The sequence below is a fragment of the Ursus arctos genome, unplaced genomic scaffold (genome assembly GCF_023065955.2).
Source record: "Ursus arctos isolate Adak ecotype North America unplaced genomic scaffold, UrsArc2.0 scaffold_3, whole genome shotgun sequence".
In the NCBI taxonomy this organism is placed as follows: Eukaryota; Metazoa; Chordata; class Mammalia; order Carnivora; family Ursidae; genus Ursus; species Ursus arctos.
This window is the reverse complement of record NW_026622985.1, coordinates 57,622,740-57,879,843: the sequence shown is the minus strand read 5'-3', so window position 1 is coordinate 57,879,843 and position 257,104 is coordinate 57,622,740. Positions and strand designations below refer to the sequence as shown.

The window sequence follows — 257,104 nt, the reverse complement described above, 5'->3', positions numbered from 1 at the left end:
TTATAAAAGCAGTATCACATTAAAGGAAATTTTTAAAATAATGCTTATAAATGACACAACACTAAGTTACTTTAATTTTTACATGTCATCTTCCCATGTTTTGCCTACTTTGTGCCATTTTTCCCGGTTTTTTTTATTGTGGCAAAATACACATAAAATGTACCATCTCAACTATGTTTAAGTGTACAGTTCAATGGTATTAAATATATCCATAATGTTGTGCCACCATCACCACCATCCAGCTCCAGAATTTTCTTAGAACCCTGAAACTCTAGACCCATTAAAGAACTCCCCGTTCCCCCCTCCCCCCAACCCTTGGCAACCACCCTTCTGTCTCTAGGATTTAAACAATTCCGAGTACCTCATATAAGCAGAATGTCAGTATTTGTTCATTTTGTAACTGGCTTATCTCATCTAGCATAATGTCCTCAGGTTCATTTTCCCACATTGTTACACAGGCTTTATAATGGTTATTTGTATTCTGTTGGTTTCCTTAATTATGTTCCAAATGTTACTAATCTTACAATTTCAGAGTTGTTTGTAAGTGTTAAGTAGGCCAGTACTAGGACATATGTTGACCCTTTAGAGTAGACGCCATTTTGTTTTGGTACCATTCTGCCCAACATTGGTATTGGAGTAGGAGACCCCTGAATTTCCTAATGGATGATGTTAAAGAAGAACCAGTCCTAACAAAAGGTAACCAGGAGGTTGTCTGGAGGAGCTAAATGGGACTGTAAGGCTAATCCCTAATTATCACAGAGTTCTACTAACCCTGCCGCCACACCAAGTACGGTCCATGAGGAGGCTCCTGAAGAATATGTGTATAAAGGACAGCCACTACGGAAGTGAGACTGACCTCACAGCTGCAGAAGGAGGTGGATGCCTATTAATCAGGAACTAAATAGAATTTAGCCAATTCGTTTCCAAGGTGGCGGAAGGAGACCCGAACACAAGAGTGAGCATGCACTCCAAACCAACCATCCCTCGCCTCCAAGATTCCCCCAGCTTCTGCCCCTGAGCATACCCTCCACTACCCTGCACCAAGACAAGGAAGAAGAAGACAATAAAACAAACATTGCAAGGACCTTTTGGGGTTTAGGCCAGACTCCCCGGACAACCTATCTTGACCAGAGGGCTATAACATGCTTTCTGAAATGGGTTTTTGGTAACTCTAGAGTGTACCGTTCCATAGTAAATGGTATTAAGGGTTAGCCATGGAAAAAAAAAAAAAAAGAAATCCAGTCTTCCAGATTGGTTGTGGTGGTGATTATTTCATACAACGTTTCTGTGGAAGTAGAAAATTCTTTAGGACTGTTTTTTTGGAGTAGGATTATCAAGTCAAAGATTCTTGCTATGAAATTTTCTTTCTTTTTCAACCTCATAATGTTGAAAGTCAGCGCATAAAGTCTAGGGGTATACCAAATGGTTTGGAAGCAGATGGAAGTTACAGAACAATGTAACGTGAAGCTGGCAATGTCTCCTTTGACCCCGTCCTGGACCCTGACCCTAGACAGTGTTGAGGCACTGCCCCTGCTCCCCCACCCTACAGATTATAGCTACAGACTGGCACTGGTGACCACTACAGCTTCTGGGAAGAAGGAATCATCCACAAATCAGCCATCTGTTTGAAACTGGTGCTGTGCAAGATAATAATTCATTAGTGCAGGTGTCAGTATCTTCAAAATCAGTTTTCCTTACTTTAAAAAACTTTTATATGTGTATGTATGTCCTTGCTTTGCCCAGACCTACTCTGACTGGACCCATTAACACTGGGTCAGATGAAAACTACCTCTTCCCAAAAACCCTACAAAGTAGGACCTACCTCATGAATGAGGGAAACTGAGAACCCAGGACTGTGGGTACAGGTCTTCGTACTGTATGGGGGGGCAGGGTGGAGCAAAACCCTTCAGGAAAGGGATTTTGGCAAATGTAGAAAGCCACACCTGGCAACACCTGAGATTTTGAGCTCAGTTCAATCCCCTCACTCGACCACTGAGGAGACCGGTGTTGGAGCAAAAGCAACTTGCCTGAGATCACACAGTGTATCACTGGGAGAGCACGATCTAGAACACGGGCCTGTCCCTGTTCTGATAGTTGTGACCTTCGGTTCCTTCTGCGATTGACCTTCCTTCTGCTAAGTCTGGTAAATCTGGTCCCAATCCACTAGGACAACTTAAACAAAATAAACTCTCACCCTAAGAACACAGATGGGGTCTCTTTAGTCCCTGGTGCTAAAAGTTACAGGACTCTGGAGACACATTTCAAGCCTCACAGTGGCCTGACCGTCACACGGCTGGGACGCCCAGGAGGAGCTTGGGTGATGGGAGTCGGACTCTACAGAGCCAACAGCTTCCTCATTGGCCACTGATCCTCCAGCCGCCAACCAGGGATCTGGACCAAAGGAAGCAAGTAGGCACATTCCAGAGAGCTGGAGAAGATGCTGTTTGGATGGTTTTCACGCAAGAGGGCAGCATGTGTCCAGCAAGCAATTAATCCATTATGTCAGTGGCTCCCAAGGATCCAGCTGTGCTGGGGGCCTGGTGACATTGTTCTTTAAGACTCCATACCAAGCACATAATGTTAAAAGCAATTTCATTTTAAGCCCATTCACCCTTGTGTCCAAAGACACTGGTAAGCAGAGAGTGGGTCCCAAGGCTCCATAAAGAACAGCACTGCAAGTCTCTGGGTGCTGAGGACAGAGGTTCAAATCTCAGCGCTACCAGTAGTTGTGTGACCCTGGACAAGTAACTTAGCTTTTCTGTGCTTGGGTTTCCCATTGAAATACTAGTACTCCCCTCAGAGGGGTGTTTGGTTAGAGGAGTAAATTAATACACGTAAAGCACTTAAGACAGTACCTGACAGGTAGTATGGGCTCCAGAAGCAGTAACTCTTATTCTCTAATCAGAACCTTTTCCTTCCAGCACGGCCTTAATGAGCACGAAGGATAAGGAAAGAGAAAAGAGGCGCCTGGGCTGGGCCATCTTTCCCGTCCTTCAGAGCCCCTCTGAAACAACATCGCCATTTTCAGACCAATAGCAAGCTCTAGACTTTCAAGCGGCCTAGAGCCGGAAGCCATTTCCAAGGCTCAATACCTATGGGCTAAGAACCATTCCCCATATTTGACACTTTCATTTTTACTTTGTTAAGGAACCGCTTATCCGTGTCCTATCCAGAAACAGGGATTAGGGAGGCCAAAAGCCTGTTTGCGTTGATTTGATTTCACAGATGTTAGCATGTATTATCCGGCCTCCCACACTACAATCATATGGCTGAAGGTCATTTCTTTGATGTCAGCACGTGGTTCTCTGTTTCTAGCATTTTTTTCTTTCACTCATTACGATTGCTACTGATTCCGCAGCCTGTTGAAGAAATGAATGATGGGAGTCCTGAGAGGCGCAGGAGGAGAGGGGAAAGGGAGGAAAAGAAGGGAATAAAGCAAACCGAATCGGGAGGGTGGGAGGTGGGCGGGTGAGCTCCTGACTCCTGACCTGCACCCAGCTTTGCCCCTCCTATCACCTTGTCCAGGAACTGGCCCTGTGTGTCTCAGGCCGGCAGCCCAGCGTCCCGGGCACTGGTGTTTATGGAGACAGCAGCCCAGCATCTACGGAGCAGCTATGGGAGATATCCCAGCTGCCCACTGCTGCTTTTATATTTCCCAGTGGATTTTTCTATTTCCTACATTCTTAGGCAATGTGTAAGGTCTTTTTCCTTCCGTCAAGATAAAGCACTAATTTCTAATTCATTTTCCCAGGAGGACCCATTGGTGATCAACAACATTCTTCCAGCTGAATCATCTAGTCCAGCATTTCTCAACTTTTTTTTTCATCACAGCCCCTTCGAAGAGACTTTTTAGACATTTTTTCCCTAATCCTTTCCCCACCATGAAAATTCTAACACCACAGTTATACTGTATTTCTCTTTATGGCCCCTGGGCACAAACCATTGAATACGCAAGTTCTTTTTGGTCTCCCGTGAACCAGTTTTTACTCTCTAAGGGGTGATAGCCTCCCAGTTGAGAATGCTTGATCCAGTCAAACCCTAGATAATTCTTGTTACCCTTGCCATCTCCAAGAACCCCACTATCACCCTAAAGACCATTTGCCTTTACACACATTATTCAGCTTCCAATCCAGTAAATTTTAGCAGTTACAACATTCTTACTCCTGCCTTCATTTTTTTATCTGTCCTGAAACAAGTTTAATCATTGTGCAAAAACATTGCTTATGTTGTTTAAAAAAACGCTAAGTGTAAAAGGGGAACAGGCTGTCCTAACAGGGACTGTTCCTACCTGAAGCATTCTGGCACCAGCAACTTCAGAGCTGAATTCCAGTGACTGCCACCAGGCCTCTGGGCAGAACCGGAGGCGGAGCAAATCCGCCTTTGCTGCTGTCCCACTTCCCTTTCTCACTCCCTAATTCCCCTACTCTCACCACCCATCCAAGAAATCCACAGAACCCAAGCCTCTGCTCCCCCCAGGGTGCCCACCTCCTACATCAGCGTCCTCCTGCTCGGTCACCACCCTCACAACCCCAGAATAATTCCAGAATACATTTGGCTCTTATGAAAGGGTTTGATCCCTGCAACGTCTTAAGCAGAGCTGAGAAAGCCCGTCCTCCCTCCCTCCCTCCCTTCCTTCTCCCCTCACAGACAAATACTGAATACTTACTTTATCCCAGGCATTTTGGGGGCTGGTAAGAATACAATAGTTAGCGTCACGTCTGGGATTTGATTTTATTCTATTTACAAGTTAATAAGTTAGACTGTTACTGTTTCATGGATGCTGGTATGACACGAGACGCCTGGGTCAGATACACAAGACTTTACCATCCATAGAACGGCAGAGAGCTGATGGCGAATAAAATTTTTACAAAAAGTTTCCATAAGGAAATTAGTCAACACTGAATGTTTCTGTAAGGTCAAAGTGAGATTAGTCCTGAAAATGCCCATGGACTTAGTGACATGGAAGTTAAAGGTCACCTTGATAGCAGCCATTCTGATAAGCTGACAGCAGGGAAGCCAGACCGGAGTGGGTTGAGAAGTAATTGGATTAAGGATGTCTTTCAAGAAATAAATGAAAGAGAAGAGATGGGACAGTGCTCAAAGGGGATAGGGAATCTACGGAGGGTTACTTCATCTGAAGTAAGACCAGTTAAATAAACATTAATTGGGAGGGAAAGACAGGGTGGGAGAGAGAGAGAACTCGAGACTCCCGAGGTGAGCTGGACCAGGGCCTGCCGCATAGCTGAGACACGGAGCGTCTCGCAAGCCGCGGGGCTCCAGGGTGAGGCGCAGAGCAGGCAGGTGTGTGAGGCTAGGAGGGTGCTGGCCCGCTGTCAACATCCAGGGTGAATACGAGACTCTGTGGGACAATCATCTCTTCAGGGGGAAGGGGAACCAAAAACAGAGTAGAGTAGAATTTATTCCTTTTAAATGTGGAAACGTTTTTTAGGACAATTTTTGCCCCTTTTGATTCCTTTAGTTTCTGAAAAGACGAAAACGAAAGGTACAGTAAGCCGCACTTACAGTCTTCCCCCAACTGTCCTTCCTCAGAAGGAAGACTCCAGGGCCTACCATCACGGAACGTCACTGAAGGAATGAGGTCAAGGATACCAAGAGATTACTGGAGTTGTGGCAAACTCCCATAGAAGGTCCACAATGTCAGACCCTCTTCTAATCATTTATATATACTTTTTTTCCTCACTTCTCACAGTAACCCTATGAAGTCAAGGAACCTGAGCTACAGAGAGATTAAGGTAACTCACCCAAAGATCACACAGTAAGCGAGATAGCAGATACTCCAACACAGGCGGTCTGGCTCCAGTTGGCATGTTCAACCACGTACGCCATGCTGCTGCTGTTACTGAGTGCCCAGTAAAGCGTAATCCAGAGATGAGCAGAGACGAGAGGCCCTGGGAGGAGAGAGGGGGAGACAGTTTGAGGCTGGGGGGAGAGGTGCATCCATTAAACCTCAGGTACAATGGGCCACCTCAGTTTGGACTGTAAGCCAAGACATCATCACTACCGTGGTTTAAACAAATGATTAGGACTCATTTATGTAAGTGCCAAGTCTACTCAACTAAATTTATAATGTATCAGTAAGGATTGCATTTTTATAAATGTATGTATGTATAAATGTATGTATAAATATATAAAGGTATGTATAAATGTATTTTTGTATAAATGTATAAAAATGTCTAAAATGTATAAAAAATCAATACAATTTTTATTATAACCAACAATGATATTAGAACTTGATCTGGGTTCTGAAAACAGCCTCAGAGCTGGACAAAATCATCAAACATATGACCGAGATGTTACAGATATGTGACTGATTTGCCTAACTTGTGCATTAGTTCCATAATGTGTATGGTAGATTCTTATGGCAAATGCTCCCCAATAAATGGGTCATGAAATGACACATTGGCAAACACGTTAAGCAGAAGCCTGGAAAGTGCTTGTAGATCAGACCTTGTCCTTTCTTGCTGCTGGGAACCCTTCCGCTGCCGTGTGAATAATGCCAGGCAAAGCGGCCGGAGACACTCGGGCCAGCCAGCAGCCAGCCAGCACTTACCTCCAGACATGTGCACCTAAGACAATGCCCCCAGCTGACCCACCTGCTGGCTGGAGCCGCGTGAACAAGTCTAGGCAAGAGCCTACGTTTCTGACTCGCAGAACGGGGAGTTAAGTAAGGCTGTGCTTTTAAGCTACTGAATTTGGGGGTGGTTTGTTACTCAGGGAAGGATAACTGAAACGATACATAAAAATTAAGGAAGGCTAGCTGCCGTACTAAACGACCCCTAGATACACAATGGCTTAAATACAACAGAAGCTGACCATTCACAGAAACAGTTCAAGAAGGCTTCACATTGGTGGTAGGGGGCTCTGTGGCATACAGTCACTCAGGGTCCCAGGCTGTCAGTTTTGCCACCTTCAACGTGGGCCTGCCAAGGTCACCTAGGCACCGTAAACCAGACAGCAGCAGCAGAGAGCACGGAGGGCAGCAGATGGGAAGTTTTATGGGCCCGCTCAAGAAGCAGGGCACATCTCTTCTATTCACATTTCAAAGGCAGAACCCGATCGCATGGCCAACCCCAACTGCGACGAAGGAGTCTAGCTGTGTGCCTGGAAGGCGAGGAAAAGAGCATGAGGGACTCAGTTTGATGCTACAGACTTACGTTAGCATTTTAGGCACAACGAGAGCACAGGGAGCCTAATCCATGCCAATCTTCATCCCTTCATCTGCAACACAGGGAAATAAGTGTTTCCGCGAGGTGGTTGCAAGGATTCCATGTAAAGTACTCGGTAAGGGTGTCGGGCGCATGACAGGCATTCAATAAATGGTAGCTATTAGCGTTAGTACTAAGTTGAAGGGTGTGAGAAATCAAAGAGTATGGAGAGGAGGAGTTACACGACACTATCCAGATAGCAGTAACATTACTCATGACATGTCCAAGTGCAATCACGAAAGTCTAACTCAAACCAGTGTTATCAAAAAAAAAAAAGGAGGGGATTTATTAGGATAGAAAGACAGGGTGTAGCTCTCCACATCAAAGGAAGACCTGCCAAACTGGAACCTTCTCCAAGACTTCAGAGGTTGGAACTCTTCTCCCTTTTCATGTTATATGCCACTTACATAGATGTTTGCTTCAGTCTCTCTAATGACACACCCTTTGCATGTTTCAACAGGCTCCAGGATTTTTCTAATTTTCAAATGTATGGTAATACTGTGGTTGTATTTTTAAAGAGGGTCTATTGGCCATGAGTTGGTAATTGCTGAAGTGAGGGGATGGGGACATGGGAGTTCACCACACTGTTCTCTCTACTTTTGTATACATTTGAAAATTTCCACTAAACAAACAAACAAAAGAAAACAAAAGCCCAAGACGGATCTCCTCTTGACTTAGAGACTCAAGAAGGAGGGACGCACCTGATTGTATCTTACATCACAGTTTTAAGCAGTGATTGTCTGCCTTGGTGACAACTGTATGTACGACAAGGGAAATGCTGCCATGACCAGCACTGTCATCTGTTTGGCTGTGGTTTTTCTGGATTTTGAGAGCAATGGCTGAAGTGATACACAGACATCAGACTTGACAGGGTTGGATGAATTCAACTACAACCTTTTCTTGACCTCACTGATTGCTAGAACACATGCCCCCTTTCCTCACACCATACCACCTTAAGAAACGTAGAGCTGTCTTGGCAGCATTTCCCTTAAGGGCCTCCGTATTTAATAGTCTCCGGAGAGAACAGGTCAGAGAAAAAGCACAAGAACTGCAAAAATTACAGATCTACTTTCTAGTGATGGGGACAATAAACTCAGGATAGTCACATATGTATGAAGGGTATCTAATCAGAATATCTAGTACATAAGAGACCCTCTGGCCAGTAGCAGAAAATAAAAAAAGAGGTTGAGAACAGCTACTACTCTTTCTTAGAGGATTCCCCCCCCCCCCCAAATAGCCAAGAGAGCAGGAATGAGTATTCTCTTCATTTCAGGTCAGTCCTAAAAGATGATTGCCATCATTTCACTATAGGATGTATTTTCCAAAGAAAAAAAAATCAATTTCTCTGTATTACATTCTTCGTAATCATGTCCTATGAATTGGTTGATCTCGTCTATTATACTGACCACATGAAAAATAAGGGCTGACATCAAGGAAATTCAAATCAAAACCACACTGAGATACCACCTTACGCCAGTTAGAATGGCAAAAATAGACAAGGCAAGAAACAACAATTGTTGGAGAGGATGTGGAGAAAGGGGATCCCTCCTACATTGTTGGTGGGAATGCAAGTTGGTACAGCCACTCTGGAAAACAGTGTGGAGGTCCCTTAAAAAGTTAAAAATTGAGCTACCCTATGATCCAGCCATTGCACTACTGGGTATTTACCCCAAAGATACAGACGTAGTGAAGAGAAGGGCCATATGCACCCCAATGTTCATAGCAGCAATGTCCACAATAGCTAAATTGTGGAAGGAGCCGAGATGCCCTTCAACAGATGACTGGATTAAGAAGTTGTGGTCCATATATACAATGGAATATTACTCAGCTATCAGAAAGAATGAGTTCTCAACATTTGTTACAACATGGACGGCACTGGAAGAGATAATGCTAAGTGAAATAAGTCAAGCAGAGAAAGACAACTATCATATGATTTCTCTCATCTATGGAACATAAGAACTAGGATGATCGGTAGGGGAAGAAAGGGATAAAGAAAGGGGGGGTAATCAGAAGGGGGAATGAAACATGAGAGACTATGGACTATGAGAAACAAACTGAGGACTTCAGAGGGGAGGGGGGTGGGGGAATGGGATAGACCGGTGATGGGTAGTAAGGAGGGCACGTATTGCATGGTGCACTGGGTGTTATACACAACTAATGAATCATTGAGCCTTACATCGGAAACCGGGGATGTACTGTATGGTGACTAACATAATATAATAAAAAATCATTAAAAAAAAAAAAAAAGAAAAATAAGGGCTGAGGGGAAAGATGCTGATAACCTTAGAAAAAATTCTAAAGATATAGGAAGCATTTGTTGACTATAATCTAGTACTCTGTCCAGAAAGAAAGAGCACATTCGAATGTAACTTTTACAATTAAAATCTATGCTAATGAGTCTTGATATTCAAGTCATTTTGTATCCAAATCAGATTTTTTATTTTCACAAATGTGCCAGACTGTTCTTACCAAAGACAGATACCACGACATACTCCATCCCCCATGTTTTTGTTTTCTTTTGTTGTTTTTACCATGTAACATTGACATTCCTTCCATTGGGTGGTGGAGTCTATGTCTTCTCCCTGTGAACCTGGAAAGAACCTGTGTCTCCCTCGACCAACAGGGTACAATGGAAGTGACTCTATGTGCCTTTGAGACAAACTTGGCACTTCTGCCTTGCTGTCTTGGGACAACTGTTCTCGGAATCGAGCCACTGAACTATGAGGAAGTCATGCAGCTACACGGACGTGTCATGTGTAGGTGTGCCCCAAACGTCCCCCACTGAGGCCCCAACCAGCACCTCTAGCATCGGCCACCAAATGTGGGAGATTGAGCCTCCAGCTGATTCTGGCCCCAACCCACGGAATCCTTGCCAGCTCTAGCTGGTAATGCACAGAGCAGAGATGAGTGGTTCCTGCAACCCCAACCCAAACTGCAATGGGAATGAAATAAATGATTGTTGTTATCTTAAGCCACTAAGTTAGAGGTGACTTATGATGCAGCAAAAATAACTGAAAGAATAAATATGACACTATTAAATTAGTAAGGCTTTTGTCTTTTGTATATGGCAGAATAAATTGTTGAATGAGTACGAATAAGTGGAGTATTTTGAAGCAGTCAGGAAGGATGAATTAGATTTATAGGTAGCCACATAAATAGACCTCAAAAAATACAGTGAAAAAATGAATAATCCAAATGATATAAAGACAACAAACACTTACAGACATTTTAAAAACATACTCAAAGCAATCATATATATTTTTCAGAGAGTCATAAAATCTAATATATAGAAGGTAAATCAGAAGGACATATATTACATATACTAGGGTGTAGGTCTATGGCAGTGGGAATGAGGACAAAGGAAGAAAATAATTTAAAAGAAACCACCATGAAAAACCCAACACAAAGAGTGTTATGTAATTATAAAACTTAATTCACATTTCTTCTGAGCGCACAGCTAAAATCTACTTTCCAGCCTCTCGTGCATTTACGTGTAGGCACACGACTGCATTTTAACCAACAGAACGTAGGCAGAAGTCATATACGCAATCTCCAGGCCAGGCCCTTAGAAAGGGCAAAATGGCCTTGACAACTAATAGAAAGGCTGTAACATTCCCACTGGAATATAAACAACGATCACAGTAATGTCAACGATGACAAGGCAACTCTGTGACCACAGCAGACCGAGACAGAGCACAGCCACTCTGTCAGCACGTCTGAAACAAGAGACTGACAAAAATACTGCAACGACAAATGTAATTATACACCCCCACGCTTCTAACATGTGGTTTTTGGCAATGATGGCTCCAGCTCAGCTTTAAGTGTACTGCCTTCTCAGATAAAATTACCAAGGTACACAGTCAAACAGCCCGACAGGACCCAAATCACTACTGGTCTCCACTTCCGTGAACCCTTCCGGAATCACCCAGGACAAGTTCAAACCTACAAGCTTGTCCGATTCTCTTACAAGGATGCCCCTGGGTTCCTCAGCTAGCTCGAGAAACCTTTTTTTTTTTTTTTTAATTTTATTTATTCGACAGAGAGAGAGACAGCCAGCGAGAGAGGGAACACAAGCAGGGGGAGTGGGAGAGGAAGAAGCAGGCTCATAGCAGAGGAGCCTGATGTGGGGCTCGATCCCAGAACGCCGGGATCACGCCCTGAGCCGAAGGCATACGCTCAACGACTGAGCCACCCAGGCGCCCCGAGAAACCTCACTTTTTTGACCTCACTTTTGTGGGCCGCGTGGTCTCTGGCTGGTGAGCTGTGACAAAAGTGGAGGCTCTGGAGATCTGGTTTCGACCCTTCCCCGCCCAAACTGTGATCCCTTGACCTGAAAATGGTCTATACACCTCACATTCCTTGAATCTCCATATTCTCAGGGCCACCTTTTCTGAAACAACAGCCTCTAAGTATGAGCTCCAAATAATCTATTGAGCCCTCCGCTGTTAGGTCTATGTTTCATTCCTGGGACTTTTGAATTCTGATCAGTTTGTACTGCTCTTTGGTGAAATTTCGCTTCTAAGCATTTAACTCAGCATTCCTATTACCTGTCTGATTGTCCACAGTCTTAACTGTCACTCGTCTATAAGAGAGAAGCCTATAGGAAGGGACACAGACCAGATAAACTCAATGAGGCTGGTCCTGATGGCTGAGTTCAGGACATATCTCATCAGCCCCGCATCTTTGGCACAGACTTCGCCTGGGGTCATTATTAGTTTGCTAGGGGTACCACAACAAATTCAACAAACTATGTGGCTTAAAACAATAGATCCTGACTCTCTGACAATTCTGAAGATGAGAAGTCTAAAATTAAGGTGGCAGCAGGGCCATGCCCACTTTTAGGCTGCAGGGAAAAATCTTTGCTAGCTTCCGGCGGCCGCTGGAACCCTTGGCCCTCCTCGGCTTATACGGCAGTGCCCCAGTCTCTGCTGCTGTCATTACATGGCCTACTTCCTCCTTGTGTGTCTCTGCATCCCCAAACCTCCCTCTCCTAATAAAGACGCCAGTCATTGGACTTAGGGTCCACCGTGATCCAGCAGGACCGCATCTTAACTTGACCTGACTTCCAAATAATGTCGCATTCACGGGTACCTGGGGTTTGGACTTCAACGTAACATTTTGGAAAAACAATTCAACCCGCAACAATCACCTTTCAAGATATTTTAAGAATTACTCTTTTTAGCTGTATCTTCCTAGAGCTCTTTTTGTTTTGTTTTGTTTTCGCATGAGTCCTCAGTTGGCAACAGCTGGTCCTTGGCCAGATGCTGGAGACAAGTAGCTAGCTGCCCAAGCACGTTATCAGTGCAGTAATGCTCACGAGGTCTTTGTAGTCGAAGTCTGCATTCAACTTCAGACCAAGCGTGATATCCTGTTATATTGATAAATCATGCATAAAATTTTCCAAGTTGCACAATTGTATCAAGGACAATCAGGTATTGCAGTGGTCACTTTGGGGAAATCTGACATGAGCAAATTGTTTACTTGACAGGCACCTTAGCACAAGAAGGAAGCAAAATCCCAACTATCCAATGGCAGGCTTCTACATTCTATCTGAAGTGGTGTCGTGTTGGTAATGGTAGACTGTGGTAAGTTACATATGCAAAAATAGAGTAACCATTAACAAAAGTATACAAAGAAACAGACTTATCAACACTACAGATAAATTTAAATGGAATACTAAAAAATGTTCAGGTGAGTCACAGAAGACAGCAGAGATCAAAGAGGAACAGAAGGAAGAAACAAAAATAAAATAGCAGACTTAAATCCTAACATACCAATAATTACATTAAATATAAACAGTTACACACATGAATTAAAAGAGATGGACACAATGGATAAAAAAGCATTTTAGCGCCTACAAGGAAGAGGAGACAAGACAAATTACCAACATCAGGAATGAAAACGGAGGTATCAGCTGACATCACAGACTCAGCAGACAGTAAAAGGATAACAAGGGAATATTACAAAGAACTCTATACACATAAATTCAACAACTTAGATGAAACTGATCAATTCCTCAAAAGCTACAAACTATCAAAACTTATCCAAATGAAAGATAACGTGAATAGTCTTACAACTACTAAAGAAATTGAATCAACAATTTAAACCTTTTGATAAAGATATCTCTAGGTCAAATGGTTTCAGTCCTGAATTGTACCAAATATTAAAAGAATAAATAACAGCAATCTTACCCAATTTCTTCCAGGAAACAGAATAGAAGGAAACACTTATAACCGCGTTTTGCAGGGTCCCAAAAAAGGAGATTCACATACAAAAATCAATTGTATTTCTGTATACCAGCAGCAAACATATCAAAACTGAAATTAAGAACCACAAAACCACTTATAATTGCACCCCCTAAAAGAGAAATACTTCAATCTAAATCTTTTTTCTTTTAATTTAAATTCAATTAGCCAACATATAGTACATCATTAGTTTTTGGTGTAACGTTAAAAGATTCATTAATTGCATATAACACCCAGTGCTCATCACATCACATGCCCTCCTTAATGCCCATCACCCACCTCCCTTTCCACAACCCTCAGTTTGTTTCCTGGAGTCAAGACTCCCTCATGGTTTGGCTCCCTCTCTGGTATCTAAGATCTATAATGAACTTATCAAATTCAACACCCAAAAAACCAAATAATCCAGTCAAGAAATGGGCAGAAGACATGAACAGGCACTTCTCCAAAGACGACACACAAATGGCTGACAGACACATGAAAAAATGCTCCACCTCACTTCTCATCAGGGAAATACAAATCAAACCCACAATGAGATACCACCTTACCCCAGTTAGAATGGCTAAAATTAACAAGACAGGGAACTTGAGTCTAAATCTAACAAAATAAGTATAGAATCTGTATGGAGAAAACTGCAAAACTCTAATAACATTTTTTAAAGACTTAAATAAATAGAGAAACTTACTATTTTTATGTTTTGAAATTCAACAAACTAAAGACACCAATTGTCCCCAAACTGAATTATAGGCTTATTGCAACTTTATGGAATCTCAGGGGTTTTTTTGTAGTTCTAGAGAAACTGTTTCTCAATACAAAAAACAAACAGAAAATAAAAAGGGAAAGAAAAGTTGGTAGAATCACAGTACCCAATTTTCAAAGTTACTATATAGCTACAATAATGAAGACAGTGTAGTAATGTGGGTTACACAGATCAATAGAAGAGAATGCCAGAAATAACCTACCCAATATAGCCAACTGATGTAGACAAAAAGGCAAAAGCAAGTTGACGGAGAAAGGATTTTTTCCCCCCAACAAATGGTGTTAGAAGAACTGTACATTCCTAGGCATCAATAGGAACCTTGACTTAGACCTCACACCTAATACAAAACTTAACCCAAGATGGATCATAAATCTACATGTAAAAGTGAAACCATGAATCTTTTAGAAGACAACATAGGAGAAAATCATGAATTAAGTGGAATTCTTAGACATGACATCAAAATCATGATCCATAAAAGAAGAAATGCCAATAAACAGGACTTTATCAAAACCAAATCCTTTTGCTCTGAGTAAGACCCTGTTAAGAGAAAGACAGACTTGGAGAAATACTTGCAATTCACAATTCTGACATGCGATCTATATTCAGAATATATAAACAACCCTCTAAAAAAATGCAACAGTAAGAAAATAAAAAATTCAATAAGAAAATGTGCAAAAGACTTAGACATTTCACCAAAGAAGATATTCAAATGGTAAATGGTATTTAATGGTATATAAGATATTCGACATAATTACCCACTAGAAAAACGCAAATTAAAGCCACTACACGTCTACTAGAACGGCATTAACAAACTTCCACGATTCCAGCTGCTGCTGATTATACAGAGCAACGAGATGGCCCTTACAGAGACGGTAGGAATATCAAATGGCACAGCTACTCTGGAAAAGAGTTTGGCAGTTCCTTATTAAGTTAAACACAGACTTACCACAAGACTCGGCAATCATACTCCTGGGTATTTATCCTAGAGAAATGAAAACACACACCCACATAAAAATCTGTACATGAATGTTTATAGCATATTTGTAATAACTGAAAACTGGAAACAATCCAAATGTCCCCTAAAAAGTGAACGGATAAACTATAGTACAGCCATACAATGGAATACTACTCAGCAATGAAAAGCAACATGATACATGCAACAAACTACTGATACATGAAGAGATCTCAAGGACATTATACTCAGTAAAAAAAAAAAAAAAGCCAATTTCAAAAGGTTATATACTGTATAATTCCACTTATATAACATTCTTGAAATGGCAAAATTATACAGATGAAGAACAGATCAATGGTTGCCAGTGGTTACAGGTATGGAGAAGGTATGATTATAAAAAGGTTAGCATCAGAGTTTTCTTTGTGGTGATAGGACAATTCTGTATCTTCATTGCTGTGGTCGTTGTAAGAATCTATATATGTGAGTGGGGGGTGCCTGGCTGGCTCTGTTGGTGGAGCATGTGACTCTTGATGTCAGGGCTGTAGAGATTACTTAAAAATAAAAATCTTAAAAAAAATCTATATATGTGATAAAATTTCATAAAACTATATAAAAATTCAAGTAAGGTCCGTCGTTAGAAGTATTGTACCAATGTCAATTTCTTGGTTTTGATAATGAGCTCTGCTTATGCAAGATATCACCACTGAGGCACCTGGGGAAAGCTGGGTGACGGTACACAGGAATTCTTGGTACTATTTTTTGTAATTCCTTATGAGTATAAAATTATTTTAGAGATGCCTGGGTAGCTCAGTTAAGCATCTGTCTTTGGCTCAGGTCATGATCCCAGGGTCCTGGGATGGAGCCCAGCACTGGGCTCCCTGCTCAGCAGGGAATCTGCTTCTCCCTCTCCTTATGACCCTCCCCCCACTCGTGGTTCATGCTACCTCAAATAAATAACATCTTTTCAAAAATTATTTTAAAATACAGCTAAGAAACTGATGGAGAGGCTTCTAAACATAATCCAGATTCTAAAATTTCCCGAAAAATGTATACCTAGCTCAATGAGATACGAAAAATTTTTAAATCTGCCTCCCTTATAGATCCATCTAAATCCTGTCCACACTTTCCTGTTTATCTTTCCTCTCTCTTCCCTCCTTTTCCATCTTCAGAACTATCTATATTCAAAGTCCCTTAAAATTGCAACCGTCATATGAAGAGGTCCCTCACGTTTCCCACTGTGTCAACTTCTGATCCTAGTTACAGTCAGATCTTTGTGTCACTGTTAAGGACTTCCCAAATCTTGTCTTGGCCCATTACTCCAAACCTTCTTGACCACTAATCAAACAGAACTTCTTTTGGTGGGTCCAGGAGATACAGAAACTTGATATTGCAAACAAAAAGGTCTCTGGAAAACTGTCCCATTCTAGCCCCAAAGAGGAAGAACGAGAAGTCTCTGTGTGATTATAAGGGAGATCCAAGGGAAACTAGAGTGTCCGAATCCAAGTGGTTCCCTTAGCCTAACAAGGTGAATTCTTTCTGTTTTTTAAGATTTTATTTTTAAGTAATCTCTACACCCAACATGGGGTTCAAATTCACAACCCTGAGGTCAAGAGTCATGCACTCTACCAACTGAGCCAGCCAGGGGCCCCCCAGGTGAATTATTTCTGATGGAAGGACAGAAAACCTTCAAAGTGACACAGGTGGCACTGTTAATGCTACAACTGTTTCTATAATTGTAAAAGTCTATTTTTCAGAACTATAAAATTATCAGGTGGTAGGTAAACTTTGCCCCCGTCTGATCTGCCTATAGCTGGCCCCTTTTCATTTCCTCTCCCCCCCCCTTTCTTTCCCCTTTTCCTGGAAAGACTTTAGGAATAAAAAATTTAAAAATGGATCAAAAAATATTCTGTTTTTATTCACATATTCACGCAGTCCAGATAAAATTCAGTTTTTTTTTTAAAGTCTCAAGCTTTACACATAATGGCTCTTTAAATTTCTCTTGCTAAAATATAGGAGGAAAAGCTAACTGTTTGAATAATGATCTTGGTTACTAGGTTATCAGATCCAAAAAGTAGGAAAGTTAAAACTTTTGACATGATATGAATTTTTGGTTTATGAATACAGAGATTCATTGTATATCAGAAAATCTTTGAAAGATGCAAAATGTACAGCAATGGAGTAAAAAAAATAGGTTTATGTTTCCTAGTTCTGTGTTTGGAGGAAACAAAATGTGTTATTCTGGTTAAGGTAGTGATTAAATGTTTGAGACTATACTATTGTACAGTTATAAAAAATATATCTCATACATATGAGATAACAGTTGTGGTTTATCTATTTGTTAAGGAAACTTAATTTTATTAAGATGGTAAATTCAATATACTACATATGTTTATTTAATATGCTCATCAAGGTAACTGTATTTTAAAGCTCTAAATTTAGTACATGTTTACACGTATCTAAACAAATATTTGGGAGGGCTTGAGAAGGGTGCATTAATGAAAGGCTTACACACCCTTCAGAGCAAATGATCACTTGATATAACAAGAGTCAAATTAAAATTAGGGTTTTCTTTCTCTAAAATGACCCAACTCATTCTGTACCCAGATGTAGTAGAGTTTCTTTTTATTTTATTTATTTTTTTAAAGATGTATTTATTTTTGAGAGAGAGAGAGAGAGAGAGAGACAGCACAAGTGGGAGGAGCAGAAGGAGAGGGAGAAAGAATCTCAAAGCAGACCCCGTGCTGAGCCAGTTGCAGGGCTGGATCCCAGGACCCTGAGATCATGACTTGAGCCCAGAAACTGGAGCCTTAACCAACTCCACCACCCAGGTACCCCTAGTTTCGTTTTTTTTTTTTTTTTTTTTTTTTTTAAGATTTACTTACTTGAGAGAGAGAGAGAGACAGAGACAGATAGTGACAGAAATTTCGAGAACACACAATCAGGGGGAGGGGCAGAGGCAGGGGAGAAGCAGACTCCCAACGTGGGGCTTGATCCCAGGACCCTGAGATCATGACCTGAACTGAAAGCTAAGTTTCTTATTTTTGAAAAAAAGAATGAACTTTCTTATAATCATCATCACTATTGCTGCTACGTTTACATTTTCAACTTGTAAAAATGTCCTGCATTTAAACTGGTGCAGCCACTCTGGCAAACAGTATGGAGGTTCCTCACAGAGTTAAAAATAGGGGTGTCTGGGTGGCTCGGTTGGATGAGTGTCTGACTCTTGGTTTCAGCTCAGGTCATGGTCTCAGGGTCCTGAGAGTGAGCCCTGCATTGGGCTCTGCACTCAGCACGGAATCTGCTTGAGATTCTCTCTTTCCCTCTGCCCCTCCCCCAGCTTGCATGCTTTCTCTCCAAAACAATAAAGTAAATATTATTAAAAAAAAGTTAAGAATAGAACTACCCTATAATCCAGCAATTGCACTACTAGGTATTTATACAAAGGATACAAAAATACAGATTTGAAGGGGTGCATGCACCCCGATGTTTATAACAGCATTATCAACAATGGCCAAATTATGGAAACAGCCCAAGTGTCCATCACGTGATGGATAAAGATGTGGACTACATACGATGGAATATTACTCAGCCTTCAAAAAGAATGAAATCTTGCCGTTTGCAATGATGTGGATGACCTAGAGTTTTATGCTAAGTGAAATGGCAGGGAAAGACACATTCCATATGATTTCATTTATTTGTGGAATTTAAGAAACAAAACAAATGAACATGGGGGGCAAAGAGACAAACCAAGAAATAGATTCTTAATTACAGAGAACAAATTAATGGCTGCCAGAGGGGTGGTGGGTGGGGGATGGTCTAGATGGGTGATGGGTACTGGGGAGGGCACTTGTTGTGCTGAGCACTGGGTGTTGTATGTAAGTGATGAATCACTACATTCCACACCTGAATCCAATATTATCCTGTATGTTAACTAGCTGGAATTTATTTTTCAACGACTTACTTTAGAGAGAGTGAGCGTGTGAGGTGAGCAAGGTGAGCGGCGGGGAGGGGCAGAGAGAGGGGGAAAGAATCCTCAAGATGACTCCTTGAAGAGCACAGAGCCCGATGTGGGGCTAGATCCCAGAACCCTGAGATCATGACCTGAGCCAAAATCAAGAGCTGGCCACTTAACTGACTGGGACACGCAGGAGCCCCTAACTAGCTGGAATTTAAATAAAAAACATGGAAGAAAAAAAAAAATTTCCTGCATTTAGATGCTTCTTACTTATGTTTATATTTTGTCTCCAGGTCAACTCCTCTTTATTTTGCCTCCTCCAAACGGAGAATAGTAAAACTACCAATGTGTCTTTTAGAACTAAATGTTCTGGGGCACCAGGGTGGCTCAGTTGGTTGAGCGGCCAACTCTTGATTTGGCTCAGGTCATGATCTCGGTGTCATGGGATCGAGCCCCATGTCCAGCTCCACACTCAGCACGGTGTCTGCTTGTCCTTCTCCCTCTGCTCCTCCCTCAGCTCTCTAAAATAAAATCTTTAAAAAAAAAAAAGTTCTTTGCATATCCTGGAATTGCTACAAGATAACCCGTAGTTTGCTTTTTCATCTTATAAAAGGATTAATAATAGAATGAACTGAATTGCTTGTACTTCAAATTTTAACTCACTTGAAACTATTTTGAGAGCTCCTTTTAGTTTTACAAACACAGGCTAAAAGAACAAAAACTGAAAAATCGTTAAGAGAAATTTTAAAAAGTGATACAGGGGTACCTGGGTGGCTCAGTTGGTTAAGTGTCTGTCTTCAGCTCAGGTCATGATCTCAGGGTCCTGGGATCAAGCCCCGCATAGGGCTCCCAGCCCAGAGAGGAGCCTGCTTCTTCCTCTCCCTCTGCTTGCTGCTCCCGCTGCTTGTGCTGTCAAATAAATAAAATCTTTAAAAATAAAAAAATTTAAAAAAGTGATATAGTATCAGAGAAAAAGTACCTTTGAATCTTGATGAAATAGGCCTTTCCAGAAGATCCTGAGCTCTTGAATCTTAAAAATCCTCAAGGAGAAGACAATCTTCAGATGAAGTCGGCTAACTCAAGACCCTCAGATCCAGGTGATGAGGACACAAAGCAGACAACTTCCACCCAGCACGGCAGAAGAAGAATTTTCTGATAGCTTTTCTTTCTTTTCTTCTCCTTCTCCTTTTGTTTGCTTTGCTGCAAATCATACTACTGTGCTTTGGTGCCCTCTAGCAATGGCCTAATGGTTTCACAGAATGCTTTTATATACCTCACTGTTGTACTTTCATTACCCCATCTTCCTTGTGACGTAAGAAAAGGCGAAACTCCTGTGTTCTTCTCTGTCCGTAGCTACTGCTCTAAATCGAATGGACTGCCAGATTATCATTCCCCAACCTGAACTCACGGACAGAAAAAAATGAACAGCTGTTACTTTTGATATACCTCAGGTCCCTTCTGATATTTTTTCTCTTATTTATTAACCCCAACCTCCAGCCTTTTTAAAACAGGAACCTAATCTCAAGTCAACAAAATACTTCTGTTAAAATTACTATCCTACCGACATTATAAGCTCATTAGAAGTGGGAACACATCCCGGCGCTATCCTGTGGCAATGGTCAGTGTGTTCTCGGAGACTTTCCAGCTTGATCTGGAAGAACTCTATTTTCACTCAGGGAATCTGCCTGCCTTAGAGGACAAGCAGTTGTCCTAATGTGCTAAATTTCATTTATCTAACATGATAAATTTTATTTACACCCTCAGGATGGTCTACCCTCAATCTTTAAGCCAATCTTGTTTTCACTGTTCTTTTCAACCAACATATCACAATTTTTGGATACAGCTAAAGCAGGGCATAGCAGAAAATTTATAGCCTTTTATACAAAGTCTTTCAGAAAATAAAAGAGGAAGGACCACTTCCCAACTCTTTCAATGAGCCCTCCACTACCCTGATACCAAAACCAAAAATACTGCAAGAAAACTATAGACCAATAGCCCTCACGAATATAGATGCAAACAAATCCGTAGTTAAACAGCAAATTGAATCCAAAAATATATAAAAGTTTAAACATTCAAAAATCAATGAAATTTATTATATCAGATTTAAAAAACAAAACCCATATAAGCATTTCAATAGATAAAAAGCATTTGACAAAATTCAATATACATTCATGATAAATCCTCTTGGGAAATAGGAACAGAAGGCAACTTACTTATTATTAAAAAGGGTATCTACAAAAACCCTACAGCTAACATAAACTTAATAGTGAAAGACTGAATACTTTTCCTTTAAGTTCAAGAACAAGCAAGGTTCTCGGCTTTTAGGGCTTCCATTCAAACTGTACTGGAGAGCCTGGCCAATGTAATAAGAGAAAAGCAAAGAAGGGAGATGAAAGGGAGAGAAGAGCAAATAATAAAAAAAACAGGAAGTAAATAGAAGACATACAGGTTAGAAAGGAAGAAATAAATATTTTCTATTTTTGGACAGTATGATTGTATATACAGAAAACTGCAAAGTATCTACAAAAAAGCTACTAGAGTGAGTTTAAGATCACAGGATACAAAGACAATGTACAAAAATAAATTTTTTTTTTACATAATAGCAGTAAACAACTGGAAATTAAAACTTCAAGAACAGTATCATTCTTAGTAACACTAAAAAACATGAAATACTTAGGTATAAGTCAAATTATATGCAAGATCTATACGCTGAAAACTATAAATTACTGAAGACATCTTAAACTGAACTAAACAGAGAGATACTGTGTTCAGTTGCTAGAAGAGTCAATGTGATTAAAGACTACAATGAGTGATCTATAGCTCCAATGCAATCCCGATGAAAACGGCAGTAAGAGTTTCTGTGTAATTGACAGGCTGATTCCAAAATTTATACGAAATAGGTAAGGAACTAGAAAAACTAAAATATTATTTTGGGGGGGAAAAAAGAGTTTGGAGGCCTTGCACTACCCAACATCAGGACTTCCTACAAAGCAGTAACCAGCGTAGTGTTGGGGAAGGACAGAAACAGATACAGACAACCAGAAATAAACCCACCTAGGTATGGATAATGGATTTTTGACGAAGTATAAAGATAACTGGAGAAGGAATAGCCTTTATAACCAAGCAGCGTTAGAGTAATTGGACATACATAGGCCAAAAAAAAAAAAAAAAAAAAGAGAGAGAGACCTCAACCCATACTTGGCACCATATTAAAAAGTAATTGGAGATGGATCATGGATTAAATGTAACACCTCAATCTTCTCGAACATTGGTCAGCAAATGAAGGCTCATGAGCGAAATCTGACCTGTTACCTGCTATTGTAAGTTAAGTTTTATTGGAATATCCATTCATGTATGTATTGTTTACAGCTGCTTTCATGCTATAACATAGACTCACTCTGCGGCCTCCAAAGCCTAAAATAATTACTACCTAGCTCTTCACAGGCAAAGTTTGCTCACATCTGTTCTAGAAGAGATAGAAGAAAATCTGTTACTTTGAGTTAGCCAAGGATTTCTTAGATTCAACACCAAAAGCATGATCTGTAAAAGGGAAAAAAAAAAAACAGACTGCTATCAAAATATAAAACTTCTGCTCCCCCAATGTTCATAGCAGCACTGTCCACAACAGCTAAACTGTGGAAGGAGGCAAGATGCCCTTCAACAGATGACTGGATGAAGAAGATGTGGACCATATATACAATGGAATATTACTCAGCCATCAGAAAGAACGATTGCACAACATTTGCTGCAACACGGACAGGACTGGAGGAGATTATGCTCAGCGAAATAAGTCAAGCAGAGAAAGACAATTATCATATGGTTTCACTCATTTGTGGAATGTAAGGAATAGCAGGGAGATCCGTAGAAGGAAGGGAAGAATGAAGAGGGGGTAAACAGAAGGTGGAATGAACCATGAGAGACTATGGACTCTGGGAAACAAACTGAGGGCTTCAGAGGGGAGGGGGCGTGGGGATTGGGATAGGCCGGTGATGGGTAGTAAGGAGGGCACATATTGCATGGTGCACTGGGTGTTATATGCAAACAATGAATCATGGAACACGACATCAAAAATTAATGATGTACTATGTGGTGACCAACATAACATAAAAAAAAAAAAACACTTCTGCTCTTTGAAAGATATTTAAAAAATAAAAAGACAAGCCACAGATCGGGAGAAAATATTTGCAAATCAAATTTTTGATAAATGATTTGTATTCAGAATATAAAATATAAAAAGAATTCTCCAGACTAAAAAACTAGAAAAACAAAACCCAGTTTAAAAAAAAAAAATGCATATGAGTTTAACACTTTGCTTTTAAAGAAGATACACAGACAACAAATAAAGTGAAAAAAATAATTCAGCATCATTTGTTATTAGGGAAATGGAAATAAAAAACAATGGGATAAACCATACACCCGGTGTAACAAAAATAAACAACAAAAAACAAAGCAAAACCATAACCACCACCACCAACCCCCCTACCAATACTGAGCTCCAGTGAGGCTGTGAACCCCTGGAATTCCCATACATTGTGGTGCGAATGCAAAATGCAACTGCCACTTCGAACAGTTTGGCAGTTTCTTATAAACATATAATTGTCGTACAACCCAGCAATCCCACTCCTAGAAGGCACCCAAGACGAATGAAATCTGTTCACACACAAAAACCATTAGGTGAATGTTAACAGCAGCTTTATTTGTCATCAGTAAAAATTAGAAACAACCCAAACCTCCTCCAACTAGTAAATAGATGAACAACACATGGTACATTCACAATGGATCACTGCTCAGCAATTAAATGGAACCAAACTATTGATACATACAACCACATGGGTGAATCTCAAGTGATTAAGCTAAGTGGAAGCCGCGGGCTCAAAATCTACATATCACATGTGACTTCATTTACAGGCCATTGTTTAAAACACAAAACTTGAGGGAAGAAAACAGACCAGTAGTTGCCAGAGGCTTGAGCTGGGGGAGGAAGGGGAGCACAGGGAACTTTCTGGGGATAATGAACTGATTTCTATCTTGTGTTGATGGGTACGTGAGCACACACATTTATCAAAATTCATATAACGGCACACTAAAAAGGGTGATTTTTACTTTATGTAAATTATACCTCAATAAACTTTAAAAAATGACAATTAATAGTAACCAGCCCATGTAATCTCTGATTTCTGTTCAATCTCATTCACATTCGGGTTGTTTGCATAACTTGCAAGAATCTTTACCGCTTGCTGCATATTAACCTTGAAAAAGCATTAAAGGCTTGGGATGAGCCTTCAGCCAAAGATGGCTGTGCTTCTGTCAAAGTCAGATTCTGAGAATCTTGGCCCATCCAACTATGCGTACTTAAGGAGCTAATCTTCAGGAAAGCAAATCTGCACAAAATTCCCAGGGAAATCGCCTTTTCTTTCTTTTCCTCACCTGCTCCGAGACACAACACAGCCCTCTTTTACAGACAACTCTTGCAGCTTTGTTATTCCAATGTTCCACTTCCCTCCTTGGTTTAGACCTTCATCCAAAAACTGACCTGGGAGTTCCTGTTTTTTCATGTTTTTTAATCTACATTTTATTATTCTTAATGGTCAGCCATCACCAGAAATTAAAGTCCAAAAATGCTTTTATTTAAGTAACTGATGTGTATGATAAAAACTCAACTCTTACAGAAGAGTTCAAGAAAAAAGGAAGCCCTTCCACTGCCCCATCCACCTGACTCCAGTCCCACCCAAACCCACTCCTCAGAAGTCCTAACACTCAATGGTCTGATTGTAGTTCTTCTGAAGGTCATAACCTCCATCCCTCCAATGAATACCCTTGTATCTCTGCTTCTTGGTTCATAAACTCCACTGTAAACAGATAATATTCCTTACACTAGATTTGCCTCCTGTCACACTTCCAGTGTGTATTATTTAGCTTACTGAGAGCCAACTATATGCCAGGCAGTGTTTCAGACACCATGGATGCAACAGAATAAAACCAACAGACTAACCTCACGTCACAGCGCTTATATTCTGGAGGGAGGAAGAGTGACCATAAATAAAATCTGTCAGATAGTTGTTAGAATAAATAAATAGAATAAAGCAGGGTAAGGAAAACGGGGAGGATGGGATGAGGGCAGCTCAGGGAGCTTTGCCTTTGTAACTCCCTACGCACTCCTGCTGGTATAGTTTCAAATTTCTGGAGCCAGGAATCCTGATACTCATATTCGTAATTTCAAGTTCAGTTACCTACCACTGGTTTGCTCTGGGGCAAATCGCTTCGCCTCTTCAAGTTTCCTCACCTGTGAAGATGGGGATGAAAATCCCTTTCTGACAGGGTTGTTGTAAGGATTAAATGAGATGGTTGTGCTAAGCACAATGGCTGGCGCTCAGAGGACGCTCCAAATTCAAGCTATCACTTTTATGAGCGTAATATCATAACACAAAACCTTGAACAAGACCGAAAGGCTGATGTGACTAGCTTAACTCATAGTTTTATCCATCGTTAGGTGTGGTCAACCTATGCCCCCAGCATTAGAGGACTGCACAGTTTCCTCCTTTTGTATTAAATCATATTCCTCTATTGCTTTTTATTTTTCTAATTTCAGAGATACTGGTGGATAATTTTCTTTCACGCAAACATCTCAACAGAAGTTAACACATCAAAAAATTATCGATGATATACTTTAAAACACAGTCACTGACTTAAATATTTATTGAGTGGCTACTATGCACCAGAATCAGTTCTAGGTTCTGGGGATATAGCAATGAACAAAACAGAAAAGATCCCTGCTTGCACGGAAGTCATGTTCCGGTGGGAGACATAATAAGCAAACATGATGAGGTCAGACAGTGCTAAGTGCTATGAAGAAAATTAAACAGGGAAGAGGATACAGAACAATGAGTGCAGTCTTCATTAGACAGAGTCATCAGAGAGTGCACTTAATAATGAGAGGGTAGTCAGAGACAGCCTCTCTGAGGAAGTGACATTTATGCAGAGTCAGAATATTGAGAAAGAGCGTAAATATTACATATAAAAACTGTATCTCACCATTAATTCTTATTCTGGCACTGGCAGGCGCAATGGGACTTTAAAAGCTTAAGTAGGTGACTTCCCAAAAATAAAGCAAAATCTAAGACACTTATTGTGCCAAACAAAGAGTTCTGTAATTTTTACAAGTTGTGTTATAATAGATGGATTATATATTTCAATGTACTAAAAAGTAAATTATATATAAAAGTACCAGGAGAAAATACAAATACCTATGTAAACTTAAGATGGGTAAAATCCTTTTTCTGCATGACCACAAAAGAAAAAAACAAAGGCAAAAACTGATGTGATTATTTTTATAAAAAGGTAAAAATGTTGAACAGAAAGAAGCAAAACAAAAACCATAGGAAAAGAACACTATCATAAATAAGACTCAAAGTGAAATGACAAATTGAAAAACACAACTGTAACGTATATTAGAAATTAATAGTCTTAACATTTAAAAATATCTTAAACCATTAAGGCGAAAAAAGCCAAAACAGGCAATGATCATAAAATAATTTGCAAGGAAATACAAATGGTCAGGACACTAATGAAAAGATGTTCAGCTACAGTCGAAATTAAAGAAATGTAATGAAAACTGATTTTGTGCTTATGAGAACAGCAAAAATGGAAAAATAGTGAGAAAATTCAGTTTTGCCCAGAGAAACTTGAACTCCTATGTCCTGTTAAGAGTGTAACACAGAGTTTAAAATTTCAACAACAGCACTGTAAATGAAATTATAAATATTTCAATAGTACTTCGATGTTATCAAAATTATGAGATTTGCATTTAATGATGAAAATATGATATACTGCTGAATGCACAGGCTGAAAGATAATATTTGGTGTGACACTAGGCATGTAAAATTATGTTTACACAGATTGATAAGCAAAAGTATAGTCACCGAATACTAAGGGTGATTCCCTATCTATCTACAATGGGATTTGAGGTAATATTACTTGTCCTTTGACTGTGTAAGTACTTACATATTTACTTTTGGAACTGTCCCAAAGGATTTTTAGAAAGCAATACACTAACTTGACAGTCGGCTAACAATTCAAATACTTAACATCAACCATCAACATGGTTTGAGTTTTCACCTGCTACACTAGGGAAAGGGCAGTAGGGTATTTGTGAAAATACTATAAAGCCAAGATTATGGTCAACTCGAGTAAGGGAAAAATGCCCAGTAGAGAACTTTCCCATCATTTGTATACGTCATCATTTACTTTATGCAAAAATGTGAAGCTACCTTAATATTTTACAAACTGGCATTCCCTAATTTTTAGTTCAAGTGACATGAAAAACTCCCATTTCTAAGCCAAAAATACTTCCGCATTCCAAAACATATTACAAGTATATAGCTATCAAGATTATAGTTTGGTACTGGCATAAGTATAGACATAGATCAATGGAAGAAAACAAAGAGTTGTGAAATAAATCCATACATTAATAGTCAACTGATTTTCAACAAGGGAGGCAAGATACTTCAATGGGGGAAAGAATAGTCTTTTCAACAAATGGTGCTGGGACAACTGGACATTCACATGTAAAAGAATGAACTTGGACCCCTACATCTCATATTTTATATCGAAGTTAATTCTAAATGGATCAAAGACCTAATGTAAGGGCTAACATTATAAAACTCTTAGAAGAAAACATAGGTGTATATCTTCGTAACTTTGGACGAGGTGATGGTTTCTTAGATGACACCTAAAGCACAAGCAGTCAAAGAAAAAAATGTAGATAAACTGGGCTTCATCGAAATGAAAACTTTTGTGCTGCAAAGGTCCCTATCAAAAAAAGTTAAAAGACAATGCATAGAATGGGAGAACATATTTGCAAATCATACATCTGACAAAAGTCTAGAGTCCAGAACGTATTTTAAAAAATTCTAAAGGGGCGCCCGGGTGGCTCAGTCAGTTGAGCATCTGACTTTTGGTTTCTGCTCAGGTCATGATCTTGGGGTCATGAGACCAAGCCCCAAGTCAGGCTCTGTGCTCAGTGGGGAATCTGTCTCCCTCTCCCTTTCCCTCTGCCCCTCTCCCCGCTCCCATGCACGCAAGCACACACCTCTCTCTCTCTAGAATAAATCTTTAAAAAAAAATTCTTAAAACTCAGTAATAAAAAAATAATTTTAAAGTGGGGAAAGAATTTGAACCAACATTTCTCCAAAGATAGACAAATGGCCAATAAGCACGTGAAAAGATGCCGAACACAATTAGTCACGGAAACACAAATCAAAGCCACAATGAGATGCTCCTTCATAGCCACTAGGATAGCTATGTTAAAAAAAGATGGACAATACCAAGTGTCAGGTGACGATGTGGGGAAATTAAAACCTTTACACACTGGTGTAAAATGGCGCAGCCACTTTGGAAAAAGTTCATCAATTTCCGTGATGTTAAACACAGAGTTGCCATACATTTGGCCCAGCAACTCTACTACATACCCAAGGTAATTGAAGACATATGTTCACAGAAAGACTTGTGCACAAATAAATGCTCATCGCAGCATTACTCAAGATAGTCAAAAAGTGTTAACGACCCAAATGTCTATCAACAAAATGAGATGTATCCATACAATAGAATAGTAATCAGCCATTTATAAAAATGAGTACTGATACGTGGTACAGAATGGATGAACCTTGAGAATATGACACTAAGAAACCAGACACAAAAGGACACGTATTGTATGATCCTTTTAATGAAATGTCCAGAATAGGCAGATCCAAAGAGAGATAAAGTAGATTAGTGATTACCAAGAGCAAAGGGAGAAGGGGAGAATGGAGCATGACTACTGATGGGTATGGGGTTTCTTTTTGGAGTGATATAAATGTTCTAAAATTAGACAGTGATGATTGCACAGCCTTGTGAACATTCTAGAAACACTGAATTGTACACTTCAAAATAGCAGATTTTATGGCATGTGAATCAAAAAAATTGTTTTAAAAGAATGATGGCAAACTTCTTGCCTGAAGCTATGTAAGAAGACACTGGGGCAGTATCCTTAAAGTGTTTAAAGAAAATAAAACAAAAAACAAACCAAAAAAGCATGATCTAGAAAATCTAGGCCTGGAAAAATTTCTTTCAAAACTGAAAGCAATGACTTCAAAACTTACTACAAATCTACAGTGATAAAGACAGTGTACTACTGGCCTAAGTACAGACATATAGGTCAATGAAACAAAAATGAGCCCAGAAATAATCCTACACATCTAAAGCTATCTGATTTTCAATGAAGACACCAAGTTAACTCAATCGGGAAAAGAGAGTCATTTCAACAAATGATCTGGAACAAACTGGAGAGTCATATGGGTAAACATGAACCCCAATACTTACCTTCATATAACACACAAAAACTAACTCGAGTTGTATCACAGATCTAAATGTAAGAGTGACAGAGAAAATCTTTGTGACTTTGTATTTGGCAAGGATTTCTTAACACTAAAAGCATGAACGGGAAAAGAAAAAAACTAATAAACCAGACTTCATCAAAATTGAAAACTTTTGTTCCTTTGAAGACACTTTAAGAAAATGAAAAGGCAACAAGTATTTGCAAATCATATATCTGATAAACTATTTGTATGGAGAACATATAAAGAACTCTTACAACTCAGTAACAGGATGATGCACAACCCAATTTAAAATGAGGAGCCCCATGAGACTTCAGGAATAACTGGGTAAGGAGGATGGCATATTTTCACCCCAAAAAGTGATGAAAAAATCTGACAAAAAACAGTTCAAACAATCATTTTAGAACTTCGGAAAATAAGCAAAAGCATGCAGCAAACTGAGAAATGTTTCCTCAAGAAAACCTACTGAACCTTGGAGTAAAAACCATGGGCATCTGGCATTGTAGCCCAGAGCAGTTTTCCTATCCTTCGGCCCCACACATAACGCCCCCCACAACCTCCCAAGTTAGGTGGCACTGTAGTTCGCCAGAGTGGGGCAGGCTGTGAGGAGCTGCGGCCCCCTTGATGGAGGGGGCAAAACAGATTTAGAGCAAAATGCAGGAAAAACTCATGTCCAGGGGTATTGCTGGAAACCTCAATCTTAGTGGCAACCAGGGAAGGCCATCATTGTAGCTGGCCTGAGGCTGAGACACTGGTTGTGGTAAGCAAGAGACAGTCATCACAACAGCGGAAACTGAACACAGTGACCTGGGGAGGAGATAACAGCGAGCGAGCCTCCAACATACCCCAGGATGGGATGGCACAAACAGATGCATGCACATAACCTAGTGACTCTACTTCTAGGTACTTACCCAAGACAAGTAGGAAAAAACCTATGTCCACACAAAGACCTGAAGGCGAATGTTCATTAGCAGCATTATTCATAAAAGCCAAAAAAGTGGAAACAATCCAAATTTCCATCAACTGGTGAATGAACAAATGTGGTATATCCATATAACTGAAAACTATTCAGCAAAAATAAAAATTACGAATGCATGCTAAACATGGGTGAGCTCAGAACACTTTAAATGACTGGATTTTATGGTGTGTAAATTATACCTCCACAAAACTGTTAAAACTATAATGGGATAAAGATTTCAACAGACCTTCCACCAAAAGAAAGACAGGAATGACGAATGTTATGATGTTAGTATTATTAATGGTTAGGTAACTTCAAATTAAATCACGAGATACCATTACATACCCACTAGAATGGCCAAAATTCAAAATACTGACAATAGCGAGTATTGGCAATAATGTGGGAAAACCCTCACACAGCACTGGGCCACTGGTTGGGGGGGGCGGGGAGGCGGGGGAATGGAAAATGGTACAGCCAGTTCGGAAAACAGTTTGGCAGTATCTTAGAAAGTGAGAGAGATATTTACCATAGGACTCGATTATTCCACTCCTAGGTATTTATTCAAGAGAAATGAAATCACATGTTCACATAAAGATTTATAGATCAATGTTCACAGCCACTTTATTCATAATAACTCAAACTGGAGAGAGCCCAAGTGTCCACCAATAGGGGAGCGCGGGTAACAAACTGTAGTACAGTCATACAATGGAATACTACTCAGCAATAAAAAAGAACGGATTCAAGCAGTAACACTGACGCCTCTCACAGATACACCGAGCATAACAAGCCTTACACAAACAAAGGACATACTGAATGTTTTCAGCTAATCTACGGTGACACAAGCAGATCAATCTGCCTAGGGGTGGAGGGTGGATGGGTGGGAACAGGCTGTAAAGGGGCTTGTGGTACCTTTCGAGGGGTGACGGAAATGTTCTCCATCTCGGTTGTGGTGACAGTTGCACAGGTGTCTGTATGTATCCAAACTCATTAGACTGTACACTTACAGTGAACGTTTTTGTTGTATGTAAATTATAACTTACTGGAGTTACTTTTAAAAAACTGTGAAGAAATAAATCAGATTAGAAATATACCCCCAAACTTACTGAGGAAACAGGCCTCTAAAAACTGAAAATGAGCTAACCAATCTGCCTGGCTATGTCTCCTGCAATCCTAGTGTTCGCAGAACTTTCATCTGTTTTCACCTGTTCTGGCAGCACTGACACATACCAGGGTCTGGCACCAGCATGAAACTGTTAACAGATGCACAGTCACATCGAGCATTTGCCAATGACTTTAATAATCTTATGCCTTGAAAGATCTGCCACAAATGCTTATTCAAGAACTGGGTTTCACACACCATGTTATTTATACGTTGGCTATGCCATGCCTCATCCCCAGCTTTTGCTAAGAATACTGAACCGTAAGCTCCGTTAAGGGCAGCAACTCTCTTTTTTCCACATCAGCGTACGTGCGGTGTCTCACACGGTGTCTCTTGCTTCTCTCCCATGTTCAGTAAGCATGTGCTAAATGAATGAACCCACACTTCAGCTCACCCCGCGTTCCAGTTCAAGTAACTCCCACACGTTCTTCTTCAGGCTGAGAAGACGTCAAGATTACCAACGTAACTCTAAGAATGAAAATCACACAAGAGCGGCTCACATACAAACAGTTACCTACAGTGGCTTTCTAGTGACTGCTGGGAGTGTAACAGAATGCTACGTCTGAATTATTAGCTGCCGCGTTTTTCGTGCCTTTCGTTCCTGCTTGCTTATGGCAACTCTCTCAGTGACTCACTGGCAGCTGCTGCTTCAGGAGGGAGATACAAGAAGCAAAACCAAGACATCTCTGCTCAACTCTGATGTCAAAGTTTTTTTTAAAGCCAAAGGAAGAAACATGAGCCCGAAAGCGAAAAGGCTTTTGATTTGTCAGAGCCGAGTTCTGGAGGCAGAAAGGGCTTTTAGCAGTCTACAAGCTCTGGGGTGCAAAGTGGAAAAAAAAAAAAAAATTCAAGGACCTCAGCCTGGCTGAAATAGACAGTTTGTTCTATGAACCACACAGTTGGGAAGAATGGGTAATGATACAGGAATAGTTTTCTCATTCAAAAAGAGCCGTAAGTTTGAGAAAAGAGAACTGGAGGGAATGTAGCTAGATCTTAGTTGTAAAGGTCTATGATATGCTTGGCGCTCCTCCCCAAGGGCTGACACTCCACGTGGGGGGTGTGCGAGAAAGCCGCAGGTAAAGTTGTATGCTGGCTGTACAACAGGAGCACACCCCAACAGTTAACTCAGAATCTCTGGTGTGGAGTTAAGGCTTTAATATTTTTTTAAAAACTGTCTTCCCTTCCTACCTCCCAAGTTGATCTCATCTTCAGCCAAGTTTTAAGGATTACTGACTTGCAGGGACCCCAAAGTTGAGGAATGCAATACACCTGTCTTCCCACGCTGTAGCCATCTTTGTGGACGAACTCCCTGGCAATTCCACCGACTCCTTCCAACAGGGCGCTGGAGCACAGAACTCCCACACAGACACCACTGGGGACTCTCCACGCTGGATTTGGAAGAGTCTCGGTTTTGTGAATGAGAGTCTGGTGGACAAGTTTAGCGGCTGAAGCATGGATGTGGTACAAAGTTAACTACTGCCAGAAGGCCTGAAACTCATGCAACTGTCCCCACAGGGCTCTACACAGGGGACAACTCAGACTAGAGCTATTCATCAGCACTGCTCACAGTTCCTGTTGATGACCACAAACCCACCAATCCCTAACTGTAACACGGACTCAGTTACTCAGAGCCTGTGCATCTTTACCAGAACACTGCAGTCGTAACAAAAGCCAGTGACATCTGTGAAAGCAAATAAAGAGGATTCCTTAAATCATCAACTTTTTCAAGGTATTTCCAGTCTTACTGAAAAAATTAGGAAACTCTGACTCAGTTTAGTAACAAAAGAGGACCAGCTCTGCTCATGCATAGTACCTAATTAACTTTAAGGGACCAAGGTCTTCACCAAGTTGGAATTACTAGACCTCCAAAAATTCAGCTGAGGATTAGAGTGGAAAACGAACTTCCCAGATTGATCTAGACCTATCAGTCACTGGTCGCATATGGCTCTTGAACGCTTAAAACGTGGCTATTTCCAAATACAGATGTGCTATAAATATACATCACATTTCAAAAACTGAAAAAAAGATCTAAAAATATCTCGCTGACAATTTTTATACCAATTACAAGCTAAAATGATGATAGTTTGGATATTTAAACACCCTAGGAAGGCCTTTAGCCTTTGCAATGTTTGAACTCCAACAATGGATGAACTATAAGCTGTTTGACTCCCTTGATGGATATCCTCTATCTGGATAACGAATAGCCTTAACATTTACAGATTTAATAACACTTTAATTTATAAATGAGCTACTTTAAAAGGTTCATGACATAGTTATCTGCTATTTTTCTGAAATATAAATCTGCACTGCTAACAGTATACAGTTTGTTTTCAGCTACCGAGCTACTAAATTACCAAGCCAATCAGAAAGAATTTAAGTCTTAAACTGACTTTGCTGGGAAGTTATTTTTTGGTCAGGTACTTTTTAACTCTTATAAAATAATGAACACTGAATTCATAAGTTCATGGAAAAGAACCAGAGGCATAAGGCACTATATGGCAGAATTTAACAATGCTCTTATAATTACAGCATCATTAAGGTATTGCAGAAAAAGTATTTTCACTTTATTTTACGTGAGAAGTCGAATCTTAAATCATGCAATTATATTTATGATGATAAGGGTTTTTTTGGGTTTTTTTTTGTTTTTTACATTTTAGGGCAATTCCCTCTAAGGTGTTAAGTTTCTGTTATTCTAACAGGCCTTGCATTGCCGGAATTCCTGGTCTAGGAAGTTCCAAGTTACCTACTGGTGCATCTCTGAACCAATTCAGAGAAACCTGTGAAAGTTTGGTGTCCCCACAGATATGCTATATTAGATTAGGGAGTCTGGGAGGAGAACGGACTCCTTGAGCTAATATAATACAAGGATATCCCAGGGTTTCTGCTGCTTCTCCGGAACTAAATCTAAGCTATCAGTCCTCTCTTCCTGTCCCTCACTCAACAAAGATAATCACGAAGCACCCACTGGCAACCCACGGCCTTCCAGGAACGAACAGACCTCTTCTGGTCCTCCTCCTGCTTAGCCTAACTAACTGACCTGCCGCAAAGCATCATCCATCCTTCCTGTACACCGGCTTCTACAAATACTCTACTTCCAATAAAAGCTTCTTTCTGTTGTGAGTGCCTGAGAAGACTCGCATAATGGGAAGGGTCTGGGACAAAAGGACCAGAGAGAAAACCTCATGAATGCTTCAGAATGCATCTCAGCATCTCATCACACAAACCTGGAAAAACATGGCCCTATTCCAACAGACACCTGAAGTTAAGGGGGGACGTGAGGGTGGTGTTTTGGGAGAAGTCCAACTCAACCAACCTAGATATCATTATACTTATCACGCACTTACGGACTCTTCTAACAGTGTTGGCGACATTTGTGTCTAGACAACTCCTGAACCCTAACAGCCACACACACACATACACATATACATATATTCTTTTGCCTTCTCACACCTTGCCAACTATACCTGTCTGGCTTCTCCCTCAAGGCTCTGCCTCCTATTTCAGATCCAATTTCTTTATGTTAGAGTTGGTGTTATCTCTGGCCCTCCAGGAATACTTCTGACATACTCAGCTTCCCCAAGTAGAGATAGGCTGTCTTTAAGACTCAACCCTTCACGATGTGGAGAAGGTACAGATGGAGTTGCCCTGGTCTGGTCTTTCATCCCCAACACGTAAACGATTACCGAGATGAGTTAATTTTCCTCTCTAAATTTGTAAGTTCTTCAACTTTCCTTTCCTATTGTCATTCCTTTAGTTTTGCCTCTCCTTAGCTTGCCTGAACTGCTACACATTTTCCAACAAAGTCTCTCTGCCTCTAGTTTCATTCCTCTCTAATCTGAAGAGTAAATCTGTCTTTTTCCTGCTTAAGATCCTCCAATTGTAGTTTGGCACCTATATCCCTTTGTGCTTTGCCACCTGCTTACCTCTCTAGACGTAGCAACTCCCCAGAATGTCCTGCTGGTAGGTGCTATGCTCTCTGCCTTAGGAATACCCTTCCCAAACCTCTCACTGCTCATGTCCGTTTATCCACAGCCCCTGGAGTTACGTATGATCTATTTGTCCTTAAAGATTTCGTTTCATCATTCTCTTGCCTAAGCCAGTGACCTTCCTCACTACCCCCGCTATACCTTGTGGACAAGTCTATAACAGCAATTATAATTCTTTATTATATGCCTGCTTACTTATTTGCTTCCCCCACTAAAGGTTAAGGTCTTAGAGGTTAGCTATCTTAGATTTCTGTATTTTTGGTCCCTAACAGTCCATAGAATCAAGTAAGCTTAATACATAATTGCTGGGACAGTAAATCTCTAGATTTTACCAAGAAGGAAGAACAGAATCCACAATGTCTTCTTTATATACATAAGTTTCTTAAACACATCAGCTAAAGTCTAAGACATTACTCTTCTACCTTGTGAATGGAGAGAATAACAAAAATGATTTATTCATAGACGGACACAAGTATTGTTATTGTCTATAATAACCCCTAACATTATTAAGTGTTTACTGTGTGTCTGGTGCACACATGTACCTTCCCCCCAAGCCTCACAACAACCTTGAGGTAGGCAGTAGTTTCACCTCTTTTTATAGGAAAGACAAGGCACAGAGAAGTTAAGCATCTCGCCCAATGTCAGAGAGAGAGCAAAACCAGGCAGTCTGGCTCCAGAACCCATGTCCTTAACCACTCTGCTCCAAAGCTCAATTCCTCCTGCATCATGAAAACGGGCCTTCAAAAGATTAATTACACCTCTTTTTAAAACATAAGGTAATAGTACCAAACACAATCTAAATTTTAAAAGTTATGATTACACATTGACAGACCATTCCTCCTCAAAACTTAATAGCTCTACTACAATCATATTTCAATTAAAAAATTTACAAATACGTTTCACATTAGAAATTTCAAAGTACATTTTTACTTATCTTTATGGTAATGAAGACCTCCTTGTTCATTACCGCCACAGTCGTCTCTCAAGCTATTTTAGACGTTTAACTCAATGGGTGTACAAAAATAGATGAACTGTGACATCAATTAATTCATGGTAACCTTTCAGCAATCAGATAATCCTCAATTTTATTGTAATATACTGCCAACTTCTAGACATTACACATGACAGTGGATAAACTTTCTCTTATTTTCTATTTCTATTTCTAAATAACAGGATAATTTGGCAAGATCATTTGGAAGTTTTATTTATTAAAATATTAGTAATGAACTGTTCCATTTTAGTTCAGAACATACTAATACAAGTTGTTCCTAATACACTTTCTGTATTTCTTGTGATGGATGCTATCGATATCTTATTTAACAGGAAAGTACTTTCTAATAGAGAAAAATAAGAGGTATTACAGAAGAGTCATTATTGAAATCATGAACAAAGCAATGAAGTAAATAACTATTATTACTGTGATTTTCTAAAGACTGATAGTCATTGCAAAGAAAGAAATTGTAATGGATTTCTGTAATAAAGATCAATACCATCATCAAATTCCAAAATCTCTTTTAATCTCCCTGTAGGGTCTGTATCATATGCACACAGGTGCCCCAAACACTACTGACTAAAATGTAACCTTTTCAAAATGCTAGCACCAGGTTCACTGGTAAGAGGGCACAGGCAGAACTGTAAGTTTATAAACATGAACCATCGGTACCTATCAATCTCAGCATATCAGATCAAAAAGGCAGGCATGAAAATTTACAATAGGAGAAATCAGTCACTTATTCTAAGACTTGGGGTCCCGACAGGTGCCTCACACAGTCTAGGGCAGAGCTAAGAAGCACAATGTTGGTTGACAGACATTACAGTATCACTTTAAAATTTTTCCTTTATTTCTGGGACGTGAGTTTATGCCATACTGCTCTCTGCTTCTCTATAAACAAGCAACCAACAATTTATCTTATTATTAGCCACTGGTCTAAAATTAACGATGGCTTAAGTATCTGAAAATATGTCATCTCCCCTAAGTATAGTAATGTTTCAGCTAAAACTTAATATTAACATATCTGGTTTTCTTCAATGCTTTTAGTTCTTTCCAGAGAATCAGCTGAACTTCAAAGATCAGGTATTTCCCATTCAACTCAAGAATTCTGTGATTTAAAAAGAACACGCAGCTTTCTAGCTTAAACACGGCATTCACAGAATACGGCCCTCGAGGTACTGCCTGGGTAGTTATTACCGAATTCAGCTGTTCCCCAATAAGAATCACTACTAGGAGTATACCAAGTAGCAACTTCCCCTAAAGAAAACCAAGGAGTAATTTAGTTTCAGAATGAAAAGATCTGGATAGAGAAGAAAAGTAGACAATAAAACAGATAATTTAACTATTGTTATTCACAATATAGCAAAGAAAAAAACCAGAAGTTACACACTTTGAAAAAGGGGTGTGGGGTGATAGGCCAAAGACAAAATACTGGCATGCTGGAATTTTTTCTTTTTTTTAACTTAGAAAATATCTGTATAAGAACAAGGAACACTTCACATTTAACACATTGTCAATATGTATTGAGTTCACCTCACGACAGATCCAACTGCAAGAAAACGGCCCCAATGAACTAGAAGATTTCCCGCAACTAACAAACTGTACTCACAATTAATAAGCAACATTTACCTCTAATGCAGTTTTACAAAGTTCCCAATAATCTGATTTATATGGAAACTTCCTCTGTGGAAAAAATAAGATGGTTTGGATATTATTATCAATGCACAATATGGATATCAATCAGATAGGAAATTCAATTATTCTTGAATTTTTAGAAAGAGTTTCATGCTTTGTTCAAACGTAGTAGCTTATTGTTAAGAAATTTCCTTTCTTCAACTCTCCAAGTTAGTAAATAAAATCAGGTAATATTTACATTTAATTTACTGTCTTTTTCATTTAAAGAAATAGGTTTTAGTCTTGTTATATAATAAGTTAATTTAAACTACTGCTCTTAAACTTCACTATACCCAAATGTAGAAAGTAAAATAAGCTTTGAAAAGGAACCTGCCATTTTCACAAATACATTTTTAACCTGAAATCTTTTCAAAATACATATTGCAAATATGCTGGCGGTGCTGCACGCTCAGGCATTTTGGGCTACATTCTAATACAGTGTTTAGTGGGTGAGAACTGAAACAGTATAGCGTTTAAAAGAAACATAAGACTTGCACTGAGAAACCAAAACCCATATAGCATGCAACAGTTAACAACACGGCCTTTTAAATGTTCAGCTATCACAAAAAAAGTCAGTTACAGAAGCCATTATTTATATTTCAATCACAAACACTGCTCTTAAAATACAATCTGTATCGGATTTATACCCAGATCTGAAAAACACAGATTAAGATGAGGCTTGGTCTAATTTCTCTGGCAAAAAAAGTCAAAAGTAAGAATAATCTTACTATCTCTTACATATTCTGGCAAGAACAACAAAATCCAAAAAGCCAGATCAAAGTAAACTGAGGAGTCAAAATTGGCAATAAACCCATTATGAAGAGTGGCACTAAAGTGAAATTTCAGAACATATTGCTTTTCTAAATATTAAGTGCAATCTTACTGGAAAACATGTATTTACAAAGATTCTAGAACGCTATCACCAACTTGGTGTCTAGGTTTTCGATCTTTATTTTGTCTCCGTAATATTCAGTTGTCAGTAGTTTCAAGCTACATACTTAAAGACATCTAACGTGATTTTTATAGCCTACTTACACTATTCAGTGTCCAGGTACAGATTTACAAATATTGTAAGTGACATTATGTAGAATATTATAATATTTTCCAGAGTAGCAACTTTGACTTTGAATAAAAACCAGAGTATGCGGGCTATAAAAACATTTTCTTTTCGATTTCTAAGTTCTTCTTTTTAGGGAATCACTGATGGAGACTGAACTTAAAGTAAAAAATGCTAACCTTTGTCAATTTTAACAAAAAAGGGATTGCTATAAACAGATTTTAAGTAAATACTGTTCTAGACAAATATAATAATCAAGGAGCACTCGACACAAACACTGAACTTTCGTCTAAACCACAGGAGCTTTACTGGAGCAGCGGCAGCACAGAACTCTGCGACAATCAGAGGCTGAGAGGACGGTCCAGAACAAAGATGGAAAAGAACGTAAGCTCAAAAAATTAAAAAGTCAATGAATAACCTGTATCAGAAAATAGCTTCCAGGAGGATATTAATAGGTAATTACCACAGCCAGAGTTCAGCTCTGCCTTCAAGAATGGAAGACAACAAAAACAATTCTTACCGTAACAATATACCAGTAGTAGAAAAAAATGAATTATTCACACAGTATTCTAAGAGGCTTTTCCTGGGGTGAGTGGGTATGTGTGTATGTGTGTGAAAGCTTACAAAATTAAAAATGTGAAACAAAATGGATTCGTATTAAGATTTCATGATAACAGAAAAAAATTTAAGGAAAGACTGTTTTCCTTGAGGGAAGAGTATTTCCCACAACCGGTTTAAAAAGCACCTATGAACCCATGCTGTCCGCCGTCACAACCGAAGTTTTGGATACTTTTGTCAACTGCAGCATAACAAAAGGCATTTCACAGCATAACTTTAGGGAAAATGTTATCTGGTCTAGAATCACACAGAAAGCAACGAAAAACTCTTTTAATTGCTTCTAAAACACCAATTTTTCTGGGTAGCAGCAGTTGCTCCTGCACGTGCCCTTTCAAAAAATATGAAACAGAAGCAGAAATAGGGAAAAAATTTGAGAATAAAAGTAGCAGCATTAAATAGAAAAGCAAATACTTAAATAAAAGTTTAAAATAAGGAAACAGTACTGTGCAACTTTCAATTATACCAAGGTAAAGTGCACTGCTTAAATGTTCACTGATAACATTTTCCCTATATGTTGAAAATATGAAATCTACTTATTGGTATCTTTTTATATTAAAAAAAAAAAAGACATTCACTATTGTAGCCCTGATAGCTCTCTTCCAGTATTTTTTAACCATTCAGATGTATTTTGTGGGAATATTTATTCACATAATTTTGCTTAATACATTTCTTTCTATACAAGACTGAATTTAAAAGTCTCTATAACATTTTCAATTACAGTAATAACACATTAATAAATTATAAATTAACAAAATCTTCATATTTGCTTTAAAAAATCATTTATCAAACACTAACCTCCAGATTATCTGGAAAATTAAAGATGCAAATTGCTATAAATCTGGCATCCCGATTAAATTCTGATTTTTAAAAGTATATAAAATGTCCCTCAAATTATTCCAAGTTCCACTCAAGAAAATTTTATTTTACCCTTTTCATAAGTTACTAAGTTTACGATCTGCTAAACACTCTACCCAAATGTGGGAAAACTGTCTGGAGATGCAAAGCACAAAAATAATTACATGAAAAGAACAAATAAAAATACCCGTTAAAACAAAGTTATTATAGCTGGCAGCACTTAAAATTGGTAATTTGTATTTTTTAAAAAGTTGCATAGCTGCAAGATGATTCATTACTGATTAACTACCGAGCAGTTTTACTTAAGAGGAAATAATACACTTAATAAATCGCAATTCAACAGACAATCTTAGATTTAGTTCATTAAAATGTAATTATGTAACTTGATTTTTACTCTTTGGACTGCATTCTGGTACTGTTACACCTTTAATTTCAACTATTAACATATTTTAGCTCTCTTATGTAGAAGTCTATTTTCCACTCCTGGGGGGGAAAATAGAAGAACTTGAGATCATGATCTACATTCAGACAATGTTTTACTGCTTGATTACATTTCTTGGTTTCACATTTAAGACTTTAATTTATAAGAAGTACATTATGTGGTCTTCAGTTTAAGAACAGATGAATGCAGAAACATCGTGCTGGGGAAAATAAAGCGACCCCCAACCAAAAAACAAGTCAAAACACAACCAGTTGCGCGGCTCTACAGAACTTGATAAAATCAACTTCTAAATCAGTTAACTTTGGCGTCTGAATACAAAATGTTTATCAGTGTTACCTATGTAGATGACTATTAAGGGATGTGCAGCATTTTCAAAATCCCTGTGTGTCCTTTATATGCATGTTTGGTACACGGAGTTCTGTGGCAACCGTCCTCTCTTCAGCAGGGTTACCCCCCTGTGTGATTGTCCATCTCTGCATTACCAAGTCTCACAGAACTCAGATTTCTGGCTGAGTATGTTTTGTTTTGCTTTTTCCAGAGACAGATCCTCATATCCTCTCAGTTTTTCAAGCATCTTGGAAAGACAAGAAAACCTGTGTGGAAGCAGATGCATTAGGTTTCAGCAGTGGTCCGTAATACTAACACAAGATACAACACCCATTTCCCCAGGAACGCTGCTTTAGTTGCTATACATTTTCATACACTTACTATTCTAAAAACTCCTAAAATTAGTGTTCTGTAAAGGAACAGATAAAGGACAGAAGGACCAATTAAAGCTTTAAACAGTCACAGAAAATAGCCACCACATAACAGTCATTCTCCCTCCACAAGAAAGATCACGCCAGAGTACAGAAAACACACAACACGCAACACCTACACACCTATTAATCCGTCCCCAAATAACTAACAACCTCCAATAAAAACGGTAAATAATTTCCTAACTAATCCAAACCTTAGATTGTCATGTATATCTATTTTGGGCTGTCCACTAAATTCTTAAGCTGAAGAACATCAGAAATGCTGTACATGCTGCTTTATGGTGTCTTCTTTTTTTTTTTTTTTAACACGTTTTAACAAAAGGGGTGCCTGGGTGGCTCAGTTGGTTAGGGGTCTGCCTTGGGCTCAGGTCATGATCTCCAGGTCCTGGGATCAAGCCCTGCATCAGCCCTGCATCGAGCTCCTTGCTCAGCGGGGAGCCTGCTTCTCCCTCTGTCTGCGGCTCCCCCTGCTTGTGCTCTCTCTCTCTCTCCGACAAATATTTTTTTAAAAAAATAAATGTTTTAACAACAACAAATCCTCTTCACCCACATGCTTAATGAGACAGCAAAAGGGATGGGAGGAATGTATCGTCTGACAAATAAGAACAGTCAGAACTGAAGCAAAAATTTGAGTTAAGATATTCCATGTCTGTACATTTGTAAAAACGACTTTTCAAGACTCACAGAGACAAGATTCCACTGATTCATAGAATTTGTAAGGGCAGCTGCCACCAAACTAAGGTTCTATGTACAAAAAAAAATCAAAAAAAGATAACACTGATACATAAAGTAAGGAAACTGAAATGCTGTTTAAAACCAACATGCATATTGACTGTGAGAGGAGACGCATGTTCCTTATACCCCATAAGCTCATTGTAACACTAAAGGAAAAATTTAGCTGATCGGATCATGAAACACACACATTTTTATGACCATAAAATCCCACCTCACATAAACAAGTTTATTGCCTCTGAAAGACACATATTACCTATAGGTGAAAACTTCAGACATATTACCTTGGTATGTAAAATACTAAGATAAAAATTTCATTTTATTAGCATGAATTTTTAGTACTTCTCTTTAAATGCTTCTATAATTTTAGCCATACTTTTAGTTTATTGGCCCAGACATAAGGTTACACTGAAGATATTCCAAAGCATCCCCCTCTTCAAACCTGTTCGCTGTGAGATAAAAACATAGCTGCACATATACTCAAAACATCACCCCATCGCCACTCTTCTTTTACACAGAAATCTTATCCCAATTCATACTTCCAGCGTGTCAAGGTCTGATCTCAATCACCTCATGGGAAAAGTTCAAAAGCTGACAGTCTTGTCGTACCCTCCAGCTTCCCAAGGCGTTCCCATTTCCCACGCAGAACCCTACTATAATTGCGACAGAGGTCTCACTTCGTGCTGCCATCTTACTTGGTCGCTATAACGGCTATTCGGTGACCTCAAATCTCCTCTGTCAATACTCTAATCTGCTGCTATTAAATTATCCTCATCAAGGGCAATGATCTGTTCCAGTTTCCTGTCTTTAGTCTTAGCCATTGAAAAAAGACTGTTGGCAGTTACTGACTTAGGTCTCTGAACAGAGAGGCTCCAACTCCTGAAACAATTCCAGGATCGGCTAAGATGTTCTGCCTGAATGTAAAAACCCAATGCTGTATGTCATTTCTGCAAGTCTTCTCATAAAAAGCTTTTCATATATATGAAGGTATCAATTAAATTAACTATTTTTTTCAAAGCTAAATGAGGTCATTTAACTCACTTCATGGAATATGGAAAAAAGCAATAGTCAAGTGAGTTTATCATTCAATTCACTGAACATTTTCAGATAATGCAGGATAATGAATAAGCTAAGTCAGCAGAGCAAAATAAATTCTGTATTTGGTTTAAAATTCATTTTTTTTCTTTTTTCCTCCTACTGTACAGACAGGCACCATATAACATGGTGCAAGACTAAACTGAATGAATGAGTACACGATGCAACTTTTTGAAGAAAATGCTCCTACCTAATTATACCAAAACAGCAAAGAACACAACCTTTGCAGCCAATATGCCTGGGTTCAAATCCCAGTTCTGCCAAGGAACTAGCGTGACAAGTTCCGTAACCTCTCTGTAACTCTGCTTCCTCATCTGTATAATGGGAAAAAGAACAGCAAGAGTCCTGAGCTCAAAGGGTGGCTACAACAATTAGCTGAGTTATTAATAGATGTAAAATACTTAGAACAATGCCTGGCACATAATAATGTGACATAAATGTTAACTAATTATTATGATTAGAATTATAATATTATATTGCATTACCTAAGAACATACCTGTCAAGTTTGGAATAAGAGTACAGAATTTGATTCTGCTTCCTAACGCGTGCCTTGGACTATTACGCATACTGCTTCTTGACATCGTGAAATTAATTACTTTGGCCCTCAGATTTCTTAGTGGTAAAACAGGGTAACAGGTACCAATATGTACATATGTGTAGCACATGTATGAAGTTTATACCAACCATATCCTTCATGGGTTTCAATACTAAACTAAAATTAAATGTGTCTTAAAGTACCAAGAATGCAGAAGTTAGTCAATATTATGACTTTCTTCAGGAATTGATAAAGTTGTTTTCTATGTATCTTTTCATGTGAGTTTTTTACATGGTAACTTAACTCAATGTCTGGGACAAACACACATACACATGCTTCAATGAATGAATGAAAATGGTGGCTGAGAAAAGTATAACTCAGGTAACAAGTTCAAAAGCAATTAAAACAGAAAAATGGAGAATTACCTATAAAACAGGAAGCAGATGCTTAATCTGAAGGATGCTCAGGGCAAGATCTATTTACTTCAAACCATTCATCTATGCAGCTAGAAAAGAACAAAACCAGAAAAGCTGAAACCCTTTTGAATTACTGATATCATGACAGCCATAATTCTTACTTCTTGACCTTAATATGTATTTACAGAAAAAACAAACATTTTAAATGAGCATATCTGGCATAAGTAAAATTATGATAAGTATCTGTTTATCACATTTGGTTTTGTTTTGTTTTTTGTAATCTCTACACCCAACATGGGGCTTAAATTAAACTCATGACCCTAAGATCGAGTGGCATGCTCTTTGAACTGAGCCAGCCAGGCATCCCACATTTTGGTTATTCAAAGCAGTTAAGGGAATAACCTTTGTAAAATTATGCTATAAAATACTTTAAAGTTTAAACAGAACAACCATTACCAAAAGAGAACCTGAAGAACTATCAGTTTACCAGTATTCAAAATTGAGAGACAAATCTGGACAGGTATTTTTCTCTTCAAAATAATTCATTCATGCAATTATCAATCTGTTCGTGTACCTACCAGTATAATCAAAAACAGCTTTTAAATTCTAATTCTTGGCAGTACTGCATCTTTTAAAAGACTGTATTTCAATACTCAGATATAAATATAGCCTTTTAATTCTATCCCACTCTACAATACATATACACACACAAATAAATACACTATCACCCAACTGCATTTATAAAGTATTTCGTGATTTTATTAGAAGTTAAATATTAGGGTGCATAGAATTATCCTCATTGTGGATCTGTTCTGTTCAATGCAGTAGCCACAAGCCACATCTGGCTATTTAAATTATGATTAAATAAAAGAAAAATGCAGTTCCTCAGTCACACTACCACACTGCAAGTGCTCAAAAGCCACACGTGTGGCTTTTGGCCATTCTACTAGACAGCACATTTTCATCACTGCAGAAACTTCTAGTTCACTGTGCTAAATGGCAAGGCCTTGGTAAGGTTAAGTAACTTGTCCAACAGCTAGGAAGTTACCCAAGCAGAATTCTAACTGCTCAACATTCTCATTGTTGACACATGTCAAATTTGCATATGCCACGATGTTAGAAGGCTTGGCTAATATGCTTACAGACAAAATTATTGTGTGTCATTCTCATATCCTGATAGGATAGTTTGGTGGGTAAAAATAATGGATGAAATTAAAAGGAAAAAAGTTTGAAATACTGTGAGAGTTACCAAAATGTGACACAGAGACACGAAGTATGCAAACGCTATTGGGAAAATAGTGCCAACAGGCTCGCTCTATGCAGGGGTGTGAGATACCTTAAATTTGTTTAAAAAGGAAAAGAAAAAAAGGGCTGCGTCTGTGAAACGCAATAAGATGAGGCACAATGAAACCAGGTATACCTACACCGTATGCTCCCACGGCCTGCTTCCACATATACTTTCACCTGTTTCCATTTGATGGCACAAACACTAATGTGCTGAGAGATATTCTCTATGAACGAGCAAGAAGATCATCTCGTTACACTGTCATGTTCTTCCACTTACCAGCTGCAATGAGCTAACTGCATTACGGAAAGCTGCTGAAGGAGAAGCTGGTTTCAGATACCAGACCGACAATCTGTTGTTACGTGTACTGAAAAAAACAGTCTGAGGTCTAGTTTTCTTTTACTTTTTCACATTATCGTGATGCCAAAAAGTTTTACATTTTAATACAGTTAAATTTATCAGCTTTTCTTTCAAGCTCTTATGGGGGGAGGTATCTTAGCCCTAAACATATTTCTTACCAAGAGGTCAAGAACATTTCTCTCCATTCTTTCTGACACTTTTAAAGATTTTGATATCCACAGGCACATGTTTAGTCAATTGGGAACCGATTCTTATTTCAACTATAAAATAAGGATTTGACTATTTTTCTACATCAATAACCAACTGACCTCAGTACCATTCCCTGACGTGTTCATTCTTTCTCTACTGCTGTAATATCACCTCTGCCAAATCAGTATTTTATTCATTTACTCAACAAATATTTACATAGTATCCACTATGTGCAAGCACTTTCTAAAATTTAACTCATTTTAAACCTCCTAACAACTCTATGCAGTTGGTACTATCGCCTCGTTTCATAGACTGAGGGAGGGAAAAACTAAGCACAACTTGACCAAGATCACACAATGAATTAGTGGAGGGGCTGGGATTTGAATCTTGGGAGGAAGGCTTAACTCCCAAGAACCCATGCTTTTAACCCCTAAGCTCTGCTGTCTCTCATATACGCAGAAGGGTTTATGGACTCTATTCCTATGCCCTTTCCACACTTAATAGTCTTATAATGTGTTTGTACAGGGCAAGTCCCCGCAGCATACTTCGTGAGTATGACTGTTCTTGCCAAATGGACTCTTCGGTCCATGCATATTTTAGAATCCGCTTATAAAATTACATTAAAAACTAGCCGAGATTTGAATGGGACAGTATTAACTATATAATTTGGGGTTAAGTAACATCTTTATGACATGGAGTCTTCCTATCCCCAAGATGGTATACCTCAAATTTTAGATCTTCTATATCTTTCAGCGAAGTTTTAAAATCTTGAGTATCTTTTGTAGGATGTATTTTTTTTTAAAGATTTTATTTATTTATTTGACAGAGAGAGAGACAGCCAGCGAGACAGGGAACACAAGCAGGGGGAGTGGGAGAGGAAGAAGCAGGCTCCCAGCAGAAGAGGGAGCCCAATGAGGGGCTCAATGCGGGGCTCGATCCCAGGACCCTGGGACCACGCCCTGAGCTGAAGGCAGACACTTAAGGACTGAGCCACCCAGGGATCCCTGTAGGATGTATTTTTTTTTTTTTAAAGATTTTATTTATTTATTTGACAGAGATAGAGACAGCCAGCGAGAGAGGGAACACAAGCAGGGGGAGTGGGAGAGGAAGAAGCAGGCTCATAGCAGAGGAGCCTGATGTGGGGCTCGATCCCATAATGCCGGGATCACGCCCTGAGCTGAAGGCAGACGCTTAACCGCTGTGCCACCCAGGCGCCCCTGTAGGATGTAGTCTTTTTTTTTTTTTTTAAAGATTTTATTTATTTATTTTGACAGAGAGAGACAGCCAGCGAGAGAGGGAACACAAGCAGGGGGAGTGGGAGAGGAAGAAGTAGGCTCCCAGCGGAGGAGCCCGATGTGGGACTGGATCCTGGAACACCAGGACCACGCCCTGAGCCGAAGGCAGCCGCCCAACGACTGCGCCACCCAGGCACCCCTGTAGGATGTATTCTTAACACAGCTTACAGCTGTTGTAGGTTTTGTGGCTGCTACTGTTATTATTCTATTTTTTAAAAAGTTATGTTTTCTTTTTCTTACTGGGATATGAATGCAACAAACTTTCATGTTTAGCTCCTATCTGGCAACCCTAAGTTCTTAATCCTTTTTTTTTTTTTTTAAAGAAAGAGCAACAGAGAGAGCACCCACATATGTGTGCAGAGGGGGAGGGATAGAGAGAGAGAATCTTAAGCAGGCTCCATCTCAGGGAGGCCTGTTCTCATGACCCGGAGATCATGACCTGAGCCAAAATCAAGAGTTGGATGCTTAACTGACTGAGCCACCCAAGCGCCCCAGTTCTTACTAATTTTTTTCTAAAGATTTTATTTATTTATTTGAGAGAGACAGAGAAAGCGAGCAATCGAGTGAGCATGAGTAAGGGGAGGGGCAGAGGGAGAGCCCTATGAGTGGGGAGCCCAACACGGGGCCCTGAGATCATGACCTCAGCTGAAGTCAGACACCTAAGCAACTGAGCCACCCAGGCACCCCTCTTATTAATTTTAATAATTTACCTAACATCTATTCTTTGCCTTTGTTTTGAAATCATTAATTAGTAAGTATAAAGTTTTACTGAATGTTTTCTTACATTTATTGAGATGATATGGTCATTCCCCTTTGTTAATGTGGTATACTACACATGTAAATTTTCTAATCTTACAGTGCCTTTACATTCCTAGCATAAATCCAATTTCGTCAGGAGGCATTATTCAGATAAATACTGATGAATTGGTTTGCTAATATGTTTTTGGATTTTTTGCATTATGTTCATAAATAAGAGTGCCTTCTAATTTACTTTCCTATACTTGCCTTGTCTGGTTCTATTTTTTTTTTTTTTTTAAGATTTTATTTGACAGAGAGAGAGGGAGAGAACACAAGCAGGGAGAGCAGCAGGCAGAGGGAGAAGCAGACTCCCTGCTGAACAGGGAGCCGGATGTGGAACTCGATCCCAGGACCCTGGGATCATGACCTGGGCCGAAGGCAGACGCTTAACCAACTGAGCCGCCAGGTGTCCCACCTTGTCTGATTTTAGTATCAAGTTTATACTACTTTCATAAATTAAGTGGCAGAACCTAGTCTTTTCCTACCATTTGGGGTGTTCACACTTGTTAACATGGTGGTCTTTGGATGTCTGGTAGAACCTGCTGTCAAACCCTCCTAGTGGCCTGTTTTTAGGGTTTTGGGTCTTGTTTTAATTTTTAGTATTTGTTGTTTTTCAAGGTTTGTCTTAGTAACTACTTAGAATAGTTATTAGTCAACTCAAGTTTTCTATTTCTTTTTGAATCATTTTGGTAATTACTACTATCATAATATATAATTAATAATATTTATATATTCTATAAAATAATGTATAATGAATTAGAAACATAATATTCTTGAGGAAATTGCCTATTTTGTTTATATTTTTAAATCAAAGAGTGTAAAATTTTTCACAAAATTTTCCAATTATTTTTAATTTCTACTGTGTCTGAAGTTATGTGTCATTCCTATACTGTTCATTTTTTACTTCTAGAGACAATCCTGACAGAGGCCTATCTATTTTATTCATCTTTAAAGAAACAATTTTTGGCTTTGTTGGTCTGTACTCTATTGTGTAATTTTTTTATTTCATTATTTTCTTCTCTCACCTTTATTATTTTTTGCTTTATTTTATGTTTATTCATTTTTCTAATTTATTAAGGAAGAACTTGTTTAAGTTTTAAGAAGACTTTCTTTCCACTCTAACATAAGCCTTCCAAGGATCACCCTAGAAAATGTCAAAAGGGTTTTTCATTATTATTCAGTCTGAGTATTTCTAAGCTCCATTCCGATTTCTTCTTTTTGGGGGGTGGGGAGAGAATCCTAAGAAGGCTCCACTCCCAGTGCGGAGCCCAACAGGGAGCTTTATCTCTGGACCCTGAGATCATGACCTGAACTGAAATCAAGAGTCAGAAACTAAGCCAACGGAGCCACCCAGATACCCCTCCATTATATTTCTTCTTTAATCTACAAATTACTTAAAAGTATGTGTGAAGATTATTCATCTTTTATTACTGACATATAACTGGCCAGAGAACAGCTAGCTTTCTGTATGGCACCAATGTTTTGTAGTTTGCGGAAACTTGCCTTATGGCCAGTACACCATCAACTTCTGTATACTTCACGTGTGCTTGAAAAGAAAATGTACTAATTGCCAGGTGCAGATACACATACATCCATTAGACAAACCTGTTAACTGTATTGCTTTATTGTTCTAGGTCTTGACTCACGTTGTGTTTATCTGCTTGACTTAATGAGAACTATGTTGAAATTTTCCATTATCATGACATTTCTGTCCATTTTTTCTGACAGTTCTATAAATACTTTACCTTGAGACTATGTTCTTAGGTTCACCAAAAACTGAATTTTATATACCTTTATCATATCGTACTAGTAATGTTTTTGTTAAAATTTATTTTGTCCGATATTAATTTAGCTTTTTCAGTTTGCTCGTTAATATTGACCTGGACATAATTTTCTATTCCTTCAACTTTCACATTTTTCTATGTTCTTATGTTTAAGTGTGCTGCTTGGCGACATCATATCCCAATCTTTCAGTCTGCTTTCAACTGATGAGGTTTATTTAGATTTATTAAAATTACTGATACTGATTTTTGCCTCCTTATTTTGTATTATTTATAGTGTTCTCTATGCTTTTCCCCACCCCCGCCTTTAAATAAAATTCTACCTTCTTCCTTTTATGGGTCTGAAATTTTATAGTTTTCTATTTTTTTCTGTTTACCATAAATAATTTTTTTACCTAAAAATTTTCCTGCGTTGCTCTGAAGCCAAGAATACTTACGGGACTCTAGATGGGTGTTGGAGCCAAACGGAGGGGGCTAAAATCTCAGCCCTTCCATTTACTAGCCACGTGACCATGGGAGAGATCTCCTGTGGTCCCTTGGCTTATTCTCTCAATTATAAAATGAGGTTGTTACAAGGTTTACATGAGATAACCTAGCTAAGCTGGTATGGACAATACCTGGGTAACAGAAGATGTTTAACACATGGTAGATTTTTGGATACAAACAGATTTGGGCTTAAATCTTAGTTCTAGCAGGTAAAAAGGCTGTTATTTTTTTAAGAAACGGGGGGGGGGGGAGCTTCAATTAGGAAGAAAACTTTTCAGCCCTAAGGACAATGTTTCAAATTTTGAGAACCATCTCTTGCTCTACTATCTACTTGGTTACATAAAAAGAAACTTACCCTTTATGATATATGCATAGACAAGGCAGTCGTGCTATAGTATCTCCCTGCTGCAATTCTTCAAGGCATATTGCACATTCCCCAGCGTCTTTACTCAGTACATCCTCTGAGGAAAGAGAAAATGAATTCAGGACGGTAAAACTGAAAGAAGAATTATGGGAACACAATTTATAGAGAGTGGTGACTGGCATATTTTGTAAGAAATACATACAACTCAGCACCTGTATTTGATATACTACTCATGAGTCAGTGAATAATATTTACCTTTACTTATAGACAGCATCTTATTTCCATTTACATTTCTTGAGGCATTACAGTAAGAACAGTGCAGAATCCTCTGACTTGCAAAGGATTTTGCCATAAAACTTCATCAGCAAGTCAGTTATCTGCAATTTGGAATTCATTTTCCTTCTCTTACTAATCAATATTAACTTGATGCCCAAGATAGTTCAAAGAAAAAACTTAGAGTGTAATGTAGCTGAAAAGACATGAAAATACTATTATGGTTTTAAAAAATTCTAAAATAACAAAATCAAAGAAATCACCCTGAATACGGGGCTTCTTAAAAAGGTCTGCTTAACTCAAGAAAATCCGAAGTTGGATTAAAGTTTTGTGTAGATTCTGAAAGGGACTTTGGGAACTTGAGGATTTCAGACGTGCAACAATTCTTCTTAATCCTTTTCCAGAACAATGCCCGGCCGACACCAGGCAGCAATTCAACTGGCTTCCAGAGGGCCCTGCAGAGTGTTTAAAATACTGCTACTTTAAAACCCTTTACAAAGAGAAAATTCCTTTAGATGGAAAGAAAAGGTTCCTTCAAATTGATGTTTCTATACTGAAAATTTAAATATTTTATTAATGTTAAAGCTTAATTTTTAAAAGGATCTTGCCTAAAACAGAGTATGTTAGCCAGATAAAATGACGAAGAACTAAAACATGCCACTGTTAGGGAGTATGGAGAAACTGCCAAATGTATGAGAATGTATACTCAGTAAGTGTACAGAATGGAAAACTAAAGCAGGAACACATAATACGAATTTATGCCACCAATAACTAAATTACTGTCTGTAGAAATAAAAATCAAATAGGCTGAAGAGAAAAGACTATACCAATCTCTATCTAAATGCTGAAAGACAGTGCAAGGTAGGGAAGTTCCTAAAATTATTTGCCTGGTCCCACACCTCTTATAAAAACTAACGAATTTAATTGTGCACATATCTGTAATCGTTCCTTGTAGAAAAATTCATTCTCTAAGAAGTAGTTCGCCCTTCAATTATTCATTTTGAGACAGCACATTAAGAGGAAACACAGACTCTACTGGGTCTATACCAGCAGACAGATGATCTACCCCCAAGGCTGGAGGGGGTAACAGGGCAACCTCTGCGGAAAAAGGCCTTGGCAAGAAAAGTTCATGTATTCAGAATCTAGGGAATATGGTTGAGATGATTTTAGCTAACTACCAGGTAGTTCACGAGCTGATATATCACAGAGACTTGACTAGGATAAGTAAAGCTGGGTAAATGGAAAATGCTCTCATTAGCACCCCCCTCCCAGTGCCTTATCCCCATTTTCCTCTTCTTCATCTTGGAGGTCCCACCCACTACCTTCACTACACCCGCTCCAACCCTAACCCCAAGTCTCTCCTTCCTTCTCTTGCTCTCCATTTTTTCCTTTTTGTTCTGGATAGCTTCCCACAGGTGGGAAACCAGTTTAATGTAAAACAAACAAACAAACAAAAACCTCATCAGTCACTTGGTATACTGGAACCCACAAAAGGAGGCCACTCCAGCGGCCCCACCCATGTCACAAATCTAAACCTAAATCATCCTGCACTTACGGAAAACACCTCACTATCAAGGCAACCTAACACCAGTCACAATCCTCCAACTTGGCTTTAGCTAGCTTATGTTACCCTAGAAAACAGGACCTTCTAGCCAATCCTGCCCTGTTTCAGGCTGCCTCTTCTAACATATAAAAGCCACTCTTGAGAAAATACCTTCAGAAGTGCCCTTCAGGCACTGGACTCCCTCAATCTGTGGATTATTTCCCCTTGAATAAAGTACATCAAACCCGTTACTGAAGTGTTTTAGTTTTGCCATTTGACAGTAGGATGATGGCAGTGAGAGGACGTGAAGGAGACACTGAAAGATCTTAGTAAAGGTCTGTAACTTCAAATAATATGGTATATTCTCACAGCATTGATTTCTTTCACCGCAAAGACATATCACATCGTAACAATGAGTCTGAGTTCTATGACAAACTTCAAAAAACTCAACAGTCACTTTTTACCAAGCCCAACACATCAATGATTATAACATGTACCATTAGTTTACACATAAGTAAAACAAAAAGATCCCACATTAAAATGACACAAATCAACTTGAAGATGCATCCCATTTTCCAGAGCTGTTAAAGTACGAAAAGGAAGTGTATCTTAGAATTGGTGAAATATGATATGACATTTTCTACCTTTTGAAATACATTAATAATGCATCTAGATGTAAGTCAAAATGAACCATATAATCTCCATTATCTTAAGAAAATGAGATGGGCCAGCTTTTAAAAAATAAAGAAAAGCATTGCCATATTTTTGCCATATACTACTATGTAACAGACTGTTAGCACCAAATGAAAAGAACTAGAAATCATTAGGTATAAGCTTCTGAATACATTGTTCACAGAAAAATAAGTGGCTTAATACTTTTATGGTAACCTATGACTAGGTCTCAATTCTTTATTACAATAGGTTTTAAAAATCTTTGAGCTGGGAAAATTTTAGTATCTTGAAGGCCTTGGTTTTATCCTGTTCTTAAGTAAATGTATTTATGGTACAACAAAGACAAATATAATCTGCATATAATTAGCATAATGATCTTTATTTTAAGAATATAATGTTATGCTTTGCAGGTACTAAGTTAAAAAAATCATTTTAGTTTAATCTAAAATGCCGTATTAAAGTCGGCCATTTAATCATAAGCTCCCGAAGCCCTAGTAGTGAAAAATAATCAGAACTATATATTCTATAACTATATATAGAATTATATATATTATTATATATAATATATATATAATCTACAACTATATATATATGTTAAGAAAGGTACACCTATATACAAGAACATCCCAAGCAAATGTCACTGCAGAAGTAGCCTCTATTCACTGTAAATAGTTTCTAGTGAAAGGATCTCTGCTTGGAAAACTAAAAGGTAATGTTAACATATTATAGCCACTATTCAACTGCATTTTGATAAGAAACACTGAGTCAAAAGGCAGTTCATTCAGCGCAAAACCCCAGTTACTATCTGAAATAGCAAATGCCTGATTTCAAATGTGAAAATTCACTATGCAACACACTTCATTTTTGCCTACGTGGGGGTTTGCTAGGATATTTCCCACTCCCATCCCATTATGACACTGTCCTTCCATTCAAAGGAAAGTTTCGAGCCTGGTAATCGGAAACATTCAGAGTTAAACATGGTTGGGAAAAACCACTAAATCCAGGATACCGAAGCATCTTCAAGACAGCTGGGGAAAAAATGTGAAAAATCTTTAGCCAAGCAATTGAAAACAGTCACAAAGATACTACTATAAGCAATACGGAGTCAACATTTTAGGACTGCAATACATCAACGGCAGACTACTAATAGCCAAAATTGTTATTAGAGAAGCAGAGGAAGGAACACTAAGAGATTTATTTAGCTTCCGTAGTTAGCTAGTCTGGCTGGATTCCTGCTCTCCACAAGCACTTACAAACGGAGAGGCACTAAAGATGGTGAATAGGAAACTCAACCTTTATTGCTTTTTCAAGTGTTGCTGATGTCCTACCTAACAGTCGGAACACTAAAAGTTAAATCAGTGTACTGTTTATCAGCCTCATTTTTTGTCTTATTCATATGGCGTATGCATTAATTTAGATGTACTGATACAAGAAAAGAAGAATTAAACCTGGAAGGGAGCAATGATTTCTAACCAGAGGTGGGCACCAGAATCACCTGGGTAGGCATTCTGTCTCAATACAGAAGACAATAAATTACATGTATGTGGGCTCCATCCCTAGAGATTCTGGGATATACGCCTGCCTCAGAAACACAACTGCTATCAAACAGCGTGTTGAAGTAGAGCGTAGGATTTAAAACTGAAAACTTAATAGGAATTTCCACCCTTTCAGTTAGCTATTCAACCTCCGAAATGTTGGTCAACTTTGAGTTTTCTTTTACTCTGCTTTAATATTAGTATAATAAAGATACTCAAAATATTACAGAGACGAAATTTTAAAGAATGATGTGAAAAAACCTTTGTAAGTTATCAAGACATTATACAAAATACTTGTTTTTATTACCACTGTTATCAGAAAGTACTTTTCAGACTTCTTCAAAAACAAAGTTGGTCATTTTTCTATCTCTTTTTCTCCTTATCCTGGTATTCTAGTTGTTTCAACTTCACACGATGTCATACATAATCCCATGGCCACCAGAAACTTCTACAGGATACTCTTGACCTAACCATTCCTAGAGACCTATTATAGTTTCCAGGGTGGGAACAAGTCCATGAAACAACATCGCCTAATTTTTAAACGTTTTGGCTTTATTCTATATTTAAAAGTACTATAAATGTCCCTTCTGTTATAAATTTTTACATACAGTTAGTGTTATTTATTAATCCTCTGAGGTCACTAATGCTACCTCTTTGTTACAGAAAGGAAACTGAGGCTCAAAGAAGTAACTTACCAGAAATTACTAACTTAAGTTCTGGGGTGAGGATTCAAATTTAGGCTAAGTCGTTGGCCTGTTTACTACATGAATTTTGCTACAAGAAACAATTTCACTTTAAAATAGCATAAATAGTGAAGCAAATGTACTGTTTCAGGCAACTTTAAGTATGAAATAAATACTCAAGATGGAGATGGCTACTTATTAGAGCAAGTATGCTCGAGACTGATCAAATGCTTTATCTTCTGGAGTTATCAAGCTGCTGCCAAAACTAGTATCAGAAATGAGCTTACACTTTACTGCTTACTTCCTTCTATCGGACAGGGAAATAGCCCTGTCCAATTAGAACTTTCTAAGATGACAGAAACAGTCTTTTTATCTGTGCTGCCCGAATTGGTAGCTACTAGCCACATATGGCCTGAAAATAGCACTTGAAATGTGGTCAGTGCAACTGAGAAACTGAATTTTAAATCTTCTTTCATTTTAGTAAAATACAAAAACCTGAAAATATATGATAAGGAACATACATTTATAAACTAATTAAAAACTTCTGTAGATTGCTATTTCAACGTATAGCCTCAAGCTCTTAATTTGCATTGCCCAAAAGAATTACTTAAAATTCAAGCAGCCAAATATGCAAAATTAAAATATTTAGCAAGTACAAGCACATATTCATATAGTTATTGCAGATCAAGACATGAAAAAAAGCAGACAGCCAAAAAAAAAAAAAAAATCCTTTTGAAAAGAAAGAGAGTAAGACCAAATTTGTTAGAGGCAGCCAAGAAAACTCCATGCGAAAATTTCATAATCATCACAACTTTATTTTCAGATCAAGCATCCAAACAGATATATGATCTTTTCAGCAAAATACAATGCCAAGCACTACTATGGATCAGGCATGTTACCTGAAGACTTATTTTTTGTTCTTGAACCCTCAATGATAGCAGTAGAAAACAAAAGCAGCTGAAATGTGAAATAATCCCTAGAAAAATCAAGAATTAAAAAAATTCATAACATTAGTAAGAAGCAGTTACTCAAAGAATGAAAAATAGGGGCTCACAGGGCTTATTAATAAATACTTTCAGAAATAAATATATCTCTAACGGACTTAAAAGACAAAGTTAACACCAGATTATAGATCCATGAGCTGTTACTGTACTTAAATATCATAAGGGGAACTAGAAATTATACTTAACAGAGAGAAATTGCCATTTTCACTATAAGACAAATATATCAATAAAAACATGGGAATGACCTTTATTCAAGTGTCTAAAACTCAAAGTTCATGGTCAACCTCTGCTTTTATCCTTTTTAGACACTCTGGTTCAACTAGGAATTACTCTGCCTCGATGCTACTGACAAGTACTGCACCAATGCTTTCTTTAAATATAACTGAGAAGTGACTAAACGCATAGCCACTTTTCATCTGCATTGTTAGAAACAATTTAATACTAAGACTAATTCTTTAAAAGTGGATAGATCTCGTGACTCTTCTGGTGACTTTTAAGGGAAAATGTGTATTCTTGGGAATATTTTTGGAAATACAGATATCTGGCACCTTCTCCAAGAAAATGAAAATGTTAAGTGGAATAAAATGGAACCCAAACTAGAAACTCTAAAAGGCAAAATATACAAAAGGAACACAAACTCAATAGATTTAGCTTTCTTGGGCCTTTTGTTCCTAACTTACTTTAAAAGGCTAGCTAGGGTTGAGTATTATATAAAATCAGGTATATAACAAGCTGCCAAACGTCATACAAGTCACCTAAGAAATTATTGCATTACTAAATTATTCCCCAATCTTCAAATCAAGGTAACTTTCCTATGCCCCCTTGTCACGAATCAACAATAAACCAAAATTCACAACCAATACACTGATTTGTTAAACTCTAAACAAGTTTTCTCAAACTGTCCACATTAAAAAGTATAGGAATATTCTGAAACTGAACATACACAAAAATAGAAAATACAGACTTTGACCTAAACTTAAATTTGGTCCGCCTTTGTTCTGAATCACTGCAGAGAGAAAACACCAGTCCTAAAAATACAAAAAAGCTGATTTTCAAGCTTAATTTATTATTATGTACTTTTAAAATTCAGTTGATGTGTTAAATTATAATGTAGGCTATTACTGGCAATACAGAGGGTCAAGCAACCTGGGAATACGATATAGCAAAAAAAAAATAATAATAATAATAAGTGTTACTTATACACAGTTCTAGGTTCAAATTCCAACTCTTCAACTTACTTCGGAATACAATGAGAATAACAATACCTCCGTCACGGGGGAGCGGTAAGAGTGAGGTCAGACCTGTGAAATGTCTAGCACTGCAGCTGGCAAGGAGCAGGCATGTTCTGAAGATTAGCTATGTCATCACTGGCAAGAAAGGACTCTTCCTCTCAGTTTGTTCTCTCTGATCGAAAGAAATGATGAAACTGCTCCACCTGTCTCTTAAGATTGTTGCGAAGATCTAATGAGATAGTACAAATAGGAGAAGGCAGCTTCACGGAGAAAAAAAGAGAACAGGCTTGGACTTTGGACAATGTGCAAACCTCTTGGAGCCTCGCTTTTCTTCAACTAAACTGCAGGTCATAATACCTGTATCTCATGTGGTCTTTAATATTGACAATTAAAAACAAAAGAGCTAATAAATGTGAAAACACTTAAAAGGTTTGAACTAAATATCAGCTGAATAGAAACGAAATTTTACTACAGCATTATTGAAGTAAACTAAAAAATGTCAACTCAAATGGTATTACAGCATGCAAAAATACATATTAAGCCAGAATTATCAGATCTATGGAACCAGGACTCTATCGTTTTGTCAGAACGAATTTGAGAAGGAGTACGGCAATGTGTACGTCTCCTGCCCTTGTTGACTGAAGCACGAGCACGACGTCTTTCCGCTTTCTCCTGAGGCTGTAAGATAATTAGGAGGCTAATAAACATCACACAAGGGGCACAAACTCAAATGCCTGGAGGAGGAGAGCCAGAAAACATCCGAGGAGCGGCTCATCTTTTTAACCATTTTGTAAGAAGAAGAACAGCACAGTCGTGACAATGAATGCCAACTGAATCCAGCCTCAGTTTCAAGGGTGAAGAGGTCACTGCCACCAACTGATGCGCACCGTCCTATCTAAAGGGGCACTTGCTACTATAGCAGAAAGCCAGGGAGGAATGAGGGCCCGGTGTGGCCACAGAGTATATATTTAAAGCAGCTGCAAATTTAGATTTTTAGGTAAAATTTCTCATTTTTCAAAATACTGATTTTTAAAAACCCATTTTGATCCTATGTAAGCCAAATAAGAGAATGTAGTCAGATGTAGTCGATACTCTGCAATCTCTGTAATAAAGACAGTAAATTCCAGGAGGGCAGGCAACCTTGTATGCTCTGCTTCCTCCAGCACGTAGCATAGTGTTTTGCACACAGTAAGTACCTGATAAATATTTTTTGAACAGCTAATGAAGCAAAAGATCTCAGGAGACCGGAGAAAACACCAAGTGACAAAGAAACAGCCAACGAACAGAGAAAATGCCCCAAAGCCGGGGTGGTTGCTTCAGTGACATGGGCACTTCGCAGTGTGATGACTCAGATGAGCTCAGACCTATTTTTTATTAAGTGTACTGACTTCTTAATCCACGAGGTTATCAGCCAATCAGCCAGAAAGCACTGGACATCTACTGAGTTGGCCAACAAATACACAGGTTGATTAGTATGTAAAGTATTAAAAGTATGAATGCACAGGAAAGCAATTTAAAATGTCCAGTCCTGAAATGATAAAGCAAAGTGTGAACCAGTAGCTCTGACAGTAACAGACATGAAGCAATGACAACGGAGACTTCTTTCTCAATCCCCTTTCACCCTGCTACTAAATTGCTAGAATAATGGTGACTAATTGCTGGATCCTGGGGAATCTAAATCTAGAGTCATCTGAACCTCACGTAATGAAAGCATATGAAAATCGAGGAAGAGCAAGTATGAAAAGCATTTTTAACAAATCTAAGGACAGGGAAAAGACACTGATTTGTAAGGTTTATTTCTTTTCAATGGGCCTGCTCAAAGTCTACCAATCCTGCTTTGACATTGAGAAACCAAAAAAAGCCACCAAACTGGGCTGAGGACAGAACTCTCCCTGCACCCAAGAAGAGGGAAACTTCTTTTCTAACACCTTCAAACAAACGGGTTAGTGTGTGCCAAGTTAATGATCACCAGGCTCTTCTATCAGAGAAAGAAATAACACTATGATCTACATGTGTTTCAAGAGGTCCTACAACTGTTGACATTACGTAACAGAGAAAGGTCATGAGCTATCTAAGTACACACAGCAATGTGAACGAAGGGGAACAAAGCTGAAAAACTGAAATGGATGCCTACTGTAGTGTCAGAAAGAATGGATGGAAGGAATGAAGCCAGGAAGGGATGGAGGGATGAGGAAGGGGCAACAACTTTATAAAGAAGTTCCTAGAACCACAACCCGTAATTTTTTAATTTAATATTTCAGAAAAAGGGAAAAAGAAAGGTCACTGCAGAAAAATAAATTAGTAATCTAGAAAAATATCATGTAACTCCAGAAAACAAAACAAAACAAAAAACAAACAAAAAAAACACCCCAAAAATCATGAATGAAAACCTAAGACACAGAGGACAAATCCAGCTCTAACACTGAAATTATAGAAATTACAGAAAGAGAAAAAGGAACACAGAAAGAAATACTAACCAAAGAAATACTAAAAGAAAATAATCCTTGAACTGAATGAAGACTTGAGTTTTAAATGAAAGGGCTCATGAAGCTTTAAGCAGGATTAGAGATGGGAGTAGGGTGGAAAACACTAAAACAGACGCATCCTGGGAAAAAAATAGAATTTCCAACCTTCAAAGCACAAAATCAACCTGTACACTCCCAAATGTAAAGAACACGTAACTAGTAATGAAAAATAATGAGACCTAGCCAGACTTCTCATCTGTAATACTGGTAGAAGAGAGTAGAACAATTTTACAGACTTTAAAAAAAAAACCCACCACCAAGAATCTGAAATAACAATATCCTGCATTCAGCAAATATAGAATATCCTGTATTCCATATGAAGGCAGACCAAAAATACTTGGGCATGCAACAGCTCATTAAGTATATAATCCATGAAAGGCTGTCTAAGGAAATTATTCATGGAAATGCTTCTAACAAAAAAAAAAAAAATTAGAAGAACAAAAATCTCAATAAACAGAAAAATTAAGAGTATAAAAACCGCAGTAAGCAATTAAACATGTGTAAGTGAAATGTAGATAATACTGTCACTGAAACTGTTACATAACCATAGGTTTTTTTTAAATGAAAACAGTATTTCACCACTGCAAACTTAATGATGTAGAATGTAAACTCTGTTTTGTAACATCCAGGAGTTGCAGATAGTACAGGAGGAGGTGGGAGAAAGAGCACAAAGAAAATCCTTAATTTTGATAGAATATGACAGAAAAATATTAAAGTAGGTAACCAATACAGGAATAGCAAGATGCATAGTAAACGTTGTGGATTAACTTACAGGGAAGGGAAAACAACTTGATCAATTCAAAGAAGCTGGACAAGAACAAAGTAAAATAAATACTACAAAATAAGTGACAGAACACCACCAAATTTGTCAACTTTAATATAAAACATGTGCACTGAATAGTGTAACAGAACATTATATATCTACTATTCAGTCTCAACAAATCAACTTATTTGCCATGAATTCAAACAAATAAACCAACAAACAACTTAGGGAAACACAGGGAAACAACTATCCTAGAGCACATGCAGATACAACAGCTCAGGAGTGAAGATGAAAAAGAGAAGGAGAAACAATTTACAAGATGAAGGTGGATCTGGAAGCGTAAGAAAAGAGCAGACAGTCCTGGAATCACAGGGACAAAAGGAGTCAGAAACAAGAAAAATAAACTGGACACGAAGAAGGTGTTAACAACAAAGAAAAAAAATGGTATCTACTGAAAACAAAAGAGATCCAATGGCATATACAGAGCCAAAGATAAAATTCAAGGGGCACCTGGTTGGCTCAGGTGGAAGAGCATTCGACTCTTGATCTCGGGGTCACGAGTTTAAGCCCCATGTTGGGTACAGAGATTACTTAAACAAAATAAAATTCAAGAAAATATTATAGAAATGAAAATATAACTAGAGCTGCATTATTTGAAGGGGACACCGAGTCCTAGGAAAAAACTAGCCATGAAAACCCAAATCTATTTTAAAAATATCCTACTGGTGTCAGACTTCTTCATAGTAGCATTTTAACACTACAAGACTGGAAGAATGTAAAAAATACCCTCCAGGAAAGAAAGTGTAACCCACAGATTTCACACCTAAACAAGAAGTCCACAAAACTATTTCTCAGGAGCCCTTCTCAAAGGATTTACACGAGGATGAACTTCAGCTAATCATGAGATGCCTAGAAAAACCAAAGCAAAAGGACCAGCAGAGAGAACTGAATCTTAACTGTAAGATCAAAATAAATGTGGGAATTACGATTATATAATATATAAATTGAATACCTAAATAGAAGCAAAAGAGCTAATTATTATCTTTAATAACTGGGTGTCAAAAAGTATCATTTAAAGCTGACGAAGCAAATAACACAGGTATAAATATATTTAATACTGTTAAAAATAAACAAAAGATAATGTAATAGCCAAAATCAGGATATAGAAGAAGGAAAGGAATTGGGGCGCCTGGGTGGCTCAGTTGTTTGACTACAGCTCAGCTCCTGGGACAGTGCCCCACATGGGGCTCCCCGCTCAGTGGGGAGTCTGTTTCTCTCTCTCCTTGTGCCCCTCCCCCTACTCATTCTAATAAATAAATAAAATCTTAAAAAAAAAAAAGGGAAGGAAGAAATCTTACCATTTCATTCATCATTTCATATTTCATCATTGCTCACAGAAATTAATAGTGTGTAAAAATATGAGAATCAAGATTATACAGTTATAGTTACACTTACGAAATTAATCTCTAAAAAAAGATACAGTTCTTCCTAACTAAAAGAAGAAATAGGAAGCAAAGAAAAACTGGCTACTTGGTGAAATGTTTTTAAAAAGCTATAAAAACAGGAAGTATAATATAAAACGACAGAATTAAAACTAGCTGATTACTAAATGTAAAAGGGCTAATCCAACACAGCCAAAAAAAAAAAAAAAAAAGATTACATTGGATCCCAAATAAAATTAACCCTGCATTGTACACAAGGAGCATATCTGAAACAAAACGATGAAAGATGAAAATAAAAGGAAAACACCAGGCAAAAACAAACAAACAGAGAGAAAGAATTACACACTCTTAATATCAGACAAGTTCATAGTGTAAAAAGCATTAAAGGAGACACAGAACCCTTCAGATACTAAAAGATGCAATCTGCACCTAAAGTTATAATATGAATAACAAAATCATAGCATCAACATTTTATAAAGCAAAAAAGTATAGGCAATACAAATAAAAATAGAAACGCCAGCAGTAGGAAAGTTTAATTCCCCTCAGTCCACGACAAATCAAGTGAAAAACAAGATGGATACAGAAGAACATGAACATGGGACATTTGCCAAAAATGACCACATATTAAAGCACAAAGAAAAACTTAGTCAATTCAAATACAAAAATAGTACAGATAGCTCTTCTGATCATAATATAGTAAAACCAGAAAACAAAGAGCAAAACTGGAGGGAAAAGGCACCTAACACCTAGGAATTTAAAGACTCTCACGTAACTTTTCATTTAAAGAGATCCCCAAAATATAAAATATCTAAACAACAAAAAGAAATAGTGATAAAAATACTATATATTAGAATCTATGGAACAGAGCTAATATATAAAAGCTCATACCATATTTATGCTGAAAAAGGAAGGAAGGAAAGGAAGAAAGGACGAAAGAAAACAAATACTCCCAACACAACAGACAAGGAAAGGCACGTCTAAGGAATCAGAAGGGGAAAAAAAAAAAGCCTAAGAAATGAATTTTAAAACAGGAAAAATGAAAGACCCAAAGGTATCTAAGGCCAATAATAAAAAGGGTGAAAGAGAGCAAACACTGATACATAAGAAAAAAATGGCAAAACAATCACATTTAGGCAGAAAATAAAAATCCGTAAGAGACTAATTTGCTAACAATATGCATCACTGAAATATATAACTTTCTACTTTACTTTTAAGAAGCAAAACAGACGGAAGGCAGAAATCCAAACAGATCAATTTCTATAGAAATCAGAGACAGCTGTCTTAGAGCGATCCTCAAAAAGCATGAGGCCCAGACACTTCCACAGGGAGGTGCACCGAACCTTTGAAGTTCAGATGATTTGAATGCTATTTATACAGCTGCAGAGCAGAGAAAAAGGAAATCTAAATGATTTCTTCTGAAGCAAGCATAACATTAATTCGAAGACTCAAAAAAGATTACCCTCAAACCAGTCCAACCTCAGTTCTGCAAAAATCCTAAATAAAATACTAGCAAATACACTCCAGCACTACATTAAAGGTAAAACTCCCAAGTATTAGCAGAAATAACAAATTCACATACATCACGGACCAAGCAAGGCTTCCAGGACTGTATCCCATATTCATACACATACAAAATACCAGGAACAATTTAACATCCATCAACAAGGGACCGGTTAATCAACTGTGGCTCACTCACCTATAAAATATAAGGTAATTGTAAAGAACAATGAAACTAATTTGGAATAATTTCCAGGATATATTATGAAAAAAACTTAAGGTTCAGAACCATCTATAGCATGATATCACCGTGTAAAAAGTGTGGGGGCAGATGATGTGTATGTGTTTACATATGCATTAAATATCTCTGGAAGGATCACAAGAACTGGTAATATTGCCTGCTTCTGGAAAGGGTGACCGAGGGACTGAGATGAGAGGGAGACTTCACTGGATATCCTTTGTGTCTCTGCTTTGGAACCACTGCAAACATGTTACCTATTCAAACACAAAATTAAAAATCAATTACAAGAACGGGATGAGCAAAAAGACAGCAGGTGAACGCAAACAAAAAGAAATTGCTGGGAGACAAGTCTCCATGGGTCTCTCATGTTTCAGCATGTCTTAGACTCTCTTTTCAATGATTTTTGTAGAGCAAACAGCCTCAAAGACAGAGACAGTGTCCTCTCCAGAGCCAAGGGCAGACCTTACTTCCCACCATAAAAGATTCAGGTTCCCCAACTAAGCTCAGGGTTCCTCTTCTGCAACGCAACTCATTGAGCGTGCAGTGTAGATACTGCCTGGCTCTCCTCACATCACTCTGTGGGAACTGAGGCCGGAGGAAGGGGCGCAAGAAATTGCTGATATTCTGGCTATTGCTAGGAGTAATAACAATAAAAGTTCTTTGAGTCTTGTTTCTACCAGAATCCATGAAACAGTGGCAGGCTAACTTGTCAGCTTGCAGGAAGGGTAAAATCTTCAGGCCCTTCAGTTTTTGATAAGCATTAGTCAAAATAACATTAGATAAAACAGACTATTAGGTAAAGCAGAGGAGAGAAGCATATAATATATAAAATTCCAATCCAAAAGGAAAATAAATCATAAATATTTCGGCAAATAACATAGCTATGGAATATATAAAGCCAGGAAAAAACGTGCTGCAAGGCAAATATCACCAAAAGAAATTTAAGAGACTTTAGAAAGAAAAAATTGGTAAAATTATAGCCATAGAGGGGATACTGTAACAAACCCCTTCCTAAATCTGTCGGACTATGTAGACTGCACATAAGCAAGGATACAGACTATTTCAATAACGTAATCAAACTCAATTTATTAGAAATATATATATATATGTATTTTAAAAAAACAAGTAAATCTAATATCTACATCAAAATGACTTCTCATTACACCTATCCCTCCCCCCAAAAATGTATCTTTGAAATGCAGAAGACTTTTTTTCCTAGCTAACCCCTGAATCAAGCAGAATAAACATTGAAATGAGACATTATCTAGTAAATAACAAGAACATTTTATATTAAAACCCCAGATAAAATTAAAGCTCTTATAAGAAAAATATTTCTACTTCTAAACTACTTTTACTATAAAAATGGAAAGACTGAAAAAGGGGTGCCTGAGTGGCTCAGTCAGGGAAGCGTCTGCCTTCAGCTCAGGTCATGATCTCAGGGTCCTGGGATCAAGCCCTGCATCAGGCACTCCGCTCAGTGGGGAGTCGGCGGCTTCTCCCTCTCCCTCTGCTCTCTCTCTCTCAAATAAATAAATAAAAATCTTTAAAAAAAAAAAAAAAGACTGCAAAAAATAAAGTAGCTTTAGTCTGTACTTAGTAATAAGTTAGTAGCTTTATTTACAACTCTAAAGTAGCTTCTTTGAAAATATCAATGAAATATATGCCCCTTTTAGCTAGCATTAAGGCACGAAAAGTACAAAACCAAAAATGTACATTTGAATGGAAAAGGCAATATAGCCAAAAACATTAAAAAGATTAAAACAACTGTAAGAAAATGTTACATGCAATGCTACGACAATTAATTAGGAAATCTAGAGGATAAGGATTTATTTTCTAGCAGAATGCACATTCTCAAAAGTGACTCAGGAAGTAGAAAAATCTGAATACACTAATGATCACAGAAGTCAGAAAGACTGCCAAAGATCTACCTTTAAAAAGGTAGATGGTTTTATAGTTGAACTCTATCTGATCGGAAAAGAACAGTACTTCCTGGGTTAAATTATCCCAGAGCAAAGATGGTAAGCTTTCCAATTCATTTTGCCAGCATAAGCTTTGTCTCACATAAGTTTGGTATCAATGTTTCAAAACAGCAGTTAACACATGGTCAGAGTTCAATCCAGCCACATTAGAAATCAACAGAACTCCATTAAAACATTAGAAAATCAACATAATTTATCAACAAATAAAAAGGGGAAAAGCATTTAATAAAATTATACTGTTTTTTGCTTTAGGTAAAAAAGAAAAATGACATATAAGAAAGATAATAAATATAATAAAGATATTTACCATAACTCAAAGCCAGCATCTATTAGGCACTGAAACACTAGAGACACTGAACAAAACAAGCACGCCCATTGGCTCCATTATTATCTACATCATTTTTAAGCTTCAAACTAATGCAGTAAGACAAAGAAACAAAACATGTATATAAACATTTGAAAACATCATCTTCATTTGCAGATGACAGAGGTCTAGAAAATCCAAGGATTCACCTATAACCAATAACTTCTCTTTATATCACCAAAACCAGTTTGAAATTCAAATGGTTAAAAACAAATGCCATTCATAACAGTAACAAAACTATAAAATACTAGATATAAACTTAAGTTAAACAGTAAATATACAGGTTCTCAGTGAATTAAAACAAATGTAGAGACAAACCATGTCTCCTTGACAGGTGAACTGAAAATATTAAAGGAACAGCATTGAGCAAGGACATTATGTACACCTGAAACTTATGTTATATACCAATTTTACCTCAATTTAAAAAAAGACAGCATACGTCTTTCTTACTGATTTAATAAAGGGTGACACACATAGTCCAGTTGAGTCTTTTGTTAATAAACTATATACGCAACTCATCTGTACTCTGTATGTAATATACATAAAATGTCTAAAGTTAGAAAATAAGACTTCATGATAGAAGCCCTCACTGTGAGAATTCCACAATATAAAACCTAACACAATATAAAAATTAACTCACAATTTCCCTCTAAGAATGATAAAGTCTTTTTTTGCTGGGCTTACAATAACGGCTCTCATTTCCCTAAATCATTCGCATGCACACTGTGCTGTTTATAATAGACTAATATCTTAAAAAAAACCAACGAACAAAAAAACCCCCACTAAGATCATGTATTTCGAACTACACATGTGCTACACACAGTATGTTTTACTGTATCCTGGGAGTACTTAAATCAGAGAGCATATATGGCACTTAAGATTCTGGAAGAAAATTCTTTTATAATCACCACTAGTGTGAAAGTGGAAATTGAAAAAAATTTTATTTTATTTTTTAATTAAAGAAATGTATGGTTTGCCTCTTAGGATTTAAGTCTCCAGGTTAAACTTTTGCTAGTCTGTATTCATTTACTGACTGACTGATGCACTCAGATATATTTATGTTATACTTTTGGTTCTAACTCAGTATTATGCTCTACCAATTTTGTTGCTCAAAGTGTTCATTGGGAGCTCTTTGAGATTGGCTCCTGTATCCCTCTGACACAACCTTACCTTTTTGGATTTTGAACACTTCCTTGCTTTCAGACAATACAAAACCTCCAGGCTCCTCTTTATTTTCTCTGCTCCAGCCCTAGAATCAGCGGTTTTGCCAATGGAGCCTGGTTCTTTTTACTGGAGATTTACTTCTAAATATTGAGAAACCAAGATCTAGGTGCTGGGTGTCAAAGATTTTTTAGTTATAAAAAGGTTGCTCACACCAAAAAGCATTATAAGGAAAGGCCTAAGACTGAGGGAAATGCTGAAAAGTACAGTTTAAAGGAATTAAGATAAAGGACACCCAGACAACAATAATCTAGGAGGTGCTGAGAGGTCAAGAAGCCTGGAGATCCCAAGCCCAAATCAGTCTAGCAGAAAATGGAAGAAATCAAACAAATCATAAATCTTATAAATATTTAGCTGGCAAAGGAAGAGGACTATCTAGAATATATCCTTTATGGCTTTTATTGTTATATTACCTTTATACACTTAAAATGTTAAAGAGTTAAACATAATCCCCCCAAAATGCAGAGCCACTGTGCTAATATTGCCTTCCCTGAAACCAAACCACTCAGTGGCTGGGGAGATACTACTCAAGGCCATCTCTGAGGCAAATCCAGGGAAGTATTTTGAATTATCAGGGCTACTGTGACTTAAAGAGGGGGAGAAAAACCATTAAAAAAAAAAAAAAAGTTATTCAAGTAATAAATCGTCCCTGAAAAAATATTCACAAGCATTTCTTTAATAGTCCTCCCTAAAATCTTTCTTGAACTCAACAAAATATTCAGTGACTCTCTGCAAAATCCTTACTCCTCCCTTGTGGGGGGAAAAAAAATCATATTTCATAATTTTCACATTTTGCAAAGATTCAACATCCCTAGCATTTTGCTGAGGAACCAGGTACTACTGAGTCACTCTACTGCTAATCCTCAAGTCACCTGGGACTCCTTGTTGGAGAAGCTTATTGTAACTGCAGGCTGACTCACTAGCGGGACCCAAGCAATCTGGAGGCTCCTCGCCCCCTCCTCTCTGTCCCAGAAGCTGCCTCAGGAATACAGCCTTGAGAGAGTTGTGTGGTATTGAGAACATCTGGACAATATATGCGACTAAACCTAGTCATGGCCCCTATATAATCTTTTAAGATTTGGCAGACAGAGATCTAACTCGTATTGCTGCTGCCCAAGACAAGCCTCGTATGTAAGCTCCCTTGCCTACAAAAACCACCAAGGTGCCTGGCTGGCTCAGTGGGAGGAATGCACAACTCCTGATCGCAGGGTTGTGAGTTCGAGGCCCACTTTGGGTAGAGAGATTACTTAAATATTTTTAAAAAATAAAAAACTGTCACCTACCAATTTGGACTGGTTTGTCTCTTCCTTGGTCTCTGGTCTCTCCCTGCCCTTTGCATAACAGAGCAGTTTCATTCTATAGCTGGGAAACTCGGGGGAGCTTTGGAACCAACACTCCTCCCTCCCCTTTCTAGCACTCACTAAACCCAACTCATCCTCTCTTTGTCATGCCTCCGACAGGGCTCTCTTTCTCCTCCCAGTGCTTCATCTAACCACTTCCACATCAAGTGCCACGCCATTCTCTAAACTGGTCTTTAAAGAAATTACCTTCTTTATAAACATTTTTGCATATGAAAGATCCAAGTTTGAAATAATTTATTTTAAAAGCTTCCTTATATAGCCCTAATCTATCTTTTCACCTTCCATTCTCTCATTGTTTTCCCTTGCCCCAAACTATACCTGCCTACTTGTTATTCCTCAACAGGCCCTCAGTTTCTCTCCCCATCTTATTTTTTTTTTTAAGATTTTATTTATTTGACAGAGATAGAGACAGCCAGCGAGAGAGGGAACACAAGCAGGGGGAGTGGGAGAGGAAGAGGCAGGCTCCCAGCGGAGGAGCCTGATGCGTCTCTCCCAACCTTATTAATCCTTTCAAGGTCTACATTAAATATCTAAATAGATCATCTTTTACTATGCACTTTTCTATACATATATTTTGTGAAAGGGCAAAACTGTTGACAGACGTGGGCTGAGCCCTAGCTTTGCTTTTATAGAGGGAAAACATAAAAAATGAGGGAACTTTGGAAAGGCACTTTATTCCTATTCATTAGAATTCCTTGAAAATAAGACTTTGTCAATACCACACATCTTAACCAAAACAAGAACAGTGGCCAGGGAACAAAACCTTTTCCCCTTGGAGGACAAGTATTATCGGTTCACTTGGTCTTTTTAGGGTCTCTGTTGCGTTTCTCCAGATTTCTTAAAATCAGGAAAGCTTACTTGAATGTCAGAATGATATTTTTAAAAATCAACATTATGAAAGTGATACAAGGATAAGAACACAAAAGACCCAAGATTGATAACTGATATGAAAGATCTATGAAATGAGACAAATCAAGAATTGGTAAATAAAGAAATATCCTCATCCTGAAATTTTATTAGTGAAATCAGAAATGGAATCTGAAACTTATTTCATGCTTTAGAAATCTATCAGAACTTCCTTCTCACTGAACTACGTACTTTAGTTCAATTTCTGTTCTATGTATCTCCTTTGAATAGGATGCTATAAAGAATGTATCTCCAGAGATACCATCATCCACACACCGTCACTGTACTGTCTCGGGTACTTCTCTTTCTATAGGGAGGATGAAAGGATCTAGGCTTCCACAAGATTAAGCAATCAGTCAAAAACAGACTTCAGATTTTAGCCATGTAGGCCACCAAGTTGCTCATAAAAAGCAGGAAATATTTTTTTAATTAAACTGTAGCTGTAAATTGTCACATAGGAGAGCAGACAGTCAAATTACCCTCCCACCCACTCCCCACTGCTTCTCCATATCTTATAACTATATTACTGCTGCCCAAGACCTTCAGACACCTAATTTGGAATTAAATAACTACGGGCTTTTAAAATAAAATATCAAAGGAACTGCAGATTTGTTAGCATGTTAAATATGGCACCTACCATAGGTTTCTCTCTCCAAGTCAAAGGTAATATCTCTTAGTATGAACAGGTCTTGTTTACTTAGCACTCACTATCTACAAAGAACTATGCAGGACTTCTCACTTGATTCTTACAATTAATCTGTTAGAGGCACTACTTGTAGTCCTAAGTTTCTGGGAGAGCAAACCAAAACCAAGATGACATAGCTATAAAGTGGTAAAATAAGGATCTGAACTCAGCAAGCTAAATTCAAAGTTAGTACTTTGTTCAAAGTATTGCTGTTCTTTATAACATTTTAAATGCAAATTGGTGCTGCTTTGAGCAGCTTTGTATTAGAAGCAGGGCAGCAGAACTGAATTTAGTGTCTTACAGGCATACAATTTTCATAATGGCATACAATGGAGAAGCCTGTAACAATGTTTAAGTTTCTTGTATGACCATGCCTGATCCATTGCCTTATGTCTTATAAAGTAAAGACATACTAAATTTTAAATTACTATACAAAACAAAAAGCATTTTAGAAATGCTAACACAAGCAGAACAAGGTAAAATATTTTTCAGGTTACTTGAACAGTTTTCTCTTTTTATTCAGTACTTGGTTTATGGTATCTCTAGGTATGATTTTATTTTTATTTACACCGCTTGGCATCATAATGCTCTTGTAAATCGGAGAATTCCTGTCTTCCAACAATTCTAGAAGGTTCTCTGCCATTTTCCTTTAAACACTGCCTCTTGCCAATTCCATCTCCCATCATACATATGTTGTACTTTTTGTCCCACAGTCTTTTAGTGAGCCTATGTCTTTGGACTGTAAACTTCATAAATATTTCTCAGGGTTTTTTTTCTCCCTCACTAGGTGGAACAGGATGGCTAGCGTGAGCTGGAGTTGAGTATTTCCCTTCTCCCAGGTCAGTCGGGCTCTGGTGAACTAGTTTCTCTGAGGCAGGCCCTGTTAGGAAGAGAGTCCCTCTGCTACATCTCAAAATGGTCCCTTTTCCCCTCCCCTTACCAGGAGGGCATTCTTCTCCCGTATTACCAATGGGAACCTGGCGAAGCTCCTGGAGGACAATCTCACAAAACTGTGGGGGTCCCACTGTGACTAGGTCTCCCTGGAGTTTTAAACCCTCGGACTTGTCTGCACTGAGTCCCCAGCAATTTATCAACAGTTCAGGTTTACCTACCCCGGCACTGGTTTCCTGCAGTGGTTCCCACTCTTGAGTCTGTGCCAAACCTGAGACTCTTGTCTCTGCTGGGGGGGGGGGCAGTTTGCCCTGTGTCCTCCCATCTCTTGTGAATTCAAGAAAAGTCATTGGTTTTTCAGTCTGGTCAGCTTTTTACTTGTTGTTAGAACAGAGCAGCTACTTCCAAATTTCTTACATGCGGAGCTAGAAACCGGAAGTCAACTCCATCCCTGTTTCTGAGATTATTTTACATATGGCAGATGCTCTCGTCCCAGGCTCCATCCATGTACCTCCTTCATATTCTCCAGCGCTGTTACACTCTGCTTAATTTCCTCAGACCCATCTTACACCTCACTAATTCTCCTTACAGCTCTAATGTGCTACTTACTGCCTCAATTTCTGTCTTATGCACCATGTGTCTTTTTTTTTTTTTTTAACCTATTTCCTATTCATCCTTTTATCACTGTTAATGATTTGAAAAACAAATCTACAGTTCTAGGGGCGCCTGGGGGGCACAGCGGTTAAGCGTCTGCCTTCGGCTCAGGGCGTGATCCCGGCGTTATGGGATCGAGCCCCACATCAGGCTCCTCCGCTATGAGCCTGCTTCTTCCTCTCCCACTCCCCCTGCTTGTGTTCCCTCTCTCGCTGGCTGTCTCTATCTCTGTCAAATAAATAAATAAAATCTTTAAAAAAAAAAAAAATCTATAGTTCTAAAGTTCTTGCGGGTGGTAATTCTAATCACATCTGCTCTCACTCCTTGTATATCTTTAATTTTTCATCCCAGGTTCACCTTTAATAGATGGTGACTGTATTTTTCTATAGGAATCCCATGTGGGTTTTAGAACAGTTGTGTTTTTGCTTTGCCAGCCTCTTCTAGGATATCATCTATTTTGAAATTTCTATAATACAGTATCAGGGATCTGACACTTTCTACGGCCTTCAATTTCACTGCATTGCATGACAATTTATGGGGACAAAAAGTTACTTCAATGCTGTCCTATAATGTAATCTTTATGAAGTCATTTAAAACTATTAGGAATCCACATTTAAAACTCAACCAAGTAACTATCAAGGCAAATAAATGAACAGAGATGTCAAATCACATAACAGAAACTCCACAAAAGGCAAAGTTTACACAAACTCAGACAATAACTACCTCTTTATTTGAAATCCTGCTTCATGGTTGGCAATTTTTTTTTTTACCTCAATTATAAGAGATATGCCATTTTCAGAAAGCATCCTCAATTCAGAAAGATTAAACATGTGGAGGGGGTCTTAAAACCAAGAAAAAGCAGTACGTAAGGTAAAGAGCAAGTTTATAACAGAAAATAAGAACCACAACCATCCAGGAAGTGACCATATCTACAGAAGGAAAAAGTACATCTTACACAGAAGCCAGGCCACTAGAAGGCTGCTTGTGCACACGGGAATCCGAGCACGACTGCCCAGTGCAACCTACCTTTGACGTCTGAGTGAGTCTGTACGTTACATTCTCCGGCGGAACGCACAGAAGGCGGAAGGCTTTTTCCTCACTTTCATTACAAAATGAGTACCCTTCCACGTGACTCAATCTTTCTCCAAATTTGTTTACTTTGACAGAGTTAAGAGTAACATCTTACTCTGTCCTCAGAGTCAGGTTTATTCCTGATGATTCTGAAAAGCTCTGCTTTGATTCACTGTAAGTTTATATAATGAACTCTCAGAAAAGTAACTCTTAAGTTACAAGTCAGATACACAAGCACACACACAGTACCAATTACCAATAAAGCAAAGATTTCTTAAATACGAACCTTACTAAACCTCAATTACACTCCTGCAAGCTAAAAGAAAAACTGAGCTTTACAGGACACAAAACATGCTATCATCTAGTGCGCTTTAAAGACCAATAAAATCAAGACTAAGAATTTGCTAATAATATTTATTTCATCTTTTGGTTTTCTTTCTGAAAATGAGGAACAAAGAAATGAAGAAAGACTCTACGCCCATAAAATTTATATTAAGTTCACAGACTACACAATGAATTATTAGGTCCATAAACTCGACAGTGAAGCACACAGAAGAGGGGTAAGTACACGAAATAGGCAGCGATGACCCACAGAAGCAGAAAAATGTTCACCTTTAGCCCAGAGGCTGATCTAGACCCTGCATAGTTCCGATAAGGATCAAATGCGGCCTGGTTGCTACATTCTTCAAGGGTCACATGACTGCCTGTATATGTCTGTCACCCACAGTTAATATCAAGCTGAATGATAAGCACCAGAGAAATCTTGTGAAAGGAGTTTTACAAGGAGAAATTTGAAGGAAACATTTATGATCTAATACTCCCCACACATCCCCTCCCCCTTGAACAGTAAGCATATACCCACCAGCTTCACACAGCAAAAGTGCAGCTCTTTGGGCCTACAGGTCCTGTCTCTGTGCTACTTAAACTTGCCAGGTTGCACTGTAAAATGTCTGCAGAGTTCTTTCTTAACCGGCATGGCACACTCAGTGAGACCATGCAACAGGTCGGCCCTGGCTCCGGGGCAATCTAGATAAACACGCACCATGGCACTATGAATTTTTTCCATCCTGCCAAAACACCACCGGCAGTAGATAACCACTCGCATCATTCCGAACGATTCCCTGCCAGACTGCCTTGGGCCTCCTGCCTCAACCTCTGCCGAGCCAACTGCCTCAACCCTGAGAGCTTCCACCTAGCCAATTTTCCTCTCCAGTTACCAAGACTTGAGTATTTGCATATAGTATTACAGGTTAAAGAAAAAAAAACAAACAAAAAACATTATGACCTAGTCTGGAAACCAAACCGTTTGGAGTAACATCTCTGTGAGTATAAATCTGAAACTCCAGGGGCGCCTGGGTGGCACAGCGGTTAAGCGTCTGCCTTCGGCTCAGGGCGGGATCCTGGCGTTGTGGGATCGAGCCCCACATCGGGCTCCTCCGCTATGAGCCTGCTTCTCCCTCTCCCACTCCCCCTGCTTGTGTTCCCTCTCTCGCTGGCTGTCTCTGTCGAATAAATAAATAAATAATCTAAAAAATAAATAAATAAATAAATCTGAAACTCCGAATCACCAGTTTATATTTAAATTTCGGAAATTCATCCTAGAGTTTAGCTATAAATATATCCAGCCTGAAAAACAAGCCCAACTAATCTCCTCACTGTGAATATTTATAGAGTTAAATTAATATACATTTAACAAATTTCAAAATTTCAGTTCTAGCTAGTTTAGGAAAGACTGTAAAAGGTTTAATAAGCACCATGCTGAATAAAATTCTCATTTGAATATCAACACAATTTAGAGGCCCCATCTCTCTGATGCATTATCTCTCTACTGAATCAATTTTTAGGAATTCAAAAATGAAGTTACAGAAGTCCAGGTGACTGAAACGATTCCGTTTCAGAGATTCTGTGACTCGACTTGCTCTAAACTTTATAGTAATCCTAGATGCCTACCTTACGCATTAAAGAGGCCAATTTTCAGACTCACCACCTGTGACAGATGAGATTGGGGAGACTGAAGGGTAACATATACGCTACGACAAAGTAAGCCTCTTTGGTATAAGGATTATTTTAAGAGATTGAAAAACAAGAGACACAGGAGAAGCTCTGAAAACAGAGTAAACGTTATCCTTTTGTAAGGGCAATTTACATTTACAAAGGAAATCTCCATTTGTAAGAGTGTTTCCCTTTCAGCACTGGGAAGAAAAGGCTGACCCTAAATCATAAGAGAATATTACAAGAGGATCTTATCAGTGGAGAAGACACCCAGACTTAAATATGCATAACAAACCCCTTGTTTACCATGATTTTCCCAGTAACCTCCCATAACTAGCTTCTTCCAACCCCACCCTCATTTTCTTTGTGTTTAGCTGAAGAAGGTATTTAAACCCACATTCTAAACGATTTGCTCCCTTCTCCCAGGGTATCTCCCATGTAGACAAGACTTAAGAATGTTAAACTTCTGTTTTTCTCTTATTAACCTTTTATTAGAGGTCTCGGCCAAGAACTCAGAAGGGTAGAATGATTATTTCTTCCTTCCCTACAGGGTTCCGCCCTCAAAACAGACTGGTGTAAGAATTCCCACAGACTGTAACAGGGAGGCATACCGTCCATCAGCCACACTCTCTAACCTAAATCAGCCAATCGAAACAACTCCTTCTTTTACCATAGCTGGCCACTGTCCCATTTTTAAAACTTCAAGAGCCATATATAATTTTTATGAAGAAGCTGTTTTGGCTGCTTGTTTCGAATGTTTATAGACAGTTAATACATATTCAACAAATTAAAAAGTTTCAGATCTACCTACCATGAAGTAGGTTACCATTCTTAAAAATATTTGCATCTTTATTTGCTTTTTGCATTAAGTTTACTAACTTCTGAATTGGAAGACTATTAAATATTTAAAAGCTAAATTCTTGGCTTACAGCGTTCAATAACAAAAATTCAACTGAGTAAAATTTAAAGATCTAATTGGCTTTACGAATCAATCCATGAATTAGGCAGCATCCTGTCTAGCAAGTAGAGGGGTGCTCCAAAGGTCTACAAGAAAGGAAGGGTTTTTAAAGGTGGGGGGGAGAAAATTATTAGCAAAGACTCCACTGTTTTAGGCAAGGTCACCTTTCTAAGGGGAACTGAGGGATCTATCAGATTTCCTAGTGCTGACCAGGAAATTCTCATGTTGACTGGTTAAAGGTTACATCTGGCGGTGGGGGGCTGAAACTGCAGTTAGGTTAGGTATTAAGTCTTGGTTTACTGACTTGGTGCCTTGATCAAAGTGACACCATTTTGGGCCTGTGGGTTCCTTTCGAACAAGACTATCCCCAAGCAGAAGGGTTACGTATTGGTTCTTGAAGATATCTTCAAGACACCAAATACGTGAGCTAGTAAAACAAAACAAAACAAAACAAAACAAAACAAAACAAAAAAACCTCTAAGTTGAGCCCAGTTAAATCAGGGAATTAAAAACTGCCAAATATCAACATTCACCAAGACGGAAGCATACATATATCACACAAAAAGTAAACGTACAGAATACTAAGGTTATGCGCAAATACAGAGTCAAGGAATTAACGTTTGTGCTTTCAAAATTCAAGGCTAGACTCTTAACATTTAAGGGTTTCTTTTTTTAAAGACACTTGCAATAAACAATAATTATGGAGGGTAATGATACGCTAATGGAGTACAAATGAGAAACAAGCCCCATCACTTTTACCTCAAATTTTGAACCTGAGAGTGTGTCTTTATTTTTTAAGTACCTGAATTTCAATGATATTATGCAAAAAGGTTTGGATATAATCAACAGGTACATTTACTATTCAAAGGAATTGCTACAATCTCCTTTTACTTATTCATTGGAAAATAAATGGGAAAAAGAGTTCTATTGTCACTACTACCATAGTGTGGCCGAAGCACTGCTCTGTTAGAGATTCCTAACTCAGTTTGCAAAAAAGCTAGTCAGGGTAACGTGTTTATGTCGATATTAAAGTCTACCCCCCACTCCAGCACTTCGGCAATCTGGGGAGACACCTCAAATTCTTCACTGTTACTCCACTGATGAACCTTTGGCTGATGCTCAGCTGCAGGCTCCACCTGTTTTATTCACTGCTCTATCCCACGTTCCTAACACTACACCTCACACTCCACAAGCTCTCAAAAGACATTTATTGAGGGGTGACTGGGTTAAATGGGTTAAGTGACCAACTCTTGATTTTATGAAGGTCATGATCTCCCAGCGTGGGGCTCCACGCTCAGCTCAGCACGGAGTCTGCCTGTCCCTCTCCCCGCCCGCCCTCCGCCCCTCCCCCAAATCATGCACTCTCAGATAAATAAATAAAATCTTTAAAGAAAAAAAAGACTTGTTGAATGAAGTCAACCTTTCAACTGGCTTCACTGTTTACTGGTGCTCTTCCTACTCATTCTATTTCAAACCAAATATTACATTTCGAAAATCCCTGAAATTTCTTGTAGGCTTTTGAAATTTGTCTATTTCTGAAAATTTTGAAAAAAGCCGGGAACCAACTGTGTGATTTTTTTTTTTTTCCCCCAAGTCTACCTCAGAATGTCCCAAGGCTACACTGAAAAATCTTCCCTAGGATTTTAAATGTTTGGAGACTGTGGTCAGGAAAGAATGATAAAGCCAAAGCACCAGACCTAACTAAAACATCAGTTAGCTCCAGGGCTCCTTGCCTTTTAAATTCTACCTGAAACATAAAATGCATAAAATCTAAGGTAATTCTAATTTAAAATTTTAAAGCACTGGACTTACCATTATAGGTTATTCTTGGCTTTGTTAAACACATCACAAGATGTAAATCCATTTCATCTGAAGGTACAAATTTCGAGCATACAGGGCACTTAAATCCTAAAAAGTAAAAGAAACCCATTTTACTCAATTATTCTGAATATCTAATTCTATTTTTTAAAAAAGCATCAAAGACAAAAAGCATTTTAAATTTCAATTCTTATACTTACAGTAAAACACTACTTAATTGCAAGTTAGGCTGGGAAGAGTTTGTAACTATAATAACTAACTTCAAGCAATTTACAAAGACCATCCCATTTCAAATGAAACAAATACAAATGAGAAGACAGGCTCACTACAAAACTCCCATATCTTTTTCTAACATATGGGGTCCAATCATTCTTGTTTCTAATTTTTTACATTACCCTGATTCTGATTTTGAGGAAATTACCTTTCCGAGCTTATTCTGAGTCACAAGGTTTTACAGTACCTTAGACAGTACCTTAGAAACTATTCTACTCCACTGACCTTTTAAAAATTATCCTGATGCAGAAAAGTCAAAATTGGCAAAATCAAGTCTAGAATCTAAGACTCTAGGTATAGTGATCTTTCTCTCACACTACACTACCAAAGTCACAATGCAAACCCAAAATAGCATCAAATAGGACAGATTTCCCAGTCAACTCTGCCACTTAAATATTAGCTAGTTTCCTACAACAGTCAATCCGCACCAAGTATTTGCCTAAAGTAGTCTATTTAACTGGTACACTGAAGGTCAGAATATGCTATGTATTCAGCTCTACCCTACTCCCTCTCATTTCCCAGGGGAACTGTCCCATCTATGGTTCCTTACTGTTGCCCTGCTGCCCTACTGCTCCCTCTCTGACATCCCTAAGCAGACTGAGCAGTACTGGACACCTGATTCAAGATAGCCAATTTACAGTTTGGCTAGGAACAACAAACCAGAAGTGGCACAAAACGATGGTCTGAGCCCATCTGTTTTTCCTGGAAATATGACAAGAAACAGCAAGAGAGTATACTTGTCAGCCGTAAAGAGCTGAGGCAGAAAGGGCACATGTAGGTAAGAGAGAGAGCAGCGGCGCATATCAGCTGAACAGAAACTCTGGCCAGCAGAGGAAAATGGTTTGCATGGAGATCTCAGAGCAGATGTACAGAGAGGAACGGAAGTGCCGTGAGAGACAAAAGCTAGTAAGACGTAGTGAAGGAAACCAGTCCCTAATGCTGCCTCAGAGTCTGAGAGCTCTATACTTCTAGCACGTGTGTTCTTCGAGGCGCTCTGCTCCATTCATCGTGACTTGAAACTCACTGTGACCAAATGTGTCAGACTAGAATCATACTTCATGCAGAACTTTACACAAATTAGGAAAAGGTTCTGGCATGGGTACTTAATCCAGGCATTCAAATTCCTAAATGAAATACATGATTTTGAACACAGTTTTTAACATTGTAGTAAATGCATTTTAAAAGAAAGGAATAAAGGTATGTTTACTTCTCCTTCTTGAAAACCGTCAAACTGCTCACAAAGTAGAGCCAAAGGAGAGAAAACTCTGTGTGCAAAGAACCACCTGCATTTCTAGCTAAGTACGATAAATTAATGTTTCTTTCTCCACCCATCTAAAATCCACTGAAATAAGAATAAAACAAAAATAAGATAAAGAAGAACCTGAAAGGAGACAGCAGATGAGAAAACAGATGAAGAGACTACCAGGACTGAGAAAACAGACATCCCAAGTTCCTGTGCAAGTCAGTCAATTCTCACTTCCTAATTCACAAAGGACTCCAAAATCGATAACTCCAAATGATTTCCCAAGACAACGGTGAGGCATGAGGTTAAAATCTAGATTGATTCAAAGAATGGGAAAAAAAAAAATCCCTATATCCTCAATCCATGACATATAGCAACTACAAGAAACTACAGTTCCCCAACTACAGCAGGAGAATAGAGGCTAACTATAGAATAAAAGACCCAAAATAGGGGCACCTGGGTGGCACAGCGGTTAAGCGTCTGCCTTCGGCTCAGGGCGTGATCCCGGCGTTATGGGATCGAGCCCCACATCAGGCTCCTCCGCTATGAGCCTGCTTCTTCCTCTCCCACTCCCCCTGCTTGTGTTCCCTCTCTCGCTGGCTGTCTCTATCTCTGTCGAACAAATAAATAAAATCTTTAAAAAAAAAAAAAAAGACCCAAAAGAGAGTGACTTGAGGACCCCAGGCACAGCAATGGGAAGTGAAGAAAACACAGGAATAAAAGATCTAGGCAAGGAAAGGGCTCCCCTCCCCCTCCCCCCAATTTCCCTTACTCTATCTTTACCAAGAAATTGTAGATCCTTCTCTTAAATCAGAAGGTCCCTAAGAATGAAACATCAAGACCCTTGCTCGTGGATATGCCCCAGTCTTAAACATAAAGCTTCCAATCGGCTTTTCAGGGCTTCACTCATAAACATAATGCAATAAAAGAAAAAAAGTTTGCAAGGTTAAAACACAACACAGCAGCAGCAAATTCAAAAGACAAAAATATTTACAACATGTACCACGAAAGGATAATATCCTTAATACATAAAGAATGCTTAAAAATTGTGGAAAATCAAATACCAGTTAGAAAAATGGAAAAAAGTTTTAAACCACTATTCCACCAAAAGGATATTCAACTGACCTTTAAACAAATGAAAAACTGCACAGTATCAGAATAGAAGCACCTTCCTCTTAAGTTTTTTTTTTTTTATTCCCATTTTAGTGGGTTTTAGGAGGAAAGAGAAACACGTGTCTAATTCACTTTAACTAGAAATCCAGGTTAGTTCTTTGTACATACTGTTTTCTCTCCTTCGGCTTTATCTCTACATTAAAATATCACTATTTACCCCAGATTGGCAAAAACTCAAAAGCTTGACAACATACTGCTGGTGAGGCTATGAGGAAACAGGTACTTTCATACATCGCTAGTAGGGATGTAAAATTTTACAAGCTTTACGGAGGGCAATTTGGCAGTATCTAACTCAATTACATATATATTTATCTTCTGGTCCAGGAACCCCATTTCTAGCTTCTCACCCTGAAGGTATGTCCCCAAAACACAAAAAACACACGCACGGATAGAAGATTCTGAAGACACGGGAGGAGAATTGGCCTCCTCCCCACCTAAATAATTGCACTGGTGGAGTCTGTCTGAGGGAACTACTTTGGAACTCTGGAGTTTATTGAAGGCTTACAACTTCCAAGGGGGAAGACCTGGACAGTACACTGTGGTTAATTTCCACTCTTAGCACAGTAACAGCCACCCTTCCCACCACACCCCACCACACCCCCTGCTACACAGCAGGCAGCAGTGCACTTGTTCTTGGAGCAGCTTATAACACACACCTGCAGGAACCAGGGTGGGCACAGAGCACTCTGTCCTCCCAAATACTGGGACCTTGCACTCTGATTGCTGCTTCTGATCCAAGAGGTACAGACACAGAGAAGGGCAGTCATTGCTGGCGGACCTTCCCTACTGTTAAGCTCCTCCCACTATAGCTGAAGACACTTTAAGGGGATTTAAAGGGCCTACACCCTTTCCCTCCCTTTATTTCTCACTTTTCCCCCTTTTGGGAGCCCAACATTAAAGAATAGGAGATTAAAAAACAACTATACATACAGGGGAAATTAGAAAAACTGTGTACGCCCAAGGCAAGTCTCAGAGAAGACCTAAGTTTTTACCTCAGGCTGATGATCCCTGTCAGAGACAGCCTACAATACCCCCCAGAAAACAATAGTAAAAAATAGACACTGGGGAAGGGAGAAAATCTGATTTCCAGAGTTACCACATTATTAGATTCAAATAACCAGTTTTCAGCAAAAAACAAAACAAAAAACCCTAAGCATACAAAAAACCAGAAAACTACACCTTTTAAAGGGAGAAAACAAAAACAAAAACCAGAAATTGTCCCTGAAAAAGCTCTGATGGCAGATATACCAGCCAAAGATTTTTAAATGCCTATCTTTAAGATGCTCAAAAAACTAAAGGAAGATGTAGAGAAGGTCAAGAATATATGATCAAAATACGAACAAAATGGAAATGTCAATAAATAGAAAACCTAAATAGAAACCATAAAGAAATTCTGGACCTGAAAAGTATAATAACTGAAATGAAAAATCACTAGAGCAATTCAAAGGCAGATTTGAACAGGAACAAATAATCCATGAACTTGAAGTCAGGACAATGGAAATTATCACGTCTGAGGAACAGAAAGAAGAAAAGATTGAAGAAAAGTGACCAGAGCTTAAGGGACCCATGGGACACCAACAAGCACAGCAACCTATGCATTGCGGGAGTCCCAGAAGGAAAGACGAAGGGGGAGAGAATGTCTAAAGAAATAATGGCTGAAAACTTCCCAAATTTGATGAAAGTCATGAATATAAACATCTAAGAAGCTCAAGAATCTCCATGTAAAATAAACTCAAGGGCACCCACACCAGGATACTTATAATCAAACTTTCAAAAGACAAAGAAGGAATTTTGCACACAGCAAAACAAAGGTGATCATCACATTAAGGGATCCTAACATTATAAGCAGATTTCTCACGAGAAACTTTGGAGTCCAGAAGGCAGTGGGCTGATGTATTTAAAGTTCTCAAAGGAAAACAAAACCTGTCAATTAAGAATCCTATATTCAGCAAAACTCCTTCAAAAGTAAAATTCCCAGATAAACAAAAGCTGAGGAAGTTCATCACTACTAGACCCATCCTAGAAGAAATGGAGGAAATAAAAAAACACTAGACAATAACTCAAAGCCATAGGAGAAATAAAGATCTCAATAAAAGTCTTCAGGTCAAGGGGAACTGTTTTCGAGGAACCGTACTTCAGATTGATGCCTTAATGGGATGAGACTGCGTGAGTGCTGGAAAGAAAGTGCATACATCTTACATATGGAAGGGATGTGAATTGTGATTGCTAGTAGGCAGACTATGATACGTATACAGTCTCCAAATACAGCTGCTTTCCATTTCATGCACCCTGTTCCGCACATTAAGAGAAGATGACTAATTCTACTCCCCTTAAATCTGGGCCAGCCTAAATGCTTTGGCTGATCAAGGATGCAAAAGTGATGTTCTGGGATTTCTGAGATAAATCTTAAGAAGCCTTGCAGCTCCCACTTGATCCCTTGGAATGCTCGCTTTTGGGATACTCTCTTTCAGAACCCAGCTGACATGCTCTAGAAAGTTCTGGCCACATAGAGAGGTCACAGATAGGCATTTCAGCTGGAATGTCAGCTACAGCCTGAGGTGAGCCCTGAGCTGACAACCAGCCATCAACTGCCAGGTACGCTGGGTGAGCTACCTTCGATGTTGAGTTACTCTGAACTTTCAGATGACCCCAGCCCCAACTTCCATCTGTAACTGCTTGAGAGACTCACCAAGTGAGAGCTCCAACAACTAATTCCATTCTACTTGTAGAACCTCAAGAGATAATAAATTTATGTCTTAATTAAAACACACACATACACAGTAAGTTATGATGGCACTCTTTGTTGGAATTGCACAATAAACATATAAGACATAGAGAAGAAACCATTAGGCATCTACACAATGGAATACTATGCAGTTATAAAAAGGAAATGAGGAACTGATGAAGGAACTATGAACTGATGAAGAGACATCAAGGCTATCTTAAGTGAAAAAAGCATGCAATGTTATGCAAACTACTGTGCAACAAATAAGAGTAACTAATACATGTACATGTATGTATCTGCAAATAGAAAAACAAGGAATGATACAAACTTCAAACTAAGGTTTATATACATGTTGCCTGTAGGTAGTTAAAATGTGGTAAAAAAAAAAAAGGGGGGGGAAGGTATTCAAGTGTACCTTTTAATAGTTTTTTACTTTGAATAATGTTACTGAATACATATCCAAAAATAAACGAAAATTGGGGGAAATCCCTACTAAAATTAAATATAAATAGAAACAAACGAATATAACTATATATCAGATACAAAGAAAATACACATGCCTGTGCAGGTACACACATAAGTACACACACACACATGCACACACACACACACCCACACACACACACACACAGTTCAGACCACTAAAAGGACCTAGAAGCAAGGACACCTCTGTAGCAAAAGGCAGACTCAGACCCCAGATTTTGGGTTTCTTAGTATCATTCCTCCATGAAGAGAAACAAGAGCTCCTTGGAGGAAAATCTGAGTTCTAGGTCTGGTGCAGGGAAAATACAAGATGAACCTAGAATGTCTTGTCATGCCAGACTAAGGAAGTGCTCAAAAACTGACAGGAACACATAAAAAGGCAAAGAAGCCAGCTTGGAAGGGCTTCTCCTGATCAGATCAGGACAACCTGAGAATCAAAATGGATAATGACATAATAGATCATAGTATCTTACATGTAAAAAGAATGCAAAAGTATATATAAATAATTACATTGTGAAAATATCAACCAAAGATCACTTAATTAACACAGATAAAAAGGTACTCTTAAAATGGAGAAGCTACCTGACCTCCCCTTATATGTTCAAACTTAGTATAACCGACAAAAGGACAAGCTTCCTGACGTGACTCCCTGAGGTCACAATACTTATGTATACTTTCACGAAATATAACTAGAACCTCATTATGAGGAAATTTATAAAAAGCCTCCAACATACAAGACGTACACCAAAACAAATTCACAGAAAAGCAGAAGTATGACAAAACTACCAACACAGGAGACAAAACCTTAGCATTGCTGAACCCCCAAAATCTAAGGTTTCAATTTATTTTTGTTTCTGTGTATTTATTTGATTTTGTTTCTACCTAGTTTTGGGGTCCACCTTATATGTTGGGAGGTTTTTCCTAAATTTCCTCAACGTCCCAATAATTCAAGATGATATTGCATCCACAAGAAAGTATAAGAACAGAGAAGCAAACAAAGGCTCCTGAAATAAACTTCTGATGAAATCAAGAATAATTCTTAACTAAGAATTCAAACAGACAGCTGGAATATTAACTTGAGGTAATAATGATGCCAAATGATAATAACAATGAGCATTTACAATGTAGCATGAAATTATCTAAGCACTTTGGGTGAATTAATTCATTTATTCCCACATCCTTGAATGAGGTACTAATACAAACCCGATTTTACACACGAAAAACAGAAAGAGTAAGTAACTTCCCACGGCTAGAAACCGGGAAGGCCAGAAATCAAACTGGGCTTCTGGCTTCAGAGCTTAAGTTCTTAACCATCACTCTACACATCTTTTTTAATCTCTCAGGAAGTAAAACCAAAAGTCAAACAGGAGAATAAATAATAAAATCAGAAGATTGATTCAGGTGGTCTAATATACAACTAGCTAGAAACAGACTTGAGAAAAAAGGAAGAAACTACCAAACACATAATTTCCCAAACTGAAGTGCATGACTACGCAGACTAAAAGAATGTACCCATATAACAAATGGAAATAAACAGCCATCCAAGGTACGGTACTGTGAAATAACAGAGCATTAGGGATAAGAATAAAGTCTAAAAGCTTTCAAAAAAAAAAAGATGATTAGTATCTATAATGGTTTGCCAAACTTTTAATTTTTTTTTTTTTGCCTTTCATGATATTAGTATTTTTGGAGAGTCTAGTTAACTGTTTTTCAGAATCAGAATGGCATTAGTCTTCTCAATAGCAACACCTGAAAGGAGACAGATGAAGCAATGATGTTAAAATTCTGAAAATTATTTCACTTAGGCTACATACCCAAACTATTATATAGTCACACACATTTTATCAAAGCATAGGCAAAGTATCAAAAACTGTCCTTCCTATGCAGCCTCCAGAAATTTCTAGAACACACGGTCCACTGAAAGAAAGGAGCAAATAGAAAAAACAACAACAACAACAACAAAGAGAAAGACACCAAGTTAAGGAAATAAGCTCTCTCTTAGGAGAGAGGTGAAGGGAAATCCTTGGATAATGTGTAACTAGTCTAGAAGATAATTGGTCCAGATTGGAAGAGTGGCGTAGAGGATCCAAGGAGGAGAGGAACAGGGTGGTAAGTGGTAGGTAGTGAACAGATAAGGTTTCTTGATGTGTTTTATCGGGTGGAAAACAGTATTGTGTTCAGACAGTTTTATAATTCTTTTTCAAGTTTGGGAAGAATGGATAGGAACTAAGAAAATCAAAAAAAAAAAGAAAGAAAATCGAGTAAGCAAACAATTGAAGGCAATTTTTAACTATGAGATAAATACACAACAGTAAATGTAATCAATCCATGGTCATAAATAATGAGTATCAAGAAGATCATCATTTATAAAGATGTTCAAAAGGTAGAAGGATAAAAATGAAGATATGTGATATATATAAATCCTCATCTTTCATAATAAGCAGTTAATAGTTAACATCTAAAAAATTAAAAAGAATATAGCATATTACTTATAAATATAGAAGTAAATGTAATAAGTGACAGCTACAAGTATTGAAAATGTCTCAAGAAAATAAAGACTGGGAGTTGGGGAAAGTTGAGGCAAGAGAATTATGACTTATTATAAGACTAGAAGTACTTCTTTCAAAATATATACATATTACCTTGATTTAATTTTACTTAAATTTTAATTTAAGTAAAAAAAAAAACTATTTTAAAGGAAGAAGTGTCTTCAGAGCACAGAACACATCAGCCTAGTGAAAAAGTATTCTGTGAGAACATATCCCAACTGAAGCTGCTGCCTCCTCTCGTTCACTTTCTCTGTCCTTTCCCCACACTGTTCTTCCCTTGACAACAGTTCCAACTAGAAGTGACTCCATTCTTTGATGAGTAATAATAAAAAAGGATTCAATATGGGAGCTATGCACTGTATGAATCCACCATATAAGGAAGACAAAAACACTAAAAAGGCAGATGACTGAGACAATTTACAGAACTCCGGAAACAGATGTTATAGTTCAGCAAATAAATATGACAATAAACCTGTAACGGAAATAAAACCACAGAAGAACTGGAGAGAAACAGAAATGGCTAGTGACAACATCACTGACATAGAAAGCAGAGAGTTACGGAAAACAAAACAGAAATGACAGTGATCAGAAAAAAAGACAAATTCATGGAAAACAAAGGCTAATTGCTTTTCCCAAACAAAAGAATGGAATAAAAAACCCAGAAATTATCAAAGATGGGGGGGGATATCCTAGTGACTAAACAGAAAATATAAAAATATAAGATGTCTACAATAATTGAGGGGCAAGGGTGGCAGAAATATTACTGGTCTCAGAATTATCCACAGAATACACAGATATTACTTTGGACACTTTTTTTTTTTCAAAGATTTTATTTATTTATTCGACAGGATAGAGACAGACAGCGAGAGAGGGAACACAAGCAGGGGGAGTGGGAGAGGAAGAAGCAGGCTCACAGCGGAGGAGCCTGATGTGGGGCTCGATCCCAGAACGCTGGGATCACGCCCTGAGCCGAAGGCAGACGCTTAACGCTTAAGGACTGCGCCACCCAGGCGCCCCTGGACACATTTTTCTGCATGCCTGGGGGGGCAGGGTGTCTTCAGAACACTAAGGGAGAAAGAGTTAGGACTCAAGAAATGTATATCCTCAAATATTCAGACTGAAGACCCAACCAAGAGATTAATAAAGAATTCAGAAATGGACAAGCTATGGTGTTCTATACACACACACACACACACACACACACACACACACACACACACACACACGTAGTATGCACACTACACACAATATTATTTAATTTAGTTGAGGAAGTGAAAACAACTGTAGGAATTATTGCTATGGTATGGTATATAAATATTAGAAATGTCAACAATGTGAAAATGATAGAACCACCCAAAACTGGGATGAGAATGTCATGATCATGTTTGTGTATAAAAAGGACAAGGGGAGGCACCTAGGTGGCTCAGTCCATTGAGCACCTGCCCTTGGCTCAGGTCATGATCTCAGGGCCCTGGGATCAAGCCCAGCATCAGGCTCCCTGCTCAGCAGGGAGTCTGCCTCTCCCTCTGCCCCTACCCACCACTCATGCTCGCATGTGTACACACTCTAATAAATAAATAAAATCTTAAAAAAAAAAAAAAAAGGACAAGGGAGACTGAGGGAAGAGAAAGGATAGTAGAGATGAGCCAGATAACCCTGGTCTTTTAAAGCAAAGTACAGAGGTACTGAAACATGAATGTTATTATTCCCTATCTCTCACCCTACACAACTCTTAGATTGTTATCAAAGCCCTATTCAAGTATCATCCTTCTCCAGGAATCTTTCTCTAAATGCTCCATCTCAAAGCCAGTTTAATCATTCTGTATTTCTTCTATGCCTTGATGACACTTCCAATGCTACAATGTAGCACATGGCACCATAATTACTTGTGTCTATCTTCCTTATTAGCTTAAATAGTCCAGTGAAAATACAGACTTTGAAGTCCAAAAGACATGGGTGCAAACCCAGTTCTACCACATACAAACTATGTAACCCCGGGGATGGCACTTAAGGCCCTGCCGCAGATGCTATCAACCCACTATTATCCCCACTGATTACCAAAGTTCTCTACTCAAAGCTGGTACTCCAAGTTTTTCCAAAATTAAAACTATTCCTCTACACTTTCCCTTAAACAAAGCTCTATTTCATCTGATCTCAATTAGGTAATTTAATAGACTAATATAATTTAGAAGGAAATGACCAATAAGCTTAAAACTTAGGTATACATGTACTGAATAGGACAGTGGACCGAAACAGTAACAGAGAAATGTGTTCAGGAGACATTTACGGCAGGTGTCCTCCATCTGCTACACCGAACTTCCCAGGTAATACAGAACAGTGGCTGCCACTTCCTATCTTCAATAATGGAATTAAAGATATTACAGCAAAAAGAGTCCACAGACTCTCTTGGTTGAAATTGAAACTGATCACTTATGGAGAACGGCAAACTAAGTGCAAAAAAAATCAAAAGTGACAGAACTCTGCTCCTCCAATTCCTAAGCTATCAAGGTTTTTACCACTACTCTGGTCTCTTGATCATCTTTTACATTACTGCACATGCGCACGCGCACACACACACACACACACACACACACACACACACAAATCTGGTTTGCCAATTTAATCTTTCCTCCAACAGAATATACCCATTCATACCTTTATGCCCTCGCTCTTAAGTCAATATGCCTTGCTTTTTTCTTATTTTATTAACAATCTGCCCTTATCCGTTTAAGCCCAGATCAAGTCGCACCATTGCAATGAAACCTTTTAAGAGAACTCAAAACCATAATGTCCTTCTCCGTTCTACCACATTCCGTTTATTGGTAACAGTCATTGGATATATTTCATCTACAACATTTCTTCCACGTAGATTTTATCTCCCAAACTGGATTAACATCTGTGGGGCAGAAACTGTATATTGTTCTAAGTATTCTAGTCAACCGCCCTACCGCAGAATCCAGCTGACTCAATAAACACCTAAATGCGTGCATGAATGAACTGTGTAGTTGGTCTTAGGTCTACAGAGGCAAGAGTTGCGCAATTAAAAGCAGATTAGGGAAGTCTAACTGCAGTTAATAGAGTCCTAACCATCACTTGCAGGAATGAACAGCATTTTTTTAAAAAATTCAGTTTAAAGGTAAAATTGTTCTCAACATGCCAATAAAAACAGGTTAAAAACATGCCAATAAAAAGAAAGGTAAATAAATCAACTTCCATAAGCAAAGTTTTACAGCACATATATGATATATGCCACACAACAAAAGGTCTGGAGTGCAAACTGAGGAGAAAGTTATTTCATTTGCCCGTAGGACCTGCTCAGAGTTTGGCAAGTACAGGATTATCCGTTACGAAAAATTTCCTCAGAAAACCTGAGCCAGGTAACTTAAATAACCACCAGCAAGATGAGTTGCAGGCTGCCTATTTCCTAACTATCATGTTTGTCTAATAAGTACAATTTCTGCTACATGAAAAAAGATGTTCAAGAGGCCAAAAGGAAACACTTAAGTAAAGCCTACATTGTTCAATAATCACAGCCACTTAATAAAGGGCAAAAACACCTCTAACAAAATAAAAACAACAGGAGAGCAAATGTTCCCACAACACAATACAGAGTAAGTTTTAGCCTTGCTCAACAAGCGTATTTACCAGATTAAATATTTAAATATCAAACTCTATAAATCAAAAACAATCCTTGATGAACCTACAGAACGAACATCAGTATACATCAATTTGCATAATAAACATTCCTGAAGAGCTTAGTTTATATCAAGATCATACTTTAAGTCTATCAGGGAAAGCAATTATTTTCTATCATCCATTTGTGGCAATTCTATCACTTTATTCTTTCTTCATATACTTTTTTTTTTCTTAAAGATTTTATTCCATTGAGAGAGAACACAAGCGGGGGATGGTGGGAACAGAGGGAGAGGGAGAAGCAGACTCCCCACTGAGCAGGAAGCCAGACACAAGGCTCAATTCAATCCCAGGACCCTGGGATCACGACCTGAGCAGAAGGCAGACAGACGATTAGCAGACTGAGCCACCCAGGTGCCCTAGAAGTGTAATTTTTTTATGTTAAATACCAGCACACTGAAATGATTCATAAAATGTACTACAAGAGTTCTTTAAATACACCCTAAAGGTTTCTTTGTAGTTTAAAACGGGGGGGGGGGGGTAATTTCTTTTCCCTCTTTTGGTAAGATATTCTCATGGGATTGGACATTTTTATACGTTTTACGCTAGGTTCACGAAACAACACCCTCAGTGTTGTTTAAAAAGGGCTACTACTCCATGTTCACGGGAATTATTCCCACACCATTTAGGACCCTAAGGGAACATCTACTCTCATCTTTTACAGATAAGAAAACCCAGCGCAGTGAAACTGTTTGCTGAACACCATAAAACAAATCAGCAGTATGGCCAGAACTAGTTCTCTTTTCATTATACTCTGCAGGCCACTCGTCTACCAGACCTCGCTCATAAGCATTTATAACCAATTAAACCAACAATTTATAATCGCTTGCACATAAAAATGTTATAACCATGAAACCATTATAGGGGATCTACTCTGACCTTGTTTGTTTTCAAAGAGCAGTGATATTCCTTGTGAACAGTGGCCAAATTCTACAAAATAAATGGCTAGGATTAAGAACATACACTAGGAACCACAAGCAAATCAAAATCCATACTGGGACCAATCCTGGACATCTTAACAAATGTACTTCACATATCTGGGAAAACTATTCAGAAACCCAGGGAGATAAGGCTTTGGAGACTCAATAATTTTCCTCCACCGAAGTGGAACAATTTTTGCAGCCATTGCTAAGTCTTAAACTGCAAGCACAGCATGCATAAATGTTCATGTCTTTGACACAGTCATCATCTTAAAAAAACAAAAAACAAAAAAACCACTGCAAAGATGCCCACCTTTTGGCTTTTGTTTCCTACTCATTATTTTACTCTTTTCCATTATTTTATTATTCCTTATTGTTTTATAGCATATCAACCAACTTTCCATCAACTTTTTATTCATCTCCCCAACTCCACTCCCCAAAATTCCCCATTAGCTTTATTTCTCATTCTATATTTTGGCTTTTTATTGTATAGATTATTTTAAATACATATATCCCACATATCTGATCAGTAAACTATAAAAGATCTTAATGGTGGGCCACAACTGACAGAACACTTCTCTGTCACTATAATTTATGTGAACCCTATATTATACACAGAAAATAACTGATACTGTAACTCACAGCTTTATTAGAAAACAAAAGATCTTCAGCAACATGGGTATTTTCCTGTGAAAACAAATATTTTGTTTAAATCTGTTTGAATTAAGAAGTTAACCCATCTTACATAAGAATGCTAAACAGGATATGATATGATTGCTCATATTAAACAGCTAGAAAAGGGGAACAGAAGAGGCAAACGGCTATTCAGAATGGTAGAAAAGTAAACTTAAACTCTGGTAATACAGGGTAAGTCAACTCCCACAGAAAACTGAATAAATTCCATGTGGCAATATAAACAAGGTATCTTTATAATTTATAATATGAGAGAGTATGCCAAAAATAGTGTAAGGACCTAGGGATCAGTGGTTTAACTAGTACAAATTGAGTCTTACAAAACTCCATATATTGAATAGCTTCTGTCATCAATGAACCTCAAAATGGCCACACATCCCCACTGGGATTGGAAGGTAGTAAAGCTGCGTGCGAATGACCAAAACACAGACGAAGGGAGGTAAGTAGCTTTCATCACTATCAGGAAAGGAGCAGGAGGCCTCACTGTCATGGGTAATTTAGTCTCTACATTCTTGGGGGCAATTTTAGAGACTTGACTACATATGTGTCTCAGTCTACTTGTATAACCAAATACCAGAGACTAGGTAGCTTATAAACAACAGAAATCTATTTCTCAGAGTTCTGGAGATGAGGCTGCCACAACCACCGGGTGAGGTCTTCCTGGTCACGGAATTCTCACTGTAACGTCACAGGGCGAAAGGGGCTGGGGAGCTCTCTGGAGCCTCTTGTGTAAGGGCACCAATCCCACCCTTGAGGGTCCTGCCCTCATGACCTAACTGCCTCCCAAAGGCCACATTGCCTAATACCATCCCCCAGGGCATCACGTTTTCAACATATGAATTTGGGAGGAACACAAACATTCAGACCACAGCAGGAGGCAAGGCACTTTTGGAACAGAGCCGGAACTTCAACAGTAGTCAGAGTCTATTTGCTTATTTTCATATATAGGACAACAGCCTCTGCTCTTGAACTCTCGCAGTTGGAGGGGGGGATGGGAGGCGGAGGATGGAGTAATGGTACTTGCTCTAGGAATTCACACACTAGATGTAGATACGCACCTCTGAGACACAGCTTTTTTTTTTTTTTTTTAAAGATTTTATTTATTTATTTGACAGAGACAGCCAGCGAGAGGGGGAACACAAGCAGGGGGAGTGGGAGAGGAAGAAGCAGGCTCACAGCGGAGGAGCCTGACGTGGGGCTCGATCCCAGAACGCCGGGATCACGCCCTGAGCCGAAGGCAGACGCTCAACCGCTGTGCCACCCAGGCGCCCCTGAGACACAGCTTTTTATCCAAGACACAGTCAGCTGTACAATGCCCACTAGCCTTTGGGGTCATATGTAACATATGAGCTGTATGTTTTGCCATGGCCCTAAATAAACGCGTAAGTCAAATGAAAAGAGAAATATCTAAACTACAGATTTCAGAATAATTATTACGATGAACTCGAACCACTACAGGTAATAACTGTTTACACATGTTGGCTTACAGCAAAAGATTATGACAAATCTACATAGGCCACAGCTAAAATTCTCAATAACCTTAATGTCCTAAAATAGTCTGCTTCTAAATATACATGTTTCCAAGTCCCCTGACTTGCAAAATATGACCAAAGTTTGGCAATGTGCTCTAGAAACAGTATCAACGTGGGTACAGCCCACATGGCTTTCAATTGTTTATCATCAGTTTCCTTCCAGGTTCTGTAACATCTACATATTGCTATCATATTTATTCTTGTTGTCTCACCATGTGCTAGCTATTCCAGAAACTATTTACCAAAGTTCAGTTGAATTTTACCGGAGATCTTAAGTCTCTTTAAAATGTAAATGAAAACAAAATTACTGCTCTTATTGCGCAGTAACCAGACTTCATTAGATTTAAAATGTATTCGAGAACTAGAGACTAGTTACAGTCTTAATGACTTTATCACATGACTTTAGAACTTTCAAATTAAAGTATGAAATACCCAAAATATTCCACTGAACTTGAAAACATAGGGAATGACTTTAAAACAGATCTTCAAAAAAATTAAACATATCTTCATGGTTCACACATCAGGATATCCATTTACTTCACATGAAGCACCATGCCAAAGCAGAGCAGATACTGAATACTTTATTAAGGAATGAACAACTATATCCTCCTTCTAATATATCCTTCCTCTTGGCCCAATTTGGGGATCAAGTGTAGAGTTTTCTTCTCTTTCCACAATTCTTACTGCTCAAACTAACAACGGCAGTTCTGAACAGGTAGCTAAATGGTATTTTTGAAGCAAGGCTCACTATGTTCCTCCTCCTCTCCCCCTCTCCTTCTCCCATATGTACCTGTAACACACACGCACATACGCACGAACACACACAAACACACACAAACACCATGGAGATTTTATTATGCTGTCAGCTATCAGAATTAAAGACAAAAAAATATGTAAAACTTAATTCTCTAGAAAGTAGAAAATGGGGGCGTCTGGGTGGCTCAGTCGTTAAGCATCTGCCTTAGGCTAAGATCATGATCCCAGGGTCCTGGGATGGAGCCCTGCATTGGGCTCCCTGCTCCACTGAGAGCCTTGCTTCTTCCTCTCCCACTCCCCCTGCTTGTGTTCCCTCACTGGCTGTCTCTCTCTCTCTGTCAAACAAATAAATAAAATCTTTAAAAATAAATAAATAAAAAGTAGAAAATGGGGTGGAGACCACAAAGTTGAGAAAACAAATTCCAAGATTTGTTATTTTTTTAAAGATTCATTTATTTTTAGAGAGAGAGCATGAGCTAGAGAGCAGGGGGGAGGGGCAGAAGGAGAGAGAATCCCAGGCAGACTCTCCACTGAACGCAGAGCCCACGAGGGGCTCGATCCCAAGACCATGAGATCACAACCTGAGCCGAAACTGAGAGTCACTCAACCAACTGAGCCACTCAGGCACCCCCCAAGATTCGTTATTCTTTAACATAAATCTAGACTAGTTATTTGGTGGACAATAGCTGGTGCCTTTCTGCTACTGTTTCAGGTAAAACATTTAAATGGTTTCATATTTCATTCATAGCCTCAGGAAAATGAGAGAGAAGCCAACGTAATGAGGCACATACTCTCCTGGTAATAATCACAGTATACATTGTCCTTCATTGACCAAAAAAAAAAAAAAAAAAAAAAAAAAGGAAAGAAAAAGAAAAAATTAAAAAAAGAAAAGAAAAAGCTTTTAAAGAGCAGAAAATGGTATGTACATTATATTTTTAAAAGGACTTACTTTAATAAAACACTAAAATTTTTAGGGGCACCTGACTCTTGGTTTCAGATCAGGCCATGATCTCTGGGTTCTGGGATGGATCCCAGTGTTGGGCTTCGCACTCAGTGGGGCGTCGGCTTGAGGATTCTCTCTCTCCATCTCCCTCTGCCTCTTCCCCAACTTGCATGGGTGCAACCCTCTCTCTAAAATAAATACATCTTTTTAAAAAATGCTGAAATTTTTAGTGTGTACTTTTTTCTAAAGAGGTAATCTTTTCTAACTCATCCTGATTAACTATCTTAAAATCTTACTGATACCATTCATTTGCATGGAATTAGAGACTTAAAGAAAGAATTCCCTAAGAATAGCTACTTAGAAAAAAGAAGCAAAAGAAAAGTTAAGACCCAATGGGTAAGGCTTAAAGAGCAAGAGAAAGTACAAGAGCCTTGATGCACTGGCTAAAACAGAGCTGTTAGAGTACAGGTGGTAAAACAGGAAGACAGAGCAAAGAATAAAAAGATATATCCTGTTTTCTAAGGTTCCAACTTCCTGCTCAGTGTGCTCTATGCTCTCCAAAAATAAGAAAAAGTATTTTAAATGGAAATGCAAAGCAATATTGAAAGAAAAAGCACTGGGTCACAGATAATATATGAGGGCAAGTGTGCAAAACATCCATATTTTTTAAGTTTTAAGAATTAGATTTATAGGGGCGCCTGGGTGGCACAGCGGTTAAGCGTCTGCCTTTGGCTCAGGGCGTGATCCCGGCGTTCTGGGATCGAGCCCCACATCAGGCTCCTCTGCTGTGAGCCTGCTTCTTCCTCTCTCACTCCCCTGCTTGTGTTCCCTCTCTCGCTGGCTATCTCTATCTCTGTCAAATAAATAAATAAAATCTTTAAAAAAAAAAAAAGAATTAGATTTATAGCATACTCATGTCATCCTAGTTGTGTCTTACACTTAAGTGAGTAAACCTACTTTTCCCCACATACTAACATAATTTGAAATGTGAGACTAAAATATTAATAAACTGAATTTAAATAGTCTGATATAACTTTTTAAAATATGAACTATTCTATCGTTTTCCATTATAAGTAATGTCTTTCACGTTGTAGAGATTTCTTATTAACAATTAATGTTAATATAGCAATTCTCAAGTGTGTGCATTTAACATAAATCCATTTATCACAAATACTACATTCTTTACCAAATAACTGCTTTTAGGTATTTAATCAAATGAAAAATGCACCTAACAAAATCTGACTGGATTTTTAGAAATGCTCTTTGGACAACTGGAGCTTTAAAATATTAAATATATTTGGCTAAAAATATGTTGTTATTGTCAATAATCTAATTTTTTATGGCCACCATGACAAATGAGGAGGTAATCATGAAGTCGAAACACCCATTTACAGTTTAGTATCACAATTAAAATCAAATGTTAACTGAAGCAGTAGGGCACATGACTGTAATCAGTATTGCTTTTACAAAGATAAAACTCTGCCCACTTTGCACTCAAATAAGCAGGCTCAATGTTGCCAGTATCTTCTAACGCCATGCATATACGTAATTTAATCCTATGACTGATCCTATCAAATTTGATTTAGAATTAAGGGGCTGGTTCTATAAGGGTTTTCAAGTTCAACAGATATGAAATCACTAGTATATGATATTCCAAGAAGAGCAAAGAAATGCCGATTCCCAAGTACACGTCAAGATCTCTACACTATAACCCAACTCCACTTTAACACCTTTGTATCTAGTCTAACAAAAGTTACTTTCTTTCCCATAGGGGCTGACCTCTGGAAACCACTTCCCATTGCTACCGTGTTAATTACCTTCTTAAAGTTACAGTTCTTCAGGGAATTCTCTCTGCATTAAATATTTCCCTAGCTATACAGAGTTTGCTGGTAGTTCCTTGTTTTTATACGCATACCTGTCTCTTGGGGCCCCCAAACTCACAAAAGGAAAGATCAAATGACAACATTACAGACTCAAGACTTTATATAACTCCTTCGGAATGAAAGGAATTAACATCAGCACAGCCTATTTGCTACTTATCTTAAAAGTTTCTTGCAAAGAAACTGCATTTGGAGTAATTCTGGCAAATGACTGGGCCCCTGAGCTAAATGCACCCTGACCACCTGCTTTTGTATATTCCTTGAGTCGAGAATGATTTTTTACATGGCTGGGGAAAAAATAAGTAGAAAAATAATACTTGGTGATACATGAAAATTCTATGTCATTCAAATTTCAGTTCCACTAATAAAATTTTATGGGAACACAGCTACATGCGTGCATTTATATGTTTTATATTATTTTCTATGGCTGGCTTTACACCACAAAAATGGCGACAGAAATCGAATGGCCTGCAAATCCTAAAATATTTACTCTCCAGCCCTTTACTGAAAGTTTGCTAATCTCCTTAGTCACTAAAAATTGTTCAAAATGTCTAAATACTTGTTTCAAAAGGGGGCAGATATGAAAACCCCTTTGAAAAATTTTGGTCATGATAAAAACTCTGTAAGCTGCCAGTGAACTTGATTAAAAAGTTTTGTTTGCAAGAGCTGAGGAACGATTACGATGCTCCAGCCCAGTGTAATCACTGCTTCCCTGGAGCCGCACCTGTTTATTCTCAATCCACCACCAACCTGGTGGGTTTTACCTCCCAAGGACCTGTCAACCCCCCTACTTCTCCACACATCCATCACCACCTTCTACCTAACTTCTTTTTTCCTGGACTGCAGTAACTTCTATACACATCTGCTCTGGTCCTTCCATTCCCCAAACTATTTTTATAAAAGGTCATCTTCAAGACACACATTCGATCTTGTTACTCTCCTGCTTAAAACACACACCCAGACAGAAAGACACACACATCTTTTTATTCAGTAGACAAAGCCCTGCATTATGTCTTTGCTCCCAACTCCAGCTTCATTTCTCTTCCAACCATGGACTTTTAAAAAAATAATGTATATTACATACCACGTAGCTCTAGTTCCCTATCAACATGATTTAGTATTTAATTGAATCACAAATGCAAAAATCAACCAAAGTACTGTGCATCTTTTGTACTGCATAATATTCAGTGTTAGAGTATTTAATTTTGCCTTCCTAACTACCCTGCAAGTTACCTCTACTATCACTCTTACCCAACAATGCAACATAGCGGTCCCATTCAGAAACTACTCACTGCTTGATTCATTATAAAACCATGAATGTACTCTTAAATCTGCTAGAAGTTGAGACTAGGATGTGCTGATTCAAGGCACTGAACTCAGCACAACTCACAGCAAGCCAGTGGCAGATATGAAAGACTTTATGTCTGGGAAGGTTGCTTCTAAGAATAAAGAGTCAGAATAAAGTCTCTTTTAACAGTCTGTTCAAATCATCAACTAGGAGGACATAACACATGCTGAATTTTATTAGAGAAGTAATAAACTTCTGAACACTCAAAACATTTTCTTATCCCTAAGAGCAAAACCTGGGATAATCCATCACTTTAAGAAACCTGAATTTTTGACTCTGCTCGTGAAATAGAAAACATTCAGTATGATTACTTAATTAAATACCTTAGAAGAGTGTAGAGAATGTTCAAAGACCATTAAGTACATTCAAATTCTCTCACGACATTCCAAATGATGATAGTTTAAAAACTGTGCCTTGTCATTATTTCAGAGTTTTTACATGTTTTTAATGATGTTGCTCTTTTTAAAATAAAAAAGGCCCTCATTAAGAAAGACATCATGTAAAGAAATGGCATATATGTCAAATATGCACAACTAAATATACAAGATAAAATGATATGGTATCTGGGATCTGGCTTAAAATACTTCAGAGAAAAGGGATAGATGAAGCAAATATGGCAAAATATAATTAACTGGTAAATGTGGATGATGACTTTATGAAGTTTATGAGTTCACTGTACTATTTCTAAGCTCAGTGTATTTGAAAACTTTTCTAATATTTTTTTAGAAGTCTCATGTAAATCTAAAGTCAATTTTTGCAATAAATCTGAAAAGGCAAAATTCAACTGTGGTTAAAAGTGAACTCAGAAAATACTAAAATTCTACTTAAAAAAAAATAAAACTTTGACAATACTAATTGTCACAGAGGACGCAGAGTAACAACGGACTCTCCAACAGCACCAGCCTAAGTAAAAATTGATACAACTCTATTGGAAAACAGCTGATATAAAGCTGAAGGTATACATAACCTATGATTCAGCAATTCCACTTCAAGGTATATATCCCAGAGCAGTGATTCTCAAACTTGAACGTGCATAGATTCATCCAGAGAGCTTGTTTCCCGGACCCCTGAAACTGTGATTCAGTACGTGAGGGTGGAGCCCGTGAACCTGCATTTCTAACAGGCTCACAGTTGACAACACCAGTGCTGCTGGTCTGGTCCAAGGACCACACAATTGAGTTAATACTGTCCTAAAGAAATCTGGGCACATGTTCACCGGAATACGCATTTAACAAAATCTTCACAGGAGCAGTGTTCAGAATAGTAAAATGGAAACAAATACCCAACAATGGAATGGCTAAATAAACGATGACGTATTCACAGAATGGAATGACGGCTGTGGATGACCACAGCTACTGAAGGGCAGCAGAATACGCCACTCCGAAGACGCCTCTTTCGTATACTGATTATTTTGAACTGGAAGCACTTGAAAAACAACAAATGCAAGGGGAGGCTTAGTCTGAACTCCCTTATCTACCTAAAGACATTATCCCCATTGCCATAAATCCCCTCCCTGGGAGTTTCATCAACCAGGGATGGTTGACTCTTATCACAGGACAGGACACTAGAAGTTGACACCACATCCAGACCAACTGTGTCACGTACAGTCATACCTCTCTCACCTATTCTAATGGCCCATTCAGCTTTCCTAAAAAATCATTTACTCTCCCCTGAAAGGACTACATCTCCTCTCTCATTTCCCTATTAAGATGATATTTAGGCTTGAATTCTAAGTCATCTAAGCCATGAGAGAGCTACTCTTTTTGCCCTGGCTATCTCCCATGTATTAGTGATGCATACACGTTAATAAAAAAAAAGAAAAAGAAAAAAAAAAGACAAGGACAAACAAGTTTAAGTAGGCTCCACACCCAGTGTGGCACCCAAAAGGGCTCAAACTCACAACCCTGAGATCAAGACCTGAGCAGAGATCTGGAGTCAGACGCTCAACTGACTGAGCCACCCAGGCGCCCCTGTTTTTGTCTTGTTAATCTGCCTTTATTTACAGGAGTCTCAGCTAAGAACTCTGAAGGGTAGAGGAAAAATTATTTTTCCACCCCTATCCTACACACACTATAAATAAATCTTACAATACTGGGAGAAAAGAAGACCCAAAACAAGAGTATGATCCAACTTATATCAAGGTGACAAATTAAAAGATACTCTTTAGAATTACATATATAGATGATAAAGCAAGGAAATATTATAAAAATGATGGTTATTCTAAAAGAAAGAAAAGGTTTTATAATCAGGAAGACACACGGGATGGTTTCTGAGGTCCTGGCAATCAATGTTCTATCTACTTCCAGACACAGGTAACAGTTGCATTGTAAAACTGTCTGTTTTACCCATTTTTCTTATGTATAAACAAGAAAAAAATTTTAAGAGATCTTTGATGAAAGTTATGAAAGTGACTTTCTAAGTTTACTGTCTGAATCTTAGTGCTCTAAACTTAGCCTCACACCCTTTTAATCAATTAAATTATATTTCATAAGCTGAGTTTAAAAAAATTAAACATTAGGCTTGGTGGTAAAAGCAAATTTCATTAAATTGAAATATAAAGTTTTGAGGCAACAGCATGACGAATAGATACTGCTATGATAAACCCTAAAAATCATATTTCTACTTTTAAAAATACTTGAAAGGCTCAAACATCTTGAAATTTGAAACCAGAAGTAAAGCAACACAGAGTCTGATAGAAAATTAAGCAGTTTAGAGTGAGTGGATGACAACAGTATCATTTAATAGGCTTGGACTCAATCTATAATTCTGCCCAGAGATAATAGTAATTATGCTTTTAATGTATACAGAACAGACATATATATAAATATCTATCTGGCAAATTTTGGAAAGATTCCGAATACTGCAGGAAAAATAAAAGTGCAGATGTGAGAAAGATTTTTTTTCTTTCTCACCCCCAAACCCACCCACCAAAAAAAAAAAAAAAAAGAAGAAAGAAAGAAAGAAAAAGAAAAACCCCAGCAGTAAGAAGGGGAAAAAAAAAGAATGCAAGCTCCAAGAAAAACATCACTATGAAACACACAAACAATGGATGTCATTTGACACAGCATGCAAGGACGGGAGTACCTCAAAACTAAAGTTTTGTCAGTCTACACACAAACAAGGCAACAATGAAAACCTGGGAAACCACAGAGACCATCTGGAGTCTACAAAGTTTTCACCAAGACAGGTGAGGGTAAAAAATTCCTCACTAGGTCAAAAACTTTGTAAATCTTATTTAAATACTTACCATTAAACTACCGGTTCCAGAAGGAATAGAGGTAGCAGAGTAGAAAAAAGAGGGAAAACCCAATCAATACTAAGAATAAAAAGTGGCAACACAATATCAACTCTAGGTAGCTAGAATAAAATGGCAAATAAATACAAAATACAAGGTTAGCCAGCTAACTTTCAAGTGGTACTGAGAGGTGGGTTATCAACGCCCCCTTCTGCCTCTTATTCCTGTTTTACTTATTACTTGGACACAGGGCTACACAACAGCTAGCTATTCTGAAAAGCAGCCTTGGGAAGGCAAAGAAGGTAAAGTCCGTAACTTTTATTATGGCCAACAAGTCAATATGCAACTTAAATTGCTAAGGGAACCCAGAATCCTATTCTGACTTAAATTCTATTCCATAGCAATGGTCTATCCAGTATTTTAGGAAAATCATCTACATTTACCCAAAATATATTTCTAGAACTAAAGTCGTTGCATAGCATTTCAGTGAACAAAATACACGGTGTTACTATTTGCTGGTATGGCTATCAAACCATTATCCGGAGCAAATGAAAGGTGACACTTAATCGCCTTACTCATATTCATCTAATATGCCATAAAAGATTGAATTTTACTCTTCATGACTTTGTTTCCATCACTTTTACTACTGTAAGTATTTCATGTAATCTTTCATATCCACCTTTTAGGGCAACTCATAGGCAGATTCTATCCTTTTGTTAAGGATGTTGGCTCACACTTGCAGGGCACTTTACCATGAAAATGTACCATTTACCAATCCGCTAAATGCTACATGATCTCCTCTAATCTTCGAAACCACTATATGAGGTAGGTGTGTTATTATCACCACTTCAATACTGAGGAAATAGAGGCTGAGAGACTTTATATGATTTGGCCAGTCACGAAAGTCTAACTATATAGAGATCCAAGAATTTAAGCCACTATACTATATAGGCGGTAATAAATAAGCAACTTAGAATAATACGTTCACAACGTTTCAGTCTTATTTTCTTATTGCTGTAAGTGCTGAAAATACGTATGACGGATAAATATAAAGTGAATCACAAGTCTCATGGAAAATTTCCCAATTCATTAATTTTCTAAAGTATCAGAACATAAAGACACCAAATATACAAGTAGGAAATAACGAAAACAACACTGTAATCTTACCCAAAAGGTCAAAGTCCAGTCATAAGTAGAAATACTAGAGAAGTAAAGTTTCTTAGTGTTAACTGATCGACCTCATCTATAACTGCGTAAGAACGAAATCACGCACGCACACAACACACACAAACATGCCCATGTTAAAAGGAACAAAAAAAGTATATTCCTTCTTGCTACAAGAAACTCAAGAAATGAAACGAATGGCTTTCAAGACAGATAAATTCTGTATGGTTGTTATAAAGAAAGATTTTTCAAGGACACCTTTAAATAACGTTTTAAAAAGACTCGGAGAACAAATTTGCATAAATACAGTCTACATTACTTTGTAAAAGCTAAATAAAAGGCGTATCTTCCTTTAAGCTTAAGATTTTTTTTTTAAACACTTGAGTAAAACTAATATAAATAGGTCCCCCTTTCCCTAAGAACAATTAACGCTTCATACAGGAGAGTGGAAGGTCCAAAACTTCAGAAAGTAAGTACATCAAAGATAAAAGGCACTCGGAATCTCGAACAGCAAAATGTTATTTAAACCCAGTGGTATTCTGGTATTTCTCCAGAAGAGAAAAAATCCTGACTTTTAGTATTTACTGTTTTCCATGGGATTTCCATGGTATAAACTATGACTGATTTCAAGTTGCCAAAGCAACTTGAGAGTAACAGCATACTGTTTATGTTATTTCCACCATCCGGATACAATAGATGTCAATAAATTCAAGAACACAAGTAAGAGTAAAACATAATAAAGTAACCAGGAAGTGATGAGTTTTCAGAATTTACTACCTATGTTTTAAATGTAGTTTAACTGTAAGTTTATATAATATCATTTTAACAATGGTTGCCAAAATCCTGGATTTAACCACCAATTCCAGGAAGAGCTCCTTCCAGCACACCACTGACATACAGTTCCCTTTTCAATTCCCCCGGTCCTTTTTTTTTTTTTAAAAGATTTATTTATTTGAAAGAGAGAAAGAGAGCATGAAAGGGAGGGGCAGAGGAAGAGGGAGAGAGAATCTTGAGCAGACTCCATGCGGAACATGGAGCCCAATGTGGGGCTCGATCTCAGGACCCTGAGATCACAATCTAGGCCGAAACCAAGAGTCAGGTGGGCACTTAACTGACTGCGCCACCTAGGCATCCCCCAGTCCTTCGTTTATTTCTCATTTTCCTATTACACTTTTTTGGTGGATTAACAAGGAAGAAAGTTGTAATATTTTAATCAATCAAGCTCTCTCAATCATTTCTTCTAGGCCTATGTGAATGTCCCCTAAATCCACCTATTCCTGCAGTTAAGCAAGCCCCACCTCTCTTCCCCTAAACACTAGAGGCTGGTAACATTCCTTCCTATTTTTCTCCAGCCTTCACCACAGAAAAAGGAAAGCAATGGCCAGTTGCATTTGCTGCCAACATACTTCCCCAAATCTGCTCCTTTGACGTGACAAGTTTTTGCCTGCATATAAGCTGTTTTTAAGTTTCCTAAAAGACCAGCACAATTTACATATCTACCAATCTCATTTGCAGCCCATGTCACCTGCAATGGTATATTACTTTCCTTTCTGCCAATCTGACTGGCCTAAAGTGCTATCATATTACTACCTCAGTTTGCATTTCTCTAGAAAGCAGTCTGTCAAAATCTGTTAAGTAAAGATTGAGAATGCTGTTCCAGGAATATAGAATAGTACTTAGACCAACCCTCCTAATAGCAACAACTCCAAATCCAGAATTAAAAAAAAAAAAATCTTAAAAACATTAATGAGCTGGCAAGGAAAGCTACAAATTCTTAGGCCAGAGAATGAGAGAAAGCTGGAAACCCAAAGCAGTAAAGCGAACAAGAGTGGTAGGTTTTTGCCTTTAACTAGGATGTCCTCAATGGGCTATGACTTCACTACCAGAAGTAACTCTCCTCACCACCACCCTCAGAAAACTTCAAGGAAAATCCACTGAACCTTGACACTGGGTGGAGAAGGGGTGGAAAAATCACCACTGAACATCTGAAACACAAATAGAGCTCTTGCTGGTTTTGCTGTCTGAATTTGTAATTCCAAGGTGGTCTAAAACCCCTCAACTGGCATTCCCACACTCCAACCTGTGTCGGAATCACCGAGCGGGCCTATTGAAACACAGAATGCTGCTGCTCCACCCCTCCCAAGGTCATAGTAAGTGGGTGGGCCCAATAATCTGTATAACCAGTTACCAGGCATCCCAGGGGACACCAGCGCAGATGCCGATGCCAACACCGTTGGCCTGGGACCACACGTAGCCAGGACCACTGATGTGGAGTGATCCTCACACCATCAGGCTCCCGGAAAAAAGCAAACATTTCATGACAAGGGTGGCAATGTGGAAGGCAGGATTCACAGACAATGCTGGGACAAACTGGTGTCCATATGAGCTTGCAAAAATTGGACTCTTACCTTATATACAAAAATCAATTCCTGGAGGACTGAAGTCCTAATACGAAAGTCAAAGCTATTATATTTTTTTAAAACCTGGGAGAAGGGAAGAGTTTAGAAAACAGGAAAAGAATGAGAAATGTAACATTAAACAAATGACTTCTGTTTACCAAAAGTCTTTGTTAGAAATGACATGTCTGGAATTCGCTTTAAAATATTTCAGGGGAAAAAAGGGGGGGGGGAGAGAGACAAATGATGAAGTATGGCAACAACCTTGATAAATGTTAAATCTGAGAAATGATGGTTTATTATACTAATTTTCTCAACTTTTATGTTTAGTTTTTCTTTTATTCTCACAAAGCATTAAGTTGGGAGAAGAAATTTAGAACTTATTTGACTGACAAAAAAGTAGAATACAGAATATATGAAGAACTTCTACATATCACTAAGACGACAAACGATAACAGAAAAATAAGCAGAAGACACAGGCACTTGATTAGAAGAAACGTTTATGAACAGTAAGTCACCAACGTGGAAAAGAAAATTACGATCTCACTGAAAAATTCACTGCTAGTGGGTACTGAAATTGGTTTAATCACTTCAGGAAACAATACAGTATTCTCCACTAAAGCAAAGAGTCCTCTCCTACCTGAAAGCAGTGGTCTTAAAACGGAGGGTGCCCCAAGATTTTCCAAAGCATCAATTTTCACACAGTCCACTTCAGAATGTGCCTTTTCTTACACTTACTTGAAAATGGTATAGGTTCTCCTTATCTCCCATTTCACATGCCCTTCATCTACTTTAAAGGATTTTTATGCTAACTATGACGTTTTTTATGTGTTATTTTTGATCAATTGTTGGAAACTGCAATAAATATTTAACATCTAGAGCTTGATGGCAACATAAAATTTTTAATGAAATTAAAATATATTTAAAATGGATGAAACCACAAATACTACATTATATACACACGCATACATGAAGAAGAGTACGACAAAGCGATCAACGAAGACTTTTAAACACAAAAGTGTGCTCCTCTGGGATAAAATTCTATGGGAGAAATTGAATAGAAATAGGATTTCAAGGGGCGCCTGGGTAGCGCAGTCGTTAAGCGTCTGCCTTCGGCTCAGGGCGTGATCCCGGCGTTCTGGGATCGAGCCCCACATCAGGCTCTTCTGCTATGAGCCTGCTTCTTCCTCTCCCACTCCCCCTGCTTGTGTTCCCTCTCTCGCTGGCTGTCTCTATCTCTGTTGAATAAATAAATAAAATCTTAAAAAAAAGAAAGAAAGAAAGAAATAGGATTTCAAGATGGAAAAGGAACAAGCAAAATTTCCAACATTTATAGACTAGCCTGTTCATGGATGTTTTAAAAGACAGCAGCAAATCTCAAAACACTAGAGTATTTTATATTTATTTCTACTTGATACATTTAAAAGAGCAATATACCCCATGTTCATAGCAGCATTATCTATAACAGCCAAACTATGGAAACAGCCCAAGTGTCTATCGACTGATGAACAGATAAAGATGTGGCATATATCTATTATATACATACACATTATATACATAATCCCTTCACCTGTTGCACTCATTCCTACCGTCCTATACCTCCCTCTGGTAACTATCAGTTTGTTCTCTATGGTTAAGAGTCTATTTTTTGGTTTGTCTCTTTTTTCCCTTGTTCTTTTGGTTTTTTTTTATATATATGTATATGTGTAGAACACCTATATATAATGTATATGTATATAACGTATACATGTATACAGACACACACACACACACACACACACATACACCATGGAATATTACTCAGCCATCAAAAAGAAATTTTGCCATTTGCAATGACGTGGATGAAGCTAGAGGGTATTACGCTAAGAAAAATAAGTCAGTCAGAGAAAGACAAATGCCATAAGATTTCACTCATCTAGAATTTAAGAAACAAAACAAACAAGCGAAGGGGGGGGGGAAAGGAAGAGGCAAACCAAGAAACAGATTTTTCACTATACAGAACAAGCTGATGGTTACCGGGTAGGGGGTGTGTGTGTGATTTTAAACAGGTGATGGGGATTAAGGAGTACACATGTGATGAGCACAGAGCATTGTACAATATAGTAATTTAATACTTTCCTATACTGCACACCTAAACTAATGTAACACTGTATGTTAACTAGCTGGAATTAAAATAAAAATTTTTTAAAAACTACAATGAGATATCACCTCACACCTGTAAAAATGGCTAAAATCAAACACACGAGTAAGTGTTGGCAAGGATGTGGAGAAAAAGGAACCCTTGTGCACTGCTGGTGAGAAAGCTAAGTGGTACAGCCACTGTGGAAAACAGTATGAGGTTCCTCAAGAAATTAAAAATAGCATTACCATATGATCCAGTAATTCTACTACTGGGTATCTGCCGAAAGAATATAAAAACACTAATTTGAAGAGATACTTGCACCCCTAGGTTTACTGCACCATTATTTACAAGAGCCCAATTATGGAAACAGCCCAGGTATCCACCCATAGACGAATGGATAAAGTCGTCATGGTATGTGTATATACAATGAAATATTATTCAGTCATAAGAAAAGAATGAGATCTTGCTATTTGCAACAACAAGGATGGATCTAGAGGGTATAATGCTAAGTGAAATAAGTCAGTCAGAGAAAGACAAATACTGTATGATTTCACTCGTATGTAGAATTTTAAGAAACAAAAGGGGGACACCTGGGTGGCGCAGTCAGTGAAGCAGCCGACTCTCGGTTTTGGCTCAGGTCACGATCTCACGGCAGTCATGGATGGAGCCCCGCGTCAGGTTCCGCACTCAGTGCAGAGTCCACTTCAGATTCTTTCTCCCTCCCTTCCACCCCTCCCTGCTTGCACTTGCTCTCTCTCAAAAGAAATAATCTTTAAAAAGAAAAAAAGAACAAGGGAAAAAAAGAGACAAACCAAAAAACTGACTCTTAACTACAGAGAACAAACTGATGGTTCTCAGAGGGAGGTGTGGGGTGGTGGGAATGAATGCAACTGGTGAAGGGATTAAGACTACACTTACTGTGACGAGCACTGAATCTAGAACTGCTGAATCACTCTACTGTACACCTGAAACTAATATAACACTGTATGTTAATTATGTTGGAATTAAAATTAAATAACAAAAAGTAAAAAGGGTTATATTTTAAAACATCAGTATTTTTTAATATTCCTGAGATTACATACTTGCAACTACTTAAACATGATTTAAAAAATTAAATGTCGACTTAAAAATGTGCTTAACAAAATTATTTTGGGGATAAAAAAGCAAAAAAGATTGACGCCCACTGCCCCAGAGTCCTTGCGTACACGTACACCAGGAGTCATGAATAAAAATGTTCATGGCAGCATTGTTTACAAGAGTACGAAAGTGGAAACACCACCAATTCTATCAACAATAAAAACGGATAAATTGTGGTATTCAATGGAATGTGATATAAAAATAAAGAGGAATACGCTATAGCTACAGACGATAACAAAAGTGAAATACACAAATACCATCACATATTTGGAATGATTCCATTAATGTAATGTTGAAAACCAAGCCTGCTGCCTGAGCATATTAACTGTTCCGGGAGGCATAACTGAGTGGTAAAGCTATACACGCAGGGAAAAGATTACAAAGGACAATACAACAGAAGGGCACGGAGGGAGATTTTAAGAAACTATGGATGTTCTATGTCAGCATCAGTGGTGGTACAGGGAGATTCACATTATTAGTCTTTCAGATGTGTGTTTTATCTACTTTCTGTATGTAAAATATATTTCAAAACAAAAACAATTTTTAAGAATTGCCTTCTGATGCAGCAATCCTCACCTGGTAATTTATCCTAGCAATAATGCTATCAGTATACAAAGAATAGACAAGCAAGGATTTTTACTTCTGTTTGTAGTAGCGAAAACTGACCACCCATAAAAACAGCTGAATTTGTCCAATATCCTTACCATGGCCTATCAAGCCGTTATTAAAAAGAATTTGTATACTACTTAAGGAATTTTCACAGTATTTCAAGTGAGAAAAGATGCAGACAAGCACTCATAAAATAATTCCGTTTTTGTAAGACAATGACCACAAAATCCCTATACGTGTGCATATATTATATCCATGCATAGCACAAAGGTTCAGAAGATAAACATTGGGTTAGTTTATCTGGCAGGTGGGGGGATAAAAAGAAGGGAAATAAAGTCCACCCAATATTAGTTGTGCACATATACACATGTATAAAGACACGCACTGACTAGTGTACCAACAGTGCCATGATTTATTTCTCTATCACAGGGAGTGGATTTTCAGGTAGTTCTTTTGTTACACTTTTATGTGTTATTTCAAGATTCACTAATAGCACACATTATTTTATAGTCAGGAAACACCAAGGTAGATACTGTCATTGTATTTCTGGGCTCTGAAATAAACAATATTCCAATTGGTAACATCTACACAGAAAGAGCCCTGGGTAGTCAGTTTACAAAGTAGAGAATAAGTCACATACTGCACCAAGAAAAACTCCTCCCAAGCACTAGCAGTGCTTCTCACGTAGCAATGTGCACACAGATCACCTGGACATTTTTAAAATGCAGAATCTGTTTCCATAAATCTGGGGTGGGGCCTGAAATCGTTTCCAAGAAGCTCCTAAGTGAACTTAATACCATTGGTCCAGAGACTGAACTTCGATTAGCAAGGTGGTAAGCACTTGGAATGCACCAGGCCCTGTACTAGGCACTTTCGCAAACATTATATCATTTAATCTTTATTACAACCCTTCTGAAGCAGGTTTAATCATTTCCATCTACAGATGACTAAGTAAAAGCTCACAGGGCAGAAAAATCCTGACGACAGAGGGAAATGATGCCCCTTGGTTAATTTAGTTAATGAAACCCCCCCACCTTTGAGGCTCTTTCTGCGCTAAACACAATTACTTCCTGCTTTTAAGATACCTTCTTCAGCGGGAAAACACCAATATCATACTCTTATCAGTTCTCAGTTTACATCTCAAGGCAAAATGGAATTGCAAATCACGTAACAAAAGGAAGCACAAGGTATGGTTCCTGGACGAGGAGCATCAACACCACCTGGGAACTTGTTTAAAAAGTGCCAATTTTCATGCCTCACCCCAAACTTAATTGCATCAAAAACTCTGGGGGTGGGAGTGATTCTCATGCCCACTAAAGTGTGAGAGCCACAGAACATCAATAAAGGATTACTGGGGGAAAAAAAACAAAACAGGTGACAAACTTGCCTGTCTCCAGAACTGTTCCTTCCAGGAGAATCTTGTGGGAGCAGTGTTCAATAGGATTAAACTGTCAATGATCCTGTCCAAAGTAGGTGCTGCTCCTCCGGACCAGAGGACTAATGGCATATACCCAGAGCCAGACAGACCTGAGTGTGAATCTCAGCTCTGGAATGATGAGTAATGGTAGCACAGGAATTGGAATTGTAGCCGTGATGATGACACCACTACCAATTCTTTTCTGTTCACAGAAGTTACCTATGTATTACTGTAAATACATGGCAATACATGAGAAAATAGCCTTATTCCTACTTGCCAGAGATAACCAACTTTTAGTAAATGGATGTATATATACCTCCTGGTCTTTTTTCTTCATTGCACATATATACACTCATCTGGTAACAGAATTACCAAAACAAACCCCCTATCATTTTTATAATCATTTGTTTCCGAGCTATCTCTCCACTAGACCATGTGCTTTTTGGGAACTAAATTGTTTTTCACCTTTGCATTTCCAGTACCAGAAAGCCTACCTAGCCTCCTGCGGCAGGCATGAAATATTTAATGACCGAGTAAGTAAAACAACAAAGAAGAATCAGAGAGACTATATATGATGGTAAGAGAACAAGTTTCCACCACGCTCAATTTTAAAGTCAGTGAAAACACTAAAGAGTATCTAGGCTTTGTTGTGCTGCCTTTGCTTGTAAAGTCCGCTATCACATTTTCACATATAGTATAAGGTAGTCTCTGCTATGTATAATACCACTTTTTAAAATGTCTTAAGACGTTAAGTATGTGCATACAAACCAAAGCAAGAATAATGTCAATGGGATGGTAGACAATTTGGTATCCAACAGATCTCAACTTTTTGTGGAGTAAGCTTGTCAAATTTCTCAAATTCCTCTACGCTCCTGACTCTCAGAGGAAAATTACTTTCAGAACACCGAGGAAATGATGCTGAGAGTACAAGTTCACCACCACCTCTGAAAAAAATGAAACCACGTCCTTCTCTGAACAAGCAACCACAGGTACCTTTCCACAGGTACCATTAGGACTCCCTATAGTGCACTAGCCTACAAAAGGACACATTCTAGGTTGCTGACCTCATCATTTGTTCTCATGCAGGAAATTTAAGTACCTTTTTGGAATCTGTAATAATGGAATTTGCCTATACTAGTATATTCAAATAGAAAACATGGACATGGTTTTTTATTTAAAAGCCTTATTATTCTATGGTTTATCTTGGAAACTGAAGTCCAAGAAAATGAAAGATGAAGGTCATAAAGCTAGTTTTATTGACTTCTAAGTAGAACTTGTTCTCACCATTACCAGTGAGTCTTCCAAAAATATTTAATATACCAAAAGTGAATGCAGCTAACCGTGCCCCAGATTGCTTTTAAGAATTTTTATTAGCTTTTTAAAAGCACTCTTCCCCAAGGTGGTGCATACACATACATACGTTTATGTGTATGCACGCACGTGTACACACACACACACACACACACACACACACACACGGAATATTACTCAGCCACAAAAAAAGAATGAGAGCTCGCCATCTGCAGCATGGATGGACTTGGGTATAATGCTAAGTGAAATAAGTGAGACAGAAAAAGACAAATACCTTATGATTTCATTTATATGTGGAATCTAAAAAACAAAACAACCAAACAAAAAAAAAAAAACAAACAAAAAACCAGACTTTTAAATGCGGAGAATCGGTGGCTGCCAAAGGGAAGGTGGACAGGGGTTAGGTGAAACAGATAAAGCGGATTAAGAGGTACCAACTTCCAGTTATAAAATAAAGTCGCGGTGAGGCCCCTCGTTGGCTCAGTCAGTAGAGCATGTGACTCATGATCTCGGGGTCATGAATTTGAGTCCCACATCAGGGGTAGTTTACTTAAAAATAAAAAAAAAAAATAAAGTCATGGGGATGAAAAGTACGATACAGGATATGTAGTCAATATACTGTAACGGTGTTGTACGGTAACAGACAGTGACTATATTTATCGTGGTGAACACTGAATAATGTACAAAACTGCTGAATCACTATGCGGTACACCTGAAACTACAACACTGGATGTTAATTATACTTAAATAAATGAGCCAAACTCATAGAAGCAGAAAGAATGGTGGCTGCCAGGACTGGGTGGTGGAGGAAATGAGAGGATGTCGGTCAAAGGTGCAAACTTGCAGTAATAAGATGAATATGTTTTAGGAAACTTAATGTACAGCTTGGTGGCTACAGTTAATAGTCCTGTATTATAGATGTGAAATTTGCTAAGACAGTACATCCAAAATGTTCTCTCCACCAAAAAACAAAACAAAAAAGGTAATTATATGATGTGATGAAAGTGCTAACTTTATTTTGATAATCAATTTGCAATATATGTGTATCAAATTAGCACATTGTACACCTTAAATGTATACAATGTTATATTTTTAAAATATATAAATAAAAACACTCCTTCTCATAATTACTGGAGGACTCCGCAGCTGCAGTTCTGCCATCCTTACAGAAGGCTAGAACAGAGGAGCAGATCCTTCTCTTCACCTGTCTCAACTTCGGTGCATCCTGATTTCAGAGACTTGGTATAGTCTGTCTCGCTGTCGTAACGCCGTGAGAACTCCCTTTTCTGATTCTTCTTGCATAAAGGCTAGAATTTCTTTCAGGCTCAGCTGTTACTTTGGAGTACAGCTAAGCTGCACACAGAACTTAATATGACTGCTGACTCATTTATACTTCTTAGACTTGTATGAAAACAAAAACACGTCATAGGCAAAAAAAATAATGCCTGGCCATTGTCTACTTAATTTTTAAAAAGATTTAGACTAAACCAAAAACATAATAAAGTTCCTACTCTTGAATTTTTGTTCAACAACTTACCTATATTCCATGGACAAGTAAAATTTCCCCCATACTTGGAAATATTGATCCTAAAAATAAAGTTCTCTGAACTTTCTCCTTCTCCTGACAACTGACAATCTGCAAATAAATCAACCGCTCTATCCCACTTTCTGAGATATTCACACAATCACACCTTCTACCACGTATCCATCATTAAACACTTTGTATATTCTTAGTTTCAGAATTATAGTGTTGTGCAGTAATGGGGAGGGAGTGGCATGAAGGGACAGAGCAGAGAAATGGGAGAGGCAAGAAAAAATTTCATTAATCTTTCCAATGTCTCCCATATCTAACTTACTTTACAACTACCCCAAACATGAAAGAGTACATGTTGTATGACTCCATTTATACGAAGTTCAAGAACAGGCAAAACTAATTAATGATAATAGAAAAAGGTAATACTAATCAGCCTCTTGGAAGTAGGGTGGGAACGACTTAAAGGAGCATAAGAGAACTTTCTGGGGTGAAGAAAATGTTCTCTATTTTGATCGTATATTACACAGCGTACTGTCAAATGCATTTGTCAACTCTTCAAACTGTACACTTAGGATCTGTGCATTACAATGTATGCAAATTAATCCTAAGTTTTTAAAAAAGGAAAAAAGTAGTTACTTCCTTTCCACAAAACGGTCAGTTCTCAATGATGATAATAAAATTAGAGAAGGCTCAGGAAAAAAAAATTTAAATGGTTTTTAAAAAAAAGATTAGAAAAGAATGTGACAATTACCCTGCTTGATGAAAACAGGGTCCGCGTGTTACATTCACTACTTATCAGCACCTAGCACATGGCAGAAGCTTAATACTTTTACATGTTAAATCTCAAGTATAAAAGATCTATACAAAAACATCAGAGAACTGTACCAAAAAAAAAAATTTAAATGGACATGATAAAAATCTGTAGACCCATGGTTCTTAATTTAAGGTGACAGACCTCTTTGAGAATCTGATGAAAACCATGAATTATTCCTCTAAAAAAATTAACATTAACCACAAAATTTTGTATGTAATTTCAAAAGCTTTATGGACTACCTGAAGTTTATTTTATGAACTCAATGACCAAAAGACTACAAGTGAAGAATGTCTATCTATAACAGACTTTAGTATTTAATACGAATAAAAATGACAACTCTTTGAATTATTTAAGAGACTATATCAAATTATCACTGCATTTTTTTCCTTTGTTTACCTTTTTTTGCAATTCATTTTTATTGCTTCATACAAGATTTGGGAAATACTCATTTAACCGTCTTTAAGAAAAAGAATTTTTTTTTTTTTTAAGTTAACTCTACCCCCAATATGGGGCTTGAACTCATGGATCTAATATCAAGAGTCGCATGCTCTACCAACTAAGCCAGCCAGGCACCCCGAAAAAAAACTTCTTCTAGGTTTCTTTTAGATACAATAGCCAAAATATAACGTTCACTTTAAATATTTTTTTCCAGTCCGATATCATTTTTTCCTCTCATAATGATAACTCATCATGAAAGCAAAAATACTTCATTTTCCTTAAACAGTGCAGATATTGAAGAGTTATCATGGGCAGAATAATGGCCCTCCAAACATGTCTATATCCTATTCTCTGGAACCACGTTAGGTTACATGGCAAAGCGGAATTAAGGTTGCTAGTCACTGATCTGAAGATAGAGATATTATCCTAGATTACCTGGGTAGGCCCAATTCAATCACAAGGGTCCTTAAAAGGTAGAAGTGAGGCAGAAGGGTTAAAACCAGAGAGAGGTCAGTGGGAGAAAACCTGGCCCAATGTTGCTCCCCCTTTGAAGACAGAGGAAGGGGTGCAGGTGGTCTCTGGATGCTGGAAAAAGACAAGGAGACAGGTACTCCCTTAGAACCTCCAGAAGCAGCCTATAAACACCATGATTTCAGCCCAGTGAGGCCCATTTGTGTACCACTGACCTCTATAACTATACTACATTTGCCCTGTTTTAAGTCACTAGGTTGGTGGTACTTTGTTACATCATCCATAAGAAACTAATGCACATGGTGAAACGGAAAAAAAAAAAAAGTGAGTCAGAGTCGTAATGATTTATACAGCTTAAAAGACAAATTTCTTAATATCTCAGAGGCTTAGTTTTCTCATTGATAAAACGAATATTATGTTCTCTATGTATTACGAAGTGTTACCTGAAAATAAAGTATGTAAATATGCTTTTATAAACTGTAAAATGTCTACAGATGTGAACTAGTAATATTATCACACAAGATAACATTCATGTTGGGATATTAAGATATATTTAATACATACACATATAGAACTAAGAGTTCTATAAACTAGATTTCATTGATATTTATTGAAACATTGTATTTCTGAAAGTTATAGGCCAAAAAATTAATATTTAAATTTCAAAGAAATCACTTCAATGGTTAAATTTTTTTTTAAATAAGCTGTACGCCCAGGGTGGGGCTTGAACTCACAACCCCAAGATCACCCACTGAACCAGCCAGGAGACCCTTCAATGGTAAAATTTTAAATATAAGAACTAAATCTTATACTATGTACTTCTAAATTCCATGAAGAACACATCATAAAGCAATTTATAAAGATACTGAACATATAAGTTATTATAATAGAGAATTTAATATTTATAGAATTATGACACTTGGAGTTATGGTCAATTTTATTTTTTTTTTTTTTTTTTTTTTTTTTTTTTTTAAGATTTTATTTATTTATGTGACAGAGAGACAGCCAGCGAGAGAGGGAACACAAGCAGGGGGAGTGGGAGAGGAGGAAGCAGGCTCCCAGCGGAGGAGCCCGATGTGGGACTCGATCCCGGTACGCCGGGATCACGCCCTGAGCCAAAGGCAGACGCTTTAACGACTGCGCTACCCAGGCGCCCTATGGTCAATTTTAAATCACCTTTAATAAAACAGAAGAGGAATGATCTGGATAAATACCATTCACAGAATTTTTTTTTAATTAGTTATTACCTTTGGACTTCTCCCACCATACTGCCACAATAAATATTCTCCTCTTCTTCCCATTCTTCATGGCTCTGAAAGAGTTCAAATGTTCCCAAAAAATGGGACAGACACAAACGGGGGCTTATATAATTTAAATCTTTCTGACACTAGATCCAATATATCTGAGACAGCTAAAAATCACCTTAAAAAATCTTGCCATTAATAAAGGCCCTTTCTTTTTTTTCCCCCCACAAGATTTTATTTATTCATTTGAGAGAGAGAGAGAGAGAGAGAGAGAGAGAGAGAGAGAATGCACAAGCAAGGTGAGCAGCAGAGAGAGGGAGAAGCAAGCTTCTTCCAGAAAAGGACGCTGGGATCATGACCTGAGCTGAAGGCAGATGCTTAACTGACTGAGCCACCCAGGTGCCCCGAAGGTCCTTTCTTCTTCATTCATAGGAAGCAATAGACTTTTACATAGCATTTTAATAATTTAAATTCATAACCCTGTACCATTAGAATTGACGCAATAAATCTAATTCATAAAAATATAATCATAAGTCAATAACCTGGGAGGAAATATTTAAAACATATAAACAACCAAAGACTAATCTGTAGAATATATAATTAACTACAAATCAATATAAAATAGATAACAAAAAAAGGGCAAAGTCAACAAGTAGGCAATTCAAAAAAGAAATATACACAGCTAATAGTAAAAACATGAAAAAATGCTTATTTTCACTAGCAATCAAGAAATGGAAATCAAAATTTTTCATCAAGTGAAACGGAGGAAAAAATAATATCTAATAGCAGCAAAGTTACAGAAAATTTAGTACTATCATATAATGGTGCAAAATAGATTAGTAGTGCCTCTGAGGGAGTATCTATTAAAATCAGTTACCTACTAAAAATTAAAGTGTGTATAGCATTTAATCAGAAAATTTAACTTCTAGGTATCTGTTGTATAATAAAGAATTTGTCTGGTCTTTGTTCCTGGGTTCCTGGCACAGAGCTTCTAAAACCCTTAGAATTTCCTGAGTGATAAGAATGTCTTCACTATTCACGAGCCCCCTGGGATCACATGTGACTTTATGCTACTAAGACAATTCAGAATAGAGGCTAGTCACCAGAAAGACCAACCCTACGAGTAAAGGCTTGAGGGGTGATGAGCCAGGCCAACCTCTAGGGAGGAAAGGGAGTCACAGACTGAGTCCAATCACATGGCCAATTTTTAACCAAGCATAGCTAAATAATAAAACCCAAATAAAAAGTCTGGACACCTAGGCTTTGAGAAGCTTTCTAGTTCGTGAACACACTGTTGTGCCAGAAGGGTGATACAGCCTGATTCCATATGGAGAAGGCAGGAAAGCACTGTGTTTGGGATTCTTTCAGACCACACACTCTGTCTCTTCATTTGGCTGGTCCTGCTTTATATCCTTTAAAATAAAACCATCATCTCGAGTATACCATTTTCTTGAGTCCTGTGAGTTATTTTCTAGTGAATTATCAAACCTGAGAAGTCATGCGATCTCCCCTCCCACCCCTATTCCTCCAAATTTGTAGTCATTTGATCCGAAGTACAGGCGGCCTGAGAACCCCAAAATGTAGCTGAAGCTGAAATGAGAGCAGTCTTCTCAGGACAGTGCCCTTAAACCTCTGGAGTCTGACGCTAATTCCAGATGCTTGGTGTCCTAATAGTACCTATCTGAGAAAAAGCCGTACATACGCATTTATTGATAAAGATGTTTTTTACAACACTGGAAAAGTGTAAACATCCTAAATGCCTAGCAACAGAAGAATGGTTAAATAATGTACAGTGCATGCCTCTTATGGCTGGACAGTACGTACGCAGCAGTTAAAGAGAAGAGTTACACTTGTATGTCCTCCCACATAGAAAACTCCTAAACCCGTTAAAGAGAAAAAAGCAGGTTTTAGAAGAATATAGGACAATGTTCTTGTCAACAATAAGTCTCTATTGCAAAATCTCATACAAGTGAAACTGTTTTTCTCTGTAAGTAAATCAATTTATCAAAAAGTTGTGAAGTACACATACAAAAAAATGGTAATAGTGACATCTGGGAGCGGATGGGATCACTAGCGAAGGAGTGAAAGTGACTTTCATTTTATCTGAATTGTTGAAATTTCACAGAAATGGATTCATACTTCTTAGGCAATTAGGAAAAAAAAAAAAAAAAGAGGACTTCCAGTTAAAGACAATTGTCTGAATACATTTATCAGCCTCCCCTCAGTTCAAACATCTTACTAAAATCATTAAAAATGTATTTTTTAAAGAAAGCCTATAAAAGGATAAAGGGGGAAAGGGGATTATCATTAGACTACAGAAAGAAAATAAGTGGTAACTTTCATCACAGAATTAGGAAAGCAGAAAAGCAAGCTGACGTGCGCGCGGCACAAGAAGTGGCAGGCGTGAGAAGAGACTAAAAAGAGAGAGATTCACTGCAAGTCTCTTTCCAGTTATCCTCCCTGATTTCAGCAACCAGGCAGCTGTTCCTCCCCACGGCTGGCGTTAGACTGGAGGTCTGTTATTTGGAGAAAGAAAGTTCCTGGACTTGGGGATAACGGGAATAAAAGACAGAGGGACCTACTGATAACAAATATGGAAATTAAACGAAAGTACCACACTGACTGTTAACACTCCTGACTTTCTTCGCGCGCTGCTCCTAGAACAGAGGTATAAAATAGTACATCCTCCAGGCAAAAAAAAGAGAAAGAGAGAGAGAGAGAGAAGCCACTCTGGAAAATATGACCAATCCAAAGAAAAAGACAGTCATTTCTTAGGGATTTCTTAATTCCTAAGAAAAGGGGCCCAGACAGATAACCCTGCACGTGCACACAGCTTCCAACGAGAATGAGTGAGTGAACAGCCAAGGGTCACCGAACATTTGAGGAGAGAACCTAATGAAAGACTGAAGCCAAACAAAGAGAAAAAGCAACTGGGAAGAAATTGAGTAACTGGAAGGGGAAAATAAAGCATAGGCATACACAAAAACACATGTCATTAATATTCTTAGAAAAACACTGTACCCACAAAACAAGAACAAAATGTATTAAAAAAATCACGATTAAAAAAAACCTCTTGGAAATTAAAAAGATGACAGAAATAAACAAAAGAGTTAGAAGATAAAAGTTGGGGGGGAAACTGCCATAAAAAGAAAAACAAAGATAGAAAAAAGAGAAAAAAGAGAAAGCAAAGGATCACTCTAAGTGTCCAACACTGAAATAATGAGAAAAGAAAATGGCAGAAGAAATAATCACAGAAATAATTCCAAAAAACTATCCAAAATGAAAGGTAAGAGTTAGCAGGTTGGAAAGGCCTATCAAATATGCAGTGCAGAGTGGATAAACACAGATCCATCCCAAGATCTATAATATTTGTTATGTTAATGTTATTTGCATTGTATTTCTATCATTTGCAACCGAAAAAGTCTTAAGATTCTATGACCATAATGCAATACTTCTAGGTCACAACGGAAATAACAAGAAGGTAATAACAACAACAGTAAATCTACCAAAGATGTTAAAGCCACTTCAATGTAAATCCTAGGTTAAAAAAAAAAAAAAATCTAACTGTAGTGAACAAAATTATTCCTCAAGAGAGTTCATTTACTTAATGACAATGAAAATACTAAGTATCAAAAGCTATGGGAAAGGACTACACACATTGCCTTAATGCTTTTACCATTAAAGAAGAACAAATGAAAAATAAAATGAGCTAAGAAGCTAAGAGAGGGGCCCCCCTCTCTGGCTCAGTCAATACAGCAAGCAACTCTTGATCTCAAGGCTGTGAGTGATTCAAGACCCCCATTAGGTGTAGAGCTTACTTTAAAAAAAAAAAAAAAAAAAGAAAAAGCAGCAGCAGCTAGAAGGGCATAATTAACTTTACAAAATGAGAAAGAAGAGAAAGAGCAGTACTAATGAAATAAAAAATCAATAAAAGTGGTAAAATTTATCATGCAAACCAAAAGCCGGTTCTTTGAAATGAATTAAATGTATAACTCATTATGTACAGTATATGGTTTCTTTGTTCCATTTTTCTCAGCTCACATGTATACAAATAGAATTTATAAATTATCACAGAATAATCACAATTTCAACAAAAATTAGGATATACAAGATGGTCAGAATTTACTAAATTCAAGTGATTGAATATACTTATTCTTTTTTGATACACTGAATTTACTGCAAAAAAAAAAAAGCACTGAATAGAATAATGACTTATAGATATTACTCAAAATGCATCTACCAACCTGCCCTTTTAAGTATTAAAAACCTCACTAGAGTTTTCATGGGGAGGAAAAAAAAATTAGATACTCCTAAAATTATACTTTGCTTGAAGAAGCTGCCCTTTCCAAAGGGCAATTCAGCAATAAAGATCAAATGCCTTGAACAAATGCATATCTTTGGTTCTAACAATCCCACGCCTCTGATAAATTTTTAAGAACTGGAGAAACGTAAACATTCGCATGCCCGATTTTGACAGCACCAGTGCATAACAGCACCCAACTGCAAATAAACCATATAAACCCCGCCTCCCCTTTCACTCTCACTCCTCCAAGAGCTCACCCAGTTGGCTCCACCTTCCAAGAACAGGACATACAGAGTCTGGCCACTCCTCACCACCTTCAGTGCCACCACCCTGGTCCAAGCCACTGTTATCTTCTGCCTTGATTTTTAACTCCTTGCTTGACTCTTGCCCTCTAGTGTCCACTCTCACACTGTGGCTAGAGTAATCCTTTAAATGCCCAAGTCTGGTTATGTCAATCGTCTGCTCAAAAAACTCTCAAATGTTGGGTGGCTCAGTCGGTTAAGCGTTTGCCTTGGCTCAGGTCAGACCTGCATCACACTCCTTGCTCAGCGGGGGGCCTGCTTCTCCCCCAGCCTGCCCTCCTCCTGCTTGTGCTTGCTGGCCCTCTCTGGCAAAGAAATAAAATCTTTAAAAACAACAAACAAAAAACACCTCTCAAATGCCTCTCCATCCCTCTCTGAAACAAAAGTCAAAAAAACAGGTCAGTGGTTACAAAGCATTTTATGATTCTGTCCATCCCACTCCTCTCTGCTCTCATCTACAGCCCCCTGCACTCCATCTACACAGGTTTCACAGCTATTCGCTACCACAACGCGTCAGGTACATGCATTCCTCAGGGCCTTAGAGATCCCTCATGGCTTGCTCCCTTCCCTCTGCCTGAATGTCAACCTTGTCAGTGAGGTTATCTCCAAAAAACTATTTAACATAGGGACAAGTCTCCACCCCACAATCTCTACCCACCTTTCCACTCCACTTTTCCCCATCACATTTGACACCCTCTGACACACTATTTTTACTCGTTTACCATCTCCCTCAAGTAGAATAGAAGGTCCACGAAAGGAGGGATATGTGTTTATTTCTTCACTTCTGTATCCTCAGGACGGTGCATGGCAAAGCGGGTCCTCATTAAATATTTACTGAGTGAATTCTGGAACACTGAGCAGTCATTAAAAACCATGTTATAAAAAAAATTCAATGTCATGGAAGAAACTAATGAAGTGGAAAGAGCACGTCATCAAAGAACATCTAACCCATGGATCAAAGAACTCACAAGAGAAATTAGACAGTATTTTTAACTGCATGTTAACAAAACCACTTCAAAAATTTGTGGGATTCAGCTAAAGCAATTCTCAGAGGTAAATCTGTAGCTTTAAAATTTTACCTTAGAACATCACAAAAGTTTAAAATGAAAAGAATATATAGAATGAATATTCCAAATTCTATATCTAAAACACATATATGAAAAAGTGAACATCTGATTCTGGTTACTTCTGACAGTAAGATTACAAGTGATTTGCTATTTCTTTTGTGTGTTTTTCAATATTTTCTGCATTTTAGTTTCCTCTAATGAACATGTACTATTTTTATGATAAAAAAAAAATTTCCATCAACTTTTCCTTGGGTTCAATTCTAATCACTGTTCTCCTACTCTGCTTGTCTCTTAAAATTCTTGCTCCCCAGGAGTCGATGCTTGCTCCTCCTCAATTTATATTTATCCCTTAGTAATTTTAGCCATTTTCTGGCTTCACTTAAAACCTGCTAATTGACTATTTCTCAAGTTTTTGTAATGTCCTAAATTGCTGATGTATATTTCCAACTGCTTAAAGGATGCTTCTAGATGGAAACCCTATTGCCACTCAAAATTTAACAGGCCTGAAAGAACTCATTTCCTAAAATTTTTTCTTTCCTTTATTTTTAATATCGGTTAATGACATCACTATGCACCCAGTTCTCAATCCTATCAGTTTTACCTTAGAAATCTCACTCGAATCCAACTTTTCCTCTCCTCCACCAAAGCCATAATTTCAATTTAGGCACCTTCCACCAATTATAGTCTAAAAGTGTCCTAGCTTATCTTCCTGCTACTTCTTCCCTCCTAACAAGCAATTTAATGAGTAGCAGTGCTCTACCAGTGTCACAGGCCGGGCACTGCACGACTCAGGAAGGTTGCCATCCATATCAGCCATGACCATAGTGGTGCCTACTTTAAAACCTGGTTAAGTAAAACAAAGGTACAGCACTATAAAATCCTTCAACAAATCGTCCAAACCGACTTTTCTAGTTTCATGTTCTCATCAGTCCTCCTTACACCCTACAATCCAGACATATTTAACTTTTCAATATGTACTACCAAAAGCCAAGGCTTTTGTGGATTCTTCCTTAGTCTGCAGTGTCGACCCCCCCATACGACTGCTAAATCCTCACAGTTCAAATATTACCTGCCTCTGTGAAGTATTCCTTACCTGAGACAAGGACACCTTACAAAGCATTTTGTTAATAGTCCTATTATAGCACTTGTTACAATATAAAATAATCTCCAATTCAACTGAGACCTGAGCAAGCACAGGAGAAGCCTTGTGCGTGCCCCTGAAAACTACAACGCCAGCCCCTTAAAAAAGTAAATTCATGTTTACTAAAGCAACATTTACCACATACATTATTACAACTTTTCCTAAGTAAATAACAAATGAGTGTAAAAATAAAGTTAGAACAGTTGCATGTTTAACTGGTCAACCTAAGTCTATAATCAATGTGGCAGACTTTAGAATGAACACACATGATCCTTGCCTTCTGAAATTTACACCTGTCATTCCCTCCCCTTGACTCTAGCAGGAATTGTGACTTGCTTCCAAACAGTGGAAGCAGCAAAGCAATGGGCTGTCTGTGATTACGTTCACATATTTATGTAAGAGTGTACGTAGCACCAGTTCACCTCGCTAGACTGTCTCCTTTGCTGGCTTTGAAGCAGCAAGATGTCATGTGCTTAGCAACTATGAGGAAATGAATTCTGCCAACAACCTGAGGCGGCTTGAAAACAGACCCCTCCCCAGTTGAGTCTCTAAGTAACAACCCAGTCTTGGCATACCTTTATTGAAATCTCGGGGAGGACCCAAGCTAAAGTGAACGGAGATAATAGATAGTGTTGTTTTGGACACAAAAATGTACAGTAATTGGTTAATAAGGAGAATAGAAAGCTTTTATAATCAGAACCCAAGGTATTTCTGAACCCTTCACTGTTTACACAAAAGACATGTTTTCCCCAATTTCTAAACACTTAAACAAGGGCACAACAAACTTAATTCATTAGTTAATACCAGTCAATACCAGTCAAGTACATGCATAATTAAAACGTTTAGAAAGTACTTTGCTACATAAAACTGTTCCTATACTTTTTTTAACCCATTTGCTAATATACTCAATCATACATATACCCAGTATATGCAGTAAGTACAACGTTAAGGCAATTCTCCTTATAAACACAGAATAATCAATATTTTAAAAGCTCGTACCTAATTAACAGTACCAGTGACCAAAAAACAAGTAAGAACCCACTTAGCGGTTAACAGGCAAAGCAATCAAATTGGAGGGGGCTGGGGACTTGCTGGAGGCACTATCCTTAGTACAACGACTGACTCTGCAACTAGCAAAGCGTCAGAAGTACTCAGGTCAGGCACCTTTCAGATCAGATGATGTCCATGCAACACAAACCACTCCTTCCCCCAGCCCACCTCCTACCCTGCAGGCCAGAGAACTTTCAGGGGGAAAAAAAATAATAAAGCTAGAGATGGAAGAGGGGAAAAAAAGAGAATTTTCTAAAATATTCCCAAAGCAGAAACTTTTAGGACAGAGCCCACACTTTAGCATAACAAAGCACACAACACCAGGTATCTCCTATAGTGTTTAAAGATATGTGGGATTACAAGTGAGAAACATTAACCACCGGAGTTATTCTTTCGGGCAGTGACAAGGGTGGTAGTTAGAAGTGTAATTTTTCTTAGGAAGAAGCAAGTATTTCTCTTCTGCCACACTGCATAAAGGTTTTCAAATGAATAAAAGAATATTCAGAAACAGGAAGTAGATTAAGCACAATATCCCAAATTCAAATATTTTGGCACTACTGGTAAAAAGTGATGACTGAGAATGATTCAGTGACAATTAATGGAGATAATTCACTACCTTAAAAACCCTCATCTTTCTTGAAGATTAAGAGAAATAAATCTATCTAGAAATACAGATTTCATTTAACATATTCCATTTTAAGGGCTAACCCACACTCCTTCAACATAAGGAAGCATGTTTCCTAAGTAACAGAAGGCACCTGAATTAGAGTCAGACTACTGAAACACTCGAGGACGCAACAGACCCAAGCACACTCAAGCCAATTAGGAGAAGGCCATAAGCAATTGAGTACCACCAGTTAACTGTCTAGATTAATTCATTTCACATTTTTCACTTCTAGACTCAGGGAGAGGTTATGAGAGAAGCCCACATGATAGCTCTAGAAATCATCTCCATTCACTGGTATATTCACTGTATTTTTATAGTCCAATTTACCTTCCCTATCCTTGCTGGATCATTATAGACTATTCCACCACGAATAATAACTGACTTTTATGAACATGAGCAACTTGATAGTGGAAAAACTGGAGACATAAAATAAAGCCAAAAAAAATCCTAAAATACCACCACGGCTTTCAAATACTAGCCTATATATCACTAAAGGCCTGTTTTAAAACAAAGGTGATAGACAAGAGAAGGCTTTTGTTCACTTTAATAGTATTAGACTCAGCAGTCCAAAAGGAGTAACAAAAATCAGAAAAACCGTTCAGTTCCAGGAAATTCTAGGAAATTTCTATAAACTAAAATATCTGGATTAAGCATCTCTCTTCTGGTTCTCTCCAGAGAGAATCGAGTAAGAATGTATACAGCTAAAATAATCAAAACATAAAACCAACACAGAAAACCTCATTCAATTTGGTAATTCATGATGATGAAACTACTAACAATTCAATTTGCTAGACTCCTATTTTAAAAAAGGAAAGAAATGGTATACTGTTTAGGTTTTCCGCAAAATTACGTGACAGCCCAAAAGAGAATGACAATTTTGCATCTTATCAGTACCATATTTTCTTATTACAAAATAGCACAAATATCAATTAAAATACGTTTTACATAATTACAGCAAAACTTCCCACTAATTTGGAATTCCTTTTCTCAATTTTCAGAGGGAATTACTTTATACATGCCCAAACATTTATACAATTTGTAACCGAATAAACACATTAATACTATAATACATACTAAGAAATTAAGTCAATGTGAAGTATAATCAAGTGTAATTTTTTACAGTAAGATTTATCATCTGGCTTCCTAATCTCAGGATGAGGAGAAATATGCGTCTATTAAGTTTCCCTGATAAACCTACCCATTGAAATAGAAGTAAAAATCTCACTAAAGCAAATGCCAGTAGAAAGATGTGTTTGTCCTTAAATGTATTCCATCTCCCTGTGTCAACTAGGATTGAAGGTACTGGTGTAGTGATTTATTCCTATCATAAAATGGGAACAAGTAATTTCTCTGATCCCCTTCCACGCTCTCTCAACTGGAGTTCCTCATCTGAACTACCAAACACAGATTATTTGGCTGTTTTCTCAAATTTCAGAAGAATAATACAAAACTAGAATCATTGTAAGAGCATAGGAGAAAAATGTTAATTAGCTGCCTACAATAGATGCCTTCGGACATTAGGGCTCTATTCTCTGCAGAGACCTGGTTAAGAAAGGCTGCCCCAAGTTCCACAGTATCGCTGTGCTATTAGGCCCCAATAATCCTAACCCTGAAAGTACAAAAAGAACTATGCGCACAAAACTAGGAACTTAAATAAGAAAAAAGATAAATTTGCTTTACTTCTACTTTTCCGAACCATGTCTTTGCCATTTGCTAATTTACTATGAATTAAAAACCTAAGTGTCAACTATTTGCCCCCTGCTCTAAATGGGAGGTATTTATTTTCAGAAAATAAACCCAAACAGATATACTAACTCTTTGTTAAAGGAAATTATCAGCCCTTGAAGTATAGTAATCAGCATATTTGAAATAAGATATTAATTTGATAAGCTTTTTCTTATTCTTTTAGCAAGCTTTTAAATACATCTTTTGAAGATAACTGCTAAAGGCAAATTTTCACTTTAAAAAGATATTTTTAAAAACCAGCTTATCCTTTATTGTTACCCTAATCTATTCTCAAGAAACTCTTTTGTTATTCCTCAGTGTAGTGACTACAGCTGTGTTAATTAAGATCAAACTAACCTTCAACTGTGTTAATTACGATCAAATCGCAGTAAGAACAGCACTAGTTCTTTTTCTCAAAAATGAAAGTTTTTTTTTAACGGCCCAATTTTAGGAAATACCAAAATTTCTATTTTTGTAGCAAAGTTATAACAAGTAATTAAAGTAAGGTAGTTAGAGTTCTCTATTGAAAGTGCAAAGCAGCATTAAAAACATGAAAAATACTAAATAGGACTCCCGTTTTCAATATGCTAACGTGAATACTGATGGTACAGAACATTAGAACAGATAAACTACTGAACATTCCACTTCACCAACTCAAATTTCTCACATAAACTTATGAAAAAAAGGGCCACAAAAATGGAGGGCATGATTGCCTCACTGTTCCAGCTGCGCTCACTTGTGAATTTATCTGCTATCACGATACATAATGCAATGATGCGGGGACGTTTACCTTCTATAGTCAGCCTCCCTAACCAGATTAAACTTCCAATGTCTTCTCCTGAACTGGGAAGGGAGGGGTGTCTCGATTCGTTTAGGATATTAACCGTTTAGAGGTAAAGTAAATCACTACCGAACGTAACTGAAGAGGCCAAATTCACTTTCCTCATATCAAGAGCACCCTTCCTGTTTCTACATAAAGGCAAATCATTTTGCTATTAAAAATTTCCATTTATCACGAGCGACTTTTCCTGAATTCGCAGTCAACACTGCTTTTCAAAAGCACCTATGCTTTTACTGCATCTTTTAGGCAGAGTTCCGATAATTAGCTTCTCTTTAAGAAAGGCTTTCAATTTTTAAAATTCCCTGTTCAGATGAAGCGGGGCTCACATGAGCCATTATCTAAAGTAGCAGTTCGCTGGGGTCAAAAAATACATTTTCCATCACACCAATTAAACTGTAATGCAGTAGGTGGGGCTATTCACATAGACTTAAGGATTACGGTTTTATATTAACAGTCCAAAGGGGAGAACTCCCTCTTTTTTCAAATACTCCTCTGTTCCTCTGAGACCCTCTGACTCTTGGCCTGTAAAGAACGCTCACCGCTTGCGTCCCCAGTCGGAGCTACATTAGGCAACCGGTCTTCTCCTGACTTCCTGATACTAAACGCTACAAGCACGAGGGCTGTTGCATCGGTTTGTTTCAAAAACAATCTTTGCTCCATTCACCCCAAGGGGAAAACAAGGGCTTCCTCTACTGGGCACCCACTGGGAGCCGGGGGGTACACCCGGTGTCTAAAAACCCAAGCCCAGGGAGTAGCGGGAGCGGCGCCGCCGGGGTTAAGCGGCGATTCCCCCCCCCCCCCCAGAGGGGTGAGCGGGCCGGGCCGCGCGGCACAGCCGCGGCGCTCAGGCTGAAGGAGAAAAGGAGAAGGGTAAAGCCCAGCGCGGCCGCGGCCCACGTGCCGCCCGCGAGAGGCAGGGAACCTGGGAGCCGGGGAGGGGAGGGAGCCGTACCTCCAAACATGTGCGGCGAGAGGTGAGCTGGTAAGGAGCCGATCACCAGGCGCGGCCCGCCGGGGCCCCCGCCCGCCGGCCGGTCTCTGCCGCCGCCGCCCTCCTCCGGGCTGCTGTGCACCGAGTCCTGCGAGCCGTACGGGCCGCTGCTGCTGTTGGGGATGCTGAACGAGGACTGAGCCGCGCGGGCCGCCGACGCCACGCTCCCTACGGCCCCGCCGAGGGAGCGACTGCGCGGGGCCGCCGAGGCCGCCGCGGCGCCGCCCGAGGCGCTGGGCTGGTGCGCACCGGGCACCTGAGCCGGAAACCTCCCTGCGGCCGCGGCCCGCGCCCCGCTGCCGCCGCCGCCTCCGCCGCCGCCCACGGTCCCATTGGTCCCTCCGCTGCTGCTGGAAGGTAGATCCGAGCCCGAGTAGGCGCGGGTGCGGCCGTTAGCAGCGGCCGGGCCGCTCTGCTTGGCGCCCATGGCCGCCCTGCCCCGGGCCTGGCCCGCGCGCGGCGCCCGGAGCGCCGGGAGGGCGGGAGCAAGCGCAGGAGCGAGCGGGCAGGGCCGAGGCGCCGCGGCCGGCGCAAGGAGAAGCCCGCACGTCCAGGGCCGCCGCCCGGCGCCCCGAAGGGCGGTCGGCGCCCGGAGCGCTCTTGTGTTCGGGGGCGGCGGGCGAGACCGGCGGCCTGCGGGAGGTCGCGGGAAACGAGGAGAAGCGGAGAGGAAGGAGGTCGGGCTGCGGCGGACGCCGCTCGCTAGCTCCGGCGGGAGGGGCGGCTCAGGTGGCTGTGCAGCTGCCGCTGGTTTCGGTTCTGGTGCGCCGCGACGGGTCGCTGCCGCTCTCTGCCGCCGTCGCCGCTCTCTGTGCCCCGGGCCTCGGTACCGCCTCCTCCCGGGCGGCCGCAGCTACCGCCGCCATCCTCCGGCTCACACGGCGGCTCGCGGGTGAGTGGGAGGCGCCCGCCCAGACTCCGCCGGGGCCACCTTCCCTCCTCCCCCAGCCACCCAGCTGTTATTAACGGAGAAAGAGGAAAAACGGGTGGCGCGTGAGGGGAGGATGGAGGAGGGGAGGGAGGGGCGGCGCGCGCTTCCCGGCAACCGTCGCCGCACTAACCCCTGCGAAGGAGGGGCGGGGGGGGAGGTTCTGGGCCCCGAAGGTGGGGGTGCCCAGTAGGGGAGGAGGTTCCCCGGCCCTCGCACCGGAAGGCCGAGGAGCAGCGGGGCTCCAAAGTGCACCAGGACTCGGGTGTTTGGGTCGCAGGCGGTGGCCCCACCCCCGCCCCCTCGCACCGCCCGGCGGATTGGCTTCCGCCGGCCCGGCCCCGCCTCCCCTGGCCGCGGCCTTCCCGCCCCGGCCCCGCCTCGCCAAGGTACAGCGGTGTGGTAGGTGCTGCCACCCGTGGACTCGGTGATGGACAGGTCGTTGGTCCCGCCCCCTCCCGCAGGGCGCGCCCCCTCTCTCACCGCGGGGCCTAAGCCGATTGGAGGGACGGAGCCCCTCGGGGCGCCAACCAGAAGGCGGCCCCTCCTCTCGCACGTGGCCCTGGGACCCTGAATTAGACCGCGTCTCCAAACTTCAAGTTCTCCCAGCTGGTGCTGGGAATGACTGTGTCCTGGATCCGGGAGCCTCCAGTTTGGGCGGGTGTTAACCTCCTCGTTGGTGTTACTCAGAGTGTGTCTTTTAGATAAAACAGACGCTCAACAATGTTGATGATAAAAGACGAAGAACCGCAAAAACATAATAACCAAGAAGGCAGAAATCAACTCCATCTTAATTAGATTTACCCCGTAAAACTGACCGTGGAAGAAGCGCAGTTGGAAGAACTAAAGATAATCAATCCAGCGTGACTTTCGGTTGTAAGGCAGAAACCGTGGTGCAGAAAAAGCTGCAACCTGATTTAGGAGATCTGGGGTCTAGGTCTGGGATCAGAACTAAATTACGTGTCGTGAGCAAACTTGACCTTTTTGGACTTTAGTTTCCTGACCTGGGATGTTTGTATTAAATCCCTAGGGCTCTGACAGCTTTGAAATCCTGTAATTTCTCTGGGGGCACCTGGCTGGCTCAGTCAGTAGAGCCTGAGACTCGATATCTGGGTTCGTAGAGGTTAATGAAATAAAAAAAGCTTTAAAAATAATAAAATCCTATAATTTCTCTAAAATGGAATTTAGCAAAATTCTCCTCAGTTCATTTCTAACTGTGATGTAGTATCTTGGTGGCAGAACATGGTCTGGATATCCATTTTGAAAATGCATGAAGTGTCCATTATGTGAAAATAATAGCAACTGGTATTTTTGTACAAACTGCAAAAATAAATACCTTATTGTTTTAACACATTTGTAATATCATTAATGATTTTCATCATTCAAGTATGAGAATTAAGTTTTCAAACAGAAGTGAAGAATATATGTATAGCTATAGATGCATTGTGTGACTATATAAAACATCTGAGAATGTATATGTATCAGTGTGTGCGTGTGTGTGTGTGTGTGTGTAAATGGAAAAACAAAGCTACTCAATGCAAATTTAAAATTCTTCCATCCTGTGTACGAGTTTTACTGACCCATTGGTTACTTGGTAAGCAGGGAAAAATTTGAAAGGCTAAAGTGGTAACCAGAATGACAAGTTCTAATCCAAGAAGGTATTTAGTGATTTGATCTGATTTAACTTTTACTGAATGAGACCTTCAGTGTAAAACTCTGGTTCAGCAGGAATATAGAAAAGTAACACATTATGATTTAAAAAAAGGAGTAAATGAATTTTGCAAGTCTCTGAGGAGCTAATAACTGATAAAGGATTTCACATTCATCATTATATATGCATTTTAAAAGTTGAGATAACTATAATATGGAGCAAATGCCATTCAGTAGTTAAAACTATTAAAAGATTTAATGATAAAACTGTATGACTCTTAGTCGTATTCAGATTTAATTATATTTTGCTTCATCACATCCAAACTTAGTTTTATTTTTAAATCATTTTTACTCAGATGGTAATTACACCTTGAAGCACTCAACGTTTATTCCTAACTAGGAAAACAAATCCCCTGGTAGCACCAGGCTTCTAACATTCACATCATCCACAACAGCTGGAATTTTACATATGTCTGAACAATTGTTTGATTTATGTCCCTTCCTCACAAGACCAAATTCCCTGAGAGCATGGAAGGCGTGTGGTTTTGGTTTTTGTTTTTTGCTCACCAGCAGCAGTGCTTGGGACACAGTAGCCTCTAGGTAAGTATTTGTTGAATAAATGAGTGGCCAGAAAGTCATTTATAGGCTGAATGTTGGACATAATAGAAATTGAAGCTGATCATGGGGCTCATTAAATACGTGTTTCGTGTTACTCACTAAGGCAGAGCATTACTCAGGACAGGCTAAGCTATCCAGCGGAATCAAACCGCTAAACTTGAGGGCCATCATGCCAGGAAAGCACACTGTGAGCTCACCGGGTCTGCCCTCTCATCTCTCTTCAGATGGTTCCCCACCTGAGTGGCAGTCTTGGGTTTCTCTTCAAGCAGTGGCTCCAGGACCCCAGCTCTTATGCAGTGGCTAGGCAGACCCCCAGACTCCCCCCAGAACCCTTCTCTAAATCCTGTGGATTTGGCTGGCCAAAGGAAAAGGGCAGATGCTGAAAGAAGTGTCAGCCAAGCCTGAAGGGGTTTGCATCCCTCCTACCCACTCTCCATGCTGCCAGAAGTCGGTCACAGGTTCTAACCCAAATGCAAAGGGGTCAGGAAATGCAGTCTTAACGTGTGTGCCCAGGGAAAAAAGGAAATAATTTTGGCAAACACATAGCAAGCACATCTTTGCCACACACAAGAACAGTTGCCTGACTGTCGAATATCTAAGCTAAATATTAAATCGTAGGAAAACATTATACAATAGAAGCTAAGTTCAATGAAAATTTCTAGTGACAGTTACTGTTATTAAGCCATCAAAATGTAAAGAAAAACTAATTTTTTGTGTGCATGCCGATCAGCTAAATTCTATCTACTTTAAATTGTGTTTCTAGAAATACCATCTAACAGAACTCTTAATTTAGCCATGTAGATCAGCGATCCTCAAAGGACAGTCTCCAGATTAACAGTATCTGCATTGCCTGGGGACTTGTCAGAAAGGCAGATTATCAGACTCCCACCCCAGACCTACTGAATCAAAAAGTGCTTGAATAAGCTCTCTAAAGGGTTCTGCTGCACACTAGTGTTTGAGAAACACTGATCTAGATAATCACGGGTTAGGTTAAAGAAAGAATACCCTGTTAAGATGTGATCAGCATTTTGGTGAAATGTCCTCTCCATATGGACATCCCCCGTGACCCCACTCCAACCACATCATCACAGGCTGACTTCAGCGTTCCCACTAAGTGCTATGTTAATGCTTTCTTCACAGCCCCGATCATGCTGTTGCTTGTCCCTAAATAGCACCCTCCACGAGAGGCCTCGCATCTATTCTATACCCGCCGCACCTAACACAGTGCCTGGCACCTCTGATGGACAATAAATGATCTGTGAATGAATGAATGAGTGAATGAATAGGCTTACTTACATGATTGTTTCCTGAAGGTCACACGTGACCTTATCTTATACTTACCCTCCTTGACATCTCTATGGCATATGCCCCCCTCCTTTTCCTCTCTTGGTAGGCCTTTTTGATTCTTTCCTCATGAGGATTCTGAAGTTAGAAAACCTTGGCTTGCTGTGTTCTTTCCTTGGCCCTCTTCCTTCCCTCCTTACTCTCTCTCCAAATAGGAATCCACATTAAGCTGTCAATGTGTTTTATCGTCAACCAAACAGTTCTGGCTTCATATAAAATTTGTCTCTTCTTATTATACCCTACCAGTTCTTCAAAAATTAAAAGTGCTGCTTCATTTAAACCAGCACACATGGGCGTACATACATATCTAGAACTGAGACAAGTTTTATGAGCTCACACCCGTGCAACGTGGGATGCACTCCATTTTCTTTTGTGTTCTATTTCACTTTTGTAAAATGCTGCTCACTGCCTACTGGATTGATCTTACAACCCACTAATGGGCTGTAGTCTGCAGTTTGACTAACGATGGTCTGAATCAGTGCTTTGCAAGCTTTAGTGCACCAAAGAATCATGTGGAGATCTTGTTAAAGCAGACTGCCAGGCCCCACCCTCCATGATTCTCATTCCCTAGATCAGTGTTGGGCCTTGACAATTTGCATTCTAATAAGCAGCCCAGCTGAGTCTGCTGCCACAAGACCTCAGACTATATCTGGAGAAGCACTGGTCTGAACAATGCTTTCCTCTACCTAATCAGAACTGTTCTTTTTCACGGCCTCGTAACTCTTAAGTAACAGAGCCCCAGCTCTTTAAAATTTCTAATATTTGAAGCTTTTACATATGCTCTATTTTTCTTCTTCCTCACATGATTAAGTGGTGATAGTCGGAGCCATGACTTTTGGGGTTCAAAATTAGTTTGATTGGCTAAAGCACTGCATGTTGACAACATTGGTGGCCAGAAACCCACCCTGGAGCAGACAAGCTAGTTGTGGGCTTGTCAGTAAAAACACCTGACTGATGGGGCACATGGCTGCCTTAGTTGGTAGAGCATGTGGTATAGAGATTACTCAGAAAAATAAAAATCTTAAAAAAAAAAAAAAAAAGACAAAAAAAAACCCCACCTTGACTGATGGGTTTGCTGTTACCCACTCTGGATTTCAGTTGAGTTGTGTCTCTTCCCTTTGACACTTACTCTTTTGTGTGCTTCTCTTCCCTCTCTTGCCCACTCTTTTTATTTTATTTTATTTTATTTTATTTTATTTTATTTTATTTTATTTATTAATTAAATAAAACTTTTTAAAGATTTTAATTTCCATATAGTTAACATACAGTGTTGTATTAGTTTCCAGCGTACAACATAGTAACTCCACAATTCCATATTACTCGGTGCTCCTCAGGACAGGTGCACTCCTTAATCCCCACCACCTATTTCACCCATCCCTCACCCGCCTATCCTCTGGTGACCATCGGCTTGTTCTCTATAGTTGAAAGTCTGTTTCTTGGCTTGTCTCTCTCTCTCTGCCTTTTTGTTTCTTCCTTTGCTCATTTGTTTTTTTTTTTTTCTTAAATTCCCACATGTGAGTGACATCATATGGAATTTGTCTTTCTCTGACTTATTTCACTTAGCATTATACTCTCCAGCTTCATCCAGGTTGCTGCAAATGTCGTGCCCACTCTTTTATTTTTAAATTTTTTTAGTAAGTAAATTCTACGCCCAATGTGGGGCTTGAACTCACAACCCTAAAATCAAGAGTCGCATGCTGCACCAACTGAACAAGCCAGGTGCCCCTGTCTTGCCCACTCTTTTAAAACTGGCAGGAGACCTGCCATCCCATTTGTCCTCTCAGTAGGGCCCACAGCCTCCCAATGGGTCTCGCACGAGACCACTTTTTGCTAAAGTCTCTGCTATCCCATATTCCCTCTCATTATAGTACGTAAAGATGGGCACAGTTTTGCACCCCCCCAACCTTTTTTTAGAGTTATACATTACCCAGTCTCTTTACCAAACTATAGGACTATTTGTATAATTACCTATCTTTAAATAGGCCATTTTCCTATTATTATATTTCATTTCTTTAAAGAAATAAATGGGCCATCTAAAATTTACCTTTAAAAAAAAAGATTTTATTTATTTATTTGAGAGAGAGAGAGCACAAGCAGGAGAAGGGGCAGAGGGAGAGAGAGAAGCAGACTCCCCACTGAGTGGGGAGCCCAAGGCAGGACTCGATCCCAGGACCCTGAAATCGTGACCTGAGCCAAAGCCGGACACTTAACCAACCGAGCCACCCAGATGCCCCTAAAATTCATCTTAATATATCCTACAGAAAACACTGTGGAGATTAGAAACTCGTATCTTACATTCTAAAACTAAGGTTAGTATAGAGAAATATTTAGGGATCACATTGTTGGGTAATCTTTCAGAGAATGTCCATAATTTATATAATGCCTTTAACACACTTTTATTTTTCTATCGTAAGTAACCCAAATTCTCTCTTCCCTTTATTCTCATTGATCTTTTAATCAATCATGCCTATCTTCCAAAGGATGGAGCCAATCGCTACCAGATTATAAGCACACATCATGAAGTGGGTGAGCTCAGGCCAGGGTTAGGCCCTGGCTCTGTCTGGCACTGGCTGTGGGATTTAGGGCAAACTACTTAACCTGGCTAAACCTGTGTCCTCTGTAAAATGAGGAGGATTGTAAGACCAATCTCACAGAGGAATTGTGAGTCTCAAATGACTCAGTCTCTACTTGAAAATACTTTGGAATGTGTTAATAGATACATGAATGTTTATCGCAGTGTCATTATCTCTAGCAGGTTGTGCTAAATTGCATACGATCTCTAGCAGGTCAAGATATCGTAATGTATACTAATACTGGAATTGATTTTACTACTTTGTGTAATTTTAATGCATATTGACACTTAAGGCTTTATGGGTAATAACTGTTCAGTAGTAATTTACCAATAAGTACGTACATCACTAATCTTGACACTATGACATGTCATGATGACAAACCTACATCTTTCTACCATGGGACAGATGGTTGTACATGCATGTATATCTCTATGAAATTTGAAAAGAAGTTGTCATTGAGACACCAGGCATTAGCTATTTGAAATCTCTAATATTTAAAGCATCTTCGTCTTTAAAAAAAAAAAATCTTTTGATTCTAGAGGGCAGTTAAATTACACTTTCACTAAGGTTCTGAATAGGACTAAATGTGTTGTAAAAGCATTTCATGTTAATCAATCAGTGACCAGCTCCCTAAGCTATGTTAAACATAGATTCTGAATCATTTTCCTATCTAAATACAGCTTGAGACACAATGTCAGCACCTATTTTTATTATCTAAAAATAATTTAATTCTTCCTTATCAAAATGGCATAGAGTAGTAATCAGAGCTTAAATATTTATATTATGCTCTAACTCGCCATCCACTTTGGCTTGCAAATGATATTTTAAAAAAATCGTTAAAAGCCCTTATTTTAAAATCCTTAATACAAAACAACCAAACCCATGCTGCGTTATGAAGAAACTGCTTGGATTCCATACATAGTGTTTTAAAAGGAATCCCTGATCTTTATTAGGGACCTACTATTGAAAAGATATAACACTGAGTGGAAAGGTGTGACATGGGGTCAGTACCAAGGGAATTCTCCCGGCCTACTGAAGTGAAGACTAGCTTGGAGAAAAAATAGCTCTCTGCTACATAATGCATGTGGTCCCCACCTCCAGTGCATGTGCACTCTCATCCCTGCTTCCTACCACTGCTTTAAATCACTATGGTTCTACATGAATGATTAAAAAGCCTTATAAGACATTTTCCCTTACCACCTCCTCCCACCAAAGGTAGCCAAAAGCCCCAGTAAAGGCAAGCTCCTTATTTGGGGCCCAGATTGCGTAAGGCTCCCAAGTACGGAAACTCTGTTTCTGTTTTATTTTTAATTCTCTACAGTGCCTGCTTGTAGAGCTCCCAGACAATCTGCACACAGAAGACATTCGGTAACTGCTGGGGATCACGGGGGACAGCAGTGGTAATACATGTCCCGAATTACTACTGACTTAACAGGCCGTCGTTACCCCAGTGAGTTTGCGTGTGTCGCATCTGCCGTCTTCTACACTCTTTGGCCAGAGCAGTCCACGCCCTAGTGGCCAGGTCCCTTGGCGTTGCTACCGATTGATATATGCTCCCAGGTTAGGCCAGGTTGGAAGTGGTAAGCTCGTAATTGCAGGTCTAACTTTCCTGGGCATCAAGCGAAAAACCAGAGCAACCAACAAGAGCAACTGTTCAGCCTGCCCCACCCTCCACTTACCAGAAGCTCCATGGGCTCTCTGGCTGTCCTCTAGCCATACAGGTCTAAATGGGGTAGGTGTTAGAACACAGCCCTGAACTCGGTCATCCCTGGTGCCTGGAGACATCCCGATACCTTGGGACCCATACTGGAGTGGTCTTCATTCCTTAAACCAGAAGTGACCAGACATCAGTAATGTGCTGGTTCTTGTGTTTAGCACTAGGGATGCAAAGTTAAACCAAACAGGGTCCCTGCCTCCAAAAACCTTATAGCTTATCGTCAGGGGCCACAGATATAAATAACGAGATGACTCGAGTGCAGTGTGGTAAATGCATGCTGGAGCTGAGTGCAGGGGTGGGGGCCGAGTGAAGGACAAGGATGCGTTCCCAGAAGCAGTACTGAGCTGAGTCTTGAGAGAGTTGGCTGACGCAGCCACAGGCATTCCAGGCTGAGGGGCACGAAGCAAGGGAGAGCTCTGAGCACTGGGAGCACTGAGAGCAGTTCATTATCGCTGGGACGAAGCGTAGGAGGCCGTGAGGTGAGCTAATAACCTGGAAAAGTAGATTGAGGCAGAGTCTAGCGGGTTTGCTGTGCTGGGCTAAGAGGTTGGAATTGTTCCAGGAGGCAAAAGGGAACCAGCTCACAAACAGGGAAGTAGCATGATTGCATTTGCAGTTTAGAAAGATAGGAAGTATCTTGGAGGATTTATTGAACAGGAGGGAGGAAGACAGAGTACAGAAGACTGGTTAAGGGGCTGATGTAGGGTAGATTCAAAAGCTATTGAGAAACTAGCCTCCACAGGTCTGGCAGACCAGTTGGATGCTGTGCATGACTGAGCAGGACCAGTCAGGGATGACAGGGAAGCTTTCTGGTAGCACTAGGTAGGAAATAGGGGGGAAAGAAAAGTTAGAGAAGTAGGGAGACCAAGTCAGCCTTGCAAGGCAGAACGAAGCCAGCCTTGAGGTTGTGGCAAGGCATGGGGTTAAGTTCCGTTGGCTTTAGACCCCCAATCCTATGTGGAATTTGCATGGCGGTATAAATGGGTGTTTTTAGTCAGGTTTCTCAGAATCCTGGATTTCATCTTGCACAATGCTTGTCTGTGCTGGAGCCCTGTCTCCTGCCCTCTGTGTGTGTTCTCCCTGTGCTAACTGGGTGCCATTCCCAGGAGAGACATTCTGAAAATGGGGAGTCACGAGGGGCAGCAGAATTAGAACTGTGCAGTCTGACTGGAGGATGACCAAGTATTAATGCCGGGTGTGGCAAATTTATTTTTCTTCATTGTTTACATTCCACGAGCAAAGGAAATTTAGGGTTTGTTATTTTCCAACACAGTCTACGGTACAAACAGCGGTTTCCTACGACACTAAATTAGACTATTAAAAAGTTCATCACCTCAACCATTGCATCGAATATTATTTTTAAAATGATGACTGTGTTAGGCAGAAAAATTCCCACCTAAAGATGTCCACGCCCTCATCCCTGGAGATTGTATGCTACCTTACATGGCAAGAAGGACTTTGCAGGTGTAACTAAATGAAGGAGCCTGAGATAGGGAGACTATCCTGGATTGTCTGAGTGGGCCTGACATGATTACTTGTAAGTGAAAGTGGAAGGAGGAGAGGCAGAAGAAGTGGAGTACTGTAGGAGGAAGACCCAATTGGCCATTGTTGACTTTGAAGACAGGAAGGGGCTGCAAGCCAAGGAATGCTAGTGGTTTCTAGAAACAGGAAAAGGTAAGGAAATGGATCCTCTCCAAGGACTTCCAAGAGGAGCAAACACCTGCCGCCATCTTGATTTAAACCCAATCAGACCCATTTGGGATTTCCAACCTCTATCTAGAACTGTAAGGTAATAGATTTGTGTTGTTTTAAGCAACAAAGCTTGTGGTAATATGGGACAGCAGCATAAGGAAACTGATACAATGACTGTTCTTTAAGGTTTCAGAAGCCCCCTGACGACAAGCTGCCTCAAAACCAGAAAAAAGTCAAATAAATGTGACCCTGAAATCCTTAAGTGCTTATGTGGCTAATCATACATGTTTTTTTCTCGGCTTCCTGCACCCTCTTAGCCGTGGGAGCATAGGCTGTTGTGGTCTCCTGGGGCAGGGCTCTACGGGTATCTGTGGTAACATGCTGCTTTTTCTCTATTTTATTGTTTTTTAAGATTTTATTTTTATTTATGGGGGAAGGGAGGAACAGAAGAAGGACAAGCAGACCCCGGGCTGAACCTGGAGCCTGACACGGGGCTCGATTTCACGACCCTGAGATCACAATCCTGAGATCATGACCTGAGCCAAAACCAAGAGTCTGCCGTTTAACTGACTGAGCCACCCAGGTCCCCCCAGCATGCTGCTTTTAAATGACAGCCCCACTTTCCATGACCTGCCTCAAAACAGCCCTGCACACCGCGGCCTAAATGCAAGCATTGAGATTAGAAGGTCATGGTATTGAACAGAGCAGGGTTATTGTGTTTTAAAATATGCAAGGCAATGATATCTTTGGTGAAATTACGGTTCCGCAGATAGGCCTGTGTTTGCCAGGACGCGAGGAAGGCCCCCCTGGGAAGGCTGGTGCATCTCCTGCAGAGGAAAGAATGTGGCAGCTGGGAAAGTCCACACTGACATCTAGTGATACAAAACTGCACTGCCAAAGGCTTGAGACCTGAAGCAGTTTGCACCAATGGGCTCCTCATTTCTGAGGTGTTGTCACCCCCCCCCCAGAGGGCTCAAGACCGAGTGCAGACCAGGGGAGTCCAGCTGCCCCTGGAGGGGCCAAGGCAGGTCAGGCTCCTTTACACTTACGTGCGAGCGTGCAAAGTTTAGCCACCTGACAGTTTGAGCTCTTAATTTTTTGAAATGATTATTTCCACACGTTGTAAAGCTAAAGATTCTACCTCGAAAAGCCTTTTCGTGCTTCTGGTGGTTAGACACTTTAATGCCAAATGAGTTTCGAAGAGCGTTTACATTTTCTAGGTTCACTGAACAATTCCTTGGGCTGTGATGTCCTGAGCAAGAAATAACCTGCATCGGGGACGGAACAAGTAGAGCAGATATGCTCTTTGCCCTGAGAACTTTGTCTGCCTTTGCTTCTCATCAACTATGAAGCCGAAAGCACGGCAGAAATGACAAAGAATGCCTCCTCCATTTTCCCATTTTTCTTTGATGCACGTGGCGCGCAAGTCAACAGAGATAAGATTTCTATTTCTTTCCTTAATGGGGGCAAAATTAGAAGCAAGGCTGGATTTTGAAGGCTGGTGCAGTAACAGGTGAAAATTGATGAGGGAATTGCACAACAATGTGAATGCACTTAATGAACTCTTAAAAATGCTCAAAATGATAAAAATTAATGTTATGTACATTTTACCAGAATTAAAAAAAAAATAATGAGAGGCTGGCCTGGTTCCGTAACAGTGGGAATGGAAGAAGATTCAGCAGGTCTAATCAAACGATTAGATGCAGATACATTTTCAAATCATTCTCATGGGCAAAATGTGCACGTTAAGTGCAGACAGACAAATATTAACCTCTAGCACACTTGTGTCTGAAACCCTCTTACAACCTTATTGACACAAACAGACCTAAACATTATGAAACAATCAGATTTTACGACAATGTGTGTTTTTTCATGCATGTAGAGTATTTTCTTTTATGACATGTTAATATCAAGCTTCAAGCAAACCATGCAGTTGGGAAAATAAAATATGTTGCTCTAAAAACACACAGATTTAGCAGAGAAAGGGCAGAAAGAAAAGTCCAGAGGCATCTTCTGATTCAGTTTTGACTGTCAAAAATATGAGATGTAAAAGCATTACCAGAATTCAGTTGCTTCTGTGAGGCGAGGAAAAAAGGAAAAGATAAACAGGAAGGAACTTCAGATATGACTTGTGCAAACAACAGATTCATAGATTTGGAAAAGACGATTTGTTACTTTTTAGAATTTGCAATACATTCACAAATGGTGATTCACTGAAATTCTAGGGAAGAATTAGAAAAGATCTTGAATTCCTTCAATAAAACATAACATTTCAATGAAATGTTCAGATGTATGTCTATCTGGTTTCTCCAGTGTATCTTTTTAACAGATGGCATACTACTAATAAATGTTATTTCTTCATCTCCATCCTCCACCAGTGATTGGGATAAGAAGTGAAAAATACTGCCAAGACCAGTATTAATGAGGAGAATGACAGCTATGATTAGGATTTCATTTTAATACAGTAGGATTTTTTCTACTGAATTAAAATTATTTGATAATAACTCATGAATTTCAGTAGGAAAAGAGTTCCCTCTGTAGATCACAAAGAACTTAAAATGTACCACTCCTAAAAAAAAATGTTTAAAGCCCCACGCTACAGAAAATTACTTAGTTTAATACACACAGACTTCAGAGAAACAAGAGTTTTGGAAAGCCAGGCCATCTCCTCTAAGATTTTGTAAACTCATTACCAGGCAGAGAAAGAGCAAGTGTCTGTTACCTTCAATGACCAATATTAGAAGGAATGTGACTTACAGTGAAATTTGAAATGGTGATGGCATGATAAATTGAATAATAGAAACTTTTGTTTTTTCACATTTAGTGTAATCAGGTTAATGGCTTTTATATAATTTTCCAAACTACTTAATGGATCTATTTTTAAAGATTTTATTTATTTATTTGAGAAAGAGAGAGCAAGAGCGGGGGGGGGGGCAGAAGGAGAGGGAGAGGGACAAGCAGATTCCCCGCTGAGCGGAGCTCAATCCCAGGACCCCAAGATCATGACCTGAGCTGAAGTCAGACACTCAACCGAGCCACCCAGGCACCTCCTTAATGGATATTTTATGATTTAAAATAATTATCTTTCTAGTCAGACAAAATATAAAGAATCCAGATTTTCTGGCTTCTTGTATCAATTTGTATCTATTAGAGCAGGAAGAAGTTTGTATCTGTTGGAGCAGTAGTTCTAGGCATTGATCTACAGGCCAACGCCTGTCTGTGATGAAATAGGCATAGTGATGTAAGAAAAATTAAGACAATGCAGTTTTTTTTAAATCTATATAAAGCTAAATGTCTTCAAACAGTATAGTGATTCCTAAAATAATTAAACATACAATTACTATATGACCCAGCAATCCCCACCTCTGAGTATATACCCAAAAGAATTGAAAGCAGGGACTCCGAGAGATACTGTATACCGTTCATAGCAGCATTAATCGCAATAGTCAAAGGTAGACGCAACCTGTGTCCATCCGTGGATGATACCTTAACATCGTATATCCGTACACTGAAGTATCATTCAGGCTTCAAAAGGACAGAAATTCTGATACGTGCTACAACAGGAATGAAACTTGAGGACATTAAGTGAAATAAGCCAGTTGCAAAAAGACAAATACAGTATGATTCCACTTGTATGAGATTAACTAAAGTAGCCAAATTCATAGAGACAGAAAGTGGAATGAGGGCTGCCAGGGGCTGTGGGGGAGGGGAGATGGTGAGTTGTTAATGGATACAGAGTTTCCCTTTTGCAAGATGAAGAGTTGTGGAGATTGACTGCACAACAATTGGATACAGTTAACACTACAGAACTATATACTTCGGAACGGCTAAGTGCTGTTTTATGTTTATGAATATGCACCATAATTTAAGGTTTCTTTTTTCTTTTTTTAAAGATTTTATTTATTTATGTGACAGAGAGACAGCCAGCGAGAGAGGGAACACAGCAGGGGAGTGGGAGAGGAAGAAGCAGGCTCATAGCGGAGGAGCCTGATGTGGGACTCGATCCCAGAACGCGGGGATCACGCCCTGAGCCAAAGGCAGACGCTTAACAACTGCACTACCCAGGCGCCCCCATAATTTAAGGTTTCTTAAAGCTAAATGTATTCAATTTCTAAGACTTTCCTTTAAAGATTATGTCCTTTCTATCCTTATAATAGCTGTAGATGGCAGTAGTTTGGGGGGATTTGTTTTTTGTTTTTTTTTTTTTTTAACTTCCTTATTTGATACAATAAGCATTTGCACCCCGATATTGATTCCTAAACTCAGTTTGAATTTTTATTAGCCTGTGAAACCTAAAAGATGGGGAACCATTGCTCAAGAGATCCATGGTTCTTACCTTTGTTTTTTTCCTGCCTGCCCCAATGCACTGGAGTGAATGGTATACCTCCGTCAACCAGAGTGTCCGTGGGGCTTATTGTCAGGGTGAATTTTGGCCCCAAAGGGACACTGTGCGTATCAGGATGGCTGGGAGTCGTTTATACTAGACAAAGGCCCCAGGTGGTTCTAAAAGGGCTCTCTTCCCCCTTCCAGGTCACATTGACTCCTCCCCAAACCTAGCTAAGCTGAGAATTCTTGCTCAGTAATATTCACACATCCATGATATTTTAGTGGGGTTGGGCTCTTCATTTGCAAATGCATCTTTTTGCCTTTTCTACAGGCTGCTTTAGCCTCCCAGAAAATATGTAGGACTTCCAGGGCTTCTGTAATCCCCAACAACCAATACTATATAGAAGGCTTTCTTTATTTCTAACACTAGTCCTTCACACTGAAATCTGAATACATTTTTCTTTACTCTTCCAGGCTAAGTTGTCTAGATATTCGGGCTCATTGTTTCCACAAGGAAAAATTGAAGCAATTAAGTCAGGTCTTTCAAACTGCAGATTATAACCCATTAGTGGGGCAGGAGACCAATTCAGTTAGGCATGACCAGTGTTGTTGTTTTCTTTTTTTTCTCTAATGAAAAAGAAGTGTATTGAAAGACTAGAAAATACCAAAGTGCATCACACATAGTAAAGGTAAATACTGTTTCATGAAACTTTATTTATATATTTTGGGCTGAGACATAAAATGTTTCTCATCAATTGAGCCATAGTCGAAAAGGTTAGAAAACCACTGGATTCATTAAATGATCTCTATATTATAGCTTAAAATTCTGTAAATCTCATTTTCATAGTACACACAGAATTCTTTCTTCACCCCCACCCCAGCTCAATCACCTCCCTCAACAAATTCCAGAGTTCTTTGTCCTTGAAGCGAATGCAGTGTCCCCCGAGCAATGGGCCTTGACTCCTTCATGCAGACTTGGACGTTGGGCCCTCCTCTGGACCTCTCCTGGCCCTGGGATAATGGTTTTCATAGTGCTTCTTCTACGCTATTGTAGCTGTTTGCCCATCTCCCCAGCAAGCTGTGCCTGTGTTTAGTGAGGTCTGTTGCACATAAGAAAAATGAGTGAAAGAAGGAACCAACAGCTGTATTTGCTTAAAAGAGTGACTCTCAGACCCAGCATCGCATCAGAATCCCCTGGGAAGTTTCTTAAAAGCCCTATACTCACACCACACCCAGACAATTAAACAGAATCACTGTCACTGGAGCCTGGGCATCAGGACTCTTGAAAGCTCCCTAGGGAGTCCAGCATGCAGACAGGGCTGAGACCCACTGGTGTAGACCAGGGCCTGGGGATCTTGTCCCAATGCAGATTCTGATTCCCTATGTTTGGAGTGGGGTTCAAGATTCTTTTTTTCTTTTTTTTTAATTAAAGATTTATTTATTTACTTAGAGAGACGAGCAGGGGGTGGGGGGAGGGGCAGAGGAAAAGGGAGAATCCTGAAGGAGAACCGTGCTGAGCACAGAGCCCAGAAGCAGGGCTCGATCCCAGGATGCCAAGATTACGAGCTGAGTGGAACTCAAGAGTCTGTCCAGGTGCCCCCAAGATTCTTTCTAACGTACTTCCAGGTGATATTGGTGCAGCTGGTCTACAGACTACATTTTGAGGAGCAAGAGAAGAGTACCTGATGGACCCTGGCAATATAGAATAAGCCGAGACAGCAAAAGCAAACAGACCTGAAAGACAGCAAAGGTAGTGGCCAGGCATGTGGTTTCTGGAGCAAATTGCCTGGCACCATTTCTTAGTAGCTATGTGACCTTGGGCTATTTACCTAAAGGTTTTCCCATCTGATAATGGAGTACACTAACTCATAAGGTGGTTATAAGGTCCAAGCAGCGTGCTTCATAAACACCCAGGCACATACATACGTACATTATTAGTATTATGATTACGTATCCCAGCTCCACTTACTAGCTTTGTGCCCTTGGCAGATAACTTAACCTCGCTGAGCTTCAGCGTCCTCAAATGTAAAATGGGAAATCATCATAGCCATCTTACAAGAGTGGCTTTACATAAAGAAACGGCATGGAAAATTCATAGTACAGTAATTGACCTGTGTCCATGATCAATAAGTGATTATTCTCCAAATTAGTTTCATTCGAGTTGGGATGACTCATTCTGACCTCCCATAGGCACATTCTCTATTTAACCATATGCCAGATCTCAGAATCTTCTCTTGCCCCCACCCTCCACAGGCCCTAGGCTGAGGGCCAGATGACGGGAGATGGAAGGCTCATCCCCTCGTTATTTCGACACGTTATACTTCTACAGCAGGACTTATTTCTATCACCCTACTGAGTTCACATGGGTAGGTTTGGGCAGCAACAATTATTCTCCGTATTATTTCATAGATGAAGAAATGGACTTGGCTCTGACATGTTGGATTTTCTCAAGAAAGTCCCATATGGAGGATAAAAGCTCTGTATTCTAATCAGAGCCAGGGAAAATGCTCCTGGCTTCATGCTTCTTGAATCCTCTCTTTCAAAACACTTGGAAGACCTGAAATGGGCCAGGTGTTGGACCAAATCCAAAGTAGAACCCATAGCAGAGGTTTGAACAAATTGCTGCAGGATCACAGGCAGGGGTCTGGGGCATAGGGAGAGGCAGCGTCTGACAGGTGCCGATGGGGGCAGACGGCATATGATGGGCATGAAGGACGTGCTGTTTTGGCTGGGCGGTGAAGGTGAAGGAGGAGTTGATAAGTGGGAAATGGAAAAAGGTGTTCAGGAAGAGAGAACAACATGGACAGTGGGGACAAGGTGGGAAACTACTTGGCACGTTCAGTATGTTTGGGAAAGGGCAGGTGGGCAGAGTGGAAGAAGATAGAGCTAGAAGGTTCGCCTGGGCCAGACTGTAAGCCAGATAAAAGAGCTGAGATTTTAACCTGTTAGTTGTCATAGGATGACCACATGTTTCATCATCCAACTAGGTCACTTCTGAGAGCAAAAGGGCATGCTAACCAGATGGAATCACAGAAAACCCAACAGAAAACTGCCCTGTTTCAAGCTAACAGGGACATCCAGTCACCCCAGCTTTGGAAAACCTGGAAGGCCTGACGCTGTTCAGATTTGCCTGTATTGGAGGGGATTCCGGCAGCAACACAGATTGGAAAGGAGACGGGGTGTCTACAGTCAGGCAGATAGCGAGGAAGGCTATGCGGATGGAGAGGAGAGATGTCTAGGAAAAGCTTTTCTCAGAAATACAAGGGATTGAATATACGGGGACAGAGAGAGGAAGAGAGAGAATATTTAATGACTTAGCATTTCCAGGCGAGGTGATATGAGGACTAAGGAGGAAAAGAAGAGGAGCAGGTTTTGGGGGCACATTGAGCTGGAGAGACTTGCTAAATATTGACAAATGTCAGTGTCCCGTGGGCAGTTAGAGCTCCAGGTGTGGAGATTGGAGGCAGAAACTGGGTCATTATAGAGAACGATACTAGGAGGAAGTTGCTGAAAATCTCCTAGGGAAAGGAGGTAGAGAGGGTGAAAATATGAAATATGAGACCTGGGGTACACTTGCAAGGGGCTGGTGGGAGAAGAGATCTGGGGAAGGAAGATGGAGTCAGAGCAGTAGAAGGAAAAATAGGAGAGAGAGTGACCCAGAAGGTGACAGAAGGAGCAGATTTGGTCAATGAGGACCAATCCGCTCACTCAAGACCCTCAAACAGGTGGAGTGCGATGAAGACTGACATCATTCTGGACAGGAGAGCGTCTATCATTGCCGAACTTTCTGGAATGGTGCATGTGGAAGCCGGGCTGCCAGGGCCTGAGCCCTAGAACTCGCTTTCCCGGGGGCGGGGGGGGGCAAACCATGACTGGGAGGAGAAGGGGCTACAGCAGCTCGCCGGTGAGGCAGTTTCCCTGCTTTACTTTCTTCATGCTGTTTACTTCTGAGTCTGGTATAAACACGTGGTTAGCAAAGAAGAGACAAAGAAGCTGAATTTACCTCAGGTCCCCTGGGTCTCACTCTCACTGTCATGGGGGCAGAACATGAGGAGCTTTTCCTTGTCCAAAGTCATAGCAGCTTGAAGCAATTGTGTTGAGTGTTTTCCAGCCCCAAATCTTGATGTCTTGGCTTGTATTCGAATGTAAATCGGTCATGGACCAGTTAGGGCATCGCAGTGTCTGATACTTCTGCACATCAGTGTTGTAGGCCCCTATAGCTTATTTGTTAAAAACAGTGAAAAAATTAATTAAAAGAAGTTTACTTAATGAATATTCATGATTCTGTGTATAAGACCAAAGATGGACGAATCTTGGGCCCTGAGAGCAATTGGGTTATTTTCCTTACTATTGCGTTGTAAGAGTTCTTTACGTCTCCTGGAGAGCAGGCCTTCCAAGACACATGATCCCCAAATATTTTCTCCCATTCCATGGGTTGTCTTTGCACTGTAATAGTGTCCTTTCAAGCATATTTTAATTTTTTTTTATTATTATTTTTTAAAGATTTTATTTATTTATTTGACAGAGAGAGACAGCCAGCGAGAGAGGGAACACAAGCAGGGGCTGTGGGAGAGGAAGAAGCAGGCTCCCAGCGGAGGAGCCTGATGTGGGGCTCGATCCCATAACGCCAGGATCACGCCCTGAGCTGAAGGCAGACGCTTAACGACTGCGCCACCCAGGCGCCCCACAAGCATATTTTAATTTTGATAAGATCCGGTTGATCTATTTGTTGGCATACCACTGTTCATACCATTCCCGTCAGACTGGTGGTAATGTCCTGATTTTAGTGACTTTCTTCTTCTTTCCCTTTGTCAGTCCAACTAAAGGTTTGTAAATTTTGTGATGTTTTCATCAATTGAAAAATGGGCAAAGGATTTGGATATACATTTCTCCAACAAATATTTACAAATGCCAAGAAGCACACGAAGAGAGCCCCAACATCCCTGATCATCAAGGAAATGCAATTCAAAACCACAATGAGAGGTTACTTCGCACCCACTAGGATGGGTAGAATAAAAGAGACAGAAATAACATGTGTCGGTAAGGATGTAGAGAAATTGAAACCACTTGTGTTTGCTCACAGAAACGTAAAATGGCATGGCCTCTTTGAAAAACACCTTACTAGTTCCTCTAAAAGTAAAACGCAGGCCTTGCAGACACGCCACCCCAGAGCAGCCTGTGCCATCCACCCGTGGTCAACCCGCCTGCGGGTCGCGAGCCTTTGAGCTATTTGCAGACAAATTTCCAAAGACAGCAGAGAACTTTCATGGCCTGAGCACTGGGGAGAAAGGATTTGGTCATAAAGGTTCCTGCTTTCACAGGATTATTCCAGGATGTCTGTGCCAGGGTGGGGATGTCGCACGCCATATGGCACTGATGGCACGTCCATCTGGGGGAGAAACTTGATGATGAGAATTTCATCCTGAAGCACACAGGTCTGGCGTCTTGTCCATGGCGAATGCTGGAGCGCACACGAATGCTTCCCAGTTTTTCATCCGCACTGCCAACGCTGAGTGGTTGGATGGCAACTGTGGGGTCTTTGGCCAGGTGAGAGAGGCCATGAATATTGGGGCAGCATGGATTGGTTTGGGTCCAGGAATGGCAAGGCCAGCAAGAAGGTCACGATTGCTGACCGTGGGCAAATCCAATAAACTTGTCCTGTGTTTTATCTCAACTACCAGAGCATTCTTTCTGTAGCTTAGGGGAGCACCCCCTCACCCCCACCTGCTCCAAATATCCTATCATCTTTGTGCTCTCACTGTAGTTCTATGGGTTCCATATTTTCCTTCCTCCCCTCCAAGTCTAGCTGGATTGCAGAGTTAAGCTCATGATTATGAAATAAAAACTAAACAAATAAAAAATCAGAGAGTAATTGTGAGACTCAGAAATTCTATTTCTAGATACATACCTAAGAGAATTGAAAACAAGTGTCACACAAAAGGGCACAGCTCATAGAAGCATTATTTATAATAGCCAAAAGGTGAAAATAACCCAGATGTCCATCAACTGATGAACAAAATGTGTCATATATACATATACACACACACACATCTCTCTCCACACGAGGGAATATTATTCAACCATAAAAAGGACTAAAGTAGTGTTACATGCTACAAAATGGATGAAACCTGAAGACATTATGCTCAGTGATAGAAGCCAGATGCAAAAAGTCACATATTCTATGATTCCCATTTATACAAGGTGTCCAGGGTAGGCGAATCCGCAGGGGCTGAGTGTTTTCCAGAAGCAGGCCAGGAGGAGGGAAAAAGGGGGTGACTGCCAATGAGTACAGGCTTCCTTTTAGGGTACTGAACATGTTCTGGAATTAGACAGTGGTGATGGTTGTACAATTTGTGAATGTACTAAAAGCCCTTTTTTAAACGATACTTAAAAGGGCAAATTTTATGGTTGTGAACTGTATCTCAATTAAAAAAAAAAAGACTTCATTAATACCATTAGGCTCTTGAGCCCATCATTTTCTCCCAATTTGTCTTATCGACTCCTGACCTCACTGCCTTCCCCATACGGATTGGCTGTCCATGCCATTACCTCTAGTATTCCCTCTGTCTGGACTGATGCGCTTTTCTCTACTTTGTTTGCAAGACTAACTCCTATTCATCCTGCAAAACCACAGGCACTGCTTTCCTGCAGAAAGCCTTCCTGAACCCTCCAGAGTTCATTACTTCCTCCCCTGTACCTTCTTTGTCCCTCGTGCACACTTCTAGTATTTATCACACAGCTCCAACTTCTTTGTTTAGGAAATGAGCTCTTTGAGAGCCAGAATTGTATCTTAAAGATTGTTGTCTCTCGTAGCCTAGAACAAATACTTGCAGTTAAGTAAAGCTTTGTTGAACCGTAGTTCAAGTGCAAATTCAATTTCATGCTGCATATTGCAGTAGGTAACAGCTTTTTGTGTTGTTTCAAAAAGCAAGGAGGAGACTGGTGCTTCATCAGACAGTCTTTGGATTTATTGCTACAAAACCATTCCAACTAATTTTCCCCCAAGGATTTCAAAAGGAGTAAAATACCTCTGCACTGAATCTCAATGCTGGCACACAAAGAGCCATCTTACTAAGGGACTCTTCTTTCTGGCAGGGCTGTCTCTCTGCTGGGCCAGCAGGCCTGGGCCTCGCAGGGGAAGCTTCGTCATAAAGGCAGGGACCACAGAAAAATAAATTGCTGCTTTCACATTGTGCTCGTGTGGTCTAGATGACTGTGCAGAGCTGCTGCTAATACTTCGGCTCTTGCCGACCGGCCCATGAGAAATGCATTGAAGTTGATCCCCACCAGCCCTCAGACCAATCTGTGTAGGTCGCGGCAGAGAGGAACTCTTGCCCAGATAAAGGAGTGAGGAGCACGTGCTTCCTGAGCTGTATCCAAGATACAGTAATTTTGTTTGTCTGAGAAGTCCTCACCGTTTCTGGATAAAAATGGCAAATCTGAAAGCCCCGTCTCACTAGTGAGTCGCCAGGCCCCTCCTGAGGTTGTGAACGTCACTGATCCTCTTTGTCAGCTTGACCGTCAACCCCTTTTCCCCCAGCCATTCTGACCACGGAAATACCTGGATGCTTGGGGCTTCTCAGCCCACGCAAAGCGTACACAGCTAACAGAGGCCTGCAAACATGGCCGGTCTGCAGGCGATGAGGGAGTCGGTGGGTACTGGGGTTGAAGAATAAAACAGGTTTCGGTTTTGAATGAAGGGAAACCACATTGTGCCAGGACACAACAAAGACTCTGTGGGAGGCTAGTAAAAGATCCTCTGGTGAACAGATCTGCATGAGGTGGGAGTAGAGGGGGTGTGTGTGTGTTGTGTGTGTGCGCTTACACATGTAAGTGGCTGAAAGGGGGTAGGGGTGTGCGAAGTGGGGTGAGCAAGATAGGGAAAAGAGAAGTGGGGATAGGGGATGAGGGAAAATGCTCCCGTCATCTCAGGGAGCCAAGCTGACCTCCCACCATGTGGAGGGGCTGGCCATGCCTGCTGCTGACCGTATGTCTTCTCTTCCCCACACGTGACTATGTGAAGACAGCTCCCGGGGATCTCTAAAATGGAGACTGTTGGGCCTGAGCTGGCTTCATCACTACCTTTGAACCAGCTGGCAGTCATGGGAAAGCAGAAATAACAGAATGGGTGCACTCCAATGGATTGGAGTTGAAATGGAGTCCTCAGCTCAATGTCATCATTCTCTGTGACGAGCAACAGGGCACTGGGGAAGCTGGCAGGCCTAACTGGCCAACCGGATGCAGTGGTTCTCTACGGAGCAGCCGTAATAGCCTGCCCTTTCTGAGGGACTGCTTGCTTAAGGGTGGTGAAGAACGAGAGATGCAGACCAGATGAGAGGCCTCTTACAATTTCATTGAACTCCCAATTTTAGGCTCATTATTGCACGTGAAAATGTCTAAAAAACCATCTCTGGCAAATCACGACCCCAAGCTAGGATTATTAAAAATGAGGTTTAGGAAGGAACCAGGTAGAGTTAGGGCCATTATGAGGACCAGGTCCAAGCAACTGGACATAATTTGGTAGAAGCCCCATTTATAAGACAAATCTCCCTACCATGAAAAACCTGATTTCTTTTTTGAATAAAGACTTTCCTTCTCTTTAGTCTTTCAGTGTTTTTAAAGATAAGCCTAAAAGGGTAAGTCAATTCACTCAAAAATCTACCACTGAGAGGCAACTACTATTAACATTTCAACGTATTTCTAGTCTTCTTCCCATTAATTTTTCTTTCTGGAATTGAAATCATAATGTGTCTGGATTAGTTGGGCATCTGTCTTTGTTGCTGATGCAAGGATGGAAGATTTGCCAAAGTTACCTTAAGTAGTTAAGTATTGGAAGTTTATTGTAAGAGTATATGCCTGATATCATGGGACCCCAGGACTGAATGTTAGACAGGTTGCACGGTGTCTAAAATGTAGCTCTGAGACTTTGGGTCATTCAGGGCCCAGAACAGCTTTAGCAAACCAGGTAATTTGTTACCCCTCACTCACTTAACCCTATCTACTTGTGGCAGATGGTGTTTTCCAAAGATGGCTACAACAGTATCTCCCATTCCACGTGCTCCTCCAGAACCTTGCTATTCCTGCAGCAAGATGTGGAGCCTATGAGGCCCTGCCTTTGAAACTGGAGTGACCTTGGGGTGCCTGGGTGGCTCAGTTGGTTAAGCGTCTGCCTTCGGCTCAGGGCGTGATCCCGGCGTTCTGGGATTGAGTCCCACATCAGGCTCCTCTGCTGGGAGCCTGCTTCTTCCTTTCCCACTCCCCCTGCTGTGTTCCCTCTCGCGCTGGCTGTCTTTCTCTGTCAAATAAATAAATAAAATCTTTAAAAAAAAAAAAAGAAGCCAACTCATGATATTGGCTCAGGTCTTGATCTCAGGGTCATGAGTTGTAAGTTTGAGCCCCACATTGGGCTCTGCACTGGGCATGGAGCCTTCTTTAAAGAGGAGAGGAGAGGAGAGGAGAGGAGAGGAGAGGAGAGGAGAGGAGAGGAGAGGAGAGGAGAGGAGAGGAGAGGAGAGGAGAAGGGGAGGAAGAGGGGAGGGGCAGGGAGGAGGAGGGGAGGGAAGGAGGAGGGGAGGGGAGGGGAGGAGAAGGAATGACCTTGGTGACTGCCTTGTTCAACAGAATCTGGTAAAAGCAATATTCAAACTTTTTTTTTTTTTTTTTAAGTAGCCTCCATGCTGGAAATGGAGCCCAATGAGGGCTGGAATTCACGACCCTGAGATGAAGACCTGATCTGAGATCAAGAGTTGGACACCTAACCGGCTGAGCCACCCAGGCGCCCCCAAAACTCTCACTTCTAAGTCCAGGTCATAAAAATGCCATGTGCTTAAAAAAAAAAAAAAGTAAAGAAAGTCACGTTCTTCAACCCTGTCCTTTTGAAACCCAGTCACCATGCTGTGAGGAAGTCCATGAAGAGGACCACATGGAGAAGAATGGAAGCCCACAGCTCACAAGTAGCCAGCACAAATGTGCCAGCCATGTGAGAGCCATATTGAAACTAGACCCTCTAACCCCAGCCGAACTTCCCTCACGGACTCTTTTCATGAATAGAAACTAACTGTCCCCACTCGGCCCCCACAGAACCGTAGATCTGTGAGCAAGGGAGATTTCTATTGCCGGTTCGGGGATGGTGCGTCATATAGCAGCAGATAACGGATGCATGACTTCATCACCCCCGTGAGGGAGACTCGACGCCTTTTTAACCTCTCCCTGGCATCCAACCGCTTTTCTCTCTCTGGGCCTCAGCTTTCGGTTCTGCCAAGGAAAGCTATGCATGATTCAGTTAATCACTATCTTCCCTGCTGGCCCTTCCGTAGATAAATTGGCTTACCCTGGCCAGCTTTCTGCCCCTGGCCAGCTGTGGTCAGCAGGAAAGGTCACTGGGTAAGAGACCCGTAGAAGAGAACCATAGGAACGGCGGGCATTCGAAGGCCTATCCTAGGTGGTTTAGGTCCTGCTTAATATACATGTTTAAATACTGATTTTTTTTTCTCATTTAACTTTATTACAAGTCTTTGCAATGTTAACACTTCATGAACACAGTTTTTAAAAACTACTTTATAGATTCCTTCATAGATATGTCACAATCTACTGAATCATTACCTTGGTGAATATTTAAACTTGTTAGCAATTTTCTTTTTTCCTTTTTACTGTTCTAAGTAATGATGCAGGGAACATCTTTTCATATAAAGCTTTGTCTCCCTAAGAAAAATATTTCTTTAAGAATGGAAGTGTGACGTCAAAAGGATGAGCACCTTTCAAGCCCCTTAAAATGTATTGCCAAATGATGTCTAAAAAGCTCATATCCATTTATCTGCCTGCTGATGGGGTATAATATAAACTATGTATACCACATCCTGGCCAGCAGTGAGAATTAACATTGTTAAAAAAAAAAGTGCTATTTTAATGGTTTGAAAATGGCATTCAGTCTTTAATCCACGTTTCTTTCATTAATGAAGTTGAACATTTTTTTCAAATGTGTATGTACCTCTTATATTTCCTTTCTAGTGAGTTGTCAGTATATATACATGGAGGTTCCTTCTCTGGGGCCTAGGAATGTTAGTATAAGAGGAAGTTCATTTAAACATATTTGCCCCCAGATTTTGTCTCTTCTCGTCCCTCTAACTGTGGTGTTTTTAACCATGATCTTGTTTTATAGTTTTCTGTAGCCCATCTTTAGAGATTCTAAGAAGAAACATTTTGTTCCAACCAGTTGGAATTTAGAGATCTCAGTTTAAAACTTTAACCATCAGCGAAGTGAAATCTCAGGATTCAGATGTGCCTGTCTCTCCTTGGATTGCATAATCAAATCCAACATTGTGTCGGTTTTGGTTATTTCAAGTTACACGTACATAAGAGTCCAAGATTTTACTTTATTATTATTATTTTTTCCCTTCCTTTTGTATTAGTCAGAGTTCTCTAGAGAAACAGATCCAATAAGAGGGGTCTTTCTTTTTTCCTTCCTTCCTTCCTCCCTCCCTCCCTCTCTCTTATCTATCTATTGAGAGATTTAGCATAAGGAATTGGCTTACATGATTACAGAGACTGAAAAGTCCCAAGATCTGAATTTGGCAAGCTGGAGACTCAGGGGAGCTGATGGTAGTTCCAGTCCAACTCTGAAGGCCTGAGAATCAGAAGAGCTAATGGTGCAGTTCCAGCCTGAAAGCCAGTAGGCTTCAAGACCCAGGAAGAGCTGGTGTTTCAGCTTGAGTCCAAAAACAGCAAAAGACCAATGTCCCAGCTCAAAGTCAGTTAGGCAGGAGGAGTTTCTTCTTACTTGGGGGGAGGATCAGCCTTTTTGTTCTAGTCAGTCCTTCAACTGATTGGGTGGGGCCCACCCACATTAGGGAGGGCCATCTGCTTTACTCAGCCTACCGATTTCAATGTTAATCTCATCCAGAAACACTCTCAAAGGCACATGGAGAATAACATTTGACCAAATACTTATGCACTCCAAGCCCTAGTCAAGTTGACACATAAAGTTGGCTATCACACCTTTAAAAAAGTATATAAAAACTCACACCCATTACGATAGCTATTATCAAAAAAGGAAGGAGGAGGAGAAGGAGGAGGCAGAGGAGAAAGAAAATAGTAAGCATTGATGAGGATTTGAAGAGATTAGAACTGTGGCCTATCGCTGGTGGGATTGCAAAGTGACACAGCTGTGGGCTCAACAATATTGTGATTCCTCAAAAAGTTAAACACAGAATCACCATAGGATCCGGCAATCCCACTTCTGGGTATATACCCAAAAGAACTGAATGCACGGACTCAAACAGATACTTGCATACCCATATTCATAGCAGCACTATTCTCAATAGCTAGGAAGTGAAAGCAAGCCAAGTGTCCACCAACAGATGAATGAATTTTATTTTATTTTTTATGTAATCTCTACACCCAACGTGGGACTCAAACTCACCACCTGGAGATAAAGAGTTGCATGCTCTTCTGACTGAGCCAGCCAGGCGCCCCAACAGATGGATGAGTTTTTAAAAAGTCCTAAGAAGGAATGAAATTCTGATACGTGCTATGCCATGGATGAACATCAGAAATATGCTAAGTGAAATAAGCCAGACACAAAAGGGTAAATACTTAATCTCTCTGCGACCCAGTTTCCTCGATGATAAATTAGGGACGATAATAGCACTAGTACCTTCCTCTTGGGATGGTTGTTGTAGGTGAATGCGTGTTAGGGACCTGGGCTGTGCGTTTGCTACTATTGTTGTTGCCGTAATTATTCACTTAAGTAAGTAATTGAGGAAAGGGCTCCTGCTTTCTAGTGCTGATAATAAATGACATTAATAATGGTTAGCACGTAATGAACACTTACCGTGTTCCAGACACGGTGCTGGGTTACCCGGCGTACATTCCCACTGGCTCTTCTCATTGAACGCCACGAAGTAGGAACTATTATTACCCCCATTTCACAGCCGACAAAACTGAGGCTTAGAGAGACTACAAAACTAGCCCAAGGTCACGCTCCTAATAAGTGCTGGGTTAGGATTTGAGGTCAGACGTGGCTCCTAACATTCTACATTACACTGATAGCTCCACAAGCAGAACTGTCATTTAATGTCACTTAACAGAACACAGGTTAAATAGCCCAAACTACCTTCCTCCATCCTACTGCTATTTCCTCCCTGTATTCCGTCCCCCCAGCCACAATTCCTCAATGGCATTTTTCTACAATTAGCACTAGCAATCGAACAACTCACTGCTTTTTTTTCAAACTGAAATAAACCATTTTTTCTCATAATGATCTTTACGATCTTTGCTCTCAACCCATATGATAGTTAATTTTATGTGTCGACTTGACTGAGCTAAGGGATGCCCAGATAGCTGGTAAAGATGATCCTTCTCCATGTGTCTGTGAGAGTGGTTCTGGAAGAGAAGAGCATTTGAATCAGTAGACTGAGTAAAGAAGATTGACTTCGCCATGCCGGGGGGCAACCTCCAATCCAGTGAGGAGCCGAATTGGACAAAAAAGTCGAGGAAGGGAGGATTTGCTGTCTTTGCTCGAGCTGGGACATTTATCTTCCCCTGCCCTGGCACATCAGTGCTCCTGGTTCTCGAGCTTCCAGAGTTGGACAGAATTACACCACCATCTTTCCTGGTTTTCCAGCCTGCGGACAGCAGACCGTGGGCCTTCTCAGCCTTCACATTCTCATGAGCTAATTCTTAGAATAGGTTCCCTCATATATAGCCTATCGATTCTGTTTCTCTGGAGAATCCGGACTCAGCCAGCCCAGTAGTACCACAAACACACCAAAAAACCCCCAAAAAACCCAAAGCACAAAACTTTGAGATCAAACTGTAAAGCCAACTCTTTGGTGTTAGAAACTTTGGTTACATTATCAAAGACGGGTGTTTTCCAATGAAGACGCACCTTCTAGAAATCTTGTACCATGATTATTTAAGGATATTTGATTTTTATTTTTAAAAAAATGGCCAAAAGCCAGGCTGTGGAGTGTGATGAGGAAGTGAGATCAGTGCCTTATCAGTAGCATTTCCTAGCCATTCCGCTGGACACAACTGGGAGCGTCAACACCATCAAGTGGTGATGTTTCCAGAGAGCTCAGTTGTGGTGGGAAGTGCTGGTAGACTCAGAGTCGTAATTCATTCATAATTCATATTAATCTACCATGTCTTCTGTGTGAAGCCCAGTGACAGATGTCATAAATCCTACCACAATCATGAGCCACTCTAGGGGATCTGAGGGTGACCGTTGGTTCCAGGGCGTGGGAGAACCCGACGCGGTGGACATCTGTTGCAAGGAGAAGAAGTGACTACACAGGGAAAGCCACCTTATAGGAATTTCCCTGTCCGTAGCTTCTAGAGAGAGATGCTGAGTGGCATTTACTGCTCATTAGCCCGGATACCTCTGAGAGAGTCTGCCCGAACTACTGTAAATCTCTGATTCGAGCAGCATGCTGATGACTATGTATATTCATGAGGACCAAGAAAAATCTCGTATGTGTTTCTGAAGGGAGACATCAGCAAAAACCAGGGAGTTCAAAACGTAGCTCCGTGTCACTAGAGCCCGGCTGACAAGCAGGCCACACGCACGCAGCCCTTCTTGAGCCCTTGGCAGACATCGGTCATCAGTCACTGGAGAGAATCACTGCTGAGACCATGATCTCTGGATCGGGTTCAGCCTAGTGGCTCTAGGAGCCACTCTGGCCGCTTCAGCCCTGACTCTCCTAAAGAGATTGCCGCCCCAGTTAGCAGGGGACAAGGAGATAAGTATTTTTAACTGCATTCCCTGTCCTCCTCCTCCTCCTCCTGCCACCTTGCCTCAGGTTCTAGCTCTCCTTTCTCAAGCCACCCTTTACGCCCTTCACTCTTGGTGACTCTTTACGGTCACAACCTGCCCAAGAGGCACTGGCACAGTTACGGAGACATTCGGTATATTTAACAACTGGTTTGGCTCAGGTGCTGATCAACCAAAATGGCTCCCTGCCCATAACCAACCATGAGGACAGCCCTACACATGGTACACGTCACCTTGGAGAAGCATGGCAGCCAGCCAGAGCGCTGGCATTTTCAGGCAGCTTTTGAAAGTTATGCTGACTTGTATACTCAATAAAAACAGAACAGTCTGGAAATTTCAAAGGACTTTTGAATTAGTGTAGCTGCTAAGCCCAGATTTATGGCCTTCAGGCTGATGGGGCCCGACACATTCCTTGTCCTTACGAAGGGTATGCATGAGGGCGTCCTCTTCTTGGATCTTTAGCATTCCTTGGTGATCAACCCTCCCCCACCTCAGCCCTCTGTAATTCTCCAGAGCCAAGGATTTTTCTCTTTGGCCCATTTTTTACATTGAAACATGCCCAGAAAATGAGGTGTTTTGTGGAGGCTCGTGTAGTCCCCTCTCAGCATTTAGGGAAAAGAAGTGCTGTCCTTTATCTCTGTCAGTTGAGAAGAAAAATAATAAAGAAGAAAACCTCCATCTAATAGGTGAATAATTATAACCCCCTTGGATGAGATGTATCTTAGAACGGTTTCTCAATGTGTGTTACTTGAATCTTTTGCCTGTGCTCAGTTCCCTGGTTTGTTTTGTTAAAACCTTGATTCCAGAACCCCTCTCCAGACCTACTGAATAAGAACCTTCAGGCAGGAGGGCCCGGACTCTACATTTTTAACTAAGGTTTGCAGACCGGGGACAGAGATTTTTGGTCATTCTGCCCCAAGACTTGGCCTTTTCTTGAACTGATTTCTTCACAATGAAATCTTTAAAATTCAGAACATTCACCTTTCTTTGTCATCTGCATAGTAGCATTTAACCACGGATAAAACAAGGTATCAGATATTGAGATAAACACTGGCCCACGCATCACTGACTACAAGGCCGATTGCTGGTTATTGCACCGAAGGGCAAATGAATCGCTTGTTTTTAATGTCCCGAAATCCAGCCGACATTGGTAATTCTTACAGAGGGAGAATCAAGGATAGACGGTGCCAAACAAAAGATAATCCAGAATCCACCTGGTGCTGGAGTACGCTCAAGGCCGCCCTGTGACCTGGACACTTGGTCTTACTTGGTGCCTGGCCTTGGGACCCCTTTAGATTCTGTCACACACTCTACAGACAGGAAATAGCCTTCAATTGACATCCCAAGTATATCCACCCCAAACAGACTCTTAACTACAGAGAACAAACTGACAGCGGAGCGGAGGTGGGTGGGGGGATAGGTGAGGGGATTAAGGGTACACTTATTGTTTTTTTAAAAAGATTTTGTTTATTTGAGAGAGAGCGAGCACAAGTGGAGGTGGGGGGGAAGGGCAGAGGGAGAGGGAGAAGCAGACTCCCCGCTGAGCAAGGAACCAGTCTTGGCTCCATCCCAGGACCCTGGGATCATGACCTGAGCCAAAGGCAGACGCTTAACTGATGAGCCACCCAGGCGCCCCAAGAGCACACTTACCTTGATGAGCACTGTACCCCGATGAATATAGAATTGTTGGATCACTATACTGTACACCCGAAACTAATGTAACGCTGTACATTCATTATACTGCACTTAAGAACAAGCATATTCTAGATTAAAACATGTATCTTGTGGTTATATTTTGGGAATGAAGCTAGTGAGGTGAAAAGACAATGGACTTTGCTCAGACAAACGAAGTTCAAATCCAGATTTTGCTGGTTCACAACTTGGGACCCTGATCAAGTGACTTGTCTTCTCCAAGCTTCATATATCACCTATTTTAAATGGGTACGATACTTCCTCATAGAGTTCCTAAGAAGACTTAATGCAATAATGGAAATGGAGGCACCAAACGCAGCTCCCGACACATAGTTCGTGTTCAGTAAACATTGCTGTCCTTCTGCTGAAGAAGCTGGGTAAATTTCCAAAGCTTAGCATGATATCTGTTAGCCAAAGTAAGTTAATCATTGATGGACAAAACCAGGTCACAGGAGATCCAAGACACAATAACAGGGTTGTCCTTCCGCTCAGTTTTTCTAAGCAGACTTTGGAATCTATGGATGTACATTTTATGGATGTTAAAAACACCAATTGAATGCAAAAGACAAGAAGGAAATGACCTCAGAACAACAGCTGGCAATAACATGGACACTCACACTCATGCATAGACACATACGACATGCTCATCCTTATTTTTCCCATTGGCTATAGATCAGACCCAATGGGACCTGGCCCTTTGGGGAGACACCATTCTAGAAGTAACACCAAATCTGTCTTCTCACGACACAGAACTCCATGAGTTAGCACCTCACTCTAGAAATCCTTTGTGGCACCCAGTAACAGAAGTGCCACCAATCCCTGGCCAGCCTGTATCACTGTGCTGCCCTGAGGTCAGACCCCATGGAATCGGCACGACCACAGCCACTCATTCCAACAGCCTTTGCCAAATTCCTTGGGACATTTCCATTGCACATGTGAAAAAGCTAAGACATAAAGGAGTTCAATGATTTTTCTAATTCACATTGATTCGGTGGTGAAAACAGGATGCAAAACCATATTCCAAAGGTAGAATAAATGTCCAAAGATCTGAAAGCAACCCCTCGGTCCTATCCATTCTGTGGGCAGGACAAATCGAACAAGTGGGACGATCGTAAATCTACGACCGTCAATCTAGGCAGCAAAAACGGCACTAATGCCTTTTTGTATTCCCAAAAATATGTGCACTCTATAAGCCAATTGTTGAAAGAAAAGTTCACATGTGATTTTTTATAGATATAAACATGAATATTTAGTTAGAGACTACAACAAATTTTTAAGAGCTGACAAAATCACAAACATGACAAAATTTTAAAAAATACTCTCTGTGTATTAATACTTGACATACTTCCATACTCTTTTTTTTTTTTTTTTACAAGGGAGGGATTCGGGCATTACTGATTTCAGAGGAGTTGCATTTAAATCAAAGTGTTCCCGTGCGCATTGAGGAGTGACGTGGGGGAAGGGAGGGAATCTGTCTATAGCGGAAGAAAACCAAGGCCCAGAGAGGCAAACTGACTTGGGGGTGGCGGTGCAAAACTTCTGGTCCTCATTCCGCTAACGGTTTGCCATGAGATAGGAGCAAGTCTCGATCTGATGTTCCTACCACAGGGTTTCATATTCTGAGGGCTAGAGTAACTAATCTGTTTGCCAAAAACGAAAGTGAAATGCTTTGAATTTATGTAACGAAAGGTTTCACACTGAGTCAAAGTCTTCCTGTTGACAAATAGTTGCAAGTCACACTGGTACATTCGAGAGTAATGATATTTACTGTTGCTGGTGTCTGTCCAGCAAGAGCCAGGTGAGCGCCCCAGACAGAGGTGAGAAGCAAGTCCTACCTGTTCAACAATGTCTCTCTCCCATCAGCATGTGCCAGGGCCCAGAAATTTCCACCATTTGTCTCATCGAAGTGGGTAGATGGACAGGAAAGGATTACAAACTGGTTGTCCTCGGTGGGGACAATCTAAGAAGGAAAAGAGGAGAGCAAGGCCTCAGTTGGGGAGAGGGACTCTGAAGCGAGCCCGAAGGATGGGAAGGAGTTAACCCCGGGGGCTGAGTGCAGGAGGAGATCTTCTGGGCCGTGGCAGCAGCACTGGCCATAGGCCAAGGCCCGGGGCAGTTGAGAGCTTGGTGAGTTCCAGGAATTGTCCTTGAGGCTAAAGCCAAGCATGTCAGAGGCCAAGTTGTACGAACTGCATTGGAGACAGTAGCAGGGTCTGGGATCTTTAGAATTAAAGACTGTTGCCTTGCATGTCACAAATGAAGCCACTCGATAAGTTGGGGTGAATGAATGTGTCAGGTTGGCTAGCTCAGTGGAGGGGTGACAAAGGACAGTCAGATCTGATGAAAGTCAAAGAAGTTCTGCTCGGAGAGGGACCCTCAGGAAGGAGCTCCATCCCACTGTGTAGGCCAAGGCATTGGGTAGAGATGGGTACAACAGGGGGCAGGAAGACGGATGGGGTGTCAGACCCCAGCCAACGGCACAGTTGAGTCACTCCCTGGCCTGTGGGCCTTGCGAAGGCTGCCTAACCAACCACACAGCTCCATCAGACCTGGCTGGGAAGCTGAATGACAGCCGTGGCGTCTTAGGGCTCAAAGGACCAGCGTGATGGTGTAATTCAGGTCATTCATGTTACAGGTTACAAGGCTACAGGCCAATTCGGTGGAAGTGAAAGCCCAGAGCAGGTGGTGAAATCCAAGGGCAGCTTCCTGACTCACAAGCTGCAAAACCGCGCCAGCCTTAACGTTGTCCCTGGGCATCGTGTAGTCAGGACCAGCTCTCAGCGGAACTGGGTCATACACGGTCAGAGGGCAGGGGCCCGAGACATTCTTGTTGGAATAAATTACTTCTCTGCATCAGAGCTTCCTGTAGTTTCTTTTCTAGTTGACATAGATCGAAGACCAGACCAGACAACTTCAGTGCCACACTCTCGTGAACTGGGGATTCATCAACAGTCTTCCGAAGAACTGCTGTTTTGCCAGTTAAAGACAATATTGAGGGTAGAGAATATCTACAGGAACGAAGTACACAAAATGCATCATTTGCCATCAGAGAAGTTGAGTAAAATCTGAAATAGTTTCTTTTTGAACGGATCAACTCAATGTATCAGGACCTACAGGGTGTACATTTAAGGAGTGGAAGGATGGTTGGAGGCAGACGTAGGGGCAAATAATAGATGATTCCACTTCCAGGAAAGATTATGTTGAAGCAAACCTAACGTTAGAATTTTTAGCCTCAGGACGCCTGGGTGGCTCAGTTGGTGAAGCGTCTGCCTTCGGCTCAGATCGTAATCCCAGGGTCCTGGGATCAAGTCCCACATCGGGCTCCATGCTCAGTGGGGAGCCTGCTTCTCCCTCTGTCTGCAGCTCCCCCTGCTTGTGCTCATGTGTGCTCTCTCTCTGACAAATAAATAAATAAAATATTTAAAATTTTTTTTTTAATGTCAGGGGCGCCTGGGTGGCTCAGTCAGTTGAACATCTGACTCTTGGTTTGGCCCAGGCCATGATCTCAGAGTCGTGAGATTGAGCCCTGTGTCCAGCTCCGGGAGTCTGCTCGAGATTCTCTCTCTCCCTCTCCCTCTGCCCCTCTCCCCGCAGAATAAATAAATCAATCTTTTTTAAAAAGAATTTTTAATGTCAAAACAAATGCTCAATAACAACAGGATGGCAAGAATTAGTAAAATTAAAATTTTTGGCTCTGAATGTATCTTTTAGAATTCTAAAGAACACCAGAAGGAGAAGGCATAAAAAGCGTTTCCCGGAGAATATATGAATATATAGTGCGCGTGTGTGTTTGTGTGTGTGTGTGTACACGCATGCTGCCAATACATGAGCACGGTGCCGTTTCCATGGCAACGGGGGGGGGAGAAGTATGCCTTGCCATGAAGCAATCTTCTTTGATTCAGACACACTTAGAAAGATCCATGTACGGAAAACTGTGGAGGAGATATTTTAAAACCAAAAGAAACATTATTCTAATATTCTTTGAGATGACCCCCAGGAGGTCAGGCTAGCAGCCCTGCCTCCCCCAGCCATTCTCATGAGCTGGACCTGTCTGCCACCTCCAAGCAGAATTTGGGCTACATTTTTAAACGCATGGCACTCCATTCCCCCAAATCCAGCTAAGCTATAATGTCAAGCATTGCTACCATCTACTGTATCCCTTTTGGGTTCCTCAAACCTGGCTGTGGGATAAGACAAAGATCTTATAAACTCATAGGTTCTGTCTTATGAAAGGTTTATCACTAATCCCTGTGTGTGTGTGTGTGTGTGTGTGTGTGTAGCAATAGGGAGAGGGATACAAAGAATCATCATGGATTTTTTTTTAAATATCTTTTCAAAAAAGATTTTATTTATTCATTTGAGAGAGAGAGAGAGAGAGAAAGCACAAGCAGAGGGAGGGGCAGAGAGAGAGAGAGGGAGAAGCAGGCAGCAGGGAGCCCTACGTGGGGCTTGATCCTGGGACTCTGGGATCATGACCTGAGCCGAAGGCAGAAGCTCAACTGACTGAGCCACCCAGGCGCCCCAGTCATGGAGTTTTTAAAAATATGAGAAATTTGGCTGTATATCTAAAGTTCTTATAGCCATCGTCCTTGGTCTGGAATGTCTGACTTCCTTTCGCAATGGTTAAAAAGTAAGGAAGCCTTAGTTTCCAGCCCTCCATTTTCATTCTTGGACGTAGAGTTCGCAAACTTTTCTTTTTCTTCTGATCTCGCCTTTGAGTGCAGACAAAGTTCCACATAAGAAAAAAACGCCCGTTTTGCCTTAAGTGAGCAAGCTGGTGTCTGAGGCTCTGCCCAGGCGAGGGCGAGCTCTTAGCTTTCCCGTGCAGAGGACTGCTAGCAGTGGCTCCTTACTGAGCTTTTTTTTTTTTTTTTCTGATTAATTCTCACAAAGAATAATCGTGTTGTTTACTTATTTCATTTTCTTGTCTGTTGGTGGCTAGAACTTCCAAAAATAGTGATCCTGATGCATAGGAATGCTCTGAATATTTAAACACATTTGGAAGATAGGCTTACGCATTTATCCATGGTAGTTTCCTGATGGGAAGCCTGAGTCATGCTTTCTTAACCCACAGTCTGACATTGGTTGTGCAGTTCGCCACCGCCCCCCTGGCCCCCAAAGTAGGAGCATCTGGATCTTCCAGGCTAGTTCCTGATGCTTGGAATTGAATCCAGCAGCAGAGCCCACTTTTTGGAGTGAGCTCTGCTAAGAATAATGTTCCCTTAATAGGAGACCATTAAAGCATACAGCTGAGCAGAAAGCAAGATCGCCATTCAACTGTGACTATTAAAGATGGCGTGCATCTCAATAAAGAGCAACATCCGGCCGAATTAAGAGACTGATCTCTGGGTACACAAAGGTGAATGAGACAGCAGCGTGCTGACACCGAGGAGTCAACCAGAAAATTCCGTCGGTGCTCATCCCCCACCCACACTCACTTGTGACACGAGATCAAGTGATGATCCAATCTGTGTTAACAGCAAAACACTTCCTCTGCCGTATTCACGGGGGATAAAAACCCCAAGCCGGGGAGGACTGCCGTCCTCACTACACACGACTCACCTTCCTCTCCTGAGATAGGGATGTTCGGTCCCTCTGGCCGCTTTTGTTTTCCAAATTAGTAAGTTCAATAATACGTACATTCTTTTGCTTCCTATTCTCCTCTTATTTGCATTTCCCAGTGGATTAAAATAGTTAAGAGTGGAGCTTGGGAAACAAAGGAGTAATGGTTCCTAAAATACCATCACTCTTTCTATGGCCTGCACTCATGGCACCATCACGAGGAGAAAGTCATAAATGACGTGGCTTTGCTAGCGAGGCTTGCAAATTTGCATGAATACATTGACTTTCATGATATAAAGAATAAAAACAAAGACTGTATTCTGTTCTCTAGTTTTACCATTTGGTACTTTCTGTTGGGTCATTATGAGTGTAGTTCATTCTCAGCTGGCGCTGTTGCTCAGTGTTTTAAGTTACCACTCAGGATCCCTACGTTCTAGTCCTCTTTTACGAAAACAACTCTTTTCACCAGGTTTCAGCTGGTCTTACGACTTGGTAGCCCTGCAGTGGGACTCTACGTTCAAACCACAGGCAGAACCGGACCTCTGCTCACCATCGCGGGCTGAATCAACATTCCCTCTTATCTGGATCACTGCAGCAGCCTCCTGGCCGGCCTCCCTGCCTCCACTCTTGCCCCTGTTACAGTCCATTCTCAAACAGCAACCAGGGTGGTCCAGAAGTCAGAACAGGCCGTTCTTCTGCTCAGAGCTCGGCAGAGCTTTCCATCTCATTCAGAGCGAAAGTCAGGCTGTACAATAGCTTAGGAGGCCCGCCATAACCTGGTTCCCCATTATCCTGGGACACATCTCCTTTTGCTTTCCACTGTGCTCGCTGTGGTGGCCACACGGCCTGCTTGCTATTCGCTGAACACACCACACATTTCCTGTTTCCTCTGCCTGAAATGCTCTTCCCTATGAGAGGCCATGATTACTTCCCTCATTTCTGTCTGTGTTTGTACTTGAATGTCACCTTCTCAAGGAGACCTCCCCCACCACCTTATTTACACGTATATCCTGTCTCTTTACCCCCCACTCCGGCACTCCTCCTCCCCTTTCCTGTGCCCTGAAGTTTCTTTTTTCCATAGACCTTATACGTTCTATTATACCACACTGTCTCCTCAAACATCTCTTGCTTACTGTCTGCCTGCCCCACGAGGATGTAAGCCCCCGGAAGGCAGAGAGCTTTGTTCACTCATGTCCTCCAAGCACAAAAAAGTGCCCGGCACACAGTGGGAACGCAGGAAGTCTGTGTTGAATAGTGTCTAGAGCTATTTTTGACACACAGTAGGCCCTTAATGCTTGTGGAAGCTCTTTCCCTGGGGGAGGAACAGGACCAAGTGGCAAAATGGGGAGGAGGGGACCCAGGCAGCGTCACACAGGGCCTCCCTCGGCTGGCCTGGCCGGGAGTCTCGTTCTGCCACTTTCTAGTCGTAGGAGCTGCATACCCACTTCTCGTCTGCAAATCAGAGATGGTTAATAGTCCTTCCCTGATGAGATGCTCGTGGAAATTGTGAAAATTCAGAAGATAACTCCCACAACGCTCAATACACCTGTGTTAGGAGTATTACGAAGTCTTATTCTATTACTCCTCTTCCCCGGGACATAACTTCCAAATCCCTTCTTTGACCCCTTCGGATTACTGGGCAGCAAAAACATACAACTCCTTAAGTGAAAAACACTTCGCAAGCCCTACACCGGTCTGCAGAGGTCAGGGATTAGGAGGAGGTCTCTGACTCCCGCAGATCAACGAGCTCCCAGCTGGATAGGCAAGCAGCAGCCAGTGAACACCACCAACTCTCTGAAGTTTGTCGGCAATTCGAGAACGGTCTTAAGTCTAGAAAAAAAATTATCCCGGCTCTCATCTGCAGCCAGGATCCTTTCCGTGGCAGAGCCCCTTCCTTGGGGCACCACAGAGCCGAGGACGGCCACGGCCGCCTTTCAGAGCCCTCCTCCTTCTCATCCCTCTTCCTCCCCAGGCTGCCAGAACTTTTGCTTGCAGGGAAAGCACATCCGTATTGCTAGAAGTGAAATTTGCAGTCTGCCCTCTCGGGTGGTTCCTGCCCATGGGCTGTTACTATTCTCAAAGCATTAAACTGTCTGCAAGTAGGTTATTCACAGAGCTTCTCTCTTCCCAGAGCTGCCGATATGTGGCAACTCCAAACCTCGTCGCCCTAATGCACACTTTCTCTCATCTGTCCCCCCGAGACCCTTTGTCTGCTGACGGCAGCTGGCTCTACTGGGTTCTTCCCTCACCTGGCACAATCCTCTCCAAGCCCTAGAAGAAACAGCCCACACCGACACACCAGGGATGAAAGAAGATTTCTGCTCAGAGCCAGCAACCTTTCCCTGAGGTGGCATCATACCGAGACGGAAAAATACATGTGCTGTGTCTTTCTCTAAATGGCTTTGTCTGAGGACAAGTCAGTCTTTCAGACAGGCTCTGGACACACGGAGCATCAGGTAGGATTGCCGTGGAGTATTCCTCGCAGAGAAAGTGCGTCCTAATTGCACAAAGGAGAGAAAGGAGCCAGCTGCTGCTTTCATGATTATTTAAATACCTATCCACAGTCAAAAACGTCTCTTTGTTTCATTACCATTGAAATTTGACTGCCATTACATTTTCTGCTGGCCTCCCCTCCGCACAAACTAGGGGAAGAAAGAAATTCGTAAGGCACCCATTTGGTTTCTAAATGTATTGTTTGCATATAGACATCAGCAGCCTGGAAGGAAATATCCCAGCCAGGAATCTCAAACTGACAACGCTGTCTGTTTTTCTCCCTGAAAATATCATTTTTACCACAGCCATAAAGACAAGCCAGATTGTAAGGGACCCATGTTTCCGTAAAAAGACAGGAGGCTTGGGGGTTCAGGGGTGGGCATTGGACGTTAATGAAAACTGCTTCTGGGAGGGGTCAGTTTATGAAAGATTAAAAGAAATCATGAACTTGAAAAAATTTTTGTTCTAACCCTCTCTGCCGACAGCTGATGCTTGTGCAGGGGGCTGAGTATTACAAACGATGATTTGTGCTGTACTTTATAGTTTTCAAACATTTCTGCCCCCGGTATATCGTGACCCTGTGAGGGCGGTGAGGGCCATTGTCTTACCCTCATTCTACAGACGAGAAAACTGGGTCTCCTAATGAAGGAGACTCATAAGTGGTCACAGAACAGCCCCCCCCCCGGCACTCCCCCCTCCATGCCTATTTCTACCTTGCCTTGCTGGCAGACTTATCCCTTGAAGCCTGAATAAAACATCTCCCCTTCTCTGCAGCTTTCCTGCTCCCTTCTGCCTGCCCTCCAAAACCGGGAATCGATGTAACCAGTATCCGTGAGCAACCGTCACACGTGTCCCAGGTGGAGACGCAGGTCTGTCCACACACCCTTGGGTCCCGCAGCAAGGAGCTTGCGGTCCGTCTAGTGATGGGTAATGCCTAACTCCTGGGCTCCCGGAGGGGTGCGAGACAGATCATCCCTCTCTTTTGACCAAATTCCACCCTTACTGAGAAATAAATCGAAGGGTAACGGCAGACGATGCCCAACATGTATCATTTTTTTCTTACAGATACGAGTGAAGTAGGAGAATGTGGCTCCGTGGGAGGGCTCAGGGGGTCCGTGAACTGAAACCCCAAATTGGCCGACCCTCCACCCACTCGCAGGCAGAGGTGGCCTGGGAGGGTCTCCCCTGAGGGCCTCGGGATGGGCAGGAGCCTGCCCCTGGCGCTCAGGGTCTTGCAAGAAGAGGTTCCCAAGGGCACCGGGAGCTAACACAGCCTCCAGCCCCCAGTTGTCCTCCCAGATTCACCACCGCAGATCAGATGGGGGGCAGTAAAGAGCATAACTCAGGGCAAAATCTCCCCTCAAGGGAGGCAGAGAAGGGAAAGGTGACCCCCTCTAACACGAATCTAACTCGTGCTCACCCCGTGGGCTCGAACTCAGAACCAGAGGGGAGAGAGGCTCCCGCTCTCCCACCAGCGCTGGCTGTGGCCCCTCAGTGTGGGACTGCAACCCCTGGGTTGGACCTTCTGCGTGCTGTCGGTGTGTCTGTCTCCTCCATACCGTGAGAGATTCCAGGTCGGAGACCACTTCTCAGCCCGCACCCAGCGCAAGGCCTGGCACTGGACAAGGCCCCATTGATGCTTACTGAATGCACAGAAACAGGGTGACTCATCCCAGGTCAGTGGAGCACGGGGCCAGAGCCACGGCCCTGACTGCTGGCCTGGTTCCCTTTTTGCCCTGTGCTTTCTCAGCGGTAGACTGAGAAAGCCCGTGTCTCCTCCCCGGCCCAAACGGTAGGTGTGGATTCCCAGCTCTCTCCGGAGCCTCCCTGGTGTAATCTAAAATGGACCCCCACACGTGGAGGGCAGGGAGGGACAAGAGAAAGAGGAGGGCCACTCTGGGTTGTAGGTGGCAGTTTTAATAAGCAAAGGGAACTTACATAAGAGGCTTGTCTTGGGCGGCAGCGAGGTGAACAGCCCTCCACCCCGGCCCACGCCGGATCTTACAGGTTTACATAGAGGCTTTAACTACGTGCAGTCACGTAGGCCGGGCAGGTGTTCTCAAAACCACATTATGATCTCGACTCTGTGTTCCTGGAGCCGCCTCTGTGAGCGGGAAAGGTGAGCAGAACTCACGTTCCCAGAACAGGCGAGGAGGCGAGGAGCCTCTAATTGCCCGGGTCCAGCTCATGGGTCGATTGGCAATCAGGTGCTTTTGATGACATTCTCCATCAGTGGGGGAGGGATTAATAACGCTAATAATAGCTAATGCTTAACTGGGCCCGGCTGTGCGGCAGGCCCCCGGGCATTTGCATACACATACCTTGAGCTGGGTACCAGTGCACCCTCATTCTATGGGTGAGAAAACTCATGCTCAGAGAGGTTGAGATACCAGCCCAAGGCCACACAGCTAGTAGTAACTCTCATTCAATGACGTGCTCCCAACCCTCACAGAATATGTTCAGGAATGTAAAGAAAACAAAGCAACCCAAAGACTGAGCATGTGCTTACAGAAATATCCAGGGATGTCCTCCATCATTAGTCTTTGTGACCGACTCTGCACGCTGGTAGCACAGAGATCCTCCAAGCTGGTCTGCAAAGCAGTACCAGCTACGGTAGACAAGAGCAGAATTGAGAGTAAACCTTGAAACCTCCGTGACACGGCTGCTGGGCCACGTGATCATCACGTGCCTCCCCAAGCAGGCTTCTTTCCCCGAGCAGGCTGAGGCCGTTTGGATATGAACTTGCACCATGAGTCACAAGTGGCCTGAACTGTGTACTCATATTTGACTGTGCATTTTTTTTAATTGCTTCTTTATCACCGTTTGCAAAGCGCCAACATCGTAGTGCTACTTTGGTTGGTTAGCTTGGGGGTGTGGATGAAGGAGAAAGCAGTCTGGCAACAGCCAGGAGCCTTCCAGCCAATTCTCTTTACTGATCATCAGGGTGACCCCAGGCAGCTTCCCTTTGGGCAGCTGTGAAGTGAGGGGCTTGGGCCACATCCTCTCGGAGGCCGTGCCTGTGCAATGTCATATTAGGCAGGTTTGCTACCAGAGCAGATCTTTCTGTTTGTTTGTGTTTTTTTAGAATTTTAACATTTTGTATTTATACAGGGAGCATCCTTACACAGTTCTCTTCTGTCGCTCTTACGCATTTACGCAGCAGAAGAAGGAAGGAAGGAAGGAAGGAAGGAAGGAAGGAAGGAAAGAAAAAGAAAGAAAGAAAGAAAGAAAGAAAGAAAAGAGGTTCAAGTATTTCTAAAATTTCCTTTTCTAAGCTTGACTCTCCGAGGCCACCCCTAGCTCAGTGTCCCTCCCCTCCGCCCACCCCGTATTATTGTTCTCCCTTCCGTCAAGGCTGTCGTTCCTGCAGCATGGCTTAGAGAGGGTGTCACCATTGTGCCCGGGATTTTCTTCGATGCTGCCGCTGGTATAGAGGCACAGGCTCTGCAGCGACGATACGTCGTGACTACGACCCAGCCAGGGGCGATGGGGACACACATTCTGACTTCAGATGGTTGAAATGTGAAGAAAAATGTACAAATGCAGTTTGCTCACCTTCCTTTGCCTTCTCCCATCTTTGCTGATAGCAGCACCAGGGTGGCAAAACTCGAGCTAATCAGAGCAATTTCTTTCTTTCTTTTTTTTTTTTAGAGAGCGCCTGCGCTCTTGCGAGGGCCGGGAGGAGGGGAGAGGGAGAGGAGCAGAGGGACCGGGAGAGGGAGAGAGAGAGAGAATCTTAAGCAGGCTCCATGCCCAGCACAGAACCCCACATGGGGCTCCACCCCAGGACCCCGAGATCATGACTTGAGCTGAAATCGAGAGTCCTACGCTTAACCGACTGAGCCTCCCAGGCGCCCCTGAAAGCAAATCATTTTTAACATCCTCCTCTATATAACAAAATGATTTTCAGCAATAATCCTGTAGTAATCAGAAATTAGCACTCTCTCCTTGATTTGCTCTTTAATTTGAAAAACAGATACATAATTTAAAAGAATGATTTGACTTTCAAAGTTCACTCCGCTGTGGTAAGACATATCATGTATGAATGAAAATTTCATCTGCCAAACAAAAATGTCACACCTCTCAGTTCACAGTCTGTTAGCTGTTTTAATTTTCAATCCAAATAGAATTCCCAGAAATCACACGGAACTGAAGTAACTCCAGTTTCCTTTGTCTCCAGAGGCCCTGAGGTCTCACTGTTGACTCAGTCTGTGGTTTACACACAGAAGAGTGAAGGACTGGGGGCGGAGGGGGGCGGGCTCTTGTGATTCCAAACAGCTAGGGCCCGAGTCGGGGTAGGCGGCAGAGACTGACTACAGAGCTGGGAATTCTCTGGTAGGACACGATGTTTATTAAAGGATGAGTAATAAAAATGTGCTAATGTGGGGGCGCCTGGGTGGCACAGTCGTTAAGCGTCTGCCTTCGGCTCAGGGCGTGATCCCAGCGTTCTGGGATCGAGCCCCACATCAGGCTCCTCCGCTGGGAGCCTGCTTCTTCCTCTCCCACTCCCCCTGCTTGTGTTCCCTCTCTCGCTGGCTGTCTCTCTCTCTCTCTCTAATGGATAAATAAAATCTTTAAAAAAAAAAGTGCTAATGTGGAACTGCCTATCTATTACTAAAACTCGACAGTAATTGTGGCCGTGCTTTAGAACTTAGGCAAACATCATGGGGTTTGGGGAGTCTGTTCGGTCACTTACATTGTTGAGAAATGTTGGCACGTGGTGATAATAAAAAGGGAATGAATTTTTTATTTTACTTGTGTTTTGAAAATAATTATTAAAAAAATTCTCTACAGACAACGTACCCTCTTATTGCTTGACTGCAGGGCAGAGCACCCCACCCCACTCCAACACCTTACTCTTGATAGGCTTCTGCTTCTGGCTATAATAGTTTGTGTATTTTAGGGGATTGAAGACTACTTGGGTTTAAAGAGTTTTGACAGCAAGACACTTGTGCTTTTTGTTCAATAGGTTTTAGTTCTGGGCCAAGAGAGGAAAAAAATGCCATTCTTAATAGTCAACGCTTACTTCGTGTCTGCTCTGTGCCAGACCCAGCGCCCAGTGCTTGAGGTGAACTGTCTCGGCTTTCCTTCCAAGTGTACCCCTGTGAGCTATGTTCTGCTGTTGCTAGTTTCAAAGAGGGGAACTGAAGCTCAGACCACATCACTTCCCCAAGGTCACACAACTAGTAAGTGGTACAGAACGAGTCTGGGCCCAACAGCCTGACTTTAGGGCCTGTGCTCTTGACCTTTAAGCTCGACTGCCTCCTCCTCTGTGTCCCCTACCATGTGCCCGTACAACAGGAGACAGCACACCACAGTGGCTCAGTAATCATTTGGGGGTACCTCTTCAGGGCCAAGAACTAGAAACACACTACCTTATTCCCTCATCACGGCAGCCCTGCAAGGAAGTCTTCTGTACCCCTTCTTACCCAGCATGAGAATGACGTTCAGCAAGTTAATTGCGTTTGATTACAGAGTAAATGATGGAGTTGGTGTTCAAGCCTATAGTTTCTTCTGTGCTTTCTGTTACCTCAAGCTTATTTCCTAAGGCACCCAATGCTGTCCGGTGCATTGAACCAGAAATACATAGGTGCACACACAGTATGAGAAAATCCCCACGCATAAGAAACCAGTTGCTGACAATCAAGTTGGAGAGCAAGGCACTCGGCTTCCCAGCTTGCTTTGCAGCTAGGGTGGCGCCGTCCAGGCCAGTGAAAATGTTAAGGGGAAGTCCACTGGTGAAGGTGGGTGGGCCCTGGGAAGGCTGCTGCTTTCCTGAAAAAAAGGGGCAAACTCAGTTGTTAGGGACCATCTCTCATTCTTCCCTGAACACAGATCTGCAATCGCCATTTTGGAACCATGAGGTACAAGCCAAAGGAATCTCAGAGATGGCTGCCCTAATGTCACCGAGCTGCTGAACCAATACCAATGACCACCGACTTCCACTTCTGCGGGAGAAAAGTCCATAGTTCTTTCAGCTACTCTTAACTGGGTGTTTTGTCACTTGCAGCCGGATACGACCCTAAGTGATTCAGAAAGGAGTAGCCTTACTTTCCTTATACCTGAGAAGTAAGCCTTTGATTTCTATGCCTATTTGAACTGTCGTTTTCCCTTGCCTTCATAAAGATGGTATCCTGAATATAATTTAAGATATCTTAGGAGTGCCTGACTGGCTCAGTCAGTAGAGCATGTGACTTTCTTTCTTTGGGTCATGGGTTCAATCCCCACACTGGGCGTAATAGAGGTTACTTAAAAAAAAAAAAAAAGATATCTTAAGGGCACCTAGGTGGCTCAGGTTATGATCTCAGGATCCTGGAATCGAGTCCCGCATGGGGCTCCCTGGTCAGCGGGGAGCCTGTTTCTCCCTCTCCCTCTGCCCACCCCCCCCCACCAGCTTGTGCTCTCTCTCTCAAATAAATAAATAAAATCTTTTTTTTTTTTAAAGATATCTTAGTGTTGTGGCCATGACACTCCAGGTATCTCCCAAGGCCACCGCCCCTCCTGAGAGCAAGAATCAGTGGTTCATTATGAATGAGTCCCATGCTTCGCACCAAGTGACCATGATTCTCTGGCCAAGGCTAAGTTGATTCCGACTCTTGGAACTTCCCTGCAAGCACCCATCTGCAGGTCAGCGAGTAGCCTACGAGATGGTCTGACCTGAGAGCTCTCCAGTGAAGGTGCTAGGTAGCTGTTGACTGGCTCACCTATGAAACAGAAGTTGAGTCATGCAAGGAGAGGCAGAAGCCATAAAGCAAGACAAGTCACAAACAAGCAGTTGCTACAAAGCAATGTAAGTCAGGAACAGGTAGAAACCAAGAGGTGGAGAGAAGGAGAGTCTAAAAGTTACAGGGTAACAGCAGGAGAATCGTAACTATGGCGTAGTGTTTAAGGCGGGGAAACCACCAAGGGCTGCTACTGAGGGAGTGATAAGATGCTGGGCCTCTCCCCCGCTGACCTTCTAAAGCTCTGTGCAGCCACGGGAGTGGCCACGATTCCTGATGGCTCACGGACTATACTCCGTGGCTGGTGAAGCCGTGTCCTCTAGCTGACTCCCCAGATACAGTTAAAATAACCCTCTAGGCAGTCTGAAAGAGCTTAACCAACACGTTGGCAACGCAGGACCACCATTCCCACCATCGGTCCTCATGGTGTGTTGTCCTCACGCCCGTGGTGCCCAGGGATTACAGGCCGGATGTCTGTGGGCCACGTTTGGGCCCAATACACGTGCTGTTTAGCCTCCACGATACCTTAAGAAGGAGTGCGTTTGGAGGCCTTTCGATGGTGTGTGTGCTCTTCCACCAGTCATGGCCCCTACCCCTCTCTGTTCCTAATACTGCCCTACTTCACACACTTTTGTCACCTGCTTGGGCCCTGGAGGCGCTAGAGGCGCTGGAGGGGCAGACTCTGGTGGCTGATGCCGAGGGGTCACACACATACGCCTGCCCCCCCTGCCCCGGCCGCGGCAGACCCCTGCTCTCTAGGCAGGACAGGAGGCTGCTGCTTTCCCAGAATCTTCCTGGTTTCTAAGGAGAGACAGCGAGAGCACATGAGCGAGCGTGGGCCTGTTGCCACCCCCCACAGACCACAGCGCTGGCGTCTTCTGTCATTTCATCAGCCCCTCACTTCTCCACTGCCGTTCGTCACCCCTGTCGCCACTTCTAATCACATCCAGCACCACTTACAGGGGCCGCTCTCTTCTCTCCTGGCCTTCTGTGGCTTTCACCATGCCTGTCTTACTGGGTGTTCGTGGGCTTGACCTTTGTGGTCTGAACCAATTAGCGGGTGCTTTTCCTTCAGCCCAGCAGGCCACGAATCCCGGCACAGCGTGGCCCCTGGGATGATGGCTCCGCTTAGTGGCGCTGTTAAGCTGGCCCTCGGGGGTGGTACTTTACCGTCCATCCATTCCCTGTCTGTTGTCTCGAAGCCTTCTTGAGTCCAGAGGGATTCCAGAAGCCCGAGGGGTCCGGAAAATGGGGGTAGTGCTGAGGCGGGGCTGGTCTCTGAAAGTAACAGCCTGTGGAGGTGGTGGAAGGAGAGAGTATGGGAGACTAGTGTCTGAGGTGGTCAGTAAGTTTTCCTCCCAGGGTGGGTTACAACAGACAACGCCAGGAGCACAAAGAACATTCCAGACTGCAGAGGAGGCAGCCCAAGAGAAAGGTGGGGGATGGTGCAAGGCACGGAGTGTGTTTGTGTGTCCGTGTACGTGTGTGCATGCTTGTGCACAGATTGTGCGTGTCTGTGTACGGGGACCAGCGCTGGGGAGCTGTGGAAAATAAAGTGAGGCAGGAAGCAATTACGCAGCGTCTTGAAAGGTGGATAAGCACCTTGAGGGTAGTTTAGAGCCGCTGAAGCGGAGAGGGAATCAGGCCCAGGTACCCACCTAGGTGACGACAGGCAGGGCAGGAATGGCAAGGAAATCATCCTAGAAGATTCTGAAGGTGCAACTGAGAAGCCTGGATGGTTGGGTCAACCTGAAGGACCGAGGGGAGCAAACCATTACTGTCGATGCCAAAGTTTGGAGCTCAGGGGCATACTGGCACCGCCCATAGAATGGAAAGTTTGAGAGAGCTGAAGAGAGAGAACGAATTCTGTCTTAGAAGTGACATTTCATCCTTCAGAAAGAGACCTTCCTTCCTCATTTATTTACTTGGCTGCCTGTGTGGTTGCCAGAGCAGTTCTGCGTCTGGAGGGTGATGGAGAAGGCTGGGGAACGAGGACAGGCCTCTCTCCTACCCCTGTCTCCAGGTTTCTTCGCCAGTAGGACAGCAGGACCAGAAGTTTGCACGAGACATCAAGTGGCTGCTGGTCTCTCATTGAGGGCTCTGGCCAGAATGAGACAGACGCCAACCAGTTAGTCCAAGAGAGGAGCTCAGAAGCTCATTACTGGCTGTGACTTCAGAGGAACGCTCACATTCTTTTGCTGACAAGCAGGCACGAACTGAATTTGGCCCCGTCAGCACCTTGGCAGGCGGCCACGCTGTTAAATGGAAACTGACCCATCACAGGAATAAAGTGAAGGACAAGTGATCCTTCCATTCCACATTCCTTGCCATACAGCCCATCCCTGCCCTCGGCATTCGGAACACTTTAAATCAAGGTAGTGAGATCCCGTCATTGTTTTGAGACTGCTTAAACTTCGGCTGGGTGTTTAGGGACCTTTCTGCATCCCAAGGACCTAAGTGGGGGCTCCCGTGACGGGCGGTCATGGCCTTGAGTTTCAAACTAGTTGTGCGTTGTAGGGCACAGATCCACAGCTGCCTACTGGGCCTGTATAAGCCCAAATGTTAGCAGGTAAACCTCACTGTAGCAAGTTACACTCTAAGTGTCAACCTCACTGTAACTCAGTTCATTTAGGAACAGTTAGCTTTCCTCTGCTGCCAGGCATTCTGGAAGTCCTAGATGGTCCCCATGGCATCGAGCACAATGAGCAGCTGTTCCATGCACAGGAGCGCCAGCTTTGCTTCCGCCAGTTGCTCTGACCTGGGAAAATAAGCTCACCTTTCTAAGCCTTGATCTCCTTATCAGTAAAATGGGGGTTCTAATGCCTAGTTCAGAGTGTTGTTGTGACAAATACATTATATATAAAGGATGTGCTAGTTATCCACTGCTGCATAACAAATTACCCCCAAAACATAGTGGCTTAAAGCAACAATAAGCTTCCCTAGGAGTGGCTGAACTGGGTGGTTCCGGATGGAATTTCTCAGATGGTTCAGCTGGAAGGCAACTAGGGCTGCAGTCATCCGACGGCTGGAGGGGGGCTAGAGGAACCGCTTCTAGGGTTGCTCATTGCATTAGGTGCATAAGTTGCTGCTTGGCAGGAGGTCTTGGCTCCTTTCCACATGGGCTTCCCCATAGGATGGTTAGCGTGTCCTTGGTGCACGGTGTTGGCTTCCCCCAGAGCAATCCATCCAAGAGACCAAGGCAGAAGTCGCAATGCCTTTTATAACAGCCCTAGGAGTCACGTATTGCCACCTCTCCTGTATGCTATTGGTCATACAGGTCAGCCCCGATTCAGTATGGGAGAGGACACTATGAGCACATGCGTACCAGGAAGCAAAGATCGCTGAGGGCCGCCTTGAATGCTGGTGACCACAGGGCTTGCACGGCATCCAACGAAACCGTAGCTTCCGAGAGGATTATGATCCTCTGCTTCATATCACTTCTGCAAAGAAAGACTGCTTCCTTTTCCTTTGCTCTAAAGGGCTGAGCACAGCACCTCTACTCTCACATCTAGTTGCCCTCCAGTGCCTTCCATGGTGATGTCAGAAAGGGCAGCACCCCACGGCCCCACAAGAGTGACCCTTAGAGATAAACTCAGAAACTTGAGCCTCTTCTATTTCTTTCCTCATTTATATAATCAGAATCCCTCACAGCACTTCTTGATTTCTCTGATGATTTGAGTGTTGCAGCCAATCATGATCCACGGGACGTGAGCAATTGCTGCAGCAGGAAAGACGCTGACTTGCAGTTTCTGGTCCAGCTCTGCTAGGCAGAAAGCAGTGACCCATGTCACCCCTGTGACAACAGCAGAGATTGTGCTAGAAATGGAAGTGTGCCGTTCAGGGGCAACTAAAGAAGTGTTTATCAACAGCAGCCCCAACCACCTGATAACCCTAAGCCGCATGTCATGGTGATTTTCCCTACATTGTTACAGCAGATGTTACACATTCGATGAGACTCTGGTTGGCTGGTGATAGAATGGCTGAGGACAGCTTGGTGACAGAAGCTGCCAGTTGTTTCCCAATGTCAGTTCTCCTTTTCTTCCACACTTAGAGAACCCCCAATCATGACCTGGGAACAAGACACCCCAGAATAAAATTTACGTTAATTAGGCTCTCTTGACAAAGTTCTGGCCAATGGGATGTAAATGGAGGTCATCTATGCAACTTCTGGGGAGGAAGCATATAGTTCTCCTCTTACTCTTTCCTTCTTGCTGGAATTCTGATGAAATGACCGGAGCCTCAGGAGCTATTTTGGACCATGAGGTGATCTTGAGAATGGAAGCCATTTGTGGCAGAGCAAAAAGATAGAAGAAACCTGGATTCTTCACACCATAGAGCTCTCTTCCAACCCTGGGCTGCCTGCCCAGAACATTAGAAAGAAACTTTCATCCTTTTTTTTTTGTTGTTATTTTATAACAAACCCAACCCCAACCAGCACAGCTTCCTATTACAATGGCCATTAGTACAATCCTTGCACATAATCTGCCACCAGGCACGCATTTACCTGCTGCTGGAAAGTCTGCAGAAATAATCATAGTAACAAAAGATAAACCATCATTTATAGTTTCATGCAACATTTAGTGAGCTCCCCCTACTAGAGGCAAGGCACCGTGAGGGCTTCAAAGACAATGGGTCTCATCCCATGGAGCTCAACTACCAAATAACGTGGAGGAGGTCAAGCAGTTGTATACTGAGTTTGTTGTGTCTCCTCTATCTTGGGCCCCCTGTTACCACCGCTTTGTTTTTTTGTGCATTTGTCTTTCCATTCTGTCATTCATTCATTCAACGAACATCCATGAAGAACTTTCACATGGCTGGCGTTGTGCCAAGTGCGGGAATCATACTGAGGTTCTAAAGCCGATGCGGTACGTGTCCTTGTAAAGTTAGCAGTACAGGGTGATGCAGTGACCGGCGGGTACATTTTAGGTTCCTTTCCCTTTAAAAAACTAAAATTGTAATAACATCATTTCTTATTTCAAAAATGACAGATATTCAATAAATGAACAAAAGAAAATAATCACATATAGTTCGGGAACAAATATTACCAACATTTTGCCATTTTTCAGAAGTCATAATATAAATATACTTTTTTTTAACGTTGGGATTGCTTTATTTTGGGGCCTGATTTTTTTTCACTTAATATCATATTGTGAACATTTCACCATGACAAGAAATACACTCCTACAACAACACTTGGAGAGGCGACCATGTATTCCACTGGACGGACCTATGTAATTTCTGCAGTCCCCCGTTGCTGGACGTGCAGGCAGGCCTTGATTTTCACTATTATAAAGAGCTACTATAATGGATAGTCCTATAGCTAACCATTTTATATACTTATGATTATTTCCTTGGAATAAATTCTTAAAAGTAGAATTGCTAGACCAAAATGTATATATAATTCTAAGAGTTTGGGTACAAATGTAAATGAACTTTAAGTGGTTAGACAAATTCGGTCTCTTCCCAGCAGGCCAAGAATTCTGCTGAATTCTTTTTTTTTCTTTCTTTCTTTTTTTTAAATATAAGGATTTTGAGAGGACTCCCATCACTTACATTTTCCCATGAATCATTTTTCAGACTGCGTTCCTCTCCAAAGGAAAGAGCAGAGCCCCGAAGAAGGCAGGGATCTGACAAAGGGCACAGACACATGGGCCAGGCCTGATAACAGCAGCCTTAGCAAAAGTCCTGCTCCAAGGTTGGACCAGCTTGACTCCTGCCGAATGTGCTTTGAGCTGACGGAGATGCTTACTCCCAGGCAAAAGGCTCCGATCCAAGCTCCCAGTCCCGCTGGAGCAGTCCCTTCCCTTCTCTGAGTTCATCTTCTCCCCCCTTTCCTGCTCACCCTCATTCTTCGCCATCTGGTTATTCTTTTCCAAAACAAAAAGAGCTTTACTGGATTTTCTATTTATAAAAATGATATAAACCCTTTGAAGCGATTTTAAAGAAACCTAGAAAAGGAGAAAGAAAACAACAAAAATCACCTCCAAATTTTGCTCCCCAGTGATACGACCACTGTTAATACACAGGTGAATATCCTTCCAGATGTCTCTCTGCATTATACAACGCCTCCCGATTAGTGGTTAATCTTACAACAAATTCATGAGATGGGCAGCACTACCTTTCTTTTATAATTATGGGCACTGAAGTGTTAGAGATGTCAAGTTACTTGCTCCAGGTTATCGAGCTGGTACGGGGGGGAGCTGGGATTGGACCTGACTCCTACTTACCCCAAAGCCCGCAAGTCTCAACCATTGCATGATTTCTCCAACTCTCCTGCTTTCCTCTTTCTGTATACGCATTTGCCTAAATGGAGTCCGTTTATTTCCTTTATTTATTTCATTCAAAAAGGTGCTGTGGGCAAAGATGTTGAGGCAGTGGGCTGTAAAGTTTAACTCTCAACTGACTGCTTACTGAACCTATGACTTGGGCCTGCTTAACCTCAGGCAACGATCCTCATCGGTAAAGTGAGGACTGTCATACCTAACTTAGGAGTGGTTACGAGCGTCAAACCGCACCATATATGTGCCACATGGTCAGCTCATTAAATAGCAATTCTAATTACCTTTCCGGCGAAGAATCATGGACCACCATTTGAATGACAGTTCGTTATGATATTGTGAGCATGTAGTAAGACGTATTTAATACACATTAAACATGGACTTGTCTTGACAGACATTACATTGTCTGTCATTGTCTGGCCTGTCACTAATGTGCATCCCAACACATTCAACTTTGCACACTTGTCCAGTTGCCCCCTAAGGATAAATTCCTAAGAGAAGACTGGGATCAAAGTGGATGGATAAGACGAATCTACCCCGCAGATGCGTTGTACCAACTCACTTCAAGAGCGGGGTTCTTTGTGCGGGAAATGGTGGCAGGAGAACCTCCCCTCCAGTTTCTTGTTCTTCCTTCTCTGCTACCCGTGAGAGGCTAGGCACTTGCTAGAGACCTCGACCACCCAGTTAACGCCTTCCTTTCTCAGATTAAAAAAACCTGTTCAGTGCCATAGCCAGGAGCCCCAGACCTTCTGTTACGGTGAAATTGAAGGTGCCGTCATCAGTTGAAAACAAAACAAAAATCGCTGGAACTCAGTTCTGCTGAATCCGCCTACGTTAAAGCCCTGTGTGTACGTGTTGAATCTATATGGCATGTTTGCACACAGGTGAATACACATTGGGATTACTTATAAGACAGTGTGTGTCTAAGGGATTTACACACACATGCAAATATGTGAGTGTAACATATGTGACCAAAAATGTAAAGCAGAAAAGTATAACCCTTTCTTTTTTCTTTTTCCTAGAGAAAGAGAGAGAACGTGAGCGTGGCGGGGGGCGGGGGGAGAGAATTTCAAGCAGGCTTCCTGCCCAGCATGGAGCCCAGTGTGGTGCTCGATCACATGACCCTGAGATCATGACCTAAGCCGAAATCAAGAGTTGGACGCTTGACAAACTGAGCCACCCAGGCGCCCCGATAACCACTTCTTCTCAAGCCCCAGACTGACATTTCCTATAGAAGTATTAAATACGCCTGTTTTTCATGTTTACAAATACTATGGAATACCATATACTGTTTTTTTCTGATTTTCACAGGCATTGCTGATCTATGTGTGACATTGTTTTTAAAGATTTATTTTAGAGAGTGAGAAAGAGAGAACACCCGAGTCAGGGGAGGGGCAGAGGGAGAGAATCTTAAGCAGACTCCCCACCGAGCCCAGAGCCCAAGGCGGGGCTGGATCTCATGACCTTGAGATCACCATCCGAGCTGAAACCAAGAGTCAGTCTCTCAACTGACCGCATCACCCAAGTACCCCTACATGTGACATTTTTGTAACAAGCCTGCACCTTAAAACCAGACTGGGTGAGGGCAGAAGTGGCGGGAAGCCAGCAGGGCATTTGCAGGGGATTAGAAGGTGAATCCTTGCGGCAGATTTCCCTGTTAGGTCTACCGCCCACCCTCTGCTTCCCTGAAAAACCCTCAGAACACAGAAACTCAGCTACTCCCTTCTTTGACTTCCTATACATCAGAGAGATATAAAGAGGTTTCAATTTTTTTTCTTTAAATTCAGTTTTACTCTAAATTTCTTAAGGAAAGGAGGCATGCAGGACTCCAATTGGGATGAAGCTGTCATCAGATCAGCTGATTGATCTGCCTCCAGGGACACTAGGCTCTTTCCAACAATACGTTCCCCAGAGTTTTCCGGTTTGGAGTCAAGCCCCTGGGACAATGCCTCACAGTGAAGCCGACCATGCAATTAGGCAGAGGACAGCCCCCCCCCCCCCGTTTTTTTTTCAATGTAGTTGCCTCTGTGGATTGTGTCAATTCTAATAAGACTCAAGCCATCCCACCCTCCAGCCAAACATGAACAAGGAGACAAGGAGATAAGGTGGGAAGCCCGTATTAGTTTCATTTTTAAACACATTGAAAAATTTCAGAAAAGCAATGTAAGCTGTAGCCCAATCCCCACCATCCCTAATACTTCACCGGATTCAGAGTTGGCAAACCTCAATAGAAAAGAGCAACGCATCGGGAAACCTGTGCTCGTCCCGGCCCTGGTGCTAACCAGCAGTGCGACCTGGGGCAGGTACTGTACTCTGTGGTCCCCTCCGGATGGCCACAGTACAAGCATTTCCCCTCTCACTCGTGGGGTTGCCACTGTAAGATTCAGCGGAAGTAACATGAACGCATTTTGGAAATATACAATGCAAGGTATTTATCCTGTTGGCCTGGTTCATTTGAATTGCATGAGATCCAGAAGGGAGGGGGAAGACTGATCTTACTCAGCTAGCTGCTCCCATCATCTTCCTGAGCAGACACAAGGCTAATTGCTCTCTGTCCACGCAAGCCAATCGGCACTGAAGTCCAGCCTGGCTCCTGCTCCAGCATCTAAGTATCTCAGGGGAAGGAGAGTCTATCCCACCCAGGTAATTCAGTCCCCAGTTCAGAAATCCTCATTATCCGGCAGTTGTTTCAAAGTCTACCCAGAGCCCCCTGCATGGCCAAGTGAATTAATTGCCTCTTATTTTGATCTCCGAGGAGATAAGGATTATCTCCTTCACCCTGGCCTGACCTTGAAGGCTGTTTAAATTCTTCCCCTGCTGCTGTGTGTTCTTCTTTCTCTCTCCAGGGAAGGGAAAGCAAGAATTTATTGCAGATGCTCTTAAGAGGAATGTTAAGACTTTATCTTCTATGCAGTTCAAAAGACTCAGAACAGAAGACTCAGAATGAGGCTGAGGATGGGCTTGTAGATAAGAGGAGTATTTGTGTGTTGGTAATGAAGCAACGTGCCACAAAGGCTCCTTCTGATGTTGATCACTGAACCCCCATCTCATGCCCAGGAAAGAGCCCGGGGAAGGCAGACAAAAGAAAACAGTGTTTCACAGCGACAGTCACAGAGGCATCGGACCAGAGCTCTGAAAGGTCTCTTGCCACCAGCCCAGCAAGGGTAGGGACCCAGCAATGCTCTGTTTTCCAGAATCTTCCTTTGAGAATGCGCTAATGGCCCTCAGCAAACAAGACTCAGGGGCATATATTACCACCCCCTGTATTTTACAGAAAGAAACATTCAAATATACTCTTGTTCTTCCTTTTTGCACCTTTTTATACCTATGTGAATGAACTCCTTATCAAAGCTCAGGGTCGTTTTTTTTGGCAATGCGGCTATGGTATTGAGGTAAGTTCCAGCACTGTGATTTCTACACTGAGGCGTTTATTTTTTTGCTTTCCAGAACAAAAGGGCTGCTTTCCATAAGGTGGATCATTCTGAGTTTGAGGAGAAAATGGTGGGTTGGGAGACAGGCATGGGAAATTGCCACCCTCAAAATCTAAGTTGGCTTATACCAAGGACTTCTGAAGATCAGAAGCCCACTGGCCTATAATCCCTGTAGCAGCAATGCTTTCCTTGTGGCTCTTGTGTGAGCGTGAGTCTCCAAGCCCAGAGCCACCTGCAAAGTCTTGGAATGCAGCCCACCTTCAGCTGTGTCAGCCCTGCAGCACGTGGTCCTTGGCATGGGATCCGGGCACTAAGCCTGCTCCTGACATTAGTGGGGCCCAGAGCGACAGCACAACCAGAAGCCCCCAACACTCAGCCAGCCCCACCTCTCTCCCCACCCCCGGTTCCTTCTTGCACTGAAGCCCCATCCATGCCCCCACAAAAGGCTGCCCTCAGCCACAACCCAGGTCAATCAGACAGCAACTCATCCTTAGGAGGACGTCTCTAGGGAAGAAATCCACATAGGCCTTGCAAATTACCTTCTAACCCCGCAGGCAATTCTGACATTCTGGGTAACCAGAGAAGGTTCTAGAATAGGGAGGGGAGGATGAGCTCCCGATGGCATATCCTCTTGGCCCCCTGGTCTCTTCGCTCCATGGAGGAGGTACAGAGGCAGAGAGGGTCTGGAGCAGGGCTTTCTAAAACTCATATATTTGCTAACTGTAGGCAAGTTGCTTACACTATCTCTGACTCAAAGCCCCCATCTGTTAAAGGGAAATAATAGTAACACTTACCTCACAGGCTGTTGTGAGCACTCGAACATTAGCAAATTCATACAAAGCACTTAGAACAGTGAGAGCTCTTAGGGAGCGCTCCGTAAGTGACAGACTGCGTTCCACCCACCCTGCAACTGCATTCACATCCAGTCCCATTTAAATACTCTCGCCACTGCGCAGTTGCTGTGAACAGTGCTCTAGACCAACCCTGCTCAATAGAAATAGGATGCAAGTCAATAAGTAACTTTAAATTTCCTAGTAGCTGCATTAAAAACAAAAATAAGAAACAGGTAAAATTAATCTCATGATATATTAAATTTAACCCCCTATATCTAAGATATTATCATTTCAACATGTAATCACTATAAAAGTTACTACTGAGATATTTTATATTCTTTTTTTCATAATAAAGCTTCAAAATCATGTTTATTTTATACTTAACAGCAGATTACAACTTGGACTGGCCACGTTTCACATGCCCAGTAGCCACACGTGGCTCGTGGTCACCCTACTGGACCTTGCAGCTCTAGATCCTTGCCGCTCCAAGTGTGGCTTGCTAACCAGCTGCATCTGTCCCATCTGTCCCATCTGCACTAGAAATGCAGAATCTCAAGCCCCAGCCAGGGCTACCGAATCAGAATCTGCATTTCAGCAGACCCCCACGTGGCCTGCGTACACAGTCAAGTTCGAGCAGTATTGGGGCTGAAAGCAAACTGGGAGCCCGTAGAGAGCAGAAAGCGATTCTCTCCTGTTACCTTTCCTTCTTTGTGCCTCTTTCTCCCTGTGGCTTTCCAGAAGGTGCCAGCCCTGGCTCCATCTGAGACCCCTCTGGAGAGCTTTAAAAATATGATACCTGGACTCAGCTCCAGAGATCTTGATTTAATTGGTCCAGGGAGGAACCCAGGCAACAGGTATAGTTAAAGAAGTTTCACAGGTGATATTAACATACAGCCTGGGCAGAGAGTCACGGGCTAGCCCAACACCCAGCACTGGCCTCATTCAGTCCTCACTGGTGACGGGGCAAACACACCTGAACTTGTGTCCTCGAAGGTTTCGGGGCAAGGCAGTTTGAGTAATGCAGCTCGTACAAGCAGCCTCAGCTCTGTAAAATCACACAGATACTCGTCCTTTTTCCATAGACTCCCAGGAATCGATGCCATATGTGAAAATAGTATCCCTCTGAGAAGCTAAGGCATTCTTGATTTGATTGCTGCTGTCCATTGCTAGCTACACCTGCTAGCTCAGCTAATACCCCTGGTGTGACTAAAATACGGAGGGCATATGCAATTCATATGTTTATTAAATAACTAATTGTCCTAATAAAAGTGCCCATGTTCAACATATGGATATTGTTGGTCCTTCCCAGGAAACAGTTGTTTATTAATAAATAAACAGATAGTTACTGAATCCCTACTGTGCCCGATCTAATGGGGCTGCAAAAATGTTTCCACGTGGTAGAGTCTATGTTCAAGGACCTCATCACCTTGTGGGGACTGGCAAGGGTCTGCAATTTGGGACAGTTAACTCCTATCTGTCCTCCAAGGTTCTCCATCCGTAAAAATGGAAATAAAATCTAAAATCTTTATTCCCAGTACTTAGGATGTCCAAGGGATTTCCAACACCATCCCTTTTTTTTATATTGCAGTTAGCATTTTTTAACCTTAAAAAGTAATCTAGCTGCCTCAAGTCACCCAGTTTCTTCTTGCCAAAAAAAAAAAAAAAAAAAAAAAAAAGCTTTCTGGATGAGGCATAAATGTAATTTTAAATCATTGGAGGCCCAACTTGATAACGTTTCCCACTGTTTTTCAATCCTATATTTACCATAATAATGAAATGGCCACAGACAGGAAGCATTTTTCATCATGTAAATCATGAACACTGAAAAGGAAGGCTTCTTGGTGCTCTATTTCCTTCAGAATGTGGGGGAGGAGAAGTGGATGTGCACCTGTTCCCACGCTTGCATTTTCTTGCCTGGTAGGGGCTCAGGGAAAGGCAGAAGAGGAGAGGGAAAAGGCAAAGGATCCCAGCTGCAACACAGCACGTCATCCCGTTCCTTGCCATCTCCCACGCAGACGGCTCCCCGGCATTCTTACTGTTACATGGTGACCACAGCTTGCAAAATGTATTTCTGCCCAAAGTGTTGTGCAAAAACGTAAAGCAGACAGTCAAAAGGACAGTGAGAGAGGCTAAAGGTAAGGGCGAAATATGAGAAGACGGCTCTGACAGGCTGCTTTGGGGTAGACACAAGGACTGGTGTGGCCCAAAAACAGCCATTGGAGGCCAGACGCCCCATGAGCTGCTGAGGACCAGCATTTCCTCTGGGAGCACCTCGGCTGCCCGCGCTGGAAACTGACAGGCCTTCTGTGCAAAGCAAAAAGTCTCATTTTTAAGAACAAATCCGTTTGACAGCACACTGGCCATTCTGTTGTGTTGCATTGAGTCTTAGCGTGACCACCTTGAGGAACAGTTTAACAGACATCAGGGTGGCGGCTGACAACCAAAGAGCCTCCCGCCCCCCAGAACCCAGGGCTGGAGCTGAATGCAAAGAGGGTACCCCTGCCGTCGGGCTCCTGCCTACAGCCAGGTGACAGGGACCTGGCAGGTGCCTCTCTGGCTCCGGCTTGCAATCCTTTATCACAGACCTGCTGCCCACGGCTTCACTCTGGGAATGGAGACAGCAGTTTGGCCCATGAGATTGTAAATATTGGCCCGCCATCGGCCGTCTTTCTGTGCTTATCATCAGAAGGGGCAGAGCTGACCTTAAATAGACAGTAAGTGCCATCATGGCAGGAAAAATGGGGACTTGGAGCCAGGGGTGTGATTAAAAGGCCGGGCTCCCTTCTCTCCCCATTTTGGGGGCACTGGCCTGCTGAGCCCATCTCCCTGGAAAATGACCTTAGTGATTGTGCGACACCTAGGAAAAAATAGCACAGTTCCCCAAGTAGCTTCTTTGGGAAGGGAGAATGTGTCAGGAGCGACACATTCTGGGAAACTCTGCAGCCGACATGGGTAGTCGCTGTCTCCCCATCTCCAAATGCTGCCAAGGTGAGCAAAGCCACGCACGGCTCCGCGCGATGAAGGGGAGCAGCCGCGCCATGAAGGGGAGCAGCCGCGCCAGGTGGTCGGGGAGCCGGAGGCCTGGCCATGGTGCTGACACGTGGAGCTTGCCGAGCCAGCGCGCTTTAGAAGAAAGAGGCAGAGGAGAGAAGTGGGAAGAGAGTGACTAATAAGGAAGTCGTTATGAAATAGAACCTGTCTGGGTTTGGAAGCCTGGGTGACAGCTCCAGGTAGAGAGGGGACAAGCCCGTTATTAGGGCTGACAAACACAGGGGTGCCACGTCACTCCAGGCAGCGCCGCTGCCCCCCCTCTAAAGCCCAGGGCAAGTGTCCCTGCGTCAGGGGTGGCCCACGCAGCAACAGAGGGCTGTAGACAGACGCGGGATCTGCACTGTCAGAGCGTGAGCTGGAGAGGCCTGACACGTCCAGAGCCGAATGAATGCAAAATGAAAGGATCGGGACGTTAATTACAAAGAAAATACACCAACATAGCAGGAAATGTCGACAATTAAAGGAGAAAAGCCATGGTATTCTACCTCCCTAATGAAGGTATTTTCATCTCGCCAAAGCTTTTCTAGCCTTGCCTACACGTACACATTTTTACGAAATTTTCAGCGTGCTCTGAATTTTATACCTTTTCCCATTTGTCCTCATTCATAAACATTTCCCAGCGTTCCTTCATAAATCTGTGGTAATTGCTACAAAAGATTCCACCCAACGGATATACCATAATTTACTGAAATATTCCTCCATTCTGCAGTAGATTGCTCTCTTTCTAAAAACAGCTTTACTGAGGGATAATGGGTATATGATAAATTGCATAAGTTTAAAGGGTACAGTTTGATAAGTTTGATACATGTATCACCTGTGAAACCATCACCACAATCAATATAGAAATGTATCTATCTCCCCCAGAAGTTTCCTCCTGCCCCTTGGCAATCTCTCCCTCCCCTCCGAGTCATTTCCGTGTGAGAGACCGTTATTCCGGTGGTCCTCAGTGCCCCTGGTGTTCATGTCATGAGGTAGTCCCCTCCCCTCGAATCTGGGTGACGCTGTTATCTGTTTTGAACAATAGAATGTGGTGAAACTGACACCGTGCTAGTCTCAGGCCTAAGCCTTAGAAAATACTAACAACTCACGTTCTTGCACGCTTGAAATGCTGCTTCTTGGAACCTAGCGGCCACGCCATGCGGAAGCTCAAGTAACCACGTGGAGCAGACCTCTGGCCCACCGATAACCAGCGCTTTGGGTCTTCCAGGCACACCGGTGCTCCAGCCCACACCACAGGAAGCATGCTAGCCCAGCTGTCCCACATCCTGTCGAATAATAAATACATTATTGTCGTTTGGGCCACTAAGTGTGCCGTGACTCGTTACACAATTGCCAGTAAGTAAAACAGGCCGAGAACATTAGAGATTATCGTTAGGATAGGCTCCCATTCTCTGAGAATGCCATGAGAGAGTACAAGAGAGGTGAGGCAGGATTGTTCTCCAACTCCATGTCACTCTCTAGTGATTACCTACTTACTGCCTCCTTTACAGCTAAACGTGGCAATGTGCTTACGTTTACTGTCCATCCTTCCTCACTTGGAGTTCACTCCTAGAACGGAGCTTTCGCTCTTATCGCCCCTTGAAAATGCTCTCCCTGGGGTCAGCAGTGACTTCACTGTTGCGTCACCAGGGAGAAGTTTTCAGCCCTCATAAGACCTACCAGCCGCATTTCTCTGCGAATCATTCCCCTCTGTAACTTGTCTTTTCCCTACGTGCACTGGGTAGGATAAATACCGATTCAGCCACATTTAAGAGACCTAAAGAAATAGTTGCTTAAAAGCACAGGATTTTATTTTACTTTCATGTAAGCACTGGACTCAGTATTTTGGGTCTGCTCTGAGACACTGTCAGAGGCCCAGGTTCTTTCCATCTTCTTGCTCCAAAATTCCTGGCTGTTCCACCTCTGTGCATAGTCCAAGATGGCTCTTCACCCCTGCTTCATTCCACCACTGGAAAAGGGGAAAACACAGAGGGGAGAACATGCCCCTTCTCTTTTGGAGAATCGCCTATAGCTGCAAACAGCACTTCTGTTCAGATCCCATTAGCCCAAACATAGTCACATGGTCATATCTAGCTGCAATGGAGGCTGGGAAATGTAGTCTTTTTTTTTTTTTTAAAGATTTTTAAAAATTTATTTATTTGAGAGAGAGAGAGGGAGTGTGCGCATGAGCAGGGTGAAGGGCAGAGGGAGAAGTAGACTCTCCGGCGAGTAGGGAGCCTGATGCAGGACTCGGGCCCAGGACTCTGGGATCACGACTTGAGCTGAAGGCAGACCCTTAACAGACTGAGCCATCCAGGTGCCCTTTTATTTTTTAAGATTTATTTATTCACTTTAGAGAGAGAGAGAGCACAAGTGGAAGGGGCAGAGGGAGAGGGCGAGAGAAACTCAAGCAGACTCCACACTGAGCGTGGAGCCTGACATGGGGCTCGATCTCACAACCCCGAGATCATGACCTCAGCTGAAACCAAGAATGGGACACCCAACCGACTGTGCCACCCAGGCATCCCTGAGAAATGTAGTCTTTAGCTGAATGGCCATTATCCCTGTCAAAAATTCTACCACCATGGAAGAGAGAACAGTGTTGGGTCAACTAGCATTCTCTGTTATACCCAACTATGTGACTGCTACACCCAGATTTCCAGATTTCTTGTATGTATTTAGGGACATAATGATTTTTTTTAAAGATGGGATCATACCATATATATGTTTTGGTAATCAGACTCCACCCCCTCATTAGTGTATTGTAAAAGCATGTGTCAATAAATACACTTAAATAATGTGACTTTTCAAGTTGGATGGTGGAATCTCATATATATATATATATATATATATATATATATATATATATATATATATATATACATGCCATAATGCCCTTATTAACCATTTAGGTCATTTCAATTTGTCCTTAATGAATAATACTAGGATGAAAATTCTATGACTTCCTCAAAATCAATTCCCTGATTTGGAAATGCTGAACCAAAAATCATTTTTAAAGCTTTTAATATATATTCTTCTCCTGACATGGCTTCTCTTTAGTCTAATGCTCAATTTTTCAACAAACTTGATTCAAGTGAAAGCCCTCTATTAATTTAATTGATTAGATTTGTTCTACTTTATTGAGGTATAATTACATATAATGAACTGCATCTTTTTAAAGTGTACACTTTGATGATTTTTAATAGGAATACACACCTGTGAAATCACTGCCACAGTCAAGACATAGAACATTTCCATCACCCCCAAAAGTCTCCTCATGCCCCCTGTGGTACTTTCCTCCTCCACTCCTGGGTACAGCATGCTGATCTGTCTTTCGTCAGCACACAGATTAACTTACATTTTCTGGAATTTTACATAATTGGCATTAAATAATATGTACCATTTTGCTTCTCGCTTCTTTGACTCAGCGTAACGATGGTTATCAGTAGTTTGTTCCTTTTGATTGCCAGCAGTGTTCCGTTTCATAGATATGCCCTATTTTGTTTATTCATTCACCCACTGACGGACATTTGTGTTGTTTCCAGGTTTTAGTTCATATGAACAAAGCTGCTCTGAACATTTGTGTCCTAGACTTTATGTGGACATATGTTTTTATTTCTCTTGTGTAAATACCTAGGAATGGAATGACAAGGTCATACAGTAAGTGAATATTGAATTATTTAAAGTATTTATTTATTGAACAGACTTTGTTAGAGCAGTTTCAGCAAAATTGGACAGAAAGAACAGAGAGTTCCCATATAACTCCACAGCCACACACCCACAGCCTATCCCATTATCAACATCCCTCACCGGGGTGGTATATTTGTTGTATCGATGAGCCTACATTGATACATCATTATCAACCAAAGTCCATAGTTTACATTAGATTTCACTCGTGGTGTTGTACAGTCTATGAATTTTGACAAATGTATAATCACGTATATCCACCATTATAATATCATACAGAATAATTTCACTGCCCTAAAAACCCTCTGTGCTTTGCCTCTTTAGCCCTCCCTCTCCGCTAGCCTCTGACAATCACTGATCTTCTTACTGTCTCTACAGTTTCGCCTTTTCCAAAATCTCATGTAGTTGGAATCATGCAGTATGGAGGTTATTCAGGCTGGCTTCCTTCACTTAGTAATACGCCGTTAAGTTTCCTCCATGTCTTTTCATGGCTTGATAGCTCCTTTCTTTGTAGCACTGAATACTATTCCATTGTCTGGGGGTACCGCGGTTTATATATCCATTTGCCTCCTGAAAGACATTCTTGGTTGCTTCCAAGTTTCGGCTATTACAAACAAAGATGCCATAAAGATCTGCGTGCAAGTGTTTGTCATTTGATTTACAACCAAGGAGCACAATTGCTGGATCATATGGTAAGAGTATGTTTTAGTTTTGTAGGAAAGAGCCAAGTGACCTTCTTTTTTTTTTTAACGATTTTATTTATTCATTTGAGAGAGAGAGAGAGAGAAAGCACAAGCAGAGGAAGGGATAGAGAGAGAGAGAGAGAGAGAGGGACAAGCAGGCTCCCCACTGAGCAGGGAGCCCAAAATGGGGCTCGATCCCAGGACCCTGGGATTGTGACCTGAGCCGAAGGCAGACGCTTAACTGACTGAGCCACCCAGGCACCCTGTCAAGTGACCTTCTAAGATGGCTGTACCATTTTGCATTCTCCACAGCAGCGAATGAGAATTCTGTTTCTCCACAACCTCACCAGCACCTGGTGCTGTCAGCGTTCTGGATTTTGGCCATTCTCATAGGTGTGTAGTGGCACCTTGCTTGAATTTGCAATTCCTTAATGACACCTGTATGTGTTCTTTGGTGAGGTGTCTTTTCAGATTTTTCTGCTCAGTTTTTAATCAGCTTGTTTGTTTTCTTATTTTTGAGTTTTGAGAGTTCTCTGTATCTTTTGAATCAGAGTCCTTTATCAGATATGTCTTTTGCAAATATTTTCCCCCCAGTTCTGTGGCTTGTCTTCTCAGTCTTCTAACAGCGTCTTTTGTAGAGCACAGCTTTCTAATTTCCATGAAGTCCAGCTTACCAATGATTTCTTTCTTGGATCGTGCCTTTGGTGTTGTTTTTAAAAAGTCACCGTCAAAGTTGAAACCAAGGTCATCTAGATTTCCTCCTATGTTATCTTCTAGGGGTTTTATAGGTTTGCATTCCGCATTTAGGTTTCTGATCCATTTTGAATTAGTTTTGGTGAAGGATATAAGGTCTGTGTCTAGATCCATTTTTTTTGCATGCAGATGTCCATCTGTTCCCAGACCATTTGTTGAAAAGACTACCTGTTACGCATTGTATTGATTGCAAATACAATCAAAGATGAGTTGATTGTATTTATGTGAGTCTGCTTCCGGGCTCTCTGTTCTGCTCTATCGATCGTTGGCCAATACCACAGCTACTGTAGCTTTATAGTAAGTCTGGAAGGCGGGGAGTGTCAGTCCTCCAACTTTGTTCTTTTCCTTTAATATGCTATTGGCTATTCTGGGTTTGTTTCCTGTTTTTTTGGTTTTTTTTTTTTTTTGTCTTTCCATATAAACTTCATTTTTTTTTCTTTTCATTTTTTTCCTAAGAAGGCTGCATGCTCAATGTGGGGCTTGAATTCACAACCCTGAGACTGAAAGTCGCCTGCTCTACTGACTGAACCAGCCAGGCGCCCCTCCATATAAGCTTTAGAATCAGTTTGTCCATATCTGTAAAATTAACTTGTTCGTGAATGCATTTACTACCACTGAACCGTACCTATGAAACACTAAACCAGCCCATCTCCAGCCCTAAAACTGTGAATTCTCAGCCAAAGAAGAAGTGTTTCATTTCATTTCATTTGCATATTAATGCAATGCAAATACCAGGATAGTAGGACGTGAATGCGGGAGAAAGCGCCACCAGCAAGTAAACACTTGGTTGAAAAGTTGAGCACAGCATGTCACTGTGAAGGGTGTGAAGGGCGTGAAGGTCACAGATGAGGAGACCTAAGGTCTGATAAAATACATGTAGCTCATTACAAAGATCTAAGGACAGACAGACTTGTTACAACAGACAGCAGCAGGTTAAGTGGGTGTAAGGACCAGACAGGTCGGAGTCCATCTGAGATGCTGGCCATGGCCGTGGCCGTGGCTGGCAGTGATGGGCGAGGTGGGAATACGCTGGTGGGGAAAGCTCCCTTGCACAGCACAGAAAGGTTTCACAACCGCCCTGGAAGGGTGTGCAGAAAACTGGAACATCTCCTTAAAAACTCACACTGTAAACAGTTTGTTTACACACACAGCTTTGTTGAAGACTGGAGTGTTATTTAGGTTTCTTTTTGCCTTAAAAGAAAAAAGTTTTGTTTTGTATTGGCTAAGCCAGAACACAGACTTCACTGTAGATACCAACGGCGTTGTCTTTGCATGCTGTCTATCACGGTCTGCCTGGTTCACATTTTGGACAGAATGTGTACCAGATGCTCCCCGTGCCTCCTGGCCCTGTCGGCTTCCCCGATCCCAGGTGCCATCTCCCACTCCCCTGCTTCTCATCCTTCTCTCCCAGCCATGCACTTGCTCTGGGGGCTCAATTCCCCCGGGGCTCACTACAAACGTAAAGAGAGGAGTCTGGAGAGCAAGGAGGTGCAAGGGAGTGGAAAATATACCTTGAAGAAGCAACAGACAGAAGAGGGCAGGATCTGATGTTGGCGGCAGCGTGGGGGAGGGAAGGCCAGGGTCCGTCATCGAGTCCAGCAGGGGTGAGGGATGCACTTTGGGATGGGTACTAGTCCCTCTCTTTGGTTTCTCTCCTTTCAGTCACAGTCCCATCCAGTTCATTCTTTTCTGCGGTCTGATTCTATGCAAGCAGACAGTATTAGTTCCCTAAGGCTGTCCTAACAAATTTCTCCAAACTGCGGGCTTAAAACAACAGCAATTTATTCTCTCATGGTGCTGGAGGCTAGAAGTCTGAAATCAAGGTGTCGGCAGTGTTGGCTCCTGCCGAGGGCTCCGAGAGCGAATCAGTGCTCAAACTGGGGTTCAGGGATCCTGGAAGAACTAAAGAGATCCCAGGAGGATTTAAACATTTTGTATTTTCACTTCAATAATAATCTTCGAACACATTTACATAAACAAACTTGGCCGGGTCATCTGGATGGACACCTTAGAACGGAATACTGATCATCCTTTGAGCAGAACGTTTTTGCTCTTGTGTTTCTCACCTTTTGTTGGTGTCTTGAAGTGCTGTTTAACTGTCACAGACAAGTGGAGAAAGAATAGGTGCTTTTCAGTAAGTCCCATAGGAAGAGGACACCAACCCAAACACCACAGGGGCTGGCAGCTAACACAAATGAGGACAGCCAGGGGAGTGGAGTTGGGGTCTGCCTGGAAGCCCAGCTCCAGCGAGAGGGGACTGCCATTCAGCTCCAGACTCTGTGGCTCTGCAGGGCTCGATCTTTCAGTTTTTCAAGACAAGCTGGAAGGGCAGATTTTATCGGTAATGTCTTTATTCTCTTATAATCGCAACTGATTGAAAAAAAATGAGTCCTGTGAGGGTCAAATGAGACCTGTCAAGGGCTACACACAGCCTACAGCCCTCCAGTTTACAAGATCTAGACTAGAGTGAGGTTGGAGGCAAGTTGAACCATTGCACAGCATATGGTGGGTCAGGGATGCCAAGCTCAAAAGAACCACGTCCTAGAAACTAGTATTTCAAGAAGCAAAATTAATTTTGGCAGAATAACATCATTAATCACACTAATCTATTTTAGTTTGGTTGGGTCTTTTTAATTTGTAATCTTGCCTTTGGTTTTGTAGTTGTAAAGAGTATTATTTGTCAGTATTTAGGAAATGTCCTAATTGAATTAATTCAAATCAACGGTGGGAATCTAGAAGATAACATCATTCTCAAGTCTGAGAAATCATGTCCTACCTTATCCAATCTTCAAATAAATCCTTAGGATTATGTATTATTATTCCCATTTTTTTGATGAGAAAACTGAGACTCGAAGAGTTTCAGTGAGCTGCCCAAACTCACACAACTAATCAAAAGGAGAGCTGGAATTTGAACCCACGCAGGGCTGTCCCCAAGTCCACTATCTCAATGCTGACTCCCTAATTAGCAGCACTAGACTTCTGAATGATGTTGTGTCTCTCCCACCTGAGTCCTCTTACCCTGCTTTTGACCTTCCATTGCCACCTGCCCAGCCAAGTCTACACACCTGAGAGTTTAGAGGTCCATGACCAGTCTTGAGGGGTCAAGCCTTGGACATCTGGGATTGGGTCTCGGAGGGACCCAGAACTCAGAAGGGCTTAGGAGGAATCTGTGATCAGGAGAGTTATCAATGACCTCTCAATTATGTTCTTGTCATCTCGGGTTTTATGGCCTGGAAATCTAACCACCATTTACAATCTCGTTTTTATGGATAAAGATCATATAAGTGCCAACAACCAGCTGAATATAATCTAAACTGCTTATGATCAGATCAAGTCTGATGAGGACTGAGAAGGTGGTGTTTGCCTCCCTTAAGAGTGGGTTAGCGTTCTGTCTGTCTAGCATCCCACACCGTCCCCCCGCCTCTGCCTGCCACTTCACGAAGGGTCTGGAATCAGAAAGGTTTAGTGGAGGCTCATCCACACACGTGGGCAGTGGGACCCGAAAGACGTACCCGGCTGAAGACATGAAACAATGCATGGGAAAGATCGGGAAGGAAATGCAATGAAATGTTAGTAGTGGTTGTCTCTGGGCTGGTAGCATTATGGGAGATTCACATCTTCTTTATACTTTTCTCCAATATCAATACAATGTATTGCTTTTGATATGAAGGAAAATTATTTTGGGATGAAAGAGAAAGGCTTTATGACAAAACTCACTGCTGGCAGTGGGGAAGGAGCGCGCTTGCTGCACACAGCCATCTGTTACATTTTCCTAAGTGTCCCCCAGTGTAAGAAGACAATAGGAGTCACAGATTGGATTTGGAGTAAAATTTGGACAATTGTGACGGCTGGAAGCATTCCAAGGCACTTGTTGAAGATGTAGGCAGCGACATACTTCTTTGTTTCTTCCCCACTGACGCCTATCCAGCTGAGTACTTATTCCTCTTCCCTCTCCCCCACCAAGCCTGGGCTCCCTCCCCTCCCTCTAGTGACTGGCACTTGAAAGGGAAGCTTATGTGGTCCTCCAAAATAGAGGTGGTGCTTGCTCCTTAATCCACTGAGGTTGTTCTGGGTTTGAGGATCCTTTTGCCACCTGCTGCCGCCAGCGGCATTGGTTCTATACCTTCGGTGGGCTCTTCTCCAAGCCCTAGGCTGCCCTAGTGTGGGCATATGGGCACCTCCTTGCTGACACAGGCCCTGCCCTGAAACCCTCTGCTGCAAGCTGTGGCTCCTTCTCTGGGGTGTTACCATAACTTTCCACTGGGGGCCCACACCCCCCAAATCCACAACCTCTCAACCACCTCTTAGTAGTCAGACTGCAAACCCTCCCAGTCCTTCAAGGCCCCCGTCTCAAACTCCTAGGCTCCACCTCCCTGCTCCAACCCGTCTCCATTTTGGGTAACTCCCAACCCTCCCTAGAAGGGTCCAGAATGACTAAACAGAGACTTGGGTGGGGTTGTCTTTTCAGCAACTTTTAAAGCACAGCAAAGCCAATCATTCTCTGTGGGAGAAGAGGGCATAGAACTGAAGAACACAAAAGCCTGGCTCTTTGCTGCGAAGGAAAAGGAGGACATGGTTTTATTCTTTTCCCCAGGAGTCTAAAGCAGCAACATAAATCACTAACTGGGTGTTCTATGCAAACAAAATATGTAGCCAAAGAAATTACTCCAACTGCCCAGGTTATCTGAGAGTGGGGGAACCACGAGGGGACGTCACGTCCTCCCAACATATTCTCCAATGTTGTGTCCCTTCAACCATTTTAACTTTGGTAGAATGCACATAACATCAAATTTACCGTCTTCCCTGTGTTAGAATTACAGTTCAGTGGCGTGAAGCACGTTCACACTGCCCTGCAACCATCACTGACCGTTCATCACTGGAAATTTTTCATCTTTCCAAACCGAAACTCTTGACCCATTAAACACCAACTCCCCATTTCTGCCTCCCCACAGCCTCTGGCCACCACCCTTCCACTTGGCATCTCTGTGAATTCAACTACCCCAAGTACTTCATATAAGGGGAACCGTACAGTATTTGTCCCTCTGTGACTGGCTTATTTCATTTAGCACGATGTTCTCAAGGTTCATCCGTGTTGCAACATGGGTCAGATGTCCTTCCTTTTTTCAGGCTGAGTGGTATTCCGTTGTATGTGTCTATCACATTTTGTTTATCTATGTATCCATCAATGGACATGGGCTGCGTCCAGCTTTTAGCTATTGTGAATAATGCTGCTATGAATATTGATACGTAAATATCACTTCAAGTCCCTGTTTTCCATTCTTTCTATTTCAACAGCTTTTTGGAAGGTCACAGGATTGGCTATTGACACAATGGTGGTTAAGTCTATATGGAAGATCATAGGGTAAAATTAAGACAGTAAGACACGGAGAAGCTGGTCCAAGCATGACTCCTTTAAGGCTCACGAGTCTGCTGATGGCAGCAGCCCATGAGTTTGCTCTGCCTCTGGCAGTGAATTTCTCTGTGATTTTTCCAGATAAATCACTGAAGATAAGCAAATAAGAACACTGGGAAAGATAAAGAAAATTGGGGGTTTTCAGTTTGTCCAGGAGTGGACTCAGGTGCCTTTCCCTGACCTAAGGTAATCTTGATGGATTCCTTTTTCAAAATCAAGTGTCGACTAGGTAAGTCTCCAGGGCCCAGGCTACGTCTCTGGCTTGTCACCATCTGGGCAGTGGGACCTCAATCAGAACAGGAGGAAAACCCACTGTGGCAGGGAAGAAGACATCAGCTACTTGACACCTTGGCTGCCCTATCTTGAAGAGGGACATGGCTTTGGTAAATGTTTCCAGACTTTTTTTTACTTCTTTTTTTAAAACTAGCTCTGTCTAAAACCAAAACCAAAACCAAAATAAGGTCTTTTTGGTCAAACCAAAATATTAAAACATTTTGAAAAGCCTCAGCATTAACAAAAACTGAGACCAAATTTGCTTTCATTTTTGTTTTTAAAGAACTAAATCAAGCATCTGAAAACCGAAGGGTGTTAACTCACTGAAACCCTGCACAGCAGTTTCCGAATGGAGCTTTGCTTTGCACCAAACAACCAGGGCAAAGGGAAGGGGAAGGGATCTTTGGAGCCAAACTGAAACACAGTTGCCACTTGGGGGGGCAGGTTCAAAGGCAATTCAACTTGAGGGCTAACACTCACAAAAGATGGCTTTTATCTGAAGATAAACGTGAAAATCTTATAGAAAAGGGGCTAAATTTTCCATTCAGAAGACTAAGAGGAAACTGAAACTTGAAGCAAATCAGTTGGGTCACGAGCCCCAGGACCTGGGGATATGCATGTGCTCTTGTTTGCACTTCTGGAAACTTCACTGAAAAACATTTGAGAAGGTACTAGGTAGCCTTGGCCCCTCTCTCAATGTCATTGAGCAAGCTCCAAATCTCAGTGGTTTAACCCCAAAAAAGTTTACATTTTCACTCACATCGCAGTCCAGTGAAGTTCGGGGCATGGTGTGGTATGACAGACTCTGTTCCATGCTGCCATTCAGTGACCCAGGCTCCTTCCATCTTGTGGCTCTGCTGTCACCTCAGGTTTTAGCGTCCTCTGGCGGGTTCTCTACATCCAGCCAGCAGAGGGTGTGCAGGAGCTCACAGAAGGTGCTGGGAGCCAGGCCTCGAAGTGGTGTCCCTCGCTCCACCCACATTTCATTGGCCAGAACTAGTCACATGGTCCCTGCGTGCAAGGGGGCTGGGAGATGTTCCCTGGCAGTGCCCACAGGAGGAGCAGAGCACACAGATAATTGGCAGGCACCAGCAGCTTCTATCTCGAATGAACTGGCTTATTCTTTTTAACGCTTTAGTTTATTCTCCCTGGAGAGAGCATATAATGGCCCACTCCCAAATCTACACCAGGTTCCTGGCCAGCCTGTGGCTGTGTATCACAGCCTCCTGTTCTCAAAGCTGCCAGGCGTCGTGGGGCCATTTTCTGCAGCGAGGGGTAGGGGGAGGCAAAAAAGGCCCTTCCCCTGTTCTGTGGCATGCTGTCAGCTGGAGCAGTAGGGAGAGGACTTAGCGGCTTTGCTGGGCCCTCTTGCCTTCACCTTCCACCTGACAATCTCACCCCCATATCACAGATCTTTTTAGAAGAACGACTTCTCTAGCTTCCGTTGTTAACTCCTCTCTTAGAAGGGCTCCCAAACTGTCCATGGAACCAGACAGGCACGGCCACCTGCATCCCGTCCCCTTGCCAGGAACTCTCCCACGCCGGGTACCACTTCTCCCTTGTAGTCAAATGCAGGATTTCCAGGCCACTGAAATCAACCAAAGATTTGGGTCCATCTGCCTCAGAAGGCCACCCAACAAACCAGGACAAGTCTGAAGTGCCTTGTGGAGGCTTAATTAGTCACCGAATTAATTATCTGTTATTTCCTCCGTTACAGATGGAGAGAAAAATGAGCGTCTGTGAGCGTGGCAAAATCAGACGGAGCTGCCGGACTGAGCTTCAGGGCCGAGCAATGATGGCTGCAGCATTAGGAGCCGAGAACAAGGCGGGCTTTGGCTCAGAGGACCAACGGGGAAGGGCTGATCTGAGGGACGTTCCTTAGGACTAAGCAGCCAGCCTGCTGATAGATGCAATGTGTCAAAGTCCTTGGCAAGGGGACTTCTATTGAATCTGAAGTTGTGCGGGCTTCTTTGAAAATACTGGTGTCCATCCAAGTCTTTTATTGCCACTGCGTTTTTTTCCCTTTTCTCTCTTATGTTTATATTCCTTATTGCCCACCCTAGTCCTGAATGGATTACCTGCCATTTCACATACAAGTGACACAGATATTTCTAACCAGAGTGAGGTCACATCCTAACATTAATAGGCCTTTTGTTAATTTCGAGTAAGAGGAAAAATTCTCCAGTTCTTCGTGTAGATCTTGATTGGGCTTGAATGGAAAAATCATTTTCTTTTCTCCTCTAATATTTATTAAGCATCATACCCTGCTAACATTTCTCTGGGGGCTTCAAATGATTTTGATGGAGGAGCGGATGGAGGGAATATCCACCCCCAATTTTTCCGTTTCTCTCCTTGGCCTTTTACGGTCCTCCTTCCACACCACTTCTTCCAAAAGGAAGTCTCCTCCTGGGTCAAAGTTCACAGTGGACCCTTTCCGAAACACCACATGGAGTCTGCCCCCTTACTCCGTGGCAAATCTGTCATCCAGCAGCTGGTCCCTTTTCCTCACCTGTATAATGAAGCATATGATTTATTACAAACCTGGTCCAAGGCCGAATTTCTGTTCATAAAACCCTGTCATCTTTGGATGAACTGTACTGTTTAAGGGCCAAGATGATGATGAAACACTGGCTCGGGAGCTCACAATGGTGGGAGTTAGGAAATGCAGAAGAATCTTCTTCGACAGTGAACAGAGACATTTAGAATACCCAGCATTACTGCTTCTGAGCTGGTGGTGGGGGTGGCCTCCTTTCGTTCGCAGTGCTAACATTTCCAAGCCTGGATCCTCATGCATTTATTGAACGACGCGTCTTGAGATCAGTCCAATGCTCTTATTTCAGATCTGTCAAAATACCACCTCTTCCAAGAAGTTCACTAAAATTAAGTGGAAGTGAAGTAATGATCTTCCTTCCTTCTTCTGCTGCCTTGGAACAGCCTCTCCTCTCACAGCACCAAAACTGGAACCAGCTATCTACTTCATCTCCAGATGGGTTCCCTTATCTATAAATGCATTACTGTAACATTTCCTAGAACACAAATGGCTGAAGACATCAGATAGAGCTGGCACAGGAGATATTTAAGAATAGAGACTTTGCCTTATTCAACCTTGTGCGTTCTATAGGGCCCAGTACCTGGTAGGTGCTAAATAGAAGGTGGGTATGTGAATTTAGTAATAAATATGCCACTGGATTTATCACCCAAAAAGACTCTGAGATGCTCTGTATGATCCCTACCATGTTTCAGGGTTATTGAAGACTGTGCTTGTGTCTCAAAAAAGAAAGTATAGAGCACCTGGGTGGCTTACTCGGTTAAGCGTCTGACTCCTGATTTGGGCTCAGGTCATGATCTCAGGGTCGTGAAATCAAACCCCCCGTCAGGCTCCATGCTAGGCGTGGAGCCTGCTTAAGATTTTCTCTCTCTTTCTCCCTCTGCCCCACCCCTCAAAAAAAAAAAAGTATAAATAAGAGAAACAACTTGGACCTTGGACACAGAGTCAAAACCTAGACAAACCCAGCCCTGAAATAAGCAGTGGCAATGATCCAGCCATTGATTTTTCATATCTGGACATTTACAGGAATCATGAGATGCAGCCTTGATGAGATGGTGACTCCGAATTGCTGCTTCTTAGTCACTAGCTTCTACAAGGTAATCTTGTCTTCTGACCCCAAACCACAACGGTCAGAACCACAGAACAATATACCATAACAAGAGAAGCGCACACTGCCACAGCATTTCTCTAAGTGTGTCCTACCCAGACACAGTCTCAGGAGCTCTCTGTGCCAGAAAGTGCTCAGCGGCCAAGTGAGTTGGTCATCATCACACATTATACCCCCATCTCAGGCATTACAATGTCTACTTGTAGGTTAAAGACTCTGGGAAGTGGGCCTGCTAAATATATTTGATCATAGAACCCTATTTTCATATAACATCAGTCACTTTTGCACAGAACACACTTTAAGAAAGACATCGCTGCCTGAAGTTTCATTGATAGTGTTTTCACGCAGGTGGAGCACGGATCTGCAACCTGCAATATGTTTGTGCCAGAAATGGCATGCAGGTCGTTGGCTGCCGACACATTTTCCCTTATTTTACTGAAAGGTGACCCTGACCATCTGCCATAGGAGTTACATGTAGCTACACACCCTACAAGCGACGCTTGGCAGGCAGACCAGAAAGACCTGCAAGTGGGCAACTTGACTGCACAGCCTTGCAAAGGCTGGCACCATGGGGAAGAGCTGCCAGCCCCCAGCTTGGGTCTCATTCCTAGAGACACAGCAATGTTTTGTTGGTCAGGCATAGACTCTTGGCTGGTCACAGGGATGGGTGGCTGCCCTGGAAACACATTTGACACTTAGGTCAGTGGCAGATCAGAGACCGGCATATTTCCTACAAATATTAGATTTGAGGGCATGTTCATGATATTTGCTATTACTTTGAAATAGGTCCACAACCCAGCAGCCTAGGTGGGGAAATGTGCATAATTTTCTTTGCAAAATTAAAATAGTCTTAGGGGTTATTCGGGTTTCCAGGGCAAAAATAGGTACCAGACATTGGTGTGTGAGACAGGTTTCCCGATCTTGATGGCAGGAAGCTATGGCATCCTATTCAGTCAGAACATTGTGGTTTTCCTGGTGCTCAGGGACTAGACCGAAGTGTTCTCTGCTGTGTTTCTCCCCTCCCCTCCGTCCTTCTATGCTGTGTCCCTTGCCCATTGTTCAGCCTGACGCCCACCTTGCTTCAGAGATGAGGAGACACTGCAAAAAGCTGACAAATACCTGAAGAAGTCAGTTCTTGGCCTTTGACTGTCAAAAGCCTAAGTCTAAGGAATAACAGGGTGTGAAAAATAGATTTGGAAGAAAACCTGATGAGGGAACATAGTTTACTCTCCTGATCCCCACTCCCTCATCCAAACTAGAGTGTTCCCAGTGGGGGAAGGAGAGAGGATTGGAAGGAGTGGGAGGCCACTGATGAGTCCTGGAGGAGTGCTGTGCCCTGCTCTCTACTGCACACTGAGATTTAGAGAAGGCAAGGGGTGACAGAAGGACCTGGAGGGTGGGAGAGATTGGACTGTGTGGATTTATGGAAGGGGCAAGATGGCAGAGAAGATGTCTGCAGGCTTTATCAAGTTCTCACTGAGAGCCAGCAGGCTACCAGGTGCCCAAGAGTGGCACTAAACTCACACCCAGCGAGAGCGGGGATGGGGGGGAACAAGGGGTAACTCAGTGAATCAACAACCAAAACAACAGACATGTGGACACAGGCACAGCTGGGACCTCTTGGGACCACGTCAGCACCCCAGGGATGAGGAAAAGACACTATGGAAGGAGCTTGAGTCTCTGACAATGTCATCAGGCCAGGCTGCTATCCCAGCATAAACTCACATGAAAAAGAAATCAACTCTCTCAACTGTTACTTAGCCTGTCCTGTGCTTGGGCCGAGCACATTCCTCTAGAAGACAGACACACGCGGGCACCGAGGTGGAAGCTGACGATGTGTACGGACATGGCCCTGGAGGCTGCGGGAGATGCCCAGGGTGGGCCAAGGGGATAAGCAGGGTTGTGAGAGCACCCGCTGTGCCGCTGCTCACCCAAGCTCCCGTCTTCCGTCTCTCAGAATGGCATTCGGCACATTCTGGGGAAGCAGATTTTCTGCCTGTCTGCTCTATTAGTCAAGACTCCTGCTTGTCAGTGAAGAAAACCCCACCTTCGATTAACTTAAACAAAGAAGGGAGCGTGTTGGCTTGTGTGACAGCAGAGCCAGACGTCCCTGCATCTCAGAGGAGGTCCTGCTGGACCCAGCAGCTCAAGTCCTATAATTCCACTCTTGCTCTCTCTCTTGCTCGTTTTAAGAGTTTTTGCGGAATTCAATCTCCAGCAACCTGTCCTCCTGCCCCCAACAGTGGATGGCCACCAACCCTCTAAACTTTAGGTCCTTCTGGTGACCAGAACCATCCGAGGCTCCCTAGGGGCCCCACCCAAAGTCACCTCACGGGCATAAAGTCAAACGCGATGGAAAGGAGCTCATTATGAAACACAAAAGACAGTCCTATGATGAAGTTCCAAGGGTTTTGGAAACTCAGCACCAGGACCCAGAGACAAAGGCCAAATGTATATCTTCTTATACCATAAGAAGACCCTGCTCACAATTGTGTCCCGTGCCTAGCATACAGGCTGGCCCAGTGCGCAAGCAGTCAACATTTGCTCGGTGAATGAGTGAGCTAACCAACGAACCCGTATTTCCTCTGAAGTGTAGGAGAAGTTCCCCCACGTGCTGGAGTACCAGAGTTGAACCACTTGGGTAATTAATTGGAGCCACTTGGATAATTAAAAATGGCTTGTGCCAGCATTCCAGGAGAGCCCTGGGTGGGTTTGGAAGTGTGTTCTCCCCCACCATGAGAGAAATAGGCTTTTGATTAGCTCCCTGAATGGCTGGTCCCAATGCTCCCCAGGGGAAGCAGCTCTCTACAGGACAAAAGGGACAAAGGCCACCTTGTTTCCAGTTTCCAGGCCAGGTCCTCCCTCCTCCTCCTCCTCCTCCTCCTGGGCAACACAGCCTCAGATGGGCCTTCAAGGAGCTCGGTGCTGGCAGCTGCAGGAATCTCTCAGAAGCGGACGCCTAGTAAATTGGCCACAGGAGAAAGAGGCCTGAACCCACCAGGAAAGCAGTCACGTGGGATTGTGTAATCCCAATACGGAAGAGAGCTTTTTTTTTTTTTCCTGAAAAACAGATTCCCAGAAATATTGAGGTAGAAGGTAATCAATATAATTCCAACCAGAGAATTCCTATCAGGAGGTTGGAGAATGGGGGACAAATAACCCTATTAATGATTCTATTCACTCACTTTCCCATCTGTTGTCTAAAAAAAAAAAAAAAAAAATCAAAGATAGGCATGTTATTTCTGCTATTGCCAAACCCAAAAGGCGTGTCATAAATAAGAAACCTGGATCTTATTTCATTGCCATCAATGCTCAAAGGATTATAAAAATAAGTCAAACAGTATTCAAAATATATAAAATTTGAATATATTTCCATCAAATAATGCAAATGAAAATAAAGGTGAAAAACATGAAACATTTAAAAATGTTCAAGCTTTCAAAGATGTTTTTGTCTTCAAAAAATTAGAAATTTATCTTCAAAATTAAGAGGCAATATATCACATATTATAATATGTGACTGCCGAAAGTTTCCATCAAAATTATTGAAATAAGGTCAAATTTAAAAAAAATAAAACCGTTCACGGTTCTAGTGTTCCACGTCCATCCAGTTGCCAACGTAAGAAACGCATGCCATTTTACTCATGGTATATCAAGATCTATGTAAACGAAGATCGTTTAAATGTGGTATGAGTTACTACTGCAAAATGTTCCCCAGTTGCCATGTGCATCTGTTGTAAATACCATGCCAATCTCTGAGCACCCCTAGACCCAGAACCAGGAACTGAAACTCAGAGAGAAGCCAGGCTGCTCAGCTCCACCAGGACCTGACACTTGGTTATGTAACAGCATCCCACGTTTACGCTAGCCGAGAGGAAGGGCTTGACACGTTGATCCGTTTACCACATAGGTTCGCTGAGTACTTAGGCACCTGGAATCCTCCTTGCACTCCAAAGCCCTCTGTGCCCACCAGAGTCAGGAGCAGGAGAAGCCCTAAACCTTCTTGGCATCCAGATGTGGTGTCCTTTGTGGACACAGTGCAGATGTGGCGATCTGGGGCCTGAGATCTGAGGGGGACTGGTAACGACAGAGGCTGTTTGGGGGTATGGATCACACTCTGCCGGGTGCTAATCAGATCCCCAGGGAGAGAAGGCCCGTGTGCTCTTCAATACATTTATTTTCGTGTGGTTTGTGATACTGGGGCCCTCGAAAGCAGGAGTGGGCAAACCTTTTCTGTCCAGGTCCAGAGAGTAAATATTTTTGGCTTTGGTCTTTATTGAGATCACTCGAGTCTGCCATCGTAATACGAAAGCAGCCAAAGACAATTCGTAAATGAATGAGCACGACTGTGTTCTAATAAAATGTTATTTACCCAAACAGGCTGGATTTGGTCCAGTTTGCGGGCCTTTCTAACTAACACATGGTGCCCCGGGCAGAGCCTCTCTCGTCTGGATCTAAAGGCAGTCTGACTGTTCCAGTCCCACAGACTCATGAGTTCAAGCACTTCTAAAGCAAGGGATTCCAAAGAAATACGAAACCTTTGTGATCATAGGCTAAACCCTGGCTGATTTTTCGTAGCCTCAGTAGTATGCTGGCCGCATGGCTGTGTAACCTTGGGCAAGTCATTAAATCCCTCCCCCTCAGCTTCATTCCTTCATCTGTAAAGGGATCGACTCGCACCGTTCGCCCTCTGAGAGTGCCACTGAGAAAGTCAAAACAACAGTGATGAAGGTGACCCTTGCAAAGTGCGTTGCAGTTTTCCAAATTGTTTTCTATTTGACCCTTGTAAGAATCTTAGGAGGTAGTCAGTCCCAGCCCCATTTTTACACGCGTGGAAACTGTGGGGCAAAGAGTATGTAAGTAACTTGCTAAAGGACCCTCAAGTGGTAACCAGCAGAAACCAGGTCTCAAAACCAAATATCTTCATTCCCAGGGTATGGCCACTTTTGCCTCAACTCTGTGGGATTCCATGTAAATAGTCAGTGCTATGTGAAACCAGTGCTGTTGGAAACATGTTCTTCTTCTTAGACCCTTGACCCTCCGGATTATAATTCTCCTAATATTTAAACTCATCATAGACACTAGACATTCTGTCACAACGTCCGTGACACAGTTGAGTTATTACTGAACAAACACCATTTATACCTATATCTTGGGTTGTGCCAATAGGAACAGAAAACATGCCAACTTTATTTTCTCTCCATATGGGCTTTTTCATTAGGCTGCCAATGAGCGAGCTCATTGCCAATTCAGCAGTGATTACATAAGCACCGCTTCCTCTATCAGCTTTCCCCCAAATGACTCTCACCTGCACGGGTTCAACATGCCCTGCGAGAAGGACATTCAGGAGGCTCCTCTGCCTAATGGGGTTCGCGATTAGGCCTGATGCTGCCTCATTTACTCATCGGGGCTGCTTACCAAGTGGTGCACATTTTGCGATTCTCCATTCCAAGCCAAAGTTCAATCTCATTCATTTCAGTGGGATTACAATTGGTCACGTAGTTCCTGAAACTGGGCTGTTTGACTTCTAATGTTTACAGATGTTTCATAGTTTACTTGTTTTTGTGCTAAGGGGCCGTAATAAGAATTACGTCCATCGTTCATTAAACATTTGATTCTTTCTGATGTTTTCAATCCTAGGAGCTCTATGCTTCCTCATACTTAGTTTAACGGTTCCCTCACAATGTCTGCCCTTTCTCATACAGACTTGGCAATTTTCATCTTACGGAGCTCTGCTCTGTGGTAGCCACAGATCACATATGGCCACTGAAGTTTAAATTAGTGAGATTTGAAAATTTACTTTCTCTAGCTAAATCTCATGTGCCAGTGGCTAGATACTATCCTGGGCAGCACAGATATAGGCCTTTTTAATTATTGCAGAATGTTCTACTGAATGTTCTAGCACTCTATAATGGATTTAGAAACTAATTTGGACAAACCTCATAACTGGTACAGATTCATTTGGGAACTGCTCTTGGTTCACCTACTTTCTTCTTTTAAACCACCCAGACTAATAGTAAGACCAAGACTCCAGTAATCTCAGGGACCAATTGCTGATTTTATATCATGCGCCATGCATTGAACTAAGCCCTTACTGTATACTATCTCATTGAATCTTTATAAACATTCATGTTATTATCAAGACTTATTAGGAACCTGAGGCCCAGGGCCACATGGTAAGAGGCCGATTGGAGATCTCACCGATGTCTTTCTGGCTTTAGAGGTTGAGCTCTCGAACACTCAGTGATGCCAACTCCTCACCCTCATCTTTCTCTGTCTCCTACGCTGATGTGGGCCTGGCCAGGCAACCTAGGGCTGGGGCCAAGGCCGAACGTCATGCTGGAGGGGTGCCCTGCCAAAATTGAGGGCAGGGCAGGACGTGAGGAGGCAGCGTGGTATCTGGGTGAGGGGAAGAGCCCAGGCTAATTTTATGCCAAAATGGAAGTAGTGTCCTTTATGACACAACCACCAAGGCTCTTCACAACCCAGGTACCTTTCCACCTGAAACACCCAAAGAAGAATGATTACTAGTGGATCTCTTGGGATTGGTGAGGAGAATTTGATATTAACCAAAAGAACCAAATGTGTGGGCTGCTTCTTCTCATTACTCCCTTTTTCATTTTCTCTTTCTGAAAACACTCATTTTCTTCCGCAGGCCCCACGTGCCAGCTATCATTACAGCCTCTGTTTCACACGCTTTCTCCGGGCCAACTCTAGGGGAAGACTGGCCACGGCCACTTGTTCAAAACAAACAGTCCATATGTCTGCCCCGAATGCTGACGTCTTACTTTGAAGCTTCCATTTAGTTTTGGTTTTAATGCAAACCGATCTAGAGATTAGAGAGCCGGAAATTGTGTCTCTCGAGGCAGCCTGGAGGTTTCTTGAGCTCGCTGTGAAAACCGTGTTTCCCCACAGTCATGAATTCCTTATTAGCCTTTCTTCCCTAGCACTCCTTTCTTCCCTTATAATTTTTCTTTCTTTCCCATGATTCTTTGAAACTTGGCATGCCAGCTATCAGGACTACTTATACCGTTACTTTTTTTATAGGTCATAACTTTGCTGGAGTGAGCAAACCCAAGTGAAACAAGTAACACAGAGCACCCCCAAATAAGTTTTCACACAGAGCACGCAAGACCCAGGATGCAGAGGACATGTCCTTGCAATCAAACAGTGTTACATGATCTCCAGGACCGGATGTGGCCTCCTCAAACCTAGTCTAAAAGGAAGGGTCCTAGGTGACAGAATGGAGAACTGCAGGAACCTGCCTCCCAACCTGCCTCCTTGGGCCTGGGTATGCTGTTCCAGCTCCAGCCATGAGACCGTTCAGTAAGCATCCACCTGGCACATCAGACGCATTGGGTAATTAGCAGTAATGAGTAAGAACACAAGAGCAGACCAGTTAAAAACCCACCACCTATTAGTCACATTTGCAAGTTACCAATTACCAGCCAAATTCTGTCCATAGTCAAGAATTAAAAAAAAAAAAAAGATCTATTGAGAAGGCAGACTTTTGAGATCATGATGTCAGAACTGGGTTGAACTGCCTGAGTGAGTCAGAATGGGAATTAGTCACTAGGTCAACAGACAGTGAATAATATAAGATAATAAGACTTGGAAGAGTCAGAACCAATGGGCTGAGACATAAAAGAATCATATGGCCAAAGCTGAGTTTCAAGATTTCAAGACTTGGGCAAAATCGTTACTAGACTTAATAATGTTGAGTACTATAGACTCTGAGAATCATGGACCATGCCTATTTTTACTTCCCATTGTATCCCCCCCCACCAAACAGCACCCAGCATAGTCAGTAAGTTTTTGTAAATGAATGAAGTAATCAATCAATCAAATGAAATCTGTCCTTTGTCACAAGTACCGCCTCTCTTGGTCAATTATCTCCAGGGTATCCTGGGAAGTTGGGTGGCTTCCCAGGTGGCTTCCCAGGTGCCCTCAGTAAACTGTGGTCTGTTCTTCAAGCATTCCTTGTTTTGTCTCGTTTTTCTGCTCTCCATCAAACTTCAAACTAAGCTGGAACCGTCCCTCTCAGAATCAGCTCATTTCATTAACTCGTGTACTGGGTCAATGAGTGAAAATAAGTATGTGGCAGTAAGGGTGCCCATCCCGTCCTCATAACACATTTGATCTTAATGTTATGGTGAAGAGCGAGGACTTTGGAATCACACCTGGACTGGAATCTTCCACTCAATAGCTGTAAGACCTTGAGCAAGTTACTTAGATTCTCTAAGCCTTCATTTCCTCATCTGTAAATAAGGGTTATGATTAGCACAATCCCTACCTCACAGCGTACTTGGGAACAGGAAGTAAAACTACCCAAGTAAAGTGCCTAGAGTAGTGCCCGTCCTGTAGAAAGTGCACATTAAATCATCAGGTTCTCCAGGCGTTGTCCCCAGACTCTAGCATCAGCGTTCCTAGGAATTGGTTAGAACTGCAAATTCTCAGTCTCACCCCAAAACAGCTGAATCAGAAACTCTGGGTGTGGGGCCCAAAAAACTGTTTTAACAAAATTTCCAGGTGATTCTGACACAAGCTGAAGTCTGAGAACCACTGTGGTAAATGTCAGCAATAAATTATAATAATAATGCATTATAATAGTTAGCATTTATATTACAATAATGCATTGACACGACTAGTGCTTTGACAGGGGCCATGTAAAACACTTCAGTACAGTCGTTTTCAAACTAAGTTCTGGAAAGCTTTGGGGCTCAGGGAGATACGTGGGAGGCTGCCTTGGAATCTCAAGGGACAGGTCACGGGCAAAGATCTAGGCTGTTCCCAGCTCCACTCTGACAAGGGACTCCACTCCATCAGCTTCATATAATTCTGTTCCATCTCATGCTAAGTTTGCTAGACAAAGGGGTTCTGTTCTGAAATAAATCTGGAAAATCACCACCTCGCCCCAAGTACCAATGGAAATCAGGCCAGCTATGGGGGAGACTCAGGGGACTAGGAGATTTTCCCAGGCCTGTCTCCACATAGGGTGATTCACGCTGGCCCTGCATTCAGACCCCAACTCCACAAGCACGCTTTAGGAACTGTGCAGGCTACCTTTTGTCTTACATCGTATCGTTAAATCCTTACAAGGTGTCACTCTCCCTCCTTTTCAGGGGAGAAGATGAAAATGCAAAGACACTAAGTAAACGTGTCCAAGGTCACCGAGCTAGTGCAGCTGGGACTAGAAGCCAGATCACCTGATACTGAGATTTGTTCTCAGTCTCCAAGAATGGCTGCTGGTCACGCTTGAGCAGATAAGCTCGCCATGCAGGACAATTACCCACGGGGGTACTGGATGAACTCTGCAGGGACGTTCAGATCCTACTCTTGGACTAATGAGTGCAAGGCAGCTTACTTTTGCTTCACCACGTGCTCAGCACCAAGCCTGGGCCGACTGATTGGTTTCTTTCAAGATGAGTCACGGTCACAACAAATTAGAAAGTCCCTATTCAGAGGGGCTTTTCCCTTTCTGCTAAATCAGTCAGGCGGGGAAGATGACATCAGCATACTCGGTATGCCGGAGTAGTGAGCTGAGGGGCTGGATCGGAGTCACAGTCTACTCCTTTAGACCTTAGTTAGCTGCCTAAGTGGCCAAGCTTGCTACTTATCATCCAAGGTGGACTTTGAAACTGAATTAGACCATATTGAGAGATCTTCGCGCTTCCTGGAAAGGTGAACTAGATAAATACTTTGTCACTAACTGCAGTATTACTTATTCATTTATTAACCCATCCCACAAATGTTTACGGAGCCCTTACTCGGTGCCAGGTGTCCTGCGAGGTATTGAGGCCACAACTGTGAAGACCACAGATCTGGTCCAAGCTTTCATGGAGCCTCAGTGTGGTGGGGATGGGAAATCGCGGCTAATGGTCCTGCGCCGATCACGCAGAAGTATGTTAAGTATTTATGAGGTGCTCAGCACGGTACTAAGTGCTGCCCGCAATTATTTCACTGAATTCTCACAATGGTCGGACAAGGCAGCAATAATGATCTCCATGTTACAGAAGAGGAAACTGGGGCTCAGAAAGTTTAAGTAACTTGCCAAAGTGGAGTCCACTGCCACTAAGTGTGGCAGGCTCTGATGTATGAGCCACACTCTTAGCCTCTAGATCATAGGTATCTGTGTATGTATGTCCACGTACGAGCAGTATCTTTTTTTCGAGTGCCTGGAAGAATATCCCTGTATACTGAGTTCTTTTTCTTTCTTTCCTTCTTCTTATTTTTTTTTAAAGTAATCTCTATGCCCAGTGTGGGGTTCGAACTCACGACTCTGTGATCAAGAGCTGTATGCTCTACCAACCAAGCCAGCCAGGTGCCCCTATAGCGAGTTCTTAATAAATCGTTATTAATTAAATCTACCCATCTAGGTCAAGCTAGAGACAGATGACCCCAGATGAGGAGATGAATGGGGGCCCTGGAAACCAAGTGACCATTCTAGGGCCTGGGGACAGTGGCGAGAGAGCCCCACCCAGCAGTAGCTTTAGAAATAGGCTTGGGAGCAGAGGGCTGTGAGACTGTCATATGGGCTGCCAAGAAGCCACCGTGCTGGAAACTGTCCTTGTCAGAAGTTTTCAGGGAGCGATGGTGTTGGTGGGGGGGATGGGCAGAGAGGGCAGACACTAACCATCTCTCCCAGCTGTCACCCCTGAAGGCCGTGCTGTCAGTCAGGGGCTGGTTCATCACCCAGACTGAAACCTGTGTCCACCGAGTGGCTTGGAAGAAGACCGCTCACAGAGAAGGCAGGGGTGATGATGTCGTGGCTGATTTTCTCCTGCTCCTCTGACCCATCCCCCTCTCCAGAGCTGCGGCATGTCCTACAAGGCCAGTTTGCTGGGTTGGGCACACAGAGATTATTTGCCAGTGGTCTGTGGGTTCAGGACTGGTTCGGAAAGGGCCAATAGTTGGATCAGCTGCCTTTATAACAGGGCACCATGTGCTCCTCTCTGCACCACCTAAGCTAATCAGCTTTAAATCACACTTTGTTTCGGAGAAGTATATTAATCTGAAACTCCCATTTCTTGGTTATTAAAATCACCTTACTCAATATCACTGGCTACGAGTTTTTAGTTGGTGGACTCACATGGGCAAAGTGATGTTACCATTAACTCTTCGTTCAGACCATAGCAGGGAACAGCCATGAGGATCCAGGTGTGCAGAGGAAGAAGAACCCGAACATCGGAGGTTCACAGACCTGAGCTGAAACCTCAAGCGCTACTTCCTGCGGCAGCCTGATGCAGATGCTCCCCAGCGACCCCCCTCCTGGCATGCTCCCTCTCCTTGGGTGTGGCCTGGCCTAGCAGCTTTCTTCTGGGCAACAGGAGATAGCAAAGGCGCTGGGATGCCACTTCTGAGGCTAGGTTATAAGAAATTAGAAGTTCTGTCCTGCTAGCAGCCTTTATCTGTTGTTTCCTCAGCTCACACACTGATGAAGGAGGCAGCCACGTCAGACAGGCTCCCACGGCAAGGAGTGGAGAGTGGCCTCGGGCCAACAGCCAGCAAGGATTTGAGGCCCTCAGACCAACAGCTCGAGGGAACTGAATTCTGTCAACAACCGCAAAGCCAATCCTCGCCCAGTTGAGCCTTCGGATGAACCCCTAGCCCTGGCTGGGACTCTGACTGCAGCACAGGAGACCCCCCGAGGCAGAGGACCCAGCTAAGGTGCACGTGGTCCTGGAGCCCACGAACTGTGAGAGAGGCCATGTGCGGTGTTTTAAGTTGCTGAGTTGGTGGCAGTTTGCCACACAGCAATAGAATGTTCAGACCCAGCTCATCTGGGTGGATTTGGGCAGGTTATTTCCCCCCTTTAAACTTCAACTTTCTCATGTGTCAAGATGGCTGGCATAATAATAAAAATGATGATGATGATGATGACGATATGGCTGCCTTTGGGGAATTAAATGAGAAATTGCCAAAAAAATTAAAAGTGTGCAAATAAATGTGGACATCTGAGTGAGTAAAGGATCTGGGCTCTGCCTTGGCTGGATCTTGGGGACTGAGGGTGAGAGGCGTGGGGGGGGGGGGTGTTTCTCAGTGGGAAGAGTGGGAAGGGCTTCCCTGCAGCTACGAGCCTGGAGCTGGGGGGGCTAAAGACAGGATGTCACGTGAAGGCAGAGCTGGGGACTCCGGAGACCATCGAAAGAGTTCAGCCAGACAGAGCTGGAGGTTCAAAGGAAGAACAGGAAGCACTGTTGACAATAAGACGGAGGGAGGCTTTCATGAGGCGCCAGGGATGCCAATGGGTGGGAAGAAGCGATTAAGACACGGCAAGTGTTTAAATGTATAGCAGAAGTCAACTCGTGCCAAGGGCACTGGAATCCAGGGCTTGGGTGCCCACTACACTTGGCTCTGAGCGCCGCCCCTCTCTTATGGTGGAACTCCTCTCCACACTGCCCATAAATGCCAGGGGACTCCTCCTCGAATGAGAGTCCCAAACCCCACATCACTCTTCTCTAGCTAACTGCCCGCTCAGCGTCTCCCCTGGGCTGTCTAAGGGGCATCTGAGATCTCACATGCCCAGGTCCGAACTCCTGATTTCCAGCTCTCCCTTGGAGCTCTGCTGCACTGCGCTCTGCCCATTTCAATCTTGCTCTGACTGCTCTATAGCGAACACGGGTGACCTCACAATGCACATTGTAAAAGCTGCAAGAATCTAGATTTAACTACAAAGAGTAAAAAGGGAACATCTTCTTCCCTCTGTCCTGCTGTCCTGCTGCCCTGACTCCTCTCTCACCACGTATATTCAAATGGTTTCTGTATCAGAACCTACAGGTACGTGAAGTCACCTGCCCGTGACTTACTACCTTTCTGTGATTGCCAGTTAGATCGTTTCCTTCCCTTTTTTAAAAAAGAGAATATTACAAGCGATACCCTAAGGAACATCTATTTCCACACGCGCAATTATTTCTTCAGGACAGGGTCCTAGGAGAGGAACCGCGAAGTCAAAGGATTTGCACAGAAAACATTTGCTGGAGACTGACTGATGGCCCTTTAACGTGGGTTACATTCCCTCCACTGGTGAGGCACAGGGTGTCTGTGCCAACGCTGGACGTTATCAATCTTCTGAAGAATTTCCAAGAGAGGGGTCTTGTCTTAATTTACAGTTTCCTGATAACCAGAGCTTGAATACATTTTCGCGTATTTATTGGCCATTTGTATTCGTTCTTCAGTGAATTGCTCTCTGTATCCTTGGTTTGTTTTTCTATGGGTTATTTATCCCAAATTACTAATGGAAAATCCGAGGACTGGAGAAATTAAGTTAGTTGGCTTGAAGTCTTACAACTAATAAGTGTTTGGGCTGGACTTGAACTTGGCTCTATTTCTCCAAAGGGCACATTCTCAACCATCAGGTCGGTGAGTCAGCTTCTCAGCTATGGTCAAGGTTAACTGATGAATGAAAACCTGAAGGCTGCGTAAGGACAGGAGTATCACTTACTTGCAGAGGTGTGGCCCTGTCGGCCTCTGCCCGAAACCCGCTCGCTGTAGGCCGCAGCTCCCTCCGGGAAGGCCCTCGGGGAGGTGACCGGGCTGCCTGGCTGACCATCGTGCCTGTGGCCCCGCTGGCCCTGGCCGCCCACTCTACCACATTTAGCAATTACGTTGCCCCTAAAGACATAGGAGGCCAGAAATAACAACCTCTGGCTTACTGCCATTTCCTTAGTGAAGCCAACTGGAGCTAGACCATCCTTGGCTTTGGGTGCGATTCGTTCTCCAAAACCCAAATCCAAGACTGCTCTGGATTTGGCAGGGCTCAGCAGCAAATGCAGACAGGCAATGCATCGCAGCTGCCATCTAGTCCTCTGACATCACACCAGGGCCACCCGACCATTGTTTGTGGCAGAACAACGCCTTTCTCTGGCGGAGGCATTTGCAGCCCTGCCCTTTGGTGTCTGTCAGCCGACTTCTTAGCGGGCTGGAGAGCGCCTGGGTGCCGGAGGAATGCCTTCCCTATAAATAGAAGTGCTTTGCAGGGTTTCCACTGGCTGGCAGCCTGAATAGCATCCGCACCATGTTTATGCATTCTGCACAGGACCAGCTGCAGGCGTGGTGGGGAGATAATCTGGGCAGAGGACGCCATAGCCTGGGGCTGTCACCGACCAGCACCCAGGCGACCCCTCCTGAAGGTGGCTGCCATTAGTTGCAGGGAAACCCGGCTGCTGTTTGACTGGCAAGTCAATGACCCATTTTCTTGAATCACTCCAGACTCACTGATCCTCTTGAGCAGTGATTCTGGGTGTGTGTTTGTGGACACGTTACTGCGACTTGGTGCTTCTCAAGGTCAACACAGATACTGCTGGAGGATCCTACAGGTAGAACCTGGTCCCAACGAGAACTCAGTTCTGCCACCCAGTGGCCCGGCTTTGAGAAGGTGTCAGAGCTCTCATGCAGCTCTCTCAAGGCAAAATCCCCGTTCCCATCTTTGGAAAGAGCAGGGACATGCCACTCCATCTTCTGTGGGGTCTGCAGCAGAAGGGTCAAGTCTATAGTTTCGTTACCTACACCTGGTAGCTCAGCCCGCTCGAAGGGTCATGAGGGGAAAGGCAGGCCTGTCATGGGAAGAATGTCAGTGCAGTAATGAGAAGGGAGGTAGAAGGAGTAGGAAACAAGCAACCAATTGGAATTAAGTGACGGGAAAAGAAAAATGCAAGCAAGAAACAAATAAGGTTCGAGGAAACTGAACCTCAAAGGCCATTTGTGCCAACGGCTTTCATAGAATCAGTGGCCCAGCCCTGTGAGGCCTTCAGGGACCCACCCACCTCTTTGGTGATCATGAAATTGTGGGGTCTGATGGAGGGTGGTGAGTACTTCTGGAAGATTTTTTTTTTTAAAGAGAGAGTTAGAAAAAGAAACCCTAGAGTTCCAGGGTTCCTGTGACTCTGAGAACAGGTGATGGGGGCTCCACGTACATGATTCTAGATGCAGAAACTCAGGTGACTTCATGCTATAAACTGAACAGGCTCCCCCAAGACTCATATGTAGAGACCTCATCTCCAGCGTGATAGTATTTGGAGGTGAGGCCTTTGGAAGGTGATTAGGTCATGAGAGCAGAGCCCTCCTGAATGGGATTAGTGTCCTTACAGAAGATTCCAGAGAGCTCCCTCAACCCTTCTCCCATGTGAGAACACATGAACCAAGAAGCAGATCCTCCTTAGATACTGAAGCTGCTGGTGCCTTGATCTTGGACCTCCAGAATTGTGAGAAATAAATCTCCATTTTTTTATAAGCCACTCAGTCTATGGTATTCTGTTATGGCAGCCCAGACTGACTAAGATACTATGTCCTTCCCAGTTTTTTTCTTCTGACTGATTTCTAGTTTCATACCGTTGTGGCTGGAAAAGATACATGATATGATTTCAACCTTCTTGAATTTAATGATTAAGACACTTTGACAGAGCAATGTCATACTGATTTCTCACCCCTGCCTAGGAGGCCCATAGGGCGTTTTTCTGCGCCCGGGTTTCCTGCTGCAATCGGGCAGTTTCTGAGTCTCCTCCGAGATGGGGTATAGGCAGGAAGCCTTGGAGAACACCAGAAAGTGGGTGTCTTGCATCTTGAGCAGCCTCTATCCTTGGTTAGAAATCGTGCAGAAAGTGTATATTCTTGTCTTCCCACAAGGATGTGTCTAGGGCTGCGTCTGCTTTCTGACTTCCCTATCTACTGATGACACTTCCTTGAAGGTCATCCAGGGATCATGGGGTCAGGCGCACAGAGATCTGTAACATCCATCCATTCCTGTTCCCATTCCCTGGGGAAATGCAGAAGTCTTAGAGATTTACCCACATTCCCAACTCTTGAACACAAATGGTTTCCCTGACGTGTAGGGACAAAGGCAGGTCCCCAAAGCTTCTGTCTTAGGGACCATGTACCTCCATGCTTGCCCTTCAACACATGAACGAGTGAGAGCAGGTCAATCTCAGAGCAAAGCAGTCTCCCCATGTTCCCAAAAGAAAGGGTAGCATTTCTTTCTTCTCCCCGCACCTCATTCATTCATTCCATAAAGGTTTCATGAGAGCCCTCTACATGCCAGGACTGTGCTGAGCACAGGGGATGCAATGGAGAGCAGAACAGACAGCATCTTTGCCCTCATGTAGCATATTATCCAGCGGGGCTGATAGGCAATAAAGAAGTAAACAAAGAAATGAGAAGATAACGTCATACTTAGATAACGAAGTCTCCTGCCTTCTGTCCTCTCCTGGGAAGGGTCATCTTCGGCTGGCCAGCCTTATGGTACATTTATATCATGGAAAGTGTAGTGAACTTCAAGGAGGGGGTCCTCTGAGTCTTAAGCATACCGGTCTCTTTACAATACTCTCATTGCTTTGCTGTGGGGCTGACAGCTGTACGGAGGGCAGTGTCACAGTTTTCAGCTGTAATAAAGCACCGCTGCCAAACACAACTTGGCCTCTGCCCATTGTTCCCCAAATGCCACAGAAGCAGCATGACGCCTTGTGACAAGAGACTAAGGCTTTGCAGTCAGACAGAACTGGATTCTATTCCCAGCTCTGCCACCACGTGAGCTTAGAGGAGTGACTTTTTTCCTCCAAGTCATGAGATTTTAATGGAGGCAAAACTGTGGCATCTCTGTAAGGATTTTCTCTTTGTGGAATAAGATGGATTAGGACCATGAAGGCATTTTGCCCAGCACCTGGCACCCAGGAGCCCCATGGTGAAACCTGGCTTCCTCTCGACACAGTGGATGATTCCTAGCCTGAAGTCAGCTCGACCTCAGGGTTTCCCAAAGTGTGGTCCATGGACCACCGGAGACAGCACCACCTGGAGTATCTGTCAACACACAGCTGTCTGTGTCCATTAGAACCTGCATGTTTCACAGGCTCCCCACTGAGGAGTCTGAAGTTGGACTCACTCATCTACAGCTTTGATTGGTGGCCCAGGCTTGTTACTTTGAAGGTCAAGAAATCACTTTTTAATGGTCAACTCCAAGTATAATAACTTTTACAGTGTGGAGGCACTTGACGTACACGTCTTCAGTAAAGTACTTCCTGGATGGGAAAGGAGACTTCAAATCCCCCAGAACATTGAGCTGTCCTGCCCTGGCTAAACCACCCCCCACTCAGCACCGTGGGGGTCACCCCAGGGAGCTACCCACCCTATTTCAGGATGATGGCAAGTTCCAGCCTCTGCCACTTCTGGACAGATGGGTACGACAGGTAGACCTGTCCGGAGCCTGTTCCAGGAGGGGCTGACAAGCCTCTTTGGGCTGAACTCACGGGAAACGTGTCAGGCTCATAAGCGGGGTTGGAGGGTGACGTTGGGAAAGACTGGATGGAAGGTTATTCTGAGCCTGTCACGCACAGGAACATCTAAGTTTTTGGACTCGAGCTCCTCTGGGGAGCGGCTGGATTAAAAGATAAATAAAAACTGAAGGCCAGCTATTACCAGGGCAGCACCCACATCGGAGCCAGCACCCCGGCCCACACACCCTGGCCTCACCACCTCGTACTGGCCGCCTCAGGGCCAACGATGGCAGGTGGGGGCACAAAGTGGACACCTTTGGTGGACAGCAACTGGGCCTGTCCCCGGTCAGTGGCAACCCAGCTAGCACTTTGGAGCTCTGCAGCATTAGCAGAAATGGCTGTGAGTTAAAGCCAGAAAGGACAGCAGCGGGCACCCCTGAAGACGGGCTTGGGAAACATACACGAGACATTCCAAGGAACAGCCCAGAATATGTGGGAGGAACCTAAGAAGGGCTGGGAATCCCCAAAGTGAGTGTCAGAGCCAGAGAAACAAGAATTTGTCTGCAGTCGTGATTCTCTGCTCACCCCAGGCTGGTGTGGTTTGGGGAAAATGGGTGACATCAGGACATGTGCAGGGGTTGGGAAACAAGATGAGTCACCCTGCCCAAGAGGATGAATTCCCTAGTTTCTGCCTCCTTGTGACATCACTGCTCCAGAGGGTAGCACACTGTGGTGCCAGATGAGAGGTTCTATTTCTAGAGGATTTACAAAAGTGCCATTGTCTTGATGACAGACCAAGAGACCGCGGTCATTGTGTTTCCCAGCAGCTGCTCGGCCCCGCTCCACATCTGGAACCCTCTCCCTCAGCAGCAGGCAGGACCCCCACCCCCACCAGGGGAGACGGACTCCAAGCAGCCAGCAGTATACCTGATTCGGCGTCTGTCTCGTCAAAATCCTACCCAGACTCACCCACCCGAGCTTCCCAATGCCATGTTCAAGGGCACGCGGCCCATATTGTGCGTGCTCTTCCGGAGCTGGAGAGCACGGGGTTGGAGCAAGGTTGGAAGGGCGGCTCGGGGAGTACACTTTCATGCCTCAAGCAGAGGGCTGGCCCTGGCTCTGAAGGGAACAGACCCCGTGGATGGGTCTGATGAGTTCATTAGCACTGGGTTCAATGACATGGCTGGCTTGCTTTGGGGTAAGAGATGTTTTTCAAAAGCTTGCGGGCTGTCTGCGAAGAGGCTTCCCAGCCACCCTGAGGAGAGCCCGGGTTTAAGTTTCCAGCACGGCGGGAGCTTTACCCCCAAACCAGTCCTGTGGTCGCGCTTAGCCCTTCTTATAACCAGTTACGGTAGTCCTTTAGGAGCTGGCCAGAGTCAGGAAGAGTCTTTGAAGGAAGGGGAAATCAGAAGAGATCAGGACAGTTTAGCTCCATCACAAGGTACAGCCCAACACGTCAGCCAAAGCAGCAGCTCGAAGGGCGCTGTGCAAGCCCGCTGGCGGAGGGCACAGGCTAGCAACAGGTGCGCTTCACACACGGATTTTCCTCTGAGTTCGGTCTGAAAGCTGAGGCCGCTGGCAAATACAAAGGACATGCTTCTAAAGACATAATGTTGTCCAGTAAAGAATGTGACTACACCCCCCTATTAAATGTAGATGGACTGCAAATTACAAAGTGCTCATTGTCAGGCAAGGTGGGGGAGGAGCGCACAGAAGGGGGCGGGGTGGGGGCAGAGGCCGACCCTGACACAGCCCTCACTGGGGTGCACCTAATGAAGGGTGCATTCCACTTGAAATTCTACCGCAGCATGAGATTTGGGGTGAGACTGTTGCTCCTATCCTCTCTAGTGATTAGATTTACATTTCTGATAACAGGGAACACCGGAGCCAGAAACTGGTCAACTCTGACACTTCCCAGACCCGCTTTGAAGTTGGTTCTCCCCAACAGTTTGCAATTTTAACTGCCCCTTGCAGCCAAGGCTCAAAGTGGCCCTTGACACTTCTCAGCAAAAGAAACTACAGATTTAAAAGACCAAGGCCATATGGGAAGGAAGAGCCAGATCCAGAAAACCAACTTGTCTTCACTACCCTGTGACACTGTGCCCTTCTCTCTCCAAACCTGTGCAGCTTCGTGCTCCTTGGAGAATTGATGTTTAAAGGATTGGGTTTGGGTGTTTTTTTTAAGATGTATTTATTTGAGTGGGGGGGCAAGTACGAACAAGGGGAGGAGCAGAGGGGGAGAGAGAGAGAATCTCAAGCAGACGTGACACTGAGCACAGAGCCGGACGCGGGTCTAGGTCCCCTGATCCTGAGATCATGACCCGAGCCGAAACCGAGAGTCGAACGCTTAACCGACTGAGCCACCCAGACGCCCCCAAAGGGACCCACCTTTACTGCTTTCCTTCCTTTCATCTGTGCATCGTTCGGAAAATGCGAAAGCACTGCTCCTGGGGTGCAGGCACTTACCCACGAGCCCACGCTGACATGCCAAGACCACAGGGTTCCCATCACGAGGGATCTATGTGATGACCCCTGGGATCTCAGAACCAAGGACAGCAGGGTTGGGAACATCTCTCATGCTCTGACCTGGCTGGCCCTTCTTTCCTTAGTGGAGGAAACTGGCAGAGGTCATCTAAACAAGCAGATGAGCTTCAAAAAATTTGACTTTGCCTTTGAAACGTGTTCTTTGACTGCCAGGCATTCCTTCTGCGCGAAGCCACACTAAGACAAGCAGCAGCGGCAGGGGGTGGAGGGGGTGTACGCTGTGGCCTTGGCATGGAGGGGGAGAGGCCAAGGCTGGAGGGCGGGCTGGAAGTGTGCTGGGATGGCTCCGGGAGATACACTGAGACTCACGTCTCCAGTGTGTGGTGGTGACTCTACTGACCGGTATATCAGGTAGGAGTGGGTGAGGAGAACTTTCTCCTTGCTCTCAGGTCCTGGCCTGACTACAGCATGAATTGGGCTCCTGGCTATTTCCGGGTAAGCCTGGACGAAAGGCCCTTCATGACCAGGAGTCTGTAATAGCCTCTTCTGTTATGAGACGAGTCCATAATGGCCTCATAAGGGGCTGTTCAGGGGATAAGACCTAGGAAGAAGGGTACAGAAAGGGGGGGCATACTGGTTGCTTCCACAGCCTCGCCCTAGAGATTCCTTTATCAGTCACTAAATGAGTCCAACAAACCTGTTGCTCCAGTTCTTCTGGTCACTTCCAAATCTTTGCAAGCACATGGATACTGGAAAACACGTGTCAGATATCGTCCTAGTCCACTCGGTGTGCCCAACCAGATCCTGGGCAAGACAGAGACCTGACGAACCGTTTTCCTGAGTCCGTCCTGTGCACAGCAACCAGGTAGACAGATAGCGTTCACTGCACGGAGTTTAAGGGTAGGCCTCTGTCGTGCTGAACAAAGAGCCAGAGGTTTCATTAAAAGTAAGACCAACCCCGATGGTCCTCTTCACAGCAGAGTCGTTTAAAAGGGCTCTGAAGCCAAACCGCCTTGGTTCGAATCCCAGCTTCCACACTTACTAGCTGAGTGATCTTGCGAAAGTTGCTTAACTTCTGTGTGCCTCAGTTTCCTCATCTGTGAAAGGGTGCTATCAATCATCACATCTACCTCACGTTGGAAGGATATGAAGCGTTAAAAGGAACGTAATACAGCGCCTGGTTCTTAGAAGGAGCTTTATGAAAGTTTGTTAAAATAGATGTTTGTAGGTAACGGCATACACAGCTGGGACATACTCAGCACTGGGGCCCTCATGACAAGATGACTGAAGTCCCCAGGCCAATCCATACTTGTACAGAATACAGCCGATACCAGGGAGCAGGGTACACTGGGCCTTGTCCACACTTACCAGGATCAAAAAACATCATTTTGAAACCTAATGTTAGCAGTGAGAAGGCTGTTAAGCTGCTAAGTGTTAAGATGTTTTTCGGGGGAGTCGGGGCTTCCATTGTGCTTGTGACATGTGAATTGTCCTTTCCACCAACACCCCTCTTCAGTGAGTGGGTCCCAGGCTCTGTCAAATCACCCTGCAAAGGACAGTTGTCAATGCTGTCTGTTGTGTGGGTTAGGCCGAACTCAGTAGACAGGAACGATAAAAACCCTGAACAGGAGAGAGAGAGGGGAGGCAAGGCTTCCTGTTCCTTGCTGGGCTAGAGAAACCCGGGGGCACCTTGGGGAGCCCCTGGCCTGCAGCAGGCCATGCAGCCTGAGCCACCACTGCTTCCTGCCACTGCCTCTCGCGCTCTGGAGCGCCCCAGCCCCACGAGCGCCCCGCCAGTTTTTTGGGGCTCCCAACCACCTCAATTCTGGCCAGATCTCCTAAAGACACTCAAATCCTTCCTCACTCAGCCCTGATCTGGGAGCCTCATGGCACTGGATGTGGGGTTCCAACTAGAAACCTGGGGTCCCCGCACTGCCCACGGCAGCCTGAAGTTTGATTGGAAGCTGCAGGGCTTGGCAGAGCCTGCTGGCTGATAATGAGAAAGGCCCAGGCTGCCTGGGAACAGAGGGGCCTCTGCCCTTGCTCGAAGCAAAATGCAATGTGCCGTCCATCTCCTCTCTGGCGTCTCCCCAGCCCTTCTCCGAGGGAGCTAAATGCCATGCTTCATCGATCGGTCAGTAAGCTGTGTTTATTGAGCTGACAGTGTGTGCATACCAGGGTGTGGGAGCTGTAGAGAAGATGGATGAAAGGGGGGAAAAAACAACCAGAGACAAATGCTAGGATTTTGTATAAAGGAAAGGACCTTACGCCTTCCTCTCCCACGCACAGCGGGCTGTTCACCCCTCCTTCCCCGTGTGGCCGGGGGTGGGGGGGTGGTGGGTGCAGCTGGCCCTCCTCTCCCAAACACTCCACCAAGAAATGGGCATCGGCATGACCCAGAACTAGAAAGCCCTTTTTTATGCGGTGCTGACCTCTAGAGGCTTCCAATTAAAAAGCATCCCAAAGGACCAACTTAATTTTACTGCCGGTTTCTCCATCTGTGCGGTTGCCATATTTTCCTAGAAAATAAGGAGGAGAAAATGTCTCTGGCTCCCTTAAATGTTACCTAATAGGAAATGCCTACCGCATTCTTAGGCTGCCTAACTTCAGCTTGCCCAGATTTTTTTTTTTATAAATGTCAATGTTTTCTGCTCCCAAAGGGAAAAAAGGTGGGTCGGAGACGGGCAAAATATTTCAAAGTTACTTTCCTACTATGGTTCTAAGAGGAAAAATACACTGCCAGCTATTTCAAAAGGCATTTCTTGAGTTTCCAAAGTAACGGATGGCCAGGCCTGCCACAGGGAAAGGAATGTTCGCCCACCCCAATTCAGCAGGGCACCAGGCAAAATATGTACCAACCTCCCCCTCCCCACCGCAGAGACCCCCCTGCATACAGGCACAAGGCCATTCGCTCCAGCCCTGGTGCAGGGTCCAAGCACTGGGTAGTGGGTTTAGTTTTGTTTACTTTGACTTCAACCCATTCATGTCCACAATGAACACTAGAAACAATGAGGCGTCCCACCCGATCTGACTTTCCTATGGAAACGAGATTCATTTCTAAAGGAAATGAGACTGCTTGTTACATCCCTAAGCAAAACACTCTAAATCTTCCTATTTTGTTATAGCTCTTTATTCCATATTATTGATCACAAAGAGAAGTATAGGAAGTACTCTGGGACGTCAGCATTTGGGCTAATAGACACCCGCTATTTTGGCTGCAGTTTTTATTTCTAAAAGGGATCCTAGGGAAGATGGGCTCAACATCAGAGAAATCATTTTGCCAATGTCGGCTGCCCAGCCCTGGTTTCATGAGACAGTGTTTTCCTTGTAAACTTTGCTTCCCACCCTCCCTAACCCCACGGGCCAAGACAAGATACATTCCCTCAATGCTAGTGCCTGGAGGGAACTTGGAAATGAGTCCCTACTCTTATTTTCTCAGACGAGGGAACAAAGGTGGGGGGGGGGGGCGGGGAGAGGTGACATGCCAGTGGTCACATAGCTGGTCAGGCGGGAGACCGGGCTAGAACCATTTCCCCCAGCCAACCGATTTCAGAGTGATTCACTGCAAAGGGGAAAAAGTGGGTCTTTCTAACACCAGCCCCTGCACTTAGATAAAGGAGCCAAGCTACATTTTATAAAGGTTATCTGTGCAAGTGATCAAATAACAGTAACAAAGAAATTCCCCCCGAAGAAAGACTTTGTCTGGGAAAGAGCACGCCGCCACCACCGTGCTGAGGCCAGAATCTTTGACGAGTGAGGCCCGGAAGGCGTGCACGCAGCCCACCACTCAGGGCCAATCTCTGACGAGAGTCATGTCCCAAACCAAGAAACACCAATGAAGTTAGCTAACCCACGCACACGAACCTCTATGCGGCATCTGTAAGGCCACCTCAAATCTCATCTAACAATCTATGGAGGCCTGTTCATTCGGGGAAAGAGACTTGTTCTTAATCAAATAATGGGACTTACCACCAGCTTCTGATTTATTCTTTAGATGCCAGTATTTACTGAATAACCATCACTGGGAGGACAGTCATGGGGAACCAGTGTCCTGTCGTCACAGAGCAACCACAGCTTTCTAACTGGTGCCACAGAGAGCACATGGTGCCTCACTGTGAGAGAAAAAGCAGGCGCCTCATATACACACCTCAAGAACTAGTTTGAAGGAAGAGGGGGAAACCACTCACTACCAGCACGTCGGAACAGATAGGCGAATGTCTCAAAACACACCAGTTACTAACATTTGAACCATGTCAGCGGTGCCGGTAACGCCCTCCTCCCTCTCGCCCCCCGGGCCACCCCCACACCCAGCCTCAACACTGGCCACCACCCAGCTAGCTGGCGGTCCTCATGCTCTGTCCCTCGTCTGTATCCCACGAGGTGTCCTCTGGCCCAAACGCTGTGGAGGGAGTAAAAAAGAGGCAAACACCACCATAGTTTGGAAGGCTCTTTAATAGCAAGCGTATGGTAATTACATTGGTGGATGAGATCCTCGCTCTCTGGGGAGGAAGGAAGGAGCAGATGCGGACAGGGTTCAAAGTGTAGGATTTACACTGCTTGAGGCATCTAAAACAAAGGGCAACAATTGTTTTGGCAACCCATTTCACAGTTTTGTCATTTACAAGAGATTTCTTGGAAAGGAAATATAAAGGCAAAGAAAACATACACACCCTGCATGAAACATTTTTGCCTAAGGAAAAAGAACCCCAAAACCGTTCCTTGATTTTCCTTCTCACGTAGATGGCTAAACTCTGCTCTCATGCACAAATGACGACTGGCTCACAGATCGTTTCCGATTTTCCCGAGAATTGGCAATGTGCTTTCTCCTCTAAAAAAGGTGACGTGTGTATACTGGACTGCCGTGTCTTTATCCGCCTGGCTATCAGAAGGTACTCAGAGGAAAAAATGACACTTAAGAAACAAAAACAAAACAAAAGAAAAAAACCAGGGAAAGGCAGTTGTACAACGAACAGACTATCTGCTTTCTCGGTGGGACTGAATCACTTGAATACAGTTCTCAGTAAATGAAGTGTTTATTTTTATGTGGCTTGGCGCACGCTTTCAACGGCTTGGCTCTATTCAGCCACACAGGGTTGTAAACGAGGTTTCTAACATGTGATGCTCACGGGTCCTCTATTTTGGTAATACAAATTTAAATAAAAATATCAACGACACCATCTTATTTAATGATTTACCCAGGGGAACGTGAGCTCTAGATATTTACCACAGACCCCACGTTACCACGGACACCAGAGGCTTCTGGCATCTTGGCAAGTTTTAGATATTCTGAATAATATCTAAAAGACTTCAGCCTTTCAGGTCATACCTGGTGTCACAAAACCAAGATAACTAATTGGGTCTTTGTGGAAGAGGATTCGTGTTTCATTCAAAAAAAAAAAAAAAAAAAAGTTAGGCTTCTCTGGTAATCTGAAGACTAAGTAAGAGGCAGTGGCCCCTCTTCGGGGGTTGACAGTCGCTATAAGGGAGAGGGATCTGTGATCCACTTGAGTTTTAATTGTGCTCTTTCTACACCCCTGAAGCACAGCGGAGTCGGCGGGCTCTGCCCTCCAGCCCTTGGGGGCTTTCCTGACCCAGGGCCTCCTCCGCACTGAGAGCAAGATCAAGTCTAGTTCACCTGCTGCCTGCCACCTGACTGGAGCCCGCAGATGTGGTCGCACTTTGGAGAGACAGGCTTCTCTGGCTGACACCTGGTTTACTGAGGAAAACTCCACCAGACTGGTGGGACACCTGCTGTCTCCTTGGCTGCGGGGCATTTGTTAAGCCACAAATCCATCCCCAGTACAGGCCTTGCCTCTCTACGTGCAGGCGGTCCCTTTGAGGAAAGCCAGCTCCTGGTGGGATAGCCATGAAAACAGGTTTCCTGTACTATACAGAATACCTGCCTTCTGGCTTTTTCTTTTTTTCTTTCTTCTTCTTCTTTTTTTTTTTTTAAGAATTAGACTCTAACTCTCCTATTCTCCCTTTCTCATCTCCTCCCACCCCAGATTAAGTCCTGCCCGTTCCTATGTGCCTCTTGAACCGTGGGAAATCACATTTGATCATACCGGTTTCCCAACTTAAATATGCAAGGTAGATTTCTAAAATATAAATTCCAACGACGCTCTGGAAGCGCAGCTCCCCGAGGTCCATACGCTTTGTGCTCTTACGAGACAGACACAATCTTTAGAGATGTCGTTGTGCTGGAGGAAAGGTTTCTATTCGTATGGGAAGAATGACAGTAGCTATGAGATGAGAGAGATTTTTCACTTAAGGACCCTGGAAACCTAATTCTGGCACCAAGACACAGGGAGAATTCCTAAAGAAGAGACTTTTCATGTTCTAGTTATATAAAAAAACCAAAGTCCTATGTGCTGCTATGAGCCTGGGAGATGTGCGCGTAACTGAGCCGGAGTGGTGGCGGGCATCGCGTGGGGTCCCACCTCCCTCCCTGGTTCCCTAACTCATTCTCCGGACCCCCGAAGTGTGCTCAGTATGCCTGTCAGGCAGAGACAGTGACTAGGCGGCCATAAGTAAAATGTCTCTGTGATTCGCTCAAACCCGGGACCGAGGATTGGTAAGGTTATGACAGGCAGGATTGCACAGCTGGCCCACGGTGATCAACAAGCCGTCAATCCTCCCCTCCCCCCACGTTCACACACACACACTCACAGTCTCTCTCTCCCCCTCTTCTTTCTCTCTCCTGGATGACACGGCAAAAAAGTCAAAGTACTCCTCTTTCATTCTCTCCCAGCTCTTCCTTACGCAAAATTTCCCCCCTCGGTGAAGTTGAACTCACGCCACTTCCGAAGCCACGGTCTGTCGGGGCACGAGGGAAAGCCATGCCTTCCACACACAGAGCCTACACATCTGGGACAAGTGAGTGTCTGCGTCTCTGACGCCCGACTTTGTCCTCTGCCTAAGGAACCGGAAGGCATCAGCCCCTCAGGACCAGGCTCGAGGGGGTCCGGGCGCTCGCAGACCAACAGAAACATATTCTAAGGTAGTCCTGTGGCCAGCACGCGCAGGACAGCATCTCGGCAAGAATCAAAATGTATCTCTTCCTCCTGTCCCTAGAATTTTCCTTGGCTGTTGCTCTTAGCACACACACACACACTATAAGGCAGCTCTGGAACAACGGTGGTGACAGCAGGCAGGGCAAAGACCCCTTGCTTCAGGCGAGTTAGGGGACGTGCCCGAGGTCACGCAGTCCCTGGCAAAGCCAGGGCCGGACCCCAGGTCTCTCTCCTAACTCCCGGTCCAGGCCCTTCTCCCCGCACCACACTGCCTCTTCGTAAGCGTTTCTCTGTCAAGTCAGGAACTTGTCAAAGCGCGGAACCGCTTCGGGCCGACGCTGCCTGCCTCGCCGACCGACCGCCCCGGGGAGCTCTGCGCCAGGCGAGCCCTAACGCGGCACACAACCCGGACAGCGGGCCCACGGCCGCGGGCGGCGAGCGCGGGCACGGGCCGGAGGCGCGCCTCCAGAAAAAAGGAGGTTTCAGAGGAAACGGTTCGATTTGCTAACGCCTTCTGAGGTTTCGCGGCGAAAACAAGCAACACGCAGCCCTGTGATCCTCAAGCCCTGGGGCAGAACAAAGACGAGATTTCTCCTCAGCCCACTGAATGGCGGAGCTGATCTCAGTTCAGTTTTTATAAATAGAACATTAACATCATAATACCAAAATGCATTTGGTCAAAGTCTAAACGCTGTTTCATAAAACACATTTCATATGAACGTCCATTCCATTCGCAAACACATGTAAATTGAGCTTTTAAGCCTCTATGTATAAAATTCCAGTTTACCTTCAAATGGAGCAAGCTAGTCAAGCTTCTTCCTTTCAGCGGCAGAAGTCATTCTTTCAGCCTATCGCGTTCAAACAGAAGTTACCAGACCCGAGTGGTATCTCACAGCTAGCTACCTGCGCTCACGTACAGAGCCCCCGGGAACACAGGCAAGGGAGCAAAGCACAGAACGTGCTCCCCCCGCTGGACGAAACCTCCAGTTCTGTGGTGGGAACAGGCTACTCGGAAGGAAATTCATTTCACTTGAAATTAACCTTCCATACGCTTTTCCAAGAAAAGAAAAAATGTGGGTACTGAAGCATGGATGGAAACCACTACCGTTTTCCCCGATGACTTACGACTGCAGTACCCTGTTCTACCACAAGCAGCCGCACTCTTCATGGCACCAATCAATTACACAGAAAACGGTGAGATAATCAGGTTAATACTGACATGCCGGGAAGACAGACAAGACTCCCAGAAGCTCTGTGCTCGCCGCTGCCTTTTTTTTTAAGTCCCAAACTATGACAACCTAACAGGCATGTGTATGCATGTTAAAAACATTCCCGCCCCAGATGCTATGTTTAGTCAAGGGTTCTGAAAGAGGCATTCTGCTCTGAGAGATCCAGAAGGGTCCAAGAAAATGAATACTTTAAATAATTCCACGTTAGCATTACAAAGGACTTCTCCTGTAAGTATTTGTTGGCTAAGTAATGACAGCAGTGTTTCCAATTATTAAGTAGTTGTTTCTGTGAGTTGTCTTAGTATTTTGGTCATTGAAACTTCCCCCTTCGAACCAAGCTAACCCACGACTGAAAGTTTCCCACTTTCATATCGCTTTGAAAATTCACTACAGTTAGGTCCCCTCCAAGCACTTGATTACAGTTTTTTAAATAAATTATATAGTGGGATCCTTTTCTTGACTTTTTTTTTTTTTTAAGAAATAAGAGACAAATTAAGAAAGTAAAGAAGGATTCCATATGTTTAAAAAAATTTTATCCTGGTTTATTTCCCCCATTAAATTTATCTATGGCTTCAAAGTTTAAGTGGCACTTGGATTCTGAATGTTTTCATGATTTAACAAGTTGCCATCTGGTTATAAAGAGAGAACGTAAATGTTTCATCTCCTATGTGGGACGGTTTCTAGACATTTTAAAGAAATCAATCATTTATGTCACCCCATTGATATTTTCCACTATTAGATTTTAAAAGTGGCTTTGGAATTAGCATGTTTTAAAATAATTGAACATGCAAGTAATGTTTATACTAACCATGAACCAGTTGCTATCTATCCAGGTAACTTAGTATTGGCAGAACACTTCAACAAAGGCTTCTCCGCCTCTCTTCCCCCTTCATCCAAAGCTAAGTGATTATCCTTTTCTGCCCTTGTATTTGCACTTGTGCAGCTTAATGACTAGATATTAAAACTCATGCTTTATAAGCAAATTCCTTCACTTATGGACACTTAAAAAGTACATAAAAAGTGCAGACTGCATTTCTTCTCTGTCATGCTTTCCCTCAGTAATGTCACCTGTGAGGACTCAAAACATATCTTTAATACATTCAGAGTTCTCTACATTCGAGTCAGCGAATGCTAGTTCTCCAACACAAACTCAAGAGAGAACAGTCAGCCACAAAATGGACTCTAAATGCAAAATGGCAAAGGCTACCGAGACAACCCCATAGAAACCCACTGAAACGGGAGTAAAATTCAGGTCACTTCTGAGCAAAGCTCATCCCAGATATTTTGCGGTCAATAAAAAGGTACTTAGTTTTAATTTGGATGCTGGGAGTCAGACGTCCTGTTTCGAAGTGCTAATGCAAAATGCTAACCCAGGAGCACGCGACCCCACCTCAGGTACCAGGGGGTTCACTCTCCTTTTCAGGTGGGAGCCCTCGGAAGGTTACTGCTGGCTGACCCCCATTTGGGGGTGGTCTGCCTCTGGCTCCTCCTCTTCCACGTCTGCACTGTATTCTTCAAACGCATCATCGTCTGCGTCCGGAAGCCCCAGTAACTAGAGGAGAGAGAAGAGAACCAGCCATGAGCGCCAAATGGCCCGTGGGCAGGAAGATAACCAAAGACGTTGGATCCAAATTCAACAGCATTTAACAGGACTTAGCACAGCAGCTAGGGCTTGCCCACTGCAGTCGACCATTCCTACAACTATTTTTATGAACGTACTGGATGGAAAAGTCAATCCTTCAGTGGATTGGTGCCCAAAGGGCTAGGTTTTATTGGGTAGCCTAGAGACTCTCTACTTTTAAGTATCAAAGCATGGCACACACACCACACTCTCACACACACACACACACACAAACACACACACACACACACCTGGGATATCAGCAGTAATACAATGAACAGTGCTGACTGTTCCATCAAGATGTCAAAAATCTATCCCCCTCTATATTTTCTTCCCTAAAAACACGTGCTGCTAGTATTTATAACACACATGTAAAAATGTGAAAACAGCTGAAATGTTTAACTTTTGTTAAATTACAGTGCATCTGTAAAACGGGATCTTATATACCTATTTAAAATAGTATTTTTGAGTAACTTGATATAAAAACACGCTCATAAGTGTAAAAAGAGCATGGTAAAAATCCATTTTCATTATGATACAGATTTTCTTAAAATTTATACGCAAGTATGTAGAAAAAAAGACTTCGATGAAATACACCCAAATCTTAGGAGTATTGTCTCAGGCAGCATGGTTATGGGTAAATTTCTTCCTTTCTATCTTTTTGTATTTTCCAAAGACTCTACAATCTATAATTATCATTGGGGAAATTCACAATAAGTACCCAGGAAACATTTTCTTAAAGCACTGATTGGTCTTTGCTTGGAAACTGAGTGCCATTTGCTGGGCCTGATCCATATGAATGAAAAGCCCTGGCGCTGGCAGGGAGCCATGGCCTTGGCTATCCCTGGACCCTGCCCCTGAGTGATCACCGTGCTTCTGTCCCACAGCCCTTCCCTCCGATTTTCAGTCTGCAAAGGGCCCTGGCATTCTCACACGGTGGCCCTCTCAGTTGGTCACTTTCAGGCAACTCCACTAAATGGCCCTGGGATCCAAGCTAACTGCCTGAAGCCACCACAGTAAGACGGACCATCTGCCTCCCTAGTGCCCCATGACCCCTCCCCTTCTCCCTATCCCCTGCCTAAATGCTGACATGAGGAAACAGTAAGTCCCAGTCGAAATAATGCTTTTCCCTTGAAGTTCTCCAACCCAACTCTTGGAGGTCTCACAGAGCCCTATGAACACACTTGGAACAAGGCCATCTGCCAAGCCCTTGGTCATATTCTACATGGGGCCTGGCAAGGTGGACATGGCCAGCTGCAGACACATCTTTCCCCTTCGAGACTGGAGGACCACAGCTGTCTCAAAGAGCCACTGTTGACTCGGAGGGGTGGGGCGGGAGGAGCGCATCTCTGCTAGCCTGGGCAGTGTGAAGCAATCTCGTGTATGCTTGGGGGAAGGGAGAAGCCCTTTTCTCCTCCTGCTGTCGCCCTCTCATGTCTTAGTGGAATGAGCACAAGATAACATTCGCCTCTAAAGAGAGAGAAAAGATGGCTACAATGAGCACAGATGGTGAGTATTTTGATGTCCCATTTTTATTTGAAGAGCTGCTTGGTGACAAAGAAAGGTGGAAGTGTCAAAGGAGTGGTAATATTTAAATCGCTGATAAAACAGAAATATTGTTGCCCCTACCGAGAACCCCAGAATCACCTAGACGCCAACAGAGGATGCATTAATTCAACAATAAATGTGACTCCTCGCTACACTGAAGGGATACCCCTTACAAGAGCAATGGCCAGTGGGTTCTCTCTCACTTGACAGATCTGACTGGTAGCGACTGCCTGGAGGCCTGGGTGGAGGATTCCAAGGCTCAGTGGGAAAGACTGCAGTCAACCCATCAGCCACGGCGGCCATGGGTAAAGAGGGTGCAGTCGAGGGACGCATCTACACATTTGCCATCTTGTCCTAAAGACATGCATCACTGATTATTCTTTTTCATAATACGCTTGAGTAATTCACAGGCCCTGACTACAAGTACCCTCAACACCCCTCCTCTCCACGGCTTCGGGTGGTTTGTAGGAGAGGCTCCAGCAAGCCAAGTACGAAACCATTACCACTTCTCTTCCCCTCTCCCCTCTGCCTACTCCCCACCTGCCCTTTGATGTGAATCCAAAGCACATGGTTTTAGGTCTAGAGCATTGGCACTGTGAGGCCCTTCCCTGGGAGGGGACTTCTAGAACTGCTCACTCCCGACCCTTACAGGAGGAAGAAAGAACAGAAGCCGCTCTCACTGGCCTCCCCGACTTCCAAGGCACCTTAGTGCAGGGTCTGCAGATTCACTGAGAGGCTGCGTGGAAAAGGCATGGACCTGGCATCCAGAAGACAGGGCTCTAGCTGGGGCCCTCTGCCCAGCCACTCCCTTTGCTAAGCCTCAGCGTCCTTCTCTGTAAAGTGGGAACCATGACACCTGCTCTATGTCCAGAGAAACTACGAAGATGAAATGAGAAAGTGAATGTGGCCATGGGCTGCCAACCGCAGAGCCGTATGTGAATACGTTAGTTAGGGTCAGTCTTTATCTTGGCTTCTCATTTTAAAGCCCAGCAGTTCAGTTATTCAAGGGGACTTATGGCTGCATCGGTGGACGGCCTCCAGCCCCAGTTTCTCCCTCTCCCTTCAGCTGTGCTTGCTTTTGGACCAGCTCACTGTTAATCAGAATACAACAAGTAAGGGGGCGCCTGAGTGGCACAGTCGTTAAGCATCTGCCTTCGGCTCAGGGCATGATCCCGGCATTCTGGGATCGAGTTCCGCATCAGGCTCCTCCATTGAAAGCCTGCTTCTTCCTCTCCCACTCTCCCTGCTTGTGTTCCCTCTCTTGCTGGCTGTCTCTCTCTCTGTCAAATTAATAAATAAAATCTTAAAAAAAAAAAAGAATACAACAAGTAGGAACAGAAGTAAGAAACTCAATTCTATTAGGCTCCTCACTTGATTCGCAGACTCACAACCAGTGTGCCATTCAACAAACCAATGTGGCCATACTTCAGATTTAATGATGATAGTCAATATTGGTGACGTGACTCTTTGCCAGGCATGGAGTTAGGCAGCCTTACCTATATTCATTCTGTTGGTCCTCATTATAGCCTGAGGGGGTAGGTATTATCCTCCTATTACAGATAAGACCTAGACAGACTGAGTAAATTGCAGAGAGTCACCCAGTAAGTGTCAGAGCCAGAATTCAAAACCAGGCCATCAGCTCGCAGCCTGCAACCTAACCACCAGGTACCCAGGAGACTCCCTTCCAGCTGTCAATGCTGCTCCTACCGCTGGAGGCTTCAATGTCTTCTACTGAGTCATACGCCTTTTAAAAAATTCAATGTGGAATGTTAATGTCCACATTTATGAGTATGTACAATTGGAGAAAGCACAGAGGAGAACAGGAAAAGCACGAGAACTATATAATTTGCCTGGGATTGCAAAGAATGCCATACAGACAAGCCCTGATCCAGCATTCCCACCTCTGTCTCTAGTCCCATCTATGGCAGGTTAAATCGACATTTAACTTCTGGATCCATTTTTTTTTTTTTTTTTAAGTAGGCTCCAAACTCAGCGTGAAGCCCAACATGGGGCTTGAACTCGCAACCCTGAGATCAAGACCTGAGCTGAGATCGAGAGTCAGATGCTTAACCGACTGAGCCACCCAGGCGCCCCTAGATCCAAATTTTTTTTTTTTTAGATTTTATTTATTTATTTGACAGAGGGACAGCCAGAGAGAGAGGGAACACAGCAGGGGAGTGGGAGAGGAAGAAGCAGGCTCCCAGCAGACGAGCCCGATGTGGGACTCGATCCCGGAACGCCGGGATCATGCCCTGAGCCGAACGCAGACGCTTAACGACTGTGCCACCCAGGCGCCCCCCTAGATCCAAATTTTTAACAGTGAAGAAGATATGTCAGAGACAGGAATACAACAGACTGGTAAGCATCCTGGCGTTCTTGCTTTTACTGTAGGCATACATTTCTATAAAGGATACAGGCCAAGAAATCCTACCTGGTACATTTAAATTACTTTAATAGTCATAATCATTAATTCTGTTCAGCAAAATTTTTTCAGCTGACTGGAAAAAAAATCTTTATGCTAACCCCGAACAATGGTGTTGGCACTTCCAGAGGTTTGCCGTGCATGAAGCTGCCTTTGGGCAACTGTGATCACATAAAAACCTCTGGGGCCCACCCATCCAAACAGGGTTGTACTTGAAAGGTAGAAATGCCAAGCCTTGAGAACGAAAGTTCTCTAGACCCAGGAGAATATGAGTGATCTTCAGGACGCACCCCGGGTCTCTTAGAAAGTGGTGTAAACTTGCTGAGGACACATTTAATTGGCATTTCGCATCTGCTGTCTCCAAAGGTGGCCCGCACTCAACACAGAGGGCTAGAGTGTGTCTACAGAAGAAAGGGACAGGATGTCTCTGCCTTGGAGGGCACAGTCAGTTAGCTAGTGTGCTTTTAGCAAGTGTCTTGTGGCTTCAGAGGTCCCTGGAAACTCCTTCCAGAGGACTCTTTGGAGCACTTTACTGTATATGTGATTCACCCAGAGATCTACTTACAATGTGGATTCTGATTCAGCTGGTCTCGGGTGGGACCTGAGATTCTGCATTTCTAACACGCTCCCAGGTGATAGGGATACTGCTACTGGTCCAAAAACCATACTCCGAGTATTAAGGATTACCCTAAAGCTTTGGGGAATTTACCACTGTTTATCTTAATGATCAACGATGCTGGGGGTACCAAGAAATACAATGAGATCCTGGTCAGTCAGTCTGGAAAAAAGGAGAAAAAAGGGGTAGGTGGCCAGATGGATATAAGACCCAAATGGGCAAGACTAGTAGGTACTCTCTTACTTTCAGGGGCCGTCATGTTTCCTAAAAAATACACGTTTGAAATTTCATATGTGAGCAGAAAACAAAAGCTATGATAAACTTATCAACATTCAATGTCTTTCATGAAAACTCCCATGAGAGCATAATCTTTTCTTATCAGACCTTCTGACCCATTGGGGTAGCTTCCCACAGGTGGATTCTTTCTTTTCTCCCAGGTTCCTAACGATAAGAGTAGAAGCAAGAAGTGGACATTTTCTGGATCACAGAGGGTTTTTCTGCGGGGTTTAATCCCTAGCTCCTCACCCATTAGTGGTAAACTGAAAATATTAATCTTGCTCAGGCCAGTGAACTAGAACTAGGGGAATTTTGCTGGGAGAAGTGTCCCGCTTTTTGAAAGAAAAAACATGGAATTGGAACAGCAACCCCAGGGAGGGGACCAGGGCCAAAGAGAGCAGGAAACATGGGGAACCACGGGCTCTAACTCCAGGTAGGGCCATCAAAGCAACATCAACCGAACAGCACACAACGTTGTCATAACAACAGATGCCTCATGACCCTAATGTCCACAGCACTAGTAAGAGGAGAGGAGTAATAGTCCAGGATAAAATAAAATAAAATAAAGCTTTGAGAGAAACCAAAAGGGCAACGATAAGGTTTGATTCAGCAGCTAAACTGGAAACAGTGAGCTCTCGCTTCTCTTGTGAACTGTTTTTTAACCAGGGGAAGCCTGTCAGTTGTCACTAAATAAAAGATATGAAAACACGGAGGAAAAAAATACATGGCACAATCACCATTATTTAGATCCATAACCACTATTTTATTATCTCGCTCAATCATGTGATGACCAGCAACTGTCAAGCAAGGGCCGCTTAAACAAGAAAAATATAAGACTCCAGCGATTCTCCAATTCACGCTTATCAAGGCTCTTGATGGGTGTCTCTGAGGCCATTACTGCTTGCCCAACCGGGAGAAACCTGCCCGCTCACGGATGCCAGTGACGGCCTGCTTGACGCTGCCATCGGCATACAGGTACTGCTTGGAAGGAGGCCCAAGCTGGGAGGAGGAGCCGAATGTGTGCCCCTCCGGGAGGGAAGCTGCCCGCTGCATCCAGAGTCATGAATGCACCCAGGGAACCAGAAATTGAGAATGGACTTTGACAGTCCTTCGCGCTCTTAGTCTGATTTTGAAGCTCTGTGTGAATCCACAAGATGGCAAAACAAGCATGACCCCCATTTTAAAGATGGGGTCACCGAGGTCAACTGACCCACTAGAGGCCACAATGGCAAGGTAGCCCAACAGGCCAGAGCAGGGCTGAGCCACCTCCCCCCACCCAGGGGGCATCTCTGAGGACTCTGAGCCACAGGGCCATGATGGGCCCTTCTGGACTTCCTTCTTGGCCAGCTCTCCAGCCCTCTGAGCTTGTCTGGATCCTGCCATGTCTCCAGGTCTCAGCTTCTCAGGAAGCCACTGCCCCGCACTTCGTTCCTCGGTGAGCCCACTGGCACCTGATATTCCTGGCCCTTCTTACACACCGTAGACAATATAGGTTTGAAAAAAACAAACAAACCATAGTTTCTGATAATGTTTTCTGTGACATCATTGAAAATTTAGGAAATACAGAAAAGAAGAAAAAAAGTATCAGCCATAACCCTGTTACCTAGAGGCTCTTTGCTCATATGCCCTTCTAGAAGGGAGCTTCCGTCCTCCCTGCAGCACCAGCCTCTAACCAGTGAGGTGCACGGATTAGGGACTGAATGGATATTTATTATTTTGCCAAAACCAATGTTGATAAACTTCTGCCTATAATACCCCAATAATACTTCCTTAAAAATCCCTTACCTTAGCTAGATGTTTCTGTTGAAACCATGTGCTGAAATCACATGTTGAGAGCATGTGTTGAAATCACTTAGCAAATGTTTTCTCTCTCCAGCAAAAATCTAAGAGGCCTACAAAAGGTTTCACTAAGTCCTACTCCTCAACAGTATTTTGCCTCATGTCCTCCTCCTGTCCCCATCACTGCCAGCATTTATTCACTGCTGACCCTGTGTGACGTGCTGCATTAAGTAGCCAACAAGAACTTCATCACTTAATCTTCACAGATCCCTGAGGTAACTATCACCATTTGTTTCCTAAGTTTACAAATGAGACAGTGAGAAACAGAGAGGTTAAGTCACTTGGCTAAGGTCACACAGCCAGCAAGTGCCACAGCCGCCTGCCCACAAAGCTTGGGTTCCTCAACATGCAGTATCCTGAGCCCACAAAACTAGGGAAAGAGACCACACACAACACCCCGTTTTACACGGTCACTAACGTCCTCTCGGGAAGTATTTCCCCGAAGTGGAGTAAGCACAGTGGGGAACAGAACTCCTTTGCTTACTGTGCATGGGATCTAGGAGAGTGTCTGGACCAAAATAAATGCTCTGCTTGGTAACATGTACGTTATGGCTGTCCCTCCGTGAGGGCAAGAACTGGGCACTGTGTCCTGCCCCTCACTCTCCTAAGTGGTCTTTGGCAAATAGCAAACGATCAATACATTTTGTTGAAAATATGATGAAGAAATAGAGGAAAAAAAGAAATGAGATGAAGAAAAAGAGAAAGAAAAACTGTTTTTGCTTTTCAAATCCAACAACGGATTTCTTTATGTGCCGGGGGAGGACTCTGACGGGGATACTGCTTGTTTCGGTGGCGGGAAAGCACACAAGAGAGGAGATGGGGGAAAAGCACAGTGTGTGAAGGTGGGCAAGCCCTTGTGCTGGGTCTTTTTTTTTTTTTTTTTAAGATTTTATTTATTTGAGAGAGAGAGAGAGAGCACAAGCCGGGGGGGGGGGGGGCAGGCAGAGGGAGAAGCAGACTCCCCACTGAGCAGGGAGCCCGATGCGGGACTCGATCCCAGGACCCCAAGGTCATGACCTGAGCCTGAGGCAGACTCATAGCCGACTGAGCCACCCAGGCACACCGCTGGGTCTTATTTCTAAACGCAGAGTTCCCTTACAAGAAAGTGACAGATAAACAGCAGCATGGGAAGAACCACACGTATGAGCGGAGGAGAGAGGGCAAAGTTTCCGGTGGACACCCATCAGCCCCTTATGGCCTCATGCTCCTCGAATTATCCAACGTGGGGCACGTCCTGGCTGAGCGAAACCCAAAGCCCCGCCTGCACTTCACCTTCCCTGACCCTGAGAAGGTGCCTGCCACCTGCCTCTCCCTGCGGGGCAAAAAGGCCCAGCCACAGGGCACCCAGCACACATCAACTTCCCCACCAGTGGGGCGCTGTACCCTGTACCAGGGCCTCCTCTCCTGGGGAGCACCGCCCGGCCTAGGATGTCAGGCTCTGCTTTAGAAGGGGACCCTGGAAGTCCGACGTCAGATGAAGTCTGTTTGTCTCCGGGACACGCAGCAGCAAAATCCGAAAGAAAATGTTGAGACACCCCACTTGCGTTCAGCCACGCATCTGGATTTTCTTGGACTGCATTTGTTCCTTTCCCTTTACGTGTGGCTGCCTGGTTGCCTAAAAGCGGCCAGGTCTTCTCGGTAAAGAAAAATAGCAAAATGGGTTCTGGCGGGAGCTCGCCTTCTCCAGGGAGGCCAATTGTGCAAGAGTTTCGCTCGGCATCCAGGAGAGGAGGTGCAGGAAGAAAACCAGGTGGCAGGCCGGGAATGTGACCCCTGCAAGGACACCAGCTGCAAAGTGAATTTCATTGGCGGACAGATTTTTTTTCTGGTTAAGACTTGAAGGGTTCAATTTCTTTTTTAAAGATTTTATTTATTTATTTGAGAGAGAGAAAGAGAGTGAGCGGGAGGGAGAAGGAGAGAGAATCTGAAGCAGACTCCCCGCTGAGCGCAGAGCCCGACACGAGGCTCCGTCTCACGACCACAAGATCATGACCCGAAAGAAAATCAAGTGGGACGCTTAACCGACTGAGCCACCCAGGCGCCCCTGGGGGGGTTGGATTTTTTAAAAATTTTGCCTACTTTGATAGCTCTGCTTGGATGTCTAATAGGCATTTCTGCCACTGACATGCCCCAACCCTGGTAGTACGGTGGCCCAACTCTTCCTTTCGCTTCCTCCCCCATATCTCAGTAAAGGACAGCGCCATTCCCTTCCTTGCGTGGGCAAGGAACTCTGGATCACCCTTGCCTTCTCTCTTTTTCTCACTCCCACCTCTGGTCCACCAGCAAGTTCAGTTGGGTCTACTTTCAAGGCCTTCTTTACAGTCTGACCACCTCATTCTGCCTTCACTGTGATGACTCTGGTCCAATCCCCATCCTCTCACCTGCATGACCCAGTGGCCTCCACACTGGGCCCCCTTGCAGCCTATTCTCAACCGGTCGGAGGAGGGTTTCAAAATGTGAACTCAGATACCTCCTTTTTATTTTTTTGGACTTTATTTATTTATTTGAGAGAGAGCGAGCAGGAGTAGGGGAAGGGGCAGAGGGAGAGGGAGAAGTAGATTCCCCGCTGAGCAGGGAGCCCAACGTAGGACTCGATCCCAGGACCCTGGGGTCATGATCTGAGCTGAAGACAGATGCCTAATGGACTGAGCCACCTGGGCACCCCACGTCAGATCCCTCTTGCACTCAAACTCCTCCAAGGGCTTCCTGTCACACCAGAGTAAAAGCCAAATCCTTCTGTGACCTGCAAACCCCTGAAATTCCTCAGGCTCCCCCTTGCTCCTCCCCACCACCCTTCCACTTGGGCCACACCAGCCCCCCTCTGTTCCCTGAACACTGATATTCTTCTCCTTACCCCCCCACGCCCTCCCAGCGTTCCTATTTGCTGTTCTCTCTACCTAGAACGCTCTCCCCTAGATTTCCTCATGATTCACGCTTCAAGTGGTACTCAAATGTGAACGTCTTAGCGAAGCCTCCCCTAGTCTCTGAATAAAAAATTCCAGTACCTCTGGCTCTTCTTACCTCCTTTCCCCGACTTATCTACTTTGTCTCCTTGGCACTTATCACTAAAACTTTACGTGCTGGACTTATTTACCTTGTCCCCCCCCTCCCCGCCACTGCCACTAGATTATAAGATTTTCATCTGTTTAAATCAAGTGTTAGGAACACAGTAGGCACGTACTCAGTAAACATATATGGAATGAATGAGGGATTCGTGAGTCTTTTCAGTCATGAGTCTATTCTGAATGAGCCAAGCAGGCTGAGAAAATTAAGAAACAAAAAACAAACTGGCTGGACAAATGATACGAATCAGAGAGAGTGAGAAAAGCCACTGAAATTCTCTTTCTTGTAATGGTGGATTGAGTGATTGGGACCAACTCTTCCTCAGAGAACTAAAAAAGCTGGATTAAACGTGAAAAATGCCTTCTTAGATATATTGAAAAATTAGAACCTAGGAAGGTAAACATAAAAAGCTGCTTTTGTCCTGAGGGCATCTGTTGACCTAGAAAGAAACAGCTAGAAATTTTACTGCATTCCTGGCCTACTCTAAGAGCTAGGGGGACCAAAGTCAAACCCAGGGTCATCCAAAGGAGCAGACCGTGATAAAACAGCCTCACTTTAAGCTGAGATCCCAATGACCTCTTATTGTCTGAATGTTTGTGTGCCTGCAAAAATTCACATGCTGAATTCCTAACCCTTGAGGGGACAGTATTAGGAGGTGGGGTCTTTGGGAGGTGGTTAAGTCATGAATGTGGAGCCTTGAATGGGATTAGTGCTCTTATAAAACAGGCCCCAGAGACCTCTCCCTCTCCTTCCACCATGTGAGGTTACAGCAGAAAGACAGCTGTCTGTCTGCCAAGTGGGCCCTTACTAGCCACCGAATCCACTGGCACCTTGGACTTCCCAGCCTCTGCACCGTGAGAATAAATGTCTGTTGTTTATAAGCCACTCGGTCTCTGATAGGTTGCTACAGCAGCCTGAATGGACTAAGGCGGCTCTCAGGACAAGGATGAACTAGAAAAAAGCAGACGTGCACCCTGGCTTCTCATCGCCTGGAGAGTTCTAAGAACCACAAGTTTTAAATTGTTTGAAGGTGGTGTCAGGCTGATGGGGCCCCACCCCAGCTAAGCCCCGGCAGAAACAGATCGAAATCCTCTCCGGAGGAAGGTACCATCATCTCAGGCCTCAGTTTACTCCTATATACACGTTTTCAAATACAAGCACACAGAGATGACCCAACACACAAAGAAACCAGATAGGAAGAGTGTGAACCAGCTGAGACAAGACGACACAACAGACTTACACACCTTGAACTACTGGAACATCAGACATAGTCTCTCACACAACCATGCAATCACGCCACTCTGTTCAGAGCACTGAAAGGCAAGCTTGAAAACTGCAGCAGAGAAGTAAATACTCTTTTAAAAGATCTGAAAAAAAAAAATTCTAGAGCAAATATCATTGAACGTATAGAGCATTTATGGTGGGCAGGGAACTGAACTTGGGGACAGTGTCACGACACCAGTAATGTGACTTTACCTCCTAATAAAGACTAAGGGCAATAGGTAATCTTCAAAATAGGGGTGAGAATTCACTTGACATGTTTTTCAGCTAGAATGAAAACAAACTGTCAGCTAGCCGCGGATATATGGATTCCTAAATCCTACATTGGGGTGCGAGGGGGGGTGGTGGACAGAAAGCAAGCTCTCTGCAAGAGAGTTTATAAAAAGAGAAAAGAGCACAACCGGTATCCAATTTCGTCCTTCTCAGTACCCACAGACGTGGAGACACATGCTGCATATAGCCTTCCGGCAGCTCCCCAAATATAGGCCTCACTACGGTAAGAGAACCTCCATAGCGCTTCCAAGCGTTCTGGCCTTACGTCTACTGGACAAGAACAGGAATACTCGAGTCTCCTCCAGGCTCTGTCTGCTTCCCACCCTATCAGAGATTCTCCACTCAAGTGATGCTAGAAATAATCATCATTCCTGCAACAAACAGCTGTGTCACATCCCGTCTCCCCCTCCCTCCCCGCCCTCTCCCTCCTTCCACTAGCTGCTATCTTTAAGCCACGAAGCAGACAAGAGAAGAACAATTAGTCATCCAGGTTTTGCCCACTTTCCCCACCATCCCTGTAATTCCGCGCACAATCACTGTAGAAAGCAAGGCGGCTCTGGAAGCCAAGCAGGCACCTACAGGTCTGAAAGACTTGAAGACTTTTTCCAGGACTTCGTGGAGTGTCTTCTTGCCGCAGGAGGAGATGTAATCCTGTGCCAGCTGCAAGAAAGGCAGGCAGTCCTCGCTCTCGCTCCACACGTGCTACGTGCCCACAGCCGGCGGGGGGGGGGGGGGGGGGGCGGAGAAAACAAAGACACACAGTCATTACCCTCAGTGTGAAATTCGAAAAGCCCGAAAGCTTTTTTTTTTTTTTTTTCATTACATAAATTCGAAGGCTTCTGTTCCCAAGTAAAATGCCGACGTTCATTCTTGAGTCGCTTGCATGGAAGGGCATGAGAAAAGGCCTACCCCCTAGAATATCCCTGTGCTTTCCGTCCATAATCTCACCTGCTCGATTCGCCAGCAGATCTGCTCGGCCGTAGCAAAAAAAAAGGCAGTGGGATCAATAGTCCCCCACCCACAATTTCCACAGTCCTTCTCGAGCTGGGAAAGGAGGGTTTTAAAGCAGCAGGGAGGAAAAACCGAAGCCCGCATGGTTCTCAGCTTGGCCTTTAGTTATAGTGGAAGGATTAATCAGGCATAGTTTGTGACCACTAACTTGCAGTGAGACATTCTTTATCCAGGTGAGCCTGTGAGCGGGGGTGATGGTACATTTACTTCAAGACGAAATGAATTAAAACAAAACAAAACAAAAATGAAATGAATTTAGAAGAACACCCAGAAAAGCCATCATTGTGTCAGTGGGAAGCAAAGGCTCTCTGAAAGCTCACCTTCTCTAAAAATGCTCCAAGAGGGTGTTGCTTCCCAATGGTAACACGCACCAAGAGGAGACCGGTTTTAGGGTTTATTTTTTCTTAAGGCTAGACAAGGTTTGGTGGAGTTTTGTTTTGTTTTGTTTTCCTGGGTGAGGATATCTGTTTTAGCACCTCTTAAAGACAGACGAGTCTCTCCCATAAATGTTCAAGGAGCTGGAATAAGCCCAAGAAACAGGCTTGAGGGATCCAAGTGCAGAAGCCCCCTGCTCTGATATCTGAGCTAGGGAGAGGCACTGGGCTCCCAGGGTAACATCAGGGTGCTGACCAAGGGTCACTCTTTAGAGGGGACCGATCCATGACAGCTCACCATTGGTGGAAAAGTGTAGCGGCGTGGGAGGGAGGAAGACATCTGGCAAATTAAAGCAAGAAGCAGAAACGAGGCAGCAGAGACAAGATCTATTTGGAGAAATAGTCCATGTCAAGCACACCCTTGCTCCCTTCCATTAATACAATGATTAGGGCATCACCCCAGAAAGTTCTATGTCAATCACTCGAGAAACACATTTCACCTCCTTCCTTCTCATCGCAGCATTTCTAAGAACAGGATCTAAAGACTTAAAATACTGCTCAGATCCAAGAGACTAAGTGGGTGCTAATGTGCCATCTTTCCACCGCAATTATCTGTGCGTCATAGATGTAAAGGTCCATTTCTGACACACACTGCTCTAATTCCAGCAGACTTCTGGAGGAACTTCTGCCCCGACCTAGAGAAGATAACTTCTAGATTCTCTAACTTTAGACAATAGCTCGAACACAATTCCCTATTAATTAGAGACCCTTACAATTGTCGAGCCACCGAAATGCCATTTATGTAATAGTCTCTTACACTGTACAAAAGTGTAATAGTACAAAGTGCTCTTAGATCTATTATCACACTTGATTCTCAAGCAGTGGGGATTCAGCAAGAACAATAAAGTCCTGCTTTAATATAAGTTCTGCTCAGCACCCATTTTCATGCTCACATTTTTAAAAGTTCCAGCATGTTTCAAATTCCTATCTAAGTGAAAGATGGGATTAATATCCAGCACTGCACAATAGAAAACTTTAATCCTGCCTTCTCCTAGACTTGCAAAGATTAGAGAAAAAGTAAAAAGTTTATTAAGTGCCTGGCACAGTGCCTGACTGGCACGCAGTGGGTGTTCAATAAATGGTGGGTGTAAGCACCCTCTTGCCTCTTTCGTGTCTGCAGGAGAAGGGGGAGGAAGGGGCTGGGCTGGCTTTCCACCTGCCCCGAGCCTGAGGGCACGCCCTGAGCAAGGGAGGCACCCACTGTGACTTCACGGAGAACAGTACCCAAGGCAGCCTGAGTTCTAGTTAATTCAGAAATCGGTGTATCTATGAGAACCTTGGATAGCTACTTTTTAAAGTACATTAGGGCTCTAAATTACAAAGTAGACTAAGGAAAGCGTATCACTCACGCAACAGACTTGCATCGTACCCACCACTGCTTGGAAATCAGACGGGTTCATTCAGTGTTTCTAGGGCATTTCTAACCTCGCGAGGGGAGTGTTCAGGCCACAACTGTCAGTGCTGCACTTCTGGAGGTGTTGATTTATGAACATATTTTGGAGTGGGAAGACTTAACCACCTGCTAAAGGGCCTTCTGTCCATTCGGCCTAGATCTCTTTCATTTGGCTGTCTAACTCTCGGTCGTGTGGGTTTTGTGGGTTTCAAAAAGTTTTAACCAAATCCCTGCCCCTACGATAACATGAGTGTGCGTGGGGTTTGGACTCAGACAGACTCAGGCGCACGTGGCCGCCGAAAGGACATCCCTTATCTAATGCTGTTTCATACCCATGCTAGCTCCTAACAAAAAGTATTCGGGTTTATTTACTGAAACGGCTTCCTTCTAAAATGAATCAAGACACTCATTAAAGATCCATAAAGGCAAGGTAAGAGTCCGTGGTTGGGCAAATAAAGACAGAGGGAACACAATGGAAGGAAAAGAATATAAAACCAAGTGAGATTAGGACCAACGGTGCCAGGAGAACGGGCCTGGCCACTCGCGATGGATGGACACAGACTGCCCCTACGGCTTCCTACAGGCCTGTGCAGAGAAGGGAGTCCCATCAGGGGCCCGAGGCAGTGCCCCCGGATAAAAGAGATGAGCTCTTCAGAACGAACAGGCAATGGGCTGAGGGTACGATGGTCATCTCTTAGGAAAAATAGAGGGGCCCATTCTAAAACCTGGAGAGGGCAGACAGAACGTCTGGAGCCTGGGCTGATACTCCTGAAAACAGATTCTGGGGTCTAGTCTTAAACAGAGATAAACGGGTGATTGAAGACCCAGAGTCCTGCACCAATGGCTGCGTCTGCAATGACTCCGACTTGGAAATTCAACTAAACAGCCACTTTGGCCATGAAAAAACTATAGCAGGGTCAGAGAACAATGTAACTGGCAAATATAAATCTAGGTACAGAACATACTGACTTTCCAGCCATGAAGTGAGAGCTAAGGCACCTTGTAATAGGAGGAATGCCAAGGGAAGTCTTCTGAAGGAGAGGACGGCAGTGGTCCTCAAGCTTCAGCAAGCATCATAACACCCCCCTCCCCCATCTTATTAAAACACAATGGCTGGGGGGGAAGGCTAAGAATCTGCATTCCCAACAAGTTTCCAGGGGATGCTCATGCTGCTGGCTTTGGGCCCACGCTTTGAGAACCAGAACCAGAGCAGAACTTTGACTAATCATATTTGGGGGGTGGGGGGTGAAAATCCCTGGTGAGAACTTTGATTTTAAAACAGGCCATCTGTGGCCCTTCTTTCTGTCATTAAGTGGACCAGAGTTTATCATCAATGTTTGTCCAGCTTAAGACATTATAACCATGTCATCTGCAAGCAGGAAAATGAGCCCCTTTCTGTTTTCTATAGTATAGATGAGAACATCCAACTCATGAAGGATGGTCTTTGACCACCATGGTCATTCAATCCTACAAATATCTTTTTGAGCAGTCTGTGTGCTCCTACTCTTCTAACACTTGTGGGCACGGCGCTTGGCTTCCAGGTGCTTAGGCAGAGTAGAGGGGAGGCAGGCGGGCGCGGGGGGCAAAGAACACACCCATCTCTCCTCCCTGGACTCAGTTATCTGAGTCAAAAGGCCATCGCTGTGTGGGGTTTCTGCCGTCATTAGTACCGGGGAGTCTATTTTGCGTTGGTGTGGCTTAACCCCAAACTGACGGCTGTCCATCGAAGAGACGCTAAGAAGAGAAAGCTACACGCCATCGCATACCACCCAACATACTTCTGCACAGGGGACGAGGAGTGTGGCTGGCCATACCTGGGACCTGCTCTGGGTGCCGACCACGGCTACGTCTTACCAAGGACGAAACTGAGGCTCAGAGAGGTTAAGAGGTTAACTTGTCTGTGGGCAAAGCCGAGATGTCAACGGAGGTGAGCACATCTTCAACGCGAGCCTCTGCTCCTTCCTTTGTAAGTCGTAGAAAACAGTAATATAGTGTGGTCATTGAGATTATCGGGGATAGCCTGCGGACTGCCTCTCATTTAGCGGGAGCCCAGAGTGCTTCTTCCCATCTGTTGACACTCATATTAACATAACTTCACTCTCCTCAGGGTGACCACTTCATGAATATACTAAGGACATACCCTTTCCCCTAAAGAATCTCTCCATAGGAATAATGCACAGCCATTGTGGGAAGCTTTACCACAACCCCTCATTTAATCCCCACAATCATAATGTAATATAGGTACGATTATCCCCATTTGACATAGGAGGAAACTGAGGGTAGGGTTTAAATTGGACTTTAAATAAGAAGGTGCTTTTTCTCCACTGTCCCACCCCATGAAGCGACGCAATCTCATTTAGACAAGTTCTATTTTCTTCTCCAAAATGAAAAGGTTGTTATTTGGTCGTGTAGTTAAGAATAGAGATATGCCTAGAACAAAAATGGGGGAAAACACATATAGATTTACGTATACACAAGCATATAAAATTAAAGCACATGGTCCTTCTATAAATAGAGCCTTTTTTCTTTAATAGTGTGACAACTGCTCTCTTTGTTTTCATACTGAGGAGGGATTAAACTGTACACGATTTTAGATCCAAAACATGTTTTTGATGGGTTGACAGGAAAAATAGGACAATAAGGCAGCCCTCCCCTTCTCCAGTCAAGAGCACCCAGGCGCCAGGGAGCCGCAGGGCAGTGCCCTTGGCTTAGAGCTCCTTTCTCCTGGCCTAGGACAAGGAGGGAAAGCAGCTGGTGCTGCCATGCCCAGGAGAGCAGGCACACGTGCCCCTCTGTCCGGCTGGCACCTCAGTGGTACCACCCCACTCCTCCAGCCTGATGGAGCCCTCAGGACCTTCTGTGTTGGCAGAAGGGAGCATGCCACCTGTCTGTGAGCTCTCGGCCCCTCCCTGTCGCACCTGTAGAGCCAGGCAGGCTTGGCTCCGTCCCTGATCGCGGGACACAGAGGGCAAAGGCAGCTTCGTTGTGTCCCAGGAGCTGACCTTGTGCACTGTCCACAGACACAGGCCTGAATCAGGGCAGTGGTGTGGAAAGGGATGGTGTGAACAGGATGGCCTGTGAGATGAGATGAGGAAACAGTGCACAAGGGACCCAGGGGCTGCCAGAGTGGGAGGAAAATAAAAGCAAGCCCTTGTTCCCCAGGCCTCTGGAGCTCCTGGCTTGACACTCTGCATGGGGCAAATGACAGGCCTCTGGGCTTGGGCTCAAATCCTGGCTGTCATTTCTTCGTGGCATAATCCTGGATAGATTCCCTTCCACAGAGCCTCAGTCTCCTCACCTATAAAATGGGGATCATACCTAACTCATGGACTTTTCGTGAGGCCCAATAAGAAGCCGCCCTTGAACCAATGGTCTGAATTGGGTCTCTAGCTGTCACTCCTGGGACGCTATGTTTTCAGTATAGGGCTATGGTTCAAGTTGCTCTATAATCTATTAGCTGTGGAAAAGTTAGTACGGCTTGCTGTGTGTCAGTTTCTTCATCTGTAAAATGGAGAAAATCACAGAGAGGACCTTGTGAGATTACTAAGATTAAATAAGCATATATACACAAGGTACTCAGAACAGTGTCCGATACATAGTAAACTGCACGTAAGTGGTAGTTACTGTTCTTTGAAGCTGTCATTCTTGAAATTTAACATCTGCCTTCTTCACTATCATTCGTTCTTACACACATGGGCTGAGCACCTATCACGGATCTGACCCTACTCCCAAGTTCTGGGATACAGTGATTAATCAGACAGACGAGGCCATTGCTCTTATGAAGCTTGCAGCTTCACGGGGCAGGCAGAAAATAAACAAAGAGAGTATCAAGTACTAGTGAGTGCTGTGGTTTGAATAAAAGAGGGTGAAATGAAGGAATATGTGGTCAGGAAGGTTTCTCCCAGGCCTGAATGGCATAAAGGAGCTAGCCACATTAAGATGTGGGAGAAGAATGTTCTAGGGCAGAGGGGACAGCAAATGCAAAGGCCCTGAGGCAGGAATGAGCTTGGCATGTCTGAGGGCCTGAAAAGTCAGCACGGCACAAACACAGTAAGCAAGGAGGAAGAATGGTCTGATATGAGGTCAGAGAGGTAGAAGACAGATTGTGTGGGGGTTTGAAGCCAGGGCAAGGGCTCAGGTTCTATAGTAAAAGTTATAGGAAATCAGTTTAGATGAGGTGGAGAATCATAGGTCATAACCTGGATTATATTTTAGATAGATCCAGAGTGATTGCTGTGTGGAGACTGCCAGAGTCACTAACAGCACCACCCCTATTTTAGGCACTGCTCAAAACAAGCCTGCTGGGAAGGTACTGATGCTATCATTCCCCTGTTTACAGATGTGGAAATCATGGCACAGAGGGATTAAAGAATTTTCCCCAATGCACCCAGTTAGACACGGCAGCTGGGGTGCAAGCCCAAGTAGCCTGACCCCAGAGCCTGGGTCTGACCACTGTACCACACTGTCTCTTAGATGGGGAGAATGGCCCTGGAAAAGTGAGGGCAGAGATCCTATTTATATCCTAGGTAGCCCTGGCCTGGTGCAAAGCAAGCCCTCAATAAATGTTTGATGAATAAACGAATGAATGAATGAGCCACATGAAAACACTTTGTAAACTGAGAAACGCTATGTAAATATTCTTATTGTTAATAAATCCTTTGGATTATAGAAGGTCCATTCATCTCAAATTTCTTCTAATGCTTAACAGGATTTTCCTGGAAAAAGGAAAAGGACGGAGGTAGGAACACTTACTTCATGCCTGAGTCCCTCTAATTACCCTTTAATTAGGGGCAAACTGCAGCTTGACTAAACCTGGCCTGGGACAGAGCTGGAGAGAGATTTGGGCTAAGAAAACTCTGGTGGTTGGCATCCTGTCCATTAGGGCCTCCAGAAACTTTAAGAATGTTCCAGTCTACCCAAGAAATTATTTTTTCCTTCCATCTACTTTCTTCCTTACATACTTCATTTAATTGCTGGAGAATGACTATGTTCAAGCATTTTACTCATACAGGTGGGAAAATATTTAAAATATATTACGAACGGCCTTGAAAAAGTTGTGCTGCACATAATGTTTCTCAAGGATGGTTCTCCGTGGAGTAAATTCTTTGGGTACGTCTCCTGCAGTTCCAGCAAGAAGGCTGTGTGGAACTCTCTCCCATAAAATCCAGAGCCTTGGGTGACTCTCGCTCTATCACACACAGTAAGGAGCAGGCAAAGGCGACTGGCAGACCAGGGTGAGAAGGGACTCCTAATGAAACCTAACGTGGAAGTCAGTTGGACACTGGTGCCCTTGCCAGTATGACCCTGGGGTCTTCTCACCTGTTTGCAATGGAGTAAATCCCTTTTTAACGATCTCCCATTTTTCTCAACAACACTTACTTTATCTACAGTTAACAGTGTTCTTACGTATATTTATAATTTACTTGCTCTTCACAAGTCCCTGTGATAGACGTGTTCTGATTAACCTCAGTTTACAGGTGAGAAAATTGAGACTCGTAAGAAGGAAAGACAAGCTCTAAACTCTGGGGGTAAGCCCAGGTCTCTGAGGGGCCTTAGCTTAGCCAAGAGACCGTTACGTGTGTCATTTATGGATCACCTGGGTGCTGGTATTAGGCCCATTTTTTGATGTGTAAACTGAGCTGCCCAGAAGGCATCTGACCAGAGTCGCACACGCAGAACTCAAATCTGGCTGTCACCCAAGGCCATCTCTCTTCTAGTGTCGCACTTTGGGGCCCAGGTGTGCTCTTCCCTGCCGCGGGGGTGGGGTGCCGGTGGTGGGAGGGGCATGCCTTCCCGGCAAGTCACACACAAGCCTTGGTCTCTCAGGGACCAAGGAAGGCGGTCTTGCTGTGTCTCTAACTCCTCGGCGAACTTCCTGCGGGGGACAGGGGCGCGCGGCGGCCCGGCCCCGGTTTTGTCTCCCCCCCACCTGAGGAGCCCGCGCCAGGCCGCGCCTCGGCGCCGCCCCACCTGGTGCGCAGGGGCGGCCGCAGCGCCAGCTCCAGGCTCCGGCCGGCGACCACACGGTAACCCGAGCCCACAGCTGCCTCCATCTTACATTTGGGGACCATTATTTTTTCCGCGTCCTTACAAACACTTCATGGGACGCCATCCTCGCCCATTCTCCGCACCTCCCACCCCAACTCCCCTGCCCGCTGCATCCCCTTCCTAAACTGCCAGCGCCAAGATCCCAAGTGGGCGCAGGATACAAAGTGGAAGATTTGGACACCGCAGTTCCAGGTCCTGGTCCCTCCCAGCTCAGGGCGGGGTGGGGGAGGGGGTTCCCCTCATCTAGAAAAACTGGGGCGCTTCGCCAGGGCCTCGGCCGCCGCCTCCGCCGGACGGAACGCGCTCGGGCCCCGCACACCTCGCTGGAAGCTCACATAGGAGCAATGGAAGCACAGGAGGAGAGGGGGATAGGCGTGCCCGCGTGTATGTGTGTCTGTGTGTGTGTGCACGCGCGCGCACGCGCGTGTGCGTTTTTAAGATCCGGGGTGTAATTCCGCAAAGAAGGTCCAGGAGATGGGGCATCGCTAGTGTGGACAGACGCTTTGTGTCCAAACCGGCGGCGCAGGGGATCACACGGGGGCGGGGGCTTTTCCGGGCGGGGACAACTCGAGGAGTTGTGTCTGCGCATCGGGAGGGGAACTGGATTCCTCACACCGGCGGGACGCCTGGGTGTGTAGGAAGCTCGAGACTCCGGGCCCTGCGGGACGGTCCGTGAGCCCCGGCCCGGGCTGGTGAGCGCCGGGGACGCTCGGCAGAATCTCCTAGCCGAGCACCAAGCACGGGCCGCAGGGTCGCGCGTCCCCGTAACAGCCCGCCCCAGCCCGGCTCCCCGGTCCTAAGGGCGCCCCAGCCCGCCGCCCCCCCCCGGGCTCCCCCCACCCCGGCCCCGCAGCGCTGACACCGCCGCGCCGGTTACGCCCCCACCCCGCGCCCACAGCCTCCCCGGCGTGTTGCAGCTCGGGCGCAGGGAGGCGGCCGCGCGTCCACTCCCGCGCGCCGCAGCCGTCCCTCCCCCCGGCACTCACAAAATTGTCCCCGCAGCCGTTGTCCGGACACAGCACGTAGAAGGAGACGCCGGGGTCGGCGTAGAAATCCATCCTGCGCTCGGTCTCCTCGGTGGCGATGAGCTCGAAGGGCGTGTTGGAGCACCATTTCTCCGCAACGTCAGCCAGCTGCTGGAAATCCATCCTGGCCCGCCGCGCCCGCCGCTCGCTCAGCCTCCTCGCGCGCCGCCCGCCTCCCGCTCCCTCCGCCGCCCGCCCGCCCTCCTCTCTCCTCGGGCGCCCTCCTCCCGGGCGGGCAGCGCGCGGCTCTGCGGGCTCTCGGGCAGGCGGCGGGGCCGGGCGGCGCGGCTCCCTCCGGTCCCGGGGCTCCTCCCGGCGGGGACTGTTTACATGCTGTGTGTACGGAGTGGGCGGCGGCCTGGACGGCGCGGCGCCGCGCCCGGCTCCGCCCCGCCCCGCCTCCCCGCCCGCCCCTCTCGGGCGGCGTGGTTTGCGGCGGGCGGGGCAGGGCGGACTCTTCGGTTCGCCCCCACCACCTTTTTTCTTTTTTTTTTCTTTCTTTCTTTCGTTCCCCCCCCCTTTTTTTTTAAAGCGAACCCGGAGCATCGGAGCATCCCGGAGTCCTCTCGAGCCCGGCACCGCCCCGTCCCGTGACGTCATGCGCCCCAGCCAATCACCGGAGCTTGAGCCCGGCGCCGCCGTCGCCAGCCCGGTGACGTCACAGCGCGGACCCGAAATCCGCGGCTTTCCAGTTTAGGGCGAAGCGGGGAAAACTCGGAGTCCTGGCTAGCGTTTATTCGTAGTTAGGAGGCCTTGTCGGGAAAAGTGTTTTCCCGAATGCGATTTAAGTGCAGGGGACGCCCACAGAATTGCAGATAACTTGTACCTTGTCTGAGGCTAGCAATGGAGGAGCCGAGAAGATCTAAGGGAAACGGAGGTTTCTTTTGCAGAAATCAAAGGTCTGTCCTCCGATTGATGTAAAAAAAATGTTTCTCCCAAATACATTTACTAGACACTGATATGAGTATCCATTTGAAAGGAAAATGAAAGGTTTTGGGTTTTTTTTTTTTTTTGCGTGACCATAAAGCTGAATATTCCTTAGAAAGGAGCCTCATAAGACTACTAGCTTGAATATTATTCACCTTCAATTCATATTGTATAACTTAAAATGACCAACTACTAGTTGGAAGAGGAGAAAGTACATTTTAAAACAAGTATACACAGCCCCATGATTGCACCTGTTGAATGCTCACTAGTTGCTAGGAATGGGACAGGCATTGCGGGATTGCAAAAAATGCATTGGAAGAGCCCTCGCCCACAGGAATTGAATGACTACTAGGAGAGACACGTTAAATAGCATTCATTCTGCAAACGTTCAAACAGCTTTTGTCTTTAAAATTGGTCTTTAGAAACCGGCACCGTGCTAGCCCTAGGGATATAAATATGAATAATGGATAGTTACACCCTGAAAGGGCTGGCAGACTAGCCAAGGGAAGCTCATGACACTATAAACCCTCCGAACACACCCTTCACTCAACAGAATGGGTGTTATTCTGTAAAATTGTTCTCTTGCACATTTCTGGATAGGGATTCTTTTTCCCTTGACTTCCCTTACTAAATCCAAGCTGCATTCCCATACTGAAAGTAGAAACTCCCTTAATCTTTCGATAGAGGCAGAGGTCAGGATGGTGACCAGCCCAAAGGCATTCTGGGCACTGCCTGATATCTTTTTCCTGATGGAAGTTGTCCCCTCCCTGGAAGTTAATGCCCCCATGTAACAATTTCCTGACTTCAGAATTTCCCAATTCCTTTAAAACAATTTAGTTCAGTGAACATTTATGGAGCATCCATTGGGTACCGGACATACAAGGCCCAATTTTTGCCACCAAGGAATTTACAGACTATAAACTAGGCAGGATTCTAAGTTGATCCCCAAGCTCCATGCCTACTTGATAACACCTTCTCCCAATTATTCAAACACTAATCTAGGCATTGTTGTGAGGGATTTTACAGTGTAATTAAGATTTCAAATCAATTGACCTTAAGATAGGGAGATTGTCCTCAATGGACCTGGCCTCATCAGGTGAGACGTTAAAAGGGACTGGGCTTTTCCTAGAAAGATTCAAAGCATGAGGTAGATTCCTTATCAAGGAGATTCTCCACTAATGATGTTGGAGATGGGATGGGTCACCTGGCAAGGACCAGGCAGCCGAGTCTAGGAGGTGAGAGCAACCCCTGGCCAACAGTCAGCAAGAAATGAGATTTCAGTCTTACAACTTCAAGGGACTGAATTCTGCCAATAACCTCGATGAGTTTGAAAGTGAATTTTCTGCAGTCTCCAGAAAAGAAGTCAGCCTGACTGACACCACGATGTAAGCCTTGACAGACCCTGAGCAGAGAACACAGTTATGTAATGGCTGTGCAGGAACTTCTCGCTTACGGAATTGTGAGCTAATAAATGGCTGCTATCTTAAGTTGCTAAATTTGTTAGAAAACGAATACACAAGACAACGGAGAAGAAAGGCACATGAATAAAAAAATTCTGCTTTTGTAAATGTTACAAAATGTTGCCCTTTTTTCCTTCCTGATTTTTAATACAGGCACCTCAGGATAGAGCAAGCTTCTGGTTCTACCACTTAAAGCATTATATGTGTTAGTCTGGCTGAAGTAAGCCTTATTATTATTAACTAACAGAAGGGGTGTGCGCATAAAGCAGCGGAAATTAGTCCTGGCCAGTGCATCTCCACGAGTCGCTTAAACCTGGGTTTCCCTAATGCAACTCGGAAAGTCAGTTGCTTGGACAGGAGGATGATAAATCACTCTGCCTCCCACCCATTTGGATAGTGCCCTGTGAAGCCTCCCGTGTAGGGATGTCGTCAGGCTCCAGGTACAGGACAGTGGTCATTCCAGAACTTCAGCCAGATCTTTCATGTAGCCTGAGGGTGAAGAAACATGAGGGCCTCCTGAAGCCCCTTTCTTGTCCTACCTCTGGAAGCAGAAGGAAGGTGAAAATGTAACCCCATTGGTGGGTGGAGAGCTGTGTAGCCCTCATTGCATGCAGAGAAAGGTTTCTCTTTACACGAAGCTCGACTTCGATCCCTGAACCACTGTTTGTCTTTGGGAGATGTGTGTTGGTAGGACGAGAAGGCATACGCAAACCCCATGCTGGCTCAGGAGCCCAATTTGGAATTGCCAGGCACACCCTAGGTTCTCCTGCTCAAGCCGACCCTTCCACCCACCCCTGTTCTAAGTCCTCTGTGGCTTTTATTCTAGTGTGAGTAAAGCTGACTTCACCATATAATTTTACCTTTTATTTACTCCCACAGTGTAAGTCCATTTAATGAGCCCTCCCCTCTAGCAAATCTACTTCATCCACACAGCCTTGTGGTTCTATGCTATGAGGAATCAGGCGGAGAGGGGAGTGTG

At 42.6% G+C, this 257,104-nt stretch overlaps 2 protein-coding genes and 1 non-coding gene across 3 annotated transcripts; all 3 read right to left on the bottom strand.

Annotated features, from left to right (window-relative positions):
- Positions 1-8,465: 8,465 nt before the first annotated feature.
- Positions 8,466-8,534, bottom strand: LOC113267290 (small nucleolar RNA SNORD2). The gene has a single exon (XR_003320689.1). It is a non-coding gene; the product is annotated as a small nucleolar RNA SNORD2 (small nucleolar RNA).
- Positions 8,535-23,810: 15,276 nt separating this feature from the next.
- Positions 23,811-130,044, bottom strand: ZNRF2 (zinc and ring finger 2). Its single transcript, XM_026508650.4, has 5 exons — positions 128,802-130,044; positions 78,645-78,740; positions 51,332-51,437; positions 44,792-44,871; positions 23,811-41,838 (listed from the first exon to the last, which is right to left on the bottom strand). Exons 1-4 carry the CDS (start codon positions 129,265-129,267, stop codon positions 44,814-44,816), a joined length of 726 nt encoding a protein of 241 aa, XP_026364435.1. The 5' UTR covers positions 129,268-130,044; the 3' UTR covers positions 23,811-41,838; positions 44,792-44,813.
- Positions 130,045-227,080: 97,036 nt separating this feature from the next.
- MTURN (maturin, neural progenitor differentiation regulator homolog) lies at positions 227,081-254,073 on the bottom strand. The gene is made up of 3 exons (XM_026508638.4): positions 253,700-254,073; positions 244,407-244,529; positions 227,081-232,440 (listed from the first exon to the last, which is right to left on the bottom strand). Exons 1-3 carry the CDS (start codon positions 253,859-253,861, stop codon positions 232,330-232,332), a joined length of 396 nt encoding a protein of 131 aa, XP_026364423.1. The 5' UTR covers positions 253,862-254,073; the 3' UTR covers positions 227,081-232,329.
- Between the last annotated feature and the right edge of the window lie 3,031 nt (positions 254,074-257,104).

Excerpts from the sequence above, each read along its gene's own strand:
- MTURN (XM_026508638.4), bottom strand. The coding sequence starts at position 253,861 with ATGGATTTCCAGCAGCTGGCTGACGTTGCGGAGAAATGGTGCTCCAAC. Across the intron at positions 244,530-253,699 it reads ACGGCTGCGGGGACAATTTT|CACGTGTGGAGCGAGAGCGA; the intron begins GTGAGTGCCGGG and ends GTGGGCACGTAG. Across the intron at positions 232,441-244,406 it reads TCTTCAAGTCTTTCAGACCT|TTACTGGGGCTTCCGGACGC; the intron begins GTAGGTGCCTGC and ends TCTCTCCTCTAG.
- ZNRF2 (XM_026508650.4), bottom strand. The coding sequence starts at position 129,267 with ATGGGCGCCAAGCAGAGCGGCCCGGCCGCTGCTAACGGCCGCACCCGC. Across the intron at positions 51,438-78,644 it reads GCCAAGAATAACCTATAATG|AGGATGTACTGAGTAAAGAC; the intron begins GTAAGTCCAGTG and ends CTCTTTCCTCAG. Across the intron at positions 44,872-51,331 it reads CTATGCATATATCATAAAGG|CTGCATAGATGAATGGTTTG; the intron begins GTAAGTTTCTTT and ends GTTCTTTTCTAG.